Source organism: Hippocampus guttulatus, chromosome 21 (genome assembly GCF_054856545.1).
Source record: "Hippocampus guttulatus isolate MCC_2025c chromosome 21, RoL_Hgut_1.0, whole genome shotgun sequence".
In the NCBI taxonomy this organism is placed as follows: domain Eukaryota; kingdom Metazoa; phylum Chordata; class Actinopteri; order Syngnathiformes; family Syngnathidae; genus Hippocampus; species Hippocampus guttulatus.
Window position 1 is genome coordinate 2,072,020 of NC_141281.1, and position 274,634 is coordinate 2,346,653.

A 274,634-nucleotide genomic window follows, 5' to 3' on the forward strand; every position below is an offset into this window, starting at 1 on the left:
CATCTTGCACGCCCACAAACATTACCTTTATAGTCAAGAGTAATATTAATGAGTACAGAAAATATAGGGGCCAAGCCCCACTGTGACTAATGAAAAAAAAAAAAAAAAGATACACCTCCAAAAAGAAAATACACTGTAAATGGAAGTGGCTATAATAGCTGAAACCGCTAATATTCCAGAAACTATGATTTAAAAATATATATGTTTTTAAAATTAAATGGCTTCCAGATGAGTGGATATTTAAAAAAGTTTGATGGCGGCGCAGGCACCAGCAGCGGCTCCTCTCTCTCTTGATGAATGCAATTTCATAATAATAATAATATATTTTATTTATAAGCGCCTTTCAAGACACCCAAGGACACTTTACAATAACAAAAAACACAAAACAATACGTCTGTGCTGCATGTTGCACATGTAGCACATTTGAAAATAAAGTTGACTTGACAATAAAAACAAAAAAACCCCAAAAAACTCACCGAGCAGACCAGGCAAAACGGAACCCCGTCCCGACAAAGACCTGATTCTCTCGGATGACGTGTCAGTTCAACAAAATTGACTTGTTTTCCGATAAGCGAGGCACTTTGGCACCATCTTGTGGCATGGTGAGTTTTTCAACCAATAACTGAGGGTAGATTCTGAGAAAAAAAAAAAGAATAGAATTAGAATTTATGAACACCACTGTAAAATAATTAGTAGTGTACGGCCGTTTCATTTTTAAATCGCTGTCCATGGAGATAATTAACCCTCTCAGGGACAGCGGCTACTCCAGTGGACAGCTATCATATTATCAGGGGTGCATGAAAGGGTTAAATCATGATTGAAAAAGTGAACATTGAAAAACTACGCTGCCTCATAGATTGAACACTTGCGTTGACAGTACCGCTTGTGTGCTTGTTCAATCGGCTATCAATTTGCTTTACACGGGCCTCCGAGTTGGATCACAACATGGATGGAACTGATGCAAACAATCCAGGAAGTGACTTCCGTGGGATGTAACTGCGTCTGCCAGGTGATCAAAAATCCCCAATTTTTTTTTTTTAAAAGCCATTCTTTATCAGGCAAGCTGCAATTTTGCCAAAGAGGAGTGAACCGAGTGTCCAGAAAATGCGAGTTGCCAGTGCGATTGAATATGCAGCCATATTGTAGCAACAAAAAGTAACGTCATACCGGCTGTCGCCAAACCACAGACGGTTCCGTGGCTTAGACGTTGCATTAAATCCACCTTTTTAAGGAAGCACTTACCTCCACCTGGTTTGTCACTTTTCATGTTCGGCGTTCCCCTTTCCTAAAGGAAGTTTGCTCATTCATCTGCATGGGTAGACAGACGTCTCCTTGGCAGTCTGGTGCATCATCTGTTTCTTCTTTTAGTCGATTAAACACAAACCCCCGCCTGTAAGCCTATAAAAGACAGTCTGGATGAGGGTTGCCGGGAATAGACGACGTTCCGTGTCGTCAGGACGCCGCCGCGCCGTTTTAGCGCTTTTTGCTAATGCGACGACAGCACAGACTGGGGGTTGTTTGGGGTTTTGTGGCACCCAAATGAGCTGGAATGCAAGTGCAGCGCTAAAAACTCTCCACCTGCGCTTTTGGAATGGCTGCGCTTTGCCTTCAAGTGTCATGTTTGCCAAATAGAACGTGAACAATCCAGTGCAGGTGGTGCTTGATATCATTTATCAGAGCCACTTTCCTGCAGCTGTATTGACTATCTTTCCTTTTTTGGGAGGGGGGGGGGGGGGGTGCGCACATGTCAAACTTCCGTGCCAGGGCCTGCCGTGCTTTAAAAAACTAAAGGAGTTCTGGAGTCCCAGTCGGGGCTCCGGCTGGACTTGCCCCAAGTACTTTTGGACACTTCTCAAAACGTAATGAAATTCAGCTTTTCCAAATGTTCATATCGCCGTTTACTTGCTACCAGCGTGCAGAAGAGAATCAGCACGACAAACATTTTGTTTTTGTATCACTGACTTGAATCTGGATTCAAACAAAATTGCTCACCCAGCAATTCTAGAGTGTCGTATTAAAGGAATTGGTGATGCGTGGAATCAAGGTGATACTCGTCCGCTAAGCCTACTTTGTGTCAGCTTGGCTTTTATGTGCTCATGAGACATTCAAGAGGATTTCTGTTTTCCTGAATGTGTTTCAGCAACCAGTTGTACTGTAACGATCTCCAAAACATCATCCCACCACTCGCATTAGCGCGACCTGCATGTTGACTTATGGCAGGAAAAACAAAGAGTCGTTGTCGTAAAATTGTCTGGCAAGGGCTCGCTGGACAATTTCAAGGTATATTGGAGAAGTAATCCTGAAAAATTAAACTGCCGCGCATTCAGCCCGCAGCCTTGTGATGTCATTAAGTGAAACGATTTCAACGGAGCTTCAGTATAGGAACGATTTGCCAGATGGGACAAGTCAGTCACCCGTAATGAGGAATGAGACCAACATGAGCCAAAGTTGTGGTTTTAAGGGCAGCGGGTCGGATGGAATATACTCTGGGTACTATGCAAGAAGTGCGTTGACTTGTTCCTTATGTCCGAGCCCCGCCTCCCAATTCTGTTTTTGTTTTCTGAATCCATTCACTCCTCATTGCTGCCCATTTAACAGTGAGGTTTTTGTTGCAATTGCAGTGACAAACTCTTTCCACGGACATTAAGGCAAAGAGTCTCACAACAACATTGCTTCAGCCCTGACTCATTCTAATATTGTAATATATGATACAGAGTACAAACACTGTGCAGTCATCTGTTATTTGGGGGAAATAACAGAAAATATGTCTGTACTGTTGCAAGGACCCGAATTGAAATTATTTCCCACATTTTCGCTTAGTTAGTGATTATGGCCCCCCCCCCCCCCCAAAAAAGGACCAGCATGAAGAGATGAAGCAATGCTGAACTTGACTCCCCAGGCCAAAGCGAACCCGTGTCACAAAGAATAAAAATAGCCGTAGCACAAAGAAGAAAAATAAAAAATAGCGGTAAGAAAGAAAAGAGAAGAAAATAATAGAAGAGATAACAGAAAATGGAGAAACGTTGCGACAATCTAGAGAAAAGTGGGTCGAAGATCGGCCAGGTTAACCGGCAGCCGAGGAGAAGTTATGATGTCATTTACATTTAAAAAACCAGAAGCCATTCATTTTCGAATGTGATTGCACTTTAGTTGACATATTTAAATGTTCAGATATTAGGATTTGAATGAGGCAAAATAACATGCTTTTTCTCTCAAATATGTTGTTAGAATCATTTTTTTCAGATGTACTGTAATTATTTTCTGTATAAAAATTAATTCGGTGTTCAAAAAGTCTTTTTTCAAACTTGAGTCTTGAAAAAGAGGGGGTCGTCTTATAATCAGAGCCGTCTTTTTTATTCGGGCAAATACAGTATTCTTGACTTCTTCATATGAATTGACAGTCATAATGGCCCTCCAAGGGAAACGGTGACTCCAATGTAGCCCGCGACAAAAATGAGTTTGACACCCCTGCTGTACAATGTCATGACAGACATGTCGAAGCAATGTTTGTGTCCGTTGGTGAAACTGGTATCTGGAGCTTTTTTTCATTTTAAATTTTTTTTTTAAATTAAATAAACCGGCTGACTTTGGGTGAGAAGCAGGGTATCCCCTGGAATGGTCGCTGGCCAATCAAAGGACACATATAAAGAAAAACAAGCATTGACCGTTACATTCCATTCTTAAAGATTCCAATCAACTTTTGTTTGCATGTTAAGTTTAGTTTAGGTGAGTGTTTCTGTCGTACAGTATCTCCACACAACTGAATGAACAGAGGAATGTCGAAGAAAGGGGGAGTGGTGTGGAGAGCGGGGGGAGGGTGTCATTATGAGTGTGTAGTCTGGAGAGAGGAAGGGTCTGTTAGGGGCTCAAATACAGCTGCGCTTGGGTCACACTTTCACGCTGGACGTCGGCGTGTCAGGCACTGCTGCTATCTTCCCCTCCCAACTCACCCAAACCTTCAGAGACGCTCTCACGTCATCTGGACCGCGCAACGCTACCCTCAGCAAACAAACAACCCGGAGGTGCACTCTCTCAAAATCCAACTCCTCTTGCCCTCAGTATTACTGCCATACCCATTCATTGTCTTATTGCGAGAGAGCGCAATTTAAAAAAAAGAAAGAAGAAAAAGACCCACAGGGCTTTTTGCTTGTAATTCTGACCCCCCTCGCGCCGGGCTTGGAGGCAATTAAGTCCACTCTCGTCTGCCTCATTCGGAACCAGGCACTTGAACAGCAATGGAGTACCTCATGTTTTGCGTTGTGTTTTCGTGCTGGATGACGTGCGCAAACGCAGTTGTGTCCACTGACACACCTCGGGGCCCTGCGCCTATTCCTAATGGTAAGAAGCTGCATGGGCACACTTTCGTTATTCTAATTGTGCATGCGATGGAAGTTGGGAGTTATGGGGTTGCCGGTGGCATGCCTGCGTGGGGGGTGGGATGGGGTGGGGGTGGGGGGGGGGGTCTATGACCACGTCAAAACAAATGATCACTGTGCTTGATTCATTAATTGTATGCTGTTTGTGCTCTAACGTGTCATGAAAACAGCTGTTAACATTGCCAGTGCATCCCGCAAAAATGTTGGGCACACTTGACACTAATTGCACAAGAAAGACATTTAAGTTTGATCGCCATCAAGCATTTGTGTGATGTGGAAGTGCGGAAGCTTTTCCGACTATTAATGATACCAGCCCCTGCCCCGAAGTTTAGTTGGCCAAACCGAGGGTCAGGTCCAACAATGCGTCACTTGTTATGCTACAATTTTATTTATTTATTTATTTTTTTAAGCAATATTCAAGAAGGCACACAATTTATCGGAAAGTGGAACTTTATGAACTGTGCGTCAACGTTACGCCAATAGAGGAGCGATTGTATATGTGGTTGCTGAGGGGGGGAAGCGCGTTTCTAGCCGAACACGTTTGGAAGTTTCGTGCGGTTCTGACGCCTGCAGGAACAGGCGCCCGCTCTGCCGACAGCAGCATTTAACGACCCGTTTGCTAGCCATTATCTCATTAACAAGTAAGGAATACAACTTGCCACCCAAAAAAAAGAAAAGAAAAAAAAGTGATGCTTTGTTTTGTCAGGGGGGGGGGGGGGGGGGTTTGGGTCGAAGCTGCATGATTTATTTGGTGCTGAAATTCCCGGGAGCCGCTCTCAGACAAAAAACACATACAGATTGATCTATTTTTATATGTGAGATGTGCGTGAACCCACATCGGGTGAGGAAATAATCCCAATGGAGTGATGTTTGCGAGATGACCGACACAGTGCAAAGAATCACGTCAGTGGCAGCATCGTACCAAAAAGGCACACGGGTTACCAAAAAATTAAAGAAGAAACAGTATAATTATTATTATTACCAGGAGTCGTAGTACTAGTAGCAGCAGCAAACTCTGCTAACTGGTCGTCATTAATCTTGCAACCAGATCGTGGTTGTAAAATCACTTGTGACAAATTATACAAACACAACCAGCTGCGGATTGATTTATTTGTGTGTGTGTGTGTGTGTGTGTGTGTGTGTGTGTGCGCGCGCTAGGACAGAAGTGAATGAACAAATTAATCTCATAGGTACAGGTACCACTGGATTGATTTTTCAAAGTGCATGGCAGGCCAGGCCATCAACTTCTTTTCGGTTCCCCACCCCAACTTCGGTGTGGTATGCGTTGCCAAATCAACATAGCGAGCCCATAAAAGCTCAGTTAACACACCCTTGATGGGTTCAATTATAAGAAGTGAGGCATCCGCTCACAAACTATATGCTATTATGCTGGCTGCAAAGTTTGCAGGGTGTACTTGGCCATCCGCTAAATGCCAACGTTGCAAGTATTTGCCCGCACACTGCTTCACTGTGACTCGGAGCACAACGGGGTTGATTCTGCAAGGGTCGGGCCACCTGCCGGCAAGTCCCGTTTTTGTTTTTTTTTATGAAAAGTAACGCAACATTAAGAGAACACACAACACCCTCCCCCTCGACTCCCCTGTTTGCTTGCCTGAATGAAGCCTTTGACTGACTTTAACTGACCTTCCTCACTTGTGAGCATATTCAGCGTACCCTGTGCGTTACGAGACTTTTGAATGCGTTTGAGTTTAAAATAATGTCATCTGCCAAAAAACAAACAAAACAAAAGCAAGAATTAAAAAGTGTGTGGAATACTGTCGGTGCAATTTACAATTAACACCCAGAAATTGTCAACCTGATCTAAATGCACCGAGTAACTCAACATACAAACTGCTAGTTGGCAATATTTCATCACATTTAACTTGACTTCTGCCATTATTTCTCTGTTAACACTCACAATAGTGTGGCACGTACACAGGCCAGATGGATAAGGCAATTATAAAAGAATTTTCTTGGCTAATACATTTTGCAACATTTCCTCAGTTTATACCGGTTTTGGACATCTTAACTCATTTTAAATAAGGTTAAAAAACAAATCCATAACGGAGACATTTCCCGCACTGTAAGGCGCTTCGGGGTATAAGACACGCCTTCAATAAATGGCCTATTTTAAAACTGTTTACATACATAGGGCGCATAAATGGAAGCTACAAGAGTGGCTGCGGTTGCGTTATGCATGCACTAGATGGAGCTATGTTAATGGCAATACAATACAATACAATACAGCCTTATTTATACAGAGCCTTCATAACCGCTTCAGCTGTAACAAAGCGCTTTGGACAAAATTTATCATACTACGTCCAAGAAATCAGAATATTGATCCATATGTAGCTCCGTCAGGATGTAGCATGAAACACAACATAATTTCTTGGCAACCCATGACAACTGGACATGAATCACATACAAATGGCATTACAAAACAATAAATGAAAAACAAAAGTTACAAACCTCGTGGGCTCGCATCCACAAGGGGCGACATATCCTTCGAAGTCTTGCTTGTCTCCTTCCTTCGTTTAGTCGGTAGTTAACTATGCTTTTGGTATTATCTTAGTTTCATAATGGCTGCACAGAACTCACAAATTAGTTGTCTGTTGGTGAATGCACATTTCAATTCGTGTCGGGCAGAACCCTTTTTACGTTACTATTGGTTCCTGCTAATCACCACTCGATGGCATAGGAACACTAACGGGGAAACAATTCCATGAGGAATAGAAAGAGACTGTAACACCATGTATAAGGCGCATCGGATTAAAGGGCGCACTGTTGGCTTTTGAGAAAATTGAATGCTTTTAGGTGCTTCTTATAGTGCGGAAAATACGGTACACTTACAGAGTATTTTCACACCATGCACCAACTACGCAAACAAACTTAGGTTTGCACTGCGGAGTTAATGTTTATGCTTGACTGTGACAAACACTTGGACAAAATGGACAACTTTTCCGAGACGGTGCAAATATACCAACTGTAATTTTCAGGGAAGAAACAGAAACTCCACCTACCGTTGTATACCCAGACTCTCCATTGTCTCCAGCTACTTGCTTTTGCTAGACAACGCCTATAATCATACATCAGAACACTGCCAGTAGTCCACCCAAAACGTCTGTCCAGTGTCTCCTTTTTCAGACAAATATGTACTGAATTGTCTTGTGTATTTATTTATTTTTTTTAAACTGAAAGTGTGTAAAGTCTGACTAAGTGTCCCTGTCTAACTTTACAATTGAAGGTTCTGAATTTGCGACGAAAGCGTTTTCAGTCACGGCGCTTTTTGCGTTTTGTCTTGCTGCTATTCAATGAATTACGATGACTTTTTCATTTGAAAATATATATTTTTTTTATGAAGTGGACAAACGAAAACAAGCTGCAATCAAGTTTTTTTTAGTGTCTGTTAAGCCAAGATAATGACAAACACATGGAGTACTCAACATGGTGAAGGGGATTACGACTTGAATAGCGGAAAACTGAACTACATATAAGATGTACTGAAAACGTAGTGGGCGGCCCGGTGGTCCAGTGAATAGCGTGTCAATCTCACAGTGCAGAGGTCGTGGGTTCGTTCCCGGCTCCGGCCTTCCTGCGTCGAGTTTGCATGTACTCCCCGGGCCTGCGTGGGTTTTCTCCGGGTGCTCCACTTTCCTCCCACATTCCAAAAACATGCATGGCAGGCTGATTGAACACTCTAAATTGTCCCTACGTGTGAGTGTGAGCTTGGATGATTGTTCGTCTCTGTGTGCCCTGCGATTGGTTGGCAACCGGTTCAGGGTGTCCCCCGCCTATTGCCCGAAGACGGCTGGGATAGCCTCCAGCACTCCTCGTGAGGGTAAACAGATCGGAAAATGGATGGATGGATGGAATCTTATATTTCAGTACTGCTTATTCTGTCTATTATCTCATCAATGACATTAAGAACAAAACATGCAGGCGAGGTGCTTGGTATATTGTATCTGCGACCTGGCCTGGCATGTGACGTGAGAGTTAGCGAATATTAAAAAATAAGAGTAACTTTGTCTAATTTTGCTGAATGGGTGATTTCGAAATATTTTCCTGGGCAACATGCAAACATTAAGTCCATTAAACAGAGGAGGTTTTGTCCTGGATGTCTCGTCAAATAGGAAGTCCGAAGACGTTCCCACCACGCGACACGTTTCCTCCCGTCGACGTGGGCTTCGCGGGAGCCTGCCAGTCCCAACGTTTGCGCATCCGAAGTGTGAATATTTACTTTCGACAGATGTAGCTCGTGCGCTATGGTGAAAGACGGAGGAGCGTTGGGCAGCTTTAACTCCGATGCCTTCCATGGAGCAGTGGGAGCGACATTCCTTGCCTTCTGTAGACACTTTGTGTTTACTCTGACTAAGCACTTACATGTCAACTTCTGTTGACTACAGCTACATTCAAGTATTCGTAAAATTATAACATCCTAAACAATTCATTAATTTATTTGACTTGAGTCCAGCAAGAAGCTAACGGGGAGAGCTAATGAAAGCCCCCTTCAATATGTGAGATTATATTCTTCATTTTGCAGCGTCTACCCGTACGAAATTCGCTTGTGGCAGAGAGTACTTCAACACCGTACTACTTGGACCTGTCTGAAAGTGAAGTGTTTCAAGTAGCTTGTTCAAGAGCTAAATCGCCAAAGATTTAAACGACTACTTTGCACATCAGTGGTTCATTTAGAGGATTCACTATTACATGAAGCAAGTCATCAAGGTCTAAGAGGATGGAATAAAAATGGATGTGAATTGTGCACACCACCTCAGAAGTATTCAACCGTTCCTGTTATTTATTCAGGGCATATATTATTTTAGTTTAGCGTTCGACAGTGATTTTCGTCAACAAACTTATAAAGTGTCAATAAAAGGATGACTCACGTCATTCCATTCGCCCAGAAAAAGGCACTCTTTGCTGCATTTCTGACTTTGTGGATTATTTTTGAGTTGTTTGGTTTATTTTGCATGTTCAGAGTAGCAGTTATCATTTCTGGGCACTCGTGCTTGACCAATCGCATCGTTTACATCCTGCCAGCCTTACCTAACTGGCTTCATCTGGAAACCACGGCATAATATTGACACATAGTTTCCAGCCATTGTTCGGAACAAGGCCACTGTGAACCCCAAGCTTAGTCCCCCCCCCCCCCCCCACCAGAAAACTTTGTGGAACATTTGAGAGACTGTCCAAAAATGTCTTGTCTCTGTAGTGAAGAGAAGAAATGTCTCTGTTCCATCTGGGGGGTTTTTTTTCGCTTGTTCACAGGTTGGCATGCACGTTCAGCTATGTCTTTACACTGAGGAAGGTGCGGGCTTTCATTTTTTTTCCCGCAGTTGTGGACAATTCACGAAAGTGGATAACTTTGATTTAACGTATTTTCCGCACGATAAGGCACTTCGGAGTATAAGGCGCACCTTTAATGAATGGCCTATTTTAAAACTGTTTTCATAAATAGCGCGCACCGAATAGGCGCATAGAATAGAAGTGACAATAGTGGCTGCGGTTGTGTTATTCGTCCACTAGATGGAGCTACGCTAAAGGGAATAGCATACATTACAGCTTTATTTATATCAATATTCACAACTGCTGTAGCCGTAACAAATCGCTTTCCAGAACATTTAAAAACGCTACATCCAAAAAATGAGAATATTGATCCACATATTGGACTTTTTGGAGGAAAAAAAATTGTGGAAAATGTCGGTCTAAATTCCTACCAATTGACATGATGGGCCAGTTCATTTTCAGTAAGTGGCTTCACTACGAATCAGAGATGCTGGCGACAAATTCCCTTTATTCCAGGGGTGTCAAACTAATTCGAACCAAAATATCATGTATTTCCTTGGTTTTGGTCGAAAGAAGCATCAGAATATTGGCAAAATGTTGAAATTTAACGAACATATCTTTTACAAAACCTTTGACAAAATGACTTGACTCTCTGTTTCAATTGGCTGTCTAAATCTGCTGATGGGTCCGAAATCCTTAAGTCCGAAGCTTTTTAGGATTAACAAGTTCAGCCGCCTTCATCATGAATCTGTTCAACAAAGTCACAGTCAGAATACGGCTTTGATGCTAATGCTATCTCACTAGCACTTAGGTAGCTGGCTTTTACTGCTGTGTTGGGTCTGTCTCAGTGACAGACTGAGACTGCTGTCGTCTTCTTCTCTGATCAGAACTGGGTGCCTTATTAAAAATATTCATTCCGCGTCTTGTATGCGTTTTTTCCATTTTAAATTACCCAGCGGGCCTGATCGAACCTCATTGGGGGGCCGGATCCGGCCCGCGGGCCGTATGTTTGACACCCCTGCTTTATTCCCTTCAGTGGACTTATCCGGCTGTAATTACATGAACAGACCATGTTACGGAGTTATCCAAACATCTTGATCGAAGCCCCTTCTGGGAACATGTTGAAGTATTTTATTTATTTATTTTTTTGTCCGGGTCATCCTCTCACAACAGCCGCGATGTCAGTGGGCGAGCTGACAGTCTGCAGTGCTCGAGGCCTTGCTTACTGTCGAGCACCTGTGTCAATTCCCAACGCTTCAGGAGCTCATTATTTCAAGATGGGACTTATCTGCCCTATCCTCAAATTTACACAGCGGCCGATTCTCTCTGCTCTGCTAATGTTGCTTTTTGCCACAGCAGGCGGTTGTTTTGACAGAAAACACCCCACCGTTCCTTTTATTTCAAAACAGTGGACACAGACGCAGTCTTGTGACCTGGTGGTTGAAAAAAAATACTTCACACTGGCCAAGCAAACGCAGACGCGTAGGGGAAGTAAGTGGACATCAACAAGATTCCTGTTGCATCATCTGCAGGAATGTGCATTTCCTGTAACTGAATTACAAGTTACATGAATGTCCCAGATGGGAAAAAGGTTCCAGATTCACTCCCGTAACCAAATATCTTCCAAAGAAATATCAGAGCCTCCAAGAGTCATTCCTTGCCAGTATGTTACAGACCAGCATGACGGCACCTGAGAATACGTTTCCCAGATGCATGTGAGATTATTACCTTCCTCCGCTGTGCTACATCGCTTTACTGTACTGTATATGTAACTCATTGTCTCAAATAGTTTGGGTTTTTTTCACCCTCATTTATACGTCATTTTATGCCATTAAGTGGAAGGCCAGAACTTGTTCCTGGTCAGGTAACGGATCTTTGGAAACTAAAAAACAGGAAATGGAACGAGACTGTCATTGTCAGCAGACTTGAAATGACTGGCTGTGGGTTTTACAAGGGTGGAGGGAGATTAAATAAATACAGTGGTAACTCTACTTACAAACGTCACTTCATATGAAATGTTCAAGACACAAAACACCTGAACAGGAAAATATTGCCTCTTGTTACGAAAGAAATTTCAAGATATGAAAGGTAAAAATACAGTACAGGCCGCTACTCGCAGCTCCGAGTTGCCTGAGAGCAACATACTTATAGCTGCTTTGCTATTGGCTATTACTAGGCATCATCCTGGCATCCCATTGGCTAAGAGGGATATCTTACCGTATGTGTCTACGTGTGTCGCTAGAGAAATATGTGTCGATGCAGCGTCCTCATCATTGGGGCATTCCGATAGTTTGACGAAAATGTGAATCACCCAGAAAAAAGTGTTCACCAGTCGGGCGATGGCTCACTTTGCTGATGTTTGCCGTGGACATTTTCGAAGGATTGTTAAAAGCCAACAAAAGCAAACGTCCTTGGATCGGTTCTTCACAAAACACCAGGCAAAAACCACTTCTGAGAGAGAAAATGAACTAAAGAGGGCAAAACACGATGAGGACGCAGGACTATCATTTTTATGATGCACAACTCTCATGTATTGAGCAATAATCTAATTGTAAAATGTATTTGTCACATTTTGATGCATTTTTATACTTTAGAGAGCATTTATGTCTGAATTTTGGGGGTCTTGGAACAGATTAGGGCATTTACATGGAAAACGCGTCTCAACTTAAAAAAATTTCTAGCTAAGAAATTTCTTTCAGAACTAATTAATTTCGTACGCAGCTGTACCACTGTAACTCAAAGGCACCGGGGACCCCCTAAGGACCACATGAGTAGCCTGTGGGCCTGTTCTAAAGTGAGACATTATAATTTTCCAGGAATGGTGCAGAACAGACATTTATAGAAATGAAGTGCTGCATACCGATGTCTATCAGTTTGGCTAATTCTTGTGAGAAATAATTTACAGAATCAATGTCTTCGCACAAATACATGTCATGAATGATCAATAATGGCATGGAGATGGTCACTGAATGGGTCGTGGTACACTCGTCTGACTTAAGTGCGGGCAGCATGGGATCGGTTCGTGAACGGTGTGGATGTGGTTGTGAATGCTCGTTTGCCTCTGTATGTGCCATGCGACTGGCTGGTGACCAGTTCAAGGCGTAGCCTAAAGAGTTGACAAACAAGTCCAAAGGGAACTCCGTAATTCTTCTTTCAACACTCAGATCGCAACCTTCTCAGCGAATTAAAGCAGCGGAAAAAAAAAAGTCCCAACTGTCTTTGCGAGGTTTAGTGTCAATAATTTATATTTGGTTTCACCCTTCCTCAACCTCAAGCTTTAGCACTGAGAGCCACTGGAAATATCGGCAGTGGTTTGGGGGGAGTTTTGGGGATTGAAATCTGATAGCAATCTATGACAAAAGGCATCTGTTTTGGTATTCACTCAGACAGCGGACATGCACATCTTGAGGTTCTTTTGTTTTTTTGTTGGTTTTTTTTGTGGCACTGTGAGCCTCATTGAGCGTGTTTGGGAACTTGCAGACGGCGCTGCAGCAGGCTGGATGTTCCAGCGGACCGAGAGTGTTTTCCTTTCACACACGCCCACGTGACAATTTGGTGCCTGAACATAGACGAAACATTAGACCAGCTGAAAGCAGGTCTAAGTTGTGGCGCAGGTGGTGCAACATGATCCTCGTGAATTTCATCCAGGTGCAGTTTGTCGTCATCTGTTTCGGCGATGTGCTTCACAGAAACGGAAAAAAACAAAAAAAAACATCAGGAAACTTCCACTATAGACTAATATGTCAAAATCTGGGAAATATTGTGTGCTGACTTTATGAGTCAGATAATAGCTGATTGATTTTTATTTTCTTTTTCCCAGAAAAATTGCTTGTCCTCACTGTGGCCACAGAAGAAACCGATGGCTTCCTTCGCTTCATGCAATCTGCAAATTATTTCAACTACACTGTGAAGGTGAGAGATGGTTCCGAGAGTCTTCACTTGAGTTCACAACGTAACGTCGGCACTCAAATTTTGAACAGCACATTGCTAGCAACTGAATAACCTGGTTAAGAAAATGAAATGCGCACAAACTGCAAATCATTGAGCAAACTTCTCAGTGAGGGTCCATCATTGTACACTTTAGCAGAAATAGATATACAGTCATACCTCGGTTTTCGACCATAATCCATTCCAGAAGGATGTTCCAAAACCGATTTGTTCGAAATCCGAAACTATTTTATTAGCCCATGATTAGGAGCTAAGACACTATGCAGAAATAACAAAAAAAAACGTTAACACGAGGAAGCGTCACTTCCTCGTGTAAGGAAGCCGAGAGGAGTCGAGTGGCGTATCCAGGTTTGCTTAGTTTGGTCGAAAACCGATTTTCGGTCGTAATCCGAGGCGTAAAAATCTCATATTTTCTGGTCAAAAAACGATTTGGTCGAGAACAGAGACGTTCGAAAAACGAGGTATGACTGTATAGATACATACAAGAGAAAACAACATTTAAGTAGCTGTCCTCTCTAGTAACCGCTGTGCCTGAAATAGTTAAAACTCACGCAAAATTCTGATATTGACTTTTTGTAGCAATATCACTCCAAACCCTCAACGTCTCCATTAAAACATTTTAATAGCCGTCCCCTCGAGTAACCGCTGTGCCTGAAATCGTTAAAGTCACTGCCAGCAAAATGTTGGTGTTGACGTTTTGTACACAGTATCACTCCAAACCCTCAATGTCTCCTTTAAAGAGAGATAAAGCAAATGGGGGAACTGTATCCCTATTTCAAAAACTCTAGCTGCCTTCTGTTTGACTTGGCGACTGGTCTCTGTTCTGTCGCAGGTGTTGGGAATGGGAGAACAATGGAAGGGCGGTGATCTTAGCCGCTCTATTGGTGGAGGACAAAAAGTCAGACTACTGAAGGAGGCCATGGAAGGTCTAGCTGACCAGGAGGACCTCGTGGTCCTCTTTGTAGATAGGTACGTGGCATTGACGATTGCGTATCAGGAGCATAACGCCTCCATTTTTTTCATTTTAAGCACCCACACGCAGTGTGTCTCTATCATCCGACAGACAGTAGCAATTACTTGCGTGAGAGGCGTTTCTGCTGATTTTCCTGAATCCCTTTCTGAGTCTTGCAAAGGTGTTATAATGTAGGCACAGCCTGCTCGAAGATTTACGAGTTTACAAAACCGTGTCGATGTAGTTTGGAACCATGACAGCTTTATGAGCCTAATATGGACAACTAACGCGAAGGTGATAACGCATGTCACGTGTCGTGGAATAATTTCATTGAAAAGCGGGTTCATCTTGAAAAAGAAATCCAGTGTATGTTGATGCCAAAGCCGCCCAAAATTAATAGTCTTAATTATTACGAAAATATCTTTGCAAATGTTTCTGTCACGGTTCATACAAATGTATTTTAATGGTAAAATCTGAATTATTGTGATCCAAGTTCAAACTATTTTGTTGTTACAAAACTATGAATAAAAAAAATTGTTTTGAAGAGCTAGTGGTTGAACAAAAAAAATGGATTAATTCTGACTTCTCAGAGAAATTCCGGTAATCCAATTCAAATGTACGTAGGGAAAAAAAGGGCCCTCATTTCTGTGGGGTCGGGGGGTTGGTTTAAAATGTCAAAAGCACTTATTTAGAGTTTTGCTTTGGATAAGTTTCTGCAGCGAGCAATCAAGAGAATGGTGTTCATCCAGGACTCGTTGCAATTAATTGGTAGTTATGCAGTGAGCTAAAAAATGTCGAATAAGAAAAAATTTAAATAAAAAAAAAACTGCCATTTTGCCACAAAGGTTAAATTATCTTTTAGATATTTGCACTTCTCAAATGAGGAGGAAAAAAAACTCCTGATTTAATTGGAGTCCTGTGTGTTTTGGCTTGTTTTTCCCATGTTTAAAAATAAAATAAAAAGACACCCTCAAAATTCTCACAAGCCTGAATGGCGAGCCAATAATCATGAACAAAAACCATGCGGTAGAAATATTGTCCAAAAGTAATCACACAACCGAAAACGCATTCCCTTTCTGTCAATAGATCCCCAAAAATATTTCACATTTGGTTCTTGAAGCGTCTTTGGCTGCAAGTGTAGCTAAAATAATCAAGTGAGGTTGGTGTCAAAGTTATTAACTTTTTTTTTTTCAAATGTTTTAGAGGTCCTTGTATACAGAACAAGGAGTTTTGAATTTATGATGGACAGGTCGTTGCATAAACATGTGTGGGCCAGATGCGGTTCCGCAACAGCATACAGACGTCAACCGCGAGAGTAGACTTCTCATCTCACAGGCCTAAAGGTGGGGTGAGTGAGAGTGAGAGCGTTGTCATTTTAAACACTTGCCGCTCCCAGGTGGTCCTGTGTAAACAGTTAGGCACCATTTCTCATGTCTGTCATTGGAATTCGAAAGGCCGTGCAAGCATCAACACGGTTTGACGAAAGGTCATTGAAGGAATGCTCGTCGATGCGAAGAATGTCCTCTTGTTTAAGAAAAGATCTGGATCAACCTGAAAGGCCAAGAGTCATGATGGACTGACCTCAAAGGGAGAAAATAAGCTTCTGTTATATTTCATCTTCCCCCTCTGCCCATTCTAGCTATGATATTATCTTCGCCGGCGGTCCACAGGAGATTCTCAGGAACTTCCAACAAGCCAATCACAAAGTCATTTTCGCTGCCGACACCCTGATCTGGCCAGATAAGCGACTGGCTGACAAATATCCGTCGGTCCGCAGAGGCAAGCGGTACCTCAACTCGGGAGGTGGGTGACAAAACATTCCCAAATCGGTGAAGGAATTTGCATTTTGAATTGCTGTGACTCCTTCTTGTTGTCAAGATGAGGCAAATAGAGCATTAAGTTTGAGTTATCTGGCCTACAATCACTTCACACCCACTTCAGCCTGAATCGTTTCATAAACCTCCAACCTGATTAACCATCGTCGAGAATTTATACTTGGTTGACTGCTCATCACTCTATTGCCTCTACCTGAGAAGTTCCACATTCGAGTGGTTAAAATAGCTTAAAATGGAAGTCAATCACAAAATGTTCTTGAGAGTAAGATGTTCTGTGCGCCTCCACTAGTCTAAACACGGCATTCTGATTCATATTACGTTTGTGGAAGATGAGTTACGCAGTAAAATCCACCATTTTATTTATTTTTTTGTCGAGCTCAGGGGGCGGTCATTTTGCCACTTTCTGTCGACTGATGATGACATCACAGTAGCTCAGGGCTCAGATAACGAACAGTCATGGCTCAGCTTCAGATAGCAGGTGAGCCGTGATGAGTCATTGCTGAGCCCACCTGAGCGACTGATATCATTTTCAGTCGACAGGATGTGACAAAATGGCCGCCCCCTGAGATGGATTTAAAAACGGGTGGATTTTACTCTTCAACCCATATCCCACCAATGCATTATGAACGAGAATGCCATGTTTACACGAGTGGAGGCACATAAAACATATTACTAAAAGGAACATTTGGGGGTTAACTTCCCCTTTAAAGGAATGCTAACACAGGCGTTTTTTTTAAACATGAAACCACAAAATGTACTTTACTATAGCTTGCATTAAAGACAGACGTAAAGTTTGACTGTCATTACTGTTTTTTGGAATGGGACAAATCCATTCATGTGACGGAAAAGTCGGAACGACTCACAACTTGGCCAAAGACTGACTGTGAAACATGACTCTCATATCATATCAACATGCATGGAACTACATTACAAGAGAGGTAATTTATTTTGCCATCAAAGATCTGGGTCACTCAAAGCAGAAAATAATATCGCAAAAAAATATTGACAGTGCAGTCCAAGTGTCATGCTCCTGCTGCATTCCGCTAGCAGCTCCAAGACACACAATTACGGCTTTTACCCCGGTCATCAACATGGGGCGGACCTCCCAGTCTGGAGCATGGGCCGTCTTCCCTTTGATTACAGACTACTTTTAGCTTTCGCTTTCACCGACATGACATGTGGCTTTGTCTTGGCTTCACTAGCGCGCGGTAGTTTTGTATGAAATTGCCGGGTATGCTAGCAGTCATGGGTGCTACTTCCAAAGTGACCATTTGAACGGTTGAGCCTCTAGACTCGGTACAAGTGGGGTCAGTTTTGTTGGGACAGAATCAAGGTTCACAGTGTGCGCCTGCGTTTGAGTAGATGCAATTCCACTCCAAAAAAAAAAAAAGTAAGAATGCTTTAAATGGGTTCTTGTGGGGTTTAACGCTACTTTCACCGAACAATAACATCACCAGAGTTTTATTTTTCTAACAGTGGGAAGCATCCGAGAAGGAAATCCTTTTCCAGCATTACTGGCCGTCGCTTGGATCAGACCCCCAAAAAGCAATTGGTCGAAAATAAATAACTTAATAAATCTGTTTTTCTTGAACGCCGTTCCCATTTTTTTAGGCAATGTACTGTCAAATCTGTTTGGAGTTCCTGAACTGCTTTCCTTAAATGAGTCTCAACCCTGCAATCAGCCAATGCGGTCAGTGTCCTCGAGATACGACGGGAAGAAAGCGGGAGTGGTCATGGCCACGAGAACATACATTTGGATGTGCTTTAATAGCACGCTGTGCTCCTGTCAGACATTCAAATCACATGGTGAAGTACATTCCGATTTCCCGAGGGATAAGAAAGGCTGTACTTGCGGAACATTGGTGACAATTACACACAGGCGGCGTTTATGGTCATGGGCGACATAACTGACTCCAACTGGCTGCTAGTTTTTTATATACAGGTATATATATATATATATATATATATATATACACTGTATGCATCTTTTGAATTCTCTTGCACTATGTTTTAAACTCAAAATGTGTTTCACACTGTTTATCACTTGCAGGAATAATTAGTTATGCTCCATACATGAAGCGAATGGTTTCACAATGGAACCTTCAGGACAACGACGACGACCAGCTCTTCTACACGAAAATATATGTGGATCCACTGCAAAGAGTACGTGTTTAAAACACAAATAATGCTATGAAAATAATGAGATTTTCTCAGCCAAACAAGACTTCATTTATCCCCACCCCGTCTGTTAGGACTCTCTCAACATGACACTGGACCACAAGTGCCACATTTTCCAGAACCTGAATGGCGCAATTGGTGAGAAATCCCAAAGTTTCTTTGTTCCATTCCCCAATAATGTGTCGTGTTTTCAAGCTTGAAATAGAGTGGTACCTCTACTTACGACCGTCTCTTCATACGAAATTTTCAAGTTACAACAGGAAAGTGTTGGTTGTCAACAGGAAAATATTGCCTCTTGTTACGAAAGAAATTTCAAGACACAAAAGGTTAAAATACACTATGGCCGGCTACTCGCAGCTCCGAGTTTCAAGAACGCAACAAATTTATAGCTGCACTGTTATTGGCGATTACCGAGAATCATCCTGACTTCCCATTGGCAAAGAGGGACCTCAACCGCATGTGTCTTTGTGTGTAGATAGAATGTGTTTATGCTGCGTCCTCGTCATTCGCCCCTCGGGCCATGAGGCGTTCTGATAGTTTTCGAAGGATTGTTAAAAGCTGACAAAACTTAAACATCCTTGGATCGATTCTGCACAAAACGCCTGGCAAAAACCATTTCTGAGAGAGAACATGAACTAAAGAGGGCAAAAAACGATGAGGACGCAGTTAAAAGTTAAATGACCATCATTTTTATTCATTATTTTTTACATTATGAACAACTCTCATTTATTGTGCAATAATCTAATTGTAACATGTATTTCTTACATATTTTACTACATTGTTATGCTTTCGGAAACATTTGTGTCTGAATTTTGGGGGGGGCTTGGAACGAATTAGGGCATTTACATGGGAAACGTTTTTCTACTTACAAAGTTTTGTCATTAAGATATTTGTTCCAGAACCAATTCATTTCATAAGTAGATGTATCACTGTACCAACTCCAGCTTCTGAAAGATTGAAATATTCTTCTGAAATATTGGAAACCCGAGTTGGAAGTTTGGCTGATTAAAACATTGCCGTTTTCAACCATGCGTTCTGTAAATGGCCATAACCTGCTCTGATCTACAGTATCTCATGTTCACACTTTTGGCAGACGAAGTGCTTCTCAAATTTGGAACCAACCGTGTGAGAGTGAGAAACACAGCGTTCGACTCCCTGCCGGTGGTTGTCCATGGCAATGGGAATACTAAAGTGAGTCACAAATGAGTCTCTTGGACGCACCGGTTCACCTCGAGTCATGCTTCGAAATGCGCGCGCTAGGTTGAGGAATCTCATCAAAGACGGCGCTTTTATGTTGAGCCTGTCGGTCTTTTTAAGGATGAAGGTGTCGGATGGGTTTGGTGACACTCGGGCATAAACATTTCTAATGAGTTTCTCACTTACGGAAGAAATATACACACTGCTCCTTTCTATTTATGACTCACACTTTTATTCCGGGGTGGGGGGGGGCTCACCCAAACTAGGCCATCATGCTTCTGTCTCTTTCCTCCGTTGGTTGGAATAACAGTTTACGGATCATTCTCTGGCATTTTCACCTGACTCCCTGTGTGTGACCTAACCAAAACTGTTGAGTCATTCTACCCAGACGTTTCAACATCTGCAGAATAAACTCACAATGGTCGATAACATAACACCAATCCGAGCACGACGGCCATAGCCGAGCCCCTCCAAGTCCAAAATGTTGCAGCTGAGAGTTGTGTGCTGAGCACCTTTCGTCACAAATTGTCTCTACTGGGTGTTAGTAAGGCACAGCCATACAAAAATAAACCTACCAAACCAGGAAAAACGCTTGAAATGTTGCTTATGTTGACATTAATCATCCGTAACCAGCTCTGAATGCTGTCCCATGCAGCTGTACTTGAACTACTTGGCCAACTACGTGCCCAACGCATGGAACTACGAACACGGCTGCAGCCACTGTGACGACGATGTCGTGGATCTGTCTCTGTTGAAAGTAGGTCCTATTTTTTTTCCCCCCCTTTCGTTTGATCTCGCGTTATATTGGGCTTGTGGAAAATTCATCTTCAACATACCTCACCCCCTCCTATTCCTGTAGGAAAGGATGAAACACTGCCTGCCCTCTATCGGGGGGCTGTCTAGACAGTTGGAGTATGGCGCCGACTGTCCACTTTCAAGAGATAAGCCCAACTGTTGCCCATGGCCCTTTACTAAAATAATAGGTTACGTACCTCACGCAAGGGAAACTACTCGGGCGAGAGAAAGCCTGGCACCGCTGTGGTGCAGGATATGGCTTCTGTGGTTTTCTGAAAGACTCATTTAAAAGGGGTGTCACTGCTGACCGGCCTTCCCTTTTTGTGGGCTTCTCCGTATAGGTTCTGTCCGCAATCTCCAGTTATAGTGGTCATGTGGAAAATATGTCGCAGAGTTCAGTCAAACCATATACTTGGACCAGAACGGCAGGAATTTGGAAACGTCTCAGGTTATGTGGTGGTGTCTACTTGGTGATAACCACATTTGGAAGCATTTTTTTTTTTTTGTATACGAACAGAGGTGTCCTTGGTACTTCAGAAATGTGCTCAACGGTGATTTACAATATTTATATATAAAAGCCCTGTGAGGCTCTGCGCTCATGAAAATGAATCTCCCTAAATGGTTGATGCGGATTCAAGACAACTGCATGAGAAAAAGCAGCTCTGTTCAAGTAGCTCTAATTCGGCGTCATACACAGCAAACACAAAAATGTGTGCCTAAAATGTGCATACAGACACTCGGATTTATAATTCGCCTGCAAATAATGAAGGATCAGCCTTTGAAAAAATGTTTCATATCTTTTACCCAACATGCACACCCATTTTGAAATTTAAAAAAAAACCCATAGAAATAATTACCATATCAGCCCAAATATAAGACGGTGTTTTTTGCATTGAAATAAGAATGAAAAAGTGGGGGTCGTCTTAGAGTCGGGGTCTATACATTAAACCCATTCACGACGCTAGATGGCGCCAGATATCATTGAAGCGAATGCTGAACTTGACTCCCCAGGACAAAGCGAACCCGTCACGAAGAATAAAAATGAAAATAGCGGTAGCACAAAGAAGTAAAATAAAAAATAGCGGTAAGAAAGAAAAGAGATGAAAATAATAGAAGAGATAACAGAAAATGGAGAAACGTAGCGACAATCTGGAGAAAAGTGGGTCGAAGATCGGGCAGGTTAACCGGCAGCTGAGGAGAAGTTATGGTGTAAACAAGATGCTTTTTCTTTCAAATATATTGTTATAATCATTTGTTTCAGATGTATTGTAATTATTTTCTGTATAAAAATTTTTTGGTGTTCAAAAAGTATCAAACTTGAGTCTTGAAACAGAGGGTGTCGTCTTATAATCAGGGCTGTCTTATATTCGGGCCAATACCAGAAATGTTCAGATGAGTTGATTAAATGTCCTAAATAATCTTGACACTCAGACACCGCCGTTCGTCTGATTGCAATCTTGAATCCTCAATTTTACATTTCTTGTACAAAGTACAAGACCAAAATGAGTAGGCAGGGGAAAGACAACACTCATCTTCACTCGTATATTGTAAGATGTTAATTCCAAATGGGAACAAGTAATAATGACCTGGAAGTGGCAGACGAGTGGTGACTATCCTTGTTCTGTTCACATATGCTCCAGATAGCAGAGTGTCCTGTTACAGTCACTCGCTTACCCTGTGGCGTGAGATCAGGTGATCCTTGTCCTCCGATGTCCTTTTTTATTTTATAATAATAATAATAACAATAATGGATTTTGAATGTGGGAAGAGAGTCAATATTACGAATATTGGGTGGAAGTGAGTTCCAGAGTTTGGGGGCACAGCGGCTTTATTTTCTTTGCATCCCATTTAATCCTTTCAGGGACGGCAGTTACTACAGTGGACAGCTTATCATGTTATCAGGTTACCGGATGCACAAAAGGGTTAATACCAAACCACGTTGTCTTCTGCTAAGTCACAGTGCGGTGCCTCTCTAATAGAGGCCCAGGTATCTTTTTTTATTATTATTTTTTTGCATTGACGCTTAAGTGCCTTGCCTCCACCTCTCACACCATAGCCTAAATCTTTGCCCTTGTGAAATGTGTTCCTTTAATTTGATGGGGCCTTCACTCGCAAATTCAAGCCCTCTCGCCAAGTTAACTGTGATGTATCGAACGGAGGAACATATGGGCGTGGTTTATCCGGATTACAAATTGAAAGAACGACCCTGTCCATTACTGTATTTGCGCACCTTCAATGACTGGCCTATTTCAAAACTTTTCATATTTAGGGCACACCGCATTATAAGGCGCACAAAATAGAAGCTACAATAGTGACTGCGGTTGCTTTACACATCCACTAGATGGAGCTATGCTAAAGAGAATACAATACAATACAATACAGATTTATTAAACAGAGTGTCACAACCGCTGCAACTGTAACAAAGCACTTTACAGAAGATTTAAAATACTATGTCCAAGGAATCAGAATATTGATCCTTATATCAAGGCACATCGGATTATCAGGCGCACTGTCATCTTTTGAGAAAACTGAACGCTTTTGGTTGCGCCTTATAGTGTGGAAAATACGGTACAATGATTTCTAATTGACGAATTAACCCGATGGCAATTTTGCATATGGACCGAAATTGTGCGCAGAGTTGTAATATTTCGACAATGAATGAGGCCTAACGACATTATTATCATTTATTTTTTTACAAATAACTGGTGGTGTCTTACACTGTCTCATGTGGAAAAAGTGAGGGCATCATGTCATGGAAATAATGGGGGTGACAGTATCATGGCAAAATTGAGTTCTGCTTGATTCTTTGTGTGCTTTTGCTTAGAAACTGGTATACACAATTCGAATTTCATTGCCAAAGACAATAACAAGCTAGGCCACCACATCCCAATGCTTTATTTTGTGTAAAAACACTGCGTGGACACTCGTCTGCTCTAGGGAAAGGGTTTTTTTTTTTGTTTTGTTTTTTGGTCCCCTCCCTGCGCCCTGGCAGAATTCTTAAAACTTCCATCGTGTGCCTTAAAACCAGACGTTGCAAACCTTCAAATTAGATGCCTCGGCTTGCATCCCTTTTCATCGCAGTCCCAGAGCCATGCTATGAACTGGTCACAGGGAGTTGCAGTCCAGGATGAACTTTCGTGGCAAAGTTGCTTGGGAAAATGTTTCCCCTTTAATTTGGTTTTTTTTTTCCCTTTCACGAGTGTTTACAGACTCTTCCCTGACTATCATGTTATACGTGGCGATGGGGACAGAAGTTCTTGTCAAGCCCTCACATGCAGAATTCTCAAGAGGATGTTTTCATAGATGTCACGGATGATTCTGTTGCTTGGTGTGAAAAACGTAATTTCCGAATGGATGTATTGCCTGTGAGGCACTGACACGGTATTAATGTCCTGGAATATTGCTGAGTTTTATCTAACTACGACATAGAATCTCCCAATTGGTGAACGAGTCAGAGTAAAGATTTTTCCTGACAAGCTATCGTTGATAGCATACGCCATATGTAAGGCAGATGACTGCAAAGTACACCCAGCATGGGCTCAATCATGTCAGCAAAGCGACATTCAAGTCAACCGAAAAGCTCCGTTGACGAGAATGCCATTCATCACAACTTCAAAGTATCAACAAAGCTAATGTGGGCTGTCAAACGATTCCGTGATTTATGCCAAATAGTGCTCCGTTTGCTCGACGTGATGTTTGAAATTTCTGCATTTTTGTTTCTGTCACATTTCGACAGAAGTACCCCAAAGTGCTCGTCGGAGTTTTCATCGAGCACCCGACGCCGTTTCTGCCTGAGTTCTTCCAACGGTTGATGACGTTGGATTATCCCAAAGATAAACTTCATGTTTTTGTCCACAATAACGTGAGTACTTGCAACCGACGTTATTCCTGTGCACGGCCTTCTAATCTATCAATGCCTGCCCGATTGTCAGGAGGTTTACCATGAGAGGCACATGCAGAAATTCTGGGAGGAACATCGGAACGTCTTCGGCACCTTAAAAGTCGTTGGACCGGAAGAAAATCTCAGCCAAGGCGAAGCCAGGAACATGGCCATGTACGTACGATTTTAAACACTTGCTTTTCCATATTTTGCCACAGCCTTATTGCAAAGTGGAAACAAAAATAACAGGAAATCACATGCACTTAAATAGTCAGAGTCTTTGTTCAACACTTTTGTTGATGGAAATTAAGTCTTTGAAAATGATGCCTCAAGATTCTCTGTTAGGGTAGTTTGACCCTTCGTATCGCCTCTGCAGCTCCATCCGGTTAGACGGGAGCGTGCATTTACGGCGGAGGTGTCAAACTCGGGTTCTAATGGTCAGCTCATCGGCCAGCTCTGCAGGAGCCTGATCACCATCCTGATCATTTGAATCCGGTGTGTTGCAGCAGGGGAAAGACGGAAAACATGCCGGATAACGGGCCCTCCAGGACCCATGTTTGACACCTGTGTACAGTCATTTTTAGAAACAAGCCTTCTCTAATCTTCTAAAAATCAAATGATCCATTAGATCAGGGGTGTCAAACTCCTTTTTGTTACGGGCCACATTGAAGTGACCGTTTTCCTTGGAGGGCCGTATGACCGTAAAAGCATTGAAAGAAGTCAAGAAAAATGGTTGATTCAACGATTGTAATGACGGGTTTGGTAACAAGAAAATGCTTAAAATATCTCTCTTATTTATTACATATGAGAAGTTGAAATGTTGGTCCAGGTTTTAGCAATCATGGTAGACATTGACATGTTTGATTTGCTTTTGCTGGCCACATAAATGGATGCGGCGGGCCAGATCGAGCCCCCGGGCCTTGAGTTTGACACCTGTGCATTAGATAATGCATGCACCTGTGCATGGAGATTACCAGCAAAGATCCAACATTGAAAATAGATGCTTTGGAGGTGAAACATTTTCACGTGGCTCTTTAATTGCTTCTCAATTTGCTTTTTTCTTTAGCCCTGGATTTGAAAAACGACTAATTTCTTCACATTTGTGTCTATAGGGATCTTTGCCGCCAAGATGCCACATGCGACTTCTACTTCAGCATCGACTCAGACGTGATGCTTACCAACGCACAGACTCTGAAGCTCCTCATTGAGCAGAACAGGTAATGCGGTGCTCACTGGAAAAAAAAAAACCAAACCTCCCGTGCTCCTGTGAAGTTCACGGGACTGTTGAATTTATTCTCAGCATGGTAAAACCGCAGGCGCGTTGCAGAAAAGTGGCAAGAGTTTAAAAATAATTGCCGCCGGTTTCCTGTTTTTTTTTTCATTTGTTTTTTTGCTGACCACATGGAAACGGCGAAAGCGCCTCATTGCGCTAACCCCGACGTGCCACTTTGCATCACGCAAAATACCGAACATGCAAACTTCTGTCTCCTTTCTGCAGCTCCTAAAAAGCAAAGAAAGCATCCCACAAACGACATCTAGTCGCTCTGGCTGTATCTTAACGTCGCATAACATGGTCTTCCAGGGTTATTTCAAGGGAGGATGGAGGATTCTCTGCTGACCGTGAAGTTTCCAAATGACAAGAAAAAAAATTATCTGTCATAAGCGGAGTGCCGTCTTGATGAACACTTTTATTTATATTTCAATTATTAACAGATTTATGCCTTGTGCTTTAAAAAGTGTGGAGTTAGCTTTGAAACGAAACATAGGAGGGAGATGGTAAAATAGGGTTGGCTACTTGGGTGATGATATAGGATTAAATTATTCTGTCCTGTGACCACTCCGCCATTTTGCCCCCACGCAGGAAAATCATCGGCCCCCTTGTGACTCGCCACAACAAGCTGTGGTCCAACTTCTGGGGAGCGCTGAGTCTGGATGGTTATTACGCCCGCTCAGAAGATTACGTCGATATCGTGCAGAGGAAACGAATGTAAGTACAAGAAGCTTTCACATCTGCATGTATCCCGCGTCATCCACTGCTAACCATCCATCCATTTTCTGATCCCCTGATCCTCAAAAGGGTCACGGGCTTGCTGGAGCCTATCCCAGCCGTCTTCGGGCAGTAGGCGAAGGACACCCAGAACCGGTTGACAGCCAATCGCAGGGCACACATAGACAAACAACTATCCACACTCACAATCACACCTTCGTACAATTTAGAGTGATCCATTAACCCGCGACGCACATTTTTGGAATGTGGGAGGAAACCGGAGTACCCGGAGAAAACCCACGCGGGCACGGAGGAGAACATGCAAACTCCACACAGGAAGGCCAGAGCTGGAATCGAACCCTGCACCTCTGTTCTGTGAGGCCAGCGGGCCGCCTAACCGCTAACTACAATTATCCAAATAAGTCATTCCAGTACGTAGCAGATGGCACACCATGATTCAACTCCATCCTGACCGATGACCACCAAATCTACCACATTGTACTGGCCAAAAACACTTGTATGTGTCTAAAAATACCATTATAACTGCACCCTGATGTGGGCCAAAGAATAAAGCCCCCCCCCATCCTCACCTCACACAGCCACACACAACACTAAAATAGATCATCCGCACAGGTTAAGAGGCATCAAGGCCTCAGAAATGCAAATGAAAACGACATTCAGTCATGAGAACGCCATACCACACAGCTTCAGACAAGTGGCTTGTGGAGCTGACTATCAAATCTCCGCATGAGTGTCCGTGACACACATTTGAGTGGCAATTGTGCAAAAGGACTGCCTCATTTCACGTCGTTGCGTTGTTTCCAGGGGGGTGTGGAACATTCCTTACATGGCGCATATCTACCTGATCCAGGGGGGTGTTTTGAGGAAGGAGTTGAAAGAAAGGAACTACTTTGTTCTTGAGAAACTGGACCCTGATATGGCTTTGTGTAAACACACCCGAGAGCTGGTAAGGACGGCTTTTGATTTCGATCTATTATGCTTCTCCAAAGACATTTGAGACAAAGACATGATAGAAATGCTGTGGATCATAACCCTATAAAAGTCAACAGCGCAATGGAAGGTGACCAATGGCAAGTATACGTTTGAAATGCCTCTTGCGTGTTGTGACGGCATGGCGGTACCGCGTTCGTGCAATGGTCAGCTTTTTATGTTGTATCCGGCCAGTCCCCGCTTTGCAGTCTTTCCTGATCCTGTTGTGTGTAACCACTTGCTGACGATGACCTGATCCAAGTTATCCCCTTTTCACTTTTTTAACCAAAACTGTTTCTTGTCATTGCATCAAGCTGTTGACATGCTGCCTTGAGCGCTGCACTAGCTATCAAGTCTAATTTCAACTTGGTGCCTTTTGCGGTCCTGGATGCATTCCGCCGACTAACTAAACATCTGCTTCAGAGGGAATCTTGCTTCTTTTTCCAATGCGGGCACATTTCCTCACCGCCCCTTATGTTGCTCTGTTACCCTGTTGTCTTTATTTGAAATAATTAAGCTATGTGGTATCCTATTTACATGATGCTTCTCCTTCGTTTTAGACCAGTCTGAGAGAAAAAGAGTCCCCTTCTCCGGAATCATTCCATATGCTCAGGCCCCCAAAGGTTTCCATTTGTTTTGATTACTGCTATTATCTGAAACGCCAATTTCCAACGGGTTAGCACTCAGAAGCCAGTCCAAGTTTGGGCTTGTGACAATGTTTGGGTGGATGCTCAAGTGTTTCATAAGTACACATTTATTCTGTGTTAGTTCTTCAAGAACATCAATGTGTCCTGGTTGAGTTGATGTTGAGCCAAACAGCTGTTAAATTTGATCTGAGGCTTAAGCAGATCTGCTTGTCCAAAGAAGCAAGGAGGAAAAATAATGTAAAAGACCATCATACCGTACAGTCAAGAACCCCATCCTGATGCTTGACCGTAAAACCAGCTGCTTGATCTCGAAAACGACGACCAATATCAGACTAGGCTCTTTCCATACGTTGTCATCCACCTCTGCAAACAAGACAGCCTTTTATGACGGACATTTTGCAAACTTTTGTGACATTTTGTGAACTTGATCATTACGAAGCCTAGTCTGATTTTGTGTCCAAAACCTCCCTCCTGCCTCCCTATAGAGGACAATATTGCTCCTAGAATTGCACCCCTTCTGTCCCTGTTCTCCTGCCCTTCCTTTCACTTCACCAACCCCCCACCTTGAATTGTTCCCATCCCACCAACACCCACGTGAACGCCCCCCGCCCCCCTCCTGAGCCACTCTTATCCCACCCATAAATAATCTTTGATTATTTATCTGGCTTCTGTTTCTGCTCTACCTGAATCAGACAAACACAAAAAAACATTTACAATTTGCTATTAGAGTGCTAACCAATAATTATGTTGCAGCAATAATGTATATCTAAAGCCTCCTGTCAGACATTTTGAAGTGTATGTTTTATGCCTTGTGCGTAACTACGGCTTTTCCTATTTGCTGCAGGGAGTCTTCATGTACTTGACAAACCGCGATGAATTTGGGAGGCTCCTTTCCGCAGCCAATTATAACACTTCTCACTATAACAGTGACTTGTGGCAGATATTCGAAAATCCCCTGGTAAGTAGCTACTGCCGTTACCTTTGATTTACAGAAAGGCGAGTAGCCACCTGAGGAGCTTGGTAGCCGTAATGAAAAGACTCAAGTCATGAGCCGCGACTCCGAATGTGCCGTGTGGCGCCATGGGAGATTGCTAGTTGCGGGAGAGGATTAGTGCTGCCTGGTATTCGGGTCATCAAATAGTCCAACAAAAGGCCTCTAATACCGAGTGGTCTTTGCAGGACTGGAAGGAGAAGTACATCCATCCCAACTACATGAAAATCTTCACAGAGAACTACTTGGAAGAGGTTTGTGTGTATTTTGTTTACAGACGAGTACAGTATGACTGAATGCCAGACAGTACGTGGATTGCACCATCTGTTTTTAATCTAAATAACTCAAGATTGCGGTAACGGCTTACTCACGGCGAAGTTGAGACTTCAAAAATAGGTGTGTGTGTTTTTGGCCTGCAGCCTTGTCCAGATGTGTTCTGGTTCCCGGTCTTCACGGAAAAGGCCTGTGATGAAATTGTGGAGGAGATGGAGAACCATGGTTCGTGGTCCGGTGGCAAACATGAGGTCAGTCCCGTGTCAATGTCGCATCAGTGAACACAATGCCCAAAACAAAGTCAGCACATACCGACACTAGCCTTTTCTTCATTCATGCATTTGCTAGCAGCATGCAAAATAAGGCAAACTCATTGTTGACCTCTGGCTATTTTGTTTTTTATCGCATTTGGTGGAAGGGGTGTAGCATGAGCTAAGGAACAGCCTAAAACAATCTTTATATTGTCAAAACAGTCCAAAGGCTCTGGCCGAAGAATAACCTTTAAAACATCAGGAAAACTACACGACCTTGAACACGGACCTTGGTAGACATTTTAGTGAAAAATCGACCAGGACTTTTCAATAAAGCTTCCTAATGGCTAATGCAGTGCATGCTGCCAGATTCAAACCCCCCCGTAACCCACAGTATTTCATTTGAAATAAAAATAAACAATGCTCTTGCTTCACTGCAAAGAAATGGTGCCTGCTCGAGTAAACAAACAACAATGAGAAGTGGGAGCAAAGAATTAGAGGCATCCCCCCATGATGACTTGTTAACATTCTTTCAGAGGAGGGGCGGTGTTCTCCGAGACGTGAATTTGAAGGCAACTCTTTTTGCCGGCGGCGGTTGAGTTTTATATTGACCAGCTGTGAAAACAAAGTGGACCGTCTTAATATGATTGGCCGCAATGCATAAAAGGGGCGATGATGTTGCCTTGATTACATCTATCATGTTGTTAAGACATTTAAAACCCCGCGACTGGGAGCTCTAGAAAGAGTGTTATGTCGCAAGAATTGCAATAAAAAGCAGTGAACCGATCAAATGGGGTCATTCTAGCACCACAACCCTCATAGGAAAATGGTCAATTTCAGAATGTGTTCGCAACCCGGCACATTTGAAGACAAAAGTAGCATTAAAGGAAGCAGAATCTGTCCATTTCACTTGAGGACGTTTTATAATTAGCATATTCATGTACCGTATTTTCCGCACTATAAGGTGCACCTGAAAGTATACGATTTTCCCAAAAGCTGACAGTGTGCCTTATAATCCGATGCGCCTAATGTATATATATATTGTATATATATATATATTTTTTTTAAATATACATGGAGTACAGTACTGTATATGTTGCTCTATGTGACTCGCTGTTGTTTTGCAGCTTCTCACGGACCGTTTGCGGACCTTTTGCGGACTTAAAAGTATATATATATATATATATATATATACAGTATATGGTTTTTTTTTTACCTGTTTGTTAATTGGTCGCTACTTCGCGGATTTTCGTTTCTCGCGGGTGGTTTTGGTCCGCATTAACAGTGATAAATGAGGGATTACTGTATTCCCTTTAGTGTAACGCCATTGAGCGGATGCATAACACAACCGCAGCCACTACTGTAGCTTCTATTCTATGTGGTGCACCCTCTAGATGAAAAGTTTTAAAATAGGCCATTCATTGAAGGTGCGCCTTACACTCGGAAGCGCCTTATCGTGCGGGAAAAACCTGTCCTTTATTTTGTTTGTTTTATTAATTTTTTTGTTCAACAGGACAAGAGGATTGCTGGTGGCTATGAGACAGTCCCAACGGACGACATCCACATGAAGCAAATCGGCTTTGACAAAGAGTGGCTTCACTTTATCCGAGAGTTCATCGCACCTGTCACACTCAAAGTTTTCTCCGGATACTATACAAAGGTCCGCAATGTCCCGAGGGAAAACTACAATGTGTGCCAAGACTGGTGTTAGAAATTCTATATTTACAACTCAAACTCCAAATATTCCACTTTGGAGCTGAACACCTCTTTCCCAACCTTTACTGCTGGCCCACATTGAAGAGGAAAACTCGTAGTGTAGTTTTGAAATCTTTTAGGACACCGGTCCCGGAACTCATATCTCAACACCCAACAGCTCCAGGAGCAGAAACAAGTCATCAATCCAAAAGGAAAAAAAAAGGCTTGCCTTTACATGCACACTACATGACACTTTAACCCTTTCAGGCACAGCCGTTACTACAGTGGACAGCTTATCCTGTTATCAGGTTACAGGGTGCATGAAAGGGTCAAAATGTGAACAGTGGTGACAACTTAGTTGATGTATTTTCCATCCCGTTGCAGGGTTACGCGCTCATGAACTTTGTCGTCAAATATACTCCTGAGAGGCAATCATACCTGAGGCCCCACCATGACTCCTCCACCTTCACTATCAACATTGCCCTCAATAACAAAGACACAGACTTTCAGGTAAGACCAGGTGTCAAAGAGCTGACTAGCTGCTGAGATTTTTTTTTCTCAAGTCAGTGTTCCCAGACTTTGTTTTATGTGAATAATCTTGGACATATCAAACAAGAAAGTTAGAGAAAGTGCCGCTAGTTCGATGAACAAAGACACATTATTTCCGCAGCAGAAATCACTGACCACACGTTGCTTCTTCTCAGGGTGGCGGCTGTCGTTTCCATCGATATAACTGCTCCATAGAATCACCTCGGAAAGGCTGGAGTTTCATGCACCCAGGACGACTGACTCATCTCCATGAAGGTCTACCCACCACCAATGGCACGCGCTATATTGCTGTGTCCTTCATCGACCCCTAAAAAAAAAAAAAAAACTAAAAAACTGTCTGATTTCACTGTAATTGAAACGTTTGCTCTTCCCTTCTCGTCTTTGTGCATTTTTGTGGCCCCGTTTTGTAGATTTGCATTTTTAAAGCTATTTTGCTTTAAAAAGATGAGTGATTGCGTTCAACCAATTTCTGTCAGACAGAACCTTGACTGGGGAAAAAAGGTCACGGCAAATTCTTCCCTGATGCACACAAAAGAGCTCGCAGGGTACACCGATTTCAGACGCTCATTTCCAGTTCGTAAAACAAATGGCGGTGCTTTCATGAGGTATTTCGTGACCTCATCAGGATTTTACCATTGTTGTCATTTTGACTGTTGGCTGTATCAGGCTAGTGTGCAGGTTGTCTTTTGTGCGTCCGATGTGTTAACATTTGAAAATTTGAACATGATTTATTGTGTTGAAGAAAAAAAAAATGTTTTTTGACAGAATTCATTTGGACGACTGGAGTGAGTCGAGGTGTTTGTGGTTCAACAATCTATTTTTGTATTTTGCACAGCAGAATTCGAAAACCGGTGAGCAGAACTCGCTGCGAGTTCTGTTACTTGAAGGTTTGCCTCTTTGAACATTGACATTCGTCTTCATTTCTGAAACAAAAATCGGAGAGAAAAAAAATTGTCCTGTGTGAATGGATTTAGCAACTCAGCAAATTGCCTTTTTAATTTATTGTTAAAAATCTAATAAAAAAAATCTCAGAGATTTTCATTGATTATTCAGACTATTATTTCTATTTTGAGGTGCAAAGATTCAATCGAGAACTAATTGATTACCAAAAGTAATTGATGAATTGTCCCGACCCCTTAAATGTACAAATACTCAGAATTTCAGCATCTCAATTGTAAATATCTGCTTTATGTCATCCTCCATGAAAGTGAACTGATTGGGTGTGTTGAGTCAACATTTTTGGCCTATTTTCTGACACATTACGGACCAAACCACAACGTGAGAGGATCATACTTACTGCTTGTGCATTTTCTGCACTGTCAGTTTGTAATGATGCCAAGCTTTTGAAAAAAGGGAAGGAAACGAAAACATATTTTTGGAAATATAATCATCGAAATCATCAACGGGCTTAGTCTATGAATAAAATAATTGTTGGATGCAGTCTTATTTCTGTTGACTGTAAATTAGGCATTACTGAACCGCCCAACCCCCCGCAACATAACATGCCCTCTGCAGCAAAAACGCTGAATGACTAGAATGGATGACTCACGACAGCAGACAGCTGTCCTCTGCTTTCTCACAAACCCACTTGGCCTTCCAACTCCTTGACGCTGACCTTCTCCGAACATGTCACATGCAGAAACCATCATGCTTGCTTCTGAACTCTGAATGCTTGCCACGAGTGTTTGGATGTCAACAGATGAGCTCCACGAGTGCAACTGTAGTTCAGTTTACCTTGGGGGGGGGGGTATATACACGGTACATACGTGTGTACACATGAAAGTTGCACACATGAGGAATGTTACGCTGGGTGGAGGAATACTGGAAGTGGGTGGGGTGGGGGGCGGGCAACATCTTGAAAGTTGAGGTCGATTTATGTTTGTCTCCCACTGCGATGAATGATGTGTCGTAGTACGATCTGTTTGGATCAACACGATCTAATTTCTTGACTGTCTTGCATATAATTTTCCCCACCGAGAAATAAAAACACAATCTGACCTCCCCCATCACCTATGGTAACATTTTACAAATACGGCTACGCTGACTGGGCCTCACACAATGAAACCAATCCGGGCGAAAACAAACAACCTTCTCCTTCAACTCGGCCGAAAGGCAAAAATGTATGAGTGGCTGCTATTTAAAAGGATGGGGTGCGGCGGCAGGATGGTGTCAGCTCTATTCCTCAAAGAGCTCTTTGTGGGCGCTTCCCTTGGCCTACCTTGCATCCAGCCCCTCTGAAAGGTGACGTTGATCGCAAGATAAACCTGCATGCCTCCCCAAACTAGTAGACGCTCACATAATTGTTTTGGGGTTTTTTTATCAAGCGACAAATGAAGAAAGGAAAAAAAATAATACTGTTTCCAAGTAAGATTTATTCCTTAAATTATAGTGGGCGGGTGTTTGTCATGAGATGACTGCATGCTGAGATCATATTCTTCAGTGAATTCTGGGAAGATGCATCTGGAGACAATGTTTTCATAATCAAGGTTTTCGAGGGCCGCAAGCTCAAATGGTAGCTATGCGTAGGGCGTACGACTCGAGGGATGGGAAACATGCTTTGATACGATACAGATTTACAGCCATCGCTAACTATGGGCTCATAAACACTCCATATGTTTTAAATGAAGTGTATGCAATGATGTGACAGAGGCCAAAAGTTATGTCTGGACATAGAAAATGTTCGACCAACGCAGTACTGGATGCAAAAATATCAACCTGGAAATAATAGTCAATGGCACACTTTCTCTGCCCCCCCCCCCCCCACCCCCGAGACATTTCAACCTGAGGACTTACGCGCACTTCTTATTTAACCCATTCATGCACCCCATGATTGGCGACTATTCAAACACTACTAGATGAGTACTTGAACTCATCCTCTCAAAAAAGTAGCGCCGGTGAATAGCTAATTTGCAACATGTCGATTAGAAACAAAATGAATCAGTCAAGCTATGGGCAAGACCGAAAATGTAGGGCACGGTCCCACGACTGTCAATTTTGCGTGGATATTGTGTAATAGCAAGACAGATGCCTGTGGAAAGAAATGATGACATGTGTTTGGCATTTGAGAGCGCGAAATTTTTACAGCACGCGTGAGCCTTCTTCTCAACAATTGAGCCAAAGAAAATTTTGAAAGCCCTTCTCTTGCTTCTTATGTTGAGCGACAAGTCACTGTAAATGTCAATTCCTACCAGTGAAAACTGAAAAGTGGCTGTAAGTCAAGTCCCAGAAGCTGCCTTGAACTTGAATTTTGTAAGTCTGACATGAGACGAAGCACCAAAACTTTACCGGGCTTGTGAAAATACAGATTTTCAGTGATAGAAATAAAATACACCGGATATTTGATGGGGTACGTTGCGATACAGTGGTTATCATGTAAAACCGATATGACAGTTATATACATCAGCTTTCAGAGGCCTGCATTGTATCTGCCATTGTTCCATGATGTGGCCCCTCCCTCCGGTAGTTTTTGGTTGCCTTTCGCTTAATTCGGTGTGGGCTGGGCGTCTCCCCAATCACTGCACCTGTCCCACCCACACACCTACCAGTCTTTAACTCGTCAGCTACACACTCGGCAGTCTGAAGAGCCACCCTATTGCCAGTCCCTCAGCAACCTTCCCTGCCATACTCTCTGCTGCCCAACTGTCGCGCTCAGCCTTCCTGTCCACTTTGGTTTTGGTTTCTCTGACTGCCTTTGGATCCTGCTTCCTTTCCCTGTCCCTCTGCCCTAATAATAAACCAGAATTGAGTTCATTGTGTCTCCCTGTGGGTCCTGTGCTTGTCTGAAGCTAACCAATAGCTGGGTAAGCTTTGGAATAGTCTGGAGACTCGGGATGTTTTTTTTTTTAAACAAGCCAAATTGCTTATCATGAGTATCCTCGGTGAAAGTACTACTTAGTCAAATTACACAGCGGCTTTGTAAAACGCAATCAACGACTCCACCCACTTCGACAGATAATGATTTATGAAGACGACAAGATGAAGGAAGGCTGGATAGGAGATGGGAAGTTGGCCAAAACCACAGAACCTCTTTTTAGAGCTGGCAAAGAAAAATACAAGTTCGACTGCATGCTCTTTAAGAGCTATTTCGGGATACTCCCGGTGATCCTTCAGGCTGCTTTGTCTGGTTCCCGTGCCTGCTGATGAAAGAATGGGTGTGCTTGGTGCATAATAGGAATAGGAAGATGAGACTCCAAAAACCCCAGAGTTGGTCCAGACATGTTGGAGCCATACACAGAGAGACCAAGATATTTAATTCTAAAAAGAGATTCTAACAAGATGACATAAACATTATGTCATCAGAAATGCATGGCCGGAGACAACTTTAGTTTTAGGTTTGATTCCATGATAACGCGAACTGTATCACAGTGTGATCATGTCAGCACGTAAAGACAAAGACCTATATGGCTTATGCTCAATTAAATTTCACTGTTTTGGGCTGTTCTATGGGAAACCAGTGGAGAACTCTCCGATCTGAAGCCAAATGGAATGCCTGTTTGCCTGAGCAAAACCATGATTGATTGCAATCGAAGCACTGGCAGACTCAAAGGGGACCCGTGACTGGAAAAAATTGACAGCGAGAGAACGATGCTTAAACACGACTGGGGGGCTTTTCAACACTCTTAAAGAGAGAGGAATTGCAAAAAGCAGGGTATTTTTCCAGCTGACTTGTGTTTGGTTTATCCACTGTGCGATGGCGACAGGGCTACAAATGAACTTTTTTAATGCACAACATTGCAAGGATTATTTTAAGTGAACTTTACAACAAATATCCCAAATTACCGTATTTTCCATATTATAAATCGCTCCGGAGTATTACGGGCACCAGCCATAAAATGCATAATAAGGAAGAGAAAAGAACATCTATAAGCGGCACTGTCGCATTTTTGGGGGGAATGTTTTGGATAAAATCCAACATCAAGAACAGACATGTCATCTTGAAAGGTAATTTAAAACAAAAGTAAAATAAAGAACAACATGCTGAATCAGTGTACGATATGCTAGCGTTTTGTGACACAGAAACAAAGAACTGAGAACGTGCCTTGGTATGTTCATGTAACATATTATTCAAATAACTATCGCATAAAGAACATGCTAACAAGTTTACCAAACCATCACTGTCACTCCAAATCACTAAATCCAATGAAATCTTCATCCTCTGTGTCGCTTCTAAACAAATCCAAAGGTAGAAGATGCTTCCTCTTCTATGTCGCTTACGTCAGACTCATCGTCGACTTATCAATGCGGGCCTAGAGCGCCCTCTTGCAGTTTAACTCATTCAGTACCAGCGAATTCTGGACCAGGTCTGAAAAGACATTTAAAAACGTCTTTAGGAGTGAATGAGTTAATGTGAAAATAACACATCAATGATGTTATAATGTGTTCATAATTTCAATATAAATCACTCCAGAGTAAAAATCGCACCAAACTATGAAAAAAAACTGTGATTTATAGTCCGGAAAATACGGCAGATGTGGCAAACAAGGTATAGTCCGTGCAGGGTTGACCCAAGAACAGATGTCAATACTTATGCCACTTACGTTTTTCAAATGAGCAGTTGCAACAGCCATAAATGCAAAATCCTGAATTCCTGGATTGGGTTCTGTCTGAGTAGCTGTTTATTCATTGCAACATTATAATTTTAGGTTTTGCTTCTTTGGCTCCTGATTGCACCCCTTCCGCCAGTCAGTCCAATTCTGAAGAAGAATTGGCCAGAAAGGGCGGATTTCTTTTTTTTTTATGGGGATGGGGGTGAACCTTTTGCCCTCTGAGGAGTTCACAGAAACAAATGGGCAATGGCAGACCAGCCATCCGGTAACCACAAGCCATCGACAAAACCAGCAATGATCCATGCAGATCCTCCTCAACTCTACTCTGGCTCCGACATAAAAGACAGACCGCAAGTGTGGCATTTTTTTTTCCGTTGGGATACTGGACGATGTGGCCCGTGGCACGATGTTGAGGCAGTCTTACTTCACACGGGGACCTGCTTTATTTTTACTTGGACAGGTTGTCTTGAAAGGGTGATTTATGATCATGGTCAATGGCTCCATAATAAGGCTCAAGGAACATATTTCCAGCGCCCCCAAAACCAAAAAGCAGTGGTTGTTGTTTCTCACAACGTATGAGTTAAAGTGAGTGCAATTATCAATCCAAAACTTAAAATCCTTCAGCACGATTTATCCCCTGACTTTTAGAGTCCAGTATGTAAAGTACCTAGAGGGAGGAGCTTAACATGCAGCTCTGCAGTGACAGCTTGAATGAGAATCCTCAGCGTTTTTGGAATTGAATAAAAAAAAACATCATGTGCAAATTTTAAAAGAAAAACAGTGGAATAAAAGTGTTTACTGGCATGTTTCTTAAATTAGGTTGATATTATTGTGATTATCATTCATTCATTCATCTTCCGATCCACTTATCCTCACAAGGGTCGCGGGGGGTGCTGCAGCCTATCCCAGCTGTCTTCAGGCAGTAGGCGGGGGACACCCTTGAACCGGTTGCCAGCCAATCGCAGGGCACACAGAGATGGACAACCACCTGCGCTCATACTCCCACCTAGGAACAATTTTGAGAGTTCAATCAGTCTGCCATGCATGTTTTTGGAATGTGGAAGGAAACCGGAGTACCCGGAGAAAACCCACGCAGGCCCAGGAAGAACATGCAAAGTCCACACAGGGAATGCGGAGCTGGAATTGAACCTGGTAACTCTGCACTGTGAGGTTGACGGGCTAATCACTGGGATATTGTGATATTTTGTGATATTATTACGTTTTTTTGGGGTGGTGACTTTGTGGCTTTTTGTCAGTTTAAAAAGTATTTGAATTAGCAAACGCTGGCTGTAACTTCACAGAGCCCACGCACAAGAATTACACATTAGAAATTCATCGGTACCATTTTGAAATGACGGCTCAACGGAGATTTCATTAGTTTGAGATTTCAATAACTTTTGTTCATATCGCAAAAAAAAAAAAAATCACTCCACTGGGCTTTCTAGTGAAATTTGTGATGGCTGGAGACACACGGCAATTATTATACAGTATAGTGTAGATAAGGTGCTGCACTGTCTAATAAGCAGGTTGGGTTGTCTCCGGTCTTGGAAGGTCAAGTCTTGAACGCGATTGCTGAACACAGTACCCAAGTGCCGGCATTATGGAGCACCAAGGACCACCCCCACACACTCCCTCACTTCCTTCTCTCAACACACACTTAATAACAGAGGTGAGCTACCAAAGGGGAGGGCGAGGGAGGACACCCAAAAGCTTCCCAAGCAACACAAACTCCCAAGAATGCAAAACTTGGCTGCTCGCTCCAGCTTTACCACCCACGATTCTCACAGAGCAAATATACTGTACATGTTCAAAAATACATATTTGTTTGGAGGGCTTTCCTGTGTGTTTGCTATTTTTGGTAGCAGCCCTTGAGCTCATAAACATGGCGACGTTTCTCCATTTATTGCCGGAAAGCTGAGCTGCCGTCACACATATGGTGCCACTTTTGGAGCTAAGGCTTAATTTGCTCAAAACCTTGTAAACCGAAACCCTTTTAGACGAGCATCCGTATATAAGTACTGAATAGCAAGCCACATAAATCAAAGAATCGGATTGAAAAATGTCGATTTTGGATTATGCCCTTTGATACGAACACTGAATACCGAATTGGCCCAAATATAAGACGGCCCTGATTATAAGACGACCCCCTCTTTTTCAAGATTCAAGTTTGAAAAAATACTTTTTGAACACCAAATCAATTTTTATACAGAAAATAATTACAGTACATCTGAAACAAATGATTATAACAATATATTTGAGAGAAAAAGCATGTCGACGACCCCCACTTTTTCAGTCTTATTTCAATGCAAAAAACACCATCTTATATTCGAGCCAATACAGTAATAATGCTTGATGCCACAAAGCTGAAAGACATTTGTGCAATGAAACGTCGCGGCATTTGAATGGTAATGAGCCAAAAAATTGCCAGGTAAAAATACTCTGCAATTTTTTTCGAGGGACTAATTTCATTTTGTCATGAGGCTGAAATAACTGAGGTCAGTTTGTAATTGGCGTGTTTGCCTACGTGCACATTCTTTCACACGCAACTTGCTGTAATTTTCACTTGCAACAGTTGAATGCTACGCAAGCACGTGGAACCACCAACTACACACAACTGGCTTTGTAAATCCCGATTAAATCTCCCTAAACACTTTTTTGTAACCTATTGCCCACGGCATGTTAATTGTTTGTGTTTATTTACATTGATAATGAGAGGAGAAAGTGATGAGATGAGTGATCGAGGCTAAACCTGTCATAATCCTGTTCCTGTGTATCTCCAGCAGGTGGCAGTGGAGGGCTTCTCCTCCAGCGTGCACACCTGCTTCCAATTTGATCATCATAATTAAGCCAGGTGTTTAAGGACTACCAAGAGCTCATGTCTCTGTCGGATTATTGACTTTATTGCCGCTCCTCCTCAAGCGTTTTTCTAGACCTCTCAATCTCATCATAGCCGTTCTTGTTCCCTTAGTTCCACGTTATGTAAGCATAGTCAATGTTTAGTCATTTGATCTAGCTTTTGTTTGTCATGTGAATTGGACTCTTGTCATTTCATTTGTATTCTCGGTGTTACATTACCTTGCCTTTTGCAAGCGCCATATTCCGTTTTGGACTTTTTTGTCGGTTTTGGATAAGAAACATTTTTATTATCGCATTTGGTCTGTGTCTGCATTTCTAGGGTCCTAAACATTACTCGGTTCATTTCTAACAAAATCTACGTGTTGTACCTGAAGTCACGCCTCACTTTTCAACAGACATTCTTAAAGATTTCCAGGAATTATTTTGGGAATTTGAAAAAAAAAAATTTCTGTATCACAGTGCTTTACTATTTTGTATACCAAACCGGTGTTAAACTGGATATGAATTAATGATAAGCAGGTAATACAGGCATATATACAAACAACATTTAACTACCAAAAATTGTAAAAGAATGAAACATAATCATGCATAAATGTGTCTACTTTATAGTTTTAGTTACATATTGCAGTGGGCCAAATCCTACCAACCTCAAATGACTTCTTGTACCAATCGTACCAAACCTTAAATGACTGACTGACCAGTGATTTGAAATGGTGTGTTATGGATTCAATTAAGAGCCACATCTAGACCATTAAGGGGAAAATCATTTTTTAAAACACAGAAAAAGAAAAAGAGTGAACGTCCTAACTACATTGGCAATGCTTCCAAAAGTGGGCCAATATGAAAAGTAGGCATGAACATAAGGAGTCACGGTAGTCTAGGCAGGGCTGACATCATTTCCCGTCAGCCACAGTAGGTCTGGAATGCAACCCCTCCCCCTCACACACACACAGTCATGAGTCGAGTCGCAAGCTCAAACTCAAGTCGTGATGGGTGCTTTGAAAATAATGTGAAGAAGGTCAGCGAAATTTGTTGTGCAGTTACTGGGACTTGAGGCACTTTAAATAGCACAAAATAAAATTAAGCCGAATAACCATTAAGGATGATTTCCTTGACTTGCTTGTTACAGAAATGCACTGTAACTCAGCCATGTCAAATTGCAGGGCGATGTACTCCTCTGGTCCCACAAAAACAGGCGCCGAGTATTTTTCCTCCATTATGTCCCAGTGCGGATGGAACATTAAGCGTCATGCCAAAATGGTGATGTTACAACTGCGAAGTGATGAAGTACTCTTGCCATCCCACAGAGATGGAATGGAGAACAGAATACAACGCAAATGACTTGAAGTGATATACATCATCCACAACTACACACATGCGTGCGCTGCATAGCGTGATTCACCTGGTCGCAACCAATCAAGACAGAGCTCGCTCTCCAGGTGGCTGGAAACTACGTGCGAACATATAATATAGCCATCGCAGCTGCATCTCGACAGGCTGTCTGCGGCGTGGGAGAGACATCCGGTCAATGAACAACAGAGGTAGATGGCAGCCAAACTGTGCGAGGCTTCGCCCCCTATGGAACGCATATCATGGAAATGCGGGAAAATCATTTAGACGTAGTATCAGTCAAAATGATTGCTTGGCCGAAATATGAAGCCATGTATTTTGTTTTCTTAACCAATTGCCCATATTAGGGCTTGCAGCTAAACTGAAGCCTGTATTTATTTCTCTCATTACATTTTATTGTAAAATAATAAAATATAATAGTACAGTAGTAAATACAATATGCTTTGATAAATATATTTTACAAATATTTGTTGACCAATTTGGCTTGTCTGTCAATTTTAAAAATATATATAAATAAAAATCAATTAAATACCACAGGCTATAGCATGGACTGGTTGCCAGTCAATCAACAAGGCACATCGAGACAGACTAATATTCAATACTTGCCACTCAAACTGAAGTTTGTCGTTGCTCTGTCTTTTTAGTACATCTAACGAAACTGGAAAATGTGTAACAGCTGATCACGGAACACCGAGAAAATAAACGACTAAGGCTACTCGTTTTTCAGTTTCAAGCCGAGTTGATCTCAACCTCCAACATGGCAGACCTACAAATGCGACCGTGTGATCAAAAATTACCAATACATCTCAATATAAGGCCCCTGCACGGGCCACAATTGTGTGTTTGCTGCCACCTCGTCATCTGTACCCCTTCAGGCCCGTAAAATCAACACAGCTGTCCATCCTAAATGAAGGAAAGAAGTGAGACGGCACTTGATGATGCGTTTGCTGAGCAATATACAGCTGGTGCCAGCACTCATGTGAATCTTTGTACTTGTGTGTTTTAACTGCAGAGTTAATCCCGGGCCAACAAAATCCCCTTCCACCAAACCACAGCCATCCAATTTAGAAATACACACATTAAATACATAGAGTTAAAAAAAAGGCTTTGAAAAAGACTGTTCGAATCAAAAGTCCAATTGGCATTTGCTCTGTCGAGTTTGCCTTTAAAGCTTGGTTTAAAATTGTGGTCAACAGAATGAACAACAGCAGAATTCCAAATGCTGATTCCAAAACTTGCAGCAGGTACGCCCCCTTGTGTCCATTTGAGGTCCTGCCTCAAGTTTCTTTTTGATCAGAAATTCTCCGATTGGGGTGGAGAGGAAAAAAATGAAAAGGATTCTGCTCATGTAGTCCATTTCATATCAGTAATTAAAGTCGCTCATGTTTTTGGAAAAACAGTCACGAGTGGGGTTGGCAAAGTCATGAAATTGTGGCTGTGGTTTTGTAAATCTCCGTTTCTAAACCATGTTGGTGTAAAGCAGTGCACGTCATTTTACAGTAATTCGTTTGAATGTGATTAAATTACTTTCAATTAAACAGTACAATCTTTAAATTAAACGGGTCATGGTTTAAGGTTGAAGCATTCAAAAAAACCGCAAGGGCATTTAAGGGTGCTTATTGTAGTTCTGCTGAATTGGCATTAGGTTTATGAGGGGTGGGTGGATCCTTGGAGAAAGTTCTCCCATGCAAGGGGTCCAATTTTAAGAGCCTCTGCTTTCAATAATTAAATTTTACCGCGCTGCAGTAAGCGTTTTGAGCAAACACCCAGGTGTCGTGAACAGGAAAGCATTCAAAATGTTCAGTCCGTAAAAATAGGCGCGCCGATTCCTCTGCAACACACAAGGGGGCGCCAATGAGCTGCAAATGATTCATGCAAACTCCCAAGCTTCTCTGACTGCCACAAATAACTGCGCACCTAATTGACAATGTGGGTGTTAAGTTTCTGCTCCATTCACCCGGGGCAAACTGGGACATAATGTATAAACATCATTTAATAATAATGCCAGTTCATTAGTGCAACACCCAAGCAATCTCTTTCATCAGCTGAGTACGAGAATGTCGGTGGGGACGACTTGAAAGCGCAACTGTTTCGTGATTGGCGTGTGTTGATGAAAAACACAACACAGACGAGTTTAAGAGCGCAAACGCGTCGACATTAGTGGGCTGCTATTATTTCCCAGAATGCACTGCGCCACCGGCGACGAGACCTCTTCCTTGAACGCTTGTGAGTAGTTTCGTACATTTGTACACCAAAATTCTATTTGATTAAAAATCGAAAAGCCCGAGTCTTCGAAACGACATGAAAGCAAAACAGCATGTACCTTGTCATATTGTGACAAACCGCCCAAACAACGAGGCGAAATCTCAATACATGTTTTTGTTATGACTGTATCTATTCGATTAAAACGTGTTATTTGTGATCGTTTTTTTTTTTTACAGAACTGTGTCGTGATGTTAAGAAAAAGTGCAGTAAATGGCGGCCATCGCAACCAGGTTGGTTTCCATGACGGCGGTCGTGACGTCACAGAATCAACACTCGACTTCAGAGTACTCGATTGCACACATTTTCTCTCACTTTGGCTAGATTTGCTTCACTTTGCATTTTTTAATGGTAAACGTTATTATTTTCTTTTCTTGTAATTCAAATCAAAAGTTTCTATGCCAATTTAGCATATGTAGCCAACTTGCTTGCAAGACGCTAACTCTGAAGTTTCATTGCTAGGTACTCGGTTCAACTTTTTGCAGTCAGCCATGCTGCCGGAGCAACAGGAACAAGAAGACCCGCGACCATCTCGGTGTGATCCTCCCGTGGACAGTCACACCCCTGCTTCTGCCAAATCGCAGGTAAGCGAGCTTGCAGCGGTTGTCGAAGCGGGGTCTCCTGTGAAACATGGTTTGTGGGTCCCCAAAATAATTTGCAATAAATTCTGTTGAATCCTGGGGAGGAAAAAACGTGCGGATCAGCAAATTAATCTCTCCTTACGATTAAAAAGATAAGATAAGAAAACCTTTATGAGTCTCGCCTGGGAGAAATTCCCAATTCACAGCAGCAAAGGTGTTAAAGGAAGAAGTAGAAAAACAAAAAGGTCACGCCTATTTAGATCAAAGTAGTTCACATAACAGAACGGTGCATGGAGTCGCCATGTTTTTATTTATATACTCTGTCGGGGTACTTGGAAAAATGTCTCCCTTGTTTAGGGTACCTGAACCCAAAAGATTTGAGAAACTCTCAGCCATGCGCGCGCGCGCGCACACGCAACCATTGATGCTTTGTTGATGTGTTTTGTGCAAAAGGGCATTTCTCACGTGTTGGCCAGCACCTTCAAGGAGCTTTACACCAAAGTAACGCCATGCAACCTTATGAAGGCAAAAGGGAGGAGCAGCTACCACGACAAATACGTCGATGAGCTCAAACGGGTAAACCGGAGCGCGTGAAGAAAAGAAAGCGACACGTCGGGCTGCTCGGGCTCTAACGGCATCTCCGAAAAGGTTCGGGCCGAATACAACCAGCGTATCAAAGAGGCCGATATGCTGGAGAGCCACATCATCCAGGCCAGAGCTCGGGCGGCCTCCACCGAGCGACGGACGGCGGAACGGATGAAGGAGGACTTCAGGGACGTGCCCGATCTCCAGGGCCTGCCTCCAGGTCTCCGCAATATTCGGCCACTTCTCACCTCCTTTCAGCTTTGCGCCGACTGATTTGTCCCAAAATGTCAGGCCCCCGCCCCCACACGAATAGGGGTGGGGGGGCGGGGGTGCTCAGATGCGTCGCCACTCTTGGTGTGCGTCGCGCTGTCCTGAAAAAAAAAAAGTGGAGTGTCCTGAGCGTTTGTGGAGAACAGTCGCGACGTCAATCCGCAGCCCACGCCGGAGGAGAATCAGTTGCAGGGGCACTTTGGCCCTTTGGCTCTTTAAAAATCGGGGGGGGGGGGGGGGGGAATAATTCCAATCAGCCCAGATTCTCAGAAGGTGTCTGTCCGCGTTGTGAAAAAGTCGAACGTTGACGATTGTGGGCCCGCCTGGCCGTTTTCTGAGCACATTGGGGAAAAATCATTCGCTCATGATGATGGAAAGTGTCTGCTGACGTGTCATTTTCAGTCAAGTCGGCGTTTATCTGGCACGTTGACGAAGGTCTCCTCCAAATCAACGACCTGATTTCGCCACTGGACTATTTGAAGCCGCAAAAAATCCAAATGAAGGCCCCGGCAGTCGGTACTTCTTCTCTCCCGATGTTGCCTTGACATGTTGATTCGAGTCTTGGGTTTTTTTTTTCTTCTCTCTCTCTCTCTCTTTCAACGCCCGAGTCCCACGCGGTCACATTGGTCTTTCAGTAAAACCCGATCTGACCAGACCGACCATCGCCTACACCTTGCGCGCGGCCAGCGAGGCGCACGACGACTCGGCGCGGAGGATGAGGAAGGAGTCCGAGTCCAGCCAGACTCTGGAGTGCAGCTCACTGGCGCCGAGGAAGAAGAAGTCACCCGACGAGGTCCGCGCCAAGATCCGTAAGCCCGCGGCCCTACGAACCCCGACGTGACCGCCGCGTCTTCCCGGAGAAGATGCGGAGCCGGCCCGGGCCAAAGTGGAAAGACGAGCCCAGCGCGACCGATCGGGCCGAGGGCAACGAAAAGCTGCGCAAGATGAAGGAACGCCAACGCATGCTCCAAAACCCCCGCTTCCTGCCTCCGAAAGCTCACCGGGGCGCCGCCTCCCTCGTCCGCCCTCGGACCGCGAAGGACGGCGCCGAGGGAAGGTGCGTTGGACTCGCGAATGCCTCTTTGCCCCCGTTGGGATGTTGGTGGCGATTGAAAAACAACGCTTTTTAACTCATTCACTCCCAAAGACGTTTTTAAACGTCTTTTCAGACTTGGTCCAGAATTGGCTGGTACTGAATGAGTTAAACATCTCTTGTTCCGTCTTCCAACAAAGAGTCAATCTTTCTGCGTTCTGTCCGAGAACAATTATGAACTCAGTGGAGTTGCGGAGCACGCTCGCGGCGCTATGCAAAGCGCTGTCCGCGGAGCCAAAAGAACCCGCGCGACAACGAGCGCACGAGGAGAGGCTCGGCGACGCACGCCAACGCGAATGACGCGGCCTCCTCTCACGTGTGGCGCCGTTTGTCGTCGTCAGCTCCCAAGAAAGTGGCGTCCAGGTCTTCCTGGCCGAGCCCCCGCTGGTCCTCTTTACGGTGTACAGCGTGGGACAGGTGTACGAGGTGCGTACGAGGTCGGGGGGGCGCGCCGTCGGCGCTCGAGCGCCGCGCTCCGGCCGACGTCTCCCTCCCCGTCTCAGAGCACCCTGGAGCTGAAGAACGTCAGCTTTTCCGGCCGCGACATCCGAGTCCTCCCGCCCAGCAGTTCCCACTTCACCGTCGGTCTCGGTGAGCGCCCCCCCCCCCCCCCCCCAGACCGCGGACGCCGGTGTCTGACGCCATGGTTGCCGTCGTCCTCTAGGAAGATTTCCCGGTAAGGGCGGCGTCGTGGCCCCGGGCATGAGTTGCAAGTTCACGGTGCGCTTCGCCCCGGACTCGCTGGCCGACTACGAGGACCGCGTGGTGGTGGAGAGCGAGGGCGAGCATATCCTGGTGGTCCCCATCGAGGCACGGAGACCGCCTCCCGTCCTCACCCGTGAGTCTCCTCCCACCTCGAAGCGCTTTGGCCGCCGCGAGCCCCCCCGCCTGATGCGTCCCCCGGGGGGCCGCCCTCGCAGTGCCCCGCGTGCTGGACTGCGGTTACTGCCTGATCGGGGGGCTGCGATGCGTCGAGTTCCATTGTCAGAACGTGGGCCTGAGTGCCGGTACCTTCTGCGTGGTCCCCAAGGATCGCTGGCCAGCCACCAACCCCAAGGTGAGAAGAAAAAAAAAATTCTACGGCGGGTTCGCGCAGTTTACAGCCGCTGAAATGCGCTCGCTTGCTTGATTTCCTTTTTGACCGGTTGTGCCTTTGTGCAGTCGGTGGCCACAAGTTGTTATTGCGAGCAGCCCCCCTTCGCCGTCAGCCCGTCCTTCTTCGCCCTGCAGCCCGGAGAGAGCACGGCCGTCGAGGTGAGGCTGCGCGCCGGCGAATTCGCGTTAAGCGGGCCACCGAAGGCCACTCGCCGTCGAAGTGAAGGCCGGAGGCCCGAGGCGATGCTTTGCTAACGCTCGGGGGCGTCTTCTCGCAGGCGCTTTTCTTTCCCGCCGCCACCGAGCGGATTTGCCGGATCTTCACCGTGGTGTGCGACAACTGCCAAGTCAAAGACGTTTGCGTGCAAGGCGAGGGCCAGCTGATCGCCCTGGAGCTCCTGTCCGTCTCCGGCGAGGAGCGGCCCCCGGTGCTGGGGGAGGCGCGCGACGTCACCGCCGACCACTTTGTCCGATTCGAGCCGTGCAACCCTCGCACGGCACAGCGGAAGACGCTGGTCATCAGGAGCAACGTGTACGTAGCTCGGCGCGCTTGCGACGCCTGTCGGTGGCATGCGCGCGCCACCGACAGGCCGGTTTTGTCTCACCCCCGAAGCCACTTGGAGCTGCCCTTCCGCTGGCGGATCATGAAGCCCAACCTGCCGCCGCCGCTTCCGGCCCAAACGCCCCCCGAACCCTGCCGAATCCGGCATCGACCCGAGCCGGATGACGTTTTCCAAGTCAGCCCGGCCTCGGGAATCCTGGCGCCCTGCCGGGATCGAGACTTCATCGTCTCCTTCTGTCCCAAGGAGGTAGAAACGCGCTTGCCTTGGCGCTCGCCGGCACTTTGCGCACACAGACAACAACAACAACTTTTTGGGTTTTTTTTGTTGTTGTTTTTCTTGCTACTCGTGTATGACGAGCCTTGAAAGCGTCACATTTTGTGTCCGAACTCTGCTGAGTTTTAGTTGACGTTTAAGACCTCAACAATGCGCTTCATCATCGGGAATCGAATCGGAGATGGCTTTACGTGCTTTCAGATATGTCTTTAGCGCGACTTGTTTGCTTGCGCATCAGGATTTTTTTTGGGGGGGGGGGCAAATAGGCCGATAGGGTTTCCCCGTGGGTCGTAAGCGCGAGCCGCCTGCTGCTGAAACCGAGCCTTCATTCATAAGAAAGACGACTGAGCGTCTTCCCGCGAGTTGGACGCAATGCTGCTTGTGGCTTTTGTTTGCTCGCTCAAGATGCGGGATTACCACAGCGTTTGCCACTTGGTCCTGAGCGACATCCCCCGGCTGCCGCCGGAGTGCGCCGCCGCCGGGTAAGGCCTCCTCCGCGCGGCTCCGGGGAGAAGGAAAGGCTCTTTTGCTCACCCCGTCGTCCGCTGGCAGGCCCGGCGCGCTGCAGCCCGTCCGCGTGGACTCGGATGTGGGCGACGCCACCGTCATGGAGATCGAAGTCAAGGGCGCCACGGAGCCCTTCAACGTGCTGCTGGAGCCCTACGCCCTGGTCATCCCCGGACAACTTTTTATCTCCACCCCCACCCGCCGACATTTTAAGGTGCTGGGCTCGCCCCCGCCACCCCCCCGGCGTTCGGTCGTCCATCTTCGTCCTCTCGCTCGCAGATGTGGAACCACAGCAAAACGCCGGTCGTCTTCCGTTGGGACGCCATGAACAGCAGCTGTCATCGAATCGAGGTGGAGCCCGCCGCTGGAAAAATCGGTACGGCGCCGTTCCTTCCCTCCGTGCGGTCGCAAAGCCGGTCGCAAAGCCAAATCGCAAAGCCCCGAACGCGCGCGACTCACCTCGACGTTCTCCTCTCCTTTCGCCTACGGACGAGAACGAGTGTTTTGTTTTCGACCTGCTTTTGATGGGAGGCAAACCGGAGAAGGTGGCGACCAGTCTGCTCTGCCGCATCCGGCACCGCTCCGAACCCGTCGCCTTGGCCGTGGAGGTCGCCTTCAAGGTCAGCCGCCCCCTCCGACGGCACGACCGCATTCCGCTGCCGTTCGGATTCGCCGCACTTTGAATGCGATTTGTGGAGAGGAGACATCGGGTGCGTTGCTCAAACACGCGAAGGCTTGAAAATGAGACGGCCGCTCGCTTTACACGTCCTTTCTCTGCCCCGCTGAAATGAGCCCTTTCAAGTTGGGCCTTTTTCGGTTTGGTTTTTTTTTTCAGCGCAGCTCTGCTTACCTTTTAGCTTTGATGTTGGGCACGTGGGGGTTTCAGCACGATTGTGAGACTTTGATTGATGATTATTACTGTATTGGTTCGTTGTTGTTGTTCCCTCACGATTCTATTCATTTTGCATGTACCACGTGTCGGCTTGTCGCCTCCAAGGGCCCCAGCGTGAGCATCAGCGAGCCCGGCGTGGACTTCGGTCTCATGCGGCTCGGGGAGCAGAGCCAGAAGACGCTGTACCTCCACAACGCCACGCACCTGGAGGCCTCCTGGTCGCTGGCGGAGGCGCACGAGAGCCCGGACGGCGGCCGAGACCCGCAGGTACGGCGCGCGACCGGGCGCGGCAAGCGCGGCCTTTTCGCAAAGTTGTTCTCAAGCTTCGCGCGTTGCGTTCGTAGCTGACCGTGGAGCCGCGCGGCGGCGTGCTGGCCCCTCGCGGCGGCTGCAGCGTGGACGTCCGTTTCAAGCCGCGATTCTGCCAAGAGCTCGAAACGGAGCTGGAGCTGGCCGTGGAGGATGGGACCGGATGGTAGGGAGAAAAAAAAACATACCGTGTGTGTGTGCGTTCGGTACGGCGATGGTGGCGTGCGGAAGCAGTGCGGCGGTCAGAACACGAATCAAGTTCAACGTTGACGCATGAGTCCAGGATTTCTCTTGCCTAGCAAGGGCGCACCGTATGTTCGGCCCGCAACTCACGCCGAGCTGTCGGTGTGCCCGGCAGTCACCTGCTGCTGCGAGCGGACGTGCAGTCTCCTCAGCTGTGCCTGCTCAACTGCGAGCTGCTCCTCCCCGAACTCTACATGGGCGTGGCCGCCGAAGGGACCGTCACTCTCTTCAACCAGACGCTCTTGCCGTCCAACTTCTCCTGGGCGGTGCGTGTCACGTGCTGTCAAGTCGGGCGAGACCAGCGGAGCAACTTGCTCTGCTCGGATGCGGATTAGCCACGCCGCGCTCTTGCATGATCAGAAATCCGGCAGAATTCACAGTGGTTTGCTCACACACACACACACACACACACACACACACACACGCACGCATTTCTGCTCTTCGGAGAGCCAGCGATTTGTGTTCAAGCCTTTGGAAAGTACATTTGGCCTTAAATGAAGACCGATGGGGGCCCCCTGACCTTTTTTGTGTGGTGCACCAGGTCATCGACGGCCCGGGACAGTCCATGTTTGCTAGCGAGACCGAGATGCGCCCGCTAGCAAATATGGGCCGCGGGCCCGCTGCTCGGCGCCGCCCCTTCCTAGCGGCTGCCTTTTGTCCCGCAGGAGGAGCTCAGGGGTCAGCAGGCGTCTCTTTGTTCGGCCAGTTTCGAGCCCCCGTCGGGCAGTCTGGGACCCAACGCCAGCCTGGACATCCGCGTCTCCTTCGTATCCCGAACCGACGTGAGGCACGCTCGCGGCAGGTCGAAGGCTAACTTAGTGGCCGAGCTGGTTTGGGAGTTTGCTTTGCCGTCACCCCAGTCGGCGCTGAATGACGTGGTGGCACTCTGCGAGGTGGAGGGCATGAGCTCGCCCCTGGTTCTCAGCATCCTGGCGCCCGCCACCCAGAGTCTCCGAGTGTCCTACGCGCTCCCCGGCATCAGGTAGGAACGCGGCGGCCGACGCCGCGCCCGTCGGCCTCTCAAAGTCCCCCGCCCTCCTTCCTCCGCGCCAGTCGTCCCGTTTCGGCCGACGGGGGGCCAGAGGAGGCGTTGACGGTCGACTTCGGCGAGGTGCTGCTGGCGCAAGCCGTCACCAAGCAGCTGCTGATGAGCAATCGCACCGCCATCCCGGCGCCCTTCACCATCCAAGCGGAGTTTTTCAACTGCGACGCGGCCAAGCCCAGCAACCGTTCGCAGAGAAGGTGCCTGCCCCAATAATCGTGCGTGTGGTTGTTGCCCGAGTCGTGAACAACAAAAGCTTCCCCCCCCCCCCCAAGATCCCAATACATGAAGAAGCCGCTTCACTCGGTCCAAGCCAGCAAATTAGAGGAACAAGCACACAAGGGTACGTATGCCGGCGCGCTCAAAAGCTCCCCTTGAAACGGCAGGCCAGAAACCAGCAACGAATGCCGCGGCAGACTTTTTGAGCAAGCTGCTGGCCAACGGAAAAGGCGCGGCCTTCTTCGCCGTGCCGTGCGCCGGAATGCTGGAACCCTTCGAGACCCAAACTGTGGACGTCACCGCCTACAGCGACATGTGGGGCGACTACCGAGACAATCTCGTATGCAAGGTCGGCCCGACGAGTAGGAAGCTTGTTAACTCATTCGGTACCAGCCAATTCTAGACCAAGTCTGAAAAGACGTTTAAAAAGGTCTTTGGGAGTGAATGAGTTAAAAGAGTCGCGCGCTTCCCGCAAGTCCTTCTTTCGCGCTCGCGGCCCACCGCTTTGTTTTGGGCTCATGAAAGAAGAAAATATATATTTTTTAAAGCTAGCAATTCTACCCTCGCGTTCGACTAACAAGCCACAGGATTCCATTTTTACATTTTCTTCACCATATAAAAATAAATAGATCTACAGTAGCTGGAATCAAAGGCCCGCCTCACGGGGGATTTTCGAACGAGAATGAAATCATTGAAATAACGTCAAAATAAAGAATGAATCGCATCGAGCTCGGCGACAGCACCCTTGTTATTTTTTGCGGCAGGTGGGGGACCTCGAGCCCAGCCTCCTCCCCATGCGGATGCTGGCCAAAGGCTGTCCGCTCTACTTCCAAATCACCGGGCCGCGCTCCGACGACCAGTTCCAGGGACCCAACGTACAGTGAGTGCCGCCGTCCGCGCGCAACCGGCGCTTTGTCCACATGCGTCCCGTCCCGTGTAGGTTTGGGACGCGTTTATCTGGAGGGGACACCGTTTCCCGTTCCCTTCGCATCAACAACCCCACGCTCTTTGGTAAGTCGCGATGGCTTCCAACGAAGCCGCCACCTTGTTAATATGTTTGGGTTTTTTTGGGGGGGGGGTAGATATCCGCCTGGACTGGGACACATACAACATCATCCCGAACGACCGCAAAGTGGTGGACGTGGTGATGTCGTACGGGGAAAGCTTCCCGCTCAAGGATGCCGAGGACAACCCCCGGCCGGCGTCCAGGCTTCCCAACGGCGAGGCCGCCTGGAAAAGCTCCCACGAGTCGGGCCCGCAGGCTTCGCTCCACCGCGCCGCCGTGAGCATCCGCGCATCGATGAAATAACTGGCAGATTTCGCTTTTGGATCTCTGCGCCTCAACTTGTGATTTCAGCGCACAGAGAGAGAAGACGACGCGAGCAAGGAGGAAGGCGACAGGCTGAGTCCCGCCAAGAGAAAAATGCTTTCTGTCCACATCCGACCTCACGTGGGCGACAAGTCCGATGAGCCCTACCGCGTCTCGCCGCGGCAGATCGTACGCACGCCGCCGTCGGGCCCGCTTTGCCCGTACGATGGCAAACCGGGAGCGTGTGTTGTGCCCCCCGTCCTTGTTCCCCCCCCGTTCTCAGGTGATCCCGGCGCAAGGCAGCAGCACCGTGCACGTGTCTTTCACCCCACTCACCCTGTGGACCACATCGTGCGAGTCCAAGTGCGTGGGCTTGGCCCTGGCCTTCATTAGCCTGGACTCAAAGGTAAACGCGCTCAGCACGCACGCGATGCCATGAGACAGTTGATGAAATCCAATCCACCCCCCCTCCCACACACACACACACACACATACGCTCAAGTGGCACTTTGGTTGTATTTAGCGCTGAAGTTGCAGGTCTTGTGAGATTTTGCCCAGCAATGCGTTGCCGTGGTTGTTTTTGTCCCAGGAGGCCGCCTGCGTGCCGGCCAAGGTGGCGCGGGCGCAGGGCTTGGATCTGCCGCCCATCAGAGTGGATCTCCTGGCACTGGTCAAGCCTGCGGTGTAAGCGATGGCAACATCATGCCCGCGCTCGCAACGAGCGCTTGGCCAGAAACTCAGCGAGTCGCGTTTCTCCGGGCCGCAGGCTCTCGGTGCAGATGGAGGACGACAACAAGGTGGTGGAATTTCACACCTCGGCCGGCGATTTAATCAAGACGGAGGGAGACGAGGTCAGCCCGCCGTTAAATGGCAGATGTGCCGTCGATCCGTCGCGGCTCATTTTGGGGAAACCTTTGCAGGCCTATTTGGAGGCCTTTGACAGCGTGCAGAGCTTCCTGCTAAAGAACACCACCGAGATGCCCCTGCGCTTCAGACTCAGGACGCGGCCGCCATTTTCGCTGGTCAAGGGGCCCACCCGGGCGGGCTCCGGCGCCTCCGGCAGATCGTCGGCCGCTGACCCCCACGCGCTGATTCTACATTCCCAAAACAGCATCCTGGTACGACCGAGACGCACCGCTGGCTGATTTGGTCAATTCAGGATTTTTTTTGGGGGGGGGGGGTGGTACTTCCTGATGCGTGTGCCTACATTAGCAACTTAACTCACCTCGCACTTTAAAACAACCGCCGCTGTCAACAAAGTGCTGTACATGTAGCAAAAGTCAATCCAACAGAAAAACAAATTCATCTCAAAGACAGTAGAAAGTACAAAAGGAACAAAAAGGAGTTTGGAAGATGGCCAGCGAGGGGGGGCTCGCCCGCCATTCGTTCCAAAAAGAGGGAGCAGCCGCGGAAAAGGCTCCGTTCTCGTTGCCTCTTGTCGCGTCCGGTCGGAAGACCCGAGGCAGCGGGCCGGCGCTCCGAGAGCTAAGGTGGGGCCGGGCCGTTTCAAGATTTGAATTGCCCCCCCCCCTCAGGTGAGGGTAGCCTTCTGCTGCTCGCCATCACTTTTGGAGTACGCGGCGCATCCGAGAGACGGCGCGACGGTCGTCCCCTGCAGTGACGGCGGCTACAAGCAGCTGAAGATTCAGCAAGACCTCCTCATTCACTACAGCAACAATAGCCTGCAGGTCAGGAGAGCGCCGGCTCAACGGCATTAAAAACAAAAAACCGAACGGTCGCCCCCCACTGTTTCAGATGGTGCCGCTCTGCGCCCACGTGAAGCTGGCGACGCTGTGTTTGTCCAGCGACCACATCAATTTTGGACTCTGCTACTTGGGCCAGACGCAGGCCAAAGAAGTCAAGCTCTACACCTTCGGCTCGCAGACTCACTGGTCATTGATTCTAGGTATGTTTTTGCTTTATTTTTTTCCCCCTGCTTCCGTGCACGCGCCCCGCTCGCCTCCGTCGACTCTTGTCTTGCTCGACGCCCCGTAGAGTCCAGCGAGGACACCTCGCACGTCTTCAGCGTGACGCCCACTTGCGGGCTTCTCCGCTCCAAGGACCAGCACGCCCCTGGCGACCACTGCCAACGTCTGGAGATCAGCTTCACCGCCAGGTGACGCGGCGCCGTCGGACGACTTGACTTCAGACTTGGTTCTACCTCATGCTATGCGTTTGTGTGTTCTATGTTGAAGTGAGGTGAAGCAGTACAAGTCCACGGTGGTGATCACTTCCATCCTGGAGTGGAGTCCGCTGGTCCTGCAGCTCCAAGGCACGGGATCCCGACAGATGTAGTTGTACAAAGCATTTTGGGGGGTGATAGCTGGAGAAACTCATGCTCTCTGTACGCTCCATTAAGCACTCCGAGTGTGTTTATTTTATTAAATGAAGCTTGTAATTGGGTTGGGTTTTTTTTTAATCTAATCAGCAGCCATCCAAAACAATATACCGATGTTGGTAAGAACCATCTCGTGCCAGCCAACATTTGAAACCTATTGAGATATGTCTAAGGATGTTAAGAATATGGAAATACCAAAATTGTAAAAAAAAAAAAGATTTCTCCAACTTTATTCACAAAATGTTTTAAAAAATTGAATTCCCCAAATCTTCTCAATAGATAAAACCAGCTATATTTAAAAGATACTTTTCCCAAAATGTCATGAGGAAAATATTCCAATGGTCTAAAACTTAATTCACATCGTGTTACAAATGTAACCACTTCAAAATAGGCACATTTTTATAAAACCTTTTTTCACATCTGAAGCTATATTATAGAGTAGAAAAAGTCTTCCAACCCAATATATGTATGTATGTATGGTTTCCAATTGGAGAAAAATACCTCCCCTCAAATTGATGTCGCCCCCTTTTCTCTCGGGGAGGGATTAAAAGCAGGTGGTAACATTTCCCCCCATGCCGCGGCGTATGGCAAGCCATTTGAGCATTTATTCCAAATCCCTGATATCAAACATAAGTGTGTTACACTAGTTCGATCTCTTTCAGCACTAGTTCGACACTCGGCCACACTAGTGACACACTTTGTCGAACTAGTTGCATACAAACTCCAACTAGTCGTTCATTTTCAGCAACATGTCAACTTGTCAATCATGGATTAATCTAACGTGAATTTGTGACCCGTGATTTCCTGCGCGAGTAAACAAGTGCGAGCTGAAATACTCACTAGTTTACTAGTGGCGGATAAAACAGTAGCTAGTTTACTAGTTAAAGCCCCTTGACGCCTTGATATCTAACTAGTGAGTGTCAAAAATGTTACTTGTTCACTGGTGATGCCCCAAATATTTACTAGTTGCACTAGTGTGACATTTAATGTCGCACTAGTTCAACTAGTGAGGTCTAAAATGTTCACTAGTAGAACTAGTGGATGCCAACCTGCTCACTAGTAAGCTAGTTGCACAAAATATAATGAGGAGGTGGGGCAGAAATGTGGCTGCAGGATTCCTATTGGATCTGCAGTTAAAATACACCAATCGGGATTCAGATTTTGTCATAATCACACCCACTTCATTTGCATGTTTTACACTAGTTTACAAGTTGTCCTGAGGATTTGCAGCTAGTTCACTAGAGGATGCCCATTATTGGTTACATGTCGATGAGTGAATCCAGAAATCCAAACTAGTAAACTAGGTGCAATCGATTTGACCTTACATGTTAACTAGACGGTTTCAAAATGTGAACATGTTCACAAGTCAATGTAGAGATATCCACTAGTTACACTCGTTGGGCTCATTTTCACTGTACTTGTTAACTAGTGATACACATGTTTCCTCACTAGTAAACTAGTTGGGTTCAGTGTGACACACTAGTGAGCTAGTGACACTGAGTTTCATATCACTAGTTAACTAGTGGAACGTATTTTGTCTCACTTGTCAGGCTCAATGCTGAACATGTATAGACTTTGACTGAACATGTTTGACAAAACTGGGCACTAGGTGACATGTGCACACATCTAGTTTACTAGTGAAATAATCACATTTGGCTAGTTTACATGTTTGGCAGTTACAAAACTTTACAAGTTCACTAGTTGTGCACACATGTCAACTAGTAAGCAATTTTATTTAGCTAGTGCGATGTGCATGCCAGCTAGTATGCCAAAAACATGACCTAGTGCAACAAAAATCCCTACATGTTAGATATTTGTTGCACTCGTTGTGCACAGTCGCTCACAAGTGCTGATTAACACCAACAAGTGAAAAGAAAAGCCAACATGTAGGAAAAATGTCAAAAATGTTCAGTCAAACCTTGCACAAGTTCATTTCTTGGTCTGACTAGTGAGACAAAATGCCTCCCACTAGTTAACTAGTTGAATAAACACGAACGTCTCTAGTGAACTAGTGGGCGTTTTGTGGCTTACATGTCAACTAGTAAGCCTCAAAATGATCTTACTAGTGAACTAGTGGGCGTTTTGTGGCTTACATGTCAACTAGTAAGCCTCAAAATGATCTTACTAGTGAACTAGTGGGCATTTTGTGGCTTACATGTCAACTAGTAAGCCTCAAAATGATCTTACTAGTGAACTAGTGGTCGTTTTGTGGCTTACATGTCAACTAGTAAGCCTCAAAATGATCTTACTAGTGAACTAGTGGGCGTTTTGGGGCATACATGTCAACTAGTAAGCATCAAAATGATCTTACTAGTGAACTAGTGGGCGTTTTGCGGCTTACATGTCAACTAGTAAGCTTCAAAATGATCTTACTAGTGGGCACATTTATGGCCTTACATGTTCACTAGTAAGCGTCAAAATGATCTTACTAATGAACTAGTGGGCGTTTTGTGGCTTACATGTTCACTAGTAAGCCTCAAAATGATCTTACTAGTGAACTAGTGGGCAATATGGAATAAATACTCAAAGGGCTTGCCTGGCAAACCCTGAGTATTTATTCATCCGTGATTGTATTGTAGACCAATGAGAGCACGTCCGACAGACACGTGGACTTCGGGCAGCCAATCATGATGCATTTCGAGCCAAGCCCCAACAAAAACGGAGGAGAAACCTTTCAGACGCATTGAAAGCTTTTCGGGTAAATATTACTCTTGTTGTTACACAAAATGTTGTTTTACGATTATTTTAGGCGGTAAAGTTATGGTGTAAATGTCAGATATGTGGTCAATTTATCAAGATGAAGCCTGCTTAAAAATCTGCTCCAACGATTTCGGAGATGTGTCTGACTTTGACAGCAATGGCGGCAGTTCAACGCTTGACAGTCGCAGTCGGGTGCAGATTTATTTCGGCAGGACTTTCTCAAATCTGCCGTTTGCTCTGACAGTTACATTTTGTCTTATTACTCACAAGCTAATTGACATTTAAAAAAGAGTTAAAGTTAATGTTTGGAACATGATTTTGCTCTGTTTGCAGCCTTAGTTCGTTTGAATTATTCGCTGCCTGCATTACATGAAGTACATTTTTTAATATTCACAAGACTGTAACTGTGCATTATAAATAATGTAACATTTGCACTATGTTTTACTGGATCTACAACTAAACTAAACTAGGTCCTCGTTTCTGGGAGAGTCCACAGCACCTCCTGCATCACAACCATTCTGACGGCACACCTTCAGCAGCACGATGTTTCTAACGGGAGCTGGAGGGTGATCAGCTTCATTGAAGAACAGGAGGAGGAGAGGCACAACGTTTGTCATCTGTGATATGTTTTTAGAATTTTCTCCTCATTAAAAAAACTATGTTTTGTTAATTTCTTGATATAGTTCTTGTATTTAAATATTTTAACAATCAAATATTTTTCAACTGTGTTTTGGATATGAATTGTATGAAATAAATCAGTGAAGCCCCAATCAAATTCTACTCCATCTAATCTGCTCGATCACACTGCTGTCAAGATGCTGTAAATAATGCCTTCATTCATGATTGTAGAAACCCCAGAACGGTAAACGTGTGATTATTTTATTTTAAAATATAAGAAGCCTATGTTTTTCAATTGTGCTCATTTTCGTTGTATTGCACGACAAATATAATAGATGAGCCGGTTTGGGGACATCATCAACCAAGCTGCTGCTCCAATTGCAATGCGAAATATTGTCCTGCTCTCCTAAATTCGCATCTACACCACAAATTATAGCATCCTAACTGATTTAGCAACAACTGAAAATTCACATCATTATTTAGGGAGAATATGTTGCAGAACTGTTGCATTATATACTTAATTTTATTTAGTATAGCATACATATATAAAAGTGGAAAGATACTGTAGAGCTGTACCATTACTCTTTATCTCCGTGTACATAATAAATAAACATCACCTACAGATACATTGACTGGTAAAAATTGCTTGATTCCTTCTGTATACTGTAGATATTACGCAAATGGCGGTAAATAATTGTTAAAGCTCAGAATCAGGTTTTAAAGGGTTCATTTTTTGCTCGGTGGTGCTCTTATTATGGAGCCAATAGGAGGTGTTCACTTCTGGCACTGTCCTGCCTCCTGATTAGCATTTAGCGTAACTAGTGTGACCAGTGAGCCATTAGTGTTTCACATGTTGTACAAGTGAACATTTTGCCATCACTAGTTAACTAGTTAAATCAAACGACCATTTAACTAGTTGACTAGTGAGTAGGGTGACATCCACTAGTGCGACATTTTGACTTCACTAGTCAAACTAGTGAAGTCAAAATGTCGCACTAGTGGAACTAGTGGATATTTGGGGCATCACTGGTGAGCAAGTAACATTTTTGGACTCACTAGTTGGATATCAAGGCTTTAACGGTCTTAAACTAGTGCACTATCAATGTTTTATCCTCCACTAGTTAACTAGTGGATATTTCAGCTCCCACTAGTTAACTAGTGCAGGAAATCATAGGCCACTAGTTAACATGTTAGAACAATCCACGTTTCACTAGTTAACACTTTTTAAACCTTACTAGTAAACTAGTAAGACTTTGAACCTCACTAGTTTGGTCTAGTGGGCCACTAGGGCATAAAAAAGCTGACTAGCTGGGAAGTTCCCTCTGCTTGTGTGCTTCCAGGTGTCACTAGTTAGAATTTTGTCAGCACTAGTTGGACAAAAGTGGCACTAGTTGCCAAAAATGAGTGGCTAGTGAGGATTTCTGTGCAACTAGTTCGACATTCGGTGTCACTAGTGTGGCCGAGTGTCGAACTAGTGCTGAAAGAGATCGAACTAGTGTAACACACTTATGTTTGATATCAGGGATTTGGAATAAATGCTCAAATGGCTTGCCATACGCTTCGCTCTTTCTCGACTTCAACACACCTGATTCCAACGCCCTGACACCGTCATGAACAATCGAATCAGGTGTGTTGGAGTTGGGAGGGATCCCAAAGGGGCAGGATATGGCTTGAGAGGAACCCGAGTTCCCAACCCCTGACTTCGACGTTTCTTCCCCCTTCCCAAATCTTGGGACTCCCCGTCCTCCCCCTACGAGGGTCAGTCGCAAACCAGTTTATGCCTCGTGATGGCAACCTTGCCAAGTGGCCGGGAAGGAAAGGAGCTCTTGAATGTGCTACAAATCGCTCGAGGACGCCGTCGCCCCCGTTTGCATCATTGGCCGTGCGCATGCTGCCGTTCACGCCGTCGGAGAGGAGTCACGTCGCAGGGAGAGACAAAAGGTAAGTCGGGGCGGTGGGAAAAACACACCCGAAACACGGTTGGAACGACAAACGAACTTTACGCATTGATTCTTGTTTCTTTGACTCTTTTTACTGTCACAATTCCAACCCTCCTCCTTGATCCGAGCTTGGGACCGGCAAAAGTCACTCAATAGAAACACTCCGGCGCAGTCAATGAGGTTTTTTTTAATTCAAGTTTGGTCGCATGAAACATTTTAACCTTCATTTTTCCCCATGCAATCCACATGCACAATCAAACCCGAAAGAGGCAATAGAACACTGACAGTTGAGAAAATGATGCTCACTAATACTAGGCCCTTATTCTGTTTCATTGATTTGTTTTTTAATTGGTTTGTCAGACCCTGTGGGCGCTCCGGACGGGAGAGTCTGACGAAATCGCCCGCTGCACGTCGACAACGGTAAGAACGCGACGCGCTTTCACATCAGAGTCGCCGATAACGCCGGAAAAAAAGTCGTTTGGTTTGTCCTTTGTTGCTTTTTGGGAAAACGAGTCGGGGGGGGGGGGGTCTGAAAACTCGCTCGATGTAGCGAGAAAGTCGTTAAATTGCCAACTCTGGGTTCGAGGTGCGTGCCAGGAGAATGTGACGTTTCCTCTAGGGCCGTGCGCGTCAAGCCGGAAAAGTCACGTGACCGAGGGACCCGCCCACCTTGGCGCAGACCGAAAGCGGAGGCGAGCGCCGCACTTTAGTACGTCTTAAGCGCAGAATCTATCGTACGTACTGTACGCGCTGCCTTTGAAAATGCTTCTCCTGGCGCTTCGCATTGCCGTTCTTTGCCGGTGCCATCACTGAATTGGACATGAGACAAAGGTGGCATGAGAATCATCAAATAACGTTATACTGTCTGTGGCAAGCTGCAATTGCAGATTGCTAACGACTTCCGGTGATGCAGATCATGCGTCACCGTGGGTTCAAGGTAACCTGTTTCTTGATTTGGTTTTTTAAAAATACTTTTTTTTTTTTGTCAACGTGAAACTGGTAGTATTTGATCTTAACCTTTCATAAGAACCACATGTATATTCCAAATAAAACCGGTTCCACCGTATTTTGCCATGTTGAACTGATTTTATTGTCCAGTATATCAAAGAAAACATAATGGAGACCAAACACAGAAAGAAGGCAAGGTACATTGGGGAGAGGGGGGAAAAATATCCGAGGTCTAACAATACATAACACTGCCACTATTATTGTTCAATATTCAGAGGAATCCCATCCTCAGTCTGAGCAGAGAGGTGGCATGAAAACAAGAATGAATCAATAATAACTCAAAACAGCATGAGTAGCAAATTGAATAAGTAGTAGTACAGTTATAACAATAGTGATAATCAAATTGACAATGAAATGTAAGATAATAAAAGCAGATCTCCATAAAAAGCAATTTCATTTGGACAGTGCAACACCGCATCTGTTTGCCTGTGTGTGTTTTCCCAGTCTTGACATCCGAGCACTCGCATTCAAGATGATTCCCGACACCTTTTCAAAGTCACGAAAGAACACCGCCGCCCTCTTTGCTTCAGGACACACACAGACACCCCCCCCCCATTCACTTGTAATGTTGCATCCATGGCTGCGTTCGTTTTTTTGAAATGTCTGTAACTTGTGCAAATATAGTGAACTAGTGCAAGAGTCAAGCTGTGGGATGTCCTTTACAGTTTGCATCTGTGAACACCTCTTGATTGCTTTTTGGTTGTTGTTGTGGTTGGTTTTTTTTTATTTTATTTTATTTTAAATGACAGGAAAAAAAGAGATTACTTTGGAATATCACTTCTTTCTAATATATATCCTTTACAAAAAGATCATTTTAGTTTTGCATTTTAGTCAAAACTATAGCATTCATATACAAATTCAAATGGAAGGAAAAAGCTCTCGAGTGAGTCTCACGCGTGTCCTTCAACACAGCACCAATCGTAGTTAGCTCTCGGTAAAAAGGAAACATTGCAAGAACGGAATCTCCACGAGTGGCCTTGGGGATATCGGCGAAAGCCAATTTCCTCCCTTGTTTGCTTCGCACACCGATCGCGTTCCGTTTTCACAGCATGCGCATCACCAGTATTAGAGGAAGTGGCGGCGGTGGATTTCTGCCAAAAAGGAATTGTTCTTATTGTTATTCCCCGATGACCACCTGCCATTCATCTCCTTGGAACAAAAGTCCGAGGGCTGTGCGAAAAGTATTGAGCCGCTAAACAGGTTGCAGCCAAACGTTTGGAAATTCAAGTTCACCTTTTTGGTTCTTCCCCAAATTTCAGCCCAAAGCCCGACGTTCTCGTGGCTTGTGTTTGTGCATGACCTGTCACGACAGTGGGCTTCGTTTTCACGCGACACCGCACAAGTCGGCCGTTGTTTAGTCCTCGGCTGAGAAAAACCTCGGCAGGATTTGCTCGAGTGAGGTCACCGGAAGGACATTCAAATAGCCCCCGCCGCCTGCCTTTCCCCAATTGTAAAAGCGACCGGGGACAGCGCTCGGTTTCACTTCCAGACCCCGTTAGCTTTGCTTCTTGCGCAATATTATGCGTACACCTCAAGCGTAATTTAAGAGACGAGCAAGAAAAACAAAAAAGATATTAAGGCATCCAACATGCATGAGCCAATCTTTCCATAAAAAGACACCGGCGTTAGAATGCTTCAAAACATTTCAAACAATATAATATGCGTCAAAGTGCGGTATGCCAAGATTCCTCGCAATTTCTAAAACTTTTTTTTGTCTGGATTGTCATGACTATAAACATGGGAATGGGGGGGGTTGAAAAGCCCTATTCTCGTTTAAGTACCTCTATTTTATCCCAAACGATGTACACGCAACACTCGGCAGATCACAAATGAATAAAAGCGACAAGTCAACATGCGTCACATTTGTTCAGTCCATTCATGTCATACGCAAGCAACCCTTGCTGTGGAAGTGAGAGCGTTCCCTGCCCCAGAGGAAAAAAAAAAAAAAAAAAGATTCCACAGGAAGGAGCAACGTACGAGTTCTGACTGGGGGTATTCCATGTTTTCCCCAAATAGTGACCTGGCACAGAAAAACCTTTTGCGCCGGTCTTCGGTTCACGCCTGGGAAGTCACTCCCGATAAAAAGGGGTTGAGACCATTTCAAGAAGCACGATCCATCACTCACATGGGGGCAAACTGATGCGATCAGCAGCAGCAGCAGCATGAGAACGGTTTGAGGTCCAACTGGATGAATGTGTCCATTCGAGTCATCAAAAAGGTTGAAAACTGGAAACCGGGCGTTGTGGGCAAAAAAAGACAACTTCAAAAGCAAAAACAATGAAGTTAGGTGGTGAGGAATAGTGCTCAAATGTGGAGGAGCCCAAATGGGTCCAAATAGTCAGTGTTGCAAACCAATCCTGATCCGATTTTCTCTCTCTGTCGCTTTCTTAACTGTTGCTGGTAGCCGGAGGTGGAGGCAACTCGATGACGACCACGCCGCCGGAGCCGGTGACCGTGGAGGAACGGCAGACCTGCAAGCTGAGGTTGACGCCGCCCGAAGCTCCGTTGCCAGTTCCGTTCTTGTTGACGAGCGCGGCGGGCTGGCCAAAGTTAGTGGTGCGCAGCTTGGCCAGGTGGAGTGACGAGAAGACGTGGGCCCGCGCCGCCGCCCGCGATTCGAAAGAGACCTTGCAGACGTCGCAGCAGCCCGTCAGCGTCTCGCCGGGCGCCGACTGGCCGCTCGCCGGGGAGGCGGGCGATTCCGTGATGGTGAGCTGAACGGGTTTGGGCAGGATGGGACGGTTGGCTTTGAGAGCGTTGTACTGCAGGTAACTTCCCGAGCTCATCGACGCCTTCCCGCCGGCTTGAGGACCCTGGCGGCGTGCGGCGCGGGGGTGGGGGGGTGGCGAGAGAAAAGAAAGCGTTTAGAACGGGGGCCATCCGACTGCGCGGCATGCGGCGTCCCCCCCCCCCCCCCGCGCAGAGGTTCGGCCTACTGTTACGCTGCGGGTTCCGAAGGAGGCAGAGAAATCAAATTTGGGAACATCGCCGAGATGACCGGCGGGGTCACCGCAGGCGGGCCCCAGCGAGCCACTGAAAAATGTCATACCATTAGCAGCCGCAGGATGGCAGACTTTGCTCAGCAGCACCTCTGCCCCAGAGGGGAGCGGCAGGGACACCACCACCACCACGACTACCACCACACGTCGCAAAACAGAGACCACGTGCATCCAGGGCTCATGAATTGGGCTTCCCCCAAAACAACGATGTCATCGCTGCTTGTGATGGAGTCGGGGGAGGGGGGGATTTCAATGATTAGCTGATGAGAATATCAAAACCTTTGAGATTATGGCTGGATGGAGATCTCACCATCGAGAGATAGACTCATGACAGTTGTGTATGTACAGTATTTGAGGTTTCTCAACAGATGTTTGTTTTTTATCGAACGTTTCAACAGCGAAGCATATCTGTTCGTTTTTGTTTTTTTGAAATTGCATGCGTCAAGAAGTGATTCTGCCGCCCTGTATGCTTGATGCTTTTTTTTTTCAAACAGTCCGGATTTCGAGAGTGAAACGAGCCATTCCGTCCAATCCAGTGTGCTCGCCAAGCCGTGGATTTGACGACATCCAAGACCTTTGCCCAACACACGCCGCCCACCCGCGCCGTTTTCCCCATTGCTTGCAAACGGTTCTTATGAAAACGAGGCTCACCAGTTTTTCTTGCTGCAGCCTCCAGCGCTTCTCCTTGGCTCTCGTGTTCTGGAACCAGATCTGCACCACCTTGAGGGGGAGGTTCAGTTCTGCGCCGATGGCCTCGCACTCCAAGGCGTTGGGGTGGGCGCAGGTCTCGTAGCAGGACTGTAGAATGGAGAGTTGCAGGCAGGACAAGTGCGTGCGAGGCCGACGGCTGGAAGAATGGGCCAGGAAGTTGTTTTCCGCCGCGCTTGATTTGCCAAGGACGGGGGTGGATGAGCGGGCCGTCTTGGCCGAGTTGGGGGCGTTGGGGCTGACCGGCGCTATGCTCGGGGTGGGAGGGGGCGGGATGGTGCGAGGAGGCACGTGAGCGGGAAGAGCCAGTTGCTCTCGCGACAGAGTGTTGATCCTGATCGAGGCTTTGGGGTTCCAGTAGCTCAGGCCGTTTGGTTTCTGGGGCAAGATGGCGGCGGGGGGAGGCCCGCTCTCGATGGGCGCGACGGGCAGCTTGGGCACCATACGGTTCACGATCCGAGGTGCCGCCTGGTTCTCGCCGTCCAGCTCCTCGTCAGTTTTGTCCTCCTCGCTCTCCTCCTCCTCCTCCTCCTCCTCCGCCTCCTCACATTTCTTCTGCCGATTCAGTCGAGGGGCGATGGGAACGGGCTCCTTGGGAGTTGTCAAAAGGGTCGGGGCACCGCCCGATGCCACTTTGCCCGCGGCGCTTTCAAGCTTGGTCTTTGACACGGCGGAAGCCACTTCCTTTGGCTTGATTGGAACGGGGGTGCTTTTTTTCACCATGGCGGGCTTCGCCTCGGTCTTGATGAGGGTGCGCACGATGGGAGCGGCTGCGATGTAGCCGGCATTGTTTTCCACGGCCTTGTTTGAAAAGATGGGCTTGGAGAGCGGCCAGGTGAACTTGATGAGCGGTTTGCCGACGGCCGCTAGGGTGCCGTCGCTGATGAAGCGGACCTCGCCTTTGCGCTCCCGGGCCCGCATGTTCTGGAACCAGATCTGAACCACTTTTTTGGGAAGGTGGACCCATTCTGAGATTTGTTCAAACTCGTGTTTTCCGGGGTTGGGATCTTTGAAATAGCATCCATAGAGGATGTCGAGTTGCTCCGCTTGGATGATGGTCCTGGAGCGCCGCATGTCGCGGTACCGTTTCCCTTTGGCCTTCCTCTGCTGTTGCTCTTGCTCCTTGTCATTCTCTCCGACGCGGTCGCGGTCGCACGGCGCAACGTTCTTTTGCTCGTCGGGCTTTGTGTACATCCTGGGCTTTGTCAGGTTATTGCTGTTGACCGGAGTCACGCGACCGTATGAAGAAGGCGCGGCGGCGAGAGAGTCGGGTTTCACCTGAACCACCACCAAGCCCTCGGAGGTGGGCCTCAGGCCAAGCCCGTCCAGCAACCGGCCTTTCGGCGTTGACGAAATGCCGTCGACCAGCAACGAGGACGACGTGTTTTTCCCCATGCTGAGGTCCAGCGCCGTCTCGCAGTCGCCGCCGTTGGACAAGTACCGAGAGGAGTGGCTTCTGGGAGAGGGCGATTGGGAAAGCAGAGTCGCGGGGAAAGGCGCCGTCGAGGACGGGTTTGAAAAGCACGGCCCTTTGCTCCCAGCTCCAACGAATGAAGGCGCTAGTGAGAGGACGTAGGGGTTGAGGAACTGAGCAGAGAAGGGGGCCAGAGACAGGGGGAGCGAGCGCAAAGCGCCACATGGAATCTGGTCAAGTGAGTAGGGCAGCGAGTTTGGGGGATCCCCTTGGGCTTCCAACTCCAAGTCCACATCCGGATCTAGTCTCTCCCTTTTCACCTCCACCTCATGTTCAAACTCTGCCTTCCGTTTCTTCTTCCCGGACCCGGGAGCCCCGCCGCCATCCTCGTCGTCAGATTCGTCCTCCGCGTCGGAGAGAAAGACTGTCGTGGAGCGCAGGACTTTCCCCCCGCTTGAGCCTTTATGATCACCATCAGGCTCATTTTGCACCTGGTCTTTGGCGGCGCTGTCCCGGGCCTCCCGAGAACCTCCGTTCTGACTTTCCTCGTCCGTCACAATCACAGAGGTGTACACCTCGTTTTCGGAGTCGGACGTCAGACAGGAATCTCCCCGAGCCTCTCTCCCGACACTCCTTGGCCTCCGCTGCCCTCTTGTCCGAGACAAATCCATGGCCTGGCCAGCGGTCGTGTCAGCCTCCTCCTCTTCCTCTTCCTCCTCCGCTATAATCAAGGATCTTTCCTCGTCATCCAAGTCATTGTCACTGCTTTGCGCGTTCCTCGCCACTCCCGATGAGCCGCATCGGCGCGTGAGCTCCGTGTCTCTCTGTCTCCGTTTGGCCTGTCTGGCTCGGCCAAGCCACGCCCGTACCTCCTCCTCGGAAAGCCCGACCTCTCTGCCCAGCGCCTCGCAGTCCTCGCGGGCAGGACTAGCGGCATCGGCCTCACTTCGCGACTCAAAGAAAGCCCAAAGGACCTCGGACTGAAACTCTGACAAGACTGGAAGTTCCGGACAAACGGAAGCCACGGTATCGCAACGTAGCCGATATGGGCTGCTTAAGGCATTTGAAACCGGGCTGGATTTGGGGGTGCCCGGAGATCCACAGGGACTGCTTGCTCTCTGGGATTTTTGAGGAGCGGGATCGGGGCCGAGCGCGAGATTCAAACGCACGGGGCTGTAGCTTGGGTTGCTCGGAATTGACGGGGAAGCCGAGGGGTTATGAGGGAGGCGCTTCTCGACGGCGACCGGGGAGAGTCGCGGATTTGCCGATTTCTCCGTTTCCGCGTGCGTCTGACGGGCCGAGGTTTTGCTGGCGTCTTCGGTGCTCTCAGCTTGCCCTTTGCTTTCCCTATCAGGGCAGCACTCTTCCTCGGGTTCTTCCGTTTTGATGCCATCCCGAGCCTCGATCTGATCCAACGGCTTTTCCACACTCTCCTGTTTGACGCTGGCGCCAACTGCTGGTGTATGCGTCGGAAGCGCGACGGGGGCCCACTGGTTCTGTAACAAACTAATTCTTTGGGTCAGGAGGGCTTGCTGCGCCGCATTGAGACCTACAAATGGCACACACTGGGTAAGGAGCTGTCCTTGCTGGTTGTCCGGAGACTGCTGGGTTTGCTGGGCTTGGAGTCCGTTCAAGATCAACGGCATGACCATGTGGTGCTGAGGCACGATCTGAGACGCATCCACACCAGTCGGGTGGCTGGGTGCAAACAGGGTCGGGAGGAGGGGATGCGAGAGAGTGCTCGGGCTGGACGTGAGGAGGGTGAGAAAGGCGGAGACAGCCTGAGCAGAGGCGACAGGGGGGGCGATGAGGGATGGCGCCACTTGGGATGTTTGGACGCGCTCGGCGTCCCTCGCCGCCGCCATCACGGTGCCGGTCGCGGCGCAGTTAGTGGCGCTCGAACCGTTGGCCGACGTGCCCGCCGCGGTCCTTGGACTGCTGGCACGACTGGCTCCGCAGTTCCCGAGCGCGCCGGCGTTGTTCGCTGCGTTTCTGCTGCGTGTCTGGTGCAAGACGGATTTCATATGGCTCTCAAGGGTGATGGAATGATTGTAGGAGACCCGGCATATTGCACACTGGTAGGGTTTGTTGGACACAAATGGCCGCGAAACAACGGGGGCGTAAGGAGATGGAGGGTCAATTTCCCCACCATTTGTCATTGTCATTCTCTGAAAGTGGGATGGGGAGTGGTAGTGAACACTCAGGGCAGTTCGGTTGGGAAACGTCTCCTGGCAGGCGTTGCATTTGAAAAGAGGGGGAGTTTCCGCAGGGGCGCCCTGCTGGTCCGACGAATGCCGACCGCCCTCGGCCAGGTCTTCGTCTTCGGCGGCGGCTTGTTTGGCTCCCGGAATTTCATTTGCCTCATCTTCCGGTTCCGGTTCAGCTCCGCTACCCTCCCGGTCTAGCATTCTGTCTTCTTCCATCTCCTGATCACGATGTTGCCGAGGAGTGTCGGAACAAGGCTGGCACAGTTGGGAACTGATGTCCTCAGATGGCCTCGCTCGGGTACAAACTGCGGCGGATAAAAGAGGTACAGTACACACAAGTGAATAACCTTCTCACATTGCCATCGGACTGGTCAGACAACACTAGACATTTGAACTTGGAATGCGGCTGGAACAAAGCCACCAAATCTAATAGTCCGAATGCAGTCACTGCGGTTTACAATGCCAAATCGCAATATCAGGGCGGGGGGGGGATTGGATTGGCCCTTGGTTTTCCACTTAGTTCCGCTCCTATAGCGTGTTCCATACAGATTGGGGTTAACGGTTCGTCTTTCGCTAAGCTAACACAGTAGTAAAGTCATAATTACAGCACCACCCAAAATAATCATAACAAAAACACTTTGCTCCGAAATTAAAAACAAAACAAAAGGAGAGTCGCTAAGTCTGGCAGTAAGAAAGCCCCAAGTGTTGTTTCACGTCACATGACTGCGTATGCATACACCGCTGTGGAAGCTAGTTGCCCGTGTGCCGTTTGTAACTTCAAAGCAACTCTTGAAGGGACCGTGGTAAACCGAGGAACTCTGTGATTATTTTGTAACCTGGTTCCAAGCAGAGCATTGTGCTTCGTTGAAGGGGATCATGAAATATTTCTTTTGAGTCCTCAATCAAACGGGGGAGAGGCGACTGTTGTGTCCGAAAAACGTGAGGACGCGACTTACTTTTTTAACGGTCTTTATTCAACTGCCGTTAACAGGTGTCAGTCGTCGCCCAACCAACGCTTTGCGACACTGCCGTAACATCGTGTAGCAGTATGGTCAACGGCCATATGCTACAGCGACAATTACCTGAAGATATCGGAGCACCTCGGTTCTCTTCTTCCCTTGCGCCCTCTTTCAAAACAGACTGTCGAAAAGAGAGTCAAAGGAGAGAGAGAGAGTCAGACGATAATCCGAAAGTGACGGCTGGTTCAGATGTGTTTTCAATTCCACAACACTTGGGCGTGGCCCATTTCTGTGGGGCTTGATTACACATAGCGGCTATGGAATGCCTCTAATTTTTCTCATTAGCCTAAAGGCACGTATATAGCAGAGTCCTTTTATCCACCACTTTTTGAGAGCGCAAAACGGTCACAAAAAAGAGACACGCTGCACCCATTTCGGATGAAAAGATCATCTTTCCTCGCCTAGAATCTTGTGAACATTTCGGCCACCCGAACCACTGTCACAGTCGCAAAAGCGCCCTCTCGGCATCTGAAGCATTTACGAGCGCTTGGTTAACCAAGTGAGACTTGTCAAAATGGTCAGCGTCAATCACATGACGATGATATTCAGGATTAGCAGGAAACCAAAGCCACCCAAAATGTGACGTGACCGCCAAATCAGCACCCTTGTCAGATTCCACCCAAAATAAATATCTTATAAAACCGATGATGGAGGATGTATTAGAAAATAAGTGGCTCAACTATGTTCTCATCGATATACAGCGAGCGAGCGAGCAAAATGTCTTCCAGGTTTGGCACTATTGCTGGGCCACACTTACAATGCCTAACAGTTTGTCAACACACGTTGGAAGTACGCTGTGTTGCTCAGTGAGGTGTCGAGACAGGGAGGCTTGGTCTTCTTGGCCTTTTTGGCACAAAGGGCACAGCCGTGCTGCTGTGCCATGGCTGGAACGGTTAGCCTTCTCACCAGACTCCTCCTAAAAAAAAAAAAAAAAAGGTTGGTGGGGAAGTAGTCAAATTTCAGGTTCTTCAAGCCAGGCGGCGCTAACTGCGCATTTGCATGAATAGACTTGGATTTCAAAAGGAGAGGTTACCTCATCTGATTCAAGTGCTTAATGAAGGGAGCCGCTGTTAACACCAAAGGGATCAAAGAAATTCAAGCATTTGTGCGAAGCCTGAACACCCCTTGTGCCCGTTTAAAAACGCAGCACCCATTTGGAAAAAAAACAAACAAACAAAACTTGCTTGATGACTCTGAAGTGGTTTCATATCATTTCATATGATCACTGCATCGGAGATTTAACACCGCAATCCAGGCAGCATTCCTGCTAAGTTAGTCATGTCTTGGCAGTCTTTGGAATGCTTCTCAAAATGGACACACAATAGCTCATTAAAGGGAACCATCAATTTGGCGTCGACATGGTAAATCCAAACATGGGGTTCCTGTAAACTGAAACAACGGACACAGGGATGAGACGCCGCGCAAACTTTCCATCGTTGGTATTACCATAATTAACGGGACTACTATCTTCAATATCTGGCACCTTCTTTTACGTACATGTGGGCTCCCCGGTTTTCAAGGGGTCCTGACATTCAACCTTTCCTTACAAATCAATGACTACTGGTCATGCAGGAAAGGGAGGCGCACTCATCTTTTGTTTGACTGCCGTGTCCCCCCCGCCCCCCATATCTCCGTCCTATCATTTCATGTGAAAGGGGTCGCACATCTTGGCGATAGGCATATCGCACGTGCCATTACCGTGCTGACGGTATTTTTTCAAACGCTTTTGTATCCCCCCACTGTACGCAGTTTGCTGCAGAAATAGGACGCGAGTGAATTTTGAAAGGCGAGGTTCGCTCCCATTCACAGAGGTGTGCGCCACCCATATGGCGGAATATATGTTTTATCAATGAACAGAGAAGACCCAACAAAACTGCCATTGATGTCTGAACAATAGTATATCAGGAGATATATCATTATCAAATTATAACACTACCTGGAATGAGCTATAAATGTTTGCCCATATTGCAACTCTCTGAGGTGGGCATCGGTTTTGTGAGTTTGATCGATGCAATCCTGGGTGCGTCCATTTAGGAGATCAGTTTCTACACGGGTTTTTGTTAGCAATCAAATTTGGTGGCTGTTTTTGCACGAGGAAGGTATTGTTGTAACAACATGGTTACTACTCACAGGTTTCTAGTTCTGTTCTATTACCAACAGGCAAAACAATGAAATGAATTTCGAGGACGAGGCATTATTACTTTAGTATACTTCTCCCTTTTTTTTGTTTGATAGTAGGCTGAGAGATTTGTCTAATCTAAAGTGTGTCCCTTTCCTTGTCTTGATTCAAGTTGTGGACCACTGATTTGGGGAAGGGGTGAGGGGGGTTAACATCATCAATCAAGTCCAAAATGTAACTGCCATTTATTTGTTTCTAGTGCTGTTAAGTGTCTGTCCAGTTTAATGGGCGACCAAACATCTTTCATGGAGTCTCTTCAAGGTCTAAGTATAGTTGTTCACACTGAACTGCACAGAAATAGTTGTTAATGGGGGAAAAATGCAGTATGTAACAAAACGCAAGGAAAGTTGGCCCATGCGGCGAACGAACTATCGACACTGCTAGAATTCCTCACTTCCTCGTCACGCCAATTAGCAAGCTAGCAGGGGTATATGACCAGTAAACACCCGGGGATGTCAGATAGCCTCGTGTTCAAAAGCCCCACAAGGCGTAATTTACGATTAGAAGATCACATGCAACTTGATTGGCCTTTCCGTGACACTAGTTGACTCATTAAATTACCGGTCCCAATTAGTTGGAGAAGCGAATCAATTAGCTAGCAAGCTAGCTAAGCAGCCCCCCCCCCTCGCCCCGGTCTTGTAACGTAGCATAACAGAGGTCTTTTCTGGTTACTTTACTAAAAAAATAAGTAAGGAGCAAACGAAATACATCGAGTGAAACTGTAAAAGAAACACACCGCAGCAGAGGTTCCAGGCGAATCCGGTAAACGAAAAACGGGGAGTTCGAGTCGTGTCACTTCGCTAGCCTAGCCCTGTTAGCATGCCGAGATAATTAAGCTCCGAACGGGGCGAGCCTCTCTCTCTTTCTCTCTCTCTCTCTCTCTGTGTCTCTCTCTGTCTCTCTCTCCCCACTCACCCTCCTTTTCGAACTCCGCATGATCCAGGTGGCCCTCAACCGCAACCACTTCACCCCTAAACATGAAACCTTTGACTTCTTAATAAAAACACGGCCCTCGAGTCCGTCTTCTTACCCGTCGGGCATCTATTGGCGATCCGCCCGCCTACCCCTGCGTGCTTGCTTGCTTGCTTAACAGCTCAAATTGAGGCCTAGCCTGACTAAAGCTATTTAATTAACGAACGTTCTCAGTTTACAGATGTGTTTCGAAAACACTCTCCTCCCCTTCCCTCCTCCTCCCATACCTCCTTTTAATGCCACCCCCTCCCCCCCCACACACACAATCCGTACCTTTAAGACCCCGCAGTGCAACACATGCTCGTCCGTCCTACGGTGACATTTATAAAAGCGTAATTACTGAAAGGAATAGCAACGCTTTGGGGAGGGTGTGAAAAAAATAATAATAAAGCGACGAGTTGAAGCTGTTACGTCGCGATCGCCTCCCTCGACGATGGGGGTGGTCTAAAGAGAGCAGAGCAAGGGGAAACGCGGTCAGAAAAAGTTTGGAATTGAATGTTGGATTTCCAAAAAGGATCGGGATTAGTTCGCGACGCAATCCGTCACTCGATGGTACGATCCTCTATCGTTCGCAGGCGAACCCCCCCCCCACCTCCCGTCCGAAACGATCGAGATTGGCGTTTTAATTAAGTACGGCGCAATTAGCAAATGCCTCTCGTTTTTACCTGCATGGTCGCCGCTCCAGCAGGCACACACTCGCACGCACACACGCGCTTTCCTCCGTGGGTTCCTCACAAGTGAAAAGTTTAGTTGCCTGCCTTCCCTCTCTCGGCTTCTCTCTCGGTGTCACTCTCCCCCTCCCTCCATTCGCTCTCTCCTTCCCCTAGTAAACACACCACAGCTCCCCCCCCAAGCCTGATTGCTGACATTCAGAAGGGACACACACAAACACACACGGCCATTAAATCCCTCATCTAAACCCCCAGATATAACAGATGAATCGAAAATCCAAATAAAGATATTGAAATGAACGATGTAAGAAAAAATGAAAACTAATCGTGAGTAATTAAGTTATACCACTGTTATACATTTGTAAGTTAATACATATCCACATATAAATAATTAAAAGCTGTTTTTGTAAAATAAAAGGTGCCCCCATTCTGCCAGCGCAAATAGTTTTAGAGTGGGTTAATTAATTAATCAATTGATTATACATTACACAGACATAACCACTCGACTTGGGTGGTACTCGCGTCAATTATGTCTTTATTGATGGGGTAAAGGACCCATGTGTCCAACACACATCCGTACAGAGTAGACATTTGTTCAAAAATCCCAGGAGATGAAAAGAATGGGCACCGTTTGCATGCTGCTGCGCTACTGGGACAGGAAGTGATGGTCCTGAAAGCCCTAATAGCTGTCCCTAATTGCGCCTGTGCAAAAATTGACTTGCTGACGTGTAGGGGGGCTTCCGGAAAGCGGGCGTCTCTTCGTGTTTTCATGTGGCTTTTCTGAGGCGAGTGACGGGCTTCACCTTGAACGGTGTGTTCACAGTGCAATGCTCATACTGTAATGAGAACGTTGGTGGTTTGCTGAAGTATCTGCAGATGGAGTGGATTTGAATGGCACTCGGCGTTTGATTTGCAGGGGACAGGTGCAGCAGTTACGGGTTAAAATGCAACACGAAAGCGAAACGTGCTTTTGAGCACCTGATAACGAATGCGTATCCATCAACTGCTCAAATACCGACAGGCTACAGAGTAACGCAAAAGTACGTGCGGTATTGCGTCAATTAAAAAAAAAAAGACACATTTAGGCTGATGGAACGGCAATGACACTTTTTGAACACATAACCTCGATTCCGAGATTAGTTTTTCTAAATGTTGGTCGTATTAATCAAGGGTACGGGTTTTAACCCAAACTAAGGGTTTGGGTTTCAGGTTCATGTTTCTCACCCGGGTTAGGGGTTTAAACAAGGGTTAAGGTTTTGAAACTAGGCGTCAGACCCAAATGCAGCAGCCAGACTATTCTTGCAATCATCGTCTTTTGCTTCCCTTTTCCCCTTCCTTCCTTGCTTCCTTCCTTGCTTCCTTCCTCCATAAAGTTAACAACCCGCACCATTCTGTATCATGTAGAAATCAAGTTGACGTTTTCAGCGAGGAAGTGTGTTGTGTTTTACAATATTTCCAAAGTATGCGTTTACTGACTGTAGGCAATGTGTTTTTACTGTTACTGCTTAACACAAGATGGATAAAAATAATCACCAGGTTGGTGAATCCGTGAATGCTGAACTGCAAAACATTGTTTGGAATTCCAAATTCCGGTGTAATACCTGTGGCGTGCGTTTGTGCAACGTAAGTCATTTCTAAATAAAAATCAGACAAGATGAACAGGAAAACAATGCACAGGCTAATGTCGATAATGACTTCACCCTTCAGGTTTGATGGGATTGTTCATCTATTTGTTGTCATGCTATGTTGTGAATGTAGATACTTCTAATTTCAGATGAGTGTAGAAGTGGAGAGAAAGTTTGTATGCAATGCCAACAGTCTGAAGACTCTGGAAGAAATTGGAGGTATGTTTGACCGTCGTTTGCCTGACTTAAAAGGGGGACTATGGAAAAGTAGCTTTGCAACCGCTTGCGTACATATCCTTGAAAGACACGCATACTTGACTATAGTCAGTTGTCTGGATCAAATGTGAAGTCAAACGGGTTAGTTGGGAAAATAGACGCTAGCTTATAGCTTCTGCTTCCAAGAAGTGACACGACACTCAAGTGCTCCTTGAAATAGTGGTCATCGTGCACGGCAACGGAAAGGATGATTTATTTATTTATTTTGGGGCTGGCGTGTCGATGCGCCGCATAGACAAACAAATGGGGCGCATCCTTTGGAATGAGGTGCGTAGATGATTTACTGCTTGAATCAGAATCCACGGTTCATCTCTTTGTCCCCTTTTTTATGTGTAGTTTGTGCCGGTCAGGACCAATTCCAGGACCGATACTTTGACACCCCACAATTTGACCTCACCGTGAGAGACGTGTGGCTGCGTCAACGCAAAGGACGCTGGGAGCTCAAGTGTCCAGCCGCCACCCTGCGAGGGGCACAAGAGACGCGAGGAGAACGAGCAGAAGCGGCCAGGCTATGTACTCGCTACAAAGAGATGACCGACGTGGCCGATATTCATCGGAAGCTGAGGGAGGTTCTCAAAGACACCGGTGAAAACAACAAGTTCGCCATGAGCGAGTGCTGCCATCAGAAATTAACTGACCCCCGTGGTCTCGGCAATGCGGAAATGAAGTGCGCGCTCGAAGAGGGTTGGGCCACGGATATGAATCTGGTCTGCTTTGCCGAGTTTACCACGGTGAGGCGGACATTCATTTGGGAAGAGGACGGCGTGCACATAGATCTAGATGAAGCAGACTTCGGCTACAGGGTAGGAGAGATCGAGGTCCTCATACCGGAGGGAGGAGATGTGCAGGCTGCCCTGGACAAGATTGAAAGGACCGCAAAGAAGCTGGGTGAGCTCAGAGCTGATAACTCTGATACCTCTGAATTCTTGCACTCTGTTCAACATACTGTCTCTATGGTAAATTCATCTCCAGGGGAAGTGTCAACCTTTTGAATTGGTCTGTCAGCGGCTCAACCTGCAACATGGCACCTTCCATGGTGCTTGCTCCCATCTGGAGCAAAATTTCAAATCCTCATATGTAACAAATAAGAGACATTAGAAGCGTTTTCCCGTTACCGACCCTCGCAGTACAACCGTTAAATAAACCGTTACTCTTAACTTCTTTTCATAACGGCCTTCCGAGACAAGTGCTAACTACACCGTGCCCCCCCCCCCCACACACACACACACTTTCCACCCGGTCTCCTGGACGCTGAATATTTCTAACTTTCTCCCAATCATTATGTCCATCAACTGTCCTGTCACAGTCCCAAAATTCAAAGTCCCCACTTTCAGGTCAAAGTTCCGTGGTTTCTTCTTTCTCTCTGTGAACCCGCATTCCGCCTCTCCTCTGTGTCTTCCAAGTTCAATGTATGTCCTTTTTCTTCACAGGTGTGACCGGAGATCAAGTAGTTGATGGGAAAATGTCTGTTTTCCTTCAAAGAAACTACCCAGCACATTATGCAAGACTACTGAGTCAACACATTTTGTAGACAACCAGGAGGAGACAACTTGCAGCGATGACGAGTCATCGGCAGTTATCGTTGCATGTATAATTCAGTACATTCGAAGTAAGCCAATAAATTATTTTCTCGCTTTTATTGTTGTTTATAGTTGTTCGCTAGAAACGTATGCCGTAAAAGCCATATGTTTTGTATAGGTAATGGTAATCCTACCGCCCGTCTGCTGGCGTTGATTATATTTACTGCATATGCACAAGAAGAAAAAAAAGACTGCATTACATACTACAATTCTCAAACTGTGGAAGGACTGCCACGGCTGACCGGTTGATGCCACTGGTTTAAGAACCATTGCAAAAACAAGTCGCAAGTCGGAGAAATCAGTCCAACGGGCCCCCCTATTTGCAGGCCTTTTGGCAAGAGCACAACAAAATGAAGCCAACTCTTCTGTCTGTGTGCAGAGCGCAGTTTGAGGCGCGACTCAACATGGTGTGGACCTCAGCATTTGAACCTGTTTTGTTTTTTGCATGTCAAACTCAGGATGTCACGGTATATCATGTATAATATAATATACGATTTGGTTATTCTATTGTCACGCCAATAACACACCCGATAGCTCATCTTTTGTCTTTCTCCATTATTGGGTAAATCGTGCTTAACGCAGCGAGTCGATAGAGGCAAAACTACATTGTCGTATGTAACGGAAAATTTGATTGGCGCTTTGAGATTGGCATTTTTGCACCATCATTGCTTGCAAAAATCGTACGATGCAAAGCATCGAGTTAGGCGGTTAAATGATTAGCCTGACAATATCTTACAATGTTCTCCTTTATTAATATGTTACGACCCTTGCGTGGATTAGCGGTTCTGCTTGACTGGTGAATGTATTCTATTCTCCTCTAAATGAAATAAATTAAGTGAATTAAGTCAAATGGAGAAAAGTTCGTCAGAATAATTGACGGGTGCGTCGCCTCCCGGCGTTGCCAACCGTGTGACGTCAAGGGCCACCAGAGGTAGACTTTTGTAAACAACATGGCGTATTACCGACTGGCCGACGGATGAAGCGCCGTGCTGCCGACCTTGGGATTTTTCATCAACCACGAGACGTTTTCATGTCGAATTCGACCGAAGTGACACAACGGGGCTAGCGACCGCGGAGCGGTGTCAAGGAGAGACCGTTGGACATCCGAACGGTAATGTGGACGTCAAAGTCGTTAGCATCGGGGGCTAGCTCACCCGAAGACCAGCTCGCCGAGCACGGGAAGCAAACGGCACAGGGGCCGCTTCCCGGATATGCTTGCGAAACATGTCAAATGAGGAGATGGTCGCAACCAGTTCGCTCAAATTAGAGGTCTCCAAGTCACGTCGCTTCAGTGGTACCGAATTCGCTAGCTGTCCACTGGATTCAAGTGACGCACGCCTTGACATTGTTTCGTTGTTTACAGCTCGAGGTAGGCAGGAGACGTTATTTCCCGTCGACGCTTTATCCACTGCAAGGCCGTGGTGTTGGATCATTGTATACCCTTTTCCCATGTGCTTTTTTGGGGGGGTGCCATTGCTAAATTACATTTTAGGACTGTCAGCCAGTCCGTCGCTCCGCCGTCGTTATTTGAACCACGCTCTCATCACCGATCAAGAACAGTTCCTATCTTAGGAACGTCAGGTCTTCTTTGGGTTCAACTGCCTTCCAAATTAACTGGCTCTCTGGCCTTTATGGCAATGTCAGTCCTGTAATTTGGGGTTTCCTGCCTGCAGATTCGTTTTCATTGTTTTTTTTTTTAAGTGAAGAAAAAAAACTCTTTCCGAGCTGACAGTCTGTTACTTCAGCCTTTGTGTGAGCTGTCACTGCTTCCTTGTGACATGTCTGGAAAAACAGCTGACCGGGTCGGGAAACCTTCAAAATAAGGATCCCCGATGCGGTCAAGGATGCAAACCAGCCCTCCGCCACCGTGGTATAAATACATTTCTATTAAAATCCAATTGAAATGGCAGTTGATTGTAGTTGAATGCCCGTTCCGACCTCACTTGTCATGTTAATGTCAGCGCTTTGTTCCGGCCAGGTGCTCTTCAGTCTATGGGCTCTCAGTCCAGTTCTGGGATGTCTGGTGGAAGGGGATCTACCAGTGGCAACCCAGTTGATCAGTCCGAATCAGAAGAGCAAAACCAGAGCAGCAGCAGCAGCAGGCAGCAAGGAGACACAGTGTCAGCTTCAGAAGAGGACGTTGATTTAGCTGAAGTGCTGGCTTACCTACTGAGGAGGTGAATTTTGTCGACTCTCATACACTGAACATAGGAACAACTCTTTGGGGCGCAGTTTCAATGTAAATCTGACATCTTTACCGTCGTTGCACGGCGCCTGCAGATTTTCGAATGTTAGCGTCAAGATTCACAACTTGCCTTTTTAAGAATGGCGCAATATTACAATGACCGTGGCACCTTGAGAGGCCCGGTTTAGGGATTTTTCCATTTAGGACCCGTTGCTTCTTCACATTTTGTGAAATATACTTTATTTTAAATTGTTTTTTTTCCCTCTCTTTTGCGAGCCAAAGTTGGAGTCAAAAGCAAGCTTCGGATGACGGTGCCGCCTGAGTGAAGTGGGAAAAAAAAGAAGGCAGTTAAAGGGATACTGGACTTTATTTGTGATCTTTTTTTCTTCTTCTTTGCAGCAGTTAAAAAGCTCACGGCACTCTTATAATCAATTTCAAATGTGGCACATTTGGATCCAGACTTAGCAACTGAACAACTGATTTTAAAAATTGTACCGGGCCCTGCTGAACGTAAGCCGGTCGTGATGTCATATGTGCTCAATCTTTGTAAAAGACAGCACAGTACGTTGTGATCATGGCGAAGGAATTCTGAGCGTTGATCCTATCAGGAGGCCAGCAACTCCGCCAAATAGGCCTACCAACAAATCTCCCGATCCCCCCCCAAAAAAAAAACCCACGAAAAAGGTTCGACACCCCTGATATCTAGAACGACCCGGTGCTTCTGTCTGTTTCTCTCGATCACGTGTAGTCCTTGAGCGACCGCGGGTCGTGGGATAACACCCGCTCCAAAGATGAAGTAGCGAGTTGTCTAGTTTCTAGTCGACCAGTAGCGACACGTTGGGTGGCAGGCAGTCAGCGTTGTGAAGGTCCCCGCGGCGACGCCCAATGGTTTGTGTCTGTGCAGGGGCCAGGTCAGACTGGTCCACGGCAGCGGAGCCACGGGGCTGCAGCTGGTCCAGTCGTACTCGGACTCCGATGAGGACAGCGATGGGGCATGGGAGGGTCGGCTGGGCAGCTGCTACAATCCGCCCGGTAACCTCGCCAGAGAGAAGCCGCTGCGAAATCTTCTGGGTGACCGTCCGCAATTCTGACTCATGTCATACCTTGATAGTGGACACCCAGCCTGACACGCACGTGGTGGACCGCAGTGAGATCCGTACTCAGATCCTGATGGCTACTGCTTCGTCTGATCTGAAAGGCAAAACAAGTTTCACGCACATGCTGACAGAGGTGAGTCACAAAGCTCTCATGCGATGCTCTCTCTCTCTCCGATCGTCCCTTACGTTGGCAGACCAAAACCCACTTCCGTCAGTGTTCGGTCTTTCTTTTTTTCTCATCTTCTGCCATTTGTCAGCCAAAATGGCGACTGTCAGTGACCGGCTGACGGCTCTCTCTCTTCGAGAGACGTCAATCGCTCAATCGGCACGGCTGGAGAATTTACGCTGTGTCGGTCGGCCTGGCGCTTTGAACGCAGGAAAACCCCCCATGTTGAGAAATGACTGATTTTGCAATATATGAATTGGCATCTTGTCTTCGGCAACGTCCAGTGCGCTTGACTTAAAGTTGAGTTCCCTTCCGGCGGGCTCCGGTTTCACTCCACATAAAAATGCCCAGTGAACACCTTGCGGTTGTTCTCCGCGCTCATGTGTGTTGTTGCGTGCGTGGGTGTGTTTTTGTCTTCTTGATTAGAGGACGCAGGGAAGATGTCGAGGCTCCAGCTTTTCGCACGGAGAGTGCAGCCGCATCCGCTCGCAGTGAGTACCTCGTAAACAAAAAGCCGACAGAACACGCCGCACGTTTGGAACTTCACCTTCACTCGGGATATGTTTCATAGCAAAGAGGCTTCATTCAATTCATGAGGCTTTTTGAACCCCAAAGTTAATCTACATTCATAAACAAAGTTCTGACGGTTGAACGTGAAGCCCGAACCTCACTGAGTGGCCAAGATCTAACAAATGTTGGTTTTTCCTCAGGGTTCGTTCAAGGGTTGCATCATTGTTCCCACGCAGTTCAAGATCCACTGTGCTTTTATTTTTTTGGCGTGTGTTTTCGAGGGGAATCACGCCGTCCATCCCTTGTGTTTCCACCCTAGTTTCCTGCCAAACTCGGTCTCTCAGAAGGCTACATACCACCACAAGGCCTTCTGTGGCGTCTACAGTGAGGATGGCAACATGTTTCTCTCTGCCTGCCAGGGTAAATTTCCCAAAGCACACCAAAACCGAAAGACCGCAATTGTTTCATGAAACGTTTTAACACCGTCTACTGCGCCGGTGCCCAAACAACGGCCCGGGGGCCAGATACAAATCAACGATTGAAAGAACGGGGCCACGACCGCCCGAAAGGGGGAAATGTCAAAATTCCCTCGCGCATCGCACACCGTGGCATGCGACATGCGAAATACGGCTCCTTCCCTTTTGAGAATCCTTTGCGCTTCAGATCAGAACATCCGCTTGTACGACACGAGCAGAGGACGCTTTCTACTGCGACAAACGGTCAAGGCTCGGGATGTCGGCTGGAGCGTTCTGGACGTCTGCTTCATGCCGGACGCGCGACACGTGCTTTACTCCAGCTGGTCGGACTACAGTAAGGACAATCAACTCTGCTTGCTGTGTGTACTTGCCTGCCGTATTTCCTCACTGAGTGCCCGGAGACGGCGCGGCAAACAAACAGTCTTGGAACCGAGTTGGAACCTGATTGAAAACAACATTTTGTCATTTGAGTGCGAAGCTCTAAACATTGGTCTGTCTGCGTTTCCCCTGCAGTTCATCTGTGCGGTATCGACGGGGACAGCGAAAATCACACGGCCTTGGACCTCAAGTGAGTCCCGTCCCCTCCCTCATAGAAAGGTCAACTTTTTCAAAAGCAAGTCATCTGTCACTCCTCGCCCAACGCGTCGACTCCGTTGCCGTCGGGGTCATCCCTTTTCTCCCGGTTCTTTCTTTGTGTTTTTGTGCGTCGCAGAAGCGACCGTGGCCCCCTTTGCCATCAGCCTTTTTCAAAATAGCATTGTTCAAAGACGGGATGACGCATTGAGATTTTTGCGACTGTTGTCGCGGTTGCCGTCAACGAACCCGTTTGCCTGTCTGCTTGGGTTTTTCGTAGTCCCGATGAGAGGAGGTTCTGTGTGTTCTCCCTGGCCGTGTCCACTGATGGCAAAGAGATCCTGGGAGGGTGAGTGCAGTTTGCTTTTTCCGGCTTAAAAACAGTTGTCGGTTGGTTGGTTTGATTTTTCTCCCAAGTTTGAATGGTCCTGTCATTTTCGAACGTCATTCCCGCTTGTTGAGTACAAAGGAGCTTGTGAATGAATAGACCGACGCGTGACACGAGTTTGTTGGCTCTCCTCTCCTCCTCCTCTCCATTCAGAGCAAATGACGGCTGTCTTTATGTCTTTGACCTCGAGCAGAATAAAAGAACACTGAAGGTGAGTGTTTGTGGGTCACGTCCACTCTGTCTGTCGAGTCAAGGTGAGCCAAGACTCGCTCTGATGCGTGTGGTACTTATTCAGAAGATCAGATCAGCAAACCTTTATTTGTCTCACAATGGAGAAATTCCCAATTGACAGCGGCAAAATGATGAAAGGGAGAAAGTGGAAGACAAAAGTAAAGAAATATCAAGTTGGTAGTTTGGGGATCACCCCGACTCCCCATCTTGGATCACCACTCGTTGGCAGGAGTGGCTTTGTTCACGTCTTTTTCTTTTGTTGCTCCTCTCCAACGTGTCACTTTTCCCTCTCCTTTGGCAGATCGATGCCCACGAGGATGACGTGAATGCGGTGGCGTTCGCCGACAGCTCGTCCCAGCTGCTCTTCTCCGGCAGCGACGACGCACTCTGCAAAGTGTGGGACAGGAGGACGCTGCGGGAGGACCGGCCGCAGCCTGTTGGACAGCTGGCGGGACACCGGGACGGCATCACCTTCATCCACAGCAAGGTGCGGGCGACGGTCCCAGACCACCTGGACGCTGGGGGGGGGGACTTAGTGTTACCCTAGCGAGCTTTGACTATCAAAGAACCGGCAGAAGTTCATTGGGAGCTTATCACAAGACTTTAAAAAAACTAAACAAAAAAAACCACATAAAAAACCCAAAGCAATCTTCTTTCTCTCTGTTGTGATTTTCAACATTCAAATGTTGCGCTTGTCATTCTTATCTTTATTCGTGGAATGTATGCATTGTATATCTTTTTTTTTTCATGAATGGGCCGATTAAAATAAGAAAACCTTGATTTGTCTCACAATGGAGAAATTTGCAATTTACAGCATGCATCAGCAAAGTATCTGCATGCACAAAATAAATTAGAAAAATGAACTGTACACAGTACATAATGCAATCTAAAATATAAGATATCAGCATATATTCTACATAAAATGGCTGTGCTGTTTAAAATGAGTGAGTGAGGGTGAGTCCAGGTTTTCAGGTGCGTCTATTCAATAGCCCGACAGCAGTCGGCAGGAAGGGGTGAGGGGGGGTCCGTCCGTCATAGCTGTTAGCTTAGCTGGCATCCTCCTGTTGCCCACCTCCTCCAGAGTGTCCAGGGAGCAACCCGGGACAGACCTGGCCCTCCTGACCAGTCGCTCTAGTCTCTCTCTCAGTCCCGGGCTGAGATGCAGCCTGACCAGCAGACTATGCTGTAAATGAATCGGTCTGATATCCTTTAATCGGTTAGCAAAATGTTATCCTGCCAAACCGCTCCAAAAAATTCTATCGATGCAAATGTGATTTTGAAAGGCTGTCCATTTGTGTCGCCTGGCGACCGGTCCCGGGTTTGGCCCACCTGTGCTGCGCACAGAAAACAAGAGAGCTCGACCATCCGACTTTGTCATAATACTTGCCCACAGGCCGGCTCTTCCGCCGGGTCAAACGATGCAAAGGTGTTGTCGTTTTGCGGTTGATAATTGTCCATGGTTGAAAGTGGACACGCAAATCCTCATGTGGCATCAATCATCCAACCTCCGTTGTCGCTGTTTATACCGTGGCAGGGCGATGCGCGCTATCTGATCAGCAACTCGAAGGACCAGTCCATCAAGCTCTGGGACGTGAGGAAGTTCTCGCCCAAGGAAGGCTTGGCGGCCTCGCGCCTGGCCGTCACCCAGCAGAATTGGGATTACCGCTGGCAGCGTGTTCCCCAAAGAGGTATGCGCCGAGTGCGGCCGACCTCCAAACGCACCAGCTGTCCTTTCCCTGCCGTGATGTGACATTATTCACTGTCATGCAAGTGGTAAGAAAATGTACGAGCAGTCGAAGACCAAAGAAAACTACAATCGAGTAGAAATACTCCCACTCTGTTTTTTTTTTTTTTTTTTGCACAGTAGATTCCAGGTTCTCTCCTTATCCATTTCTCGCTTGCCATTTTCCAGTGCTCAAAGACATTGATGTGTTGATGAAGTGTGTTTTTATCGATGCTAAAAAGATTTCATTCGCTCCCTTTCCAAGTTGGCCCCAGACACTCGGGCTGCGAGTCATCCTTCAGCGCGGCGCCGTTCTGTGATTCTTTTCACGTGTCCTCAAGCAGGACGTGACTTTTTCTTCTGCGCCTTCTTCCGTCGCAGCCCTGAGGCGACACAAGCTGGCCGGCGACACTTCGGTGATGACGTACCGAGGCCACGGCGTCCTCCACACACTCATCCGGTGCCGTTTCTCACCCGAGTTCAGCACGGGACAGCGATTCATCTACTCCGGGTGCTCCACCGGCAAGATTGTCAGTGAGTGAAAGCTCTCTTTTGAGCAGCGCTCTCGCTCACGGAGTGTATCATCTCTTCTTTTTTTTTTCTTTCTTGCATGTGTCCTTGCACAGTCTACGACGTGCTGACAGGCGCTGTGGTTTCTAAGTTGTTGGGTCACGGTGCCTGCGTGAGGGACGTCACTTGGCACCCGTACGAAGACATCATCATCAGTAGCTCTGTGAGTGGCAAGTCAAGTTCCATATTTATTTCTGTAGCTCTTAACCACAAAAAGAGTCTGCATGGCCACAGTTGACAAATATTCACGACATCACCAAGCTTAACTTAATAACTCATATATTTTAAATGAAAAAGGATTTTCCGATTGCCATCTTTTTTTTTGTTACACTCCCAGCGTAGGAAGATTGACTCCTCATAGTCGAGCCTTCAGGCGTTGCGAGGGAATAGACATGGTTGGAGCAAAACTTTGCATTCTGATGACAAAACATATCAAATGATAAATCGGTCGGTTCTTTTTCTTCATTCTTTTTTTTTTACATTGGCAAGTGAGCACGGGATAAACGGTTTCATGCTCTTCCATTGAAGTGCCTGGTAATACGGGCCGATTTTTCAGGCGAATGAGACTTTCCCTCAAATTGGGAAAAATGATCCCTTCTGACCTGGCAGTCCCTCACCAACTTAAATGATGGCACATACACTTGAAAAATGGACTCAAGTACTGGAATGAATGAGCTGTGAGAAGCCAGTAAGAAGTCCACTTCTGCTTTATTGCGTCCGCAGTGGGACTGTGCTGTGCAAATGTGGGAGCATCGGCAAACGCACCCTCTGGATGAGGAGCGGGAGAGAGAATGACAGCCTGGAGCCGGCGCAAGAGGGAGGACACAACAAATCCTTGGCGTTGCAGAAGGAGCCCCCAAGCCCCCGGCATACCGCCCCACGCCACCCCCACCCCCAATGGCTGTCACGATCACAATTGTAGAGGGAGATGCTCGGGCACCATCGAGAGACAGAAACCTCGACGCTCGCTTTTGTCACAAGCCCAACTTTTTCCCTTCTGGCCTCTGACCCTTCGGTGCCGAGCCGAACCTTGAATCGACTTCACGATTGAGCTTCTCCACTTGCAAGTGAAACCATATTTGAACACGGTGAGGAGAAAAAGACAGGCAATTCCGTATAAGTTGTACAGTATTCTATCGGCGTGGACGCTCAGTCGCAAGTGTGTGGAAAATCTGTTTTTCGAAGGGCCAGATTCTGCCCAAAAGAGAAAAGTTTCCGATTCAAGGCTTTCATGCGCCTGTGAGTGCGCAATGCCTGCATTAGATGTGCTCTTGAATTCTGTCCTCAAATCATCGTGGACGAATCGCCTTGTGGATCCCCGGTCAGAAACCAGCTGTTGACAAATGAATTATTTTTAAAAATACACTTTGGTAAACATGAATAAAATGGGTCTTCATAATTCTGTCCTATCATCAATCCATTGTGTGCGTGCGCAACAACTACAAAGTGATTTGCTCTCGCAATTTCCTGCCACTTGTATCAAAGGGCAACTTTTACTCAACACAGTTTGGCGGGGGTCTCGTGAGAACCTTCACTTGGGTCTCTGTTTGCTTTCTAAGCACTTGTCATCCATGGCGGGGGAGGGATTTGTGTGTCCAAAGGATGACTGCAGCTAATTTCTCGGGGGCTTTATGTGGCTAGGGGCAAACAGGTCAGAGCTAAGAGACCAGACAAACCACGGTGTGAATGATCCTGAACTGGAGTCCTCAAGTCGGCAGGCAGTCATCTTGGCAACGGCTACCCAGATTGTCCCGACACCATGTTCAAGTTTATGGGTGGCCATATGCGCACTTGGCTCCAAGACGCACTAGGTCGCAGTTTAATGATCGACTCGTGCTCGTGTCATCGGACTTGCGGTCGCATTTTCTGGACACTGGGGCTGAAGTCGAGACGGAGCTGTCAACCGATCACCACCGGCTGGTGTGTTCATGCTGATGCTGTAGGAGTTGCATTTTTATGATGACAGCGTTCCCTCATTACTTAGTGGTGCAGTTATTATTTTTCTTTTTCAATCTCCTGAACAAACACACAACGAGCAAGCGGTCAGTGCTTTCCGAATGAAAATACAGGCAATCCGGAATTGTTGGCAGTTCTGGAAATGACATTGCAGGGATGTGAAATAAACAGTTTGAAGAATGTAGTTACGGATATGCGAAATGCTCGACTTGTCTTTCTGGCTAGTGTTTTTGGACACAAGTTGAATTCTTTCATAGACACAGTTTAGTTCGTTTTTGGACTCTCGGTGATGCTTAATCGAGCAGTTCTTGGTCATGGTTCTCCCAATTGCCGTCTCCCTGAAATGACGTCATTAAATAACGTCCCGTCTCAGCAGGCGCTAACATGTAAACGCGGGATAGAGGACCGAGGAGCTTTCAAATAAAGAGAAGCCATTTTCTGGTTTCTTCCTAATATTGTGCTAACTTGATTAAGTCGCGTGACGGGAACCAAATAATCATTTCGGGTGGCTCTCAGTCCGTCCCAATACAGCAAACCACCCCAAAGAAAACCTGTTCTTTGAATACATCTATTTTTTTGACACAGCTCGTGGATCGTCTCGATGCGTATCTTCATGCATGTGAATAATTGAATAGCAAAAGCTCCAACCAACTTCCAAAGTCACTTGAAGGACATTCTAATGGCAACGATGAGCTCTAAAATGAGACCTGCGATTCTTTTTGGCTTCATGCCCGGAAGTTCGTCAAGGTAGGAAGCAGTCATTTGACCCGTTTCTCAGACACACGAGGAGTAATGAGCTAAGACCGTTTTGTATATGAAGCGAGCACCCCCCCAAAAATATGTGTCCACTGACAAAGTGTTTGTGAGAGAACGCAGCTGTTAAGAGGCCCCAAATGCAACACGGGCAATCGTTTATCTCCAAAATTAGTGGAACAGACGACCCGTAAGTATGGAAGAACTCGATTGGTGACAGACCGAGGCGGCTTAATGTTGCCTCTTTTCAAGCCGCACATTGAATTAACAGAGGAAGCCCATTTGCAGGTACTGTACTGTATAAAGAATCGCTGCCTTTCAGTGGTGGGAAATATTTTACTTGTGTAGATTTTTTTTTCTTCTGTGTTGTACTCGTTTATTCATACAGGTATGTCTAAAAACGTTTCTTTTAGTCCATACATTTGAAAACAGACCAACTGTGCTTTCTACTCTGTCGAACCCTTTTTTTAAACTCCCTTGAAGTATAAGAGATGGAAATAGGGTGAAGTGAAGTCAACTGCAGTTGTGACTTGATTCATTGACGTCGTGGGGGAAACGCCGGGAAAAAAAACTGACAGCAGTGACATGGAGGAATGTGAACCAGGGAGCATTAACAAGATCCATCCGCAAGAATTGAGTTTGTCTCATCTGAAACTTTTTTTTAGCGATCATTTCCAACTTTAGCGAACCTGTGACAACTTTTTGACAGCATAAAAGTTTGAGTTAATGCAAAGTAAATGTAGGTTTCACGAAAATGATACCCAAAATTCAAATGAAGATTGACTTTTTTTAAACGATTGTGTTGAAGTACATTTCAGAATTCAAGTTCTGCTGCACTAATGAGTGGAGAGGGTGGGTGGCATAACAGATAAAAGGGGGGCCAGAGGGGTTGTATTTTTATCAACCATGTGCTCGACTTCAAAACTGTCAGACACACACACACACACACACGCAGCATGTGTTGCCTCCTTGTTGAGGAATTGTCCGCATTCAAACATCACCTCCGCCAAAAAGGAGGAGAAATCCGGCCAAGAATGTTACACTGAGGTTCATTTTCCTTCTGTGTGTGTTTCTTCTAGCCGTCCGGGTGTTCCTGCTGCTCTGTTCTGGCACACGTTCCGAAGTTCCCAGGCCTGCAGCCGGGAGATGTGGGCTACCTGGACCACAGAGGCCTCCATCAAGGTTGGTTCACACGCAAAGCAAGTTGCCATGGTCCGGGTTGGCCCGGGGATGGATACCCGACCCTCTAATTACAAACCGTTACAAGTTTCTTTGCGGAGACGAATGTAATCATTGTTGGCACTGCTCAAGAGCTGAAAATGTTGCCTTTAGATGTTTTTGGGTCACTGATTGACAGACAGTTCAGAGATTCTTGCCACACTGCCAGACATTGTCACCCGAATCGTCAGTCGTTTGAATGACATTGAATGGAGGAGGAAGAAAGAAATGATGATAAATATAGTCACCATTTTTTTAAAAAAAATCTCCTAATTGACTTAATATGTCACCATACTGTATACCGGGGGCCCCTCCCAACTTTTTCCCGTGAGGGTTAAATAACTTTCCCCTTCTCCGGCGGGTGGCCGGGGTCACTTTCTAACAAAAAGGGTGACCATCACAGAGGTGTCGAAACGTAAACTTTTATTGTTTTGCAAAAAGCCACGCGTAAGCAAAAATAAATCCTGTCTGGGATCTTGACAGGGGAAGGAAAAAAATCTCTGCACGAAATAAAAACCGCTATTTATGGATGGGCTGTAGTTTGGGGACCACCGCTGTGTACTAAAGTCAAACAAAGTCGAAGCAGACTGCAAGAACGATTGCAATTTTATTTGGCAACATGTTGCGAAACGTGTTCCGTTGAGCGGCAGGGTATCGCGTCTCCACTTGACCGTGCCACAGAGTGCCGAGTGCATCTCGCGAGTGCGCGTGTCGGGACTCCGACGCTTCAGTAGATGAGAGCTCTGCAGTCTCCTCGGGGCCTCTTGATCTTGGCGTAATTCTTGCTGATGATGTCATAGAGCGCGGCCTGGCGGGGGACAAGCGGGGGTCCGGGCGCATGAGAAGTTTGGAGGCAGGACGGAGATGTCGTTTGGTTTGATAGGCTACCCTCAACATTTTAATCAGAGGAGACTCCGACATCATCAGAAACGCATCGTGCGAGCGATAACTGGCCTATGTGCACGGACGCAGTCGTCAATTCAAAGGCGGCCGTCAACGTCGGCTCTTACGTATGTGGCGCAGGCGTCCAGGACCATCAGACGGAGCTCCATGTACTGGGTGGCGTCCAGCTCGTGAACCAGCTCCCGGTAGTCTCCCTGCAGAGCGAGCGCAACAAGGTCACCCTCAAAAACGATGCCCAGACAACGCCCTTCTTTAACAGGTCAAGTTCCCAAGGTGCAATGAGCACGCGTTCGGGACAAAAGCAAGTACTGACCACGTGGGGCGTCTTCGACGCTTTGGCGACCGCATCGCCTCTCTCGCTGTAATATCTGAAAGACAGGGCAAAATTCCCTTAGGTAGAGAGAGACCGAGAGAAATCTCCGTCTGTATACTCCCTCGTTTGACTTGGGAGTACGGACATGGGGCATTTGGTCGCTGAGCACTCCAGTCATGACATGGTTTTGAAATGCCAGTGGTTATGTTATGCGACGGCGCTTTTTCCCCTTGAGCGGCTTCACCGCCTTCATAGAAAGCGAATAAGCCGAAAAGCGGGTACGAACGCCCAACTGTGTGTCGAAAAATCGACTCCCAAGTGAAGACGGACAGCATCAAATGATCAGCATTAGCTTGGCAAAGCCCGCCGCGCGTGCAGCTCTCGGCGCCGCGGAAAGGAAACCCGGCTCGCGTCCTTTTTTCCGGCGACGCCTTGTCACACGATGGACTCAATCGGAAAGAAAATCCGATGGTTATTTTTTTTAATTTGGCATGTCGTGGCTCCCTTTTTCCACGCAAGGGTATCGCGGGAAGTAAGTCGGCTCTTAACCACTGGTGGATACGGTCCGCAACAAAAATACATTCACGAAAAAGACAAATAGGCGAGAAAAATCCACTCTTGGAGCAGGAGTGCAAACATGGCTTCAAGGAGGTTGCGCTTACTTTGAAATCTGAGTCTGGAATCCTTCGACCTTGCTGCGGGAGCTTGTCAGCATCTCAAACACTTTCTCCTAATGGTACACAGCAGCCAAAATACTTGAACCAACGTGAGCCTGAACTAAGCACGCGCACCAATTGGAATGCAATTAAGTCACTCGACCGCTTATCGGTGAACGACCTGCACTGCAACTCCAAAGTTGTCCCCGTCTTCAATTTGGGGAATTTGAAGTTGGATCCACGTGGTCACCTGCAAGAAAAATCAGATACTCGGTAATAATTCCGCTGACATTTAAACAAACGATACATGCGAAGCAGTTTCAAAAAATAATGAGACACCTGCAAGAATAGGTCAGAACGTTCGTATTAGCATCGGACAATCGGGGGTCGGGCGGAATCCACGGACTCCTACAATAATTACTTTAAAAAAAAAACCTCCATGGAAAAAAACCCCCCAACAACTCGATTAGTATTCAGACACCCGCAGGAAAAAGAAAATTATTTCATTTCAATTGAATTTGTATCAACGCAGACGCGCAAGACAACAAATAGCGATTTAATTTTCAAAACCTAATTTACCACACGGCAGATAAAATTATTTTTTCACTCTCCAAGCATCTGTTAAAAAAACAAATGTGAATGAAAAATTATTTAATTTGTAGGTGCAGGAAAAAAACGTTCAAATGAATACCCACAGATGCTGGCAAGAAGAAATATGACATCAGACATGGGGAATGCACTTGTAATTGATTAAGTCATCTTTTTTTTTTTAATGATCGAACCAGTAAACAGACAGTCGCAAGAAAGAAACACACTTGAAATACAATATTCATAGTATGAACAAAATGCAATTCTATTGTTTAAAAATGATTGAGGACCCCTAGAGATTGTACGAAGAGGGAATACGTCTCGTAATTGAATGAATAAGGAGTGCGCCGTTTTGAAAAAGTTGCCTTTTTTTTCTCGTTTCCGTTTGTTCGCCTTCAAGCGCGCATGTCGACAAGACGAGCGAAGGTGGCGCCAAATGCCGTTGCTGGGACTGACCGTGTTGATCTTCTCCTTGAGCGTCTGCAGCTGAGGCTTGACCTCCTTCAGGAGCACCTCCACGCGCTCGTTGCAGCAGACGGGACCGCAAGGAGGCCCTAATGCACAATTGGACTCAGGTTCATTGAGGCTGACGATGGCGCCCAGCAAAGCAAATTACTTTCTGCTGAGCCCAAATGTTTTGCAAGAAGCTGCGGAATGGCAGCGACCAAACGGCAACCGTTTTCATTCGCTAAGAGACGTCCACTCCCGCTTGTGGCCCCCGACTTAAAGGTCGTATTCACCTGAATCCTCGCCGTCCTCCTCCTTGTCTTTCTCCGCCGCCTTCTGCAACAAAAGAAAGCGGAGCTGTTGTTTTCTCTGAATCTCTCGCCAGCGCAGCGATTGGCTGCTGAGGTAACAGGTGTATTTTGTTTGCATATCCTCCCCCGTTTTATTCCCCTCTTCCCCGATGGCAGCTCCCGACCTCCTTTTGCTGCTGCTCCTTCTTTTTGCGTTTGGCCTCCTCCTTCACAGGATCTGGGATGGGGATATCCAGCGGTGCCTTCGGGAACGCCCGGTCATGATAACTGAAAGAGGCCTGATGGCAACACGAAAATCGATAACTTGAAGGTGCCGATGATTTGATGATTGATTGATTTTTGCAGTTTGTCTCCAGTGTTTGTTTCTTGTACGATCTATTTGAACACGAACCTTCAGGAGCACCTGCAGCTCTTCGATCTTCTGAGGGAAAAATGTTGAGACGAGCGCTTCTGCCTTTTTTTTTTAATACAGGAGAAAAAAAAGTGAGCTATAGAGTGCGGTCGAGCGACATTTTTAAAACTAATTGCAACATTTTCTGTCATGAATCACGATTCCCACTTTTACTTTGACAGACATTTTATTTATTTATTTTTACCCCACAAATTGATACTACGGGTCAGTCCCAATATGCCCCCCCCCCCCGACCCCCAGGAGAAAAGTACAGTAATTGCTTTTTGGCCCTATCCTTAGGAGACGCGTCATGTACTGTACTTTGTGAATTCCTTGACAGTATTGCCCTTGACAGTATTGCCCTCTTACTTACATCCTTGGTGAGTTTCTTGGCGAAGTCGTCCACCTGCGATGAAAACAAGTCATGTCAAGTATCTTATTTGTGTCGGCTCCACGCTCCCGTGACGACAAGTTTCAAAACGGGCCACCGCTACCCGCTCACCTTACAAGACCCCGCGCCGCGCGGCTGTATCAAGTTTCATTTTAGCTCGTCAAAGTTGCACTCTCTAAACGGCTTCCTCCTTCTTATCCAGTACATAGGAGATAAACAGCCCGAGCCTACCTGCTGCTTCGTCTCGGTGCAAATATCCCAAGCGGCCATGTCGCTTCTGACGTCGGGAACACGCTCAAAATGGAGTCTTAATGGCTTTGTTTAAAGTTGAGGGCAATTGCAAGAAGGCAAACGAATCCTCACATTGAGTTGTAATTCAAAGCCACAATTACTCAGCATTAAAACCGAAAACGAAAGTCAATAGTTGACGGGGGTTCCGCATTCCACATCGCCGGTGCATTGTGGGACTTGTAGTTGAGACGGACGCTGTTCTTCCTCCTCCTTCAACCTGTGCGTCAAAACTCCAAATCATGTTCTCCAGCCATAATCAAAATAAGATGATCCATTTTCAGAGCCTTGACCCTTAGGGCTACATACAATGTATACAAATTTGGAAAGAAACATATTTACGTGCTTGTTTTAGTTTTGTTTGACCGCTCTTTCGAATATTTTGCTTGTTTTGACCTGCGGAGTTCAAATGTTAGAAACGGCTCTTTCGACGATACGTTGCGGTTTTTTCACGCTTTTAATGAGATGTATATGTAGGGGTTCGGGTTCGAGCAATATCTGAGCCATTTCATTTCATGTGCAATATGTGTCCTGCGTGCAATATAAGCCTCAGTCCACACTACCACTACTGCTGCTGCTGTTGTGTGTTGTTGAGTTTTGTATTTATTAAACCGTTATTTTATTTTTTTACGAATGCACTAAGGAGTGGCACCCAAATTTCGTTGTATTCTGTACAATGACAATAAAGGCGATTCTGATTCTGGGTACAATTCAGTGATGGCACTGGCAAAGAATGGCACTCCGGAGCGCCAGGAGAAGCATTTCAAACGCCACACTTGAATAACAGTTTTTAGAACACTGTGCCGTTTGTTTGTACATCTTCGACAACCTTTGCACTTGTTAAACTGTGCAGGACAACATAAGGTGAATTTAAAATGAAATGTCAGACGTGTCACCTAATAAGTCACTCATTAAATGTGTGTTCTTAGTCATGGCTGGATCCAAAGGGTAAAGGTTGTACTTGCTTACACCGACATGAGAGGACCATTAGTTGTTGATTCTTTGATTTGACTGAAGGGCTGATTCAAAATCTTTTATTTATTCATTCATCCATTTTTTTGTCAAGGGTGTCGGTGTGCCTGAGAAATACAGTGTATGCTGCAGAAATGTAACCGCAATGGGACATTTGATCATCCCATCCTAGTTACACGCTGATTAAATCACAAAGATGATGGTGAGCAGGTCATGGGTGTCTCTGCCGTTTCAGTTTTCCTGACGTCTTTCTGAATATATGGGAAAAAGAAAATGGTGGCACAAATGTTGACTATACTATGAGCATTGTTGGTTTCGTGGTTTTGGAGCCTTTAGCAAGTGCGCCGATTTGAAATTGGATTGGCTAAAAATGCTGTCGGGTTGCTCATTGAGTTCAAGCTTCATAGACCAGCACAACCGATTCTGAAGGCAATGGACAACACTGCACAACCAGTCTGAAAAGAAGAAATTCTTGGTGCTTTTTTTTCTCAGAAGAAAGCTATTGCACGGCACCACAGAATAATTGCGATCTTCTCGTCGCTCCGACTAATTCTACACAGCCATGAAGTTGCATGCTTATTTCTTATCTACTGTATATTCCTTTGCCTGCCCCCCGCCCAGACACTTCCTACCGCTTGGTCTCCCAAAAGTACATTTTGCTTCTCCCAGGAGAAATGTTTTTTATTATTGTGAGCACCGATGGCACAGATGGGCAACTGGTGGCTCGCGGGCTGCGTGCGGCCCCATGCCGGCATTAATTCCTTGGGGAAGAAGGCCCAGGTTTTGTGGAAAACACACATCGGAGGTTTATCAGCTTCTTTTTTTCTAATCAATTTTCCCAGTGAATTTCTATTGCCATCATACATTTTTATCCAATTCAACGTGGATTTTCACTATCAATGGGCCGACACGTCATTTGTCCAAATTGAAAATGGCATTTTTGTCGTCCATCTTGTTGGCAAGTAAGTGGCCCGATGGCACTCCCTCAGTAGCAATGCTGAAGCCCATCCCTGGAGCATGACGAGGAAAAGGCTTCATATCTATAAAATCCCAAATATTGGGGTCATTGTTGCCGTAGCTTCACAGGTTTACGTGGGCATTAGGAAAGGACTTTAGGCAACGTCCCCCCCCCCCCCCCCTTCCTGAAGCATTTTGAGTATCCCAAAACAACCAACACGCCGTGACAGGACAAAACCGCAACGATGACTAAAAAACAGTTCGCAAGCGTGTCGTATTCGCTATTCGCTGCCTGTTGCCAGAAGTTTTTCTTTTGTGCCCATGTTGAAGATCCACTTCCGGGTTGAAGCGCGTATACGTTGCTTCTCGGCCTCTTTTCCTATACGACGTTCTGCTGTAGGAACTCTGGAAACTTGCGTCAGCCAGCCGCCGGTTTGAGCCGAGTCGGGGGGAGGGAGCGAAAAAGAAAGCCTAAAGACGCCAATGAGGACGCAACCTGCGCGGAAGCAACCCGCTCGCGGACGCCTTTTGCGCTCTCGTTCATTTTGGAAAAGAGCGGGTGTGTTTGGACTCTTTGTAAAGCTCCAGCCGACTGTCACAAAGAGGACGCGAGGGGGGGTCGTCTGTCTGCTTAGCCACGAGGTCGAGGGAAACATCCAGCGCGCTGCTGACATCAATGTGTCGGCGTCAACGTTCACGCAGAGCAAAGTGCAAGGTCCCCTCCGAGTAGAGATATGAGCCGCGACCAACTTTAACCAACCGCTGCCATCCCTCGCCTCCGAGCTCGCTGTTGCTCTGCCTTTTTTTAAAACTCTTTTAACTTGCCGAGTTGACTTTTTGTTTGTTTGCAACCAAAGATGTCGTGCCGATTCCTGGGAGTAATACGAAGGTAAGCCCCTATTGACTTGACATATTCGGTGTGATTTTAGTTCATTTTGACTCTTAAAGGCGGGCTTCTGTTTGGATTCGTGTCGCGGTTATTGTGCTCTCAGCCTGCTGAAAAAGAGCCCGGAACGCTTCATTTGCTTAAAGTAGGCAAATTACAGAACGTGGAACCTAAGGCTCGTGGGCGACGTCGAGCCCTCGAGAGGAGTTGATCTGGCCCAGCCACGCAATTCTCAAAACAAACAACCCACTAACGCTCAGAACAGCCCACATGAAGTTGTCATGTTACAAAAGTGTAGCCAATTATTAGGGCTTAAGTTGTATCGTGTAATCGGCCCGTCTAGAAAATGCTGCTCCTGGCGCTCCAGATTGCCTTTCTTTGACAATGACAATAAACAAAAACTCGATTCCTCTCAACTACTGACTGCTAACAACTTCCATACGCCACCGGAGGTGAAACGGCATGACCACAATTATCATAGCTCCAGCTCTGCACATACTTGAACTATTGTCACTGATGGATATTCCACGGCACCAGGCACTTGAAAGTGCTCAAGGACTGTAATTGCACACCTACTGTTGCATTCCAATTAGCTGCTGCCGCCGCTCACTTTAATCATGGTGCAACAAATTTCTGCACAGCTGTCAGAGTACTGTATTCTACCACTGATCACTTGAGCTCTGCTTGAGACTTTGCACATTGTCTCGCGGCTGTCATTGAGTGCTACTACTGCACGACGGTCCCCTTGCGTTACGGAAAGTCTTTACAGACTTATTTGCCATGTCCTTGTTTATTGATAATACTGTACTGGGGTGGCCTGTACTACCTGAGACAAATTCCTTGTGTGTTCGACATACCTGGCCAATAAAGATGATGCTGATTTGCGCGAAACTGGTCGGAGAGCACTTTGTGTGTCAAAGCAAGATCAGGACGGGAAGCTCCTTGAGTGACTTGTGTCCTCATTCTGCATTCTTTCTCCTCACCGCTTCCTTGTCCTCTGCGATTGCGATGACTCTCAGGTGGTCGTTTGGAGGGAAAGCGAGCGTGACCGTTGAGTGTCTGTCTTTCCCCTCAAAAGGCAGGTTCGCGCCTCGCGTGCTGTCGTGCATGCTCGGGTTACTCCCGCTATGCCACGTGTGCCGGCACGCGGCCAAGATCGGATTGATGTTGCGTCCGCTTCTCGGCATCGTGACGTGTCCGCAGAGGAACGATTCTATCATGGGGCATTTTGATATCTGGGGAATTGCGGTAACGTAGCGTCCGGAAGCGGAACTGAACTCTTCCCTTGCGTCATTATTGCGCCTCGTTCTTCAGGCGTGGCTTCTTTGTGCACCGAGTGCAACTCCAGAGCCATGCGATGGTCGGATTGAGCGTTGCTTGATGGATGAGGCCGCCAAAGAAGTGCCTATTACGCAGCGCTGGTTGCGGTAAACGGTGATGGTTGGTAGCTTTAACTCGGCAGTATGGTTTGTTTTGAGCACTCCTGTCCTCCATGTCGGATCAAAATTGCGACCCGACGTGGCGGGTCAAATCCTCCGCCGAATGTGCGGTGCAGAAGTAACGACGCGCGGCCACTTGACTCCCGCATGAGTGAAGGCTAAGCCGTGACCTAACGTCTGTTTCAGAAAGGGGCCTGTGAGCGGCAGGCCGGGGCTTCGCTCGCTGGCTTCCATCCCCTCGCTGCCCCCCGACGTGGCGGACTTTGTGAAGAGCGCGGCAGATGAGTGCAGGCCCAGCGGCGTGCGGGTGGTGACGGGCACGCCCGAGGAGACGGCCCGCATCCTGGCCGACCTGGAGAAGGAAGGCATGGTCAAGAAACTGCCCAAATATGACAACTGGTAAACCGCATTCCACCCCGAAGTGCGCGAGTTGAAAAGTTTCATCTCGGTGCGGCGGCGACACCTCGTTCCGTTTTGCGACAGCTGGCTGGCGCGCACGGACCCCAAAGACGTGGCTCGGGTGGAGAGCAAGACGGTGATTGTGACCAAGAGCCAGAGAGACACCATCCCCATCCCCGCCGGGGGAGCCAAGAGCCAACTGGGCAGCTGGATGAGCGAGTCTGACTGGCTGAGCGCGAGACGGGAGCGCTTCCCCGGATGCATGGCAGGCACGTTGCAAAACGCCAGCTCCTCTTTATTGGGCCGTGTCTCTTTGTTGAGGGGTTGCGCTTTTCACCGGTTAGCATGAGGGGACGGGGAAAGTCACGGCGTCGGACCACGCGCTTCCAAACAAAAATGTCATTTTCGTTGTGGACGAGATGTCCCAGCAAAAGATGCGCTTTTTTTTCCTCTCCGTGCATAAATGATTGGCTATTCCACAACAAAGGGTTTGAATGGAATAATTATGCCCTCGGCTATAAATGACCATTCAAAGACGACGCAAAACTGAAAAAAACCCAAAGCAAAAGTCTTGATTTCTTTTTGTAACCCCTCCCCCCATAACCTCAACAATACTACATTTTCCACAAAACAAAAACAACAGATCCCCCCAACCCCCATTAAAAAAAAAAAAAAATGTGAATTGCGAGACATCGAAACCGTGAGAGGTGAGCCGCGTTATTGAGCCCGTTGCAGCTCCGGCACGTGACCGGATGACGGACGAAGGCCGAATCGAATCGGAGGGAAAACGAAGCCATTTAGTGACGCTTGAAATTCTTTTTGCCCATTTCGCCGTGACATCCGGCGCTTCAATTGCTGCGTTTGAATCCAATGGTCGACTTTGCCGGAACTCGCTGCACATGACCTTGATCACCATGTTTTCAATGACCTGCTTTTTTTTTGTGCTCTTCCATCGCTCTCCAGGTCGCACCATGTACGTTATTCCTTTCAGCATGGGGCCAGTGGGTTCCACCCTTGCAAAATATGGGGTCCAGGTACGAAATGAAAATCCCACCATCCCGCAGTCCTGCGTGTGTAGATTTCTGTCTATTTCTCCGAAGTCAAAAGTAAAGGGTTGTCCTTGATGAAGGTGACCGACTCGCCGTACGTGGTGGCCAGTATGGGCATCATGACCCGCATGGGCACGCCTGTTCTGAAGAAACTGGCCGAGGGGGTGGAGTTTGTTCGCTGTCAGCACTCTTTAGGGCGGCCTTTCCCACTCAAAGGTCGGCATCGCATGACCCCATGCTTATTTGACGACCGGGTGCTCGTTTTGCCGAAGTGGCGCGCGCGCTCTCTACGCTCTTTACCAACGCCGGCGGATGATGGATTTTCACCTTCAGCTCCACTGGTCAACGCGTGGCCCTGCAACCCAGACAAGGTGCTGATCTCCCACCTGCCCGACACCAGGCAGATCTTGTCGTACGGCAGCGGCTACGGCGGAAACTCCCTCCTGGGGAAGAAGTGCTTCGCCCTCCGGATCGCCTCACGCATCGCCAAGGATGAAGGATGGCTGGCGGAGCACATGCTGGTGAGACATACCGAAATCATTACAAAGAAAAAAGTGACTTTATCAGCTTTTGGGGATTTTTTTTTTAAGTGGGGGAGGGGGCTAGAAATGCCTGCGCAAGCCAGATTTTATTTCTAGGCTCTGACATTTTGCGGGGGGGGGGAAAAAATCACCTGTTGTGAAAGTAAGCCTTGAAATAGAGTCAGAGGAGAAATGAAAAGAAACAAGCCCAAAATGTCCTCCTCAGATCCTGGGCATCACCAACCCTCAGGGAGTCAAGCGTTACGTGGCAGCGGCGTTCCCAAGCGCCTGCGGTAAAACCAACTTGGCCATGATGAAACCGTCTCTGCCGGGCTGGAAGGTGGAGTGCGTGGGCGACGACATCGCCTGGATGAAGTTCGATGCGCAAGGTGAGAGGAGGCGGACTCGGACTGGGTTGTCCGCTCGACGTCGCGCCCGCTCACCCGCTCTCCGTTTCGCAGGAAAGCTGAGAGCCATCAACCCCGAGAACGGCTTTTTCGGCGTGGCCCCGGGAACCTCGGACAAGACCAACCCTTACGCCATGAGCACCGTCGCCAAAAACACCGTGTTTACCAACGTCGGCGAGACCAGCGATGGCGGCGTATGGTGGGAGGGGCTCGACCCCCCCGCGGCCGGTGTCACGCTGACGGATTGGCACGGCAAAACCTGGAAGCAAGGTATTGTCGTCGGCTGGAAAGAGCCTCCGTCCCCAAAACTGGCTTTCCACGCGCACATCCATGACCGTCCGCGCTTGCACTCGCACCTCGGGACAATTTCCAGCCTTCCATCAACTTGCCACGCATGTTTTGGGAATGTGGGAGGAAAGCGGAGTACCCGGAGAAAAGCCACGCAGGCGCGGGAAAAAGACGCCGACTCCGCACAGGAAGTCCCACACGGACTCCAACCCTGCGCCGCCGTGCCGCCCGAGTATTCGTTCATGGGAAGCCTTCCGCCCCTCGAATGCATCCGACCGCTTTCTCGCGGCGTGACGCAGTTGGCCAAGTTTGCTCTGAGCGCGGGTCAATGTGCATGTTGAAATTGCCGGCGCGCGACAACACGCGTGAAACGCAGGTCCAGATTCCAGTCCGGGTCAAGGCTTGCGCTTCTCTCTGGCTTTTCCTGGTCTTGTTGTGGCCAATGAGTCCCCACGTAATGCAAAAGTTGGCTTTTCGTTGACCGGCGCAGCTCTGGTAACATACCAGCCACGGTGCGTCGATTGCGACTCGTTGCCACACCAAACCGTCCTCGGAATCGGTTTCGTTTGAGCTTGAATGAGGAAGAGACAAATCTTTTTTGTTTGTTTTTTTTTTTTTTTTTCCCCTTGTTGTGAACAGGAAGCGGCACACCTTGCGCCCACCCCAACTCGCGCTTCTGTGCGCCGGCAGCTCAGTGCCCCATCATTGACCCTCAGTGGGAGAGCGAAGAGGGCGTCCCTATCGACGCCATCATCTTTGGTGGCCGCAGGCCGCAAGGTGGGTGCTGCTCTTTGCAGACGATATCTGACACATTTTTCATGAGGATATCTCCGCTCGACACAAGCGTATATATATCTAGCGCGCTTTAGAACAGCCACTGTTGTCCGCAAAGTGCCGTACAAGGAGCAAAAAAAAAGTAGGCCCGGGGCACCGACCGGGCGGGTGCGTCGGGGCTCTGAGAGGTCAGGTGGGGGCCAGGCCCTTTCGAGATTGGAAAACAAATAAGAACTCTAAAACGGGCCACCGGGGCGGGAGTGGTGTGCTCCTCTTCCGAGTAACTCTCAAGAGGCGAGCGGTGGCATTCTGGACCCACTGGAGACGCTTGATGGAGGATTGGCTGATTCCAAAGGCAAGTGCGTGACAGTAATACGGCGGGGATGTGACCAAGGCATGAATTAGTGTGCTCGAGAGAAAGGAGAGGCTTGACTTGAGGCGGCTGCCGAATATGAAAGAAGCTGGATTTGACCACGGCGCCAATTCGTTGTCAAGTTTAAGAGCCAATTTCCAGACTGTTGCCTTCCACTAAGGAGCCTGGGAACTGTTTTGAATTGTGAACATTTTGCATCCAGGGGTTTGCTTGAAAGGCGGACGCTCGATCACTCAAAAATTCATGCTAATTCGTGCCCCTCGTCTGTCCAGAATACACCATTTTTGTAGCGTTTTTTTTTTTTTTTTTTTAAAGATTAGTAGTCTGAAATTTCAAACAAAATGGCAGACTGACTGTTTTTGTGTGTGTTCCCCCAGGGGAGGGCATGGCTTCTTTGCAAATCTCCTCTTGATCCATACACATGACGATCAAATGACACGTTGCTGAGCGAAACTAGTTATGAGAGCAGATGTTTCTTTCTTTTTTGGGGGGAGTCTTCGACTTGGTCAATTCTGCGGCGTGAGGTTTGGCTGTGTTGTGCTGGCACGCCAATTGCAACATCTCCTCCCGTGCCAGCATTTCACAAAGAGATTTTTATTTCTAAATGGAGGCCAACATCGGATGAAATCTTATTTGCTTTCGATTTGGCCCCCTTTTTAATTTTTTTTCTGTCCCACCCTCAAATAGAGAATTAACTGCTTCGACTGTGCTTGTGCCCACATCAAATCAACGCTTTCCGGTTTGCCAAATTGTGGCAAACCGGGTCAAGTAACCCCACCCCCAAAAAGTGTGAGAGTGAGAGAGAGTCTCCCTTGTCGCTGCAAGCCCAATTCCAATGAATTTCCCACATTGGGTTCAATCAAGACTCAAAATCAGGGGTTCCCAGGCACCCGGTCTTCCGGCCTGCTCTTAAAAAAAACGGCCTTTCGTAGCGGCCTTGACTTAATTTCAAACCTCGATGCTTGCCGGAGGCCTGTCGACAATCAATCGGAAGACGAACTATCGCGATGTATCACAGTAAAAGAATATCGTCGCTCAATATTTGAATGTTCTCTCAAATCTGGTCCATTTTGGCTACCTTGAGCGGTGACGTTTTTTTTTTGTGATGGTGAGGTCTTAAATGTGATCGAAGTGGCCTTTCTGGATGTCTCTGTTGTGATTCCGCCGCTCCAATGTTGTCGTCATCAGGAGTCCCTCTGGTTTACGAGTCCTTCAACTGGCAACACGGCGTGTTTGTTGGGGCAGCAATGAGGTCTGAGGCCACGGCGGCCGCCGAGCACAAAGGTAACGCGCACACACGCGCGCGCGCGCCAATGTCCACATCGGGACATCAAGACGTGGTTTCGTGTTCCCTTCAGGAAAGGTGATCATGCACGACCCCTTCGCCATGCGGCCGTTCTTTGGCTACAACTTTGGCGACTACCTCGCTCACTGGCTGAGCATGGAGACGCGAAAGGCCCCGACGCACCTGCCCAAGATCTTCCACGTCAACTGGTTCCGGAAGGACCCCGCCAGCGGTGCCTTCCTCTGGCCGGGCTTCGGCGAGAATTCCCGAGTGCTGGAGTGGATCTTCAAGCGCTGCGGTCGGGAGCGCCACGACGAGGGCGCCAAGAAGAGCGCCGTCGGCTGGTTGCCGGAAGACGGCGCCATCGACACCCGGGGGCTGGGCGCCGACGTCGACATGGGCGCCCTGTTCGAGGTGCCCCGGCACTTCTGGCAGAATGAGACCAAAGAGCTGAGAGCCTACTTCAGCCAGCAGGTGGGGGCTGATCTGCCCGCTCGGGTGGAGGCTGAGCTCAAGGCTCTGGAGGAGAGGGTTCACGCCCAGTAAAGCCCGCGGCGAGTCAGCAACCACCCGCTTAGGGGGCAAACTTGCATTCCAAGACCGACGCAACCTTGGCTACACCTGCCTTCACCAATCAGCGTGACTAATTTCCATTGAGTTCAAATTGTAATCGCATTATATCACTCTGGTTGTATTCTGTAGAACTGATGTAGGAAGCGACAGCGGATGAAGCTTCCGGTACTTCTTTTTTTTTGCTGGTTATGCTTGACGCCATTTGATTTTTGCAGGTGTACCTAATGTTGTGGTCGCTGCGTTTTGAAGAACAGAAAGGTTGGCCTCGCTTAAACAAAAGATTTGTGCCTTTAAGAGGTTGGCTAAATGGAGGCCACCTTTCTGTGTGCGTGTGTGTGTGTGTGTGTGTGTGTGTGTGAAAAGCCAACCGATGGCTTGCGCCCAACCTCCTCTCCGTGGAGAGAAATTTCTTCAGGGGCATGTGGCAGAAAAAGCTCATCATTGAGTCATGCAAATACCTTCCTCGCGTACTTGACAACAATTCTGCTGTTGGTGCTGGGATGGAGGCTATATTGCTCCTGCCATCTTAAGCCACAAGAGATGGATCCACATCCATCAATATGACACGCAAATGTTTACAAGCTGTAACCCAAAGACCTTTGTATCGAAACAAAAAATAGATATTTTTTTTGTGCAGGGTCACATTGGGTCTAACCCGTAAAGATGTTTTGAAGTACATTTTTACGCCGGCTCTTTGAAAAACCTTTAAGTCCCACCGCATAGAGCCCCGCGACATCTGCTCCTACACAAAATCTTCATCATCGTTTATATGAAATGGTTTTATTGCATCATTCCAGGTGACTTGAATTGTAAAACAGACCAATTAATGCAACTGTGATCTAGTCTTTTCTAGGTATTAGAGTTAGGCAATGTTTTTCCCCCCAGTACAGTGCAATGATATCTTGTAAGTGCCTCCAAGTCATTGTGGCACAAAAAAAAGAAGAAATGCAGTAAAATCTGTCACATAATAAAATAATTTTTAAATGAGGAATTGTTATTGTCATGAAGACATACGTGAATCATCAATACGCCATCTAAGGAAGACGTCATTTTGAAATTGGCAGCATTGCCACTTGCAAATGTGACGCGCTCTCATCTGGAGGACGCCGGCTGGTGATTGGCGCCCGAACGTGGGCGGGGGGTGCAAACGCTACTCGCACTTCCTGGTTGTGTGACGTCCTCCTCGTCACGTCGCTCTGGAGATCCCGCCGGGGCAGCAAGTGAACTCGTCTTGTCCGAACGACTTCATCTTCGCAAGTCATCGCTGCCCACGAACCGCGCGTCCATCGAGCTGTAAGTTTGCTCCATTTGTTCCCATCCCTTTCTGTGTTCCGGTGCTTCTTGCGTTCGTTGGCGGATTCGGAAAGTTCGCCCACATTGTCCGCCCCGTCTGACGGAGTGGCGTTTTGTATTTGCTGACGGCTCGCATCCCAGGTGACTTGAATCGGTCGCGACCGGGAAATGAATGTCAAAAAGACATTTCGCCACATGTCAAGCCATCTCGGTGATGAACGTTTGCTGTTGACCGGTGTTCATTTCGAGGGGCTCCTAAGGTTCGCTTCGTGCGATGAGAGCGCCCCGAGGAGAAAACGTCACCGGCTGCCACTGCCTAACACGAATGTTTGCGGCCATGGAATGTGGGAGCAAGTACCCGAAAAAGACAGACAGACAAACCCGCAAGCGTGGATAGAGCGTGTAAATCTCATTTGAACTTCAATTTATCTATGATTGACCTGGCACATGTTTAAAATAAAAATACTGTACTGGAGTCCAAAAGTTTGGCCACGTTATCAAAACTCAATGGAAGACATAAAGAATGACACTTGTTTCAACGAGCATTTATTCCTTAAGATATATAAGCAAGAGCCTTTAAACATGCTTGAAAGGGGAAAGAAAAAAAAATCCAAAAGGTCAAACGTTTACATGTCCTTTAACTCCAATGATGCTTTTATTAGCGGGGCGATTTCTTTCTCCTGGCTTTCATTTGGCTTTTTTGAATTTTCCCGCCGCGGCTCCAGTCTTCAGCTTCTTTTTAGCAGATCCTTTGACTTCGGGCTCCTGGAGGCAAGTAAAAAAAGTTGGTCGCAGAGACTTCAAATCGGAATAGAGGCAACCGGCGGTAGTCCGGTACCTTCCGTTTGGACGACAGCGACCCGCTGACCGAGAAGAAGGCGTCCAGTCGTCCCTGCGTGCTCCCCTGGCGACTCTTGACAATCTTCTTACACCCGTTGCGGATCCTGTCCTCGCTACAGCCACGCACGTTTACGGCGTTCATGTGAGCAACGAGTGCCGTCATCCTGCGCCGAGGACGCCCCCCGCGATCGACTGCGACCGGCCCGTTGCCGCTAAATCGGCTTCATGCAAAAGGGGCGGCCGCGTGCTCGGCTTTTACCTGAACTGTTTTTCTTCGCACATGAACCGTAGCAGCCCGCCCTCGTCCGGCTCCTTCCACTTGAGCTCCACCGCGGAGCAATCCACCACTTCAGGCTTGAGAAAAAGCTCCCGGGCCTCCTTGTACAGCCAGTTGTCCGGCGCCGGGTGCTTCTAACATAGTCCCCAAAACCAAAGCAAAAGAAGGAGTCGAGCGCCCAAGCGGGGTGCGAGCAAGCCTTTTAACTTGAGCGGCCTTACATTTGGGTCAATGTTTTCCAGGATCTCCTCGATGCTGCCGTGCTGCTTGATCAGGTCGATGGCGCGCTTGGGACCGATGCCCTTGATGGTGCCGCAGTAGTCGCATCCCAGCAGAATACACAGGTCGATGAACTGGAGGGAAACGACTCAAGAGTAGAATGCACCTTTCAAATCGCAACGGCTGCAATTTCTTTTCTTTGGGGGGCGCATTGGGCCCGAGGCCCGCAAGGCAACGGCTGGCCGCCGCATTACAGTCTAGTTAGTCCAAGTGGCGATTGGAAGGCAACGGTAGGCTCTGAGAAGTGACGGTAGGTGCCGAGTTGTGGCCAAGCGCCGCCGCGCGCTCGGGCCCACAGGCGCGACACTCTCGGTGGTTGCAAAGCGCGGATAAAAAGGAGTGAGCGGGTGGCGTCGGGAAGGGAAACCCGTGTCGTATACATCGGCTCTGTGGCGAGACTTCCGTACGTTCCTTCTCTATTGAAACGGTCGCTTCAAACGCACTTTGTCTGCTTGCAGGATCATCTTTTCCGCCGGGAAAAGGTGAAATGATACGACTGACGTATCCGACGGGAAAACATGGGACCAATTTTTCCCCTCGGCCGTACAGACAAACTCAGGTCAGTGCATCAACATCTCTTTTTACCTGCTCGTTTGTGACGTTTATGTCCTGAAGAATGCGACTGAAGTGGAACTCTTGGACCGGAAGCTTCCTACAAAAAAAATAAAAAATAATCATCATCGTTTGAAATGATGTGATCGCTTCAGGGTTGTCGGTGACGGAGCGCCTGGATTTGACTCGTGAGCGACCAAAGCAAGATTCAACTTTCCGGCCATGATTCCAAAAGGTACGCAAGCACATCCCATGATTTCAGTTTCCCCGCTGGAAAATATGAAATGAAATTCATTGGGCTTCATTCCAAGTGCTGAAATGATTGTTGACTTTTTGGATCTTTACGAATGAGCAGCAGCACTTGATATCTAGGAAGCTAACACCCGCATGCCTTTGAAATGCGAGAGCGCAAACGCCAACCGTGAGACGGGCGTGCTAAGCATCACCGCGACGACACGCAGCCGCACCTCCAAAGCAACGCTGGCAAACATGCGACCCGTGTCCAAACGACAGCCGTTCTCCGAGATTTGCTTTCATGACCGTCTTAAAGGTCACGTTTAGAGGAAAGGGAAAAGACCCCACCCCCCAAAAATAAAAAGCGTGATCCCGTAAGCTGACGTACTTTGCTTCACTGGCCGTGAGGTGTCTCAGCAGGACGTTTGTTCCGAAAGTCAGGCCGTCCATGTCCTCCGTGGCTGTGGCAAAGACCTTCCCCGCTTTGACCAGAGCGGCGCAGCTGGCCTCCGCCTCGCACGGCGCCTGCAAACGCCAGTTGGAGACGAGCGCCGTGAAAGCGCTCCAGTTTTTGTCACGGCGAGCACACCTTGACCACGCACGTTTAGACGGGGAGAAGCCAAAAGAAGCAAAAGCTTTGCAATTTGGTGTCGGCAGTTGCGATCGGGGCTCTCCTTCTCCTGGATGAAGTCGCCGGGAGGACGTTCTCCAAATGGCCGACTTGCTTTGTTTTTGGCCATTGGCTCTTTTGAGACTCTTTCCTACATGCGTCTTTTGTGTCGAAGGGTGAAACGCATTTCTCTGGCTACTTGTACATTTTGCGTTCCATGAGGGTGCATGTTATTTGCGGTCACCCAAAAGTGAAGTTGTGCAATGTGCTTTGATGGGAAGGCGTCGGATTGCAACATTTTCATCCAGACCACCACAACGGCTTCCTTTTGGTCATGAAAGTCATCAGTAATTGCGCCGGTGCGGGTCCATTATTTGTTTCTTTTTTTTTTCAAAATCGATTTTGATTGAAAAGGAGAAGCTTTGTCAAAGAAAGCCAATGGGACACTCGCCTCAATGTAGGGCACTCCCATCAGAGTCAGCAGCTTCTTGCACTCGTCGTTATGCTGCCTGGTGACTTTGACCAGACGTTTGGAGAATTTGTCAATGTTTTCTTGTTCCCCTACATCGAAAAAAACACGTCTTTTTTATATATACACATTATATAATCATGGCTCAATAGAGATTTGACCGTCAATGGAATTCTGTACCAAGTTCTTGGGCTTGCGCAAGCATTTTCTCAGCTTCTGCTCTCCTCTCCACTCTCTTTTCCAGCTGTGGTGCAACAGAGGCGTAAAGTTCAACGGAGCTTCGGAAACACATCAACATCAGAATGCAACGCTTCGCTTCTATGCAGGTGTTTACTCGACACAATTCCGAGGCACTGACGACGGCCCGTCACCGGGGGCGCCGTTTTTTTTAAGAGCAGGCCGGAAGACCGGGTGCCTGGGAACCCCTGATTTTGAGTCTTCATTGAACCCAATGTGGGAAATTCATTGGAATTGGGCTTGCAGCGACAAGGGAGACTCTCTCTCACTCTCTCTCTCTCTCACACTTTTTGGGGGTGGGGTTACTTGACCCGGTTTGGCACAATTACGGAAAGGGACGAAAACCCACTCGCGGCCTCGCTCGGTACTCCGGACAGGACGCTGGTCCCTGCTCATAACTGTCATGACAACGTGGCGACCGCTAATCTGCCGCGCTCTCTGTTAGCCTATGAGAAGTCTTCAAAACGTTCCCAGGGGGTATTCACGCCAGTGTCAGATCTGTTTTTGCTTGTGACTTGACATCGGAAGGAACGACTCGCCCATAAACACAAGAAAACGTATTGAGCAACAACAATAAACGGCAGCGGGGGTGCGCGCAGACCTCTCCGGACTTGAGCTGCGGGGGCTTGCCGTCAAAGACGTACACCGGTTTAATGCCGTGTTCCAGCATGCGGATGGTCCTGTAGAACATTCCCATGAGGTGGCTGGGAACGAGAGGCACAATGAAAAGCGGCGTCGGAAGACGCAACCGCTGGTGGCTGATGAACGAGCACAGATAACGAGAGAAAGATTTCCGTTCCTTCAAGATGACGTGAAAAGAAATGCTTATTCTTGATCAAAATCTGTACATGATCTCAATATGACCATTTGAAGACAAATTGACATGGGAACGCGGCGTCCTGCGTGATGAATTCCACACTTGCCACCTGGGCGAATCGGCCCACCCTCGCTAACGCTTTTTTGGGGGGGAGTTGGGGTCGCGTCTTGAGCGTCGTACCTGGTTGTCTCTCCGTCCTCACTCTGCAGTACGTTGCCATCCTGTCGCACGGCAATCAGGAACTGGTAGATACACATGGAGGCATCTATGGCAATTTTCCGACCTGGGTGAAAAAATGCTTTCTTTTCTTTTGTTTTGTTTGGTTTGTAGCTCATTGCCAACGGGTGGCCATGTTTATCCACCGTAGCCGCTTAATATGTGATGTCTCTCAAGCGGACCTCGTCATAATCGCGTAGTAAGACATCCCTTACCGAAGTAGTTCTTGAAGTCTTGCTCTCTTATGGCACTAGGAGCCTGGTCGGCAATGAGCTTGGCGAGTCCGTGTATACCCATTGTGGTCGCGGGGAGGTCAAATCAAGAGGCCGAAGCTCTGAGGGAGAAAAAAAAACATTCCAAATAGTTACCGTAATTACTGCTCTGATTTGCTGCACCGTCCTTTCTCAGCCTCTGGTGTTTGAGGCTCGAGTGACGGTCGCTTGAGCAAAACGCGCGCCGCGCAGGCAACAGTGTGATGGAGACAATGTGCGACGCTCGCAGCGTCACGAAGGTAACACGTGTGTATATATATATATATATATATATATTTTTTTTTTTTTTACAGCTTCGGCGCCACACCAAGAGCGAGCGCGGCCATTGACAGAGATACAAAGTTAAGGAGACGCACGCTTATTTTCGTTACCTCGAGAACTAAATATACATATGATATGATTGGATTTCGCGACGGATCCAAACGACGGCAAAACGGGCTTTAATTGTTGAGCGAGTACTGTACTGCGCGGTAGTCTTCCCCAAAAGGTGTCGCGATGCCTCCGCCGCCAGGATGTGCGTCGGTTTCGCGGGAAATAAACGAGCAGACATTACCAATCAATCCATCTATTGTTCCTCCGGCAAGAACGGCAAAGACTTTCCTATCGATGTGTTCATGACCGTTTACAGGACTTGTTATAACAAGACCGCGTATGATTGGCCAGTCGCGGATCAGGAAATCCGGCAAACAATTTACGGTTGTTGCCACAAGGTTGACGTCTCGCACTCGTTAAACGTACGCGTTTGGAAGCTTCCAAACACAATTGTATCATTTCAAATTGTCGGCGGGCGAGAATTCATATTGGTCGTGTGCGAGGCGAGTACGGGGTGGGCGTGTTTTATATCTCCGCCCACTCCGGAAAACTGAAGTGAGCTTTGATTATTTTTGTTTTTTTGTTTTTAGCTGACGTGGAGTTAGACGCCTTTTTCTCGCGTCGGTGCTTGTACGCAAGTATTCTGACGAAAATGGCTTGTTCGGAATTTAAATCTTGAACACAATAGCCCCGAATGATTCTTTTTTTTTAAGTCGACACACTTGACGTCGACGTGGGGGCCGAAGTTGGAGGATTGCGACGCGGAGAAACGGGTTTGTTGCGCCAGCGTCACACATCGGTCGCACCGGGGCGATCAAATGGATACTAAATGACAAACTGCGACCACAAACCAAGAAGGAAAGTCCATTGAACGCTTCTAGTTGATGACGCTTTGGTGTGAGAGAGCCTTATCTCGATGTCCACTTCAATGAGAGCAAAACGGTTACAGCTCAGTTCAGGTGCGTCCATAGAGCGCCAAGTCACATTAGAAATGGTCTCGGGGCACTTTACACGCGTGCCAATGACCCCACTAACCACCTCCTAAAAGACGAGCCGAACCTCAGAGAGGTGACGGGAAATGTTGTCCTACAGCCTGGAGAATCCAACTTGGCCACCCCCACCTCTGTTTTTGGAATGCGCTAGATTCAAAGTAGTCTTGAGCAATCAATTTGCAAAGCATCATTTTCAGGTGGCCGAAAACCTGTGCTTATTCACGGCTGTCGTGGCTCCGACTCCACCTGCTCGCGAGTCCCTCGAAATTTCATACCTGTGCCAAAGTATCGCATCATTTTCCTCAAAATCACGTCCAGGCGCCCAGTAATGGCACGGATATCATCGCGCTCCTTCTAAGAGGTCGAGGAAACTGATGGCTAACTCTTTGTGTCCGCACCAGCGGTTATGCACGACGGAAGAGGACCCCAGCCAGGCGGCCGGCGCAAGACCATGACCCTGCCTTGCTTCTTCGTCCTCTGCCTCCTGTCAACTGTGGCGCTGGGCTACAAGCAGGGGGACAAAGTGACTTTGTATGTCAACAAAGTGGGTCCTTATCATAACCCTCAGGAGACGTATCACTTCTACACCTTGCCTGTTTGCAGGCCGGACAAGGTCAGTATTAACGTTGATTTTTTTTTCCACTCAAGTGGTTGTTGGGGACCGCCGCTTCATCGGATATTTTTGGCTGAAGCAAAGGCACCAATGGCCGTCTCACGGTGAAATATTTCGACAAACGCGGCACGGTGAACAGTGGTCGGCACATCCGTTTTGCGGTCCGAAGTGTCAGCTTTCAATCTGGGCTCTTGGCCTCCGGCGTGGAGCGTACACGCTCTCCATTTTCTCCGCACTCCCAACGGGTTTCCGCGCTTTCGAACTATATACGTGTTGGAAGACTCTTTCTTGGCCAATAGGTGCGAGTGTGAATAGTTGTTTTTTTTTTAATATGTACCGTACGAACGGCTGACTAGTCCGGGGTGTACATGTCCGGCAGACATGCTTACCACAAGTGTCATAACGTTTTTCCGAGGCAACTGAAAGCCAACTAAGGCTAAAGCTCTTCTGTTCATCGTTGTTCTGCAGGTGCATCACAAGTCTCTCAGCCTGGGAGAAGTGCTGGACGGCGACAGAATGGCCGAATCGCTGTATCAAATTAGCTTCCGAGAAAATGTGGAGAAGAAAACTCTTTGTCAGCTCACGCTCTCGGAGAATCAGGTATTGAAGAGACTCCGGATTTCAATCTGCCCCCATCGCTGGCCAAACGGGATGGCTTGAAAATCTAACGATGGATTTTGGGTGACTGGTTGGCAGCGGCCTACGGGTGCGTAGCCACTCGGTGTTGTTGGCTCATGGGGAAATACTTTTTTTTTTTTAAATTACGGTCCCGGGTGATGTTTTCGCCGTTCGGTAAGGGACTCAGGATCTGCGTTTTTTTTTTCCAACTGCCGTATGTTGTAGGTGGACCAGCTTCGCGAGGCCATCGAGGAGCTCTACTACTTTGAATTTGTCCTGGACGACATTCCCATCTGGGGTTTTGTGGGCTACATCGAGGAGAGCGGCTTCCTGCCACACAGCCACAAAGTAAACTTTTTCATGTGTCACTGTGGGGCCGCAAAGGAACGAGGGATTTGGTGAAAGATGGAAAAAAAAGAGAGTGTGGTAGTGGTGCGGCCTTCCCGGCGCAGCGTCCTTTCTTTTGACTGTGCGCTGCTGTGCCTCTCTTTGCTCGCCGCCAACAGGTGGGCCTGTGGACTCACCTGGACTTCAACATTGAGTACAACGGCGACTCCATCATCTTCGCCAACGTCTCCGTGAAGGACGTCAAGCCCGTCCCCTTAGAGGACGGCGCCGGAGCAGCCGCGGGTGGCGTCGGGGTCGGCGGGGGAGGTCTGACGCTCACGTACTCGTACAGCGTGCGCTGGTTCGAGTCCCCCCTGCCGCACGCCCGTCGAGCGGAGCGCCTCAGGGACCGTTCCTTCTTCCCCAAAACGCTGGAGATCCACTGGCTGTCCATCATCAACTCGCTGGTGCTCGTGGTGCTGCTCCTGGGCTTCGTCATCATTATTCTCATGCGGGTCCTGAAGAACGACTTTGCCAGGTTGGTCGTCGCCGAAAGCGACTGCGGATTTCTGGCAGCCCCCTTGGCTGTATTTTAGCCTTTCGAACAAAACTGCATTTGACAAGAAGTCGAGTTGCGCGCTCATCCCGCTCCTACCAAGCGTTGTCTCGTCCGCAGGTATAATGTGGAGGAGGAGGTGGGCTCCGATGACCTGGACCAAGGAGACAACGGCTGGAAGATCATCCACACCGACGTCTTTCGGTTTCCCCCTTACAAAAGCCTGCTGTGCGCCGTGCTCGGCGTGGGGGCCCAGTTCCTTACCCTTGCTACGGGTGCTTACCTCTTGTCAAACGCACGCACGCACGCCAGGTCTTGCTCTCCTGGCCGTAATTGCGCCTGCCGCTGTGTTCTAGGAATCATCGTCATGGCGCTGCTGGGAATGTTCAACGCCCACCACCACGGTGCCATTAACTCCGCCGCCATCGTTTTGTACGCTCTGACCAGCTGCGTGTCGGGCTACGTCTCGTGCAGCTTTTACACGCAAATCGACGGCAAGCGTTGGGTGTGGAACATCATCTTGACCTCCACACTCTTTTCCGGTGAGTGCTCAGAAGGATGAGACCCGGAAACGTACTCGGTCGGGTGCGGTGTTTGCATTTTGGCCCGAGTTACTAAGACACCAACATCAAATTCAATCCAATTTTATTGAGGATAGTAAACGCGTCTTCTGGTTTTTGAGGGCGTTAGCCGGTCTGAAGCATTTTCCTCGCGTGCGGCTCTCCTGTTTGGAAGAGAGTGCCGGGACGCCGCCAGAGTAGCCATTTTGCCGGTTCAAATGGCACCTTTGAGTGCCGGTCAGCCTGGTTTGCTCAAGCGTGATCAGTCACCGTTTGCGACGCGGCCATGCGGAACAGCGTAAAAATAAAAAGCCTACCCAGGCATTGATGTCCATCTCTTATTTGGTTCGGAAGCTTTCTTACCGCGTTGTTGTTGTTGTTGCCGCACAGCTGAGGCGCTTTCTAGGCCGCAGTTTATTCGATTTTTTTTGTCACCTGTGTATTTCATGCATTTTTTTGGGGGTGGGGGGGGGGGGGGTGCGGAGGTTACGGTTATGGTTGCAGTCACTGTCATCTTCCAGTCCTGTGGGGCTCCCGGGTAACCGAAAAGGTAGCGATGACCTCAAACGATTGCAGCGGCGACTATTCCGGGCAACGTCTGCCTTCTTCCCGCAGCTCCTCTGTTCCTGACGTGGAGCGTCGTCAACTCCGTCCACTGGTGGAGCGGCTCGACGCAGGCCTTGCCGGCCGCCACCGTGCTGCTCCTGCTGGGGGCCTGGGTGCTGGTGGGCTTCCCGCTCACCGTCATTGGCGGTATCGTTGGCAAGAACCGAGCGGGCGGCTTCCAGGCCCCCTGCCGCACTCGCAATATCGCCCGGCAGATCCCCGCCCAGCCCTGGTACAAGCACGCCGCCGTGCACATGGCCATCGGCGGCTTCTTGCCATTCAGGTCAGATCATCTTGCAACCTTTTACTTGCTTTGGAGCTTGAATGTAACACGACATATGAAGGAGTATTACAGCGCTACTGCAAAGGAAACAATGGTCATTGACAATTGCGAGAAGCGGCGAGTAATGGATGCCCCCCGCCCCAAAAAAACCCTTACTGCCCACGTTCATAGCGTAAACTCTAGATCAGGGGTGGGCAAACTACGGCCCGTTGGTCTTTTTAATCCGGCCCGCCGAAGATTGGTGCACAATTAAGGTTTGATTGCATTCATTTCGTTTGGACTTGTAATGACAGGTATTTCAACGCCAGGTGGCGCAGTTACTTAAAGTTGCAGAGCACAGGGAGGAGAAAGAAAGAGGGAGAGAGTCATGACCATGGAAGGGAAAGTGATATGTATCTGATTAAACGAAGCGGGTAACAAAGTACGAAACATTCAGGAGACGCCTGGAGTCGGAAAGACTCAAATCGACGAGACTTTGAAAAACAAGGAAGCGATTCTTACTCAGTCCGATTCTGGCAATTTCCATGCTCAGAGTGAATTGCTTGTGGCTCGAGTAAATGAACATTTCCTAGAATGGTTTGATTGTTTTCATGTTAAAAACTTTCCGCAAACTGGACCGCTAATAAGAGTCGGAGAGCAGTCAAATGTGTAGAGCGTGAACAGCAGGGGGCTCAGTACACATCCTTGAGGAGAACTAGTGCTGAGTGTGATGGTGGAGGAGAATGTTACATTATTACTGGCATACAAAGACATTGTGCTATCTTCTTTATTTTCTATTTCTAGCTTTTGGCCCGGCCCTCCACAATACTTTCTGCTGCTCATTTGGCTCCCCCGGGAAAATAATTGCCCACCCCTGCTTTAGATGCAAGCAAACAGCTTCTTTCAAAGGGAATCAGCTGCCGGGCTTTCTGGAGTGTTTGGGGTGGATGACGACACCTCAACTTGACTCTCGCATTGTAATTTTGCAGGTTCTAAAAGCAAATGGCCACGAAAAGCGCTTTGGCTGCGTCGGTGCGGCCCAAATGCTCCTTTGTATCAAGGTGTTGCTTGTTTTTGCCCAAAACCGAGTTTGTGCTTTCCGTTCCCCCCCGATAGCGCCATCTCGGTGGAGCTTTACTACATCTTCGCCACAGTGTGGGGCAGGGAGCACTACACGCTCTACGGCATTCTGCTGTGCGTCTTCGCCATCCTCCTCTCGGTGGGCGCCTGCATCTCGGTGGCCCTCACCTACTTCCTGCTCTCGGGCGAAGACTACCGCTGGTGGTGGCGCAGCGTGCTCAGCGCGGGCTCCACCGGCCTCTTCATCTTCATTTACTCGGTGTTCTACTACAGGAACAGGTCGTCCATGAGCGGCCCGGTGCAGAGCACCGAGTTCTTCGGCTACTCTCTGCTCACGGCGCTGGTCTTCTCGCTGATGCTGGGCAGCGTGTCCTTCTGGGCGTCGCTGGCTTTTATTCGCTACATCTATCGCAGTCTTAAGATGGACTAGGCGCCCGAAGCTCCGGAAAGCTTTGATCACGCCGCGCGGCAGCGGCGGTCTTTGGTCTCCCGTTCTTTTTATGCACATGCGACATTGGGAGAACATCCCGGGACTCAGACCGGAGCCAGCGGTCCAAGTTGAGGAGCGATCAGAAATGATCATGGACTGTCTGAAGAAGGGTGCATGTGGGGCTGCTTTAAAAAAAAAAAAAAAAAAGGTGTTGTGACTTGTCACAGACCCCCTGCCCCATTCAGGAAGGAGTAGTTTCAGCTGTTTGTTTTTTTGGGGGGGGGGGGGTGTAACACGCAAATGTTGACAAATTATTCTCCAAAATGCACCGTGTTACAAAGTAACTTGCAATACAATTCTTTGTCAACTATTTGAAAGCAACGCTTTTCATTGGTCCCGCAGAGGAGACGTTGAGGAAATGGTGTATAGTATCGGTGAGGGGAGCGGTAGCGACATTGCGGCCGCCGTTAACTGTGATTTGTTCTGATCAAAATACTCTTTTCAATAAAACAAATTTCAGAAATACAATACGAGAATACCAGAGTCACTGAATGGCATCGAGTAGACGGCGAGGTGTTTTATAACAGAATATAGACACAAAAACATTGTTGGTTTCCACACAAAAGTATTTATGACGCAGATTGAATCGGTCCTTATCTTCACACTTTCAAAAACAACCCAAACCTCAATGCACGGTGGTGTTAACAAGTACGTAGAGCACTGAAACGTTAAATAGTCGTGTATAAAAATAAAACTTGGTGGTAAAAGGGCAAAATCTGTACATCCACTGGCCTGAATAAAAGAATTCTAATCTCGGGACCCTTGCGGAGAATACACAACAGATGCGCCCTACTGGCCCACGTTAGGTACGATGACTGTAATTGGCGAGTTCTGGCTGGTGACAGACACCGCCGCACCTTTGCCATCAAAACCGGCGTCGGGCTCCATGTTGCCGGTTGCCTGGAACACACCCGAGTTGTATTCGTGCTGGTTGATGCCCGCAGGCGCAGCCCAGCCAACGGCCTGCGGCCGAGCGGACATGGCGGCTTGAGGCGTGCCGGATGACCACGCGGACAGAGGAGCGGAGCCACCGGAACTGCCCATGCGAGCGAGATAGTAGGCCAGGTTCTGCGGCGCCGGCTTCTTGAAGGCTGCGTCCATCATGGGGTGATTGTAGCGCTCCATGAGTGGCGGTCTTTGGGTCTCTGCTTGATACTGAAAGGACAAGACGGGTGGTCATCAGAGTGAGTCGAGCTCCGTTATCCGTTTGATGCTGTTGCGCCTCGCCTTGAAGCCCCGCACCAAACTGCGGTTCGAGCTCCAGAATGAGCGGGCGGGAAACCCGGGCCGGACATCGGACAAAACAGAAATCGGTCGATCGCACTCTCTTACAGGTGGGACGTGGTTAATGACGGTTCCGCTGAGGGGGGTGGCTCGGCCGCGGCTCTTGGTGACGGTGTAGCGTTCTGACACCCAGTTGTTGTCCTTCTGGTGTCTCCTCAGCTTCATCCTTCGATTTTGAAACCAAGTCTTCACCTACAAGCCAAAAGGATGAACACGACTCAGGGGAATGGTTTTCAAATGGCCTCCGACCCAGCTGCAGCCCCCGAGCAAATCCCCACATAGACCGCCGACCTGTTTGTAGGTAAGCCCCGTGAGTTCAGCGAGGTTCTTCATCTCGGCCGGGGTGAGGTATCTCTGCACGCTGAAACGCTGGACCAGAGTGTGCATCTGGCTTTCGGAAAAGGAAACGCGCACCTTTCCTTTAGGGGTCTCGGCGTTAGAGCTTGGTTTGCTCGGGGCCGGAAAAGGCGCTTGCGCAGAGAAAGCGTTAGCGTTCTGCTTGCAGGAGGGCAGCTCGTCCATCAGCGAGCTGGAAACGCGGTCTCCCGCGTCAGGGCTCCTGCTGTTTGTGTCATCGCGGCGCTCTTTCTTCACCCACGTGGCAGCGTCTGCCTGCGGAAGGCCGCTTTCTCGCCCGCTACTAAAACTCCATGAATCTGAGAAAGAATACAAAGGAGAGCGTCTATTCGGACCAGATAGAGTGTCGTAAAGTACTGTTTGTTTCCCCCCCGTCCGGATTTCCATCTTCTTTGCATATTTATCACATGCAAAGAGTTCCGTTCATCAAACCGATGTTAATGTCACATGCACAGACAAGTATATCATAGGAATAGTACAGTACAAGTACAAATCTCGTGTCGCTTAATGATATTAAAAACAGTGGCCGAAGAAAATGAAATACTCGCAAGACCGTGCCTGGTTACTGCCGGTCAAGGGTCAGATCTCAGTTTCAATAAGTTGGTGTCGCTTACCGTCATAACCACACCGCAATTTATTAAGGAATAGGTTAATAAAGGGCAACTCGTGACCCCAAGTAGAATAGCGGACCCGAACCCAAATTTTATCCGCAACTTTCCGTCGTAGCGTGAACTTGTAACACAGTAGCGAAGCGTTTCGTTGGGCTAACAAACGCCAAACGTACCGGGAGAGGCGTGGGCCTCCGAGTCGCTTGTGGAGTCGCTGGCGGCTCTCCCGCTTTCTCCGGCGGCTCGGTGCGTTCCGGCGAGGAGCAAGCGACCAGCTTGACTCTCGCCGAGGTACACCAGACCGGAGCCCTGGTAATGGCAATGGCCGTTGGCGACGTGCTGCTCCGGGCTACGAGGCGGAGACTCTTCGCGGGTCCGGGCGGTGGCGGCGTAGTAGACTTGCGTCACCCCGGGTGAGTAGTTGGTAAAATCGGGCGGCGGTGCTTCGCCCCAGCCGGTAACGTGGCAGTGGTTCTGATCGTGCCCGGATTGATACATGAGGCCGTACGCGTAGGCGTGGTAGGACGCGTTGTAGTTGTAGTTTATCTGTGTCTTCCAGTCTGCCATTTTCCCCCCCTTGGTTTTAAAATACGGAGGAAATGCTTGGAAAAATAAGCCACCCAGCAGAAAGCGACACAATTGTAACCCACTGGCTAAATGTAACTGTACATCGCGCCACTTCGCCGGGCGTCGTTATGAAGGAGGCGCCACGGGCAGGTGTGGCTGTGGGGGTTGACATTTAAACCAATTGGATGCCCTCACCTGCCCAGGAGCGATTCTTTCTTCGGCCCGCTCCACACAACACTCCTTGAATTCGTCCACTTTTTCAAACACTATGGATACGCGATTGCATTCAGTCCAGTGAAAAAAAACTAAACTTGATAGCAGGGGTGCGCAAAGGTTTTCATTTGAGGTGGAGAAAAAAAGCGGAAGGATGAAGGGACCATCGCCTCAACTTTTTGAAACACTCTAAAGCCAGTCAAGAAAGCAATTCTATCCTGTTAGTATCATCTGGTTCATTTCATCAGCTTTCCATTGAAGGTGTGAAGGCAAATGGTTGAGGATTTTTGGGGTGGCCAACAGCCCTGTAGCTCACGGCAGGATTCAAGAGCAGCCAAATGCCATCTCCACAAAACAAAACAAAAAAACTGTCGTCAGGTGACCATTTTTCAAACAGTTACTTCAGGACTATTCCTGTGATGTCTTCATAAATCAGCCTCGAAAATGTAATTCTCTTATTTCACTCCAGGGTTTTGAAGATGAATTGTGTTATTCTTTTAATCCTAAATGGTTTATTTGTGGGCAGCACGGTCGTTGACTGGTTAGGCCTCAAAGTGCAGGGGGGCAGGGTTCGATTCTGGGCTGCGGCCTTCCTGTGTGGATTATTATTATTATTTTTTGGAATGACAAATGAAACTTTCAAAAGAGCTGTTTTGGCAAGTTCCGAGTATTGACCACAGATTGGTTTGTCGTAATCCACGTTTGTTTGATTGAGGAGTGAAATGGCCCCCGATGGGAAGATCCTCCCCTGCATCTGCTCTGCCGGGTTGTACACGTTGACACAAATGACCGCGGCCCTCGTTTGCAATCCTTTTCACAAAGACGCATCAGATTAGGCGGGTCGTTTCCATCAAAGTTGCCGTTTGTGTTCCTCCCTCCGTGCTTCTATTGACATTGTAATGATTCAGTTAGCGGTGATTTGATGTGATAACCGTGAAGATGATGGCCGGCGTTAGCATTTCTCATCTGTGACTGATCACACAGGGTGTGTAACGTGCGAGTGACCAGATGTGTCTGCATTAGCATTGGAATGTGTTCTCCCAGTTCCCTTGTAGTGGGATGTGTGTTTAAAATGACCCCCCCCCCCCCCAGCTCCAGATGAGCTCGAAAAACTTATTGTAAACTTTAAGTTTGTTCAAAAATGAAAAGAAGCAATTGAGTTTACAGATATTCAATATATCTTGCGTGCCTTTACGCTTGTGATCTGGTTCCCTGTGTGGTGCAGGAAACTGCTCAATTCCCACAAAGACAATAGTGAGTAGAATTTTTAAAAACGGTACGTATAAGATTTGCTGTAACGACGTTGATGATTGACAACACTGTCATGCAAAAGCGGGCGTGCCGGGACCTATACCAGGTGTCTTCGGGCAGTTGGCGGGGAAACCCTGAACTGGTTGCCAGCCCATCGCAGGGCACACACACAGACGAACAACCATCAGCGCTCACGCTCACACCTAAGGACAATGTAGAAAGTGTTCGATTAACCTACCATGCATGTTTTGGGAATGTGGGAGGAAACCCGAGTACCCGGAGAAAACCCAGGCAGGCATGGGGACAAACTCCATGCAGGAAGGTCGCTGCCAGAATCGAACCCTTCACCTCTCTACTGTGACGTGCTAACCAGTTTGTTGTTGGCTGGATCTTTAGACGTGCATTGAGCATGAAATGTATTAAGATGCAGTGATGGACTGTACATTGGTTCAATAAAAAAAACTGACATCTCTCTCTCTCTCTATATATATATATTGTGTGTGTGCATATATATATATATATATATATATATATATATATATATGCGCGCACACACACAAAACACTCTGTAAGGCACAATTCACGATGCTGGGATAGTATCCGCTAAATTGTCGATGCAAACAGTTAAGTTCGGTCTTTCAGTGGATCTCAGTTCATACGGGCATCCTACAGTAAAACATTTCTGGACCACTGTTTTCGGTGAAAACCTGAATCGATGTTGTGGCAACGTAAGATGGCGGCTCTATGGCATCGCCCGCGAGGGACCAATTGCTTATATTTAAGTCAGTGATGAAAGTCAACAATTTTTCCATACACTTTAACTACCTGTTGGACTGTATGAAACCTTTTTTGGAAAGACCAAGTAACCTTACTGCTGCCATTTTCAAGACATTTGAAGAGTGAGAGAAATAGTGTGTGTGTGGGGAGGGGCTGGGAGGAGAGCATATGACGTCATAAAGCCCTGATAGAAGTGGTGAATGATTGGCCGCGCCCCTACTCACGAGCTAGGAAGAGAACGGACCGGGAGTTAACGTCAAGATAGAAGAGCGGAGTCGAGGCGGCTGGAAGACGTGCTCGTCGGACACATTGTCTCCCGTTTAATCCTCTTGAAAATGGCTTATCACAGTCCTTACAGAGCTCCCCCGCATATCAACACCCCCCCGGATCAGAGCTTTCTGTGGAATATCTTCCAGAGGTGAGTACGGGAGAGGCCAGCGTGTCGTCGACTACGCTCTTTTCACATGACAGCTCGCGTTGTCTTTTGGTTTGGTTCTGTTTTTTTTTCTTTTTTTAACTCAGAAGTACGGCTAAGGCGTGATTGCGTCGCCTCTGAGTGAGGCTTCCGGGAAGTGCGCGACTACGGCAATGTGCGCGGAAACGTCAGCGTCGCTCCTAAGGTCACTTCCCCAGCAGCGTAGTGACGTCATGGAGCTGCATCGTACGAGGACTACCTCGAATTGAATTTCCCGAACAGTAGTAGTCGTGTAGGGACAATTAATTCACACTATTGATGTAATATACAGACAGTAATGTGAGCTAAAAAATGCAGAGTGTTAAATATCGACGGAGGCAGACATCATCGACCGTATGAGTTCATGTATCAAGGTGCCGCCAGACGTCGCTTTACTCCACAGCCTTATGTAATACTGCGGATGCACTGCTTTGTTGCATTGGAATGCTGCAGGCTTAACATGGCGCACAAATTATTGATGTGTGGTGCAAAGGCTCTGCAGAAAGCGGGCTGCTTTCAAGCAGTTTCCCCTCTCCGGCTGTCTGCGTGCGCTCATACGCTGTCACGGAAAGTCACCGTGAGAAGATACTTGGTGCGACTTCACTGACGAGGCACAGTCATCCTCACATGACTGAACCGCTTCATCTGCCGCCTCTCACTGCTGACTGTCTCTGGAATTCCCTCAGTCACACCGTCAGAGTCAACGGAGCTTAGGTGAGGCGGGAGGCCTCTGCCACATACGAGAATGAGTCACCGTACGCTGCGTTGGACTTTGGAAAACCCATTTACTCTCACTTGGACATTTTTGTTTTCTGGAGTTGCTTTTGACATGCACTCCCATGGACTTGGTGCCCGACGAGTCACGAAGAAGCAGACGGCCGGGTGACGTCTGACAGAAATGTTTCCAAAACGCAGCCCCCGGCCGGGGCTTTGAGCAGAGTGAGAGACGGATACAAGTGGATTTAGGAGAGTGTTGCTTCTCTGTAAACACTTGAATACTGGACACGATGAGCAGAAACAATCGTCCCTGCAATTCGCTTGACTTCTTCCTGACAGCGTTACACGTCACTAAGCGGGAACTCGAGGCAGACAAAAATCTTGAGCATGTCCGAATTAGTGGAGGACTTGCGTCTGTCTTTCGGGCCTTTTCGATTTGGATGTGGCAATTCTTCCCTCGCGCAGTTTCCGCACCTTCATTTGGGGCGGTTTATTTGGAAAGTAGCCGTGTTACATTTTCCAACCCGACGGGTTCCCGATAGGAAATAAAATGTGGGCAGAACACACCGCTCAGTCATAGCTGTTCAAGAGTTCATTCAATCCCACCTTCTTTTCCAGCGGAACGAGCAGATGGTTGTCTGCCACGGCGTCGGGCAAAGAGCTTCTCAATGACGTCTTTCATTTTGGGCTCACCGGCAAGAAGGCCGCGCTCGGCGACAAAGTCACGTGTGCGGCACAGTCGCGGCTTTGTCTGGTCAAGGTTGGGTAACGAGCACCGGTCGAGACTTGGCCTCACCTCCACAAAGCGGCGCTTCATGGAAATGCTCCCAGTGTTGCTTTTCCTTTCCGATGACCCCCATGTTTGCTTAATTTATGTCAGGGGGTGGGGGGCTCCAGCTGCTCGTACGCAAGCAGAGCAGATCACATACAACCGGATATGTCGTGTCACACCTACGAGTGAAAAGCCTGCCTGTCAAGTATGCGTTGGGCTGGGTTGCCTTTTTTTTATATATTTTTTTTAACCCAGAGGTTTCCCCGGCTCCTCCCCGACCGACTGCCTCTGTTTGTAGGGTAAGCGCAATGTTTACTCGCTGCTAAGGAACAACTGAGTCACATTTTGGTCGGGCAACATTTCACAAGTATGACGCTCTTAAGTTGCGCCGGTGACCTGTTGATGATGTCATGACTCAGTTAGGTTTAAGGTTTGTTTTTTTTGGGGGGGGGACTTTTACCTTGCTGACGGCTTGGGCTGTCGCTTCAGCCTTCGTCAGAGCCGTCACCGCGTCCCTGTGACGTGTCTTAAAAACGGCCGACCGGGCCAGGTTAGCTTCAAAATAAGGCTGCCCGACCTGGTTCGGTTAGGACACACTCTTGGTCTTTGGTCTCATCGGTACCAAAAGAGACTGAGAAAAACACAAAACACAATTTTGCGTGATATTAGAAGTGTCGTTTTCCAGAAGAATTTGCTTGGTTTCTATATTGACAGCATGTAAATTTTGAGCTCGTGCGATTCTTCAAACCTGAGCCGACACGTCTGTCACATAGCCGACCGATATTTAGTTTTTGTCACGGGACGAGCACGATTGTCTTCAGTGGAGCGTGTTTGGAATGTACAAAATGTCTTTTGTGAAGCGTTGTCTGAGTTTCAGTCCCCCCCCCCCCCCCCCCCCCGAGGATGAGCTGTCCATCTCGGTCTCGTGCACGGGAGGATCCTTCTTTTGTTTTCATGCTGTTCCAGGTGTGAAGTTGTTGGTGCAGGTGACATGTAACGTGACGTGCTCTCCTCTCTCCGCAGGGTGGACAAGGACCGCAGTGGGGTGATATCGGACTCGGAGCTCCAGCAGGCCTTATCCAATGGTACCACACGCACCTCCGACTGTTTCCTCTCGTCTTTCCTTTCTCTCTCAGCTTTTTTGCTCGATTTCTCTCTAGTCTTTTATGGCTCCGCAATTAGGGAAAATAATCGGATTGCATTTTTTTTTCTCCCCGAAAAATTGCAATTGAGCCGTTTCAGAAGATATTGCCAAGTGTGTGCTGATGACGAAGTGAAAGTGAGCTCAAACACTGGCCATTGACGGCTAATTGTGTTCCTCTCGTGTTTCTCAGGCACATGGACGCCGTTCAACCCTGTGACGGTGCGCTCCATAATCTGTAAGTAACTCGCTGATGTGGCCGCTTCCCTCTGCACAGCAGGCTCTTTGTGCGTGTGTCCGGCCATGGCAACTGGGTGAACGCGCGCACGACAATGTCAGCACACGCCCGTGGCCAGAGGGGAGCGCCGACGTGCGCTTGAGACCATTGCAACCCTTTGAGACAGCCGAGTCGGAGGAACGAATGAATGAAGGGAGGAGATGACTTACGCCGGTCTCTGTGTCCGTCCTTCAGCCATGTTCGACAGGGAAAATAAGGCCGGGGTGAACTTCAACGAGTTTGCAGGCGTGTGGAAATACATCACGGATTGGCAGAACATCTTTCGGACCTACGACAGGGACAACTCGGGCTTCATCGACAAGAACGAGCTCAAACAGGCACTGACCGGATTCGGTGAGCTGCAAAGTAGGCGCTTTTCCTTTGGCTTTGTGTTGGTGGAGGGGCTCCGCTGCTGCTGTCAACAACTTTTCCCCGTGGGCTAAGCGGTCGGATCGAGCACTTTTAGCTACTTGGGTCCTGTGAGTCATCTTGGACCGACGCGTTTTTTTCCCTTGTTGTTGAAATGACACATCACCTTTCCACATTTTTTTGGGGGGGGGGGGGGTTCACTTGTACTGCAAAACTACTCACCGCACCCCATAATGATTTTTTTCAGAGCTTTGTCAATTTATTAAAATGAAAAAAACCTGAGGCTGTGATCGCTGCTCTCGGTATATCAAGTATTGAGCAAAGGCCTAGATCAGCGGTGCCCAACCTTTTTGGAGCAAAGATCTACTTCCTTTCAAGCAACCAACCGGGACACCTGACGCCCAGGCACTCACCTCGACTCAGCTGTATTTCTCGAGCACTTTCTATACAACCACCGTTGTATGCAAAGTGCTATACATGGAGCAAATAGCATATATACAACAATAAAACCATCAATGGACAACAAAGACAGTAGACAGCACAAAACAGTTCAACTAAGATGGCACCTTTGCAGGCAAACAAAAGAATCAAATGACGGAGCCTCTGGTCAGCTGACTTTGGGCAACATGGTTGAGAGCAATTCTCAGGAGACCAACAAGATCCCTTTTTGCTGTTCGCAGGCTATCGCCTATCGGACCAGTTCTACGGTACGCTGATCGAGAAGTTTGATCGACAGAGGAAGGGACAGGTGGCCTTCGATGACTTCATCCAGTGCTGTATTGTGCTTCAGGTAGCGTCATCATGAAGCATCCACATTTTGATTTGTTGTTGTTGTTGTTTTTATAACGACAACAAAAAAATGTATGTCTTTATTGAACCTCCTGCTCTCTTCCACAGAGGTTGACGGACGTTTTCAGAAGGTACGACACAGACCAGGATGGCTGGATCCAGGTGTCCTATGAACAGTATCTATCCATGGTCTTCAATATCGTGTAATGGCACACTAACGCGGCCAAGAGGAGCACAACTAACCGGACAGAATTGTGCACTTGCCGGATGTCCGCCATGATGGACGCTACAAGATTCCTCCCCCAAAGCCCACTGACAGCTGACCCGACGTTGGCCCCCACTCACGCACATTTGTAGGGTCGACGCAAACGAGAGAATAGCCAAGGTGTGTCCGAAAAGTTCTGGGATTGGCGACACAAAATATATTTCAAACACAGTCTTCCCTGGGGTCGATAATGCACTTTCCCATCCTTCAGCACTCCTGGGAGGATTCTTTCGGCCATCTTGACGCCCCCCCCCCCCCCCCTCCCTTTTTTTTCTTCAAAATGGCTCCTCTTGAGCTTGGTCACAAAGGAGAAATCACACAAAGTCAGGCCAGGGCGAGTTGGGAGATGACGTCAGGCCAGCCTCGTTCTTCTCAGACAGGAAGTGTCAGATGCTCAGGGTATTGTGAGCAGGCATGCTTTCATGGTGACGCAGCCACAAGCGGTCCTGCCGCAACTTTCGCCTCCTCTCGCGCGCTAAATGAAGCAAGGCGTGTGCTCGATTGATCATTTGTCTGGACAACATTCAGGGCGCTCAGAGATAGTAGCTGGGGTTTCGAATATATCTTTAGTGACCCCAGTCCTGGAACTTTGCTGACATAGCTCATTTTAGAGGCCTTTTGCGTCTGTGCCTGTGCCTCGCCCTCTCCCAAGTTGCAAGTACGAACGGTTGTGTATTTTAAAAACAAAATCTTGTGGTGTTTTGCTGGAGTACCGCTCCATATTTATGTATGTATGGGGCACTGCAAATTAGGGATGACAGTGGTGTCTTGAGATATGAGTCACCCAATAGAAACGTTTTTAGATCAGATACGAGCCATTATTTGGCCTTTTTTTTCTTCTTTGACTTGCACGCTCAAATTTGAGGTTTTATGGTGTCACCGAAGTCAAGTCGAGTGACTTCACGCTAGCGCCGAGTGTCTGTGTGAAACGCTGTGCGATGATTTAGAGCAATTTGAGTCGCGATAAGCTTTAGGGAACGTGTGCCATAGAAGCCCTTTCTGCCCGTTGTTTGTTTGGCTCCGGGAGATTCCCACGCCATCCCAGTGGATGGCTCTCCTGCATCTCGCCCTTTCCAAGGTCAGGTCAAATTTTGGCAACCTATCGCGGATTCCACTTTGTCTGCATGCCAACTAAAATCCTCACAATAGGCCGACATCGCTTATCCAGCTAGCTGGCAACGCTTTTTGGGCGGGCAAAGATGAGTTATTCCCGCTGTGTGTGCGAGACATGGAAACATTGCATGAAAATCATCAAATGGAAAACCGTAGGATTCGTAACATCTCAATGAACTGCGTCTCCTACTTGTCTCTCTTACACTGCCTCCGAATGGCCAAGGCGTGCGCAGATGGAGCAGGCTTATCATGCCAAATCAACCCTTTTCTTTTTTGTCGAGCCCTTAGCCATGCTCAATGCCAATTCCTCAGCAAAGACACCCTCAACGTGGTGTTTTTCCTCCCTCCTGCTCATGCCTCCTCTTGAAGCGCCAACGCCCACCCATCCATCACAAAAAGTGAGGAGCCGCCCCTGCAGACGAACCACACCTGCCCTCTCGCTCAGAGCGACTTGCCCGTGCAACTTGAGCTCACTTGTTTGTGGCTGTTCTGATTTCGGTACTTTTCAAATAAATTGTCAAATGTTTCCATTTGTTAACCGGGACGGGGTTTTTGTGAACCAGGGGTCTTCCGGCTTGTAAAACTTGTAAAAGTAATTTCTAACAATTTAGATCGCCCTTGAGCCAAAGGAAATACGGAATCATATACTGTATATGCCTTGAATGAACTTTGGAAAGCTTCAAATGGCTTGGCACAGACCCTTTAATTGATGTGGTGGTGCAAAAAAACCCGTTACATTCTATTCATGTATCATGATTTTATGGTTTTATAAAACATTACGGAGTGCTATTTTCCTGTCTATAATACATTTTCATGGAAAAGGGTGATTTGACATCTGAGCGTTTTGAGTTATAAAACTCGGATCTCAAGGGACCACGGTTTTACTATTGACACAACGTATTTGTAGGAGTCGGTCTGTCTGTTATTGTCATTTTAATGTCTTGACTTTTATTAGAATCCTAATGAAAACGCTTCGTTAATACCAGAGTCGTTTGCATGATTTTCGGGGATTTTTAATCCTCAAGTTGTAGCATGCTCTTCGACTTTCTCTCATCTCTTTCCTTCTGTTTGAAGCCATGTTTACAAATACTGTGAAAGCGGTGCTGCGTCCTGCTTTAAAATTGACATGCCAGCTTACATGCCATATTTGTACAAAGTTATTTTTAAACATCCAAAAACTATTGGAAGTGATCGCGCAGAACGCCATAGGTATTTCTTATTTTTGTGCATGATGCCTTAAAAGAGTTTGAAAAACAACAAGCGAATTCTTTCATTAAAAACAAAACGAAAAATGAATGCGTGTCTTTTTTCAACCTGCCAAGTCAACCGCACGCGAAAGCAAACGCCACTTGGCTCAAGAGCGCCCACTGCTGTTTATTCGAAATTCCTAACGCTGGGATGCGCCACAGTCGTGAAAATGCGATGTAAAAATGATCAAGGCTTGTTTTGGTTGAACACTTTTCGATGTCCGTCTGAAATTCCCACTTTACTTCACATGGGCCAAAATTCGGTGGACGAATGCACCGACGACGACATGAAATTGGAACGGCAACGTATGATAGGAACCTTTTGTCTCGTTGCTCTGATATCCGGAGGGAACTGTAAAAGTGTTGCTCCTTCACAGCTGCAGCGGATTCACGTCAAAGTTTAAAAGTAGTTCTGAGGACGTTTAGTTGCATTATTTTTTTACAGCGGTAGTTTTAATTTAAAGCCGTTCTTTTTCTTCCGTAAGACCACGAACAATGTATCCAAAACTGGTCCGAACGGGAGCGTATCGAAACACTCTTCTTTCTGGTCCGCCACTCAAACACCAGGCGCCGAGAAGGTCCTTGTGCGGAGCGACGAAAGGTACAAAGCCGCCGGCCCCACGAATACACGTCTCATTTGTGGAGTGACCATCTGGTCTTGCTTATCAGAACGGGTCACCGTGGTTGTTGATGCTTTGTTTTCACGCGCGGTTCAATGACGGAAGTGGCCGCTCCACTGCTTTCCATTTCGTCGCGATTTAATGACGTGCAATTCGTTGCAATTTTGTGACCTGCTTTCAAAATCGGCGCCAAACAGGGCCACGCATCCCCTTTCACCACATTCCATATTTTCCGGCCACGGCCGAAAAATTTTCTTTTTTCTCTGCGGTCAGGCACGCATTAGTACATCCAGAGAGAAATGCGATGCTTTGCGCTGCTCACGGTGTTTGGCTTTGATATGGCCGGCGGTCCAACTGTGCATCCCTCTCTCTCTTCTCTGCTATGAGGCGCCGGAGAGACTGTGGTGTCGCAGCGCAGGGGGCCCGTGCTCACCGTGGCCATAAACCGTCCCGAGGTGCGTAATGCGGTGAACCGGGAGACGGCGAGGCGTCTGCTGGGGGAGCTGGAGGCCTTCGAGCGGGAGCCGGCGTCCAAAGTGGCCGTCCTGCATGGCATAGGTGAGATTTATGCGCTTGGCTGGATGTTCACCGAGTTTTCCTTATTGTTGAACATTTAAATCCATTTCAACATGGGTGTCGCGTTTCCTTTCCTTCACTCTGCCACAACACAACACCGCGAGTGTTGCGAACACAGAGTGCGGCGAGGGAGATTAAAAACAGTGAAGCCAAAGTTTAAAAAAAAAATTTGGCTTGACTGTTTTTAAGATTAAAAACAGTGAAACTTTTTTTAAGATTTAAGAAAAAAGAAACTTAAAAAAAAACGTTTTTTCCCCCGGGCAATTGCGACATCGCGCCTTTAGATGTCGCTGCACTAAAGACAGGAGCGCGCTTCGTAAACGCGCACGGGCACGCATATGCATACTTGTCAACTTTTCGGAGCGCCAACCTGTATAAACTACCAAAAAAATCCGTATAAAGAGCAAAAAATGCTTATAACATCCATCCATTTTCCGAACCGCTTGATCCTCACTAGGGTCGCGGGGGGTGCTGGAGCCTATCCCAGCCGTCTCCGGGCAGTAGGCGGGGGACACCCTGAATCAGTCGCCAGCCAATCGCAGGGCACACAGAAACGAACAACCATCCACGCCCACACTCACACCTAGGGACAATTTAGAGCGTCCAATCAGCCTGTTTTTGGAATGTGGGAGGAAATCGGAGCACCCGGAGAAAACCCACGCAGGCCCGGGGAGAACATGCAAACTCCACACAGGGAGGCCGGAGCTGGAATCGAACCCGGTACCTCTGCACTGTGAAGCTGAGGTGCTAACCACTGGACTACCGGGCCGCCCTCCTTATAACATACCAAAGCATTTTATGTCAAAATAACGGCACAGAAAAAAAACCATGACATTTTCAATGATATTTATTGTAGATCTCCATAATACAATGTCTGCTTAATGTCTAATCATCACTCTACTTAGTGGCATTACTGTGTTCAGAGTTGTATTCCGGAAATGAAAGCATTCGAGTAGACGAGCACCGTTCTGGGCAAAAGCAAACGGAACTACCTGTCGGGGGTGGGGGGGGGGGGGGGGGGGGGGAACAAAAACCGGAAATTTTCAGAATCCGTATGATTTGTGCGATACGGCCATATACGTAAGATTCGCCACAAAATCCGTATGAACTATGGCTAAACCGTATGAGTTGACAGGTATGCATATGGCTCTCGCAGGAAAAAAAAAAAGGATGCTTTCAACCCAGATCAACTGTCTGCGCCATCAAGTGGCCTCAAGCGAGCCCTTCCTCCTCCCCAGCATGGAGGCCGTCGTCAACTAAAAGAAATATAAGCTTCCTTGCGACGGTTGGCTCCACAAAATATAGCTGGTCTCGGGGTCCCTAATGGGATTTTAATAGCCGCGACGGAGCTTTATTTCAGCGGCTTGTGCTCCACCATATCGGGACGACTGACCTTCGGGGGTGATTAGCAGCCCGTCTGTGTTACGGGATGACAGGCGGGGAGACTCCACTCGGGAAGTTGTGGTTTCCAAACATAAGGAATCCATTTGGTTCAAATTAGCACCAATAGTTTTCATTGCCATCATAAAAAAAAAAAAAAGAAGCTGAACGATTGCCTAGCCATGGATTCAAAGTGTCGGGGGCTCGGATTTCCGTGGGTGTTTGCGGTCAGGTCCGATCTACATGTCAACGCGCTGCAGTTAAGCACAACTGAGGAGGATCTACTTGGAATGTTTGACATTCCTTGTAGGCCGTTGGGCAGCACCCATACACACGCACAAAAAAAAAAAATCCCTTTTTGTTTCATCCACATCGTTTTCCTTTCCCTTTTGACTTTGCAACTGCCACAGTTTCACATTTTGTGGTCTCATTTGCAGGAGGCAATTTCTGCGCCGGGTATGACCTGAAAGAATTGGCCAATGGCGCAGCCGCTCTCAAATTGGAACAAGATGTGACCAAGGGTTCCGGGCCGATGGTGAGTGACAGGGGCTCGTGTGCCCCAGCGTTGTATCTTTCACCGAATCAAAGGAGAACAAAATAAAACTGCTCACCCTTCGACGACATCCGACAGACCGCAATGAATTGAGCGGCTGATGGCGTTTCATGGCTTTGGATGAGTACATTTGCGTCTGATTTGCAAAAAGAATTTCTGTCTTTCGTTGATTGCACAAATTGTATTGAGCCACTCCACCAGAGGGGTCAAACCATTTTTTGTCGCCGGCCACGTTGGAGTGACGTCTTCCCTTGGAGGGCCGTTATGAGAGTGAAACCAAAGAAATGTTTAAGTGTCTCATCGCGTTACTACTTGTACACAGCAAATTGAAGTATGATAATTTGTTCAAATCTTGCTCGTGTGAGTGTCAACAGGGTTGATTCCCAAATCTCAGCGTTATTTATTACGCGTGACAATTTGACATTTCGGTCCCGATTTGAGCAAGGATGACGCGAGTTTGACAGGCATGATTTGCTTTCGTGGGCCCCCATAGAGTGACGCCACAGGCCGGATCTGGCCCCCGGGCCTTGAGTTTGACACGTTGAGCTCAAACTTTTTCTCTGTCGCAGAAAGGTAAATTTCTGCGACATCTTTCAGCATTGGCATCATTAAAAAAAAAAGTTAATAAGGTGAATGAATTAAATAAAGTGAGTCGGGTTGCTCACGGATCTCGGGTCTCGCCGGATTTGCGCTCTTGTGGACGAAGGGTCTCGTTTCCTGCAGGGTCCCTCCCGCTTGCAGTTGTCCAAGCCCCTGATCGCAGCGATCGGCGGATTTGCCGTGGCCGGAGGATTGGAACTGGCTCTGCTGGCCGATCTCCGAGTGGTGGAGGAGAGCGCCGTCATGGGGGTGTTCTGTCGCAGGTTCGGTAGGTCCACTGGACCGTCCGTTGGCGGGGGACCGCTCCAACGGCGCTCGTCCACGCTCGTTCGCTCACATCCATAGTTGCCCAAATGCCCCTCTTCCTTCCTGATTGTCGTTCTTGTTTTGCATCTTGGGACTCGTAAGAGGGAAGCGCTGACGTTTGAGAGTTCTTTGGAAGATCCTCTTCTTTCCTTTTCCAATCTTGAAATGGCAGAGTTTGCTTGGCCTGCCCGCGTTTCCTTGCTCGCAACTAGCCACCGGACGCATGGCCCAACAAACGCGGCGCGACTTCCTCATCGACGTTTGCCCTCTCGTGCCGTCGGCGCGAGCGGCTCCTGTTCGACGATGACGGCATCTCTCATTGACGTGCTTAAAATATAAGTTGGGCGTGCGGAAATAAAACTGCGGCTCGATCGTTTCCTGGCAGCGTTTGATTTGAAGTGTCAACATGAAGGGCCTCGTCATCGCAGGCCTGTAATTTGAGCAGAGAGCGTCGCGGCGGCCGTGCCCCCGCCCGCCCTTCCGTGCGTCCGCTCGGCCCGCAGACGTACTTATCAATCGAGGACGACGATGACTACAAAGTCTTCAAATCGGGAGCCGAGTCTTTCATTACCGGACGCGCAGCCGTATTCGCGTAGTGGAGCGGCTGTTGATTTGAACTGGTCTCGAGCAAATGAACGCGGGCCGGGTGCCTCGCGCGTGGCTGACCGTTTTGGGGCCGGCGGGCAACCGGCGGCACGGGCCGCGGGGAATCCCCGTGGCGGGGAACCCTTGACGGATGCCCCCCCCCCCTCCCCCCCCGCGCTCTGACGCGGGCCGACGGCGACCTTCCCGGCGCCCGATTGGCCGAGCCCGCTCGTGGCTTCCTCTCTGCTGGAGGAGGAAATGAGCGGGAGGCGTCGCAGTAGTCTGGCGGACTGCGGTCGCCGGAGCGACGTGGAATCTGCTTCTCTTTTCTTTCAAAGTGAACTTCCAAAGACCCGCTCGTACCCTTTCAACCATTTCTTCTGCAGTTGGCCGGAAATTGTTAATCCACATCAAACTTCATCGCATTACCCGCATGGGTTGTGGGGGAGGGGCGTTGCGGAGGGTGTTTTTGGGGGGGGGGGGGGTTGTCCCTTTGATGTGGTTGAGGAGATGCCAGCAGCACCAGCAGCAAGCTGGAACACGGTGCGTCCCGTTTGGCATCGTGTTAGCGGGTTGTTTTGTTGCTTCCGCGGCGTGTGGTCCAATTCTCAAATCAGACAAAAATAGAGACGTTGAACTGAAAAGAGTGACTCAGACCCCAACAAAGCAAAAACGAGCATAACGTGGTCTGTGAAAAAAGAAGAAGCTTTTTCTCCTTTGAACAAGAAAAGAGAGGAGTCCTTGCCAATGTTCCGTCCTTTGTCCTCGCAGGGGTTCCGCTGATTGACGGCGGCACGGTGAGACTCCCGCGGCTCATCGGTCTATCCAGAGCTCTGGACCTGATTTTGACCGGGCGCCCCATCGGAGCGCAGGAAGCGCTCGCGTATGGATTGGCCAACAGAGTTGTCCCCGATGGACAAGGTAGGCGCATCCGGAAACGTTGCACCACCGAGACAAAGCCTAAACATTACAAATGCTTGAGGATGCAGAACTTCAAGATCCGGACCCTCTCAATATTTTGGACTTGTTAGCGTAACGAAAATGTGAGGAGCGCAAGCTCATCTATGGCCCAGGTTGGGTGACCTTGTCTTTCAGCGGCCAGCCAAGCCGCGCGTGGCCGCGCTCTCTCGCGGCTTTGGCTTCAAGCTCACAGTAGCGGCGCGGCCGCAACGGCGCCCGACCGGGAGAATTTTGAGTCGCAAAGACAGGATTCTCGGCGCTCGGCGTCGGACGAACGTCCGCGCGTCCCTTACCTCCCGTGCGTGGCGACCGCAGGGTTACAGGCGGCCGTGCGGTTAGCCGAGGAGATCGGCTCCTTCCCGCAAGAGTGCCTGAGGGCCGATCGCTCGTCGGCCATCTACAGCTGCTTCGACGCACCTTCGTTGGCGCAGGTACGCGCCCCCTTTACATATCGGCGACCTCATGCATTTTGACAAACCACCACAGTTCGTCCTCATGAAATTGTCAGAGGAATTTACTAGGCATGAATGACTGAGTTGAAATGTTCCCTCCCAAGGCCATGCAGTATGAGATTGACCGTGGAGCACCAGTCATCTTGTCGGAAGCTGTGGCCGGGGCGACTCGGTTTACCAGCGGAACGGGACGAGGAGGGAAGTTTTCGTAAGGTTTTGGTTTGATGGGAGTTGGATGCAGTATGTCGCGATATTGCGTAAATATGCAGCACCATTCATCGTATGTCTCAGTCACGCGTTTCCTTCCTTGACTCTTCTGACGCAGCCTCTCATGCTATGAGCGTCCATCCATTATTTGAGATGCTCATCCTTAATTTAACGGGACATCTGATTAGGATGATGACTTCATCATCATCAAATGGGAAATGACACTGCCAAGGAATTAAAAAAAAAAACTTTTTGCTAGATGTCAGAAAATGTGTTTGCGAGCCAACTGTTGAAATTTTGTCCCCTGGTCTAACTCATTGAAACCATACCGCCCCCCCACCCCCAAACCAAGTTTGATGACACGTCGGAACTTTGTATGATGCACAGTAACGCTGCTCTTCTAACTTCAGTCGTAGGATCGTGCGGGCGATCGTGCGCTAGATGTAGACACGCGCAAGCAAATGTCCCCGTTAGGTCCTGACTAGGTGTCCTGTCGAGACGGCGAGATGACAGACCGCAGGAGTTCCGTTTAGTGTTTCTTCCCGCCTGGTCCACACACGCCGCCCGCTCTGCCGCCCCTTAAATGTTGTGGTCCAATCTGAACCGATGCACTGTACCCTGTATGTTGGCTTATGATCGGCTCATTGCCTTGGAGAACATCTGACGCAAGGCCGATGCGCAATGGATTAAAATGTAGATCTGGAAACCAATTCTCCCACCATTTGTCTTCTTGCCAGAGGATAAAAAAAAAATGTTCATCAAACTCAACCTCTCAAACCACCTTAAAATAAATTCAGGCGCTCACACGTCTGGCTTTTAATACATTTTAGAATGTTGTGTCTGAAAGTCACCCGTGTGGGTGTGGGTGGGGGGGGGGGGTTAGCTTTGATGCGAGTTGTCACTCCTCATACACAGATAAGATAGACTCCGAGCAGCGGTGGCAAGAGACGCAGAGATGCCGACACCTTTGGCAGCTTATCGGTGGGACCATCGACATCTGATGTGGTGGCACCGTCAAGACATAACACAGGTTTGGGGGGGAAAGGAATGAACGGAGTGAGGGGCGGGGGTCGGAAGCTTTGGAAGAACATATTTTTTCTCCCCAAAGCAGCTTTGGGTAAGACTTTGAACAGCGATATTTTGTGCATGCGTGTGTATTTGGAATGGCTGGATTTCTGGCGTAGGCAACGCATTGGAATCTGCAATATTAAAACCGGAATCGTGCTCTACCGCAATGACAACAATATACATGTTGTTAATCTAACACAGTGGTGTCCACGTTTTTTTTTTTTTGTTTGAGGGCCGCTCACAGAAAAGAAAATGGAAGGATAACGGCCCACTTTCAAATGTGTCCCCTTTGTCAAACGCGCTCAAGTCGGTCAAGAAAGCAATTGTAGATTGTTTGCGTTCAGTTCATATCATCAGCTTTCTGTTCAAGGCGTTGAGGCAAACGGTTGCCCTCGGTTTTCTTTTTTGGCCAACAGCTCACGGAACGGATCCGGCTCTGCACTACTTCTCCCGTTTTGGCTCTAAACTCTGCACGGATGAGTCCGTCCAGAAAAGCTGCCTTGTGGTCTCAAACCTTGCTCCGAGCTTGCGAAAATTCGTCCAGTGCAGTAAATATTCCCATCCCCGGAATTCTATGGAAAAGGAATATCCTTCACCCGGAATAAAAACCTATGCATTAACATTTTGACTACGATATTACGTGTTACCGGAAGTTGCGTAAGCGGAAATTCAACTACCCGTAACCCGGATGGAGGTGTAATGCCGTGGGAACTTAAATACACGCAACGCCCACCCGATGCGACGGAAAATACACAACGCTGAAAATTTTTTCACTTTGCGTTTTTCGATCATCAGATTCTAAACGACGACGAGTTTTTATTGCCGTGCGTTTTACTGTAATTGTGAAAGATTTTAACTTTATTCACTTACGTCCTGGAGAACGCGGCACTAGCTTAAAAGCAGCGCCCACTCGACACGACCGAAGAAACGTGTTCGCTTCGCCGTTTTCATTCATCAGATTCGAAACGACGACGTGTAAGCGACTTTTTATTGGCGTGCATTTTACTGTAATTGCGAAAGATTTTAACTTAATTCACTTTCGTCGTGTAGATCATCGCATCGAAACGTAGAAGAACTGTAAGGACTGGAGCGGAGCAAGTGAAATGCATCCGTTTGAGCGAGGCTGGACACAAAGTTAAAAAGATCCAGCAGACACTTGGAGTCGGAAAGACGCAAATCTACGAAACTTTAAAAAACAAGGCATCGATTCAACTCCTGATGACAAGCCACCATCCAGCAAAGAAGCAATGCAAATGGCAACAAAAATCCTTCAGTATGCACAAGAATTACCAGACATCGGTGATCAACGGGACAGTTACTTGCAACTAGCAAGAAAACTGTGTGACATGCAGGCAAACATTGTCATAAACCAAAGAATGCATCCAACAAAACAATCTAAAATACAATTTTTTTCCCAAGACAGAAAAAAATTAACATTAAAATACTGTACGTATTTTACTGTTGTGATTTTTTTGGGGATACACCTGTATTGCCGTTTTTGTTATATAAACAGTTTTTGGACAGTATATTTTTGTATTTTATTGATTGTGTTGTTACACGTGCTTTTTGTCAACATACTTGCAGGTTCATAAAGGACATGTACCATGCTCATTTCCCAAATGAGGAATTTCTGTTATCAGGACAAATTGGACAGCGCAAACACGAGTCCGCACTAGAGAATATTTACTGTATTTGCAGAGCCGCTCTTGGAGCTGGCCGGCCAGTGCGCGTCGTGGCGCGTAGTTTCCATCGTCGCCGCCAGAGGTCGCCAACGCCTTCCTTTCTACCTGCGCGGTGGTGATTCGCCGGCCAATTTCTGTCACGGTTTACGCTCGCACGCCGCCGTTTTAATGGATCGAAATGAAAAAGGAGTCGCGGCCGGTTGTACGCGTGGCGTCAGGCGCGTCTTCCGCCAATCGGCACTCGACGGAGAAGCGCCGTCGTCGGGCGCCCCAAACTGAAAAGGCGTTGGAAGAGCTCCACCTCTGGCCGACGGCGGACGGAGGGGGCGGTTTCGGGACGCGCGCGCATATTCCGGAGTGCAACCTGCTCGGCTGTCAGTCCGCGCGAGGAGGAAGAGGTGAGCCGTTTTGAGCTCTCGAGTCCACGGGCAACTTTGGAGCGCTTTCGCGGAGTCGAGCCGAGCCGTCCGACGCCATGTCATGGCTTCATCCGTAGGAGTTGTCATTTCACTCTTGCCCGCGACCGTCGAAGACATGTTTGTGTTGTGACGCACTCCCGCGGGCGCCCCGACCGCCGTCCCCACGGTGCACTTTGACCGCCCCGATGAGAACGGGGACAAATGCCGTTTTGCGCCTCGGCGTCAGGAAATAGTTCTCATGGCTTGAGGCCGGCGCGTTCCCGTCAACTCCTTTTTCTTTCTTTTTGTTCGACGACCTTTGGACGAGGCGACCGACGAGCTCGCGCAGCGGGACGCCACCATGACCCCGGGTTGGCTCGCCTTGGTCGGATTGTGCTGGGGCGCCTACTGCTGCAGCTCCCCGGCGGCGGGGGGGCACTCCTCGCGGGACGGGAGCGGCCGAGCGCAGCCGGGCCCCTTCGTGCAGCGGCGCCTAAGGACGCACGAGAAGAGGGAGATGCAGAAGGAGATCCTGTCCATCCTGGGTCTGCCGCACCGACCCAGGCCGCGTCTGTCCCGGGCCAAATTCAACTCGGCTCCGCTCTTCATGCTGGACCTGTACAACAGCATCCGAGCGGACGGCGCGTCGGAAGGCTCCCGGCCGGCGCGGACCACGCGCAGCCCGCCGCTGGCCGCCGTGGACGAAGCGGAAGCGGCCTTCCTCGACGACGCCGACATGGTGATGAGCTTCGTCAGTTTGGGTGAGTCGCCTTGGCGCTTCCGAGCGAGTTGGAGTTCCGAGTGAGTGGCGACAGGTGGTTGTTTGTTTGTTTGTTTGGGGGGGGGGGGGGCAACGGGGAGAAAGGAACCCACATCAAAATATTCCCTTTTCACCTTTGTTGTCCGCCCGCGGCTGCACGCGGCTTGCGTTTTTTCACCTCAATGTCTGCTGCGGCGATTGCTGTGCGCTTGAGTTGCATCCGCGTTTTAGGACCAGAAAAGCCCGCGCGCAGGCCCCCTTCCTTCCTGGAGCAGCCGCGGTGTTTACTTGGCAGATAAACAGGCTCAAGGAGGCTTTGGGACCGCACCGATTGTCCTTCTCTTTCCAGCCTGATGTCCAAAAAGTGGCTTCATTTCATACCCCGCGTGAATAGCATCAGCTTTCAAGCGGCCCTTGAAATCCCCCCCCCCCCCCCCCCCCCCCGGCCCCCACGTACGGTCTATACAGTAGTTGTGCTTTGCTCTCCACTGTTATTGGTGCTCAGACGTACGAATGTTGCGTAATGATCTTCCTCTTTGAATTCACTTCTCCAAGTCCTTCCCGGCTTCCGGACGGGTGACGGTGTTTGTCTGCGCTTTACTATTCCCGCGCTGCGGCGGTTGAAATGTGCCCTTCCGTGCCGTTCCGCATCTGGACTCCCACTTTTGATGAATCGCAACCGCGTGTCGGATTTGATCGAGTCTCGTTCTGGACTAAGACGACGATTCCGGGTGGTCCCGCCTGCTTTTCAAAGCGGGCCCCAAAAGTCTGGATGTCGTGCGCAGCAAGACCTGAATTTGGAAGGAAGAGAGGCAAGGCAGCCAAATGTCTGGAATAAGCAGGGCATTAGTCGCGCCGGATTCATCAACACAGGCCACACGAGGCTTTTGTTTCCCAAATGGAGCTCATCCAGCGGGGCCCGCAGAAAGTCTGGGCGAGTCGAAGGCAACGCAAAAGACGGCGGCGATGTGATTGCAACTTTGCACGACTGGATCGTCGGAATCGATCGCCTTAGCCTTCATTTGACCTTTTCTGTCGCCATGAGAACCAAATTCGCAAGGAAGGCTATGAACATTCCTGCACATGTTTAGCGACAATTGTCTTTTTTTGTCCTGACGAAGGCTAAAGTGACAGCTTGATCAGAGTTCTTCTCTTCACCTAAAAAAAACAAACAAACAGCCGATTGGACTAAGAAGACAAGATGCCATTGTAGCTAGCGTATGACGCTTAGCCCCCCCAAATTGCCTGCATGGTGACACTTTGAACCCGCAACGGATTGATGGATCTTTTCATGACTTGCAAAGTGGACACTTTCTTTTGAAATGCAAGCAGTGTGGAGACGGACCGGCGCTTCGTACCGATTGGCTGAACAGAGGTGGAAAGGAGACGGTTGTTGACAGTTACGTCCTCAAAACAAATCCTTGTCTGTTGTTGCTCCGTAGTCCAGCGTGCATGCGTCTCGGAATGATGTCTTTAGCAGCCGCCTGCAACAGTAGCATGGGAGAGAGAGAGGCAGCGCCGGCGCCGGCTGATTTTGGCATCTCTTCTCCCGAGGCACGGGCCGGCGTAGCCGCCGCCGCCGCCACTGCTGCTGCTGCGTCACCTCTGCGAGTGGACTGACTGGGACCTGCGTGAGGGGACGTGGGGGGGGGGGGCAGTGTGCCAAGTGAGTCATGTATGGGCCCCGTCCCTTGTTCCCCTCAGCTTTCATCACGCGGTGGCCACTCGCCGCCGTGAAACACAGCAAGTGGTGGAAAAACTCCTCATTGGGGAGCGGGAGCATATTTTCCACTCGGTTTTTCATCTTCATTCCTAGAATAGCGCATTCATCGCTGTTTACCTTGCGGACGTCCCGCTTTCCACCAAGCTCCGGTCCGCCGCTGCGACACTGTGCGGCCTGTGACTCAGGCCGGGTGACACGCGGCGGCTCCCGGCGTGTCCCAATGTGTGGCGGGCGGGGGCGGGGGCGGCGGTGCTGACCGCCGACCGCAGCGTAGGGCTGTGACGGCCATTCTGTTTTTTTGCGGCTTACGCAGACAAACAGTCACACACGCAGACTTTAAACATGAACTCACCGGTTTACTGCTTTCCTCTCGAGTGGAAAATGTGAGCATCTTTTCATGGCCGCATTTGTGAAGGGAAACGTCTGTGTTGTTGATCCTTGGGTTGAATTTAGCGCATATGGGAGAAGACTTCCGAGAGGGCTCGCGGAGGACTAGCGGGGTCACATGAGCTTTTTATTTTTTTTTTTGTATTTTTTTGGCGCGGCATCGCATAGCAATACTGGAGTTGTAACAAGCTCTCTTAGCCAAGTCTACAAGCCAGAGTCAGCCAATCCTCCATCCAGCGTCCCCAGTTGCTCCAGAATGCTGCGGCTCGCCTCTCGACCGGTACTCTCATCGCTCCGAGTCCGGCTTCCCCCCGCTGGCTCATTTTAGCCTTCTCTTGACCATCCAAGGATTTGCTTTCCGATCTTGAAGTGGCCCCTCCCCATCCTGACCACAGACGAGCAATCATTTGCGCTCAGCCTCGCACCTAGGGACAATTTGGAGCGCCCAATCAACTTGCCGCACGTGTTTTGGGAATGCGGGAGGAAACCCGAGCGCCCGGAAAAAAGCCGCTTTGTTTTCCGTGCCCTTCCGTGACAATCCAACCCGTATTCTGGTGGACAGACGTCAAGTGTGTCTTCATCGCTCGCCGGCGCTCGGTCTCGAGAGGACACGCCTGAAACAACAAGTGCCTGCTAGGCACTCAGAAAAAGGCTTCGGGGTGAGCTCGAAACGCCGCCGACGCTCCTTTTCGACCTCGCCGCCGCCGCCGAATTTACGAGCCCCCCCCTGGCTGACCCCCTCCCTCGGCTTTGCAAAGCGCGATACGGGCAGCGAAACAATCGTCGGCGCATCGGCCGGTCGGGAGGAAGGCAAGGGAGGAAGGGACGAGATGGAGAGAGGGAGGGAAGGCTTCCAAGAACAATGGCGATCTTCCCACTCGGTCAAGCCAATCAACCCGTTTGTATCGCAACTGGCGTCTTCGCTTGTTGACGTGAGATCCTTTTGGGCTCAAGACTCAAATGTGGCAACCCGACGAAAAATGCGACGACGTCCGCCGCCTCGTTGAAAAGCGCACAGAGGCCGCGTTCAGAAGAAGAAGAAGAACGCATTCGGCATTTGGGCATCAGCTCGGCGTTCTGCAAAGGCCCCCTCCTGGCCAAAATGTCTGCGGGCTCAGCCGCCTCGCTTTCAGAGGCATTCGAGTGTCTTATCAGTCAGGACGTGCGGGGGGAAACTCCACCCGGGTCTTCCTGGCGTACGCGCACTCTGAGCAGATTGTTTTGACGTCAAGTGCCTCATCTGCGCGCCGATGAATCGGACTTTCCATCTTTTGCGGCGCGTGCGCGTTTGTGTCGGAGAGCCACGCTTGGACTTTTGTCGGCGATTGGTTTTGAACGGATTGGGGTTGGGAGTTTCTGTCACCTTTCAGCCAACACTTGGACATTGTCGCATTCCTTTTCCATTTGAAAGTGGGAAGACCCGAAAAAAAAAAAAAAAAGGAGCTAAATGCCACTGGGAGTCGGCGTGCTTTTTCCAGTTTGACAAACGGTTGCCTTAATGCAGGGTTTCCTCCACTTGTTCAGCTCCAGAACCCCAAATTAGACATGCGGTCCCTCCCAAGGGCACAAGATGACCAAAATACATCCCGTGCGGAATTTATATCTCGGCAATATGGCGTTGCTGCGGATGCATTTGTGTTCTTTGTCGTTGGGATGGCGGAAAGGGAGAGAAAAGAAAAAAAAAGCCAACGAGCGCCGCCGCTCGGATCCTCACCCGCGCGCTCGCACGCCTAAACGCGCCGTTGGTGTGCACGTTTGTGTTGCGTCACCGTTGTGTGCACGTCAACTGTTGCCGCCGGGTCGGGAGAAAATCTCCAAAGATTGCATGCAAAGATAATGACGAGTCCCGTCATTCTTGCGCCGCGGCCTCTGAGATTTCCTGACTACAAAGATCAGAAAGGCTCCCGATTGCAGCCGAGCGCGGCGAGCTCGCAGCGTTTGGCGCGCTCTCTCTTTTTGGGCGTCGAGTTTTCTGGGAGCGACTGAAATTCACCGTGACGGTCAACAAAATCCAAATGAGCAAAAACAAAAAAAGGGGGGGTGCTCTATTTTGCAGGTTGCCCCCCCCCCCCACGCCATATCGCTGTGCATAATGGGTGACGCTTTCGATTCTTCGGGAAAAAACAAAACTGTCGTAGTGCCGGTCAGTCTGTATTTGATTCATTTTTGTTGTTCTCTGCGCCGCGTGCGCAAAATCTGCGCACGTTCTCGGGAGCTCTTGGTTGTGCTCGTTCTGGAAGTGGCCAAAGCGTCACGGTGGGCATCGGCGGCCCGGCACGCGGCGACCTTTCCCACCTCGGTTTTACTCTCGGGGCCAAGACCGAAGGAAGAGAATGTGTCGCCGGTGCGCTTGGGGCGCTTCCCCGCATCGTAAAAGGACTGAACGAGCCCGACTCCCGGCCTGCGGGAAATATCATTTGGACCTCTCGCCTTCATGTTTGGCGTTGCCGTCCCGACGTCCGCCGCGCCAGCGAAACGCTTCCTTTGCTCACGCGGGACCGAAAAAGGAAGGTCTAATGATAGACGGGCGCGCGCCAGACCTTCCTTGAGGGAATCAAATTGCATTTCCGAATCCAAAACAATTGTGCGGCTGGCGGCGTCTTCCACGCGGCGTTTGACGCGTACGTAACAATTACCGACGCGGGCCCGACTCTCGGGACCGCATGAATCCGTTTTTGCTTTCCAGTCCGTCTGCGCTCGCGGTCTGCGGCGAGCCGAGCGCCGTCCTCTCGACCTCGGTGCACTCGGCGCCGACGAGCGACTCGCGCGGGCGGCCGCTTATTTGTCTTGCGGCGAATGATGCGTACGATCGATTAACGGGCACATTTTTGCGTGTGTTTTGCAGGACGGAGCGCATTCTTGAGGTTGTAAGCTTCGCTATTTATGCGTCCCCCCCCCTTCCCGTTCGGCTTGCCGTCGTTGCGCCGTCTCGGCGGAAGTGGTGGTCGGTCTCACTTCTCGTCCTCTTTGTTGTGTGTTCTCCATCTCGCAGCGGAGCGGGAGCCCCCCCCGCGGCGGCCTCAGCACAAAGAGTACAAGTTCAACCTGTCGCAGATCCCCCAGGGCGAGGCCGTCACCGCCGCCGAGTTCCGCCTGTACAAGGAGTGCGTGAGCCGCGCTTTCTGCAACGACACCTTCCTGCTCAAAGTCTACCAAGTGGTCAAGACGCACCCGGACAGGTAGCGCAGCGTGCGGCCGTAAGGCGGCTGTCGAGGGCAGCCGATGCGAGAATTGTCCGCTGTCTTTTTTTTTCCTGACTCGATTGCGCCGCCAACTCGGAAGAAAGCGGCGGCCGTCTCGGTCCCCCGTCGAGACGCCGGCCGTCGTCGATTTGGCCGGGCCGCCCGAGGGGTTCCGCGGCTATCGAGGGCGACTTCTTTTCTGCATTCCTTTGGCCCGACAATGCGCGCTTTGTACTCTCCGGCCTCAAGCCTTTTGCTTTTCCCGCATATTTGCGGATCAAAGGCCTCCTGTATCGGGATTATTTTGGAGTCGGTTCGAGCCTCGTCGGCAGAGTGAAAGGGAACAAAAGGCCACCGCGGCCACGGCTCCTGAGCGCCCTTCGTTTTCCTTCTTGTTTTCTCTCGTTTCGCGGCGACGTTCGGAGTCTCGTCTTGGCCTTTGAAGAGCGCGCGCGTCCCGATGGCTTCGGAGGTTTCGCCGCCACCCGCAGCTTGAGCCCGTACGGACGCCGGTGCCGCAAGTCACCGCGGCGTCATCTCTTGTTGTCGCCCAGAGAGGCCGAGCTTTTCCTGCTGGAGTCTCGCCGGCTGTGGGCAGCGGAAGAAGGCTGGTTGGAGTTTGACGTCACGGCCACCGGCAACCTGTGGCTCATGAGCCCGCTGCGCAACCTGGGCCTCCAGATGAGCGTGGAGACCGCCAGCGGTAAGCCCTCGCGCCACTCCCAACTTGGATCCCAAAGCGGAAATTCTTCCCTGCGTTCATTGGGGGCGGGGGGGGGGGGGGGGCGCTGAATACGCACACCTTGAGCCATCCGTTCCTTTGGCCAAACAGGGCGGCGCGTGAGTCCCGAGGATGCCGGGCTGGTGGGGCGCGACGGCGCCGTGGAGAAGCAGCCTTTCCTGGTGGCCTTCTTCAAGGTCAGCGAAGTGCGCCTCCGCAGCTCCCGCTCCGCCGCCGGCAAACGCCGCCAGCAGAGCCGCAACCGATCCGCGCCGACGCAGGAGACGTCCGGAGGGCCCGGCCCAGCAGGTCAGTGCCGCGGCGGCCAGGCCTTTTCGTCCTCGCCCCTCCGCCATCTGTGTTGTCGTGGATACCATGGCGGGAAAATGTCTTCCGGATGACGCCGGCGCTTGAAATTTGCGCGGCCCGAGTTGGAGACATCATAAATTCTGTCGGGCGAGACTTGCCGAGGCAGAGCACGTGCGGGCCGCCCGCTGGTTTGCCCTTCCTCGGCCTTGGCATGGAGTCCCGCGCAAAAGTCTCGGGCCAGCGCCGGCCGGCTTTGTTGTTTGGAATCGGCAGAGTCCACCTGTCAAATCGGGGCCTGGCGATTTTCTGACCAAAGATTCGCCCAACTTCGTAATTCTTGTGCAACGATTGAAACAAAGCGTCCCCGCCCTGAAATACTTGAGGCAAAACTCCAAAGAAGGATCCCGATAAGAATTGAAACAAATCCCCGCTGGGCATTTTCCCAAAGTGACTTCTTGGGCAGGAGCCTTTTTCGGCTTGGACCTCGACCCGGTTCGTCTTTGTCGGCGTGGCCTTTTGAACCATTTGCGCTCCCAATCTTGCACCGAGTGTTTTCTCATGACTGAGAAATAATTCAGGTGTCGCTCTAAGACTGAACGAGGCCGTTTCTTTCTCGCCAGAAGAAATTGAGACTCGCGCGTCCTCCGGGTGGGCCTTGAAGAGCGCCGCTCGAAGCAAAAGCTTGGCGTTTCGCGGCGGCTCATGGGAGCTCCAGCCGCTGGGCTCTGACTTGTCGGGGGCGGGCGGGGGGGCAAGTTTACAAGCATCCGGCGAAGGAGGACCACATCGCAGCGGAGCGCGGGTGGCCTGTAATTAGGCCGAGCTACTCATTAGCCGCGCGGCTCAAAGACTGGCCGCGCTAACGGCGCGGCTTCAAGAATGCTAATGACACGGCTGTGTGTGTGTTTTTTTTTTTTTGTCATGGCTCTCTCTCACCTCCCCCTCCCCCTCCTCCTCATTCTCCCGGCTCTGTCCCCGCCCGAGCTCCTTTTGTTTACCGTCAAGCGTAATTAGACGAGGCAGAGCTCCCTCGCAGGGTTTAATGGCCTCGGTGATGAAAGACAGGAAGAAAGATAAACGCGCAGGGAGGAGCGAGACAAGATCAGGACGGCGTTCCCCTTTCAAGTCCCGCGGGACCCTGCCGTCGCGCGCTACCGGGCGCTCGTGTCCAAAGCGGAGGCCCGTTCAAGCGGCCGCGCGTCCGATTGCCGCTGTCAAAGCTGCGGTCTTTTCTCACTCGCTTCTAAGTGAGTCTCCGTTGGCGGCGTAACGGCCCGCTTCTGAAAGTCCCGATTGACACCGTTGGATCGCTGTGTTTTTGGAACCATGCGCAATTTAAAAAAGAAAAATAATATGCTATCGATGGACTTTTCCTCTTGGCAGAATGCTTCTCGCTCGAGTCGTCTTTTTCAGGCTCACTGAAGGGCGGCTGGTGTTGCGAAGAGCCGATATGTGCTCAGGACCCGCGGTGCGTCTTCAAAGCGACACGCCGACTGTTGAGCGAGCGAGTCACGAGTCCGCACGGAGTCTTGAACGCGAATAGAAGTTGGCCTGTTGCTGACCATCTCCGCGTTTTTTTCCCTATTCATTTCGAGTTCTCTTTCTCTTTCAATGTATTGATTTATTTTGAACTGCGAGTAGGACGTCGTGAAACGGAAGGCCTCCCGAAGACAGAAAGTGTCGAAGCGGCGCTTCAGACCATTCCATTGCCCTCTTGAAAGTTTCTTTCCACCTCCGCTCCCAGTGAGGTCAAGGAAAAAAGAAATGAATGGAGGGCTCACGGGAGCCGCCGCTCGGCGGTAGCTGCGCGGCCTTGAATTTTTATTGGCAGGAAGGGGCCAAGGCGCTTTATGGGGGCCCACAAATCTGGGCCTTTCCCCTCAATGAAAGCCCACTGTCAATATCGGCCTCATTCCTCTCAAAGAGCCCCGTCGACGGCGCCTGGGCTCGCGCGCCGACCTTTGACCCTCACGCAAACGAGAGTGTCATTTTTCTGAGCCGGGACCGAGGATTTCATCCGACTGCGATTGTCGCAAATGCTTTTGCCGCCCACGCGCCCAGAACCATCCGACCACCATTTCTGGTGAGTGCCACAAAGCGGCGGGTGCCCCAAATGTTTTGGTGGTCCCGCCTGAAAATTCTTCTGGCTTGCCGCCGTTTCCGATTTTCTTTTGCCGGGATACCGATGACGGTTGCGCAGGCGATCGTTGTCATTGGAAATTTTCAGACCGCCTCATCTCAAAAGAATGCGCGGCACCCCCTTTTGTCCCGTTCGCCGACGAGCTGTCCTTCATCCTCGTTACCAAGTCATGGCTGTACTCATCAACTCCATTAAACAAAAAAAAAACAAAAAAAACAAGTGACCCATTATCAGCATCGTGTGTGATTTCACAACCACTCCCACAAACATGACCCGAAGTTCACATGGGGTCACGTTTCCTCTGTCCCTGTCCGCTTCCTGTCTTATACTCCAAACGGGCACAGGTCATTTTATCTCCAACAATCTGACATGAAGTCAGTTTCCTAAAAAGGCAAAAATGCCCGTAGTACCTGTGCCCCTCCCCCCCTCCAACAAGAGGCGTTTCCCATCAAAGAGGAAGGAACTCGGGGACGGACGGGAAAGGCCTGAACAGACCCGACTTAGTCGAAGTGATCTGTCAGGCCACGTTCGACACGCCTTACGTCTGCTTCTTTGGCACAACAAGTGCGGCAAACTAAGTGGAGGTCGCAAAAAGAACCATTTGAGCGCACTACGCCACAACTCCCCCTGCGCTATTTCCTGCCTCTTGAGAACATTGTCCAATCGGTAGCATGTATTAAAAAAACTCGGACTGCATGAAGAAACAAGACTGACTTTTGACATGCTCCGATCCAAACAATTGCTGCCCACCCGTGTTCATTTGGAGGAGACGTTGTCAATGGAGTTTTTTTCAAATGAATGAAAGTTTTCATCATCCGATGGCATGTCTGTTGAAGCTGGCCAAAAGCGGGCCATTTCACTCGCCCAAATTAAGAATGAATCTCGTCTGTTTTCCTTTGAGCAAAACCGAAAACCTTTCGACACCAAAGCGGAACACCGCTCTGGAACTACAATTTAACACAATTCTGTCTTTCAATGAACAAAAAAACGCCTTAATATGTATGCTCGTCTTTTTTGGTTGTGAAAAACATTTGACAATACATGGTCGTCCTTTTTGGCTGTAAATTTTTATTTTTATTTGTTTTTTAATGGTCTTATGTAGGGAAAATGTAGAGTGTTGATGACCTGCCTTGTAGTCGAATGGTTAGTGCGTCTGCGTCACAGTGCACAGGTGCAGGGTTCAATTCGGGCTCAGGCCTTTCCATCGCAACGGCCATGCCCCATATTTGGCCATCCATTTTCTCCTCAACTCTTGGCGCTGACACTGACACATTATGAAAATGTAGAATTTTCATTACTTACCTGGTAGTCGAATGGTTAGTGAGTCTGCGTCACAGTGCAGAGGTGCAGGGTTCAATTCGGCCTTTTCTCTGTGAAGTTGCACGTTCTCACCACACCTGCACAGGTTTCCGGAAACTGTAGAGTGTTCATGACCTGCCTCGTAGTCGATTGGTTAATTCGTTGGCGTTGCGCTGCGGCGGTGCAGGGTTCAATTCCGACTCTGTGTGTTCTCACAAGCATGTGTGGTCATCCACTTCGTACTCACACCAGGAACAATTCACAAAGCCCCTTACTATACATTGTCATTTTTCTCGGCTAAAAACGCCTTAGAAAAGGGCAATGTAGAGTAAGGCGTTTTTCACCCAAAAAAACCCCGACCATGTATAGTAAGGCGTTTTTCACCGAAAAAAACGACCATGTATAGTAAGGCGTTTTTAACCGAAAAAAACCCGACCATGTATAGGAAGGCGTTTTTAGCCGAAACAAACGACCATGTATTGTAAGGCGTTTTTAGCCGAAAAAAACGACCATGTATAGTAAGGCGTTTTTAACCGAAAAAAACCGACCATGTATAGTAAGGCGTTTTTAGCCGAAAAAAACGACCATGTATTGTAAGGCGTTTTTAGCCGAAAAAAATGACCATGTATAGTAAGGCGTTTTTAGCCGAAAAAAACGACCATGTACATGTATAGTAAGGCATTTTTAACCGGAAAAAAAGGACCATGTATAGTAAGGCATTTTTAACCGAAAAAACCCCGGCCATGTATAGTAAGGAGTTTTTAACCGAAAAAACCCCGACCATGTATAGTAAGGCGTTTTTAGCCGAAAAAATGGCCATGTATTGTAAGGCGTTTTTACCCGAAAAAAAACGACCATGTATTGGAAGGCGTTTTTAACCGAAAAAAACCGACCATGTATAGTATGGCGTTTTTAGCCGAAACAAACGACCATGTATTGTAAGGCGTTTTTAACCGAAAAAACGACCATGTATAGTAAGGCGTTTTTAGCCCAAAAAAACGACCATGTATAGTAAGCTGTTTTTAGCTGAAAAAATGACCATGTATAGTAAGGCGTTTTTAGCCGAAAAAAAACGACCATGTACATGTATAGTAAGGCATTTTTAACCGAAAAAAAACGACCATGTATAGTAAGGCGTTTTTAGCCAAAAAAAAGGACCATGTACATGTATAGTAAGGCATTTTTAACCGAAAAAACCCGACCATGTATAGTAAGGAGTTTTTAACCGAAAACCCCCCGAGCATGTATAGTAAGGCGTTTTTAGCCGAAAAAATGGCCATGTATTGTAAGGCGTTTTTACCCGAAAAAAAACGACCATGTATTGGAAGGCGTTTTTAACCGAAAAAAAACGACCATGTATAGTATGGCGTTTTTAGCCGAAACAAACGACCATGTATTGTAAGGCGTTTTTAACCGAAAAAACGACCATGTATAGTAAGGCGTTTTTAACCGAAAAAAAACGATCATGTATAGTAAGGTGTTTTTAGCCGAAAAAATGACCATGTATAGTTAGGCGTTTTTAACCCAAAAAAACCCCCATGTATAGTAAGGCGTTTTTAGCCCAAAAAAACGACCATGTATAGTAAGGCGTTTTTAAACGAAAAAAACGACCATGGATAGTAAGGCGTTTTTAACCGAAAAAAACCGACCATGTATCGTAAGCCGTTTTTAGCCGAAAAAACGACCATGTATAGTAAGCCGTTTTTAGGCGAAAAAACGACCATGTATTGTAAGGCGTTTTTAGGCGAAAAAACGACCATGTATTGTAAGGCGTTTTTAACCGAAAAAAAAACGACCATGTATAGTAAGGCGTTTTTAGCCAAAAAAAAGGACCATGTACATGTATAGTAAGGCATTTTTAACCGAAAAAAAAACGACCATGTATAGTAAGGCGTTTTTAGCCAAAAAAAAGGACCATGTACATGTATAGTAAGGCATTTTTAACCGAAAAAACCCGACCATGTATAGTAAGGAGTTTTTAACCGAAAACCCCCCGAGCATGTATAGTAAGGCGTTTTTAGCCGAAAAAATGGCCATGTATTGTAAGGCGTTTTTACCCGAAAAAAAACGACCATGTATTGGAAGGCGTTTTTAACCGAAAAAAAACGACCATGTATAGTATGGCGTTTTTAGCCGAAACAAACGACCATGTATTGTAAGGCGTTTTTAACCGAAAAAACGACCATGTATAGTAAGGTGTTTTTAGCCGAAAAAATGACCATGTATAGTTAGGCGTTTTTAACCCAAAAAAACCCCCATGTATAGTAAGGCGTTTTTAGCCCAAAAAAACGACCATGTATAGTAAGGCGTTTTTAAACGAAAAAAACGACCATGGATAGTAAGGCGTTTTTAACCGAAAAAAACCGACCATGTATCGTAAGCCGTTTTTAGCCGAAAAAACGACCATGTATAGTAAGCCGTTTTTAGGCGAAAAAACCACCATGTATTGTAAGGCGTTTTTAGGCGAAAAAACGACCATGTATTGTAAGGCGTTTTTAACCGAAAAAAAAACGACCATGTATAGTAAGGCGTTTTTAGCCAAAAAAAAGGACCATGTACATGTATAGTAAGGCATTTTTAACCGAAAAAAAAACGACCATGTATAGTAAGGCGTTTTTAGCCAAAAAAAAGGACCATGTACATGTATAGTAAGGCATTTTTAACCGAAAAAACCCGACCATGTATAGTAAGGAGTTTTTAACCGAAAACCCTCCGAGCATGTATAGTAAGGCGTTTTTAGCCGAAAAAATGGCCATGTATTGTAAGGCGTTTTTACCCGAAAAAAAACGACCATGTATTGGAAGGCATTTTTAACCGAAAAAAAACGACCATGTATAGTATGGCGTTTTTAGCCGAAACAAACGACCATGTATTGTAAGGCGTTTTTAACCGAAAAAACGACCATGTATAGTAAGGCGTTTTTAACCGAAAAAAAACGATCATGTATAGTAAGGTGTTTTTAGCCGAAAAAATGACCATGTATAGTTAGGCGTTTTTAACCCAAAAAAAACCCCATGTATAGTAAGGCGTTTTTAGCCCAAAAAAACGACCATGTATAGTAAGGCGTTTTTAAACGAAAAAAACGACCATGGATAGTAAGGCGTTTTTAACCGAAAAAAACCGACCATGTATCGTAAGCCGTTTTTAGCCGAAAAAACGACCATGTATAGTAAGCCGTTTTTAGGCGAAAAAACGACCATGTATTGTAAGGCGTTTTTAGGCGAAAAAACGACCATGTATTGTAAGGCGTTTTTAACCGAAAAAACGACCATGTATAGTAAGGCGTTTTTAGCCGAAACAAACGACCATGTATAGTAAGCCGTTTTTAGGCGAAAAAACGACCATGTATAGTAAGGCGTTTTTAGCCGAAACAAACGACCATGTATTGTAAGGCGTTTTTAACCGAAAAAACGACCATGTATAGTAAGGCGTTTTTAGCCGAAACAAACGACCATGTATTGTAAGGCGTTTTTAACCAAAAAAAAACACGACCATGTATAGTAAGGCATTTTTAGCCGAAAAAACGACCATGTATAGTAAGGCGTTTTTAGCTGAAAAATACGACCATGTATAGTAAGGCGTTTTTAGCCCCAAAAAAAGACGACCATGTACAGTAAGGCGTTTTTAGCCAAAAAAACGACATAGTATAGTAAGCCGTTTTTGGCCCGAGAAAAACGACATAGTATAGTAAGGCGCTTTTAGTCCAAAAAAAGATAACCATGTATAGTAAGATGTTTTCGCCCGAACAAAACGACATAGTATAGTAAGGCGTTTTTGGCCCGAAAAAAACGACATAGTATAGTCAGGCGTTTTTGGCCCAAAAAAAACGACATAGTATAGTAAGCCATTTTTGGCCCGAAAAAAATGACATAGTATAGTAAGGCGTTTTTGGCCCGAAAAAAACGACATAGTATATATAGTAAGGCGTTTTTAGCCCGAAAAAAACGACATAGTATAGTAAGGCGTTTTTAGCCGAAAAAAACGACATAGTATATAGTAAGGTGTTTTTAGCCCGAAAAAAATGACATAGTATATATAGTAAGGCGTTTTTGGCCCGAAAAAAACGCATAGTATAGTAAGACGTTTTTAGCCCAAAAAAAACGACATAGTATAGTAAGGCGTTTTTAGCCCGAAAAAAACGACATAGTACATTAAGGCGTTTTTGGCCCGAAAAAAACGACATAGTATAGTAAGGCGTATTTAGCCCGAAAAAATGACATAGTATAGTAAGGCGTTTTTAGCCCGAAAAAAACGACATAGTATAGTAAGGCGTTTTTGGCCCGAAAAAAACGACATAGTATATATAGTAAGGTTTTTTTAGCCGAAAAAAACGCACAGTAGAGTAAGACGTTTTTAGCCCGAAAAAAACGACATAGTATAGTAAGGCGTTTTTAGCCCGAAAAAAACGACATAGTATAGTAAGGCGTTTTTGGCCCGAAAAAAAAGACATAGTATAGTAAGGCGTTTTTAGTCCAAAAAAAGACAACCATGTATAGTAAGGCGTTTTTGGCCCGAAAAAAACGACATAGTATAGTAAGGCGTTTTTAGCCCCGAAAAAAACGACATAGATATAGTAAGGCGTTTTTAGCCCGAAAAAAACGACATAGTATAGTAAGGCGTTTTTGGCCCGAAAAAAACGACATAGTATAGTAAGGCGTTTTGGCCCGAAAAAAACGACCATGTATATAGTAAGGCCTTTTTAGCCCAAAAAACGACACAGTATAGTAAGGCGTTTTTGGCCCGAGAAAAACGACATAGTATAGTAAGGCGTTTTTTGCCCGAAAAAAATGACATAGGATAGTAAGGCGTTTTTTGCCCGAAAAAAAACGACATAGTATAGTAAGGTGTTTTTAGCCCGAAAAAAATGACATAGTATATATAGTAAGGCGTTTTTGGCCCGAAAAAAACGCATAGTATAGTAAGACGTTTTTAGCCCAAAAAAAACGACATAGTATAGTAAGGCGTTTTTAGCCCGAAAAAAACGACATAGTACATTAAGGCGTTTTTTCGCCCGAAAAAAATGACATAGTATAGTAAGCCGTTTTGGCCCGAAAAAAAACAACATAGTATAGTAAGGCGTTTTTAGCCCGAAAAAAACGACATAGTATAGTAAGGCGTATTTAGCCCGAAAAAACGACATAGTATAGTAAGGCGTTTTTAGCCCGAAAAAAACGACATAGTATAGTAAGGCGTTTTTGGCCCGAAAAAAACGACATAGTATATATAGTAAGGTTTTTTTAGCCGAAAAAAACGCACAGTAGAGTAAGACGTTTTTAGCCCGAAAAAAACGACATAGTATAGTAAGGCGTTTTTAGCCCGAAAAAACGACATAGTATAGTAAGGCGTTTTTGGCCCGAAAAAAACGACATAGTATATATAGTAAGGCGTTTTTAGCCCGAAAAAAACGACATAGTATAGTAAGGCGTTTTTAGCCGAAAAAAACGACATAGTATATAGTAAGGTGTTTTTAGCCCGAAAAAAATGACATAGTATATATAGTAAGGCGTTTTTGGCCCGAAAAAAACGACATAGTATAGTAAGGCGTTTTTAGCCCGAAAAAAACGACATAGTACATTAAGGCGTTTTTTCGCCCGAAAAAAATGACATAGTATAGTAAGACGTTTTGGCCCGAAAAAAAACGACATAGTATAGTAAGGCGTTTTTAGCCCGAAAAAAACGACATAGTATAGTAAGGCGTATTTAGCCCGAAAAAACGACATAGTATATATAGTAAGGTTTTTTTAGCCGAAAAAAACGCACAGTAGAGTAAGACGTTTTTAGCCCGAAAAAAACGACATAGTATAGTAAGGCGTTTTTAGCCCGAAAAAAACGACATAGTATAGTAAGGCGTTTTTGGCCCGAAAAAAATGACATAGTATATATAGTAAGGTTTTTTTAGCCGAAAAAAACGCACAGTAGAGTAAGACGTTTTTAGCCCGAAAAAAACGACATAGTATAGTAAGGCGTTTTTAGCCCGAAAAAAACGACATAGTATAGTAAGGCGTTTTTGGCCCGAAAAAAATGACATAGTATAGTAAGGCGTTTTTAGTCCAAAAAAAGACAACCATGTATAGTAAGGCGTTTTTGGCCCGAAAAAAACGACATAGTATAGTAAGGCGTTTTTAGCCCCGAAAAAAACGACATAGATATAGTAAGGCGTTTTTAGCCCGAAAAAAACGACATAGTATAGTAAGGCGTTTTTGGCCCGAAAAAAACGACATAGTATAGTACGGCGTTTTGGCCCGAAAAAAACGACCATGTATATAGTAAGGCATTTTTAGCCCAAAAAAACGACATAGTATAGTAAGGCGTTTTTGGCCCGAGAAAAACGACATAGTATAGTAAGGCGTTTTTTGCCCGAAAAAAATGACATAGGATAGTAAGGCGTTTTTTGCCCGAAAAAAAACGACATAGTATAGTAAGGTGTTTTTAGCCCGAAAAAAACGACATAGTATATATAGTAAGGCGTTTTTAGCCGAAAAATACGCATAGTATAGTAAGACGTTTTTAGCCCGAAAAAAACGACATAGTATAGTAAGGCGTTTTTGGCCCGAAAAAAATGACATAGTATAGTAAGGCGTATTTAGCCCGAAAAAAGACAACCATGTATAGTAAGGCGTTTTTCGCCCGAAAAAAACGACATAGTATAGTAAGGAGTTTTTGGCTCGAAAAAAACGACATAGTATAATAAGGCGTTTTGGCCCGAAAAAAATGACATAGTATAGTAAGGCGTTTTTGGCCCGAAAAAAACGACATAGTATATATAGTAAGGCGTTTTTGGCCCCAAAAAAATGACATAGTATAGTAAGGCGTTTTTAGCCCAAAAAAACGACATAGAATATATAGTAAGGCGTTTTTGGCCCCAAAAAAACGACACAGTATAGTAAGGCGTTTTTTTCGCCCGGAAAAAACGACATAGTATAGTAAGGCGTTTTTAGCCGAAAAAAACGACCATGTATTGTAAGGCGTTTTTGCCCGAAAAAAAACGACCATGTATAGTAAGGCGTTTTTAACCGAAAAAAACGACCATGGATATTAAGGCGTTTTTAGCCGAAAAAAACGACCATGTACATGTATAGTAAGGCATTTTTAGCCCAAAAAAACGACATAGAATATATAGTAAGGCGTTTTTGGCCCGAAAAAAACGACATAGTATAGTAAGGCGTTTTTGGCCCGAAAAAAACGACATAGTATATATAGTAAGGCGTTTTTGGCCCAAAAAAAAAGACAGTATAGTAAGGCATTTTTAGCCCGAAAAAAACGACAGTATAGTAAGGCGTTTTTTCGCCCGAAAAAAACGACATAGTATATATAGTAAGACGTTTTTAGCCCAAAAAAAACGACATAGTATAGTAAGGCATTTTTAGCCCGAAAAAAATGACATTGTCAAAATGTCATTTTTTGGGCTAAAAACGCCTTACTATACATGGTCGTTTTTTTGGGCTAAAAACGCCTTACTATACATGGTCATTTTTTCAGCTAAATACGCCTTATGTCGTTTTTTTTCGGGCTAAAAACGCCTTACTATACTATGTCGTTTTTCTCGGGCCAAAAACGCCTTACTATACTATGTCGTTTTTTCCGGGCTAAAAACGCCTTACTATACTATGTCGTTTTCTCGTGCAAAAAACGCCTTACTATACTATGTCGTTTTTTTTCGGGCAAAAAACGCATTACTATACTATGTTGTTTTTTCGGCCTGAAAACGCATTACTATACTATGTCGTTTTTTTCGGGCTAAAAACGCCTTAATATACTATGTCGTTTTTTTCGGCTTAAAAACACCTTACTATACTATGTCGTTTTTTTCGTGCAAAAAACGCCTTACTATACTATGTCGTTTTTTTCGGCTTAAAAACGCCTTACTATACTGTGTCGTTTTTTTCGGGCTAAAAACGCCTTACTATACTATGTAGTTTTTTTCGGCTTAAAAACGCCTTACTATACTATGTCGTTTTTTCGGCCTAAAAACGCCTTACTATACTTTGTCGTTTTTCTTGGGCCAAAAACGCCTTACTATACTATGTCTTTTATTTCGGGCCAAAAACGCCTTACTATACTATGTCGTTTTTTTTGGGCTAAAAACACCTTACTATACATGGTCGTTTTTTTCGGCTAAAAATGCCTTACTATACTATGTCGTTTTTTTCGGGCTAAAAACGTCTTACTATACTATGTCGTTTTTTTCGGGCTAAAAACGCCTTACTATACTATGTCGTTTTTCTTGGGCCAAAAACGCCTTACTATACTGTCGTTTTTTTTTCAGGCTAAAAACGCCTTACTATACTATTTCGTTTTTTTCGGGGCAAAAATGCCTTACTATACTATGTCGTTTTTTTCGGGCTAAAAACGCCTTACTATATATACTATGTCGTTTTTTTCGGGCCAAAAACGCCTTACTATACTATGTCGTTTTTTTCGGGCTAAAAACGCCTTACTATACTATGTCTTTTTTTTCGGGCTAAAAACGCCTTACTATACTATGTCTTTTTTTTTCGGGCCACAAACGCCTTACTATACTATGTCGTTTTTTTCCGGCCAAAAACGCCTTACTATACTATGTCGTTTTTTTCGGGCCAAAAACACCTTACTATACTATGTCGTTTTTTTCCGGGCCAAAAACACCTTACTATACATGGTCGTTTTTTTGGGCTAAAAACGCCTTACTATACATGGTCGTTTTTTCGGGCTAAAAACGCCTTCCTATACTATGTCGTTTTTTTTGGCTAAAAACGCCTTACTATACATGGTCGTTTTTTTGGGCTAAAAACGACTTACTGTACTATGTCCTTTTTTTCGGGCCAAAAACACCTTACTATAATACTGTCGTTTTTTTCGGGCCAAAAACGCCTTACTATACTATGGCATTTTTTCGGGCCAAAAACGCCTTACTATACTATGTCGTTTTTTTCGGGCCAGAAACGCTTTACTATACTGTTGTTTTTTTCGGGCCAAAAACTTCTTACTATACTATGTCGTTTTTTTTCGGGCTAAAAACGCCTTACTATACTATGTCGTTTCTTTTTGGGCTAAAAAACGCCTTACTATACTATGTCGGGGGTTTTTTGGGCTAAAAAACGCCTTACTATACTATGTCGTTTTTTTCCGGGCCAAAAACGCCTTACTATACTATGTCGTTTTTTTCGGGCCAAAAACGCCTTACTATATATACTATGTCGGTTCTTTTCGGGCTAAAAACGCCTTACTATACTATGTCGTTTTTCTCGGGCCAAAAACGCCTTACTATACTATGTTGTTTTTTTTTCGGGCTAACAACGCCTTACTGTACTATGTCTTTTTTTCCGGGCCAAAAACGCCTTACTGTACTATGTCGTTTTTTTCGGCTAAAAACGCCTTACTATACTGTCGTTTTTTTCGGGCCAAAAACGCCTTACTACACTATGTCGTTTTTTTCGGGCTAAAAACGCCTTACTATACTATGTAGTTTTTTTCCGGGCCAAAAACGCCTTACTATACTATGTCGTTTTTTTCGGGCTAAAAACGCCCTACTATACTATGTCGTTTTTTTCCGGGCCAAAAACGCCTTACTATACATGGTCGTTTTTTTGGGCTAAAATGGTCATTTTTTCGGCTAAAAACGCCTTACCATACTATGTCGTTTTTTTCCGGGCCAAAAACGACTTACTATACTATGGCGTTTTTTTCGGGCCAAAAACGCCTTACTATACTATGACGTTTTTTTCGGGCCAAAAACGCCTTACTATACTATGTCGGTTCTTTTCGGGCTAAAAACGCCTTACTATATACTATGTCGTTTTTCTCGGGCCAAAAACGCCTTCCTATACTATGTTGTTTTTTTTTCGGGCTAACAACGCCTTACTGTACTATGTCTTTTTTTCCGGGCCAAAAACGCCTTACTGTACTATGTCATTTTTTTCGGGCTAAAAATGCCTTACTATACTATGTCGTTTTTTTCGGCTCAAAACGCCTTACTATACTGTCGTTTTTTTCGGGCTAAAAACGCCTTACTATACTATGTCGTTTTTTTCCGGGCCAAAAACGCCTTACTATACTATGTCGTTTTTTTCGGGCTAAAAACGCCCTACTATACTATGTTGTTTTTTTCCGGGCCAAAAACGCCTTACTATACATGGTCGTTTTTTTGGGCTAAAAACGCCTTACTATACATGGTCTTTTTTTCCGGGCCAAAAACGCCTTACCATACTATGTCGTTTTTTTCCGGGCCAAAAACGCCTTACTATACTATGTCGTTTTTTTCGGGCTAAAAACGCCTTACTATACTATGTCGTTTTTTTCGGGCCAAAAACGCCTTCCTATACTATGTCGTTTTTTTCGGGCCAAAAACGCCTTACTATACTATGTCGTTTTTTTCGGGCTATAAACGCCTTACCATACTATGTCGTTTTTTTCCGGGCCAAAAACGCCTTACTATACTATGTCGTTTTTTTCGGGCTAAAAACGCCTTACTATACTATGTCGTTTTTTTCCGGGCCAAAAACGCCTTACTATACATGGTCGTTTTTTCGGGCCAAAAACACCTTACTATACTATGTCGTTTTCTTCGGGCTAAAAACGCCTTACTATACTATGTCGTTTTTTTGGGCAAAAAACGCCTTACTATACATGGTCGTTTTTTCGGGCTAAAAACGCCTTACTATACTGTGTCGTTTTTTTCGGGCTAAAAACGCCTTACTATACATGGTCGTTTTTTTGGGCTAAAAACGCCTTACTATACATGGTCGTTTTTTTGGGCTAAAAACGCCTTACTATACATGGTCATTTTTTCGGCTAAAAACGCCTTACTATACTATGTTGTTGTTTTTTCGGGCTAACAACGCCTTACTGTACTATGTCTTTTTTTTCCGGGCCAAAAACGCCTTACTGTACTATGTCGTTTTTTTCGGCTAAAAACGCCTTACTATACTGTCGTTTTTTTTCGGGCCAAAAACGCCTTACTACACTATGTCGTTTTTTTCGGGCTAAAAACGCCTTACTATACTATGTAGTTTTTTTCCGGGCCAAAAACGCCTTACTATACTATGACGTTTTTTTCGGGCTAACAATGCCTTACTATACTATGTCTTTTTTTCCGGGCCAAAAACTCCTTACTGTATTATGTCGTTTTTTTCAGGCTAAAAACGCCTTACTAGACTGTCGTTTTTTTCGGGCTAAAATGCCTTACTATACTATGTCTTTTTTTGGACTAAAAACGTCTTACTATACATGGTCGTCTTTTTTGGGACTAAAAACGTCTTACTATACATGGTCGTCTTTTTTTGGACTAAAAACGTCTTACTATACATGGTCGTCTTTTTCTGGACTAAAAACGCTTTAGTATACATGGTCGTCTTTTTCTGGACGAAAAACGCTTTAGTATACATGGTCGTCTTTTTTTGGACTAAACACGTCTTACTATACATGGTCGTCTTTTTTTGGACTAAAAATGTCTTACTATACATGGTCGTCTTTTTCTGGACTAAAAACGCTTTAGTATACATGGTCGTCTTTTTTTGGACTAAAAACGTCTTACTTTACATGGTCCTCTTTTTTTGGACTAAAAACGTCTTACTATACATGGTCGTCTTTTTCTGGACTAAAAACGCTTTAGTATACATGGTCGTCTTTTTTTGGACTAAAAACGTCTTACTATAAATGGTCGTCTTTTTCTGGACTATAAACGTCTTACTATACATGGTCGTCTTTTTTTGGACTAAAAACGTCTTACTATACATGGTCGTCTTTTTCTGGACTAAAAACGCTTTAGTATACATGGTCGTCTTTTTCTGGACGAAAAACGCTTTAGTATACATGGTCGTCTTTTTTTGGACTAAACACGTCTTACTATACATGGTCGTCTTTTTTTGGACTAAAAATGTCTTACTATACATGGTCGTCTTTTTCTGGACTAAAAACGCTTTAGTATACATGGTCGTCTTTTTTTGGACTAAAAACGTCTTACTTTACATGGTCCTCTTTTTTTGGACTAAAAACGTCTTACTATACATGGTCGTCTTTTTCTGGACTAAAAACGCTTTAGTATACATGGTCGTCTTTTTTTGGACTAAAAACGTCTTACTATAAATGGTTGTCTTTTTCTGGACTATAAACGTCTTACTATACATGGTCGTCTTTTTTTGGACTAAAAACGTCTTACTATACATGGTCGTCTTTTTCTGGACTAAAAATGCTTTAGTATAAATGGTCGTCTTTTTTTGGACTAAAAACGTCTTACTATACATGGTTGTCTTTTTTTGGACTAAAAACGTCTTACTATACATGGTTGTCTTTTTTTGGACTAAAAACGTCTTACTATACATGGTCATCTTTTTCTGGACTAAAAACGCTTTAGTATACATGGTTGTCTTTTTGTTGGACTAAAAACGCTTTACTAAACATGTTTGTCGTCTTTTTTTGGACTAAAAACGCCTTACTATACATGGTCGTCTTTTTTTGGACTGAAAATGCTTTACTATGCATGGTCGAGATTTTTTGGGGCTAAAAACGCTTTACTCTACATGGTCGTCTTTTTTTGGACTAAAAACGCTTGACTCTCCATGGTCGTCTTTTTTTGGGGCTAAAAACGCCTTCCTATACATGGTTGTCTTTTTTTGGTTTAAAAACGCCCTACTTTCCACGGTCGTCTTTTTTTGTGGCTAAAAATGCAGTCCTGTACATGGTCGTCTTTTTTGGGGGCTAAAAACGCCTTACTATACACGGTTGTCTTTTTTGGGGCTAAAAACGCCTTACTATACACGGTTGTCTTTTTTGGGGCTAAAAACGCCTTACTATACACGGTTGTCTTTTTTGGGGCTAAAAACGCCGAATTCTACATGGTCGACCTTTTTTGGGGCTAAAATTTACTTTCTGTACATGGTCGACTTTTTTGGGGGGCTAAAAACGCTTTACTACACATCGTTGTCTTTTTGTTGGACTAAAAAGGCTTTACTTTACATGGTTGACCTTTTTTGGGGCTAAAATTTTCTTACTGTACACTTGGTCGTTTTATTGGTTAAAAACGCCTTGTGTGTGTGTGCGTGAGTGCGTGAGCGTTTACATCTATGTCTCTGTTTAAAATGTTGATTCTTGGAAATGACAAAATGGCTGAAAAATCAGTTCCTCGTGTCCGGACACGAAATGAAGCATTTTGTGTTTTGAAAAGAGACTGACAGAAAGAACACTTTGAATACTGTACTTCTAATGTTGATGAACAAAGTGATGATCATTTTTTTTCTCTCTCTCTCAGACTACAACGGCAGCGATCAGAAGACGGCCTGCAGAAGACACGAGCTCTACGTCAGTTTTCGAGAGCTTGGCTGGCAGGTATGCGACACGCGGACCTCGATCTTACGCCTCAAGATCGTTTCACACAGCCCAGCCCGACTTTGTACTGGAATAAGATTGGATTGGGGGCGGGGGGTAATCATCTGAACGTTATCGCGTCAGGATTGGATCATCGCTCCCGAAGGCTACGCCGCCAACTATTGCGACGGGGAGTGCTCCTTCCCTCTGAACGCCCACATGAACGCCACCAACCACGCCATCGTGCAGACTCTGGTACAAGCCACACATGCGCCGACAGACTCGGGGCGCTCGAAGCGACGATAAAGCGTTTTTGTCTTTCAGGTGCACCTGATGAATCCCGAGAACGTGCCGAAGCCCTGCTGCGCCCCAACCAAGCTCCACGCCATCTCCGTGCTCTACTTTGACGACAACTCCAATGTCATTTTGAAGAAATACAAGAACATGGTGGTGCGAGCCTGCGGTTGCCACTGACCTGCGCCGCCGCCAAAGAATCCCAGCGCTGTCCACGCGTCGCTCGGAAAAGGCTTCCGCGGCGATGACCCGCGTCATCTCACGGCAGCTGAGGAACACCGAGCGTGGCGCTCGAGTCACCCTCTTCCTGTCGAGTCACCCTGTGACGGCCGCTCTTTGCAACACGTTCCCCGCGTGGACCGAAAAAAAAAAATGCCCATTTTGTCTCACAGACACATTACAGTGGAATCGATCGTCCTCGCAGCGCACGGGCCGTTCATCCGGAACGTTCTTCTCCACTCGGTTCCGAGTGCAAGCGCCGGCCAAAGTCCTCTCCGGGAGACCAGCCTGTTCTCGGGAATGGGAAAAGTTCCGGGTGAGTCCTGTATTGGCAAACGAACCCATTGCTCCCATCGTTGGACAGCAGCGTGCCCGCCGATGGCTTTGACATCATTGCAAAGAGTCGTTATATTTACACTCCCAAAATATCAAATAGACGGAACCAAAGTACCCACATGCTATTTTAGCAACAGCTTCCTCCAAATAAACCCTCCCGTGTCAATATTTGTTGCGGTGAAAGGGATGTTCTGGTCCAAACAAGTGAAGAATCGGGCCTTATCCGTCCAACACGCCCACTTCTGGGTCAAGGGTGCAAAAATCATCACCGTCGCTTGTTTTCTTTCACTCAAGTTTCAGGGCTTTTTTTAAATTGAACATGTTGCCGTGGAGTCTTTCAGGTGATATATTTAAAGCCAAATCTAATAGCGACAGGAAGAAGCTCAAAGCCTTACGTGCCTAGCCAATCATCAAACACAAAATATACCTCTGGCAAGCTGCTGTTTACATCACGTCTGGGCTGCTCTTGTGTAAATACTTGTACATTCACACTTTATTTATTGCACTTTTTGTTCCAAAACAAAAAGTATATCGTATAAAAGACACATGGAGACACAAGAACCTATTTTAGATTTCTTTTATTATGATATCTCATGTTAAACTTGCCATTATTTTGGAGGGGGACCAATCTGCGGGCAGTGCACGACCCATGACTGCATAACACACAAAAACAAGTGTCACTGGAGTTCCGTAGACCATGTGCTTGTCATAAAGATTTCCTGGCAAAAACTGCTGTGTGTGTGTGTGTGTGTGTGTGTACAGTACCTGGTTTGACTTTGTCACACAAACGGTGTCAAAGGAGCAACATGTGCAGCGCATTTCATTTCCACAGTCCAAATATGAGGAAATAGTTCTGAGACTGTCTGACTGACTAGGTGGATTGTTCAACATCTCACTGGGGTGACTTCAGTGGTAGTGGCGGGGGCGGGGGGGGGGGGGGGGGGGTGTCTTTGGCGTGACCAAATCAGTGCTTTGACCCCACTGGGCCACAGAAAACACTTCCTTACACGAATGCAAACAAAAAGGCAATATTTGTAACAAACTAGCCCACACGGACCGTTGTCCTCTGGAGGACGTTAGCCAGTACCGTTCGGGGTTTCCAGATCAACAGAAGCAGCAGAAAATAGCATGTGGTTTCGGGGTGGGGGGGGGGGGGGGGGGGAGCTGATCTGCGTTCACGTCTTCAAGTCAGACTCCTGCGAGGGGCGTCCCTGAGACTTAAGTCACATAAGCGCTGGTGAGACAACATCAATTCATGGCTTGCACTCAAACAACAGATCCCACGTGTACATTAAAAAAAAAACAACAAAAGCAGCTACATAAATCATGTCAGGAAACAACCGAGACCCCCTTCAGAAACTTCATAAGTTTAAAAGAATGACAAATACCCAAAGACCCAGAATTGTCCCATCGTGGCAGGAAGGGGAGAGCGAGGTTTGGCCGCAGGAGGGACGGACGGGCGCTACGCCGACGCGCGGGTCCTCACAGCTCATCCCTCACTTGCTTCATGACGAATTTGTGCAGGTTCTCCAGGTCGCGGGGGCCGCTGTACTTGTCGCCCTGCTCGCCGGCGCGGAACATCAGCAGGGTGGGGTAACCTCGCACCTGACGAGGGGCAACACAAACAAACGGGTTTGTCACATCTTGCGCGCCGCAACGCCGGGACTCGGCTCGGCCCCCTCGTTAACAAATGGCAACCGAAGGCGGGTGTGGCCGCTCCGCTTTCCCCGCGCGTACTTACAGAATACTTGTTGCAGAGCGTGCGCTCCACCGTGCAGTCCACTTTGGCGATCTTGATGCTGGTCAGAACAGGAAAGTCCTTGGCGGAGAGCTTGTCCCACACGGGAGCCAGATGCTTGCAGTGGCCGCACCTGCGCGGGAAGACAACCCATAACGTGTCGATCGCTGCGTCGAATGCATGCGTGCGCCACCCTGCGCTCTCATCCGCGCCGCCGACAATTGACACCATCGAGAGTCCCGTCCGGTTGTCGCGGTACTTTTAAGCCCCGCCCTCTACCCCAAACTAAATTCATTCACGAGAAATGAAGTGACTTTTTTTTCCCACGGTCAAATACAACATATGCGGTCCATGTGTGCACTGCCTCAACTCGTTTTGATGTTCACAAATAGTTGGCTTACAATTCAATTAAAAAAAAGAAACGGAATGAGCGCACTTTATGTTCACATTTTAAATGAGGGGTCAGGTCTTTTTTTTGGACACCCTCGGATGAAATGGACGACTGTTTGCGGCCGCTAAATCAAGGGACGAACGAGTTCAGGCGACATCAAGCCTACCAGGGAGCGAAGAACTTGACAAAAGTGAATCCTTTGGAGATGGTCTCGTCAAAGTTGCTCTCCGTCAGGTGTAGGACGTTGGACTGCAGACGGGAAGCAAACAGACAGGTGGGATCGGCGGCGTCCTCGCTATGGAGACGCCCGGGCGGCTCACCTTGACCTCCTGCTGGGCTGCCTCCTCTTTGACGTCAGCGTCCTCGCGGGCTCCTTCCTTGTCATCCGCGGGCTCCTGGCGGGCTCCTCCTTGGGCACCTTCCTCGGGCTCTTCCTGGTCTCCTTCCTTGGGCTCTTCCTGGTCTCCTTCCTCGCCGTCTTTTTCAGCTTCTTCCGGCGGCGTCTTTGCGGCGATCACCATCTGGTCCGCAAATGCCTTGAGGGTGTCATAGTCTCGCTGTCCTTTGTAGCGCGTGACCTCGATCTGCAGTGGGAAACACACGGCAGCCGTCAGCTCGGGCTCGTTGCCGCGGCGATCGTCCTCCCCTCTGAAGAAAATACCCAGCCCTGTCGGCTTTGGGTCGAAAACCGGAGGCGCCGCTCGGAAAAGAAAAGCCCGCGACAGACTCTCTTCCATCACGCACCGGAAGTTGAATTGTCGCTTGAAAGGCGCAGGTTGCATTTGCGTGCGTTGTCTCTGAGCAGAGGTGGGCAAACTACGGCCCGCGGGCCAAATCTGGCCCGTTGGTCTTTTTAATCCGGCCCGCCAAAGGTTGGTACACAATTAAGGTTCGATGTCAACGACTGCATTCATTTCATTTGGACTTGTAATGACAGGCATTTCAACGCCAGGTGGCACAGTTACTTGAAGTTGCAGAGCATAGGGAGGAAGGGGGAGACGATACGGAAGCCCGCAGTAGCGCCAAGTCAAGCAAATCCCGTTCGATACGACAGAATAATGTACTCTTAAAGTCTGAAAAACGTGCCAAAAAATGCAAAATACTGCTTTTTAAATAAAGAAATCCAATTAATATTATGTCGAATTTAGTTCACCCTTTTGATCCGGCCCTCCATATTTTCTGGTTCTCATGTGGCCCTATGCAAAAAATAATTGCCCACCCCTGTCTCTGAGGGACATTCAAATTGGTTGGAGGATTTGAAAGCTTTGTGCGTGATCGACATGCCAACCAGAATTGGGGGGGTCACTTACTTTTTCCCGCCACTGTAAATGAATGCCGCGAGGATGAAAGCGACGATACCATTTGAAGCAAGAAGGCAAGCGTGACCTCGGGAGTAGCTGCTCGAGTAGCTGAAAATCTTGCACGCTAAGAAGGAACGTGACGCAGCCGGTTGGAAACATACCTTGTCACCTCCCTTGAAGAACAGCAGCGTGGGATATCCGCGCACGCTGAACATGACGCACAGATCGTGGTGTTCGGCGCAGTCCAGCTGAAGAGGAACATTGGCATTAGGACTCCCACAAAAGCACAAGCGGCTCCTTGCCACAAGAGCATGCGCCCGCCCACCTTGCCGATTTTGAGGTCCTCGGAGTGCTCAAAGGCGGAGGCCATCTGGTCCCAGGCGGGCACCATGGCTTTGCAGTGGCCGCACCATGGCGCATAGAACTTGATGAAATGCAATCCTAAACACAAGGAAAGAAGGAGCCCATCATTCCAGTGGCGGCGAGAGAATGGACCCGCGCGAGCCCGTAGTTTGGAACGGTGCCACGTTTCCTTCTCCTCTGCTGCAAACAGAGGAAGGACGGACGGACCAACGGAGACGGGCGGGCGTGACAATGCCGCTTCCGCTCACTTATTTGAGCTCGAGAACCTTAGCGGGGGAGACTTTGTGGAGACGTTCTCTGCCTTGGGATCGACTCAAAGAAAACGTCGGTTGACGCGAGGAGGAAGGGAACGGTTGGAACTCGAAGAGCAGGTTTTCCGATTCGTCTCAGCTGACGCCAGAGAGCCGGCCGGCGCTTTAGTTTTTGCTCGTTCGAAAGGGGAGCCCAACCTTTGGAAACGTGGTCCTTGAAGTTGCCGGCGGTGAGCTCGTACATGCCGTCCTTGGGCTCCGGGGGAACGGCCGGCTCCTGCTCCGCCTCCTGGGGGGACGCGGAAGGAGAAGCCGTCAATGGCCAGCTCGCAACGCGGCTCGCGGACGTGGCGCAGCAGCACTTACGGAGGACGGGTCCGTCTCCAGCTTCTTCAACATCCATTCCTCCAGAGCGTCCAATACTCTCAAGCCCTGGTACTTGAGAGGCGCCTGTTCTGGCTTGTACAACACCAGCCTACAAATCACCCAAACAAAGTGCGACAGAGTGAGAGTCGGCTTTCCACGGCACAAAAAAATTGACCTTCAACTGTCATTTGGAGTGAAAAGGCAGCAAAATCGGCAGAGCAACGCGGCATTTTCAAACGCACAACACTAGCGATATGTCAAAACCGAGGCTAATCAATCAATTATCTTCCATCGGGATTCTCAACACAGACCCACAATAAACCAATCCACTCATCCATTTGGCTTGGAAAATGCATGTCAATTGTATGGCCATTTTTCTCACAGGAAGCCGAGCTTGGGAATTTTGGAATTTTAGACTTTTGCCCCGCCTTTGCATAAATTGCGGATTGGTTGCAAGTAGGATTATGCAGCAGGATTTCCCATCTGGCACTGAGACTTAAATGTCGTCATGGATGCAGAGGTGGAGACTAAGACTGTGGTTTTGGTCATTTTGTGGTTTAATCCCAATCGATTCCAATAACTTCATGTTGAATCTGCATCGGGCGGGAACTTCCGGTAGAGTGAAGCCGCGGAGCGAAAAACTCACGTGGGGTAGCTCCGGATGTTGTGGTCTTTGGAGCAGAACTTGGTGTTCTGAACACAGTCTATTTTGACGACATAGGCGGGGGGATCTTCCATGTTGTTGTACTTATCTGCCAATTCATTCCATGTCGGCTGCAGCTTCTGACAATGGGCGCACCTGCACACAACAAAATGGGGAGTCACTTCATGTATGGGCGTCAGGATTGATGTGCTGTAGGGTTGCTCTCGTCTCGAACAAACCGCATACTGTACATTTGAATTCAACTTCGACGTGTTTTTTTTTTGGTACCCCATAAAGAATTCAAAACAAGTAACACATTACAGTGTTAATGGTTTGTGGTTTAACAAATAGATATGTTCAGTTGAAACTCATTTAAAAAAAAACCTTGTTGTAGAGCTGCAACGGCAAAACTGCAATACCGTAAAAGTGATAGTTTAGTCGTCAGAATTGGATCCCATCCCATTCCTACTGCGGATACGAGGCACGAACTGCGCGAGCTGGAAGGTTTCCTGCATTTCTAAGGCAGCAGCGGTTTGTCTTTCAGAGCATCACAATGTGGGTTAGGAGATACTGCCACGTAGCGTGACGGACTCATGAAATGGACAGTGGAATGGAACAAATGTCAACGTGTACTTTTGAGGTGAATGAAAAAGTGAGAGGAGCAAATGTCAGAGACGTTCCAAAGAAATACCCCAAAGAAGTGAAAGCCGCAAAGTACAGGTTGATTTATTATGGGGGGGGGGGGATTCCCCCCCCCATTTACAGTATGTTTTTGTTGATTGGAAATGCTTTTTCGATAAGAGTAAATATTGTCATTTATTTTTCATTACACCGTTTTTCCATTTACAGTACTGTTTTACTGTAAAAAAATAAAGCCTGACTTGACTAAAATAATCCACGAAAGAGCGAAACCAGGAGACATTTAATACAGTAAGACGTTTCTTATTCTAAATTGTGAGAACAGAACAATATAATTAACATTTAGCACTTGTTCATTTTTCCCTTTACTTTGGTTATAGACGATATTCATTCAAATAGGACTGCTTTTCCATCCCATTAGATTCAGGAAAACAAGCGGGTCGCGGAATTGCAACGTTAGGTTTGCAAGCGCCGTTAAATCCAAAGGACAAAAAAAAAAAAGTCCGCTTGTGCCACGTCAGCTCAGTGAGCTCACACAGCATCCCGACTCACAACTTTCAGCTACATCGGTTACCCTTTCCAAAATAAAAGAAATAAAAAGAATACGAGTAACTTGAGAGCGGTTGGCTCAAACGGTTACTAGCAAACTGTAAAGTGGATTAAAAACGCGATGTTATTTCACGGCGAGGATATTCGGTCCACTTTGGTTGACGCGAGGTCACCGGGAGGTGTGCTATTAGCTTGAAGGCTAAATACAAGCTCAAATCGAACGGGGGGGGGGGGGCAAAACAGCCAAGCGGCTACTAGCGTCTAACGCTATGCTCGCTAGCTCGCTAGCCCAAACTCGCCGGCGAGCTCGCGTGTCTCGACGACGCTTTCGCGACGCGCCGCGGGAGGGTGAACTTACCACGGGGCGTAAAACATGACAAAGTGCGGCGCCGTGGTCACCGCCTCGGTAAACATTTCCACCGTGTACGTGTGCTTGGCGTGCTCTTCTGCTGCGTCGTCTTCATCGCAAAGTACCGAAGAAAACAGTAAGGAATAAATAAAAACTAGGGTAAAAGGAGCGCAATTCAGTGCGGGCGTCATGACGAGTGTCTTGCGAGTCGCTGCTGCTTCGCCGGCCACAATGGGAAGCGCATTCGAAATCCGGTTCAAGGTATGCAAGACGTGGATGGGGCGCGCGCGTTTGAAGCCTCTCCTTTTTTTTTCTGCGTCCATCCACGCAATCACTGCGATGCGGAGATCCGCGAAAGCCCGCGGGCGTTTGCTCTGCTCACCAGCCCGACTGGTTCCAACAAAGTGGATCACGTTACGCAAATATCGTCTCGTGGAGGCGAAGAATCATCCGCAAAGCTTCGAAAAGTGGACCAAATCATTGGAAAGATGTCGACGTGCTTGATGCGACGGTTTGGTGGAGTTTTGGTATAAGCTGGACTGGTCCAACTATCGAAAGTTTTGCAGCACATTTAAGATGATGAATGTGAGCCGAGGCTCTCGTGTGAAATCTGCTCAAGTCCAAACCGATGAAGTCACTGACGCGGGCAGAGTGAATTGTGTCATTAAAACGTCATTTACGAGAGACGGGGAGGAGATTTTTATTTACCTCCAAGAGAGTCAGACAAAGCCCCCATCACTTGAAATGTTTCAGCTCTCCGATGAGTTATGGATTCATAGAGCTCCTTGGCAGACAGTGGAATGTTCCCAACAAGATATTTTTTAGTGTGGGATTTGGATGACACAAGAACTCTTGGTTCTCACACCCAAAAATCGAAAGTTTTGGCGCCTGGACACCTGCCTCTTTTCCCGTGATGCCCAAAGTGCCCTGTTTCCTGCTATAAAAATGCCACGTGGCGTCATCCTGTGTTGCCATAATTTCGATAGGACTCCTACCCATATCAGGTTTCAGACGACGCCTTCACACCTCGACCAAGAGGTCGGCTTCTCGCGGCGGGACGCGATCGTTTCCACGGCGATGGCACAAGCACACATCGCTACGTGGCACGAAGTGACTAAATTGCGACGGACGCTTTTCACATTTGCGTGAAGCGGGGGCGGCATATTTGAGGGGTGACTCTTGGTTACGCATTGTTGACAGGAGGGCGCCTTGCCGGGCCCGCTGCCGCCTACTTTCATCAGAAGAGGGAAGCTTGACGGAGGTGATTTCTCCGATTGTATGGAGGCGCTGGACATTTTGTCTGAGCTGGCGGGTGGCAAACTGAGAAATGGGAGCCGGGGTGAAAAAAGTGTTGAAATGTTGGAATTCTCCATTGTCTTGGCAAAGGACGGAGCAACAAAGAAAGAACGAGGTCAGCCCTTGACTGATGCATTTATCGCAAGCGTGGGGAAGGCAGCTTGAGAAAAATAAAGACCACTCAAGCGCTAAATTCATCGACCTTCAAGTCAAAATGGAACTTTTTTTGGGGGGGGGGTTGTTTTTGTTTGTGGTATGACTTTTTTTTTGTCTTTCCTCCATGGGAGGGTAAAGAAGGGAATGAATAGAGCTGGTCATGAATGAGTTCATGGCATCGAGTTGGCAGAATCGTTTTCATGTGCACACTCACAACGATGGAGTGACAAAATGCCAAAGCCGCAGAAAGCAACACCGGCATCAAACGGCGTCCCAACAGGTTTGTCTGCAAAACAGCAGGGAACTTTCAAAAGCACCCTCCTCCCATGACTGCGCAATGCAATCCCAAGCCCGAGGACTTTCCATGAGGTCCCGATGACGGTGCCATATCCGGCCGGGACACAGGATATGACCGACGGAGCGGAACCAAATATCATTTTCGGAGAAGTCACGAGAGCCGTGTGCCGGGGATGGGGCCCGCCGACATCATCGCGACCCCCCTTCCACCCTTCAAAAATGCAAGCGGTCTTTCTATCGTTTGGTGTTTGATAAAGTGGGTGAAAGGAAGGAAGGAAGGAAGGGGAGGGAGAAGAAAGAAGAACAACGCGGGTGAGGTGGAACGCGTGGGGTAGAATGACAAAAAGTGCCACGCGCCCGAGTGCAAATCGGACTTTGGAGAGCCGAGAGAAGCGGTTGACTGCTGAGCAAATGAAGACGAGAGAGCAACAGGGCGAAGGAAGGCAAGGACGCCTTCAAAGTTGGTCAGAGTGGCTGTCGCAGTACTTTGACAGGGCCACGGTTTGGGCATCGGAATCCCCGCACCCCACCCGCCTCCACAACTCTGCCCTGAATTCATCGGGGTGCTTGAAACTGGAAAATCTACTCAAGCAAGACACGCATCATGTCTTTGGCTGTTATTCGTGACTGTAGTAAAAGCTGCCTGCGATTCTGATTTGAACTTGGGCGGTCCATGCCGTAACGCCCCCCCCCCCCAAAAAAAAGGAACCGCACACAATAACGCGTCCCACTTCCTGCTGGGGAAGCCATCAGGACAGACCGGTCCAACTAGGACGGAAAGGAATGCGGCGGGGCTAAAGAGGGACACGTGTTCAGTTTGACGATCGCCGACCGAGTTCGCCAACGTGAGACTTCATGTCTTGAGTGTGACAAAAAAAACACTTTGGTTTAGAGCGCTGATAAATAACACGTGGCGGCGGAGAAACGGCACTTTGCATGCTGTGTTGTGATGTCAACAAGGGCAAATTTCAGAGCCTTGCGTTTTGGGTCAAGATATACCGCCTTCCACTTTGAAACCAGTTGGCTCAAAAGCAAAGCAAATTGGGGGAAACGGCCAACCTGACGCTGGATTCAAAGAAGACTCAGCCAATGCCGGCTTATTTGTCCCCAGCATATTCGGTTGTGGATTTCACCGGGCACCGTATTTGTGCATGTGCGCTCACGGGTAGATCGCGGGATTTGCTCAAAAGGCGTTGGACACCCCTAATGTACACTGTATGGTGGGTAAAAGACGCTCTCTGATTTTGTTTCCTTTTTGCACATGCTTGTAAGCCGCCCCCCACCCACACACACAAATGTCCCTGCATTTATTTCTTGCGTCAGTGTTTGTTAATATTTTCCTCAGCTAATGCAAAAAAAGCACCCGCTGATTGGCGCTCCTGCTCACACTCGTGGAAAATGTTCAAAAGGGGCCCGGGCTTCGTCCAGGCTCTGGCCCGCGTTGCCGGTGAGAGGTGGCCGAGTTACAAAACAGATGTTTACTCTTTTTCGCAGGCGGATTTTGTTACCGCTTCCTGTCCAAGACCGCATTGGTTTGAGCACACAGGTGGACAATCCAAACGCTTGCGCTAACGTCTTCTTGTAAAAGGCAACTCGACTGTGTGCACGTTTCACCAAAGTAAGTTCGGATCTGCAACGGGGGTCTCACCATTCCAAAGCAATGACCCAATGGATCACAGGTAGGAAAGCGTGTGTGTCTCAGATCCACTGTTTTCAGAGCCCTTCGATTCCCCAAAAGCGACAAAGGACAAACCCAGCGACTTTTTTTTTTAACCGGTGCGATCGGCGATTCTAATGTGAAAGCGCGTCTCGTTCTTACTGTTGTCGACGTGCAGCGGGCGATTCTGTCGGGACTCTCTCCCGTCCGGAGCGCTCACGGGTGGGGGTCCTCTCACGGCCTGAAGGGGGTCTGAAAAAACAAAACAATAAAACTGAATGAGGGCCAAGAATGAGTGACCATCATTTTCTCAACTGCCCTCGCGATGTGTTTTCTTGTCTCTTTTGAGTTTGGTTGTTCATGTGGAATGTATGCAAAAAAATAAAAATAAAAATGAAGGTTAAAATGTTTCAATGCCTGATTGTACGCTCTAAATTGTCCCTAGGTGTGAATGTGAGTGTGGATGGTTGTTCGTCTCTGTGTGCCCTGCGATTGGCTGGCAACCGATTCAGGGTGTCCCCCGCCTACTGCCCGAAGACAGCTGGGATAGGCTCCAGCACCCCCCGCGACCCTAGTGAGGATTAAGCGGTTCGGAAAATGGATGGATGTTTCAATGCGACCAAACTTGAAGAGTTAAAAAAAAAAAAAAAAAAAAGAACTCAGTGGCTGCGCCGGAGTGTTTCTATTGAGTGGCTTTTGCCGGTCCCAAGCCCGGATCAAGGAGGAGGGTTGGAATTGCGACAGTAAAAAGAGTCAAAGAAACAAGAATCAATGCAGAAAGTTCGTTTGTCGTTCCAACCATGTTGAGGGTGTGTTTTGTTCCCCCCCCACTCACCTTTTGTCTCTTCCTGCGACGTGACTCCTCTCCGACGGCGTGAACGGCAGCATGCACACGGCCAATGATGCAAACGGCGTCCTCGAGCGATTTGTAGCACACCCAAGAGCTCCTTTCCTCCCCACGGCCACTTGATTGGTGGGATGAGTGAGTGCAGGCTGCACACCTCGGGGCATCTGCGGAAGCAATCGCGGAGCGACCCAAGGTGCATCCACAGAAGCCGTTCGGCCGTGTAACGCGTTCGACTTGGCTGTTGGGGAAGCAGCAGGTGCCGGCGAGACCCGGCCTGCCGCTTACTTTGATACTCTGGCATCCCTCATTTCACCTTTCGTGCCCCCTTTTCGTACCCTGCTTTTATTTCTTTTCTCGTGCCTTTTTGGTTTTGGAAAACCTGTCAGGCCCGGTTTTTGGGTGAGTGGGTTCGCATTCATGAAATGCATCTGCTGGTGTCCCGCTGTACTCCCCCCCCCACCCCCCGAGTACTTAGTTGGTATTGAAAACAGGGAAAATTGATGCCATTGTTCGAATGTGTGGTTGGCAGTGAAGTCAGACATTCCTAAGCTTGCGGAATGTAGACGGCTAAAAGTTTTCTTTCTGCTGGTGGCTGACGACGGCATCCCCTCCGACTCCGGTCTTGTTTGCTTTGTGATAAACTACGCAAGGTGTTTGTTGATGCTAGACTCTTATCCGGTATGCCTTGGCCCCGGCCGACCTGGAAGGAACGCTGCGCCGGACTGACGTGCACTAATCAAAATATATAAATACGTACACCGGGGGAGGGTCAAGAAGAGTCTCGTGAACATATACAAACGTGATTTTTATATCATCTCGCGACGTCGCTTCGATATTAATTTGAGTACGATTTTTGCCAAATAGATATACTTTTTCTTTTTAAGTTCAGCGTTTGCCCTGTTTTTGCATAAACCTGCAAACAAAGAAATACACAGCGTGCCCTCGCAGAGACAATTACGCAGGATCTAGGTCAACCCCGGGTGTTTTTATGCCGGGCTATTAACTTGGAAGCGCAGTGCTTTTGTTGACTGGCATTTTCATTTCGGAGCCTCCGTCATGGAGTAACGGGGCCCCATCTTGTAGCACAATAGAAAAGAAAAAGAGGCTGGGAAATTCTCCTCAGCGGCCAGGAAAGCTCGAGCCAATGAATGCCTTACGTGCCACTGTTCCGGCAAAACACGTCGAAATTCGTGTCGCAGGGACCTGCGTTTTCTCATCCGTCAAGCCGAGTGAAAAGGGATCGGGCCTCGGGGAAACGCGAGTACTGGAAATGCGGCGGCTTGCTTGAAATTTTGATACCTGAGGGGCCAATTTTTTTTGCCGCAACATAAGGATGAAAGAGCCTCCTGCGGCTCAGCGGAACCGCTCTTACACACTCGTCAGCGGCAGTTCAAATATTTGACATTTAATGGCAACGAATGGGATCGGGGAGAGAGAAAAAAAAAGCCCAGCCGAGGCTATTAGAAGACGAAACTGAGCTCCGAGCCATGGTCCGCGCCCATCGAGCGGATTAAGAGGAAACGTTCGCCTCAGAACGGGTCCACGCTCGGTAAAGAAAGTTCGGGTTATGCGGCTTTGTCTTAGGTGGTGAGATTATTCAGTTGATCGGTAGCGAGGTCAGTACGGAGAGGCCAAGAACAAATTTGCTTGAATTCATTTCTCAATCCGACAACATCCCGCCGAGTCCAAATTCATCCAAACAGTCCCGAGTGGTGAACATTCTCACGTCAGGCTTGAGAAGAGGCCCCCGCCCTGGTCTCTGAATTTTGGATGTGACCTTTCACGGGCTCTGTTTTCCTTTCTTTCTTTACAGCCAAACCCAAAAATAAACAAGGGCAGATGAAACGGCACCTCGCTGGCAGAGGCTGACCATGTTTCCCGTCTTGTCACTTCATATTAGCTGATGACGAGCCGTCTCCGTGTTGGATGGCCGTGCCGTGCCGCTAAGGCGAGAAGGGGCGCACGTGAAAAAATGGACAAGGCAAACTGGTGTTGGCCCTTTTCCGTCAACATGGATGTGCCCTCTCTGATGTAGGGCCTGTCGACCGGCACGTTTGACCTTAGCGTCCGCCATCACCGCTCTTACTTTGACACCCGTGAACGCGCGCAAGCAGAGGAAACAAAGCGTGGCCTCGCATGACAGCTGAAAGAGAAGCAGTCGTTGGGAACCAAATGGGGGGGGGGGGGGGAGCACCCGAGTCCTACCTCAGCCCCCCCCCCCCCCCCACACACAAAATCTTTCATCTAGCTCCTGTGACAAAAACCTACAGCGGACCATTCGCCCAACTAAATAGTGTTGGTGTAAAAAGTCGACACACCCCTGGTCAAAAGGGATATTTCGATGACCTAAAATAAAAACCGAGAACAAGATAAAACCGTTTCAAAACTCCACGGTAAGTTCCACAGACTTACACATGAATAAATTGCTGACGCCGCTTACTCGCTATCGGGAAAAGTGAAGCCGGCGGCGGCCATCTTACATCCCCACCGGCTCGGGCCGGGTAAAGTCAAGTTTAGGACAGAAATCGTGACAATCGATGGCTCCAGATAACCACCACGTATGCCAACAAACATCAGGCGGAATCGCTCAAGCGTTGCAATGACTGTGAACACAATACAAGTGTCGTTGCGCTCCCTAGTGGCGAGACTGGTGGATTACAGTTCCATCAACAGCAAGACGGATCCACAAAATCGCGCAGCGCAGCAATCGAGCAAAAAACAAAGACGTGGAAGAGATGCCTGATTGAGGTGGAGGAACTTTGTTCCGAGGATGTTCCATTGAGTTCCCGTTTCATTTTTTTGATGTGGTTATTTCATGTCATGAAGCTTCCCAAAGTGGCAGGCCTGCCCCGGACAATGACCGAAAAGCACGCACGCCCGCATACACACAATCCTTTTCATGTGCATGTGGCAACGATAAACCAAGAAGGAAATGAGAACCAGAGGAACATCATGTGTCACACCACGGTGTTATTCAGCGAAAGCAGCGGTACAGACGGCGGACTCGTGGCATCGGAGTTGACGTGGCCAAGCAAGACGAGAAGCGGCGGTTGCCGATCATTCAAGCAACGTTCATCATCAACGGTGAGTTGACTTGAAGACGTCAAATGTTCCAAACACGGGTGAGCCGGTGATTTCATTCTGGAAACCAAAGTCCCGTTTGCACTCACATCTAGAACGCTTGAGCTGTGCTGGAAACGCACCCGCTCAATCCGGTGAAACGTGGCTTCCCTGAGGAATAGGATGCATCGGCGCCCTGCAGAATTTTTTTTGGGGGGGGGGGGGTTCTCCTTTTTCTTCTCCTCGCATTTGAAAGTGACGTACTGCAAACTTCTTCTTTGGGCTTATTCCGCGCAGTCATTTGGGACGCTCTTTTACAGGACAATTTTGAATTCTCTCGCCTTAGCTTTCCTAAGCACACAATGACTTAAACATCAGACAGCAACTTATCCAGGTCCTTCTTCCTCTCACTGTAGCGAGTGCTGATTTGTCCGACAGCCGTGGCGTGCTCTTCGCCCACCTCTTCCTTCAGTCGCTGCTGCTCCTTCAGGAAGTCTGCCCACTCGTCTTTCAGACGCTCCATATTTTCCTGCAGCTGGCCGCCCTGAAAGGACATCAACACGGGCACGAGTGTAAAAACAAAAAATGGTCCAAGGACATCAAAATAAACACCACCAATGAGAGGAATGTTGGCTGAATTCCAAGTGGATTTAACATTGAAAAAAAAATGGAGGTTGATCCCGAATCTGATATTTGGCAGAATGTTTCTGTTTAACATTGACAATTTAATGACAAAACTTCAAATGATTGAGTTACCGGCGCGATAAACTTTGCACGCCGCGTTGTTCTGTTGGACAACCTGAAGCCAAAATGACCCAAGTTGACCAACCTTTTCTGGTTCACAACCGCATCAGGCGGTGAGCAGAGCCTTTCCTACGTCACACTAAATGTCAGTTCACGGCGACTCCGTTAATGGCATGTCAAACAAACAAAGGAGAAAAAAAAAAAAGCAAAGCACTCGCAGGGCTCAATCCATTTGTGCTTGGGGGGCCGATTTGTCACAAAATTTTGGTGCGATGACGCAGGATGACGTTTGGACTAATTTTTTTTTTTACAAAAAGTCATCGCATTGCAACTGCCATTTGGGGTCAAATATGAATTGTAACATGTTTCATTTAATAGCATAGCGTTTGACATGAAGTATTGGTGGATTTGCCTTGACCGCTGACTGCAAATTCGTCATGGTGTGCTTTCCTGCCAAAAGCAGCACTCTGGGTGGAGCAAGCCAAAAATATGGGCACCCCTCTCCAATCTGGCTTGAAGCACCTTTCCATTCACGCACTCTTAGAGACGAGTAAATCAAGCTCCTCTGGAAGGTTATACCCACGTTCAAAGGTCCCCCCTGCAGTCTAATGCAGTGTGCAGCGAGTACAGCACCGTAGTTGTTATTTAAACATATGCTGGGGAACGTTGGAGCTTGTGGACATTTTTTTTGAGAGGGGTGGGGGGTGTTGACATGGTCACCATAAACTGCGAGAAGCGATTCCGCTTCAATCGCGTCGCTGGCCGGCATTTAAAGAGCAGGTCTTGGGAGATTTTTAGATGGGCTCGTTGTAAACAACAAAAACAGTGCGCCCGCTAATCATCATACTTTTAATTGCTTGATTGTTCGGTTTTTTAAAATTTATTTGTTCCTATGCCAGGCTTTCCAAATCTCTTGGTGAAACCACTCCGTGGTACCAAAAAGTTGGACTCCAGTATAAAAGTCGGCAGTCCCCCAGCGCCCTTTTTTTCCTCTTTAATTTTGTATGCACCTTTTAAGTGGCTTCATTTTAGACGAAAAGTGTCGGAACTCATCAAAAAAAAAAAAAGAGGTTGCGCTGGACTGAGCGAATATGGGCCGAAGAGGGAATTTCTGTCTGTGGACATCCAGCTGCCATATTCATTTACCTGCTGTGTTTCTAGCTCTCTCTGCTGGACTCTTTCTGCCATGTGATTAGCAGCCTTCACTGTGACAGAGAAGCAAAAGTGGGTGATCGCGATTTGACCTGAGAGTTGCAATTCAGATTGAATGCAATTGAAACTGCTTTTTCCAGGCTAGATGTTGTTTTAATATGCGTGTCACCACGGGAATTTGGGGAGCGAATACTTACATCGAGCAATGACATTGGAGAGCTGCCGCTTGACACCCTCCAAGTCTGAGGGAAGCACTTCCTCATTTGCTTCTTGCACCACTTTACTCAGGCTCTCCAGTAGTCGGCTCTCTCTGTGAGCCCTTTTCTCCTGGGAAAGAGGAAATGTTTTGAAAACCTTTCTCACGCACGCACATACACACGGACGGACGGACGTTTGTGCAATAGCGTACAAAGCGAGTGCTTCGTGAAAGGTTAAGTCCATCCAAAGATATGGCGTGCTCACCTACAGGTAAATATGTTAAGGCACTTGCCATTATATGTCAAAACAAATCAAGCATATCATTCATTGTGTGTATGTTTTATCTTTTATACCTCGAATTCTCTCATAAAGTAGCGGATCTCCGCATTGATAATAGGCCTGTGGTCGAGGAGCCGAGACTGGATATCACCAACATCTTGCAGGAGCAACAAAGAAAACACACATACATGACAATCAATCTATTAAAAACAACAACAACAACAAAACAGTATTAACAATGAATAAGGCTCCCCCCCGAATGATGCGACACTGCACATTCAAATTGTACATTGGTAGTACACGTTAAAAACAGTGAAAACAAATCAAAATCACCCAAAAGAATTCAACAAACAGCACTTACAAAATGAAGTCTAGGGACAAACTTTTAATTCTACGCCTTTTCCCCTGGTCAGTTGAAACCGAAGTCCTATGTCCTGTTCGCAAATTCATGTATATATATATTTTTTGTTTAATCACAACGAACTGTACTCGTTTACTATGTTCTGTCTGCTGCTCTAAAGGTTTTCTGTTCCCAGATCAATGACACCATCTGGTAAAATAAAGACGAAATAAATTAACTTGAGAAAATAGTCCTCCTTGCACCGTGAGAGGGGAAAAAAACGGTTTTACGAATCAAGATTCGACGCGGGTAGTCATAGCTGGGAGGTCCAGTTGCACTTACCTTTAATAATTTTGTCCATTTTTACTCCTAAAGTCTCATTTTAATTCCTGTTTGAGGTAGCTACCTGGACTTGCTAGCTTCAAATTGCCTCAGACACAGACCGAATTAATGCTTAGCTCCAAGCTACGAGCAAACGGGAGGTTAATTGCAAAACAAACCTCATCTGTGGCTATGCGTATGCCCTATTGCGTATCATATAGCAAACTAAGCATCGTACATTCAATCTTGGATGGTTCCTGGCTAATAGCAGTCATGTGAATCGAAATCAGCAGACTTCAGGAAGCCAAACACAGACTACCGTTTCCGGGTACAATGTAGTGGATTGTACCAAATCACTGGATTAGGGGTGCGCCATTTAGTTGGACTTCGTTTATTGCCGTTTTCCGAACTGATGGTGATATGTTTCGGAGTAACTATTAGTTACAGAAAGTCAGAGTAAAGCTAAGATACTTTGGAAAAGACGTATTTACTCATTTCTAACTGTTATTGTCGTCAGGGGGAAAAGTGAAGGCGGGCTTTGTGTGGCCCAGCAGATGTCAGGCTCGCTCTGTGGAGAATCTCTTCAAAAACACAACCCAACACGCCCCGCCCCCTTTTACTGAACCCTCATGTTTTAATATACGCCGAAACGTGTACTCTCCTTGATATCGTATTGAAAACAATCCAGTGTTTTTCAACAAGAATTCTGTACGATGGTGAACTACAGAAAAAGTCCAAATCTTTTGCACATCAGAGGCCAAGGTGACCATAATATGGTCCGAAACATTCCTCTGGCGACCGCGTTGGAAATATATGCGCAAATTGTAAATGCGTGCGCATGAATGAATGCATAAAGACAACACTAGTGGCATAATAAAAGCGGGGACATTCATTGTGACAAGAGGCATTGTTTGGGCCAAACAGTTTAGGCCTCCCTCGTCCCGAAATTCATTAGGACTGTCACATTCAGTCAAGGACGAATCACGAAGGCACCACAAGTGCCCCACTGTCCACGTTGTTTACTCATACAGTTATTACATGCACCATTAGTTTTGATTTGGGCCTATTAAAGAGATTAAATGATTGATCGTTGCCAACGGACGGAAAGCAAACAAGACCTTCATTGCAGGCCGCTGTCGGGACTTGAAGAAGCACGAAAATAAAGAGACGATGTCAGCGCCGGCTGGCGTCCACCGAGAGACCAGAGTGCACCTCGTCGCCTTGTTGAGTCATCGTTCTGCAGGGGGCAATTAAAAACATGAAAAGGGACAAGTGAAAAGAGATGGCCGTTTTCAACTCAGCGTTCATTTCTAAAGCAAATGTGCAGTTTGGATAGATGGAAAGGATATGACACAAACGGCTCGGTTGCATTTTTAAAATGTATCCCCAAAAGTGGTTCACATTCATCAGCATAATTAAAAGTGAATGAATAAAGATATTTTCAATTCTTTTGGGAGTTTTATATGATACGGTGTCACTTTGAATTGTGCATTTTAAAAGTGAACAGTTTTAGTCTCCCCCCCTTTAAAAAAAAACATTCACTCAAATGGCAACAGCAAACATCAACATAACAAGCAAATATGTCTTCTTCTGCATCATTATTTCCAGAAAATGTTCCACAAATCTGCGGCTACATCCTGCAAGCGAGTGCCAGAGAGTTTTTTTTTTTTAATTGTCGTCCTGCAGCTTTATGAAGCAAATGTTTTTTTGACACCTCTGCACGTATCCTGCCGGAAAATGTCACAGGAGAGAACAACAATGTGCAAAGTGTTTCGTGTTGATCTCAGCCGGCGTGAGCGCCTTGAAATGAACTGCACTGCAACCATAAGCCCTTGATTTTGCCACTGAGTTCATTGGAATGACTGGAAATGTTTTTTAGTTGGTTATCGACATGGATATTGTACAGTACAGATACTGTACTGTCATTGACAGTCGGAATTCAATCGAGTTGGTGCTTTGTCCCCCCCCCCCCCCCCCTAATTTTTACTCAAGTGCAGGATTACAATCAATACTTTGAACACAAGCGATTTACTTCAATTTATCAAGAGGAAGTCTTTCCAATAATACATTCTATGGGGCTCGGTTTCAAATAACTGGGCCGTATTTGCCTTGAATGCTGTCACACACACACACATTACCCAGTGGGCATATTATTTCTGTGTTCGTGTGTGTGTCTTTCAGGTCCTGACACCAAAGGTCCAGCAGTGGGGGCAGCGGCCCGCCGCTTACTGCTCACAATACGCTCGGTGCCACTTGACACATCATGCCTCTGAACAGACGGGGGGTTGGAGGTGAAGAGAGAGGGGCGGGGGGGGGGGGGGTGTCACGGACCAGCAGAAAAGAGTGCATGCCGTTTGCAGACCGGCAACAATTTTTTTCTTCCCATTGCTTTTAAATTGCCCCGTTTTAAAGCACAGCGACTCACAACAAAGATAACGAGAGAGTCATTCAACATTTTATTGACGTTTTTCTTTTGTTATCCTACTGTACAACAAATGTAGAGTAAAATGAAACCACACAGTGACCTATTGAGAAACTGGAATTTTAACGATGGCGGACAGTACCAACGGAATCCTTTTGAAGTGACGATCCTACGTGCGGCGACACCCATAAAAAAAGAGGACACGCTGGCTGCTGCCGGCTCGTTCTCAGGCTGCGCAAACTCTGCTGGCATTTTTTTTTTCATGCTTCCCACTTGGTCAATCGGGTGCCACTCGTTCAATTTTTCAACGGGTTGGTTGTGTCGTCTCGCTTTACTTTGGGCACAACAGCTTCCTCCTCCGCGTGGCCGGGGAGGAACTTCTCCCGTCCCAACGGCTTCCTCTTCAGAAGTCACGGCTGCCCGTCGGCTTTGCGTTTCGCTTCCATCAGTGACTCTTCCTTTCTGCGGCTTCTTCGTTCGTTTATTGGCGGATTTGCAGTTGCGAAGCAAGATGAGAAGGGCGACTCAGATCGGCTCGAATGGCACACATTTCCGTCTCTGTGCGCCGGGGTCCCAAACGGGCCGCGGTCCGCTGGTTGGGGACGCCCCGGGTGAGAGGATCAGGAGGGACTCTGCCCTTGGCCGGGCAGCAGACCATTGCGTTGCCACGCACCTCTTTCTTGACTATCATCATGCCGGAGGGAGACTATCGGGTCATGTGGGCACGAAGTGAAAAGTTAAAGTCGTGGGTGAGACCGCAAGTGTGGCAGGAAGGCAAAGCTTAAAGCGCACACACACGCAGTGACGAGTGTTGTACTTTTCAAAAGGAAGTGCATGTAGCGTGACTCTTTGCTGCTCTGTCCCAAGGCATGATGGGAAGTCAAAGCCACGGCTTGAGAATCAGCATATGTGCTCGTCACTGTGCGCTTTTCAGGGAACATTTTTTGATCTCTTTTGCTGCAAGAATGGAAATGAAACCTTGTCAAAGGAATCTCAACTTGTGTTCAGAGAGAACTGTGTGTGTGCGCGTCAGAGAGTCAGACGAGCTCAGTGTGTCAGTGACCATCAGCGTCAACTGCCTTTTGGGGGCTCATCCAGCAGATGAACGAGACCCGGGATGTCATTTTTGTGTGCCCCCCACGCCCCTCCCTCCACAGGGGCCTGTCCCCCAGTCTGTCCTCAACCGCCCCAGCACCGGGAGGGATTGGCCTCTTGCCTCGACCGAGGGCGAAGGGCTTGAGGACCTGTTGAAGCCGAAACGGCCGCAATCCAAGCGGCGCGCAGCGCACGGCGCTTTTGTTCTGAGTGGGGATAATTTCCCGTATGCCCAGAACATGCAAAAACTTGAGCCAGACTTGGCCGGCGAAGCTTTTCCCAACGCCTTTTGAAGTTTGAGCACGTTGGGCGTTATTGGGCGCGCGACAGAGCAAGAAGGCGAGGCACAGGAAAAAGAGGATTTTTTTTTTTGAAAGAGCCGATGTGCCCCGAGGTCACGCATGAAGCGCAAACATCCACGCGGGCGCGCACACACTTCTTGCTGCTGTGGCATGTTTGGAGCGGTGCCTCGTCAGATTAGGGCCACGCTGGCTGTGTTTGATGGCCAACCTGGACAGACAAAGCCTGCCAGGCACAAACTGCTCAGGCACATGATGTCAGGGCGTGCGCGCACGCACGCACTCACACAAAAATTCTTCGCCAGCCCAAAGAGACAGATGACACCCAGCATGAATCTAAAGCCAAATCTGTAAGCATCCGCTGCGATCCAGCTGGCTAGCCCTAGGGTACCTGTCTCGGCAAACTGGAATCAGCGTCACCCCCGTGAGCTGTCAAATTAGCTCACAGGGCTGGAAATGCTGAAGCGATTTGGCCTCTCATCGGGGAAGAGGGAGCCAATGGGGGAGGGGAGGGCAGGCCTCCTATTAAACCGGCTTGCTCTTTGGAGTAAAAATGGTCGGAAACAACTCCGCTTGGGGAAGGTGCGCTCGTTTGTTTGGCGACGTGCTGGTCAAGATGCTCTGACGCAAAGAAAACGCGTCCTCGTCAGAGATTAACGCTTTCAGTTCTCGTCCAGCGGTCCCCCGGGAGCGATGATGGATCGGGTCGGGTCGGGTTGGAGTGGATGGATTCCTTCGACTTCTTTTCTTCCACTTCTGGTCTCGGCTTGTTTTGGACTGTCAGACAGCCAATCGAGAAGACCATATTAAGCGCCGACCCCCTCTCTGCGGCGGAGCAAGTCGAGCAACTGTTGAATGTTACGGTACAGAGAGGATGAATGGCTAGCGCAAGGAGACGCAACATGAACTTTGACACCAAAATTTGTCGCAATTTTATGGGAAAAACGTGGCCGTTCTCAAGGTGTTCATGAATGTTACTTTTTGGAACTCCATTAGATGAGTGCTGCTTTGTGAACGGCCGTCACCTCGTGTCTTTTTCATGCGTCCGGCCTGCAGTTGGTTGATGGCCGTCCCACCAAAAGGGAGGTCGCCGTTGCCCGCTGCTGTGTTGCGAGGCGTTGCTTTTGGCACCAATCGCGGCGCGTGCCTTCCTCTGCGTTTCCCGAGCCAGGTGAATTCATTTCGCCGCTGCGTGGCTCGTGTCTTTTTGGGACGATCTGGAAAGAGGAATAAAAAAAAAAAGAATGCTACAACCACGTACACGTTGGCTTTGCCTCTGATTGGAGGCGAGGTCGATTTTTACATAAGTGGCTGATTTTCCAGGCCGTACCCGCAACGCTAAAAATCCGAAACGTTCCTTTGACACGAAAGAAACTTTTATTTCAATAACCACGACATGCTTAAATGCAAAACAAAGCCGGCAATGTTTACCTGTTCGTTTTATCCGGCGGGGAAAATCAGGGGGTCGATGGCGTCGACTGACGTGGCAAAGACGCGAGTCGCTGCTTCTTCTTCGGTGGTTGCTTCAGAAGGCGCGAGTCCCTGCTTCTTCTTCGGCGGTTGCTTCAGGTCTTTCCTGCGCGCTGCTGTCGAAATGGCGCCTTGTGGCGGCGTAACGCCGCAACTGCAATTAAAATACGGACGAGAGACGTCAATCGCACCATCTGCCCATCTGGAGGAGCAAGCAGCCCCCACAACATCCCACAATCACCACACACGGTGGTCTACAGCAGGAGCAACAAGACACACGCCTTGCACCAAAAAGAGAGAGACAATATTTACCACTGAGAGAAAAGGTGACATCATACATGTAGGTAGTTGGGGTCAAATTGAAGCCATCTCGCGCTTGCCTTCCCCTTTGGTCCCTTGTCTTCTCTCCGCTGATGTTTTCTCCCCAGGGGTTAGGGTCTCTTAATGTCCTTGACTCAACTTGAGTCAGTCCTGACAGCGACGGTGCCCCATAGAAGCACACTTGAGAGCACCTCAACATGAGCGTAATGGAGGGTTTGCGGGCAAGCTCCATCACGCAGTGTGCCACCGAGAGCCAAACGTGGCAGGGTGCGCACCGCGGCACACCTTGAAGACGACTTACAGGAGAGAATGCAGCCGCAAGGTGACAGGGATGTATTTTTCTCAGGCCATCGCCTTGGTGGATGTATTGGGCCACCCCCCCTCTTGTAGGCTCTCCCACTTGAAGTAGGCAAGACATGTGGACGCATCCTTTTTTCTCATAATAGTTGTGAAGTGGACAAATGCGCCTTCATTTGTTATTCGAATGTTACATGTTGATGTTGTTGCATGCGTGGCGCCTAATCACATGCTCTCACCCCCGAGGTCAGAACATGAATGAGATCTGTTAAGAGGAGCGCGACATCCGTGAAAGTCACAAGGGGAGTCCGCCAGAGCCGTAAAAAAGGCAACCCAAGCTAAGTGCCGCACACTGGAGCCTATTATGGAGCCCATCAGCTCCCCCTCAATCCGTCCGCCGTCATCCATCCCTCCGTCTCGTCATGAGCGTCTATCATTGCCTGCTCCCGACTTTATCCCGAAGGCGCTATGTGTGTGTCTGTGCGCGTGTGTATTTTTCACTTCAAAGACTGGCGGGTTTGTTTTTTTCGGGGGGGGGGGGGGGGGGTCTGGGACGGGTCCAAATTTGAGGCAACTTTGAGTTGTTCCATAGTTCAATGATGTGTGTGATAGGAGAGGGTCAGGAGACACAGAGATGATTTTGTGTTTTCTTTCCCAAATGTCGATTTCACGCCCTCTTTTCTGTGGGTGCCTTTCAAAAGCAGCTACTGATCATTTGTGTGTCATGTGCTGCTAAATTTAGGCTGAATGAAGCGTTTTTTCCCCATGGGGGGGGGGGGGGTAATCAAATGCTGTTCAGATTACACAAAGGCCTGCTACAGTAAGTGCCCGCCAGGGCCACCAAAAAGTCTTCCAATTTTGAGCGAACCATACGTTGTCCTTAACGTCTTCACCAGCGTCGTGCCGTATCGCTCTCAGCTCATTGATCAGAGCACCCGAGCGCTTGCCATTTCGGATGCAACGGGGCACTCGCTTTATTTCATACGTGTACAGTTAGTCAAGGGCCCATCTGCATGGACGGCGGGATCCACCGGCCGTTCCACTACGCGGCGACTAAATGGAGGGTGGAATTCATTTCACACGCAGCAAATTGGAGAATTAGCTTGCGTCTAACCTTGTGTGTTTTGTTTGCCTTTTGCTTCTCCACGCCTGTCACTGGGAAACACGCAAGCGCATCTATTGCCGCTGACTTTGGAAGGCCGACGCTCTCGGCAAATGACCACGCATTTGTGCTCTGGGTCATTTCATTCTGGGCCCTTTGGGATGTCCGAAGATTTTGTGGGACCTTTTGGGATCTCCCAAAAGGTCGGGCACCCCTGGTCTCAGCAGGGCAAAAACCAAAGCAAAATGGAAATGTTGGACTCCAGGTAACAATTACCTGAAGGTGGCATCACATTTCATTGAAACTGATGACCTTTACTGGAGAACCCCCCCCCCCCCCCCGATCTGGATTCATCCTTGCCCAAGGCGATGCGTTTTTTCGTTAAGGGTGAAGCACAGTCTTCACTTTTTCTGCAAGAGGGACCCCTCCGAGTATCGGCGGCTCATTCAAACTAACTGCAAGACGGGCCTTTGCACTCAACTCCTCCAAGTTCATCAAAACAAAAGTGTTGATGTTCTCAGAAGCTGTCACCAACCCGACCCCCCCGGTTCGATTCATTCATTAGGCCAATGAGGCACACACGGCAAGAGAGAAAGGCGGCAGCTCATTTCACTGCAGGTGGAAATAAATTAGTCGCCTGGAATTTAAAGCCAATCTGTTCTAATAACAAAAGACACAGCATAAACATTCACGGGCTTCGGTGACGTATGCAGATGAGAATTATGTAAATAAGAAGACTGTTACTGCTTTTTTTTTTTTCCTCTTCCCATGGTGGTCACATTACAGGAAATAGCTGAGGGCGGTGCTCTCTGCCTACCCGTGATCTGCCTCCCCCCCAAAATAGTACTTGTATGCCTATTTGAAATGCACCCCAGCCCAAACCCGAGCCAGGTTTCACTCGCAATTACCTTTCGTAACACTTCTCAGTGAGAAGTCAACTTCCCTGCAGGCGTCCTATCACAAGCGATTAGCGGAGGGGGACAGGCTGAAGTTAAGTGACATGACCTGTGGGGTTGAATGGAGCAGACGTCGCGGGGGTGGGGGTGGGGGTCGGGGGGGGCGGCTTGGGTGGCACCGATAAAGCAGCGGACTTTGAAATGTATGGCTAATTTGTGGGGCATTTGAAGAAAAGGGATGAGGATTGGGAGTTCTGGCCAATGAAAAGTCCCACTCAAGGCAATGCAAATTACATTTGGGGACACCACTTAAAAAAAAAAAAATATATATATATATATATATATATATATATATATATGCGTCTTATTACCCTCACTCTACCGCCCCCAACACACACACACACGCACACACACACACCACGCATATTCAAAAGGAGCAGCTGAGGTAGATGAACAGAAGGGAACAATCGAGGCGGCAAATTCAAGAAGATTCACACACTGGAGGTTGTGCCGCCTCCTTGCCGCAGGTCCCACATATGTACCTCAGCACCTGACGTGCCATCTTGCTCGATTGACGATCTGACAATGCGCATTATCTACTGCGGCTTGGTCGCACACCTGGGGAACTTACGTAACCCACGTGCGTGGAGGGAAGGAGAACTTCTCTTGATCCAAGAAAGATTTCAAAGTTAACTGGGTCCTTGTGACAGACAATTCCCCCCTGCATTTTTCAATCTCTATCTCCCAAACACCAGGAGGGGGAAGGGGTATCTTAAACAGAAAACACGTTTTTGGCTTCTAAAGTGAGGAAAAGAAGAAGAAGTTGAGTGGCCGAGCCTCCTCAACTCGAGGCGGGTCCTCCCCGGCCGCCTTCAATGTCGTCCTCCGCAGCCTTGCTGGCGCCCTGGCGTAATTACAATCGACAATCAGATGGCATCTTGACGGGCGCACGGTACAACTGTCAAGTTGTGTCAGCGCATGTTAATAAGCGCTGTCAAAAGCGCTCGGGACACGCTGACGCCGGCCTCCCCGGCACTCGGCGTTGCGGGTCCCGCTGAATCAGTCAGCCGCAGACGGTGCCCTCATCTTTGCACAAGTCGGCGCCGATTGCGTTGCCTTATGGTGATGACAAGGCAACGGAAGGGGCGGTGGCGTCCGTGTGACTCTTGGAGAAATGTTGGGCGCGGCGGGGGTGGGGGTGTTGGATCTTCTCCGATCTCATGTGATTGGAAAACACAAGGCGGCAAAGGCGTTAACGGAGCATGCGGAGGTGACATGTGGGTAGCGCTTGACTCTGTTTAGCCGTCATGACGTGGAAACGCTTCCCGCCAGGGTTGGCTCCAGCCCGTTTGAGGAACAGCTTCAAAGTACAGTTTGCACTTCAAGCCTCAATGGATGAAGATTGGTGGGACTTTCCAATCATGTCACCAGCACAGAGGTCCGGGGTTTGAATCCAGGTTTCCCATGTTCTCCCCGTGCCCGTGTGGCTTTTGGGCGGGTACGCCGCTTTCCTCCGTCACTCCCAAAACACTCAAACAGCCGTTTGTCCGTGATTGGCCGGCGGCCAGTTTGAGCTTGGCTCAAGTTGCGCACTGCCATGAGAAAATCTCAACGATGGCAAGAGAACTGGAACGTTCTTGCCAGTGCCACTTGATTCTCAAAGTACCCGGCAAGCCTTTCCATCCGTGCATTTCGGCGAACCGCTCCATCCTAATCGGGAATAAATGTCCGTATCCAAATGCGAGTCCCTTTTCGCCTTTCCGCTCACCGCGTTGTTGAATTTACAGAGGAAACGAGGAATCGCGGCATCATGAGAAACACCAATTCCTTTTGAAATCCATCCAGAGGCAAGTTTTGCGGTGAGCGGTCTTGACAGTACGGCATCCAACTAAATGTTAACACGAGCGAGAGGACAAAGGCGACTTTAATGGCTCCCTACACCACAGATTGCCCCATCTAGTCACAAGGGCCGCCTGGATGACTTCAAGCCACTTCCCCCCCCCCCCCCTTTTTTTACATCTGTGTAAGCACAAACGCACTTTTTTTTTTTCAAACAGCACCGCTTGTCTTCTGGCTGATTTACGTCAAACAAAACACAAGTGCGCACCAGATTTCGATTCGGGGTCTTGCGGGGTCATGAGCTCCTGTGACGCGTTGTTGCGGGGGCGATGACGAGAGAGCATCGCCCCTGCACTTGTGTGAAACACAAATTAGCATGACAATTAGCCCCCCGCCCCTCAATCCATTTCACTTGCAAGCCAACAATCACAAAGCGCTCACCTGGATGACTGTTCATGGCATCAATAGAGACCGTCCAGAAGACCTTATGGGGACACGGATGGTGGTTGACATCATCAAAAGATCCCTGGGCCTCTGGGTGCTTTTTCCTCCTCTCGCCGTGGTTGCCCGCCTTCCGCCTTGGTCCTTCTCTCCCGAGAAGCCCCCCGCGGTAGCGCGAGGAGGGCTGAAGTGACACACAGTGGCCGACTGTCGCCCGAGGGCGGCCCGGGCCGGGGCCTCGGCTGGCTGGCTGGCTGTATGTGGCAGCTGGTGAGCTCGCCGCCCTCCGCCTGGCCTGCAGCATCAACAGTGGTGCTTAGTGGGACTTAACGGAAGCTGGGTCTCATCTCTCCACGCTGGGGCTGATGCTCGACTGCTCGCCGCCGCTGCCCAGGCGACTGGTGCTGAGGGAGCGGGGCCGAGCGCCGTGAGGCGATCGCACACACAATAGACGGTCATGCGAAACATCGCAGATTCGTGCGACTGTTGAAAAGAAAAAAAGCATGCCTGCACGCAAATCAAAACAAGCCGAGAAATGAATGAATCATGAACATCTCTGCTGGCATTTATCAGCTTCCAAACCTGAAACACTGCGCAATGAACGCATGGGGGGGGGGGTGCACCCGCTCCTCTTTTTCTTTTTTTTGTAACTAGCATCTTTATTATTTCAACCACACATAGGACCATACAAATCTGAACATATGAATACAGAGGACGTCGTACATTTCCACCCGTTTAGTTTCCACAACAACGTCCATACATGGCTGTGACGGCCCTTTAACATAGGAAACAACAAATGACGTACAAACATATTTGGGGAAAAAAAGAAAAAGAAAGAAAAAAACAACACACCTACAAATAAAAATAGCAGAATATTGTGATCAACAGTGACAAGTGTCCCTTTTATTGGATTTATATCCGTAATCTATAGTGACCTCTCCCGATTTGTGGTGTCATTCCCTCTTTCATTTGTTTTTGTACTCCTCCCATTTTTCCCATCTCGTTTTAAACTTCCCTACTTGGACCCTTAATATGTATGTGAATCTTTCCAACTCAAATATTTCTCCCACTATTTCCAGCCATAGGTTCTTTGTTGGCGGGTCAGTTTTAAACCATGTTCTTGTTATGGCTTTCTTGCTGGCACCCAGCAACACTTTTACCAAGTACTCGTCACTCATCAGTACATTTCCTTGATTTATATCGCCCAGATACATCACTAAGCCGGTCTTTGGTATTTCATAACCGAGTATCTTCTTCAGTTCTCTCCAAACCCCTTCCCAATAACCTTTCAGCCTTCGACATTTCCAAAATATGTGTGCCTGATCTACAGATCTGTCCTGTCCACATAACCGCCAGCACTCACTCTGCCCTTGTTTGTATTTCCCGGTCATCTCTGGGGTTATAAAAAATCTCATGATATTTTTCCAACCAAACTCCCGCCAACGTCTCGAAGCGGTTGTTGATTGTTGTATCCTGCACATATTTAACCATTCTTCTTCCGTTATCTCGGTTTGGAGTTCTTTTTCCCATTTCTCTTTTACATACAGAGTCGAATTCCCCTTGTTCAACAGGAGCCCTTTGTAAAGGGATGAAATCACGTTACTCTTGCCCCCGTTACATGCATCCATCATTATCTGTATTACATCATGTCTTTCAGTTGTCGTACCCATTTTTATTTCTTTTGTATAGTAGTCTCTAACTTGTAGATACCTGAAGAGGTCGCTCCTTTCTAGATCAAACATTTCTTTCATTTTTTGGAAGGTCGGCATCTCCCCCTTCTCTATCATCGTACTCATCGCTGTGATACCTTTTCTTTCCCATCTTTTGAAACCATAATCTTTCCCTGGTTGAAAGTCCTCATCATGTGATAGCCACCTTAGGATTTTCACCTCCTTTCCTAATTTATTTTCTTTTACTATGGTGAACCACGTATTTAAAGTGAATTTTGTTATTTGATCTATCAAGCCCTCCTTTACCCGAAATAATCTTCTGTCCCCCAACAGTGTTTGAGTCAGGTATCCCTCAGCCCTCACTTCAATTTCTTTCCATTTTGCTCTATACTCTCCGTTACACCAACATGCTACTGCTCTGTGTTGTGCTGCACGGTAGTAATCCTTAAAATTCGGTACCGCCAATCCTCCCTTCTCCTTGGGCAACTGTAGTGTCGTCAGCCTAATCCTCGGCCGCTTACCCCCCCAGATAAATCTTGAGGTCAGTTTATCCCATTCTATAAATTGTTTCTGCGGTATGGGTATAGGTAGTGACTGATAGAGGTATAGCAATCTCGGCAGAATGTTCATTTTGACCATCTCCATTCTAGAGCTTAAGTCTAGGACATGTGTTGACCATCTCCCAAGGTCTGCCTTGATGGCTTGATTAATCTTTGTGTAGTTCGTTTCAAACAGTTTGTCCATGCTTTTCGTGACATACACACCTAGGTATTTTACCGTCTCACTGTCCCAGTTTACTTGGTATTTTCCCTTCATCAACTTCGATGGTGTGTAGTTAAGTGCTAGGATCTGCGTTTTTGTTACATTAAGTCTATATCCTGAGTAACGTTCATATTCTTCCAGTTGTTCCATCAGTTTCGGGAAGCTCTCTTCCGGTTGTGTTACGTATGCTATCAGATCATCGGCAAACGGGCTCAATTTGTGTTCTGAGCCTCTCAGCTCCACGCCTTTGATGTTGTGATTCTGTCTGATTGCCTGGGCTAGGGGTTCGATGAAGATATTGAATAGTGTTGGTGAGAGGCAACATCCTTGTCTGGTCGACCTTTCAAGTGTTATTCGGTCCGTCAAGCTGCCATTCACTTTCACTTTTGCAGTCGGCCCATTATACAGTGTCTGTACAACTCTAATCGAATCTCTATTGAAGCCGAATTTTTCCATGACTTTATATAGATAGACCCACCGCACACTATCGAATGCCTTTTCTGCATCCATGCTCACCAACACTGCACTCATTCCTGTCTTCCGAATCGCCTCCACGATGTGTAAAGTTTTTCTTATATTATCCTGGGCCTGTCTACCTTTGACAAAACCCGTCTGGTCTCTATGTATAATTTCAGGCATGAAAGTCTCGAATCTTTTGGATATGATTGAGGTATAGATCTTATAATCGACGTTAAGTATGGATATTGGTCTGTAGCTACTACATAACTCTTTATTTTTGCCCTCTTTGGGGATTATAGAGACTATTGCCTCTTTCCATGACGGTGGAATCTTGCCCTCCTTCATGGTATATCGTAGTGAAGATAGCAAAAGGGGACGTAGTTCCTGTCTAAATATCTTGTAAAACTCTCAAGCCATCACTACCCGCAGCTTTACAATTTTTCGTTCCGCTGATTGCGATCTCCAATTCTTCTGCAGTAATTTCAGAGTTCAGGGATTCATTATCTTCTTCCCCTATTGATGGTAATTCCAGGCCCTCCAAAAATGTTGTGATACTCTCTTCGTCTGCTGCATCCGGTTGTGTATATAAAGTCTTATAATACTGCTGAAATGCTTCCTCTATTTCCTTTGGTTCTTTTAATAATTCATTCGTTCTGGGGCACCTAATCTTATGAATTGTGTTTAACACTCATTGTACCCTTAACCTTCGTGCCAGTAATTTACTTGCCCTAGACCCTCCTTCATAGTAAACCTGTTTCACAAACCGTGCTTTTTTCCACCTCCGTTAATAATATTCGATCTACTTCCTTTCTAGTGTCTGTGACCTTCATAAGTACCTCTGCGTTATTTGTTCTTTTATGCTGATCTTCAAGTTCTTTCAGTTGTCTTGTTAAGTTTTCATATGATTCTTGTCTTATCCTTTTAAGCCGTATTGCATGTGCTATAAGTTTTCCTCTTATTACTGCTTTCAGAGCATCCCACACAATATTTGGGTTAACTTCTCCATTGTCCATTCTTCCCTATATTTGACTATATCTCCCTTTATTTCTTGTACCAATTCCTTATCATTCAATAAACCTACATCCATCCATCCATCCATCTTCTACCGCTTATCCGGGGCCGGGTCGCGGGGGCAACAGCTTTAGCAGGGAAGCCCAGACTTCCCTCTCCCTAGCTACTTCTTCCAGCTCTCCCCGGGGGATCCCGAGGCGTTCCCAGGCCAGCTGGGTGACATAGTCACTCCAGCGTGTCCTGGGTCTTCCTCGGGGTCTCCTCCCGGTGGGACATGCCCGGAACACCTCACCAGGGAGGCGTTCAGGAGGCATCCGAATCAGATGCCCAAGCCACCTCATCTGGCTCCTCTCGATGTGGAGGAGAAGCGGCTCGACTCTGAGCCCCTCCCGGATGACCGAGCTTCTCACCTTATCTCTAAGGGAGAGCCCGGACACCCTGCGGAGAAAACTCATTTCGGCCGCTTGTATCCGGGATCTCGTTCTTTCGGTCACGACCCATAGCTCGTGACCATAGATGAGGGTTGGAACGTAGATCGACCGGTAAATTGAGAGCTTCGCCCTTTGGCTCAGCTCCTTCTTCACCACGACAGATCGATACAACGTCCGCATCACAGCAGACGCTGCACCGATCCGCCTGTCGATCTCTCGCTCCCTCCTGCCCTCACTCGTGAACAAGACCCCAAGATACTTAAACTCCTCCACTTGGGGCAAGATCTCTCCCCCGACCCGGAGGGGGCACTCCACCCTTTTCCGACTGAGGACCATGGTTTCAGATTTGGAGGTGCTGATTTTCATCCCAACCGCTTCACACTCAGCTGCGAAACGCTTCAGTGAGAGTTGGAGAGCCCCGTTTGAAGGAGCCAACAGCACCACATCATCTGCAAAAAGCAGGGATGCAATACTGAGGCCACCAAAACGGACGCCCTCAACGCTTCGGCTGCGCCTAGAAATTCTGTCCATAAAGATTATGAACAGAATCGGCGACAAAGGGCAGCCTTGGCGGAGTCCTACCCTCACTGGAAACGATTCCGACTTACTGCCGGCAATGCGAACCAAACTCTGACATCGGTGGTATAGTGACCGAATAGCCCGTATCAGGGGGTTCGGTACCCCATACCCACGAAGCACCCCCCACAGAACTCCCCGAGGGACACGGTCAAACGCCTTCTCCAAGTCCACAAAACACATGTAGACTGGTTGGGCGAATTCCCACATACCCTCGAGGACCCTGCTAAGGGTGTAGAGCTGGTCCACTGTTCCACGGCCGGGACGAAAACCACACTGCTCCTCCTCAATCTGAGGCTCGACTTCCTGACGGACCCTCCTCTCCAGCACCCCTGAATAGACCTTACCAGGGAGGCTGAGGAGTGTGATCCCTCTGTAGTTGGAACACACCCTCCGGTCCCCCTTTTTAAAAAGAGGGACTACCACCCCGGTCTGCCAATCCAGAGGCACTCTCCCCGTTGACCACGCGATGTTGCAGAGGCGTGTCAACCAGGACAGCCCCACAACATCCAGAGCCTTGAGGAACTCCGGGCGGATCTCATCCACCCCTGGGGCCCTGCCACCGAGGAGCTTTTTAACCACATCGGTGACTTCAACCACAGAGATAGGAGAGCCCACCTCAGGGTCCTCAGACTCTGCTTCCTCCAAGGAAGACGTGTTGGTGGAGTTGAGGAGGTCTTCGAAGTACTCTGCCCACCGGTTCACAACGTCCCGAGTCGAAGTCAGCAGTGCCCCATCCCCACTGTACACAGTGTTAGTGGTGCTGCTTCCCCCTCCTGAGACGTCGGATGGTGGACCAGAATTTCCTCGAAGCCGTCCGGAAGTCGGCTTCCATGGCCTCACCGAACTCTTCCCACGCTCGGGTTTTTGCCTCGGCGACCACCGAAGCTGCGTTCCGCTTGGCCAGTCGATACCCGTCAGCTGCCTCTGGGGTCCCACAGGCCATAAAGGCTCGATAGGACTCCTTCTTCAGCTTGACGGCATCCCTTACTGCTGGTGTCCACCAGCGAGTACGAGGGTTGCCGCCACGACAGGCACCAACCACCTTACGGCCACAACTCAGATTGGCCGCCTCAACAATAGAGGCACGGAACATGGTCCACTCGGACTCAATGTCCCCCGTCTCCCCCGGAACATGGGAAAAGCTCTGTCGGAGGTGGGAGTTGAAACTCCTTCTGACAGGGGATTCTGCCAGACGCTCCCAACAAACCCTCACAATACGTTTGGGTCTGCCAGGACGGACCGGCATCTTCCCCCACCATCGGAGCCTACTCACCACCAGGTGGTGATCAGTTGACAGCTCCGCCCCTCTCTTCACCCGAGTGTCCAAAACATGCGGCCGCAAATCCGATGATACAACCACAAGGTCGATCATCGAACTACGGCCTAGGGTGTCCTGGTGCCAAGTGCACATATGGACACCCTTATGTTTGAACAAGGTGTTCGTTATGGACAATCCGTGGCGAGCACAGAAGTCCAATAACAAAACACCACTCGAGTTCTGATCGGGGGGGCCGTTCCTCCCAATCACGCCCCTCCAGGTCTCACTGTCATTGCCCACGTGAGCATTGAAGTCCCCCAGCAGAACAAGGGAGTCCCCAGCAGGAGTACTCTCCAGCACACCCTCCAAGGACTCCAAAAAGGGTGGGTATGCTGAGCTGCCGTTTGGTGCATATGCACAAACAACAGTCAGGACCCGTCCCCCCACCCGAAGGCGGAGGGAAGCAACCCTCTCGTCTACCGGTGTGAACCCCAATGTACAGGCACTGAGCCGGGGGGCAATGAGTATGCCCACACCTGCTCTGCGCCTCTCACCATGAGCAACTCCAGAGTGGAAGAGAGTCCAACCCCTCTCGAGAGAACTAGTACCAGAACCCAGGCTGTGTGTGGAGGCAAGTCCGACTATATCCAGTCGGAGCTTCTCTACCTCACACACCAGCTCGGGCTCCTTCCCTGCCAGAGAGGTGACATTCCATGTCCCAAGAGCTAGCTTCTGCAGCCGAGGATCGGACCGCCAGGGTCCCCGCCTTTGGCTGCCGCCCAGCTCGCATTGCACCCGACCCCTTTGACCCCTCCCACGGGTGGTGAGACCATGAGAAGGGGGACCCACGTTGCCTCTTCGGGCTGAGCCCGGCCGGGCCCCATGGGTGTAGGCCCGGCCACCAGGCGCTCGCCAACGAGCCCCACCTCCAGGCCTGGCTCCAGAGGGGGGCCCCGGTGACCCGCGTCCGGGCAAGGGAAACTGAGATCCTTTAATTTTTTTTATCATAAGGGGTCTTGGAGCCGTGCTTTGTCTGGTCCCTCACCTAGAACCTGTTTGCCATGGGTGACCCTGCCAGGGGCATAAAGCCCCAGACAACTTAGCTCCTAGGATCATTGGGACACACAAACCCCTCCACCACGGTAAGGTGACGGCTCACGGAGAGGATAAACCTACATTCAACCTCCAAATTGTAGATTTCCTTCTACTGGTCAATTTTCACTGTCATATACACAGCGCTGTGGTCTGACAAATCTGTGACACCAATTCTGCATTCTTCCACCCTGTGTCTATCCTCCATCTTCATGAAAAAGTAGTCTATTCTAGCATAGGTTGCATGTGGATGAGAGTAATGCGTGTAGTCTCTATGTAACGCGTGTGCATCCCTCCATACATCAATTATCCCTAGTTGTTTTATTTGTGTGTTGATGCACTTGGTTATATGTATCCTAGACTTCCTTGTGCTTGTTGTATCTAAGTCATGGTTCAGCACCACATTGAAGTCCCCTCCGCATATCAAGATCCCATCCATTTCCACAGCTATGACGTTGAAAAGGTCTTCAAAAAAATTCCTTTCACTATCTGGTGGAGCATATACATTGATTAATGTGACCTTCTCGCCTTCCATCGTCCCCTTGACCACTATATACCGCCCTTCTCTATCCTTTATCTCTTTGTCAATTTCAAATTTCACTGAGTTTTTCATTAATATAGCCACCCCTCTTCTATGGCATTCTTTAAATGAACTATAGTATGTATTAGTGTACCCATACCTTTTCAATTTTTCATGTTCTTGTGGTGTCAGGTGTGTTTCTTGTAAAAAAAAAGACCTGCATCTCCTCCTTTCTTAATTTTGTCAACACCTTCCCCCTCTTTACTGGGTTGTTCATGCCATTCACATTTAATGACACCACCTTAATGTCTCTATGTTGAACCATCATTCTTTCTGGAATATCCTGTACTTACCCCCATGTCACCGATCACAACATACATACTAAACACTGTAACCGTAAAACATAAACATTTGTCATCAACAATCAGAAATTGAACTTCCAAAGCTTTAAGGGATTCCCTTGTCACATCCCCTTTCCCCTGTTGGTGGGTGGGGGGTAAAGCCTCTCCTAGTGAGAGGGCCCCCTTAGTGGCAGAGATCATCTCCAGTGCTGATCTCCCAAGCTCACTACAAAAGTCCAACAATTCAGTACAAGAGCTACCGGCCAGAGCTTTGTAGATTTCTAAACATTCTTTAACCTTCTTCAGTGGATTATTTCGGGAAAAGAAATCCCGTCTATCAATCAAATTACATTGCTCTATATATCCTTCGTTTGCACCCGAACATTCAGAGCCTGTTGACAGATTTCTAATTATCTCGACTCAAAGTTGCTCCCCCCTTCAAAAACGTTTAACAGCATCCCCACATAAAATTTGTTCTTTACTCACCAACCGTTGAACTAGGGAAATTAAAGAAAGTTATGTGGCTTCCAAAAGTCCTTTGAAAACAACTGCATTCCTGTCCGAGTTCTTTGTTCCGCAGCTTTTGTCCTTCATTCTCCTTGTCTCGTTCAAATTTTCTCACATTTATCTCTTGGTCTTTGTCCACTTGCGCGCTGCCTCCAGTCTCTGTTGTTTGTTCATATCCATCTTATCCTATGTTCGGGTCCCAGCCTCCGTTCTTTTGTCGTTTTTTTTCTCCGTTTTTTGCTCGTACGGCCGGGAGCTCCACGCGTTTGCAGCCTACCCTCTTGCTGTCATACCGGAAGTCCCCGCTCCTCTTTTTCACTTTGCTTATTTGAGTCAGGTCGAGATTCCTACTCCATACCCCACAACTGTGAGTCAAAGCTTTTACGGAGCTTCAAATTTGAAAAGCATTTTAAAGACGCTCTCAACATGATACGAAAATGTTGAGAGGGCGAGCTGAGTGAAGAAGACCACAAAATCTTGGAAACTTGCTAACGGCGCGCACTCAAGACCTCGAAGCTGCCATTCAGGCGTTTCTGTTTCAATGCAAATTTACAAACTTGTCTCGACTGTCGATGACGTTCCACCTGCATGACAATATAGCGCATCGTCGTGCATTAACACGGTCTTAGCAGATTTTACGTCTTGGACATTGGGCTACGGGCAGTTGCCGGCTGGCTACGTTTCTTCTTGCGGGTACGACGGAGGCTCCACGGGTGACGATTTGGAACTGTGGCGCCACTCCGCTAACTTGGTCTGACAGTATGGGAAACATGGAAGGGACCGTGAGCGGCGCGCTGTGCGTCACAACACAACTACCGATCGGAAACGCCACACACGGCACAAAGCCTGCAACAAATAAACAAACACCAATGAAACAACCTCATAGAGCGGAAGAAGGGCTGAGAGGACGTTAACGGTCAATGACGCAAAGCAACAGTAAAAAGACAAGAGGGAGGTGACCTAGTTTATTCGTTTGGAGCCATCCTAAAATAGCTTGAGTACCTCTTCAACAACAGTCGTCTCGGTCCTAATGTTGCGTTAAACGAAACAAAACAAAGAAAGAGGGTCTCTCGTGGCAAGAAAAGTCAAAAACAGGAATGCCCATGTGGATGTGACCTGCGCTCATTTTGAACCATTTTAGTCGGGAAAAGACTTCTATTGTGCCTGGTGTCGACAGGGCCGCCGGACCTCAGGGCTGCTTAGCGCTGTAAATTCTGTTCCTGAGCACGACGACCCGGGGGAGGTGGTGCCGGATCCCGGCGCGGTGCTGGATGTGGTCGAACCATCGCGTCACGTTCATATAGCGCTCCTTCTCCTGGAAAGTCAAGTCCATCTGGGCGAGAGAGGAACATTGGGTCGTTATCGCCAGCGCAACGAAAGCACGGCGGGCTTGGCAAAGGCCACACATGCGGTCATGAAGGCGCGGAAAGCAGCTTACACACTCGACGGCAGATGAAGCGCAGCCCCATAAATCACAATGTCCTTGGAAAATTCTCTTTGGGATCGAATTAAACGGAATTTGGAAGCTGACAACACTGCCGCCTCAAACCAGCAGTCGCTTCGAATGATTGTGAAATCTTGTTGTGCGTCAAGCTTGAAGATCTGGTGGCGGGACTCGATGTCCCGGAGGTTCAAAGGAACATCGAGTCCAAACCAAAGTGACGCCGTGCCCGGTGGGGAGGGCGACCTTGGCTCCATGCTTAAACCCACTGACATCGCCTTACGGGATCCCCCCCCGCCCCTCCCGCCACCTCTTGTAACTCGCCGCTGTCCTCTTTGAATCCTAAAAACCGCCAGGCTTTGATATCCTCAACTTCATTTTGCAGTGAAGTGACAGTGCGAACGGATTCTTGCAAAGGCCACCGAGTTCATGACGACATCACTTATGGGAGCTCATAAAACAAAAGTTGGAATAAACATTCAAAACGAGACAGGAAAAACACAACTCACTATTAGTGGGTGAATTCCATTGTACATGAGCACATCCGCTAAGGTGAAGTGGTTGCCCGCCATGCAAACTTTGTCTTGCAAATAGAGGTCAAGGTCCTGGAAGAGCAAAAAATATATATATATATCAGGGGAGGAGTTGCGATCCTCAGGCAATGACAAAAAAGAAAAAAAAAACGCTCTGCGGATGACCCTCGGATCAATTCGGCGCATCTCGGCCGGATGGCTGTCGTGCGCTTGACTTTGGAGTTAGCCAATCCTCCATCAAGCGTCGCCAGTCGGTGCCGAATACTGCCGCGCGCCTCTTGACTCATTAGAGGGGGCACAACGCTCCTACTCTGGCATCCCATCACTGGCCCTAGGGGTCCGCGGAGGCTCCGAGGGGATGGAGCCTTTTCTCCCTCTTTGGAATGAAGCCCCCCCCCCCCCCCCCCCCCCCCCCCCCAAACTGGCCATCTTTCAAATTGGTCCCAAAACTCATTGTTATTCTCTGGCTTTTGAGTTGGGACTGTTTTTGTGCTCTATAAATATAGTTGAGTAGAAGCAAGACCTCAATTTTGGACATTTTAAGGATTCAAATCCTTAAAATGGTCAGGGTCAAATCTGACTTCAAATAAGAGTGGATTGTCTTTTTAGCGTGGCCGTCATCTACGTGGAGATCTCAAAAAACAAAGTCAGCAGGTTCATGAAGCTATAAATCTGGCCGCATAAGGTGGCCCCTCACTTCCCGTGTGAGCTTCAAGAAAGGTTCAATCATGTATAACCCGAGGGGGGGTATGCCATCCCTCGTCCATGACTGGCGACTTCACGCAGATGCCCCGCTAGACAAGCCGTTTTGTTTACTCCGCTGCCAAATGACTCCAACTCTCACTTTGCACATCAGTGAAGCCGTCTCAATTTGAGTGGCGCGCTTTGCCTTTTCCGAGGCCAAAGTCACACACGGAAGTGCCGGTCCCTGGGGATGGTGGGGGGGGGGCACACAACATCTTTAGCGCTCGTACGCCGCGTAAAGGGAGCTCTCGCTACGCACACCGATACATCTTGGGGGTAAATGGAGTTATTGTGCGGCAAAAGTGGCTGATGCCAAACAAGGCATGAAGACTGCAGACTTCCGCCATGGGATCCTCGCTCTCTGTCGCCTACGGCCGTGGGGCTGAAGCCCAGTCGAGCATCGGAGGGAGAGGAGGTGCGCGCCGGCTGCCTGCGCCCGGCACATAGGGGTTGGAAGAGTACAGCTGTTCATTTTCGGTAGCAAACACACGTGGGGGGGGGGGGGGGGGGGGGGGGCAAGAACTAGGGCCCAACAATCAATTGAACTCAAAGTCCAAAACCAAGTTGCATCTGACCCAGATTGGGCATTTGGCAACAATCTTCAGCAAAGAACAATCTTTCAACATGTTCGGACTGTCCGGATCGTGTTCTCTGCGTACTCGTGTTGTCAACTTATTAATAAGCCCCCAAGAAAAATGTTGTCCTCTTTGCCAGAAATGACCCATGCAATACTCCAACTTTTGGCAAAGTGACACCATGAAGGAACGAACATCCAGACTGCTTCACCTAACAGTGACCTCAACGGAAGGTGCAAAGGTGGCTAACTTGGGATTCGGGGGTCAAACAGTTTTGACTTTCTTGTTGTCGCATCGCATGAGTCACTGGCTGTGTGAGAAGCTGTGAGTTTTCTCTTTGCATCCTGGGGTGAAAAGGTTTAAAAAAAAAAAAAAAAAAAGCAGCAGTAGCGGCGGCGCACTTGACAGGTTGTCTCTGTGGTCCATTTCATGGAGGATGACTGGTGCTTGAAAGGAGGGTGTTATGGCAACAGCAGGGCAGGCGTGCTGGTGAGGGAGCACCGGGCACCAGAGCTGAGACGCTCTGGGCGACTTCCTTTTGTAAATGGCACCATTAAAATATTTAAGAGGCCTGTCCGGATAACACGCCGCCGCCCAGCGGGACTCCTTCGACATGCAACGACCGCGCGTGTCACTGTGAGAAGCGCGCACACACATCGGCGCTTCACGCTGACAGAAGAGTGCCAAGAGGCGCCGAGTGTCCGGCAGACCCGTGGCTGGCGATCCATTTCACGCTGACTGGCGTCGGGCACATTAAGGCATTTTTCACTGTCGCGAGAGGCCATGTCACCGAAAGGCCATACATCGCTCTGCATCGCTGTGGCGTGCGCCTTTTCTCAGACACGCGCACACTGTCTGTACTTCTGGACAAACCACATGAGAGGGGAATGCTGAGGGGGCGGGGCGGGGTGGGGGGGCCCTCAACAGAGACATGTTGCTTTAACGGCGGTGGCGGGGAGTTGCTTCGCAGCCATGACCGGGTAGCCTTATTTTCAAGACTAAATAAATACATGAATCATACTAAAAATGACATTTGACCTGGGCCACAATTTTGGTTAAAAAGTGTGAGAAAGGAGGGTGAACCGTAGAAATTTTCTCGACATTCGAAGATAAAATTAAATGACAAAAAGGAAAACAATTTATCTTCAAACCACGGTAGTAAATAAAGAGGCAAAATGGGTTCTTCCACTTTGTGCTCTATGGCTGATTGATGAAGACGTCACATCAATGATCATCAAGTAACTGTCTGAAAAATGCTCACCGAACTACAGTTTTTTGGTTCTGAATGGGGAGATTCGGCTGCTGTTTAGTCCAGAGCCAGATCTACTCGGTGAGCTACACGGCTGTTGGCCGGCCCAAAAACTTGGGAAACTCCTCAACTATTTGCCTTCACACCTTGAACAGACAGCTAATGAAATGAACCGAACAAGACAAACAATCTAGAATTGATTTCGTGACTTGCCTTTTGCGTGTTTCCAAAAGTTGACAAATTTGAAAGTGGCCCTTTCGTCCCTCTATTTTTCTGTATGTGGCCCGAAAGGGAAAATGTTTGGACACCCCTGGACAAAAGCTTTCCAATTTACGTCCAAATAAAAGGTTAAGTCGCCACACTAAAAAGGGACTTAGGAGCCACTGCAAAAGGACAATTCCTCAGTTTTGCCCTTTCGGTGCACCTGCCTTGAGTATAGTTCTGCTTTCCTCCTTGTTGCAGCCGTCCAGCTTGCTCACTCTGTATTCAAGCCACTGATGCACCACTGCTCTGTCCTCCGCGGCTTCCCCCAGCAGCTCAGGTTGCTTTGCTTCTTTCACCAAGTGGCGGGCGATGGTCACCAGGCCTACCAGGGGAGGACCATTGTTATTCTGTAGCACAGGGATCTGAAAGAAGATCAAGGTCAATGTTTTGGTCAAGATTAAAAATCGAAATGTTCCAAATCAAATTCTACTCATTTCTGCTTTTAACCATCCCACAATATGCTGCTGCTGCTGTTCTTGTTTTTTAATCCTCCGCCATAAGACTAGAAATTGGGAGTGATCACATCTAATACAGGGTTCTTACTAAGCTGGTTCACAGTAACAGCCCACCATATGGACAAGCATGTACGCTTTGTATTGTGCTCTGTACAGGAACGCCCGGCTCAGTGCATAGAGTATATTTTCATGTCAAATGAATTTCAAATGTCATATACCAACTGGGAAATGATGTTCAAAAGAGGCTGGCTGACGTTACTCCAAGCACAACAGCGGATTGGCCAAACACGCGACTAGCTGAATAGCAAGCATTACCTTCCTTTCCGCGGCGTATGAAATGTTACCTCTCAAAAAAGGGGCGCTTTTAAACGCCATGCCTATGCAAGGTTTGGTCACCTTTTTGTCGCCTCGGCTACTGTACTTGTTGGGCTTTTTCAGTCCTAAATATTTCTCGAGCGATGCTAGCTCCCGTAACGCCATGGTTCTTCACGATGTTGGACGTCATCTGCCTACCACCCGATTGGCTGTTTGCTGCGCGAGCCCGCCTTCCAGCCTTTGAGTGCTTGCTGATTTGACCAATTGCACACCAGGACCTAACCCCTCGTCATATTGCATCAGCGAGAGACAGACAGACCCGATGCCACGGGACCCACGTTTTCCTCTCGTCAATCGTAACCCACTTTTATGTGAGTTCATAACATGACAGACAATATCCTGTTCAAAAAGCCCTTGGAAACATGCACTGTACAGTCATATTCTTAAACATACCAACACAACGTGCCCCCAAATTGAGGATGAACATACAATACATCCTGATTTATCATGCGCTTTCACAACAGCCGCAGCTGTAACAAAGCACCGCACAAAACAGTTAACATAAAATTCAATAACAAACACAACACAACATAAAAACACGGACAGTCATGCAATCTTAACCATTTTCCCTCATACGCTTTGTTGAAAGCAACATAAGAGATTACAATGAACGCAAATGCAAGAAATACGGGCACAAAACCCACCTATAACTGACGGCCATTGAAATACAATATACTGTGTATACACACACACACACACACACACACACATACTGTATATATATTGTGAACCAATAAAATTCTGCTTCAAAAACTGCTGGTGAACCTCCCCATTCCAAACATCCAAAATCCAATCCTCTTTATTGTCAAAAATGTTGATGACTTAAATCTCTACAATTGTTTTTATCTAAAGATGACCGTCTGACTTTTTCATGCGAAACAGATACAATTACAAATTCAGAGTATTTCATAGTAGGACTATTTTTGTGGGACAACATTTTACTTGAACGCTCTACATTTGAAAATAGTCATCTGTGCTTTCTACTCCGTACTTTGGCGAGGCTCACCAGTGGATGTCATACTGGAGGAAAGCGTTGACTGGTCAGTGTGTTGGGAAGGTGGCAGTTTGGATAAATGGTTAGCATACTTGCCTTCCAATCTGCAAATGTGGCTTTGAACCCAGGCTTGGCTGTTGTTGTTGTTATTGCCGAGCTGACAGCTAGTTTCACATTTTTGCATTCTCTGACCAGTGATCACAAACTCACTTTATCGGTATAACTCAATACTGAAAAGGAGACTCTGGCGAACAGATCAAAAATGAGTTCAGACTACACTCGAGCGTCTGTTTTCATGGAAGTTCTCGGCAAAGATTTGCGCTCAAAATGAATCAAAGGTGACAGTGACGAGGGTCCGGAGTTTCATTCTTGAGTCCTGCAGCGAAGTTGACTTGCTCTGTCTGTCTGCGGCTGCTGTGTGACCCGGCGCGTGTCGCGTCTGGCTAAATTTGCGCTGGGCCGCTATGATGTCCCCATAATGAAATGTCAGCCGTCAGTCAAGAGTGGCCTTATTAAGCGCGTAGTGTCCAGGTGGGCGTGTGGGCGCATACGTGCCAGTGACAGAAAAACAGAGGTGACAAGCGTTGTTTTCATCTTGATTCGATCCGCGTTGCTAACAAAGTCTTGGATGAACCTCACGTGAATGCTTTTGAAATGTGGCAGGAAGCCAGAGCGCACAGGGGAAGGAAACCCAAGCAACCGCGAGAACATGCAAACTCCAAACTAATAGGGCCGAGCTGAGATTTGAACACCGAATCGAAGCTCAGAACTCTGAAGCGGGCAATCACGCTTTTGTGAATAGCAACGCAAAAATAAACGCTTGAAAAAGTGACTACTACGATACTTTGAATGTCCCTTCATTTTCATGTAGATATTAGGGTGGGCGAGGGGTGGGGGTTCTTCCACTCCATACAAATGAACAGATGAGATCGTGCAATCCAATTTGTTGAGAAAGACTATCCCGGTCAACAGCTTAATTGTAGAAATAAGCACAGGGACGATCATAAATGATTAGATGGCATACAACAAGGCACGGCTAATTCGCCGCACGCTGTTCGTCTTCCCAACAGTGCCATTTTTGTGTTTTATTTATTTATTGTCCGCGTCGCACACTTTTACTCTGCCAGGCCTTGCATAAGCGAACGCCTGCGGCGTTCACGTACGTCTCCTTTAACGAAATGCCTCCGAGCTGCCACATCCTGTCTGTGCTCAGGCGCACTGAGGACAACGATCCCCAGTGCCCGCGACTAACTGTAGCCTGTGGGAATTCTGACGACGGCGATACACAAAACGGGGGTCACATTAGTCCGAAAATCTACAGCAAGGGTCAACCAGAGCGCCGCGGGGCTTCCCAGGGCGGGCATGGCCATAAACGCAGCCCTCAGTCCTACTACGAGGTCTGTTCTCCTTTTCCGCAGTCCGGAGCCCACAATATGCCGTGAATGCTCATTCGGCATCGCCGTGTCTTCCCCGTTACCTTTCACGACCCGGGAAACATCTCTGACCGACCGCCGGCTTTGAGATGCGATCGATCGGACAGGGGGCAGTTTGGCATGAGCGGTCCGGGTTGAGAAAATTGTACAATCGTACTGGCGCGAGGTCACGACCCCGTGAAAAAGAACGGACCTTTACTTCACGTTCATTACATTTGGTTGACATTGAAAAGCAAAAATAAGTGACGCTTGCGGCTTTAGACCGACACCCAAGATAATAACTTTTGCAGTCTTATGGGGACCGATGAATAAGCTCATTAAAAATAAAGTCTACGCAGGCTTTCTCCGGGCACTGCGGTTTCTTCCCACATACCAAAAACATGGCCGGCAGGCTGACGGAGAACTCTGGCCATCCATTTTTTAGCAGCAAAATGACATTCACGTGGGCCACAAGGTTCGTTCAAAAATGGTGAAGGTGGGCCAAGGGAGAAGGGAGCTTGTCGGAAAAATGGCTGCCATAACTTCCGATGCATTTCTTTGTATACTGTGGAACTGTTCTCCATATTCGAAGATACAAATATAGGATGAAAAGATTAACACTGCCAATCTTCAAAATACTGCCGTGAATAAAGATAACAAAGCTGATTGTTGAAGAGACCCCATGAATGATCCTCAACAAACTGTGAAAATGCTCACCCGACTGCTATTTTTTTTTTTTTTGGGGGGGTTCTGAAAGCGGAGATTCGGCTGCTGTAAAGTGCAGAGCCGGATCTATTCCGCGAGATTAGAGGGCTGTTGGTCACTCGCCCGCGAATACTGGAAAGGTCACGGCTTGGGACTCGAGGCCTTCGTCCTGGAACGGGACCGGTGGAAGCCACCAGTTGGGGTTTCTCTTCGACGCAGAAACAGGCCCCCAAAGGCTGCAAGAGCAACCTCCTCAGCCCCCTCCCATCGTCAAGACATACTCACGTGCAAATGAGTGTTCACGAGGGGTGGGGGCGGATGAGCCAGTGACAGCGGTGGAGTGACGCCATCCATGTTTGTGGCATTTCATGTCTTTCCCCTTAACGTTTGGGAAACGAGATTAACATCGGAAGAGACGCCCCGCGCGCGCGACGGCGTTTGAGCGGCGGATCAGGAAGAGGCCCCAGAGACAAACAAAAGAGCGATCAAAGGCACTTTCTCATTTTCCTCCTTGTGCGCTTCCATGCCAAGCCAGGAGGCCGCGGGACACGCTGGGGGACGCGGTACCGGCTCACCGTCACCACAAATCCAACGACTGCCTCCTGGCCAGGCAGCAGCAGTCACTTAAGACTATTAATTACCGCTCGGAATATCCTCCTCCTTTAGCCGGCGTCCTCCGCGTCCCCCAAAGACAAACAAGCTCGGTGGGAGGATCTTGATCATGATAGCTTCTGAAAAGTCAGATTGTCTCTTATCGGAGATGCCCACTGGCCATGCAGGTTACTCTCCGGCTCTCACGCTCACTCTTGTCCGCGATTCAGAAGAGAACATCGGAAGGAAGCGGTTACGCCGGCCAAAGTGGGGAGCTCCCGAAACCGCGCGTGAGGTTTGGACATCCCCCCCCCCCCACACACACACACTAAACACAAACCACCTGAAGTTTCAATCTCTGTGTGCAGCCACCTCTGACTCCCGTTGCTGCTTTCTCATTCACCAGCAGGGAGCACTGTGGCTCTTTCCAAGAAATGACAAACTTGCAAGTCAACTGAGCTCTCCACAGATTTGTCCTGAAAAGGTGGCAACACCCCGCCCCCGCGAGATTATCCAAAAGTACAAAGAGTGTAGCAGTACTCGTCATTTGGACCTAAGCGGCAAAAATGATCATTTCAAACTGTTCTCAGTCGGGTCACCGTTACACTGTGTACTCCCAACTGGACTGTTCACAATCACATTGAGAGTTCAATGACATGTTTCTGGACCAAACTCACAATGTCAAGACCCCAAAAACGGGAGGGCCGAGTCAAGATTCAAACCCAGAATCTCAGAACCCGCAGGCAGATGTACTAACCACCGCTTTACAAAATGGGAAATGAAAAGCCAGAGTTTTCAGTCACAAAACACAGACGGGGCATCGGTCCAAGAGAAACAAGCAAAAACAAGAGATCCATCAAGATCACGCAAAAGTAGACACGGTTTAGTGCTATCTTTTGGTGCAGCGCAGTCGGACACCATTCCAAAGCACCGCCATCAAAACTCAAATCAATTGAATTCATCAAGTTAGCACAGATGATCTTTTTGTTGTCGTCTTACTTTACAAGATGTCCAAATCAGAGTAAAATCATGTTTCTTTGGTGGAAAAAAAAAAGTCACCGACTTGTACTTTAAAACAATTAAAATGTCATGGGATTAAAAAAAAAAAGTACATTATTTCAGGAAACAACGGCCTAACATTGCAAGCATAAATATGTACGTAGTTAAATTGAGGATCTTGTCAAGTTATATTTAGCTACATATCTATAATATATATATAATAGTATTCATCGTGTTCAGGGTCATGGGTAGGAGGAGTCTATCACAGCTGACTTCCCGTGAAAATAGGTTGTTGCTAGTATAATACACGGGGTACGGATCCAGAGACCATTCACGCATATTCCCACCCTTGCAGAGTGGGAATTGAACCTCGGCTGTCAGTCGGGTCGACCAAAGGCATTTGAAAAGTTCAGACAGGAGCATTTCGGGGCCTAATTTCGATGCCTCCTGATCCTCTGTCTTCATGTCTTTCAGCCATTAGTTTTGATTTACGACCTCTGGAGAGGAGAAGTGAAAGCTCAGGCCTGCACTTTGTCTGTCTTATGACGACTATCCAGAGTATCTTTTAGCTTCGTGCTTTATGAACTGGAGAGTGAAACGGGACGTGTGTGTGTGTGTGTGTGGACGAAGACGGTCAGTGGTGGAGTGGGGGAAGGCGGGGAGAGGTTCAGGCAAGATAGATAAGGTGAGATTCACACGCTTATTTGTCCCTCTTCCCCCCTCTGAGAGCAAGGAATCATGGTCCGCATGACAGGTCGCCGGCACCCGTCGGGGGTGATCTATATGAAACCCTCTTTATTGGCAATTTCAACCCAGGGACAGATGAGACTGCGGCGAGCCAGCCAGCCGGCTGGATGGATAAAGGCGCCTGCGACTCACACTGAACCTGAGCCAAATATGGCTTCGCAAGTTATATGCGCTGTGCTGTGCCGTGCCGTGCGTTCATGTCTGTGGAATTGCCCGTTTGTGGTCAAACAAATAGGAGGCTCGGAGGGGATCAGACCTTTTCCATTGCTGGTCCCTCTCTTTGGAATGACATCCCGCTCAATGATTTGAAAACAAAGAATAGGATCTTCGGAAGAACTCGAAAATGAAATCGGGAGCCAGCGAGTAGGAGTGATGTGCTTTCTCCTACGAGTGGCAGTCAAAAGGCGAGCAGCGACCAACTGGAGACGCTCGATGAAGGATCGGCTGACGCCAAAGTCAAGTGCGCAGCAGTCAAGCGCCCGAGATGTGACAAAGGCACGAATGACTCCTCAACTATTTGCCTTCACACCTTTAACCGAAATACAAAGCATCTAGAATGGCTTTCTTGACTGACTTTAGCGCGTTTCAACAAACGGACGAATTTGAAAGCGAAAAGTGTGCGAGCGCGCACGCACAGGTGAAGTTAAGTAGTGAGAGTAGCTGAAAGACAGGCTTGGTTATTACTTGAATGGTCTATTCTACAGGCTGGTATGATTGGCCCGATCCCCCCCCACCCCCCCAGGGTTGTTGGTGGCGCTCTGTTCTGTCTTGACGAATCTCTCTCTTAATAAAGTAATCCGATTTTAACAATGCACAGAGCGAGAGAGGCGAAGGTAGAGTACAGGAGGGCTCTGTTCACAGACAATCTTGACCATCTACCTGGGGGGCAACCAGCCGGTGCTGCCGGCTAAATGCATCCTCCATCAAAACATCGCCAGACTGAGAAGTCAAGTCGCTTTCTCTCTCCTCTGCCGCCACCTCCGACCCATAACCCATTTATCTTGAGATAACATTGTCAGATTGTCAAGCAAACTCTCCGCTGGGAGCTGAGCCCAAAGCTTATTACGGCAGAATACGCGCAGGCAGAGACTGGTCACCACTAAACGATGAGTCCCTCTGAGCCCCCCCAGCCGGCCCCCCCTTTGTTTTGATGTTTTGACAGCGTTTGTGGGCTTATCCGCCAAGTAAGCAGCCCGACACAGCTTCAGAAGGTTGCAAACATTTCTGTTCCCAGTGAGCAGCGTCAGCAACATTGGGTACACATGCTGAGGGGATCCAGAACGACCAACAAAATTGAACTAAGACTAATTACACGGTCGTCAAAATCCCTTTTGGTGTCACCGACGTCAGAGTATGATTGTGAACCCAAATGAAGTACATTCACCTACATAAAAAAGTGATAGACAAACTTTGAAGTACAAATGGCTCAAATATTTGTGGCGCAAAAAAAAGATCAGTAGACTCAGTACGCGTGTATTTGTGTGCGCGTGTGTAAAGTGATCCGCACTGTTTCGAAATGATTAAAATAGGTGTGCTGTTCTGCTGGCAAGAGTTTTTATTACTGATGGGCCTAAAATTGTGTCAATCGGTTGACAATTAACGGACTGGAGGACCGGTGAAATTAATCGTAACCTCCGTAGCCTCCGTCCCCGAGAGATTCAACGCCTCACCGAGGCCGCAGATCGGGAGTTGCAGTTTGTCGGTGTGCGCAGACTGCGCTGCCTGGCAGAGGCCACACAGCCGCCTGTGGGGGTTCGCCGCTTCAAAGAGGCTCCGATGAACATTTCGCTCGCACGCGTGGAATTTTGCAGATGGGCCGAGCGAAGTGCCTTGTGGACCGTTGGTCGCTTCAACCACGACGCGTTGAACAACAACCCTAAACGCATTCGACATGAATTTGCATGCTGACTAACTCATATCATTTCCGAGTGAACTCGAGATGTCCGCTCATGTCATGTTCCTTCTTTATCCTCTGCTTGACACCCCAGTTTAGCGGTGTAATGACCCGGCACTAACGCTTTCATTTGACTCTATTAGGGTCAATGTCAGCGGCTCTATCCTTCACCGTTGACCACAGACAGGTGTAGTCTACGGAGAATAAATTCTCGTTTTTGGGATGTGGGAGGAAAGCGGAGTACCCGGAGAAAACCCAAGCAGGCACGGGGAGAACGTGCAAACTGCACACAGCAAGTCCGGAGCCGGAACGGAACCCCGCCCACCTGCGCGGCGAGGCCGACGCGCTCACCGGTCCGCTTTAAAACATGTTCAAATAATTGATTGATTGAATAACGCCGGCATACCAAATGAACGGTCTACATATCGCGGCACAATATTATTCTTATTTATTGACTTGGCAGTCATGCGAAACTCATTTTTCTTGAACTGTACAGTCCGAGTCACTGCAGTGACCGTAACATTATTTTACCATATTCTGGAATAGAACAACTCTGATCTTCGATGGGTGTTTACAGTATTGCTATGCCACACCAGTACAACATAAATACGGACACATTTTTAACGTCATGAATGTATTTCTTTTGACTTTCATAACCCTGAAAATGACTCCTTTTTATTATTTTTGTCATGGCAGATTTTGGACACAACTTTTTCATTGAATCTCATTTAACAGGTATACCTAATGAAGTGCCCATGAGGGAGTGTCATAGTACTGGTCGTCGGGTCGTCCAAATAATGGCTTGTGGGCTTACAGTGACGTCATATTAAAGTTAGGAGATAAGGCTCTGGCAACTCTTTTGTCTCTACCAGCAAAACTACCAAAAGTGACAATCCTAGCAATTAAGGGACACACCGGGAAAACTTGCGTGTCACCTTGTATATCTGTTATTGCTGACCCAGGATAACAATACGCAACGTACACAACATGCAGTCCTAGGTGCCCTCCCCGCCCTGCAGGCTTTGAAGGATCTGAATTTCTTGAATTTCCAGAAAAAGAGGACAGAGACAACACTTAGTATAAGAAATAATTGGGGTGCGGCCATTCTCTTCAGCGCCCCTAAAGACGGACTGATAACGCCGATGGTAGGTGCCATTCTCCCTTTTCCATCGGTATCTTACTGATGATTGAGGGCATATGTTTCCGATTGGCGGGAGCACTTTGTAATATTGTGCTATGACATGCATCTCGTGCACTGATGGTTACGTTTTTTGCATATTGTGTAACAAACAAACCAATAGTGAAGGAAAGATAATCTTGCCGGAGGTGGTAATGCCGACGGCAACGTATGGATTTTGGAGGCAATCATCGGCACAAAGTCGTCGAGGCGACCTGTGGCTGAGACAACCAGACGACGTGTTCAACAGCCGTGTCTAAGTGCACACGAATCATCTGCGGATAAAAGAAATGAAATAGGGGGAGGTATGATGTGAATGCCCTTTTTTTGAAGGGGGGTGTGGGAGGGGGGAGGGTTGAAAGCGGGAGGTAAGTGACTGAGACAGACAGCTCCGTCATTACCAAGCGAGACGGAACCGCCTCACCTTCCCAAGTCAAAGCAGGACCAATGGGCAGTGGGGGCGGGGTGGCTAAGGAGGCCGGTCACAGTCGAAGAAGAACGGGTTGCCTGCCTGTCATGTCTGTCTTGTCAGCGCTTGCCAATCTCACTAACTATTCTCTCCCACGGCTCGGGCTCTCCATGCTTTCTACGGCAGGCTTTTCTACCAGCGCTGACAACCCACAGATAATTAAGGCCCATAAATGCAGCACTACCTATGAGTGGAGATGACAGCGTTGGGTCGTACCTACAGCTCCTCTCCTTCCTTCTGTCTCCTCCGCACCGGCCGAGGAGCTGCGCACGAGGAAGATCCCAGGGTTGCTCGTCGAGATGACTAACTTTAATTGGTTGTCTCGTATTCTGAGGAACAGTGGAGGGTTGGGCGCAGGGAGGTGGTGGTGGGGGAGGAGGAGGGGGGGGCTCTTCATGAGAAACAGGGACGGTTGTCACAATCCCCCCCCCCCCCCCCCCCCCCATGCCGCGTAAACTACGACAGAGCTATATGTGAAAGGGCATTGAATCGATCCATCCATCCATTTTCCGTGGCGCTTGTCTTCATTGGGGTGATGGGGCCCATCCCACATTGGACTGATTGCCAGTCAAAGGCATGTGATCGGGACGTAGCAGTAATTTCGGCAGTCGTGCACAGACTGGGGTCTTTCTCATCGATATAAGATGAATTTTTAATAAGAAAAAATCTTTGATCAAATATCCAGATTTGCTGTTGGTTGTGAATCAAGTGGCAAAGCTATACTGCAGGGGTGTGTCTGGTTAGATTGGATTGAACTGCAGCATTTGATATCGTGGATCACAGTATTTTGTTGGCTCATTTGCAGCACCTGGTGGGCATTGGTGATAGCGCCCTTGAGTGGTTTAGGTCCTATTTAGCCGTCAGGACCCGTGTTAGCCTTGGTTGCCCTGAGTCACGAACTGCACCACTGTTGTGTGGTGTTCCACAAGGCTCAATTCAGGGGCCTCTGCTATTCTCACTGTATGTGCTCCCTTTGGGTTCCATCTGAAGGAAATGCGGTGTTTCCTTCCACTGCTATGAGGGATGACTGTCAGATCGATGTCACTTTCTCATTGAGGGCAATTTACCCTGCCAAGAGGAAATTAAGACCTGAACGGCATTGAATTTCTTGAATTTCCAGAAAAAGAGGACAGAGACAACACTTAGTATACGGCAGTGGTTGTTTTAAAGGGCTCTAGAAATACCCTTGAGTTGAGAATGTTAGCTGAGAAGTGACAAGGGCACAAGCTCTTGCGTGTCGGCGGCGCCGGCGTTCTCAACATGGAGGAGAATCTCCTTGCGATGGGGTTCGGGCCACTTCCGCTCTGCTGTACCCCATTGAGGAGAGGGGGTGAAATGGGCCATCGTGTGTTGGGGGGAAGGAGGGGCGGTCGCAAGGGTGTTTGGTCAGTCGTGAACCATCAAGTGATTAGAGCAATTACTCATCAAGGAGCTGTCACAGCCAATCGCACTGTTCCTGAGACAGGCGAGGGAGTGACCCAGACCTGCCTGTGTGTGAATCGCGAGCGCCAGAAACGGCGTTGGTCGAAAGCTGGGTGCTTGGGTGAGTGGCTACTCTGAGGCGGGGAAAGGACATGTCCGGATTTCGGTGCGATTGTATGTTTTGATGCGGGCAAGTGTTTGTAAAACAGTACACATTAGCAGCAAACTATTATCGTGCAAGTATTGATCGTTTCCTTTCCTCTGCTTTGTTGCAACCGAAGCCAAATTCTAGCTAGTGATCTCATATCATGCAGTTATAATGTATGAGATCTTTGAGTATCATTTCAATATCTCGCGGCCGGACCGAGCGTCCTCTTTTTTGGGGAAATCAAAAAATGGTCACCCTAGCTTCGCCCAGCGTGTTTTTGTCGTGTCTCTGTGCTGCGTTCGCAGCAAACGCAAGACAAAACAGCCAAGATGGCGAACAAGGAGTCGAGCGGGCATAAAGTACCGCGCATACTCGTATTTACACTATTTCTGGGCAAGCGTCCATTTAATATTTTTGCTATTTGAAGGTTTCACTGAGCGCTGTCTCTTTTGAGCAAGAAAGACGACGACAACAATAGAACATGTCATGTATTTTTTCCCCCCCCCGCTCGTAAATGTAGTATTAATGCTATTCATGTGCTAATTAGGCATGCGCATTTGCAGATCTGTGTCTTGTTTGTTAAGTGGGCTAATCTGCCTTTGCCTTTGAAAGGAACGAGCACTAAGAATAGCAAACAGTGACAGTCTGCCAGAAACTGTGACTGGATGGGGCTCGGAAGATGTGCTCCAGGCACTTTGCAGCCCCATCTCCAAACCTTACATCATCTATTATTCTCCAGCTCATATTGATATGTCTCCCCCCCCCCCCCCTCTTTATCCATGTACAAATTCAAAACGACAGATGCAGGAGCAACGGTGAACAAAAGTGCTCCGTTTTCATTTTACCCCTACGTATTCTGCGAGCATCGCACCACCCCCAATTGTCTCTCTTTGGTCCGATTGTTTCTGATGTTGAACTCGGATAGATTGTTTGTGATGTGGCCATGCCGTCTGACTGTCACCAACTCAGAATGTCTCCCTCCTGGATATCACTTCTGGCTGTCGGGACTCCATCTTGGGGCACAACTGAGCCTCTTTCATTTACTGTGTCACAATGCCGGAACAGAAAATTTGCCTGCAAGTCATCACACGATTGGAAAAGCGACTAACATATGTTGTGTCTCCAACTGACCCCCTCCCCATTTTGTTCCGCTGGTGCAGATGACCGGCGAGTTTGCCAGTGCCAAAGGCTGCGGACAAAGACGGAAGGAAACATGTCATATGCGGGAGATGATCAGCCATATCCGGCGTGAGCCACGACATAATATGACTCCTCCCCATCAAAAGACAGAAGAGGAGCCAGAATGCATTACATTCAGAGCATCACGGTAACGTATTGCCCTTGTGTTTTATTGATATCGGGGAAAAACAGTCTTCACTGTGCCTTGAGGAACCTTCAGAGAGAAGATTAGCGTTTCTTTGGCATATGTTCTAACTCTTTGAGGTTTTACAGGAGATTGGGTGCGTTTTTTTTCTTTTCCACGAGATGGCCATGCTAATGCTTCACTTAACAGCAAGCCGGCAGGGCATGCTGGCAACTGTACCTTTTTATGCTGGAGCGTTTCAAATACTCCCTCTGCGGTTGTTGGTGGTGTACCGTTCAGCGGGACAAAAACATTTGCGATTATTTTGTTGATTTTTCTTTTACACGAGAGCATGAATGAAATGAAAAAAAAAAAAGCGCAAGTTCATATAGGCCTGCCTATCACCCAACAATACGACTTCATCTAGATTCTACAACGGGGGTGTCCAAACGTTTTGCCTTTGAGGGCCGCAAACAGACAATTGGAAGGATTAAAGGGCCACTTTCAAATTTGGCAACTTTTTGAAACACGCCAAAGTCAGTCAGGAAAGCAAATCGATCCTGTTTTTTGTTGTCTAGTTCATTTCATCCGCTTAAGGCAAAAGTTGAGGATTATTTCCAAATTTTTGGGCCTCTCTGTCACAGAGTAGTTCCGGCTGTGCACTCAACAGCAGCCGAATCCCATCTCCTCATTCAGAAGCTCCCGAGCCCCGAGGCCACCAGGTCGGACCCCTCAATGACTGGGCTGCGTCTACTCGTGGCGAGAGGACTTATTTAGCTATAAGATCATACATTTAGAAACAGCTCTTCAAACAGTAACGCGAACCGTGAACTAGCAAAGCCGGACAGAAATGGCCGGGCGAGAGCGTGACATGGACACGGACGAGGAGAGTTGTGGCTGCCAGGTGACTTCAGACGGATCATCTGTCCTTTGATTGCAGCATAAGACGGGTGGCTATCAAAGCAAGAAAAAGAGCGAGCAAGTGCGGCAGCGTGAGCGACTTAGTTGGCGAGAGAGCGCTGGGTTCAGATGAGGCGAGAAATAGAGAAAAGGAGAGATGATGAAAAGAGTGAGGAGCCACTCGCTCCCGTGGGACTCCTTTGCTTCTCCAGACGACAAATTAGCCCAATTAGTCGGTGTGGGCTCGGAGTGTTCGAAAAGCAGCACGCCGGACGGCAGAGCCCGGCGGTCGTTCTCACTCATTTAAGTCACTGCCTCGACTCTCTCAAAGCCACGAGGGCGCTCACGTTTCTCGCCGTTCATGCGACTTTGCATTTGCGTGTTTGGAGAAAATGCTTGAAAGGGCTCCCCTTCAAACCAATCCCCACCTCGGCGACGTGGTGTCCGCATGCCCTTCTCGCTTCAGAGAGAGCCGTGAGGATTCCTCCGGTAAAAATCACTTCAAAAGCTCGCCGTCCAAATCTTTTTATCTTTTGGGATGTGAGGAGTCAAACTTGGACTGGGCTGCCAAAAGAGAATGCCACAAAGGCCCACGGCGCATTTTGTATCAACGCAATCAATGATATTGGCAATAATTGTTTCACCTTGCACGGCGGGCACCCCCCAAAAGAGAAATAAATACAAATGATCATGGAAACTTGACATCGGCTCCATTCAAATCATCTATTCCACCATCATCCTCTTCAATTCAAATACACCATCTGAGAAACTGAACACCTGAATGAAGGAAGAGCTTGGAGAACCTGATCATTGCTAATCGACGGAATTGCAGGAAGAGCATCACAAACCCCACCGGAGAAGAGGAGGGTGCCAAGGGGAGAGAGCTCCATGGCTAATTGGATGGCCTTGTTGCGCGAGCAAACACACCTTAAGCCACGGGAATGGCAACCCCCCGCCCCCCCCCCCCCGCCCCCCTCTCCCCCCAACCCCTCCATGGCTTGAATTTGATCTCATCTGTCTTGTATTTCACCCTGGGCTCTGACACACTTGCAAGTGTGTTTACCTGAGCCGACATGTTGTGAAGGCTAAGAGGCCCGCTACTGTACAACAAATATGCACGCAAGTGGCACTTGGACATTCCTAGCCAGGGAGGCAGACTTTGCCGAAAGAAACGAGGCCCGCTTCGTGCCATGCAGAGCACACGGCTCGGTGTCCGCAGCTGGGATCAATTGAACTCAACTCAACTCGAGTGGATTTCTAGAGCACTTGAAAGTAGAGCTCCTCTCAACCTCGGTGATGGCAATGTCAGGCTAATGCAGGAGCTGCCTGGCGCTCACAGCTCCCCGCTGGGTAATTAGGCCCTCCGCATGGGTCTGATAAGAAGCAGCTCACCGGGGATAAAAGATTGACCAACGCCTACTGAGTCGACAATTGAGAAAGCGATGGAAGACGCCTCAACAGAAACATGGCCGCTTGCCCACTGGTGGGAAGGGGCCGCGCGAGGCTTCGGGGGCCGCAAGCACTTGGCAAATTGGATTACGCTGTCACAAAAACAAGAAAAAAATGGAGGGAAAGTCAGCAGAGTGAAGCGTTTTTTTTAATTTTTTTAAGATGGCTAGCGTCACATCACATCCACTTGGGATGTCACAGAAACAATTTCAGTGACACGGAAGTCATTTACTTATCGACCCTTTGTCTATCCAGCGCATTTCCAACTTTTACCCAAGGCATTTATTTCTTTAAATGGGAGCGTCTTTCATCTCCAAATGGGGAGGTCCATCGCCTGAAAGAGTGAAGTGCGACATGCAAGGAAAACAGCCGTCACCGCAACATGCATTCACATCGAGTACGAAAGGAGAGCCGACGAGCGTCATACAAGAAGGTGCAGGCACCGAGCAGCCGGGCAAAAGGCATCACCACACCTTGCACCGGGGCCAACTCGAGAGCGGAAGAGTTGATCCACTCTCAAGAATGCCGGTGCCGGGCCTAAATAGATTGAGTCTGATCCTCCCAACCGCACGCATTTGCTCAGGCCAGAGACGTGTCATTACGCGTCGCTCGATCCAGCCTCTGCGGCCATATAATCGGAGCCCAACAGCCTTTTGCCGCCACCCGGCTCGGTTATATCAGGGGTGCCCAAGTCCGGTTTTCGAGAGCTCCTATCCATACCCTGGTCCAAATGATCACGATCGCTCTCGGGCTTCTGCAAAGCTTGCCGATGATGGCCATACTACAGATTATGCGTTGCCTGGTAAGAATGAAAGAGCAGATTGAATTCGATTTAGATTTCACTCATTTCTACTTCATTTTTTCGTTTTCTGCCCCCCCGCCCCTGCATAAATCCAAGCTTGTTGTTCATTTCTGACAATGGCCGCCACATTTCACATGAGGAACACATACAAGCGCTTATAAAGACATTAAATAAAATACACGATAGGGACGCCGCTGTTTGAAATTGGGGGAGATATAAAAAAAAAAAAGATATCTTGCTTCACGAATTTACAATTCAGATGCGTTTCCTAAGGGATGCACATTTAGGATGCATTGGCATAATATATTTGTTGTCATTAGGTACAGCACGTAATGCTCAACGGCAGAGGGAGGGCTCCTGTTTATCATCATTGACTTGACAAAGAGTCGTCAATGGGGGGTGGGGGTGGGGGGGGCTCGTTGGTCGACTCGCTCGCCAAACAGACTCTGTGCGCTAGCGTCAACCGCTGCGTTGCGCCTCGATCTGCATGTTATCCATCACTGCGCTTTTTTTTTGCACGGTAAACTGCAGGCGAGTGGAGAGCCATTAGCGGGCGCGCTCGTTTCTCGGCTGCTGCGCGGACAAGTTTGTGCACGCGTGTGGGGTCGCTTGACTCCATGGCAATTGTTGTCATATAAACACGTCATTCAACACACGTATATGCCTGCCGGAGATGTTTACATAAAGAGAGGAAGTCGGGTTCGTCGTGTCGCCACGCCGAGCGGATCCATCCGGCCTGCTGCGAAGCACGATGGCGGTCATTTTCCAAGGTTTTGGGGGAGACGTCGACAGTGAACATTAAAGGCTTGTCGAAGAGGGAGGCCACGGAAAATCACCCATCATGTTTGGTGGAATCAAAAGATGAAAAATGACATCCGTCTGACCCTTCTGGAGTACCGCTTATGCTTTTCCATATGACGGAGAAGCTGAACCTTCTCCCGGTGGCCTGGAACAGCTCAATCATGCTGGAGTGAGTTGCAATTGAGAGAGAGAGAAAGAGAGAGAACCTACTCTGTCTCTTTTGTGTTTCCCGTTTGATTTTGTCATTTACCGTATTTTCACGACTATAAGGCGCCATTAAAAGTCTTAAATTTTCTCCAAAATGGACAGGACGCCTTATGATGCGGAGCGTCTTGTGTATGCGCTGAGTTCCAAAACCTGACTGACAGCCGACACGCTGTTTATATAGAGAAAAGGCGGAAGTGACTGTGGACAGGCATGCGGCAAAGAAGTCGGCCAATCAGTGAAGGGTGGGCGTGTATATATACATATATGGAGAGAGAGAGAGAGAAAAGGCAGACGTGAGTGATGACAGGCATGCGGGGAAGAAGTCCGCCAATGAGTGAAGGGTGGGCGTGTAAGTGGACGCTAAAGGGACGCTACAAGCAGGTACCATCACCTGTATAGAGTGTGGCTATGTGCATTGTTGCAAAACAACTTCGGTTTTGGTTTCTAAGAACCCCCGAAAAGAAATTCTACAAAGAGACACGCCTACGAAGCTCAGTTCAAACTTCAAGCCATCGGTTATGCTTTTGGCATGCGTGCCCATCTCACAGCAGCGGTGAAAAACCAAGTCAAGCAAATGAACTCTGAGTTTGCCGTTATTCCCGGAGGCTTGACTAAAGAACTCCAACCGCTGGACATCGGCATCAACCGGGCGTTCAAAGTAAAGTTGCGAACGGCATGGGAACAATGAATGATCGATGGCAAACACAACTTTACAAAGAGTGAGAGGCAGCGCCACAATTTGCGAATGGATTGTGGCTGCTTGGACGAACGTGTCTGCTTGCACCGTTGTTCGAGTTTTTGGCAAAGCCGGCATCATTTCTGTGGAGCCACATGGCAATGAGAGTGACTGACAACGAGAGGGAACACGGCGTTTTTGATGGATTACTGGTACTTGTTCAATTCTGATACAGAGGATGAGGACTTTGATGGATTTCTGGGTGATGATTGATCGAAAAACGTGAGTACATTGTACGATGGCTAAATAAAATACAACGGAACTCAGTTTTAGTTCCGTTGCCTTTTTAAAAACGTGTTTTTAGCTTGTATCTGTATGTCTTGGCATGCTACCGTATGCTACAAGCTAACGTGTTTTTAGCGTGCGCGCATGCATGCCGTATGTTTAAGCTGGCGTACGTTTTACCACTTTAAAATTGCGCCCAATAATACAGTGCGTTTTGTCTATGTGTAAAATACAGAAATAGCACCCATTAATGAGACTGCGCCCAACCATACGGTGCGCCGAATGGTCGTGAAAATACGGTACTCTCACTCAGTCTCCTCAAATTCCAGGTAATTGGTCCCGTCACCCATTTGCTGCCGATCTGACCGTCTTCTCTGTCCAGATTTTTTTCCCACCAAATTCCCCCATTACCTTGTCGTTTGTGCGATTTGGTTTGTGTTCCCCTTTGTTCTCAGCTAATTGGTTTGAGGAGCCCAATTTTGTGTTTTCTTGAATATTGATATTTGCTCGAGATGTGCGCGAGGACAACATTTATCATCATGCGATATTGTCATGGCGCGCGATGGTAGCGGACCCCAAAAAAAGCGAGGCGGCACAAGAAGCAGGGTGCGCTGAAACAAACGGCATTGGCAGAAAGCCTTGCCGGGGCACTCTGAACAAAGTCCTGAAACGCCCCCGAAAATGATCAACAAATTCACAAAGATTGATCTGATTTCATCAGTTGTGAAGGGAGGGTGGGGGTGTGCACTTTGGGTTATTTTGATGTATGATGATGGAGGTTAACAAGCTAAATCCATACAAAGTCTGCAGTCGAACATTTGGCCGGAAGCGAACGCGGTGAAAGTCAACTCTTTTTACAATTTTGGCTTCTCACTGGAGCACGCTGGAAAGACTTTGTGGCTCGCTATAATGGGGAGATTCATCTGACATGGCAGTGCACGTTCAATGGGAAGCCCCGCCCCCTATGCTACTTTTCACACCGCATCTGCTCATAATTAAAGAAGACATTTAACACGATTGTATCACTGCGATTCCATATTTCGTTCCCTTCATCCAGTGGACATCATTGAGGCGGCCCACGAGAATCAAAGTGGAATGCTTCCCTCAACATGCGATCGTTGCGGGACCCGCCGATTGTATCATGAATTGAATGTACTTTGAAAAGCACATCAATATTATGGGGAAAGAAAATTTGACCATAAAAGGATCCCCTCCCTGTTTCTATAAACGCAAAACTGAAGCAATGTGGCATGAGCAAAGAGACTTTTTTTGCAGAGATACATTCATTGGAGCGCAAAGCCGGTGCAAGGCAAGTATTATGATTAGGATTATTTGAAATTGCCTCGGTATGACTATGACGTGACTAGCTTGATATCATCCGCTATGACTTTAGCAGTCAATTGTACAAAATGCCCAGCAGTTCATTTTCTCAAGTCTTAGTCGGGTTGCGGGCGAACGGCAGGATGCGCCATCGCCCGACTCGTTTCTCTCACGGCCACGGAGGTCGTCATCCGCTCCGTCATAAACCAATTCATGACGGACTTCCACTTCCACACGACCTAACCCGAATTTGTCCCCCAAGAGTGAGTAAATGAAGTGTCGGGGGGGGGGGGGGGGGGCACATCGTTGCTAACTTCAAAACATCATTTGTCGGTACCGTGGTAAAGCGAGGAACTGATTTTCCTACCTCTCGGCAACCTGTCCAATTTTTGTTTGACCCGTTGGTGCTCACCCACCCTCTCTTTTTTCTCTCTCTCTTACACGTCTGGCCCGCCGCAGCGCTTCTCTCACAGTGGGTAATGCGAAGGGACTTAGTCTCCCGGGTGTCGAGGCCCCCCCCTCTCAAGCCTCGCAGGCAAATGTGTGGCAGGCGCTCGGATGGGAGCGGCGCGCGCCGAGTCGGCGGCGCACTGCGGGGGCAAAGAACACGACGAAGTGAAAGGATGATGACGGGTTCGGTCTTGGACTCGGAGGACGAAATTGCCCGCCGCATGCCGAGCGCAGCCGAGCAGCGAGCGGGCCGGCCGGCCGAGGCGGAGTGTTCTTGACAGCGCTTTGTTTGGGATCCGCAAGGACTTGACATATGCCTCCAATCATTTGCCCTCACCGAGACGCGGATCCGCGCTCCTCGGTGATCGGAGACGGGGCCCCGCTGTCGACTGTGTGCCACGTGGATCACAAATGCGTGTGAGAGAGAGAGCGAGCACTGGGGTGCTTACAGTCTAAGTGTTTGTTTTTAGCTCGACGGGAAAAGTCAACAGAAACATCCCACAGCGCTGTTGCCAAACTCACCGCTTGTCAGTCTTTATTCCGAGGCCGTTCGAGACGCAGACGCCACCAAGTAGAAATAAAAACGGTAAACTCAAGTTGGTCTGGCCAAAACATATCATCTCATAGCTTGCTCTGTCTAGCAGAGATCATCCGGCTCCCGATGTCTTTTTGAGTCAATCAATCAAACGTTATTTGAAGAGCACTTCTCATCCATGCAAAAGTAACCCAAGCGGATATTTCGGTCCAAGTTTGAAATTTGGCCAAGCAAAGCTCCGGCGCACAGCCGCCCAACTGAAATGGACTTTCCGTGCCGACTTGATGTGGACAAGAGTCGCCATGTGCAAATGAATTTTGGTCGCCAGGCATTTTTTTTTTTTAGCTCCGTGCGGCTTGCAGGCTAACACCAGTGGTTTGTTGAGCGCAATGCGGAGAATATCGGCACAGCGATACCGTCGGCAATTATGCAAATAAACCAGACGTTGAATTGTTCCGCGCCGCTTCTTGCAGAATTTCATGTGGTCTCCTCTAAAAAGCGCCCGCGTCGAGTTAGGCTGCCGCCGTTGTCGACGGTGTACCTGCGCCGCATCATAAATGGCGGGATCGCCTGAGAGCACAGGACTAATTAGCGCCGTCCCCTCACTCCTCCACCTAATTGTCCACGTACAGCTGATCAGACCTTTTTTTTTTTTTTTAAACAAGGCACTTATTGAGATCATTGATTTGAGAAATGAGCCAGTGGACGGTACGAACGCGAGATTTGACCGGGTAGTCAGTTAAAAGCATTGGGAGGATGCTCCGCGGGCAGCGCTCATTGGAACTCATTGACTGCGAAGCAACATTTGAGAAGAGCGCTTTTTCGGTCCGCTCCTTATCGATGTGATGGATAGAAGAGGAAGAAGGCCGATCGAGGGTGGAAAAGACGAGCGACATGAAAGGCCAAACGTTGATCTTTTGTTTTTTTTCCTTCAACAATTGGGTTGAACAACGCGTTTCAAGATGAATTCTATGAAAAGGAAAAATCTGCCTTTACAACGACACGAGCAAAGCTAGTATTCTTGTTTTGCATCCGTCAATCTAGCTCGATGATACAGGAGGTATATACAGTGTACCTTTGGACACCTGTGATCTACACTGATCTGACCGAGTGGATATTTGATGAGCCACCGCTTTCGGCAGTAGCGAGGGAAAAACAACATTGCACAAGAAGTCCTTTAATGCCCTTTACTTCATGAATTCAGAGGTGAGCATCACATGCGGTGTGAACGGCCTTCCTGTTGGATACCAATTCAGAAGAGATCAATCTTCTCCCTGCCCGTGTCATCAGCTTTAAGGCTGTCTAATGACTCGGAACGAAGGCGCCGCTCATTTCTTAATGTGGGCCTACTGGGAACCATCCCCTCACCCCAGGTTGTCCACTCATCAGTTCCAAAGGACAAGCTTTCCTCCCTCCGTTCAAAGCATCATGACACGATTGCCGCCTTTGTCTATTGGATCAGAAATAAGAGTCCATTTCTGTCCCCTTTGATCAATTTCATTCTTGACTCCACGTGAGGTATCCAAATGCGTTGAAATGCAAACACTTTGGAAGTCGGTCTGTTTCCCGGAAAGGATGACCACTTTGATGTGGCTCGGAACCGTCGCTTTCCCCCTTGAATTTTGGTCAGGTACAACTAGCGCTTATCCGAGGTCGGGTGGCGGCCCCGACTTCCCCCCTGGAGTATTTTCATTCCATGTGGCGATTTGGTTTCATTCTCATCGGAATCCAAGGCGGTAAATACGAATATTTTTGTGTTTAATTTGCATAGGACATTTGAAAAGGGCTGCTTTGACTGGTTGTTGATCTGACATGTTACAGCCCAAACTAGCAACAGAATCTGTCAATTTGAAGCAATGTCTCGGTTTTTAGTGAAAAAAAGATATCGGAATTTAACAAATGGAGGGCGGAGGTATGTGACCGGTCACCAATTAGATTCCAAGAGTAAGACCCCATCCCAGTGATTGTCAACAACTCGCAAGGAAATAAACCAGTAATGGAGGGGGGGGGGGGGGGGGGAGAAGGCTTCGCACGTGTTGCAAATCCATAAACCTATCTAATCTGCTTGGCGGGAGAAATGGAAAGCAGTTGAGACCTCACTTTCTCAGCGTTGCGCCATTATGTAAATTGAAGCCAATCTAAGCCCCGCCATGAAGAAGCTTTGTAATAGAGCCTTGATTAGCGAGGCGGTTTGGAATCAGCCATAAAAAGAGTCATATAAATGGCTACATTGAGCCCGACATCATTTTGCCCACTGAACTTAATTTGACTTTGAAGCCACACTGGGTTTTATGAACATTACGGTAACCATCAATGTTAAGTGAATTTTTATTTCTCATTTCTTCTTCTTTTTTCCCCCCCCCCGTCTTTGATGGTGTTATTAGATTGAATGCCATTTCAGCGACGTGTGTTATTTGAACATGCGTTTATGACCGTACTCTCGGTGGACACAAAATTCGTGACACCCGGCCAAGGGAATGTGAGCTAATTAATGCAAGACCCGCATTTGTAAAGTCTACCTTGAGAAAGAAAAATGTACCCATCTGATACACATTTCTTGTTGTCGAGGTACTTTGTCAAATTCTATGCATTACTGTCACTTTTCGGTGGTCATCTCGAGCGAGTACACCATCGGGTACGAGAGCAGTAAACACAAATTTACCGATTGTTTCCTCATCGTTTCGGATTAGGTAGGTCAGAGGTGCCCAATACGACCGGGAGCCCGCGGACTGGTCCAGGGTCGATCGTGAGGGGCGCAGCGGGTAGCACCCAATGGAGGTCTATTCAACTGACGGCTCACAACTTTAAGTGAACAGCCACACGCCGTAAGACCTACAATAGAGAATAAACATGAAATACAATTAATAACTCCAACGGTATGTTTTGCACATCCTTTAACTAACTCAGAGCATGTACCGGAAATTGATTACAGTACCTTAAACTTCAACGATTACAAACGTGAACCTTAGGCTACAGCATCGCTACATGTTGATCAAGTGCATTTGCACTCTCCAGTGAATGAAAAACGAAACAAAACAGCGAATCGTAAACAGCGTGAAATTAAGCGAAATCTCGTTCCCTTCTCAACCAAGTGCGAAAGAATCGTTCAGTTTCACTTACCACCTTCGGTTTTGTTTTGTCTGGTTTCACGGCGAGATCGCATCTTCTCCGCACATCGCAGTCGGCGCTTCTTCCGACAGCGCGACAGTTGTTTTCGTCAAAACGTCATGATTTACGACATTTTCCTTTCCGACGCCCTTCAAAACAAAAGCATAGGCCATGTTATCGAAATCGCAAGTCTGCAATACCAAAAGTTATAGCAAGGTCACTTACATAGGGGGGGGGGGGGGGGGCATTTGCGTGTCTGTGTTCCTGTTATTTGTATATATTTTTGTGTTAGCGTACACTGCACCCGAAGCCTCTTATCAATTTCACGAAAAGTATTTCAAAGATAGAATAAAATAAAAAAAAGCAGGTCACCTTGAACTTACGGCGCATGATCCGCATCACCGGAACGTGTTAGCGGTCAGCAGTCTGCAATTGCAGCTTGCAATCAGAGCTGGTGTAGGCGTACCTAATAATATGTCTCGTGAGCGTGAAAACAAAGTTTTCATACAACCCAATTTAAGAAACCCTTGCAATTACTTGACTGTTGGTCCCTCATTAGGCGTCCTGTTTTTCAACACCACCTCCGGGTGGAAAATCCACTAATGAGGACACCGCATTGAGCGGGCCCGCCCATCCTCTTCTCCGTCCTTAATTAAGCAGCGTGACTCTCCTCCTCGAGCCAACAGCATCCAGAGTTGGGGTCGAAGAAAAACAAAACAAAACAAAACAAAAAAACATTCACACCCGGGCGAAGTAAAGACAATGCACATATTCATCATGTTTGGAAAGAAGCGTCTATTTGTTCATTTATACCGTGTGCTTCACTATGATGTTTTTGTTTGAGGTTGGATGAAAGCGGCTGGAGGCTCCTGTGCTTGGTGTACATTGTCTCATTCGAGATAAAGGCTGAATAAGTGGCGTACCGACTGAAGCGCTTGCCATTTACCGTAACCAACAGACATGCTTGTATTGGACTTCCTTTTTTAAGAAAATGTTCACAGGTGTCCATAATGTGCAAAACATCGTGTTGTAAACAATTTAAGATTAAGATCAACGATTTTTTTTTGGGGGGTGGGGGTAATCTCATTTCATGCAAAGCTATTCTTCAAAAGTGAAACAAAACCCGAGTCCAAACCATCATGTAGATCAGGGAGCACTAAAGGATCAAATGTGCTTTTTCTTTCTTTGGGTTTTATTTTGTCGGTTAGTCCCATTTGCCATGACTACCTGGGGCGATAGTGCCCAATTTCAAAAGGAGTGCCTCAAAGATTGACCAATCCCTGCGGCCATGGGATTCTCCTCCCAATCAGGCAGAGGGGGCCTACTAATTGGAGCAAAGGCGAGACCCGTCACAGCCTCACGCTTGCGCTCGCTCTCATCTCGCAGCTAAATGTCAGCCGGCCATGTACAATTACAGTGCTTCCTTTCCCTTGCAATTATCCGCTGTGGCAAAATGATTGTCACAGAAGCAACCCCCCCCCCCCCCCAAGGGTCTGCGCTTGGTCCGAAATTATGATACGATATACCAATGACATCGGCCGTGTTTGTCAAGTTTTTAAAGCTCTATTTGCCGGTAATGCAACTTGACATCGTTGCGGAGAAACCATACAGCAACTTTCTGACTACTGTGGAAAAATAATAACATCATATAATCGAATTAACGTTGTCGTTCTCAATGCTACTCACGCATGCGCAGCCGTCACGTAGCAGAAAAAGCTTGCGTTTGTTCACTCAACCGACGTGGCGCCGCAGCTGAACCTATTTCCAAAATTCTGCTAAGCATGTGTTGCAACAGGCAGCGGTGTTGAGATGGATCGTGTCACATTAGGGACTTGACTCTTTTTTTTTCTCAATTGACACATTTTGTACAAGCAGCTTGTATGTGCATCGGCGTGCGGCGCTAATTGCTCAGCGACTGCATGCCGAAGCAACATTTTGTGTGCGTAAACCTGCAGTCATCCAGCCCACGTTTGCTTTTTTAGCCAAAGGTATCGGAGCACATCGTCGCGCTCCGATGAAGCGGATCATTTCCCCACCACGCGGCAGAGAAGCATCATACACGGTGCGATCGGCACGCGTGCTGGGAACGGAACGCGGAGAGAAATGCCATTGCCATAATGGCGGCATGGGGAGTAAGTGACTATAACCTGAGATCAACTTGGCGTTAAGGAGCGCCCCGTGGGTACTTTAACAACGAGAGACAATGAGCTGATGGCGAAAAAAATCGGTGTCACGGTGAGAGAATGAGCGCTCGGGTGACAGATGCGCAACTCACACTGTGCATTTTGACCAAAACGCTCCTGATAGATGGCCCGGCTTCTCTCTCTCTCGTTTCCTCACGTCTCTCACTTCTTCTTTGTGCTCATGCGACTTTGACTACGCACCGCTTTGTGTGTGGTGTGTGTGTGTATAGGTAGAGATGGATCTACCTATACACACACAGACATATATGAATAGTGGATGGGAATTCTGGCGACAAAAGCCAATTTCATGGATTCCCCCCACTGGGAGCGCAGGCCCGAGCAAACAGTCACCCTCACCTATGGCTTGTTATAAAAACTTAAGGAAAGGACAGCGAATGCATTTCACCAATGTTTAATTAGACTGCATGAATGAAAGGTTTCTTGCCCCCTTTCTATGGCTTCCTCTCCTGCTTTCTTCCCTCTTTCTTGTGGTGATAGATCTGCAGCGTGACCCCAGTTAATTGAAACCCAGGAGACTCTTCTTGCATAAAATCAGATTTATCTATCCATAAAAGGATTTTGTTAAAAATAGTCCAAATCCGGCGCGGCTCACAACCAAGAGCCTGCAGCGATGGAGGCGAGCTTGGCTCCAACCTCTTCTGGCCTCTCTCAGTCGCCGCGGTGAGGCAAAAGCTGCCTTCCGCTCACGAGCTGGGGGACCCATTAATTAATGGCAGGAAAACACAGACCCGAGATCTTCGGGGCAAACACCCGCCTCCCGCACGGTAACCTCCAAAACGAAAGACACACTCTCGCCCCTCATCCGCATCGTCTCAAATGTCCCTCGGACAACAACGGGAAAGTCAGGATGGACGAGAGTGAGAATGACAAAACAGCCATCAGATCAACTACTGTACTGCGATTGGATGAGACGGGTCGTAATAATTGCGAGCAGAGTCGGCGGGTGTGGGGATTTGTCTCGTGCGCTTGCTGAGCCGATTTTCATTGACGATACAGTAACGATATATTCCATTCCATCCGTGCAACAAAGTCATCACTATCTGCAATACGAAGCATCCAAACGCTGCATTCCGATCCGTTGTTTTAGTGGCCCATGGGCAGCTGCGTAGGATTTGGGCTTTGGGGCCTCCGCGGCTGTTATTGCGGGGGATCAGCAATGGCGCTACCCCCACCAAAGCTATTTGGGGAAGGGAGGAGGGTCAGAAGCCGAGGAACTAATGAAGGCAGCCGGGCCTTCACCCGAAGGGCTCCCGGTGATGCGGCGCCCCGAGGACAAGAGCCCCAAATGGGCCCCTCGGGCTCTCACCATCCTTGGCTAATTCATTCATTAGGAATACGGTGTCACCCGCTCCCATGTGACCACACGAGCGGGGTTGCGTGTCGTGCCGATCGACGTGCGTTTCCTTGTTGAGTTGGGATGCGAGACGAGATGCAGCTGGGTGCTCGGTCCAATTGGTGCTCGCAGGCCTCCCCCCCGCAATGCTTCCGCAAGAAATTAATAGGTGGCGGCGTTGATGCGTTAAATTACTTTGCATTGGACACCGCAGACAACGGGATTATTTATTCTTTTATACGGCCCGTATTAGAGCGGTGAGCCTTCTGCTTTGCTATTGCTTTTAAATTCCATCTAGTTTTCCATTGCCCCCCCCCCCCCAAAAAAGAAACCACCGTCTGTCTCTATGGTGCTGTTCATAGTCGATTTCGATGTTTTTTAGGACTTGTGGTTTTTCACGCCTGCTGGTTACGACTCAGCCCCGAACCGCCGAGTTTTACTGTGCTGTTAAATGAACGCCTTTGACGCGACTCTTGTGCGCTCAGACGACCCTAACTCTTTGGCGCGTGAGTGTAAAGTCACAGATTCTCAGAGCCACCAATCATCAGACTATCGAGACAACATCTTGGAGTTTATTGTAAAAAAAGAGCGGGCTGCCTTCATGCAAACACTCGTAGTTAGCAGTTTGCGGGAGCTGAGCGCAACACTCCAAAATGCGAGCATTCACAGAGCAGATTCTCGATTGTACAAAAACGGAGCCGTTTTATCTGTGCAGTCAAGGAATCCTGACAAGGGCCATCTTTTGAAGTGGGGAGCAAGCGGTCACTTCATTCTTCCCTTCCAACTTGTTTTTTTTGCGCAGAACTGTGTTCCTTTCGAGTCTCTTCATTGATGTTGTGCACACTGGCAACGTGTTGGCGTGCGCTCCAAAAGTGCCCAACCGCCACTCGTCCCTTGTAATCCCAACCAGATTTGGGGAAGTTTCAGCCCGCAGCAGTCAGTTGTCTTCAGGTGGAGAGAGAGCCCCAAAACTCCATCTGACGCTCATGATGCATCTTGGGCAGGGAGGCTCCGGCTAGATCCTTTGAGGCTCAAGTCAAAGCCTGCGACGGATGCCCTCTCATACATTTTGGGAGAGAGCTCTGACTTTCTTTCCGCTCAGTAGTCTGCTTTTTAGGTCCTTGGTTGAAGGAAGCTTCATTTTCTCACGGTTTTTACTGTAAACGTTCAAGAAGATGCCAACGAGCACGAGGAGGCCACCGCAGATGTACCTGTGTGAGGGTGTTGGGGGAGGGAGGGGGAGGGGGGGCGACAGAGGTTGAGTAATCTCAAGTGATGACAATGCCACCCGAAGAAAGGTTCACTTTCGACCCAGCGTTCCAGAAACGGGACATTACAAATTGAGAGTGCATAAAATGCTCCAACAAATGAATGACGATTCAGTGATAGGTCAGAAAATTAACAGTCGAGCCGCTCCTTCTCCAGAAAGAAAATAAAGAAGCTGCACTCGGCGTGGGGAAAGTACGACTATTTTGTGTGAGACGAATCACATTCGCAGCACGAAATGTGACCTTTTTGACACAGCCCATGAGCAAGTGCGGCAATGAGAGTCATGGCTGGCGAGACAGAGGAGCGCATACAAAAAAAGGTACGGCAACGGACCGAGGACGTGAAAACGAGGGTCGGGAAAGTCACATCCCAGTTTTCTCAGTCAAAGCAGAGTTCGGCGGTCACGTCGTTAAACAGAACAACGCTGGCCAAAGTCCAAAGGTGGCGGCACTTACTGAAAAGTGAAGGGCTTGCTGAAGAACATGAAGGAAAAAAATATGGTAACGGCCTTCCGCCCTGTAGTCACTGCAAAGAAGGAAAACACGCTCAGAGGTCTGGCAACGGTCGCTCGCTTCGAACAAACCGACAAAGACTTTCTAACAACCAGAATTGGGGGGGGGGGGGCTGGGGGGTGTGCGCGCACGCGTGGGTTAAAAACAAAATCAGTCAAGTCGAGTTCAGATATTTGACCAAAAGAAAGTTGGAAAACTGACCTGTAACTGCAACAAGGGCATCAAACAGCTTGATCAGAGCCAACACAAAAGAGATGCCCAAAAAACCCGCAAGAGAGAAAAGGAAGGCATAACCGTACGTCTGCACAGGGTCCTACGAGAAGACAACAAACCGCCATGACAAGGAAACAGAAACACGGTTTGGGGACCACTGCTCTCGATCAACCGTAAGGAATTCCGATCATCGTAATGTGCACCAATGGAATTGAAGTGCCACGGACGGAAGTCAATTCATCCGACATGACGTGCGAGCTCACCTCCGAGCAGAACGACACGGCGGGTCCCAGCCCACCCACGCACAGCAGCCCGGCCAGGATGTACACAAAGCCGATGGAGTACGAGTACAGCACCTGTCAACACAGCCAGCGCAACTCCACTTCACAGCCGACCAAAGACGCGTCACCGACATCGCGGCAATCAGAGGCGCAAAGCCCATCCAACATCTTCTTTATTCTCATTTGTCCTAAAATCTTTCACAAGATGGGAGAGGCGCGATCGAGGGACCTTCGACTAACTGAAAAACACACTTTTTGACACTTGAGATGATTTTCTTTTCTGCGAGTCCATCGTTTCCGGGTCCGCTCAATTTGCTGTACATTCCCGTCACGCGCAACCCAGCAGAGTGGGGGCTACATGAGGCCCGACTCCAAAATTCCAGGAGGTCTTTGCCAAAAATGTTCCCATCGCACCGTCCATGTCAAAGACAGAATACGGAGGGAAATACCATTTCGGAATTGGAGGCGTGATAACGTTTCATGGCTTTCTCCTGCACATTTCCAATGGCGGCATCTGCACACAGCGCCAGGGAAATGAAGAAAACACCTGAAGATAAACAAACAACTTTAACATGCAGGCCAGAAATGACTCTCTTTTTTTCCTTCTTTGCCGTTATTTAGCCAGATCGCGTACGCACCTGTGACATTAAAGTTGGGTGTCACTTTGCTGTCAGCCAGCATGAACCAGACGAGTCCCAAACACATGCAGACAGCGGCGGCCACGTCAACCGGCCGATAGCGCTTATCTGAAAGGCGGGGGCGGGAAAGAGACGCCAAACTGCAGCTCAATGCAAATGAAAAGCTCCATCCCCGGACTCGCCTTCATGTCAACGACAACACTGACAGCCTGTTGACTGCTCATCATCTGTTGACCGAGTTTGGTCGCGTGACGCTCAGAAGCTGAGCCGAGCCCTGAGCGGGTGCGATGTCATTTTCAGCAGACGGCAAGTGACAAAAGCCGCTCCCTGACATCAATAAAAACGGGTGCAGTTTCATATTCGACAACTGCCATATTAATATTGATACCTTGTTTGACGAGTGGGTCCGCGTAGAACAAAAATTCCCCTTTAATTCCAAGTTCACCTTTAAGACTGTGATGCAATGCTTTAAAATAAATGTAAATTCTTTATGAAATAAACGTTATGCATCTCTCAGTATGTATGGCCACCATTTTACTTTTTTTCCCTTCTTTTTATATTGCGCTTTTCTTGCAGCGATGCAAAGCGCTTGACAAAAAGCAAGTCAAAAGACAAACCAAAACAAATTCATGACAGTGCAATGGAGAATCAATCGATGCCTATTTTACAAAAAAGAAGGAAAACAAAAAGGCCAGACTTACCTTGTAAAAATACTCCTCCAATCATGACGGGAATGAGTTTACAGCACTTGAAGATGACCTGTGTCGGGTAGTTCAAGTAACCCAGGGAGGTGTTAGAAAGGCCAATGGTGGCCACTGTTAGAAAGGCAAGTATCATATACGTCTTCCCGGGTATCCTGGAGGATATGAAGGGGGGGGGGTTAGTTTTATCCCACAAAAATTTAGGTCATTTGAATCTCTGGGTAATTTGACAGAGTAGAACAGTCGTACCTTCTGCGTTTGTCTTTTGTGAATTGAAGCTCAGTGAGTCCAAACAGAGAGTAAAAACCAAATTGGACCAGAGTGAGGTACCAACCGAAGGGCTTAAAGCCCTCCACCGAAAAGATGAGCTCCTGAGGGGGCAAGACAATTAAGCAAGATGGTCACAACTTGAGGAGGCCAGCTCCGGCGCTGAAATATGAGCACCAAACCACCCCACCTTGGATGTTCATTCAAGGACCACGCCATCATTTTTAAGCGCCCCCCCCCCCCCCCCCTGATGATGATCAGTTCTTCCATGCGCAAATAGCTATCAAATAGCGAGAGTATGTGTTGTATTCGCCTTCTTACCTGTACGTATCCATAAATGAGATAAAAGAAGAAGACTCCAGCCACACAGATGTAAAACTGCGCGAGGGCACTGAAGTTGCCGAGTCTGATTCCGAGAACACTCAGTTCCTCCAGGGACTTTATATGAGGGGACATCAACTCTGCAGATGCCGGGATGGAGATGGAAATGTTCTTCCGCGAAGCGTTGTACCCCACCGGGCTGTATTTCGCACTCATTGTGCCCAGGAACTACTCGTGGCTGTGCAAACACAAAGCATCGTACCGATTGCTCGATTACATTGATTTATTTAAATCATTTCATCTGCCGAGGGGGTCAATAAGGTGTTTCAATGTCACCATTTTTAAAACATACGAATTAAGAAGACTTGGTGCAACCGTTCCAACGTGAAAAATGCCGCATACACACGAATTACCATTCAACTTTGAAATGCAGTGATTTTAATGTTAAGGTGACCATGATTGATCTCAGCTATCTTTTTCTCAAAAGGGTGACTAGGTGTTTTTTTTTTTTACCAGTGCCCAGTTTCGGCATCAATCATTTAAGAACAAAATGCGCCCCCCGTTTTAGTTCTTTTCAACAACGATCTCATATTTTGGGTGGCATTATGTCACCGTCACTTTCTGAAGTGGAACTAATTGAGCTATTTTCCCTTTCAATCCCGTTTTTGAAAACTGAAACATAACGCGACGAAACAGAGCACTACCACGATGCTCGACTGTCGTGGTGTCAAATGTTAACAGACATCACGAAAAAACAACAAGAAGAACAAGACAGGCACCGAGGCGCTAGACGCAAACGACACCCTGCCCGTTACCTTCCGCGTTGCTTTGAGCTCCTCCTGCGGGACTATTCCGGCGAACGGCACCACTGTAAACATCTCGCAGTCATATTTACTAAAATATGATTTAGTGGCGACGAAACTCGCCCGGAATCATCTTCCCCGTTGACAAGCTGGCAAGTTGCAAACAAGCTAAAAGGAAGCGCCTCGGCTAGCAAGGCGCAAGTCGCACCGGCGGAAACGGCCAACCACTTCCGGCTTGCGCCGGCCGAAAAACTGTCATTCGATTGGTCGCCCTTGTCGCCAAATAATCGACGGCGTGATCGCCCTTGAATAGGCATCCGCACTTTGGGGACTGGTTTGCCGTTGAGAGCGGATGTCCGGTGGGCCAGCGTCATTTGAGGCCGACTCAGTCCTATTTCATTCTTTATTTTTGAGCTCCTCAGCATCAGTGGCAGAGCGACGCGGTCGCCGTCGTAGGTGGTCAGGAGTCACCCCAAAGTACTTCCTGTCATAGATGGTCTCCAAGGAAAACCAATAAAAGTCCTCTATACTGCGTGTCTCTTTCAATTTTTCTTTGTGTAGCATTTGTCTTATTACTTTCCTTTCTGCCTCACATTTCCCCTTCATTCCTTCTTTGTCCTTCCCTTTATTCGCAGTGCTTTATTATTCCTTTCCTGTGTAGCCATGCAAAAAAAAAAAAGTGTTTTTGCTTTTTTCCTTCCCATCCTACCTCTCTTCGCCTGTATTTCTCTCCTTTTTTGGGTTTTTTTTCTCGTTACCTCGCCAGCCAGAGGTTAATGCACTCTAGGAAGGCATTATTTCCTTCTCTGCCCTCCGACAATATAAAAATTCAGAATGGACAGCTCAATCCCTCTTCCATCTCAGATTTGATTGTAATGGTATTGCCTTCTGTCCCTGGGAGGCCCCTGTCGCCTCAGCGACTGGGCCTTTATGACACGAAATGGCGAGCCTACAATTTTTCCTTCTATTCAAAAAATTCCGTTAATAACTCATTTGGAATGAGCTGTCTCCACTCCGGCCAGTTCTCTCACCCCTGAGCTCAAAGGGTCACATTGTACAGAAGAAAAGATGCAGGGCTGAATTGGACATGGAAGAGGTTAATTCATCTCTCAAAATTTACAGTCCGAGTGGCCCGCTGCTCTCCCACTGACGAGACCAGAGGAAAAAAAAAAAGAAGGATATTTACAACCTCGTGAAGAAAGTGTGCACCTCAGTCCGGCCGCTTCCCCATCTTTGCCGTCCAACTTTATAAGTGTATCCATTTGTCATGCGTGATGGATTTATCTAATAAAAGCCATTTCCTCCTTTCTTTGTGCGATGCAATGACATAATACAATCATTATTTATTGATTATTCAAAAAGGAACATCGTGCAAGGGCAACGGTTTGGTATCACACCATCCGACCCGCAAGAAATAAGTCGGGCAGAGGGCAAGACGACAGCCCGGGCTTGTCTCAACTGCTCCGTTTGGGGAGCCCCTCAGATGAGAATGGTCACTGTCCTCTCTTGAGTGGCACCGCCACTTGCTGTCGGCTGAAAATGGCATCGCAGTGCGCAAGGGCTCAGCTCGCCAACGTCAAACGACTCAACCCAGAGAACAGGCGAGCGGCGACCGTCGTTACCTGAGCCCCGAGGCACCGCAATGTCATTTCCGAGACGACTTTTGGTTTTCATGCTGCGTGAAGTTTGACTGAGAGCAAGAATTGGCAGCTCGCGAGCCCCAAATGTTTTCCTGACCGCCTCGCGCTCATGTTTGGAGATAGGGGCTACTTTGGCAACTCTGCGCACGGGTCACGTGCGGCGCAAAAGGTGACGGTGAAGAGGGGAAGCAGGCAATGTTTGGCTTTCTGGGAGGCAGCCAGGAGGGGGAAGCATCTCTCTTCAAAAAGCCTGCTCCCTTCAGGTAGGCCAGCTCAAAAGTCATTCTCCACTCACAATTTGCCAGCAATTCTCCTCCAGTGTTTGGCGCCGACTTTTTTTCGGACAGAAAAGGAAAAAGCGGTTTGCGCTTTCCGCAGCGAGACGGTAAATGACACGATTAGTCCCTCATTGAGCCCGGTCGGGATTGTGACGACTGAGGCGGAATTGCGTGGTGTCATTTAATTGGGGGTTTTGCTGTAAGCAATCATCCTGTTTTTGCTCAGAACCTTTAACGAGGTAATGGATATGAAAAGCTATTGCTTTTCAAGACTTCTCTTTCTAATTATTGAAGGTAGTCACAGCTACAAAATGTCCATCAGGCACCCAGACAAATGTGGCCCGGGACTGTTGTTGCCCGCTGGATCGGTGCTTGAGGAATTGAGGAGGGCCTGCAAACCCGAGCAAATTGTACGCGACGCAAAATTGGGCCCTGCTGATTTGCAGCGCTGCGACGGTCATGACAAAGGGCAATGGTATCGCTTTAAGATCCGGAAGGAGCCCACGCCAGGCTTGCGCGGTGGGCTCGGTTCGGGAGCTCAAATCTGCTCAACCAGGCCGCAGACCCGCGCAAGTAAATGCTCCATGATGTCGTTTGTCTGCAAGTCAATGCCTCCGTTGTTGAGCACGTCTAAAAAGTCGAAGCATCGAAGAGCTTTTATGGCAGACCCCCCAGCCCGCCCACCCCCGGCCCGCGTCGTCATCTCCGAAAGACTCTCGCTGTGTGTCCGCTCTTTCATTAGGAAGGAGGAAAATGGATCGTGGGGTCCAGGAAATGGAATGAAAGAAAAGGCGAATGAAATGACAGACCTGGCTGACGACACAAATCATGCAGATCAAGTTTTATGGCTTGCCCAAAGAATTCAGCACCTGTGGATCACCGTCTCTATAATTGCACGCAAATGCGCAAGCTTGGGGGGCGGCAGGCACGCTGCGGTTTGCGCGTGTCTGAAATTGTTGACTGAGAGTTTGTGCCGGGAATGCGTGCGCGTGCGCACGTGTATCCACGTATGCCACCTCGGCGAGACTTTGGCTGAAAGCCAAAAGGAAAGGCCATCACGTTTCGGGAACGCCTCTCATTCACTCCCGCGTCGCACCCGTGACGAGACGGCCTCAGCCCACGCAACTCAACTCGCGAGGCTTCATTTGCCATTGTCATGACTGCGTTTATTTATCTGAGCCGCTTCTGCTGGTAAAGCGCCGCCAATTCATCAGCTCAGGAGACTTTGGACTGCGGTTGGCATTGCAATTCATTAAAGGAGCCAATCAGTTGCACACAAATCACGATCCATGTTTCAACTTGTTCTCCCGTTTGATAAAATCAACAGTTAAAATAATAAAATAATAACAAAACAAAAAAACCCCAACAACAACGTACAGTAGACACTTTAGTCATGTCATCAGCTTTCTGTGAAAGGTGTTCAGACAAATCCAATCTCCACATTCAGAACCAAAACAAACTGTCGTCAGATCCATCTTTGGCCACTCTGCTGTTTAGAAGAGAAACGGGGCGGTCCTTTTAAGATAAGATAAGATATCCTTTATTTGTCCCACATTGGGGAAATTTACAGCCTACAGCAGCAAGCTTGGTTTGTATTTCCAAATGTGGAGAAAAGTGCGACGGCAAAGGTGTCCAAACTCCTATTTGGAGTCAGATGGCCAGTCAGTCATTCGGGTCGACTTGTTTTGTTCTTTCTGCTGCAGTTACGCAAGAATGCTTATGATGATGTCACATTAACGCTCGACACCTTTTCGATTCACCTTCATTTTTCGCACAACCGAATAACCTTCATTGTGTGAGCAAATCTTACACCCATTCAGCCCCTTCTTTATTCTTTTTAGTCATGTTAGAACTTGCCTTCCGAGATTACACGTCTAGTATTTTGTCAAATAAATTACACACGCACACAAAGCGACCTATACGCCGGTCCGACTCATGCTTGTTTTTTTTTTTCTTCTTCTACTTTGTTATGAATTTTGGGGCCGTTGCGACTTCGATACTCCGGGGCGACTTTTAGTGGGGAATACACGGTACTTTTTATGAGGGAGTCGCATGAGCAAATGCGACGAATAACGACGCAAGCTGTTCTTTTCAACTGCGCTGCGGTCGTATTGAGCAATATTTGTCTGACGATGGTGGTGGGGAAACCACGGTTGGCAACACGCAGCGTCAACTTACGAGTGGATCCATTGCGGTCGGGGAGCGCTCGATAGTCGGCGTGATTGGTGGCCGCGCGCCGGCCGGATAAGATGAGAAGGGACTCGCTTTTCCCGCCGTCCTCCTCTTCCGTGTTGCGGACGGCGACGTCGGAGCCAAATTGATGACACGGCTCCGTCTGCATCCCGCGACCGGCCTCCTCCCGCGTCGGCCGCCCGCGCCTACAGCGGAGCGAGCGTACAATTACGCATAGTTTCATACATCTGCCCGCGCACCTTTAAATAAGCAGCGCGAGTGCACAAGGTGATTTGTCTCGCAGCCACATGACTCCATTGTACATCTTGATAGCCAGGGGATGGCCCCGAGCTATGTTTAAGCATTAAATAGTGTATTATTATTTCACATCAATCACGCAGAGATGTGAGGCGGGTATTCATAAATTTTACATCTCTCGCAGGCAGCTTTTTCAGGCCTCTCTGTTCTCGCTCTCCCCGTCACCTGGAATTCGGTTGCATGTCTCGAAGAATGCTCGAGCGGGGCGGTCGTTTCAAAACAACACGACATGCATTTATGATGAAGTCAGTCTTTCCGACGCGGGGGCCGTCGTCCGAACTTCGGGGTTCGGGGGCCGCCTATGGAAAGCTGAAAGGGCCACTTTCAAATGTGTCGACGTTTTGAAGGCAGTCAAGAACGCAATTCCACATCGGTTGGATTGCTCATCAGCTTCCCGTTCAAGCTCTTCAAGCAAATGGAGCATTTTTCAAAACCTGCCCTTTTGTGCAATGAAACTGAAAGAAAAAAAAAGGGGGGCAAACAAATCCAGCTGAAGCTACGGTTGAAAATCCGGTATTTGGCCTCCATCCAGGGGTGTCGTACTCAGTTTTGCCGCCGGCCACTTTGGAGGTTGGGCTTCCTTCGGAGTTCAGTTCTTGTTCGATTGCAAACTCTCAACGTTAGTTGTTACACAAGACAATGTGACATTTCGCTAGAGATTTGAGCAAGCATCATGCCAGTTGACACGTATGATTTGCTTTGGCGGGCCACATCAATTGACGCGGCGGGCAGGATCTGGCTGGACCTGCGGCGTACATGTTTGGAGGACGCGGCAAGCAAACTCCTCGATGGCACATAGCTCACATTGCAAGCGTACGCCTCCATTAGACCTCATTTTCACAAATAAACCACGGCTCAATTTTTCTTTTTTGCACCTCAAATTATGATTTCATGGCTCGGGGGCTTAGCTGCAGCAACACTTTTTTTTTTTTTTTTTTTTTTTGCAAAAGTCATTGCAAATTGGGAAGTTTGACTAGACGCCAGGACAGCGAGTTGAGGATTGGAGAGAGCGAGGGGAAAAATGTCTTTGAACTAGTTTTTGCTTGCTGAAAATATTGCTCCTGGGTTGATGTTCCGTCTGAAGTGTTTGACGGCGGTGGGAATTTAGGGAGAAAAAAACAACAAGCCCAGCACCAAATGATTCAGTGAGAAGATGGCACACAGTCACAGGTGTTCCGTTCGTGCGACGTCACCTTGCGAAAAATTGACAGCGGCATGTCGAGTGAAGTTTAAATAGTCTGGGGCACTGCACAAGTCATGATTCTAGCATGCTTTTTTTTTTTTTTTTAACGGAGAAAAAAAAAATCCACTTCCAAACAGGCGAGTCTCTGTTTTCATCATTTTCTGGTTTCATTATTTTGGAAGAAGTGTGCGTTACTCCTTTCACGCTTTGCTCCTGTCAACCTGTCCAGACTCACATACGCACATTGCCAAATCGACTTAGACGGGAGGTCGCGGGATTTTGTTCGTTTGAGGGCCATATAAAGAAAAATGGAAGGATGAAAGGGTGGCTTTTGTCCACTTTTTGAAACATGCAAAAGCCAATCAAGAAAGTAAGTCGGGTGTTCAGGCAAATAGTTGAGGACTTGGGCCCTCCAGCTCACCGAGTAGCACCGGCTCTGCAACTTTAGAGCAGCTGACTCCCATCTCCACACGCAGAACCGTTGTAAGGTGAGAGGATCATTCATGCGATGTCTTCGTCAATTTGTCAGAGAGCACAAAGTGGAAGGAACCATCGTGATCTTCTGGCGCCAATAAGCACAGCATCAAGTCGGCGCCTGCGACAACACACAACACAAAAAGCTGTTTTCTCTTCTTCCTTTTTTGCACTTTGGTTTAACATTCTCTTAGCATGCATGATAATATAGAATATTTCTGCTATATACTTCTGCTATATAGAATATTTCTTTTGCTATTTAATACATGTGTAGACATTTATTTCAGGGTTCAATCACACTTTTTCAAATAGCCCCCGCCCAAAAATAAAAAAAGCAGCAAATGTTGGGATTGGTCAGCAGTCTTGAGACCAGACGATAAAAAGATGGCTGGATGGCTGCCTGCCCCGCCTGCCTCTCCCAAAGCCTTTTGGACTTTGCCGTCCGTCTCTCTTGAATTGAAAAAGCAGCTCTGCTGCGTCGTCTTGGGATTCGTCCCTTTACATTGTAGCTTCCAAACAGGAAAACCAATAGTGGGAATAGAGCCCTGAATGTAATTAATTTCGTGGGGACAGGCTGTACAGCGGGACTATTATTGCAGGAGGAAGAATTCTAATCAGTTGCAGATTCCTTCCTGTTTGCTTAGCGTGACCGCGGCCAATTACTCGTGAACTCAATGGTACAGTTTCACTTCCTGCGCAAGCCAAAGAACGGAGCCAATCGGCGGCAGCGGGAGAAAAGTTGACGGGAAAAATGAAACAAAAAACGCTCCGAGTCGGAGAAAACGGGTCGTGAAAAGTCAAGGGGGGCGCCGACACGAGACGACATGCTGTCCGTGCCCCCCCCCCCCCGGTCCCCCTCCCCAATGCGGAACACGGCACGCGCTTTGCAAAGGAAATGAAAGCATTCCGGCCTTGACTCGGCTCGCCGGTCGAGCTGCTCTCACGGAACGGCCGCGGAGCAACGGACTCAACTCAAGGTCGCAAATGCAAACGATCATTGCAGCGACCCGAGCGAGAGAGACACCGCTTGGGCACGGCCGCGGCGCCCTCCCGCTCCGTTTTGGAAAAAGCTCAACCGACCCAAATGTACTCCCACGCGACTGGGATCCCGTTCGCCCTCGGCTTTTGAAGCCTTTCCCAATTTGGGAACATAACTGCACCTGCGGGTCAAAGATCTCATTTAGGGCCAGCGTGCTACGAGCACTTGCGGTAAGCGGAGAAGGTTTCTCGTCAGTGCCATCTTTTGCTCCAAGATTATTGAGGTTTCGACCTCAATAATTCAAATGGAGAAGGAGAAGTCACGCAGGACTTTCTTGGGGCAAGACATAAGCCGCGTGGCGCGGTCCGTTCCATGCGCTGTGAACGGGAAGGTCCGAGTCGCGAAATGAATGCCGCTTGCAGCCGACACTTGCGGCCGCCCGCTGCCAGGGATGGTCTCGCCGTCATGAGATATTCCAGGAAGAATTGATACTGCGGCAAGTACATTGATCACGCGCGCACGCGTCGCCCCGAGGACAGAAGATGACTTTACAAGCAATAAGACGGGAGACAATCGCATTATTTGAGTGAAATAAGACGGAGTACACGCAGCGAGCGCCAATAGTCCAGGCGGGGGGGAGAGCTGGGCTGATGTTTCCGGGGGAGTTCGGGAGAGACAGCCCCCCCCCCCCCTGCCCGTTTGCGCTCCGTCCTCAGGTGGCACGCTAATCCACTCAACTTTGCGCCACCCGCTTCTCTCAATGCAATCAGGACGCGCGGGCTCAGCCGTGATTGTGTTCATTTGTAAAAAAAAAAAGCATCCGAGACAAAATTGAACCCCGAGGCTGAGAAGCGATAAAGATGCTGATCAGATCGCGACGAAGGAGTCCGCACTCGGGGGCGCAAGGTGTCAGGGCTGCAGCCAGAAGAGCAATGACTCCGCGCGCCTCACTCGGAGCCGGAATACCAACGAGGGAGGGGGGGAAAGACAAGCAAGCGCGGCTTGATTTGTCATCCCCTCCCCCGCAGAACGGGAGGATGGCACATTAGCGGGCCCCCCCATTATGTTTCGGGAGGCGTCTCAACACGGGAGCGCTCGGACAACGTTTTGCTCACACGAGCAATGCCGTTGTCGTTTGTCCCCGAGCGCGCCCCCCCTCCGGATGTGGCAAACTCCTGTTTTGACGGCGCTGTTGTAAAGTGTCGGGGGCCTTCTCTAGCGCAAGGGGGTCTCCAACTTTTTGGGTGGAGCTACGATTCACTCGCTTGGTGTTCCTCGCCCAGGAAAAAGTAAGCCGGAGGAGGTCTGCTTGACTTGTCGCTTGGCGTCGCCACGGTGGCGTTCTCCCCATCGTGGCTCACGCGTTTCCGTGCTGAAATGACAAACTTCCGAAGACAGACAGATGGAGAGCAACCCCCCCGACCCCCCACCACCTCCATCCTTGTGGCCTCGGCGCATTCCATGTCAAAGAGCAGTCAGCGGGAGGGACTGATTCCAGGAGGCCGTGCGAATGGGACGATTGAAGACCCACTTTGATTGACAGCTCTTCCTCTCCCGCTCTGCCCCGAGGCCGATCGACAATGTGCTTCGTCTCACATTTTCCTGACTGAGCTAATCCAGTAAATTCCTACCAGACGTGGCGGCAAACTCAGCAGAGACTTGCCGCCAGTTTTTCTTTCATCTCCTCTTCCCCAAAATAAATGTTTTTTGCAGAAAACAAACCGGGAGGGGGGGGGGGGGTGGCTATAATTAAGTGTAAGTATATCATTAAAAGAGTTTTGTAAAGTGCTAGTTTTCTATGAATTAAAATGTGGACTAATGACACGTGGGAATTAACCTGCTGCTGCGTTCGTGATTAACATTGTCACAGGTTTCGCTCTCTCTCGTTATGCTGCGGCTTGCAAATGGGATCGCCTCGCTTGAGCGATTGATCTCCTGCCAAATTGGGCAAATGAATTGACTGGAGGGGGACGGCCGACGATCTCGACCGCGCCCGCCCCGTCTGCCCTACGAGGTGAGAGGCTCATCCTCTCGACCTCGCAACCGCATTCTGACGAGAGCCCTTTTCCCAGACATCGCATCCGGCGCGGCCGTGTTTTCAAATCGGCTCGGCCCACATCCGCCGCGCCGCCGCGTGCAAAACGTGACAAATACTCGACGCTTCCATTCATCGCCGTTTTCCTCAACGATGGCTCCGCTCGCTCGGCATTTAAGCGTGATTAATTGCCGAGCGAGCCCAATCAAGCGATGAATTACCTGCCTAACCTTTTGCGGGGAAACCCGGCGCGGTTAACCGTGTCAAGGAAAATTAAGAGGTCACAATAATGAGACTCATTCGCAGCCCCCCCATTTCAAAACACTCATGGGAATCGGCGAGTGGGTTGGGGAGACCTTGGCAAAAACCACTTGGAGCTGCGCTGGCGAAGCATCTTTGGGCCTCCGTCTACAGTTGCCACGCGTCATTCCAAAAGGCGGTGTGATAAGCACGCGTTAGCCGCACCCAACGACAGTTTCCCATCAAGGTGGAGGTTTTTGACGATCGGACATACGTTGAAAGCATGACGACAACGCAAGGGGCGGCCCGGCGGGCAACCGCTGAGCACGTCTGCCTCTCCAGGTATTCCTCCTTTCCTCCCGCACTCCAAAAACCCGCGTGGCAGGTTGAGCCACGGCTACTTTGCGCGCGCGCTCCAACTTCTCGGCGCGCACCGACAATACTCATGTCGACTTGTATCTTCCGACCCAACAGGCGCCATGTTTCTATTGTTTGCTGCGGTCTGACCTGCAATTTCGAACTCGAACGAAACAGCGCAAATTGCATTTGCATGCGCAGGACGAGGAGAACGGCCACAAATGAAGCCTCCCGAGTGCACTCGGACGACGCGTGCTTCAAATTCAAACAATTCCTTCTCGGCATAGGCAATACATCAGTCATGCCTGCTTTTTTTTAAATTTTTTTTAAAGAATTAAAAAACATACTAATGAGCTGGCGTAACTTGAGGGCTGCGTCGCTCCGCTGACTATCATATTAATGTATTCCCGCGTGAATGAAACGCATCATCAAGTTCCCCCTCCATATTTTCCCGTGAAGATGACGGCTGGACACAGGGGTGTACCTTGCCCTCTGAAAAAATGAAGGGCATTCTTCATTATCAGACCTCCTGTGATTACTTGTTAATAGCCCTCTCCCGAATGGGTTCCCCCCCCCCCCCCCCCCCCTTCCAGATTGACAACATGATTGGGAATTTGGTTTTTTACGAGAATGACATTGTTTCGGTCACTCAGTCATCTATTAGTCAGTCCTCTTTGTTGGCAAGTTTTGATGAAGCCATTTTTTAATGAGATTGCACGTGTTAAAATTTCAGCCAGATTGTACTTGAGTTTTCAACGCGAACCGTTGCTTGGACTCTTCCTTCTCAGCGTCACGCGGCCTGAAGCGCGAGCGCTGTGGCACGCGCCCGTGACCTTGCTTCACCTCCTTACACCGTCCAAGTTTCGCTTGCTTTTTCTAATCGCCAAAGACATGGATCGCGCTTCTTCGCTCTCACCGGCCGACGGCCTCGACCGGCTGGCTCATTTGGGCAAAACGGAGACAGGAGGCAAACATTTTCGATCGGCCGGCCATCCTGCGAGTGAAGAACATGAGAAAAATGTTGAAAAACATTCTTACGCTTGCCAGATGATGGCCGGCAAAAGTTTGAGCGATGAGGCTCGCAGTCAAGGTGTGACTGAAATGTCGGTTTGAATATTTGGACTCGACTTTGCCCACAGGGGTTGCGGAGCGAAGTGGGCGATGCGTTGATTGATCGCGTCCCACGGGGGGCCGACGGGCGGCCTGACATTTACACACAACAAACGGCGGCGGCTCGACGAAAGCAAGCTCACGCAAGCTATGCAGATAGCGCAGTCATTCATTTTTAGCGCGCGCGTGCTAAACCCGGCTGATAAACGATTTGCCTCGCAGCACTCGCATCCATATTTTATCACGGCAGACGGCGCGCTCCGTGGCGATGCCAGACTTTGTGTGCGTATCCGTTACACGGGCGGGGGGGGGGGGGGGGGGGGGGAGCTCACAACGGCTTAGTACCCTAATTAACTTTTGCGGGGCTGACGGCATCCAACAACACATTTACCGAAACCGAGAGAGACGTCGACGGGTCGTCGGCCGTGCCGATAAACACGCGTTTCTATCCCGTGCGCCGCAGATATGCCTATCGGGACCGCTTCCTGCGCTTCCTCGCTCCACCCTTAAGCAAACAACTTTTCGCCATGCCCCAGGTTACTTCCTCAGCCCGCTTCTATTGGTGCGATCCTTCGTGTTCACACTTGAAAGGAATTAACGCGTGACCTATGACCATCCCTTGAAAGCATTAGCCAGTGGACTGATGGTTTCTATTTGGCTGGCTCCATTTGAAAATCCGAAGGAACGTCGCTGCCACACCGAGCGAAGTCTTCCCTCGGAGGGCCGTTACGACGGCGAAACCGAATAAACGTGGAATCGCGTTATTATTGTACACAACAAATGGATGGACTACGAGTTTCGAAATCGATTTATCGTTCAAGTGAGTGGAAACGGGGAAACACAAAATCTCAACGCGAGAGCGAAAGAGCGACGCTTTGCTACGCGTTTTGAGAGTTGTCATAATGTGCATTGGGGTGTGCATGCGAGAAGCACGGCGGGATGATACCCGCGGCCCGGCCTCACTGCGCCGTGCCTAAATCACGTGTACAAGCCGTTTCCAATAAACTGTTCAATTTGATAAAGAGGTCTGGCTTTATATTACAAAGCCCGCGGGGGAGTCGGACCTGCGCCATCATGAATACATTTTGCCTGATAATAACGCGGTGACTCCAATCGCCGCCACAGGAAAACCTGCTGCCCTCCCGGAAATCAAGTCGTGAGGCAGGTGATGGGATCGCAACATATTTATGCTTTCTGGGTTAGCGTTGAAGGGACTTTTACAAGTGAGGCCGAGTAGCGCAAGAGGACCGCAGGCCAGGGCCGCCGGTGCCGAGCCTGGGCAAACGCCTCCTTTTTCGGTCACGAGGAAAACGCTGTCGTGACATTTGGGTCCAGACCGCACGATGCCTGTGATCAAACATTCACTAACCGGCCACAACATGAGACGAGATTCAATCACTGCCAATAACCGGCCACTTGGCCAATCACAGTTGTGGAAGCGGCGAGAGTGACGAGCCGCGCAATTATTCCCGTGACTTTTCTTTTAATCAGAATCAGAATCATCTTGATTGGCCAAGTATGTAGAACACGCAAGGAATTTATCTCTGGTATAACACGCTGCATCAGTATCATCACAAACATTTTGAATTACAGTTGATCTGTGAATTTGTAGACGAGCATTTAATTTCTTTTGGGGGGGATCTCATGACCTAGCATGTGAAAACACTCGATCAAGATGGAGCCATTGGCAACTTCATCTATTTTTAGATCATTGGCCATCGGTTGAGCTTCACCCTGAACCGGTTAGCGCGCCAATCGCAAGGAACTATTGTATGGACAGACAACCATTCCAACAGACATTTGCACAATTTCGAGTATTCAAGATGCATGTTTTGAAAACTGCGAGGCAGAGGCGCGAACCACTCCGATCAGTATGCCCCGCCCTCCAAAAACAAAAAATCCCCCATTTGAATCCCATCATCCCAGGATGGGCGAATGCACTCCTGCGTTAGCGGCCATGCTACTTGGTATTCCCCTTCGCGCCAGTCTGGCCCACGTCTCTCTGGGTAGCCGCGAAGCTAGGCAGGTGATGAATGTTCAGCAATTGTACGAGTCCAGCGGTACAAAGATTCAAATCCATGACAGTGAGAAATGGAAGAGGGCCTCGGGGGAAATTTCGGGCTGTGGGGAAGTGCATCCAACCTGTCTAAATAACAGATCGCATCCCAACTTGGTCACTTGCTCAGAACGTGGCTGATATTAGAAATGTGCCTTCGTTACAAATGAGAAGGCTCCGTCTGCCCTCAAATAAATCTGCAAACAAAACAGGCGCCATATACGCCGCCGACTCGACAAATAGATAGACGTGCTAATCATTTACGAAACCTCTCTAAAATGGAAAGCACGCATGAAAGAAAAGTTTGCCATGGCCACTCCGAGGGGTTATATTGACGGACGCATGTGCACATTTCTTTTCAATCATATGCGCTACGCAGCCCCCCCCCCCCCCCCCCCCCCCCCCACCCCCCACGAGTCTCAACAGTGAATATAGCGATCCGACTGGGATGTCATTTTCGGTGGACAGAAAGCGTCAAAACGTCCGTCCCCGGATCCGGCTAAAAACGGGCGGATTTTGCCGCTCGACTCCAATTTCACAAACACCCGAATGCCGTGTTTCGACGAGCGGAGGTGCACAGAGCGGACTTATTTATCGCGAGGAAAATTTGGTGGTTGACTTCCCCTTGAAAACAAATGAGGTGAGTTATCCGCCTGTCTGCAACTCTCAAACAATCCATTTTCACCTTTGACATAAGTGTGACGAGAATGTCATCCGTGCGGTGTAGTCCTAATTGGCCGAGTGTAAAAGCTAAACTAATAGTCATCAAACGGAACTCTGATCATATTCATTTGAAGCAAAAGCGATCATCTGCATCTTATTCAGACATGCAATTTCAAAACCGCATCCCTTGAGGCTCCAGACAAACATTCCACTCACTGCAAGTGCACAAAGAATTTCACTAACGCGGCTGCGATTCCGACGCTTGTGGCTCAACGCTAAAAAAAATCACATTTAAACAGCCGTAATTAAAGGCGCACGGCAAAGAAATCAGTCAGCGGCCGAGTTCAATTTGCTCGTTTGTTGACATACGTGCGTTTCTTATGAACATCTCGGAAAAGTGGACATTTTCTTTCGCATATATCGCACGAGTATCCCCCACCCCTCCCGATTACAAGAACGTGACTTATCCTATCCGACATCGGGCTTTAGATTTGTATTTCGGCAGCTCTGCAATTTTCTAGACGGTGCCGACAGCGGCAAGGGACAATATCTTCACCTCTCATCTGGATGCACCGAGCAGATTGGCGTCCTCGATGTTTGTATTTATTGAGGCGTCAAGTTCCTCTTCATTCTGAATTTAGCCGTACCTCTTCAAAATCGGCCTTATAAAGTCAACGAGGTGTGCTGTACGTCGAAGGCAAAAAAACCCCCCAAAAACCACAGCAAGAGGAGAAAACAAAGCGGACAAGAGGTCTTGGCTGAACAGTCAACAGGCTCCTTGTGTCATCGAGGACATATTCACCAGGCAAAGACATAAAACGAGGCAAACAAAGGAAGAAGAAATGGATCAGGTCACCAGAAAGATCGATGGCGCCTCATGAGTATGAAAACAGGCCATTTTGTCCTTTCTCTTCCTTCCATGAAACCGACTTCTGCACTTATTCAAATCTGCAATTGCAGCACCTTGCACTTCTACGCGAACCAACCGCCGGGAATTCTGCCATATTTAGGCCATTTAAGGTCGTGCGGATTTCAAAGGGGAAAGTCAAAAGACGCCATTCTTTAAGAATGTCTGCGGATATGAAGAGGGCCGCGGCGCTTCTCCTCTCTCGCCACACGCCCTTGGGAGTTCACCTTTTCCAAAATAACAAATGCCTCAATTAAAATCCCTTTTCAAACACCGTGCTTATTTCTTCCGTCTTTATTTTTTTGGATAGCGCTCGTCCGCCTCGCCCCTGCAGTTCTCCACGGCGGCGCGACGTGTACGGAGGGCACAATGTACGCTCGCGTGGAAAGAGAAGTCGACAAAGGGAGGCGAAATAGCAAAGGGTGAAAATGGGAAGTGGGGAAGCGCGATGGATTGATGCGGGCCTGCAATGATCTGGGCCAGCAGATGGCAGGGTAAGAACACTTCCGATCTATGGTCACTTGTGCAGCCACGGCAGTAGGCTTTTCTTTCCCTTCCGTAAAACGTGGTTGGTTAAATGCATTCACAACAAAAGTACAAGCGCCTGCACGTACCTGCCCAGATAATTGATCCAATCCCAAACACATTCCTTGATGCTTTCACTGGTTAGTCCGTTCAAGTGCCTTTTTCATGTCAAGTTGAAATCAGACAAGCTTCTCCTTTTGCCCTTTAAACTCAACTCAGAAGTATGTCTGGGGCACTTGAAAACAGCCGCCGCTGCATACAAAGTGCCGTACACGGAGGCAAAATAATTCATCCCACTCCAAATCATAAAACAAAAAAAATAATCAAACAAGCCGGGCCGGTCCAATTTCAACTCACTGACCAGTTGAAGACCCAAGTTGGAGAGATAAGGAGCCAGCGGGACTAGGGGGACCAAACACCATCACTTCTGCCTTCTTGACATGCAAAATTCAAGACATTCGGTGCCAATCAAGCAAGGATGTTGCTGAGATTGAATAATCCAATTGTGGCCTGGTTTGTTTTCAGTGATCAGTTGGGACCGGCAATCCACTTGAAACTGACGTCAGATATTGTTATATCGCGGTAGACTGGAGGTGTGCCTCGGAGACCAAAGGTCCTGGGTTCAATTCTCTCAGCCCCCCCCCCCTATGTGGATGTTGCGCGTTCTCTTTGTGCTTGTGTGTTTCTCCTGGAACTCTGGCTTTCTCCCACATACCACCCCCAACCACACACACACACACCTGTCAGGTTCACTGAAGACTCGAAATTGTCCGTAGGCGGGAGCGTGAGTGTCGATGGCTAGCTGTCCATACGTGCCCGGTATGTGCATAACAATTGGGAATCATGCGTTTTTTTAAGCTCTCGTTAGCATTGGGAGAATGAAATGAATCAGGCCTCCGTGAAGAATGTCTGGCTTTCATAAAAGGGCGCTTCTAAATACAAACAAGCAAATCCAAAAAACATGGCCTACATTTTTATTTGAGACCCCTGGACAGAATGGACACCCGAGCTCGATGGTAATGCAGATTAACTGCCTGTTGTTGTTTAACTTTGCTTCATCTCGCTTGCCTTCTTTCAAGCTGCGGGGCGGAAACCGGAGACAAACCTTTTCCATTTTGTCATTTTGCCTAATGAATGATTGGGCATGTTCATTTCTTTCCAACATTCAGCTACGCGCTTCTTTGTGGCCCGCCACGTTGGGCTCGAGCAAGTGTGCTCGCTGTTCTTCGGGTCGAGGATGGACGTTGGACTCGCATGACTAAAAACCAAATAATAATTGTTCTTCTTGACAGAATCTGTCTTTCAATGCTCTGTTGTGATGCCTGGAGCAAAATCCCATGTTGATCGCTTGCAGCCAAGCGGCGCCCTCCATTTTGCCTTCATTCCTCAAAGACAGCAAGACGGCTCCCAAAATGTCGGCGCGTCTGTCTCACGGTGCTACGGTTCGGTGTTCAAAGCTTATAGGCCGGAAATCCAGGGGCGCTCTGCCTCATGGCTGAACCACGGCTCCAACGCCGGTGTGGTATGGAGCCGTTGAGTTCCGGTTGAGGTGAGAAATCAGAACAATAACAACAGTACCACCCCAGTGCTGATGCAATGAGTGCTTATGATCAAACTGGAATTCAGAGTTAATAAACTGGATTCGGAAAAGACGCCAAACGTGTACGTGTTCCTCAAAGCCCGACTCTGAAAGCTTGACTGAAAACGTCTAACGTGGTTTTCAGTGGAACAAAAGACAATTTCAAAAATGTACACGATTAAAATGAATGGCTTCTTTGGACAAGACCTTATGCTCTCCTCACTATATTTCTTTACAAGCCTAAACTAATAAGATATTTTATCTTGGGAGGAAAAGTAATAAGATATAAGCAGACATACATCCCCACTTGCCTTTTGGCCTTTTCCTGCCTTTCGCTGCGAGCGGCACGTCATTGTCCAGAATGTCTCCTAACCGTTTGTAAAATGCAACTTAATGCTTCATTTATGATTATTTGTTGTAGAATTTGTCTCCTTTCTTTTGACTGATGTTATAAAGACGAGCGCGGATGAGGTGGTGAAGCGCCCCTCTGGTGATTATGGTTACTTACACGTCCACCCCGGCGCCGGAAAATAAATCTCTCGGACTGCAATAAAATATGTTTTTTCTCCCATATGAATCATCCGACCACATCTCTGACCATACTACGTTCGCTTCGGGCTTGCAGATTTAGATTTGGAAGATATATAGAGTGAGCGACATATTTACTGGCTGCTGAACTCCATTGGAGACTCACCATATTAGGCACACCTTCGCAATCTAATGAGGTACTATAGAACCACTTTATGAAATATTATGCCTTTAAAAAGCCAATCAATCATCGGCTCTATCACGGTTGTACTATTTCATTTAGATTATTCAGCTGGCGCTCCTAAAAATATATATTGTTGAGCATCTGGGGCGCCCAGTCTTTTTGGAGCCAAGATCTACTTTAAAGGCAAGCAATCTTAAAATCGGATCGCCATTCTTTGCCAGTGCCGTCGGTGAATTGGACATTGAAACAAATGTTGAATGAGCATGGTATCAAAATAATCATTTTAAATTTCCTCGCTTCTAAATATTTCACAGTCGACGCCAGCCGCATGATAGGAACGTAGAAGCATTTGGGAATAAACTGAGCAGAGTCAGTGCCTACTGAAACGCGTACAGTATATATGATCTCTTCATATCTATTGTCTCAAATACTTCTTACATTTGTATCCATTTGTTCTTGAGCGGACCATTCTTTCTCTACAGTTGTGTTGTCAACACGTCGGTATTTGAATGACTCTTTATTCAGTCACTCGAGAATGACTCATGGATCGTCCCTGACTTTTTCACCGACAGTACTGGCCTCAAATTATCCGCTCAACCCTAAACGGAGTTTTACCTCACTGCGTTTCACCTTGCCGAGTCACAGTGGGGCAGGGCGTGTTGAGGCAGACATCAATTTTAAGGTGGTAAGAATGTTTGGGTGGCTCAGCCCTTTCAAATGAAATGGATGGCATCCCGGGGAGGCCTATCAAAAATGATTAAAAAGGGCGGAAGACCGCATGCGTGTAAATCGTCAAGACGAGTCGGCGCAGGCTCGCCGAGCCACAACTGAGAGGCAGGAAGCTTTTTAGCATTTCAGCGCATAGCAACCTGCTTCGCCTGCAGCGCCGATCTTAACATGGTCTCTTTCAAACTACTGCTCTCTCTCGCTCTCAACTTTCGCCACTCCTGCATAAAAATATTCAAGTTGCTGGTTCGCTTCAGACAAGAATGTTTCTGTCGGTGTTAGCGTCAAACCGGAGCCGCAAGGTTCGTGTACAATACCGCGGGTGCGTTTTCGGGCCTTCCGAACACTAAGTTAACCAAAAGTTGAGCTTCAACCTAAACAGAGTTTTACCTCACTGATAGAACTTGGAGACGGATCATTTGGTTTAAAACTCGGAGAGAAATCGGATTTGACTGGCGCTCGATAAAACAGACGGCAATAAGGCTTCAAACACGTAAACGTAGATTGGCAACAGCGTTTTTTTTCTCCATCACTTTAGGGGCTTCAATGGATTATGGGGGGGGGGGGGTCCTTAGGAATTAAAAAATAAAGAAATCTCCCAATGTATATGCTCCCTGGAAGCAAAACATTTGAGAACCTCTGCAATCAGTGACTTTTTGCCGATAGGCTCCACTGTGTTTCCGGCAACCACATTTTAGTCCAACGTGGACAGGATGTGGACGTCTTTCTCTCGAAAAAAAATGCCATCAATTTCCTAAGTGCGTGAGTTGGCGGTCATAGGATGTTGTATCATCTCACGCCACAACTTCATTTGAGAGCAGAATAGAACAAAAGCAACGGTACTTCCAAACTTGAGCCCGTGCAGCAGTGGCACTTGCTCTTCTCTTTCCCCTTACAAGTTGCGTCATAACTTGGACCGAGGCACTTCCATTCACCAGAATGGCGCGCCACGTATCTTATATGTCATTATTGACTCTGAGCGTTTATCCTCTTCTTCATCTTGACAGGATAAAGAATGGCCTGGCGGCACTTGGCCAGGACCGGAAGTGTTATTTATTTATTTACCCCCCCCCATATGTGGATGAGCTCTGTGCTCACCATTGTGACTAATGGGAAGCCCTAAAGGACTTTAGGGGGCATCACTCAAAAGTTTGGAACACTTAGAAAAGAATATCACTCTGTATATGTTTGAAACTCACTTTGGGTTGTTTTCCCCCCACATCGCAAACGACGCTAAAGATTTGGTACGGTGGAAACCAAGATGCTTTGGAAGGAGATAATTAAACTGTCACAAGGCACCCCACTTAATACGGGTATCCTTTTGTCCCTAGACTACTTTGTCTCAGTGAAGCGACCTTGGGAGTCGACGAGCTCATCGCTCCCAGCTCCCCACGAGCCCCCAACAGAGCTCCTCTCCGTCTCAAATTAAAGATAAGGTCTGCCTGCCGCCGACTCGGTGTTCGGTAGCTAGCCTACCTTTGGCATGTGGTCGTGGCTAATTACTTTGAGCTGTTAAGGGAGACATATCTGGGGAGACGGGCAGGAGGGGAGACCTACAAACCCAATTTATATGATTTTCCCATCGCCCCCGATCGCTTTGTGCGACTTGTCGGCGCGACGGGTTAAATGTTCATTTCAAACACGCTCATATTACAGTAACCCGTGAGTAAGTGCGGAGTCACTGGCATCATCGTGGTGCTCTGTACCACCGGAAGCATTTGGTCCACTGACCCGAAGGACCGGGCGGGGATGTCGAGGGAGGAGCTTAAAATGTACAGGGAGCTCGTGAAGGGAAGCCAGAATTGGGAGTTTTGCTTCTACGAGCTCCAATTAACGGCAGTTGTCATTCAAAACTCTGGAAAAGAATTCCTTGCCGTTCAAAATCCTCATCGAGTTTCGTCAATGAACCAGGCTGGTCATGTCAGGGATCGGGTTTCTCAAGCGCTCTCTCCGCCTGGTAAACCGCTCCATTTAACTTGGCTGCGACTCCCACCGGCTCATTGCTAAATAAGGATATCAATTAGGCTGAAGCGCTCAGCAAAGGCTCCCAAGTTAACCATCAGCCGAGGCATGAATGGATCTTTAGGGATATTGACTGCCGCGGCAATAGGTTGGTAAGTGGGCTGACCAAGGGGTAATTAAAGCAGCATGATCATCTTACACCGTTTATGGTTCTTCTGTGGCCGTTCGCGCAAGAACAGATGCACGTGGCCCCTAAGAACACCGCAGACAAAACTGAAAGAAGAAAGAAACTGCAGAGTGGAGCGAGGACTGTCGCAGTCGCGTACTAGTAAATAGAAAATCGAAGATCCCTTTCTGTGTAAATCTGGACGTTGATGACATTTTTAACCAAATAAAATGATACAATTGATCAATAAATACAATGAGAGTCGCGTCATTGCCAAATGACAGATATGTCTGCTTTTTATTCTTGAATGTTTATCAGCACGTGAGTTTTAGGCTCCTGCAGTCATGCCAGCGGTAAACGCGCCGTTGCCTCATTCAGCGGCTGGCGATGCAGAACCGGGAGCAAGTGGAGGGGGTTCCGTCGCTTGCTCAAGGACACTTTGACATGGTCGCAATGGCCGGGCATCGAACCACTAACCTGCGGGTTAGGGAAACAGACCGCACTAGCACCCGGCTGTGCCGCTCCCACCCTATGACTATGGTCAGAGAGAGAGAGAGAGAGAGAGAGAGAGAGCATGGTTACTGTATGGGCACACGGATTGTTTTATTGCGCAAAGTGATTCGCTTTGAAAAGAGGAGTTCATGCGTATATGTTGAGCTTGCAGATGAAACTTGGTTAAAAGTCAATTAATGGACTGATTTTGTACCTAATTACTCACGTGGTTCACCTTGCAAAGGCACCTTGAGGAGCTAAATTTAAAAGCAAAAAAAAAAGGTCAGCAAGTCCCTGGTACAATTAAGCCAGGAATTTCCAAAGAATTCCATCATTATTGCAGAGATGACAACGTGTCTCTTTTGGCCAATGATCTACTTCTCGTTAGCTGTTCGACCAGCCCCTTTGATAAGTTACGATAAGATAAGGTAAGAATCCTCCAGTTGTCTCGCAATGGAGAAATTCCCAATTTCCAGCAGCAAAATGATGAAAGGGAGAAGTAGAAGAATAAAAGGTATGTAAATGATTAAAAAAAGATCAAATATGATGCATTCGCAATGTACAGGAAATGCGCTCACGACATGATTGCAATTATAGGCTTGTTTGTTTTTTTGTTTTTTTTTACCGCAACCCCCATACCGGTTGGGGCCTTTCAAACAGTAATAGCTTCTCTTTCATTTTGCCAACCTTGCACAAGGCGGCTAGAACTATTATCAAGATGAACTATTTATGTTTCGCTATCAAATACATTCATTTGAAAAAAATGTAATTATGATGTATGACTGGCCTCAAATAAAAGCCCCGTCTTCTCGAGGTGTTAATTTGAGTAGGTGAACTTTATACTCGGAACTAATTGGTTGCTGTTGAAATCCCCAGAATGTGAGTAATTTGATCAGGTATTCCATAACCATTGTACAATTTAATTTGAGTCATTTAATTGGATTTGACTGCTCATTTCTGGGCCATTCGCCAATCAGTATTCAAGGACTGCGGAGGTGTCCTGAGGCAAACGCGCACAGTAGCTACCACTGGATTTCTGGAAGACAGAACATAGATGAATATAAATACTGTTCATCAATGAATTCTCCATCTATCTATCTAGCTAGCTAGCTAGCTAGCTGGCTATTTGCCGATCGGATCGGAGGGTGGACCCAATTTGTGTGAATATATCAAACGTGCCCGCCATTGTTTGTGTAAAACGCCGCAAGGTAAAGATCTTAACTGCCAAGCAATGGTTACTTACTTCTGGTTATCCTTCGGGTTGTCTGTAATAACAACTTGATATGTTTACACGCAGCATTTGTTTTTTTTTTCTTTTACCCGACGAGAGAGAGGTGGCGCTTCATCAATTGCGTTGAAAGTGGACAAGACTATCTTCTTCCATTGTCTTTGAACAAATTGAGTTTGTCGCCCGCTTTCAATGTCATTGACGGGACACCGTCGAGGAGTTTATCTGTCCTCGGAGGGCTCAGCCATCTCGTCTTCGTGATGGCCGAAGCCCGGAGACTCGGAGGCAGCAGCCGAGACGGCATCCCCCTCCCCGTGGTTGATGCGCTGCGAAAACTGCGTGATGAGGGAACTGGGACTCGGTCAAATGAGGGAGGGAAGAGAGAAGGGGCCCACGGGCAAGACCGGCGCTGTCTCGGCTGGACCCTTTTCATTGAGCCAGAGACCAAGAGGAAGGACACTGCTGTTCTGCATCAGCCTTATGTAGTATTCATAGCGGCGGGTCCTTTCAACGCAATTTGTGACCTCCGCCCCAGAGGAGGAACATTAGAGTTTAACAATAGGCCGCTCTGTAGGGAGCTATAGTCCACTGAGACTCGGGCAAACAACTTTTTTTTTTTTATATACATATATTGTGTCTTTTCTGGGAATTCTACAATAAAATGACTGTTATTTATCATGACCAACCTCTTTATCATTTAGTCAATAAAGGCCTTTCCACTTTCTCCTTCTCTCGTTCCCTCCATCGTGGTCTGGGAGTCAGATATCTGTATTAACCCCCCCCCCCCCACCCTCAGGGCTGGCTGTGTCAAAAGCTAAATCATGATCAGCTATGGCTTTCTGGCTAAATTGTGTATGAAGGCTGCAGGGGGGGAAAAGGTGCACATGTTCATTATTGCTGACACTGAGAAAAAAGGGAAAAGTTTGGCGTGCGTGCTAAAAACAACAAGGATGTGTTACTTTGTGAATGAATACATCATGGATCAGGTGACTATTTGATTTGCCGGTCTGAATTTTCATTTTATAAATGCAAATTGTGTAACATTATCATGCAGCCATTACACCCCGCCCCCTCCTATTTGGATATTATGGTCGAAACTTTGTCTGCCGCTTCCAAACAAACCTCCCTCACCGGAGTCTCACGACTTGTTTAGATGTGCATAAAAAATGATATTGCTTTTCTTAGCAAGTTCTGAAATCCAAACAATTTCTTCCATGCCTGGAGGATATTTGAAACGAAACCAATTTCTAAAAAGTCATGGGCCTCGATCATCACCCCAGATTGCGATGTAATCACAGCATACTGATATTAGACATTAGTATTAGTGCTGTCAAGCGATTAAAAAAAAAAAAAGACACATTTGATGATAATTCATCACGATTCATGCTATTTTCTGTCAAGCTCGCGACAAACATTTCCTTGAGTAAATTCTCGGAATGAATGTCAAGTCATCGAACAGAAATGACATTTTGATTTAAAGACCGCTCTAATAAGTGTCTTTGATTCTTGGCTGCTCCTGTAAAATACAGCCGTCGAACAACAACAACAAAAAAAATTAAAACAGTGCATTTTATGGATATTCAGCACACCTGAAGGACAGTGTGAAATAACAAGTCAGACTTCTATCGTCCTTTCTGTATTTGTTGTAACATGGTAGCCTTTTGGTCATAGAAAAAAAAAATGGTACGCAGCTTCACACATTTGCAGGAGTAAAAAAAAAAAAAGAAAAAAATTGTTACAGGGAAATAATGCGACCACATTTAATGAAAGGTTAAATTTTCATTTGCTCACTATTGACTGAGCTGAAAGGGCCATTATTTATTGTATTGGCATGATGTGGCCCATTAGTGCTGTATTGGAATTGCTTTGGCTTCCTCCTCTCCCCTTTCTCTCCCTGTTCTTCAGCATTGAGCAATGGCTCCAAGCTAAAGTGTGAGGAAAGACCTGTCTCTGAGCGCGCGCGCGTGCACGCACGCACGCATGCGGCAAGCGGCGCAAACAACTCCTCAAACTTTTCCGGCTGAATTCTCGCTGTTCATTTTCACGTCGTCAGCACGGCGGCATGGCGATTCTGCCATTGATCTGTTGCTCTCTCCATCTCACCGGCGCATCAATGACAATCTAATTCCTTTCAGCAGATTTTATCGGCCAATGTCCCCGCAAAGTGACAAGACACATTGAGGCCGCGTGTAACTTAATAAAAAAAAAGGTGCTCCGTTCAATCCGGATTGAGTCACGCGGCAGCTGGGCTCCAGAAATGTGGCGCATGTTCCCTAATTGCGGTTGGTGGCCAAGATACAAGCGCTGCTTGAATGTAGCTCGTACAAACCCTCGGCCGCGCAGTTCTGGTCAAAACGTGAGCTCATTGCAATAATGAGGCAACATCTGCATCACGATGAGCAAAGTTGTCCCGGGGTCAAAGTTGACTCCCATATCCAAACACCAGGTCAATATCTTGTAGGTTAATAAGCTTGCAGAGGCTGTTTTAGACTTGTTTGCAAGAAGGAGTTAGCAAAGGCACATTTACTTGAAGATGCTGCACTCGATTAAGCGGGATCGGGTCAGACCAATTTTTGACATCTTTACCCATTTTAAAATGTGAGCGATCGCACAAATGACGAGGGAAAAAAACCTAGCTCTTATAGTATGTAGAAGATTCCACATGAGCAACTCAGGACACACACACACACACACAGTAACAATATCTGCATCGACAGTCGTGCGTCTCTTCCGCAAAAGCAACAGTTCGGTGGGATACGTGCTGAGCTATTTGTGATCTTAAACATCATTGAATATCCGTTTGTGGGAAACCCGCTTTTAAATGTGCTCTCCATCCATTCTGTAGCGCTCATCCGCGCTGGGGTCGCGGGTTGCTACGGCTTTTGCAAGGAAGCCCGGACTTCCCTCTGCCTGGCCGCTTTTCTTCTTTGATGTTAACTGTTCTACATACATAAGGATATATTGGATTGTACTTCTTCCAGGGGGGGGGGGGGGGGGGGGGATCCCAAGGCGGTCCCAGGCCAGGACAAAGTTTTTTTTTTCTTATCCGGTATTTCTGTGATATGTCGTTGCTTGGGGATGAAGCTAAATAAAGGCAATGTGACAGAGGGCGCGCGCAGATGGCGCGTGTATTCGACAGATTGGTATAACCGAGTACATTTCGTGTTGCACAAAGTCAACATCTTAGCCACCCCCCGCCCCCCCCCCTGTCCTACTTTGCACCGGATAGTTCGTATGCAAACGATGGTTCCCATCCGATCATTTACAGTCAACGTGCACCTTTTGACCTGTACAAATGGGACACAAAAAGGCATATTCTGCCCCGCCCGTTGCATGAACTCGTCTACGTTTGCAATTGCCTTGGTGAGACGCCTTGCGTCGAGACGCCAACACATCAAATTTACCCTCGGCGGTCAATGCGCACCTACACACGGCGCGCACGCGGCATTCGTCAGATGTTACGGCTCGGTCATTTCCCTTTAACGCAGTTTCTTTCCTCCCCGTTTCCGAAACTGCGCATAAACCGCATGGGGCTTTACGGTCTCGTTTCGCGTCTGTCGGTGTGCCATGCCAGCATCCGACACCAGCTCCCTGCCACTTTCACAGGCTGTAAACATCTGGGCGAGGCCTTTCATCCGCTGGACGTGGCAAGGGGGACCCAGGGGCTCGGGATTAACGCCACGATAAAAGCTGGCTCCGACACTTGCTTTCGCAAGCTTCGAGCTTGCCACAGTGACGAGCTGTGTTTGAAACGGCAAAAGAGAGGGGGGGGGGCGCTTTACAGCCCAACACCACAAATTAATAGTTTCCTCCAGAAGACAAACTCGTTCCAGTGTAGACTCATTCATTAAAACGGCATGTTGCATTTTTAGGGTTTCTTTTTTTTCTAGTTAAGTGGCGTTTCTCCATGTTTTCATTATGGCTGATGCTTAAAAAAACACAATCCGGTCCACTTGTTGTTGAAGCAACATTAGTCGTAAACTAAGACTTTCATGTCTACTTCAAGGCATACCGTTGCTGATTAGAATGCTCGTGAATCAGCACAGGCACCTCGGACGGTTTTGTTAGCATGAGCATCCAGATTTCAAGACATCCATTGAGTAGATAACAAAACAAATAACGTCGCTGCAAAGAATCTTTTAGTTCAAACGTTTTTCCTTTGAGGGCCGCATAAAGAAAGCTGGAAGGTCAACAGGGCCACTTTCTAATTTGCCAACTTTTTGAAACACGCTGAGGTCAGTCAAGAAAGCAATTCTAGATTGTCTAGTTCATTTCATCCGCTTTCTGTTCATGGCATTAAGGAAAAGCTCCGCGCTTCACAGCAGCCGAATCCCAACTCCACAGTGAGAATTAAAAAAAACAAACCCAGAACAAACAGTTGTAAGGTGACCTTTTTTTTTTTTTTAAAGTTACTTGAGGATCATTCATGCGACATCGTCGCAAGTCAACCAGAGACCTACATGAGACCGACTTCTACATTCCACAGTAGGATACTTGCAAATCATCACAAAGTGCCCAATGGTCCAACCCCGGTCAATCCAACTCAAGCAACTCAAACTTTGAGATCCTGTTACGTGGGGGACCTCGTACATCAAGGGCCGGGCATTTTTGCTCTCTTTATTGAGAGAGAGAGAGAGAGAAAAGGGGGCTGAGTGTTTTGGAATCATTCTTTTTTTTTCCCCCTCTGGACAATTTTTCAAAAGAACACCAAAAGCTTTCCTATTGGGGACTTTAGGTTGGTGGAGAAGAAAAGAACTGGTGATAAAATTGATGAGCAGTAGATTGACAGATTTTAGCCCTGTACTGGGGTAGAAACAAAATATCAGAGTCTCAAATTGTCCAAAGTTACTTGTGAACGATGGCTACGTGCACATCGCTTGACATTGTTGGTGGTGTCAAAGTCAGGGCGGGGTCCGGTTCTTTGGGTGGGACGCAATTGGTAACGTCTATGGCCACGATTATTAAAAAGAAGTCATTGATTCTATATCGACTTTTTCTAGATATGCAAAGGAACTATTTCCAACTAGTGCGTTAACAAAATGCCTCTTGATAATACCTCCTGATTTAGTTCTGCAAGTAGGCAGGGCACACGTGCCGTTAGTTCTCACGGGGGATATTTATTGTTCTTAACAATCAAATGTATTTAATATCGGTTTGCAATGGCATCAATGGTCGTTTCAAATCAACCCAAAAAATGACACACGAAAAATGTCAAATTGCATGAAAATGATTTTTCAGAAATGTCTTTGGAAAAAGTAACGAAACGATTCCTGATATGCGGGCTAACTCGAAAAGCGTTTTGCATTGCCCATGTTCTGGGCCGTTTCGCCCAGTTCGAGACCGGTGAGCGTTCTTCATCGGGGGGAAGGTCTACTCTCGAACATTGTGCGACATCCGCCACCTAGCGGTCGGCATGAGGGACTGCACTCGACTCGAACGAGTCCGATTGGACCCAGATGTGTTCGATTTGAATGATCGAGAGATACGTTAAAAAATTAAAGTAAAAACTACACGGGTTCCTGCTTTTAGTCTTTTTTTTTTAGATGCAAAGTTCTTTTGCATATGCATGGAAAGCACAAGAGCGAATGTCCCTCTGTTCATAAAAAAGATTGCTGTAAATCAATGGAATCTTAATGTAAAATTATAATATTTGATTAAGATATCCTTTATTTGTCCCACACTGGGGAAATTTACAGCCTCCAGCAGCAAGAATGTAGGCAGAAAGAAGAAAGAAGAAAAAACAAACAAACACCGTTCAATTAAGTGCAATATAAATACAAAATGGATAAATCGCAGTGCTATTTACAGTTGTTTTTCACATCATTTAATTATTATTTTTTTATTCTAATTATTAATTAGAACGCTCAAATACGAACTTGATTCTTTCTTCTCAATCAATGTCTCCTCTTAAAAATTTCACGAGGAACCATTAAACAATGCGTTTAGCACATTGATCCTCGAAGAAAACAAGTCATCATCAACAGCCACGAGTGACTTTCCATTTGTTACAGAGGAGTGACTGAGCAGTCCTTCATCTCACTGCCTCCGTTTCATTTATTTCTTCACCCCCCCTCTTTTGGCTACGTGCGCCCTCCTAACTTCCCACTTTCCCACATCACATTCAATCCCCATTTCGGGGTCTGACAATATAGCCCCCCACCGCTCCCCGAAAGGACACAGGTGACTGAGCCCGTGACTGCCCCGGCGTCAAGAGGATGATACATAACAGTTCAGCCTCCGATGACAAATCCAGCCGACACTGGGCAGAGAAGAGACATATTGATTTTCCAATGATTAATAAGTGGAAAATAATTGTGTTTCATTAAGATGGATGGAGTTTCATTTAGTCCTGTCTCCTCCTCTTCACTTCAGCACCAGGCAGGCAATCAAATCTGCTCTTACTGGAAGCCATTACCCTGCCATGGCAACCAGGCCACCCACTTGTAGTTCTGCAGGTGCATTTTCTGGATTCCTTTGTGACGCAGTCGTTGCGGCACAAAGTCAACAGACAAACAAACAAAAGACAGCAAGCAGAACTTTAAACGGCGGTGTCTCGTACTCACTCAAAGAGCCATTTTGACACGCACACATATAGGTCATGTCTTTGTTGCTGGTAGTTGCTTGTTGTTGCAATACTAGTGTGGCCTACAGTACCGGAGACAAATTCCTTGTGTGTGTTCTACATACTTGGCCACTAAAGATGATTCCGAGTGACTACACCGTATATGTTGTCATAATGGTGATTTAGATGGCTGTTGTTTTCAACCAGTTTGGTCAAGAATTTGTGGAAAAAAACTTTGTATCGAGAGCCCATTCTGGCTCGTGATGAATGTTATGAAGTGTCCAATAGCACCACGTGTGCTTGAGAGGATGAAGCCATGTGAGAGGCTGTTCCCCTTGAGCCGTTATGGGGGTGGGGGAGGGGCCCCGCATCCCGGTCCTCCATTCCAACGTTCCCGGGTACCGCTTTAATGTTCATCTAATGACATCCCCCTCCAAGTTGGTGTCATGCTCCATCAGCAATCATAATTGTAAAAGTGATTCATTGACCGATGTTGTCAACATCGCTCCTGTCAGAAGAGCAACGGATAGGCCGCAAAGAGAATTGGGCTCTCTAATGAATATATCAATAACCGGTGACAGGTGAGAGAGTGCTCCCGATGGGCTTTCAAATAAGCACTAACACCTCAGTTCATTTGTTTTGCGCAAACCCTAAAAGACTCTCCTGTAAATATTCCCCCCCCCCCCCCATCTATAGCTTGACGAGAGCGTCGGCCTGTGCCGCTCCTGCACGTCTTGTTTTTTTTGCTCTGAAACAGATACGGCGTCATCAATTCATCAATTGGAAGTCACACGTGGATGATGTCAAAAGGAAAAGGTGAAAAATCACAAAGAAGCAACCAATTCACCACGGATCAAATGAAACGCAGTGAAATGTTGGGATCCGCTTGAGTTTAAAAGTGCAAAATCAATGTCCAAAGGACACAGTCACCTGCTCTGCCACAATACTCAGAAGTGAGGGGGAGTAGCCTGGACAAAAAAAACAAACAAACAAGAAGAACAAGAATTAAGCAAAGGTGTAATTCTGAAATCGCTGTGAATTTGGAATCACGTCAGAAGTGGCCCGAGTGGTTTGCCAAAGCCGAAGTGCAGTTGCACACTTGGCGGGGGAGGTCAACGTCTCTCATCTGACGCATTCTACACTGGCCATCCCGCCGCGGCTATGGCGGACAAAAATGCGGCCGAGACGCAAATAAAGGGGCACTGGGGTGCTTCGTTGTCACATCTCTCTCTCTCTCTGCCCGCCGCATCGATGGCATCTCAATTGCCAGTGCCGGCCTCTTAATGGCTGATTTATTTCATTTTAATATCCTTGTCATGGAGGTCCGGCTCTGGCTGGAGGTCTCCTAATGGGGGCCGGGGGCGGGGCATGTTCCCCAGACTGCTTGGTTCCAAAGACCTCCTGAGGCCGCGGGGTTACTTTAGGGGGTACGCTAGACTTATTTGGTATTTTAAAAACTATTTTCCTGCATTGTTTTCTCTGAGGTTTTTTTTTTTTTAAGATTTGGTCGCAGGAAAAGAAAACTGCATGTTTTAATATTATGGATGGGTGGGGTGTGTGTATATATATATATATATTTATATATACTGTATATATATATATATATATATATATTCCATATCCAAATTAAAAAGGATGATCCGCAACCTAATATGCACAGCATTTGCAATGTATTTATTTTCCCGTTTGCTTTTGTAGGACAATGGCAACGCCGTTCCCGAGAGCTCGTCAATTGACCGGAACCCGCGCCATTTAACACACTATTAATCGACTAATGCGCGTGACGTCAGCGCGCAACATCGGCGGACGACGTCCACGGGGATTAATCAGAGTGGATTACGGCAAATTAGCCAAAACGGCGATCCTGCCTTTTCTCAGCATCGCAGGGGTGCGCAAAGGTGATTATTCTAATGGCTTAATTCCGCCATGAGACGACGCGCTCTCACGGGTGAGCCTCACCCGTGCCGTTCCCCAGACGCCGGTACGCGTTGTTGTTGACTCCCCGCGTTGTTCGATTCAAGCCACGCGATTAATGAACAGGCAAAAGACGAGCGCGCGGCCGCCATTCTTGCGAATCGATTCCTGGCGGCGAGGGGGCCCCTTTTGCAGATCCTCCATCACGTTGCTCATCAGACACTTTTAGCGGATGCGCCGAGTCAGTCATCGAGCGTGTGGGTGTGATAATCAACACCAATGTATTTAGTTTTGACTGTTCGTGCAAGTATAGGGGGAGGAGTTAATCCTTACGGTGCGACGATTACGCGCAAAGGTATTCAGCGGAACGTACGGACTTTTTGTTCAACGTGTCCGTGTAATTGCATTAGGAAAATTACGTGTTGCTTTTCTTGGAAATGACACAATGAAAGAAAGAGACGGAACACGTGTCGTGCACAGTATCCTCCCTAACACCCCCCCCCCCCACACACCCCACACCTAATTTTTCCCCATCAGCATAAGAGGCTTTGAATGCCAATGTCTCGATTGGCGTGTGCAATTGCGCTTCCAAGAACAGGATGAAATCCCAACACTTTCAAGAGTGACGTTTAGAATATACAAGAGAAATAGTGCATTTTCAAAGGAAAAAAAGAAAACAAAAAGTGCCCCCCCCCGCCCCCCCGACACACATCCTCTCCCATGACTGCATCAAAATCCTTGCCGTTTTCGAAGCAAACATCGTTTCTTCCACTTTGCGCTCTCTGCCTGATTTACAGAGACATCCCATGAATGAAATTCAAGGAACTACGGCTTTGAAAAATGCTCGCCTAGCTTCAGTTTTTATTTGTTTTTTTTTGTTTTGTTTTTTTGTTGCTCCGAATGTGGAGCTAGAATTCAGCTGCTGTTCCGTGCAGGGCCGGACCTATTCTGTGAGAAAGAGGGCTGTTGCTACCGCTTGCATTTTGGTCATTCAATGTCACCACGACCAACCGCATTATTGACACCTGCCCTATTTTCACCTTCATTGGCGACGTCAACAACCGGACGCCGTCGTCAGCGTGTCCTTCCAAAGGGTTTTCGTGCAGAAATGCCGATAGCTGCGGATAGGCTGGGCGCTGATGTTTATCCTCGCAGTATCCGATATTTGTTCAGACGTCTTCCCGTTCCGTTTCGCCGTGCCCCTCCCCGCACCGCCCAAGCGTATTGCGGCGACGCCGGTCACGGTTCAAAGCGGAGATTACCTCGAATTGCCTTCAAAATATGCTGGTAAGCGTCGACGCTTTTTTTTTTCTTTCTCCGCCTGTCCACGGGAAAATAAACAGATGTACCTTATGTGTTTATAACTACGAGGGATGATGGATTGCAGAACACAGATAGCGGTAATTATCGGAAAACCATTAACATTCCGACACTATCCGTACCCCGACACCGGTCTGTTCACGTACTTTGGACGCGGGACTTTCGGATACGCGGCGCGCGGGGAAGCGACGCCGGGCGGAATAAAGACTCGACCGCATCTCGTCTTGCCCCGGGGTTGTCTTTATGCCGTATTTCTTTTCATCCGCCGATTCCTCGTGCCTCTTTTCTCCCCTCCGCCAAGGTGGAGGGGCTTTACTTTAATGTCGAGTGGATGGGAACGGCGATGGGATGCATTGTTCCCCTTTGACAGCGTCTCAATAGCTAATCTCCGAGTCTCTTGGATTTCCTTCAATCTATTAAACCATAATGGCGTATATTTAGTGCTTTCGAACTTCGCCTTGGGCTTCTGTCACCCGAACGCGGCGTCGGAAGGGAGAGCGCGTCAAAGCAACGGAACCGCGCGCGGTCGGTTTTGTTTGCTTGTTTGTTTGGGGTGTTTTTTTTTTCTTTTCGTCAGGGCTTGAAAGCATTTTGTTTACATCGGTGGAGAGACGACCATTTAGTTTGTGTTTGACAGGAATAGGAGCTGAATGGAGGCAACGTTCGCCTCAAAGGTAGCAGAAGCGCTGCTGTATTTCCTCGCTGGGTGGGAACAAATCCAGCGGCAATCCAAAACGGGGGCCGCATCCGGAAAAACGGAAGGTTTCAAATTCACGTGGCCGGGCCCAAGCGCACTCCAATGTGGCGAGGGGATGATTAATATAGCGTTGAGCACCGTTCATCTCTATCTTATGCGACACGGTGACAATTTTTTTCACCGCAGCGCTCACTTCAATGGTTAGAATGGATTCGAGAAACACGCAAAAGGAGTGAGGATTCATCGACTGTCCTGTACAAGTCGCGAGATCGAGCCTTCAAGGGACAAAGAACCCGACAAGGTGGGGAAGAAAACGGTTGTTCCTCTGCGTTGTGTTCATCTGTGATCCCACTGGAGTCGATTTGGGTCTCAGAATGCTTTTATTTGTCCGACCTACCTGTATGTGCAAAAATGACCTGAGAACGACATTACACTCGGACGGTTGGCGCGCCTATTGGGGGAATTGGCAAATGTTGGATATCGATACATACGTTTTTTTTAAGATCGCTAAACTCCAACACTGTAAAATAGTAATGGCATATATTTCTCATTTTACCATTAAGAGGAGCTTAAAAGCGCCAACATTTGTTATAATCAACCCAAATAACCAGATTGCGACATAAATAAAGCAAAGCCATTCCAGGTTAACAAAAGAGTTTGACACGTGACGAGTGTCGTGGAAAAATAAATAAATATACATTTTGTGTGCTTTCAGATCCGGAGCCCCCCCCCCCCCCCCGTTTTTCTTCCCCATTTATCTTAACGTGCCCAACCTTTTCCTTTTTTAATCACATCATCGCCGGCCTTTTAAAGGTTTGCAAAAATCAACATCAGAGCAAGCATGTGACCCCCCCCCCCCCCCCTCTTCCACGGACCTTTGAGGCTTGGAAAAACTCGATTTGTACCAATCAGCCGGGGCGGACGCTTGACTCGCAGCCGCGAACGGAGAGTCAGGACCCCTAATTAAGAGTCCTAACCCCGTTCTGACAGGCAGATTTGTTTTTGTCTTAGCCGGTGTTTGGCCAAGATCTGCTGGGACCCTGCGATCAGCAGATACGCATGAAGAGAACCTCGCCGGCATCCCACCATTGGCGTTCATTAACCAAACCAAACATAATCAAAGCCCTGAGCGTGAACTTGGCGTGTCATCCAAATCAAAGAAATAATAGGCCTTTTCCTCCGCACGTTAGCTCCCCCCCCCCGCCCCCGAAATGATTCGCTTGCTTTCAGATGCAAGAATAACGTCGGGGGGAAAAGAAATGCAACGGTGGAACGCAGCGGCCACCGCCTTGTTGCTCAATGAAAAGTTGCTCCATGCCGGGGGACTCGACGGTACGTGAGCGCGAAGAAGCGCAATGCCGTCCGCATGATGCTAATACGATCTACTGGAATTGATCCTGTGCATTTCCGACACTTTGCGGGGGGTGTGGGGGTGCTAGAGGAAATCCAGGCCATCTTGGCTTCCTATTAGGCTTCTCTGGTATTTTCCAAACAGCTGCCTTTGATTATTCACAGCGGGGGCCGCCACAATACGGCCGTGAGATAGCATCGGCCGCCTCCATTGGCGCACACGGAGCGTCAACAAGGCCAACGGACGTACGCGTACCGATTCCAGACAAAGGCCAAGTGGCACGGAGGAGGAGCAGAAGGCCCGCAGCTGTTCGTTGGGGCTTCTTGCCCCCCCCGAGGCAAAAGATACTTCCCACGACCGGCCACGCTCATCGAGCCCATTCGCATCGCAGCCCAACCTCATTTGAGGTCACCCGTAACCCCGAACCGGCAAGTGTCGGATTGTGCCGTTAGAAGCGAGTTGAGTGGTGCGGATGACTTTGGTTTTCTGCTTTCATGTCACCAAAGCCGATGCGCAGGCATACGTGTCGCCATTATAGTCTTGATCACATGAAATATGTTGCGTTTCCTTCAAAATAATGAGCCAAAATAGACAATTACCCCCCCGACCCCCCACAGGAAAAATAAATAGCGATGCCGCTAAATAGCTATAATTACCTTTTATTATGAGCGGCACCTTCCTGTGCTTTGCTACGTGTCCTTCCCACGGCAGACACAGTAAAAAAAAAAAGGCATGTGTCGAGGAGTGGTTGACGACAAAGATTCTGACAAAAAAGGGCGGCTGTACGCTACGCCACAGATTTCAAATGCGGCATTATGGAAGACGGGGGCGGGACTTTATTCAAAGTAAACAACCACGTTGTTGTGTCACTGGCTTGATGCCCCCACAGGGACCACGCCTATACCCTTGACATGACTTTTGCGACTTAAGTACGGCACTCGCGGTCCTTTCGGGTAAAAAGTCCAAACAGCCCCCTGGAAAAATCACCACAAGCTGACCCTTGCCCCCCGAATGAGGACGAGCGCGATCCACTGTTCGGGATTGGCTGTTCTAAACGCCGGGACTTTGAAAGTCATTGCATTCCACCAGGCTCAAGCTGAGTGGGCATCGAGTGAAAGCGGGCTGAAAGTATCTCGGGCAGTCGGACGCTACGCTAACGATCGCAGCCGCGTTTGTGGCCTTTTCCGCGACGGATCAAACCGAGATGAAACTTCCTTCCTCCCCGCCGCTCGGCTCAGCCGCAGGTACTCCATGGCGTGCGGTGTTCTGAACCCCTTTAAAAAATGTGTATTTACACCCTGACATTTAGCAGACAAGCATATTTTGATCCTCTGCTGCCAGATATCGAAAGGCAACAAGGACGGTGAAGAGCAAGTATTTTCTCGGCGCGCGACGATGGAGGAGAGACACCGAGGGGCTTGGGTGAAAGAGTCTGTATCCATAGCAACCCAAGCCGTCAGCTCACTTTCTCACGTGGCGTCAAGGCCCATCGCAGCCGTTGAAGCCCACTGCGTGGAAGCATGAGCTGGAGGGAAAAGTATGTCTTTGTTATTGGTCCTTAATAGTCCCTCATTAGAACTTTGACCCCAACGAGGCACCCTAACCCAAACAGGAACAATCTTTCTAATTGCAGCCCCGCCCTCCCCGACAAGAGCGGATCGTTTTGTTTTTTTCTTTCGCATCGAGGAGGCAAGTGACCCTCATGCGAGAGAAACGATTCCTCGGGGGAACCGGGCTCCAAAGCATGTTGAAACACAAACAGTCGCAGGAAAGGGCTGCAAGCGCATGCTCCCTGCTGAAATCTCATCAAACCGAACAAGGGATATTTTCACCGGCCAGATGCTCCGCCTCGGAAGACGCATGGGAAGAAATGGCGTCGATGAAGCTCACTGCTTTGGAGGGCGAAGACGGACGCCGTGAGCGTTTCTTATGGCCTTTTCTGCCTGCCTGCACGGGTGCCGGCAGATCAACAGACCTTGGCATGAACAACCCGGTTGAGGCTGTCAAACGTAACGGCGCTCTGTAGAAAGCATACAAAGCACCGGCTGGGGAGGGGGGAATCGCAACGTTACTCTGCGGTGAAGCCGCACCCACACACACACACCTGAGGAATAGGAGATGCTTTTTATCAGCTGATCTCACACGCAAGCACGCCACACGCGTAGAATTGTTAAGATTTCAGTCAGCAAAATGGAAGGAATATTTGAAGCACATTTGAGACTGAGAGTCTGAAAATTCAAAGTTGGTTCAGTTGTGAGCAGTGGCGGGCCGTGCATTTCAACCTTAGGCCTTCAGTGACGTCACATACTGTACATGAACACAATATAGGCTCGTCAGGCAGCACTTAATTTCAGGAGCATTTAAAACCATCAAGTATGCATTCACAATTAAGAGCAGGAAACTAAATTTGCAGATATGGTCAAAAATAAAAAGATTTAAAAGATACTAAATAAAATGCCACCCAAATGACGCTGTGTGATCATCAACAAGTCTGTCCAATAAATTGCGCAATGTCGCAGTTTCATATAAGACACCAACCACACAAGAACAAAACAAACTATTGTTTGAAAATAAAATGAACAGATCATTTGCATTTTGAGAATAGGCTATACAACAGCAAATAACTGAAAATGTTGAGCAGCTGAAATTGAACGAATTTTAGTGCACGAAGCTGACGACAATGCGCCATAATAAATTGCAGGTCAGCTGATTTATTTGATACATTTTTGTATCTTTGTCATTTTATTTCGTGACCATTAATACTAACGAAATAAAATAACAAGAAGAAATGTAAAATAAAATTCATTTACTCACCAATGCAGTGCCTGTTCACTGAGCTGCAGATCTACGCGAGTGTCCCCAAACGTTTTGAAACGCACCGCAGCTTGCAAGTGCCCAGACGTGCTCTGATGTTTCCTTGCTGCCTTGGTAAAACAACTTCAATTGGTAAATCCAGTGGAAGGTCCGTCTTAAAAATAGTGTGGAACGTAGTCCTGCAACCAGATCAACGTCTTCTCCTTCGGCCATTTTGGGTCAAAATGCAGCAACAGCTCCCTCTAGCAGGCGCTCATCCAATCACCGAACGCGCACGTCCAATGTCGACGTAAGCCCTTCCAGCTGGCCCCTGGTACGCAGACTCGTGATCTGATTGGCTATTGCAAGCTGACTGTGCCCGTTCATTTACAGCGCACAGGGGCCTGCTCTGTTTAAGTTTAGTTTACCTGGGAACACAAGCTATCTGAAATATGATTGGTTAAAAACTCTACCATAATAAATAAGATATTTATCGAGTGGCTTTCAATGTTATTTGAAATAACATTGAAAGCCACTCGACTAAGGGAAAATAATATGACGTAAAGAATACAGAGAATAATTTTGTTGACATATTTATGAAAATAAAATAACAAATTAAATGTGTTATTCTCAAGTACATTTATTAAATGTACTTTTCCGAGAATGTTTAGGCCAGCAGAGAAGGCCTTGCTGGCCCTGACGGTTGTGAGAGAGGATCCTTTTGCTTGCGGTCACACGCACATCGCGCGCACATCAAACAAGCAAAACAGTCGCAAGTTGAAAACACAATCATGAAAAAGGAATTCGAAATCAATTTCAAAACGGATCGTATTCCGATCAAGATAAACAAGATTTTTGACCACCGTTTCTTCGCAGTATTTAAACCGAATCATCACGAGGTGTACGTGGCCCCAAGCCCCCACCCGGCCCTCGGAGCAGTGTGTGTGTGTGTGTGTGCGCGCGCGCCATTCCATTTGGAAATTACTTTGAGTGACGCACCAAGAGATGGCAGTATTCCACAGAACATGTGGCGGTGAGCGGTGGTGGGGGTAGGCGGGGCGGCGGGGGGGGTCGAGCAGGAGACGCCGCGGCACGTTTTGACTAGAAAAAAAGAGAGCGTGGGTGGGGGTTGGGCTGTCTTGAGAAGTTAGAAAGGCAAATATTGTCATGCTTTTTTTTTTGCTGTTGTTTTGTTTTGATTCGTGTCACTGTTTCTCTGAAATGTTCTTTGATAGAACCGCTGCTTTCGAGTGACAGCATGCATTGAAAAAAACGTTTGCTTCATGACTAAAAGGGACTGTAATTTATTCTTGATTTATTTTTCATGTTGGGTGTGTATTTTTATACTGGTACTGTGTGTAACAACGCATGCGATGCCGTCACGGTGGAGTAGATCTTTTTTTGGGTCGTAGTTTTAAGTGGAATGAAATGACGGTGAGGAGAAGTGGTAGAGAAAACGGAGGAATGTGTGATCATGCTTGCACAGCACTGTTTACAATGAGTTGTTTTTTTTTGACACTATGTATGCAGCATCACAAGTGTTGGGGACTAATTACTGGACTGCTGGTGGGTGGGGCCAAAAAGCAGCGGGTGCATCCGCCCAAGAGCGGACAGCAGCCTTCTTTTGCTTTCGTCGCGTTTCAAGCGTCGGCACGCGTTTGTGTGCGGGAAGGCTCCGAGTCGGGCCCGGCCGGGCCTTTAGGAAGGAGCAGCCCGGGTTGTTTCCGGTTCAGCCGCCGCTCTCCCATATTTCACGCTGCGGCGCCCCGCGACTCGGGCGGCCCGGTCACGACGAGAGTTGCCTTTCGTGGCCTTTCCTCAGCGTGCATTTTGTGCGCCGTCTGCGATGGCACCGCGTCGCTCCGCTTTCCCGACCTGTGTTGCCGCAGCCATGAGTTGGAATGAGCGAGCCAGCGCGGGGGTCACGACGCTTCCGTAGCCCTTCGTTGCGTCCTGCGGGGAGGGGCAACGGCCATCCAAAGTCACCTCCTTTTCCGGAAGCCTGCGCGGAGCAAACGGGTCGGAGTTGACGTCACGGCGGGTCGCGCGCACAAGATGAAATCAAATCGTCCGTCTGTCACAGTATGACCGAATATCTCATCCCTATTCGCTTTGCGTTGAACTCTGACTTTCTTCTCGCCGATGGCCACGGATCGCGTCGCACTTTGGATGATAGCGTGCGCTCGATACGCTTCATTTCGGCTTTTATCTTTCCAAGATTTCTATTGAAAGCCATTGACGCGGAAAGATTTGCTTTTTGGGACCGACTCGTGGCTGGGGATGAAAGCGCTTGCGTATCCTCACGGAGGCTTGAAGGCGCACAACCTTTCTTGTCGGCGGCCAAGTTGCGCAAACGGAAGGGGGGGGGGGTCAGGTACTGAGATGAAGATGCGGCGGAAGAATTGAAAGCTTGGCCAATCAAGCGCAGTGTCAAATAAGAAAGAAAGAAGTTATGTTTCGTGAAAAGAGTGTGAGTTGAACTTCAATTCGGTTTTACCTGGCTGACGGTTTCGGGTGTCCCTTCCGTCGAAGCAGTACTGCGCTTCCTCTGCGCCGTGCCTCGAAGACAGCCGACCTGAGGTGAAGATGCGCTCGGCCAATTAACTCATTCAATACCAGCTAATTCTGGACCCAGTCTGAAAAGACGTTTAAAAACGTCTTTGGGAGTGAATGAGTTAAGCGGAGGGTCAAATCAAAAAAGAAGGTTTCACGAGCAGACTGCGAGCGGAACTTATCGCGTCTTATTGCCGACGCCGCCCGTGATCCTCGGCGAACGAAGCCAAAGCAAAACTCTTTTTGCTTTCACCTCAAGAACTCTCGGCCGACTCGGTTGCGACGGCAGCGAATTTCGCCGCCACGTTCCCCAAAGCAGAAAACTGCACTCGAAGGGTTGCGCACGTGTGTGTTCAAACACCCCAAAAGAACCTTGCTTGGCCTACTTGACAAGCATTTTTTCTTGGAAGAGGAAACACTTAGGCCAAACGCTGCCATGTTCCGAGGTGACTTGCGGTTTGAAAACTGGACATTCCTTTGTGATCACCGCCTGAGAGAGAGCGAGAGCAAAGACTCTGAAATGAGGTCAATAATTGTTGAGTTATTTCCTCCCTCGTAGCAAAGCCTCCGTCCTCCCCGTCCTCCTCCAGCGATCCCCTGCGTAGCATTTCCTGTTGGGACCGCAAGCAGACAGCCTTTATTTACCCTGTGTTCATTTCCCTAAATAACCCCCCCCCAACCCCACCACCACTCCCCCCTCCCGCTTCGACAGGGCGGGATGCTGTTTTGTGAACCTCCTAAAAGTTTGGTCGACGCTGTCCAATTTGTTCCGCCGGAAAACGCAAATCCTGGCGTGTTCTTTTCCTCCTCTTCATGATTTAGCCCCAGTACAGTACGCGCCAGTGAAAATAAGTTTTTTTTTTTTTTTTTTTTTTACGAGGGGACGCTCGTGGTTTATCTCCTTAACTGCTCCCGAAATCAAATTTCTCTCTGGGCAAGCATTTAAATGTCTAATGACTGATAAGTGCAACTTGGAGCGTGTGTGTGTGTGTGTGTGTGGTTCCTCCTCCAGCTGCTGCGAGATAAGTCACTTTGCTGAAACCAGACCGAGGCCCCCGTCGTCGACTCCATGGAGGGCAGCGATGGTCTTTGTGCCCTTTTGTCGACTTTGCAGGGTGACGTCCATCACACGCGATGAAATAGGAGGTTTGGTGTTGCAGAATGAGAGTATTGACGCCATCCTACGTGCGGCCGTAGCCAAAAAAGCAACATCGCGGAACGGCACTTGCGCCGTCATGGCCAAGCGAGGAATCCTTGATGGAAGCGGACTGCGGCGGACTTGACGCTTCCGCGTTCTACCAAATGATGGACTTCTCTCTTTTGCATCCTTTCCTTTGTTTTCCCCCGCCGGGACATTTGTCTTTGGACACGCGTGGAAGTGAAGAGCACGTCTTAGGGGCCATCAAGCGTCGGCCGGAGGTGTCAAAACAAAAA

General features: G+C 48.0%; 17 protein-coding genes and 4 long non-coding RNA genes across 45 annotated transcripts; 10 read left to right on the forward strand and 11 right to left on the reverse strand.

Annotated features, from left to right (window-relative positions):
- Nucleotides 1–387: 387 nt before the first annotated feature.
- LOC147186672 (uncharacterized) lies at nucleotides 388–29,579 on the reverse strand. The gene is made up of 4 exons (XR_015099023.1): nucleotides 29,434–29,579; nucleotides 28,326–28,434; nucleotides 1,243–1,398; nucleotides 388–635 (listed from the first exon to the last, which is right to left on the reverse strand). It is a non-coding gene; the product is annotated as an uncharacterized LOC147186672 (long non-coding RNA).
- Nucleotides 3,906–32,876, forward strand: plod2 (procollagen-lysine, 2-oxoglutarate 5-dioxygenase 2). 2 transcript variants are annotated; one of them, XM_086102191.1, is made up of 20 exons: nucleotides 3,906–4,338; nucleotides 13,483–13,574; nucleotides 14,443–14,579; nucleotides 16,202–16,365; nucleotides 18,448–18,560; nucleotides 18,650–18,713; nucleotides 19,669–19,766; nucleotides 20,428–20,529; nucleotides 24,304–24,429; nucleotides 24,500–24,621; nucleotides 25,560–25,664; nucleotides 26,309–26,434; nucleotides 27,260–27,401; nucleotides 27,985–28,047; nucleotides 28,916–29,029; nucleotides 29,251–29,316; nucleotides 29,482–29,586; nucleotides 31,100–31,246; nucleotides 31,666–31,791; nucleotides 31,986–32,876. In XM_086102191.1, exons 1-20 carry the CDS (start codon nucleotides 4,236–4,238, stop codon nucleotides 32,139–32,141), a joined length of 2,271 nt encoding a protein of 756 aa, XP_085958317.1. In that variant the 5' UTR covers nucleotides 3,906–4,235; the 3' UTR covers nucleotides 32,142–32,876. The 2 variants fall into 2 exon arrangements, with proteins under 2 accessions (XP_085958317.1, XP_085958318.1); XM_086102192.1 differs by lacking the exon at nucleotides 27,985–28,047.
- Nucleotides 32,877–43,699: 10,823 nt separating this feature from the next.
- Nucleotides 43,700–55,211, forward strand: dlec1 (DLEC1 cilia and flagella associated protein). 2 transcript variants are annotated; one of them, XM_086102444.1, is made up of 39 exons: nucleotides 43,703–43,808; nucleotides 44,024–44,077; nucleotides 44,307–44,428; nucleotides 44,879–45,001; nucleotides 45,074–45,230; nucleotides 45,683–45,796; nucleotides 45,916–46,073; nucleotides 46,144–46,337; nucleotides 46,715–46,799; nucleotides 46,877–46,964; nucleotides 47,038–47,211; nucleotides 47,294–47,430; nucleotides 47,535–47,627; nucleotides 47,747–48,000; nucleotides 48,082–48,277; nucleotides 48,710–48,786; nucleotides 48,857–49,025; nucleotides 49,091–49,186; nucleotides 49,300–49,431; nucleotides 49,809–49,970; nucleotides 50,048–50,178; nucleotides 50,371–50,521; nucleotides 50,921–51,037; nucleotides 51,116–51,237; nucleotides 51,309–51,497; nucleotides 51,573–51,640; nucleotides 51,714–51,865; nucleotides 52,281–52,396; nucleotides 52,457–52,527; nucleotides 52,599–52,798; nucleotides 52,874–53,014; nucleotides 53,109–53,231; nucleotides 53,415–53,509; nucleotides 53,592–53,676; nucleotides 53,746–53,943; nucleotides 54,361–54,513; nucleotides 54,581–54,731; nucleotides 54,821–54,941; nucleotides 55,021–55,211. In XM_086102444.1, exons 3-39 carry the CDS (start codon nucleotides 44,336–44,338, stop codon nucleotides 55,118–55,120), a joined length of 4,986 nt encoding a protein of 1,661 aa, XP_085958570.1. In that variant the 5' UTR covers nucleotides 43,703–43,808; nucleotides 44,024–44,077; nucleotides 44,307–44,335; the 3' UTR covers nucleotides 55,121–55,211. The 2 variants fall into 2 exon arrangements, with proteins under 2 accessions (XP_085958569.1, XP_085958570.1); XM_086102443.1 differs by having other exon boundaries at nucleotides 43,700–43,808; nucleotides 53,592–53,943.
- Nucleotides 55,212–57,746: 2,535 nt separating this feature from the next.
- On the forward strand, nucleotides 57,747–59,113 carry LOC147186675 (uncharacterized). The gene is made up of 2 exons (XR_015099011.1): nucleotides 57,747–57,861; nucleotides 58,334–59,113. It is a non-coding gene; the product is annotated as an uncharacterized LOC147186675 (long non-coding RNA).
- A 2,374-nt stretch (nucleotides 59,114–61,487) lies between these two features.
- zfhx2 (zinc finger homeobox 2) lies at nucleotides 61,488–73,739 on the reverse strand. Of its 6 annotated transcripts, XM_086101449.1 has the most exons (5): nucleotides 73,593–73,739; nucleotides 70,534–70,692; nucleotides 69,840–69,897; nucleotides 65,080–69,062; nucleotides 61,488–64,242 (listed from the first exon to the last, which is right to left on the reverse strand). In XM_086101449.1, exons 1-5 carry the CDS (start codon nucleotides 73,596–73,598, stop codon nucleotides 63,817–63,819), a joined length of 4,632 nt encoding a protein of 1,543 aa, XP_085957575.1. In that variant the 5' UTR covers nucleotides 73,599–73,739; the 3' UTR covers nucleotides 61,488–63,816. The 6 variants fall into 6 exon arrangements, with proteins under 6 accessions (XP_085957575.1, XP_085957577.1, XP_085957579.1 ...); XM_086101451.1 differs by lacking the exons at nucleotides 69,840–69,897; nucleotides 73,593–73,739 and adding an exon at nucleotides 73,201–73,329; XM_086101453.1 differs by lacking the exons at nucleotides 69,840–69,897; nucleotides 73,593–73,739 and adding an exon at nucleotides 72,986–73,144.
- thtpa (thiamine triphosphatase) lies at nucleotides 73,314–77,136 on the forward strand. Of its 2 annotated transcripts, none has more exons than XM_086101458.1 (4): nucleotides 73,314–73,479; nucleotides 75,373–75,442; nucleotides 75,836–76,387; nucleotides 76,930–77,136. In XM_086101458.1, exons 1-4 carry the CDS (start codon nucleotides 73,423–73,425, stop codon nucleotides 77,028–77,030), a joined length of 780 nt encoding a protein of 259 aa, XP_085957584.1. In that variant the 5' UTR covers nucleotides 73,314–73,422; the 3' UTR covers nucleotides 77,031–77,136. The 2 variants fall into 2 exon arrangements, with proteins under 2 accessions (XP_085957584.1, XP_085957585.1); XM_086101459.1 differs by lacking the exon at nucleotides 73,314–73,479 and adding an exon at nucleotides 74,311–74,409.
- Nucleotides 77,137–77,981: 845 nt separating this feature from the next.
- Nucleotides 77,982–86,397, forward strand: dcaf11 (ddb1 and cul4 associated factor 11). 4 transcript variants are annotated; one of them, XR_015098950.1, is made up of 15 exons: nucleotides 77,982–78,190; nucleotides 79,058–79,256; nucleotides 80,169–80,296; nucleotides 80,376–80,494; nucleotides 80,954–81,018; nucleotides 81,357–81,457; nucleotides 81,701–81,847; nucleotides 82,027–82,081; nucleotides 82,367–82,435; nucleotides 82,628–82,685; nucleotides 83,007–83,192; nucleotides 84,240–84,393; nucleotides 84,810–84,958; nucleotides 85,055–85,161; nucleotides 85,722–86,397. XR_015098950.1 is itself a non-coding variant. In XM_086101456.1 (15 exons), the coding sequence occupies exons 2-15, from the start codon at nucleotides 79,072–79,074 to the stop codon at nucleotides 85,791–85,793; spliced, it is 1,599 nt and encodes a 532-aa protein (XP_085957582.1). In that variant the 5' UTR covers nucleotides 77,984–78,190; nucleotides 79,069–79,071; the 3' UTR covers nucleotides 85,794–86,397. The 4 variants fall into 4 exon arrangements, 3 of the variants coding, with proteins under 3 accessions (XP_085957582.1, XP_085957581.1, XP_085957583.1); XM_086101456.1 differs by having other exon boundaries at nucleotides 77,984–78,190; nucleotides 79,069–79,256; nucleotides 84,810–84,962; XM_086101455.1 differs by having other exon boundaries at nucleotides 77,986–78,190; nucleotides 84,810–84,962.
- A 3,116-nt stretch (nucleotides 86,398–89,513) lies between these two features.
- Nucleotides 89,514–93,376, reverse strand: psme1 (proteasome activator subunit 1). Its single transcript, XM_086101368.1, has 11 exons — nucleotides 93,157–93,376; nucleotides 92,908–92,940; nucleotides 92,535–92,597; nucleotides 92,308–92,421; nucleotides 92,126–92,168; nucleotides 91,842–91,939; nucleotides 90,979–91,047; nucleotides 90,804–90,871; nucleotides 90,142–90,196; nucleotides 89,936–90,022; nucleotides 89,514–89,733 (listed from the first exon to the last, which is right to left on the reverse strand). Exons 1-11 carry the CDS (start codon nucleotides 93,193–93,195, stop codon nucleotides 89,653–89,655), a joined length of 750 nt encoding a protein of 249 aa, XP_085957494.1. The 5' UTR covers nucleotides 93,196–93,376; the 3' UTR covers nucleotides 89,514–89,652.
- Nucleotides 92,307–104,123, forward strand: pck2 (phosphoenolpyruvate carboxykinase 2 (mitochondrial)). Of its 2 annotated transcripts, none has more exons than XM_086101367.1 (11): nucleotides 92,307–92,453; nucleotides 97,654–97,866; nucleotides 97,951–98,135; nucleotides 98,830–98,900; nucleotides 98,996–99,131; nucleotides 99,249–99,436; nucleotides 99,663–99,825; nucleotides 99,898–100,113; nucleotides 100,771–100,908; nucleotides 102,467–102,562; nucleotides 102,637–104,123. In XM_086101367.1, exons 2-11 carry the CDS (start codon nucleotides 97,835–97,837, stop codon nucleotides 103,107–103,109), a joined length of 1,698 nt encoding a protein of 565 aa, XP_085957493.1. In that variant the 5' UTR covers nucleotides 92,307–92,453; nucleotides 97,654–97,834; the 3' UTR covers nucleotides 103,110–104,123. The 2 variants fall into 2 exon arrangements, with proteins under 2 accessions (XP_085957493.1, XP_085957492.1); XM_086101366.1 differs by lacking the exon at nucleotides 92,307–92,453 and adding an exon at nucleotides 95,420–96,031.
- A 187-nt stretch (nucleotides 104,124–104,310) lies between these two features.
- tm9sf1 (transmembrane 9 superfamily member 1) lies at nucleotides 104,311–116,116 on the forward strand. Of its 3 annotated transcripts, XM_086101774.1 has the most exons (12): nucleotides 104,311–104,429; nucleotides 106,284–106,384; nucleotides 106,533–106,612; nucleotides 107,935–108,016; nucleotides 110,938–111,149; nucleotides 111,618–111,749; nucleotides 111,993–112,115; nucleotides 112,274–112,632; nucleotides 112,771–112,925; nucleotides 113,007–113,192; nucleotides 113,826–114,099; nucleotides 115,195–116,116. In XM_086101774.1, exons 5-12 carry the CDS (start codon nucleotides 110,943–110,945, stop codon nucleotides 115,586–115,588), a joined length of 1,830 nt encoding a protein of 609 aa, XP_085957900.1. In that variant the 5' UTR covers nucleotides 104,311–104,429; nucleotides 106,284–106,384; nucleotides 106,533–106,612; nucleotides 107,935–108,016; nucleotides 110,938–110,942; the 3' UTR covers nucleotides 115,589–116,116. The 3 variants fall into 3 exon arrangements, with proteins under 3 accessions (XP_085957900.1, XP_085957898.1, XP_085957899.1); XM_086101772.1 differs by lacking the exons at nucleotides 104,311–104,429; nucleotides 106,284–106,384; nucleotides 106,533–106,612; nucleotides 107,935–108,016 and adding an exon at nucleotides 109,753–110,503; XM_086101773.1 differs by lacking the exons at nucleotides 104,311–104,429; nucleotides 106,284–106,384; nucleotides 106,533–106,612; nucleotides 107,935–108,016 and adding an exon at nucleotides 109,753–110,317.
- fen1 (flap structure-specific endonuclease 1) lies at nucleotides 104,959–109,754 on the reverse strand. Its single transcript, XM_086101777.1, has 12 exons — nucleotides 109,604–109,754; nucleotides 109,176–109,294; nucleotides 108,925–109,027; nucleotides 108,529–108,631; nucleotides 107,871–107,934; nucleotides 107,673–107,782; nucleotides 107,000–107,136; nucleotides 106,411–106,477; nucleotides 105,768–105,899; nucleotides 105,529–105,680; nucleotides 105,268–105,382; nucleotides 104,959–105,194 (listed from the first exon to the last, which is right to left on the reverse strand). The coding sequence occupies exons 2-12, from the start codon at nucleotides 109,255–109,257 to the stop codon at nucleotides 105,117–105,119; spliced, it is 1,143 nt and encodes a 380-aa protein (XP_085957903.1). The 5' UTR covers nucleotides 109,258–109,294; nucleotides 109,604–109,754; the 3' UTR covers nucleotides 104,959–105,116.
- A 93-nt stretch (nucleotides 116,117–116,209) lies between the features above and the next one.
- nanog (nanog homeobox) lies at nucleotides 116,210–119,898 on the reverse strand. Its single transcript, XM_086101775.1, has 4 exons — nucleotides 118,074–119,898; nucleotides 117,224–117,588; nucleotides 116,981–117,124; nucleotides 116,210–116,803 (listed from the first exon to the last, which is right to left on the reverse strand). Exons 1-4 carry the CDS (start codon nucleotides 118,462–118,464, stop codon nucleotides 116,438–116,440), a joined length of 1,266 nt encoding a protein of 421 aa, XP_085957901.1. The 5' UTR covers nucleotides 118,465–119,898; the 3' UTR covers nucleotides 116,210–116,437.
- A 1,007-nt stretch (nucleotides 119,899–120,905) lies between these two features.
- Nucleotides 120,906–127,898, forward strand: pdcd6 (programmed cell death 6). 3 transcript variants are annotated; one of them, XM_086102120.1, is made up of 6 exons: nucleotides 120,906–121,123; nucleotides 123,672–123,733; nucleotides 123,983–124,027; nucleotides 124,262–124,432; nucleotides 125,116–125,225; nucleotides 125,333–127,898. In XM_086102120.1, exons 1-6 carry the CDS (start codon nucleotides 121,041–121,043, stop codon nucleotides 125,429–125,431), a joined length of 570 nt encoding a protein of 189 aa, XP_085958246.1. In that variant the 5' UTR covers nucleotides 120,906–121,040; the 3' UTR covers nucleotides 125,432–127,898. The 3 variants fall into 3 exon arrangements, with proteins under 3 accessions (XP_085958246.1, XP_085958248.1, XP_085958247.1); XM_086102122.1 differs by having other exon boundaries at nucleotides 120,915–121,123; nucleotides 124,262–124,420; XM_086102121.1 differs by lacking the exon at nucleotides 120,906–121,123 and adding an exon at nucleotides 121,149–122,947 and having other exon boundaries at nucleotides 124,262–124,420.
- Nucleotides 127,899–128,020: 122 nt separating this feature from the next.
- LOC147186685 (uncharacterized) lies at nucleotides 128,021–136,682 on the forward strand. The gene is made up of 8 exons (XM_086101295.1): nucleotides 128,021–128,450; nucleotides 128,857–129,027; nucleotides 130,863–130,960; nucleotides 131,702–131,846; nucleotides 133,241–133,390; nucleotides 133,745–133,860; nucleotides 133,986–135,118; nucleotides 136,207–136,682. The coding sequence occupies exons 1-7, from the start codon at nucleotides 128,345–128,347 to the stop codon at nucleotides 134,091–134,093; spliced, it is 894 nt and encodes a 297-aa protein (XP_085957421.1). The 5' UTR covers nucleotides 128,021–128,344; the 3' UTR covers nucleotides 134,094–135,118; nucleotides 136,207–136,682.
- Nucleotides 136,683–136,820: 138 nt separating this feature from the next.
- bmp6 (bone morphogenetic protein 6) lies at nucleotides 136,821–162,616 on the forward strand. Its single transcript, XM_086101294.1, has 7 exons — nucleotides 136,821–137,997; nucleotides 143,099–143,285; nucleotides 143,843–143,991; nucleotides 144,121–144,318; nucleotides 160,983–161,059; nucleotides 161,183–161,293; nucleotides 161,363–162,616. The coding sequence occupies exons 1-7, from the start codon at nucleotides 137,598–137,600 to the stop codon at nucleotides 161,510–161,512; spliced, it is 1,272 nt and encodes a 423-aa protein (XP_085957420.1). The 5' UTR covers nucleotides 136,821–137,597; the 3' UTR covers nucleotides 161,513–162,616.
- On the reverse strand, nucleotides 162,449–173,182 carry txndc5 (thioredoxin domain containing 5). 2 transcript variants are annotated; one of them, XM_086101293.1, is made up of 11 exons: nucleotides 172,719–173,182; nucleotides 172,046–172,135; nucleotides 166,944–167,096; nucleotides 166,298–166,406; nucleotides 166,130–166,220; nucleotides 165,643–165,758; nucleotides 165,479–165,565; nucleotides 164,337–164,600; nucleotides 164,183–164,265; nucleotides 163,629–163,758; nucleotides 162,449–163,492 (listed from the first exon to the last, which is right to left on the reverse strand). In XM_086101293.1, the coding sequence occupies exons 1-11, from the start codon at nucleotides 172,892–172,894 to the stop codon at nucleotides 163,370–163,372; spliced, it is 1,422 nt and encodes a 473-aa protein (XP_085957419.1). In that variant the 5' UTR covers nucleotides 172,895–173,182; the 3' UTR covers nucleotides 162,449–163,369. The 2 variants fall into 2 exon arrangements, with proteins under 2 accessions (XP_085957419.1, XP_085957418.1); XM_086101292.1 differs by lacking the exons at nucleotides 172,046–172,135; nucleotides 172,719–173,182 and adding an exon at nucleotides 168,487–168,760.
- A 2,498-nt stretch (nucleotides 173,183–175,680) lies between these two features.
- bloc1s5 (biogenesis of lysosomal organelles complex-1, subunit 5, muted) lies at nucleotides 175,681–180,032 on the reverse strand. Of its 4 annotated transcripts, none has more exons than XM_086102395.1 (5): nucleotides 179,943–180,032; nucleotides 178,238–178,320; nucleotides 177,884–178,013; nucleotides 177,681–177,739; nucleotides 175,681–176,334 (listed from the first exon to the last, which is right to left on the reverse strand). In XM_086102395.1, exons 2-5 carry the CDS (start codon nucleotides 178,250–178,252, stop codon nucleotides 176,158–176,160), a joined length of 381 nt encoding a protein of 126 aa, XP_085958521.1. In that variant the 5' UTR covers nucleotides 178,253–178,320; nucleotides 179,943–180,032; the 3' UTR covers nucleotides 175,681–176,157. The 4 variants fall into 4 exon arrangements, with proteins under 4 accessions (XP_085958521.1, XP_085958519.1, XP_085958520.1 ...); XM_086102393.1 differs by lacking the exon at nucleotides 179,943–180,032 and adding an exon at nucleotides 179,063–179,155; XM_086102394.1 differs by lacking the exon at nucleotides 179,943–180,032 and adding an exon at nucleotides 178,846–179,144.
- A 1,235-nt stretch (nucleotides 180,033–181,267) lies between these two features.
- LOC147186689 (uncharacterized) lies at nucleotides 181,268–184,256 on the reverse strand. Its single transcript, XR_015099053.1, has 3 exons — nucleotides 184,072–184,256; nucleotides 183,666–183,857; nucleotides 181,268–183,488 (listed from the first exon to the last, which is right to left on the reverse strand). It is a non-coding gene; the product is annotated as an uncharacterized LOC147186689 (long non-coding RNA).
- A 14,331-nt stretch (nucleotides 184,257–198,587) lies between these two features.
- Nucleotides 198,588–203,409, reverse strand: eef1e1 (eukaryotic translation elongation factor 1 epsilon 1). 4 transcript variants are annotated; one of them, XM_086102611.1, is made up of 4 exons: nucleotides 203,294–203,409; nucleotides 202,607–202,804; nucleotides 199,587–199,682; nucleotides 198,588–198,969 (listed from the first exon to the last, which is right to left on the reverse strand). In XM_086102611.1, exons 1-4 carry the CDS (start codon nucleotides 203,375–203,377, stop codon nucleotides 198,826–198,828), a joined length of 522 nt encoding a protein of 173 aa, XP_085958737.1. In that variant the 5' UTR covers nucleotides 203,378–203,409; the 3' UTR covers nucleotides 198,588–198,825. The 4 variants fall into 4 exon arrangements, with proteins under 4 accessions (XP_085958737.1, XP_085958736.1, XP_085958735.1 ...); XM_086102610.1 differs by having other exon boundaries at nucleotides 202,607–202,764; nucleotides 203,242–203,401; XM_086102609.1 differs by having other exon boundaries at nucleotides 203,213–203,401.
- Nucleotides 203,410–223,770: 20,361 nt separating this feature from the next.
- LOC147186691 (uncharacterized) lies at nucleotides 223,771–226,394 on the reverse strand. Its single transcript, XR_015099028.1, has 3 exons — nucleotides 226,204–226,394; nucleotides 225,679–225,815; nucleotides 223,771–225,390 (listed from the first exon to the last, which is right to left on the reverse strand). It is a non-coding gene; the product is annotated as an uncharacterized LOC147186691 (long non-coding RNA).
- Nucleotides 226,395–229,757: 3,363 nt separating this feature from the next.
- Nucleotides 229,758–234,533, reverse strand: slc35b3 (solute carrier family 35 member B3). Of its 2 annotated transcripts, none has more exons than XM_086102446.1 (10): nucleotides 234,221–234,533; nucleotides 233,406–233,643; nucleotides 233,067–233,188; nucleotides 232,818–232,972; nucleotides 232,117–232,224; nucleotides 231,928–231,992; nucleotides 231,461–231,553; nucleotides 231,186–231,297; nucleotides 230,928–230,997; nucleotides 229,758–230,414 (listed from the first exon to the last, which is right to left on the reverse strand). In XM_086102446.1, the coding sequence occupies exons 2-10, from the start codon at nucleotides 233,619–233,621 to the stop codon at nucleotides 230,264–230,266; spliced, it is 1,092 nt and encodes a 363-aa protein (XP_085958572.1). In that variant the 5' UTR covers nucleotides 233,622–233,643; nucleotides 234,221–234,533; the 3' UTR covers nucleotides 229,758–230,263. The 2 variants fall into 2 exon arrangements, with proteins under 2 accessions (XP_085958572.1, XP_085958571.1); XM_086102445.1 differs by having other exon boundaries at nucleotides 231,928–232,025; nucleotides 234,221–234,532.
- Nucleotides 234,534–274,634: the final 40,101 nt, after the last annotated feature.

Excerpts from the sequence above, each read along its gene's own strand:
- thtpa (XM_086101458.1), top strand. The coding sequence starts at position 73,423 with ATGTTGGATTTCCAAAAAGGATCGGGATTAGTTCGCGACGCAATCCGT. Across the intron at positions 73,480-75,372 it reads ACGCAATCCGTCACTCGATG|ATGAGTGTAGAAGTGGAGAG; the intron begins GTACGATCCTCT and ends TTCTAATTTCAG. Across the intron at positions 76,388-76,929 it reads AAGGACCGCAAAGAAGCTGG|GTGTGACCGGAGATCAAGTA; the intron begins GTGAGCTCAGAG and ends TTTTCTTCACAG.
- plod2 (XM_086102191.1), top strand. The coding sequence starts at position 4,236 with ATGGAGTACCTCATGTTTTGCGTTGTGTTTTCGTGCTGGATGACGTGC. Across the intron at positions 24,430-24,499 it reads ATGTTTTTGTCCACAATAAC|GAGGTTTACCATGAGAGGCA; the intron begins GTGAGTACTTGC and ends CCCGATTGTCAG. Across the intron at positions 29,030-29,250 it reads AGATATTCGAAAATCCCCTG|GACTGGAAGGAGAAGTACAT; the intron begins GTAAGTAGCTAC and ends TGGTCTTTGCAG.
- dlec1 (XM_086102443.1), top strand. The coding sequence starts at position 44,336 with ATGCTGCCGGAGCAACAGGAACAAGAAGACCCGCGACCATCTCGGTGT. Across the intron at positions 45,797-45,915 it reads AATGAAGGCCCCGGCAGTCG|TAAAACCCGATCTGACCAGA; the intron begins GTACTTCTTCTC and ends TTGGTCTTTCAG. Across the intron at positions 52,397-52,456 it reads TTCCAGGGACCCAACGTACA|GTTTGGGACGCGTTTATCTG; the intron begins GTGAGTGCCGCC and ends CGTCCCGTGTAG.
- psme1 (XM_086101368.1), bottom strand. The coding sequence starts at position 93,195 with ATGGCCGCTTGGGATATTTGCACCGAGACGAAGCAGCAG. Across the intron at positions 92,169-92,307 it reads AGGAGCAGCAGCAAAAGGAG|AAGGCGGCGGAGAAAGACAA; the intron begins GTCGGGAGCTGC and ends CTTTTGTTGCAG. Across the intron at positions 89,734-89,935 it reads TGGACGCCTGCGCCACATAC|GCCGCGCTCTATGACATCAT; the intron begins GTAAGAGCCGAC and ends GTCCCCCGCCAG.
- dcaf11 (XM_086101457.1), top strand. The coding sequence starts at position 78,304 with ATGTCAAATGAGGAGATGGTCGCAACCAGTTCGCTCAAATTAGAGGTC. Across the intron at positions 80,297-80,375 it reads CAGCTGCTACAATCCGCCCG|TGGACACCCAGCCTGACACG; the intron begins GTAACCTCGCCA and ends ATACCTTGATAG. Across the intron at positions 84,963-85,054 it reads CTCCACCGGCAAGATTGTCA|TCTACGACGTGCTGACAGGC; the intron begins GTGAGTGAAAGC and ends GTCCTTGCACAG.
- LOC147186685 (XM_086101295.1), top strand. The coding sequence starts at position 128,345 with ATGTATCCAAAACTGGTCCGAACGGGAGCGTATCGAAACACTCTTCTT. Across the intron at positions 130,961-131,701 it reads CCAAGGGTTCCGGGCCGATG|GGTCCCTCCCGCTTGCAGTT; the intron begins GTGAGTGACAGG and ends CGTTTCCTGCAG. Across the intron at positions 133,391-133,744 it reads AGTTGTCCCCGATGGACAAG|GGTTACAGGCGGCCGTGCGG; the intron begins GTAGGCGCATCC and ends TGGCGACCGCAG.
- nanog (XM_086101775.1), bottom strand. The coding sequence starts at position 118,464 with ATGGCAGACTGGAAGACACAGATAAACTACAACTACAACGCGTCCTAC. Across the intron at positions 117,589-118,073 it reads GGAGGCCCACGCCTCTCCCG|ATTCATGGAGTTTTAGTAGC; the intron begins GTACGTTTGGCG and ends ATTCTTTCTCAG. Across the intron at positions 116,804-116,980 it reads TCATTAACCACGTCCCACCT|TATCAAGCAGAGACCCAAAG; the intron begins GTAAGAGAGTGC and ends TTGTCCTTTCAG.
- bmp6 (XM_086101294.1), top strand. The coding sequence starts at position 137,598 with ATGACCCCGGGTTGGCTCGCCTTGGTCGGATTGTGCTGGGGCGCCTAC. Across the intron at positions 144,319-160,982 it reads CGGAGGGCCCGGCCCAGCAG|ACTACAACGGCAGCGATCAG; the intron begins GTCAGTGCCGCG and ends TCTCTCTCTCAG. Across the intron at positions 161,294-161,362 it reads ACGCCATCGTGCAGACTCTG|GTGCACCTGATGAATCCCGA; the intron begins GTACAAGCCACA and ends TTTGTCTTTCAG.
- fen1 (XM_086101777.1), bottom strand. The coding sequence starts at position 109,257 with ATGGGTATACACGGACTCGCCAAGCTCATTGCCGACCAGGCTCCTAGT. Across the intron at positions 109,028-109,175 it reads AGACTTCAAGAACTACTTCG|GTCGGAAAATTGCCATAGAT; the intron begins GTAAGGGATGTC and ends TTTTTCACCCAG. Across the intron at positions 107,783-107,870 it reads TGCGCAAGCCCAAGAACTTG|GGGAACAAGAAAACATTGAC; the intron begins GTACAGAATTCC and ends TTTTCGATGTAG.
- txndc5 (XM_086101293.1), bottom strand. The coding sequence starts at position 172,894 with ATGCCCCGAGGTGTGCAGCCTGCACTCACTCATCCCACCAATCAAGTG. Across the intron at positions 164,266-164,336 it reads CAGCCCAGCAGGAGGTCAAG|TCCAACGTCCTACACCTGAC; the intron begins GTGAGCCGCCCG and ends TCCCGTCTGCAG. Across the intron at positions 163,493-163,628 it reads CGCTCTGCAACAAGTATTCT|GTGCGAGGTTACCCCACCCT; the intron begins GTAAGTACGCGC and ends GCCCCTCGTCAG.
- pck2 (XM_086101366.1), top strand. The coding sequence starts at position 96,000 with ATGTCGTGCCGATTCCTGGGAGTAATACGAAG. Across the intron at positions 97,867-97,950 it reads CTGCCCAAATATGACAACTG|CTGGCTGGCGCGCACGGACC; the intron begins GTAAACCGCATT and ends GTTTTGCGACAG. Across the intron at positions 100,909-102,466 it reads TGGTGGCCGCAGGCCGCAAG|GAGTCCCTCTGGTTTACGAG; the intron begins GTGGGTGCTGCT and ends TGTCGTCATCAG.
- pdcd6 (XM_086102120.1), top strand. The coding sequence starts at position 121,041 with ATGGCTTATCACAGTCCTTACAGAGCTCCCCCGCATATCAACACCCCC. Across the intron at positions 123,734-123,982 it reads CCAGCAGGCCTTATCCAATG|GCACATGGACGCCGTTCAAC; the intron begins GTACCACACGCA and ends CGTGTTTCTCAG. Across the intron at positions 124,028-124,261 it reads GACGGTGCGCTCCATAATCT|CCATGTTCGACAGGGAAAAT; the intron begins GTAAGTAACTCG and ends TCCGTCCTTCAG.
- zfhx2 (XM_086101449.1), bottom strand. Across the intron at positions 69,898-70,533 it reads TTGACAAACTGTTAGGCATT|TCTGTTTTGAAAGAGGGCGC; the intron begins GTAAGTGTGGCC and ends TCTTTTCGACAG. Across the intron at positions 64,243-65,079 it reads GGCTGCAGCAAGAAAAACTG|GGTCCTCAAGCCGGCGGGAA; the intron begins GTGAGCCTCGTT and ends GCACGCCGCCAG.
- slc35b3 (XM_086102445.1), bottom strand. The coding sequence starts at position 233,621 with ATGAGTGCGAAATACAGCCCGGTGGGGTACAACGCTTCGCGGAAGAAC. Across the intron at positions 232,225-232,817 it reads TGGAGGAGTATTTTTACAAG|ATAAGCGCTATCGGCCGGTT; the intron begins GTAAGTCTGGCC and ends CCCGCCTTTCAG. Across the intron at positions 230,415-230,927 it reads AGCAAGCCCTTCACTTTTCA|GTACATCTGCGGTGGCCTCC; the intron begins GTAAGTGCCGCC and ends ACCCTCACACAG.
- tm9sf1 (XM_086101772.1), top strand. The coding sequence starts at position 110,461 with ATGTCCACTTCAATGAGAGCAAAACGGTTACAGCTCAGTTCAG. Across the intron at positions 111,150-111,617 it reads CTGTTTGCAGGCCGGACAAG|GTGCATCACAAGTCTCTCAG; the intron begins GTCAGTATTAAC and ends GTTGTTCTGCAG. Across the intron at positions 114,100-115,194 it reads GGCGGCTTCTTGCCATTCAG|CGCCATCTCGGTGGAGCTTT; the intron begins GTCAGATCATCT and ends CCCCCCCGATAG.
- bloc1s5 (XM_086102393.1), bottom strand. The coding sequence starts at position 179,099 with ATGACTGCTATTAGCCAGGAACCATCCAAGATTGAAT. Across the intron at positions 178,321-179,062 it reads GGAACCATCCAAGATTGAAT|ATGTTGGTGATATCCAGTCT; the intron begins GTACGATGCTTA and ends TGCTCCTGCAAG. Across the intron at positions 176,335-177,680 it reads GAGAGCTAGAAACACAGCAG|GGCGGCCAGCTGCAGGAAAA; the intron begins GTAAATGAATAT and ends ATGTCCTTTCAG.
- eef1e1 (XM_086102609.1), bottom strand. The coding sequence starts at position 203,377 with ATGGCGTTACGGGAGCTAGCATCGCTCGAGAAATATTTAGGACTGAAA. Across the intron at positions 199,683-202,606 it reads AAAGCAGAACTATACTCAAG|GACCTTGACCTCTATTTGCA; the intron begins GCAGGTGCACCG and ends TTGCTCTTCCAG. Across the intron at positions 198,970-199,586 it reads ATGGAATTCACCCACTAATA|ATGGACTTGACTTTCCAGGA; the intron begins GTGAGTTGTGTT and ends TCTCTCGCCCAG.